Source organism: Tripterygium wilfordii, chromosome 4, assembly GCF_013401445.1.
Source record: "Tripterygium wilfordii isolate XIE 37 chromosome 4, ASM1340144v1, whole genome shotgun sequence".
NCBI classification, from domain to species: Eukaryota; Viridiplantae; Streptophyta; class Magnoliopsida; order Celastrales; family Celastraceae; genus Tripterygium; species Tripterygium wilfordii.
Genome location: NC_052235.1, coordinates 8001318 through 8242883, shown reverse-complemented (window position 1 = coordinate 8242883; position 241566 = coordinate 8001318). Strand labels below are relative to the sequence as shown.

Sequence of the window (241566 nt, the reverse complement as noted above, 5' to 3'; positions counted from 1 at the left end):
CATGTGACGTGGCAATGCTATTAGGAGCCACATAGATTTGGGTTCTTTGGGTCACCAAAAGTTTGGGTTCTTTATCATTTTCCTTTTTAAAATATCTATACGGGATTTTCAAAAATACACCCACACCATATGCACGAATTTCCCTTTTCTGTTTCATTCTCTTTGACTGAAATAGATCAGAGAACACATGTATATCCTCATACATTATACATCGCTTGACTGTGATCAGCTGCCAGAGATGTCCTGAGGCTGAGCGATCTGCATTGTTTATGCCAGTAGTCATTGCACGAACGGAAGAAAATTCAATCTCTTCTAATTTAGTTATACTATTATGGATTAATTTCATATTTTTGTTAACAAGTTTGCAGCTTGTCATCATGCAACTAGTGTCTTCTTGTCTCTTATAAGTTAGTTATCAGGCAATTAAAACTATTAATTACATTTACATAAGCTAAATAAATTGTTGAATAAGGTCTGAAAGATGTTGGATCCTAGGTTGAAGAGAGATTATATTCCTGCTAAGTTTCTTGGTTTCTAAGAAATCGTTTCTTTTACACATATATACATGTGCATGCATACATGTAAAGCCATGGTATGCTTATCTTGTTCATTATTGAAGAAACCCATGGTATGGAGACTTGGGTTAAATTCGAATAAGTGATCATGCATTGTATCTCTGTGATTGTTAAATCGTAGGTTAATTACATTGTTAGTAGGATGAGGGATCTATATTATATTATTATGGTGGGAAACACAATGCAGCCAATCAATCAGCAAATCACTTGATTTGCTCTCTTAGCTTCCTCATGATGCCCCAAGGAGTTCATTATGTTTGGTTGATAACTAGCTGTTAGATCAGTAGGACTGGTCTCTACCCCCTTGCATCAGAACAAATTCTTGTATCTCCATATATATCCACTCACAGCATCATCGGCTGGTGGTACCTTATGCAATCGGTGCCCTTTACGATCACCCACTTGAGGGAGTGCTTGACACGCTTGGTGGAGCCATCTCTTTTCTCGTCTCAGGAATGACTGCAAGAACAGCAGTTATTTTCTTCTGCTTTGCAGTGGTTAATTAAAACTGTTGATGATCTCTGTGGACTTTGGTTGCCTGGCTATATCTTCCACGTATTCTTCAAGAACAACTATGCTTACAATGACATCCATCATCAACTACAAGGGACAAATTCTCAGCCATTCTTCTTCATATGTTGTCAAGTGACCTGAAGGAGGTTATGAGGCAAGGATAAAAAAAGATTAGTGCATCCTGATGTTTTATGTCTATGTATTTGATAGAAGTGGTAAAAGTATATTGAGTATTGCAACAATAGTATACAAGAATATAAATACAAGGGTAAACGAGAAAAGACTATACTACCCTATAGTCTAAAATATATACAATAATACATCTCTAGCAGTATTATCCGGAGCTCGCCCTTGAACACTTGAATCCTTTTCTAGACAAGGTTGACCCGTACTTGGGAAGTTGAATTAAAGTTATTTTTCTTTGCAGGTTTTCAAGCCTAGGCTTCTATCAGGAATTCATTGGGTTGTTCATCCCTTTTGTAGTTGCTTGACGGAGTATTCCGCGCAGTTGTTTAGATCAGTAATTCACCTGCCTTATCGATTGTAATTGTACTGTTCCCGACTGTTAATAATGTAGCATATTCATCTCGCGTATTGTATGCATAGATCTTTGTGTCTCTAGAGATTGTAATGAGGCTGAAGTTATTGTAAGATACTAGAATTTTTCGCTTCAGATAACTTGTGAAGACTTAAACTGTACTAACAATTTGGATATCCAGCATCCGATGTTTGTACAGCTATAACATGTTCTGTACAAGTTTTCCTCTGTAGAAAGAAACTTGCTATAAACAAAAATTTTGATCACTTTTGAGGGTTAAGAAGTTCCGAGATGATCAAGACTGAGAATAACATTTCATGTTCTTTTTCAAGTAAGATGTGTCCAACGATGCATAGGAGAGAGAGCTTCTCAAAATCCAGGTACCTTGTGGAAATAGAAAGTACTGAAAGGTTTCAGAGAAAAACTGGGTGGATGTCATCTTCTACTCTTTCATGATTTGGTAGGCTCGCCAAGGCTCCAAGTTCTCCAAAACATTTTTGGGGCATCATCTTACTCTTTCCAAATCTCACCCAAAAAAATGGTAATCCGAATCCCTGAAAAGCATTAATATATTAAAATCAACGGTTATGAAGAGCGTGAGACGGGATGAGAGTGGCACTTGGAATCGTATGTAGATTCATACTTGACAAACTTAATTTTTGTTTACCTGAAAGTTCATAATCGTACTGGCGAGGCCACCAACAGCAGTTTTGACTGGCTAGCCGGTTTAATTATTTTACTTTTTAATATTTGTTACATCATTATTTTAGTAGTTTACATGTTAAACTACTTAACTTAAGTATTTAATAATAATAAGGGTTTTTGAGAAGTTTTCCTCCCTCTCACTCCAAAAAAAATAAAAAAAAAAACCAGTTTTGCAAAGTTTTGTGGGAAAGGAGGAGGAGGAGTTTCTTCCTCCCCCACCCTCCCCCACCCCTTTGCTCTTCCCTGCCTCTCCTCTCCCCTCTTCTCCTCCTCTCCCAACTTCTCCCCGCTTCCCTCCTCCTCCTCTTCTCCCTTTCTTTCCCAACCCCTCCCCTCCCCTCCCCCACCCCTTTGCTCTTCCCTGCCTCTCCTCTCCCCTCTTCTCCTCCTCTCCCAACTTCTCCCCGCTTCCCTCCTCCTCCTCTTCTCCCTTTCTTTCCCAACCCCTCCCCTCTTCTCCTCCTCTCATGTGTTAGATATGCCCTTTTTCCATCTAGATATGTTTAATTTTGTTATGTTTTTGTAATTGAATAAGGATTTTTCAGGTGCTCCGGCAACATATATTCAGATTTTTAATGATGAGATTTTCGGATCTGAGAAAGTTTGGCCAAGCCAAAATCCTTGTTGTAAATCCAAGTTGCAATCTCTGTGTGTGTTTTTTTTTTTCTGTTTAGTTTTTGTTACCTGGAGTAGACCGGTGGAGTCAGACTCGTTCTGCAGTTGTTGTGTAATACGGTGTCGTTCAACAAAGCCTGGCGATGTCCATTTTTGTATTTGTGTTTTCTTAATTTGTTCTTTTTTTTTAGTCCTCTAGGATGTATTCCATATTTATAATGGCTCCGAGTGTTTACAGGCCTCATTTACCCAATTTATTAGGTAACTTAACACAATTAGATCTATGGCCTTCTAAAAAAAAGTACTTAATAATAACTAATGAATCAATATAATTAATAATATGTTATACTGAAACATTAACAATTAACAATTTACCATAAATAATTTCTAATTTAAGATAATTATATCGATCAAACGATATGTAGATCGGTGTATTGCTAATCGAACCGATATTTGACCGATCCGATATATTAGTGGTATTTAATTGAAGCGGATCGGTGGCCCTTCAGATTTCCTGTTCAATCAGTACGACCGACCGATATAATCAGTTTTTGTTCAACCAGTACGACCGGATGATATAACCGGGTTTTTAGAACCCGGACCTTCCTTGGGGGTGTGCATCACTGCATTGCATTGTGAATGATTCTAGAATTCTTGTAGTTATTTTATTTATTTTTTGTCTGCATTTTAGAAATTTGAAGAAAGTCTATTAAAACATTTTTTAAATAAATTTTAGAAGTTCCAACAACAAAGACCATGAGAGGCGGCAGAAAAGCCCTCCTCTGCCTCTCCCTCTCCAAGAAACTGGTGACTTCCACGAAAGTATCAGAACAAGTATATGCTTCTACAAAACTTGCGCCTCTCTCCACTTGCACCAGCACCGGTGCTGGAGTCTCCAAAGATGAGAAAGACCAACCTCCGCAATCCAAGAGAGATTCAAGCCTTCTCGAGAAATTCAGGCAGAGAAAACTCCAAGGTCGTCTTGGACCAACACAAACTACACCTCCACTATCAAGTTCAGGTTCAAGCTCCGAGAGGGTACTGAGAAGGAGCGAGGATTGTTTGCAGAATGATAAGAGGGGAGCACGACCCTCCGAGGAGGTCCTGTCGGGTTTTGAAGAGTTGGGGTTGAGAGAGGGTTTAATAGGGGCTCTGCTGGAGATGGGTGTTTCGGCTCCTTCTGAGATTCAGTGTGTTGGAATCCCTGCTATTCTGGAAGGGAAGTGCCTGGTTTTGAGTTCTGATTCTGGCCCTGGCAGGTCTCTGGCTTATTTGTTGCCCCTTGTCCAGGTACCCACATTGAAGACAACATAATTTTTATTTGTTTTATTGTCATTTTTCATGTCAACTGTCCAAACTGGCTTCATCTAAAAGTGGGTTTCTTTTCGGTTTTGGGATGTCTTGTTTGCGTTCAAGGTTTTCTCGAGTTTTCAGGATTTATTCGCCTTAGTATATGATATATGATCTGTTTCTGAACTACTGTAATTTATCATTTATCTTGGGTAAACACAGACAGACAACATGTGTGGTTCATCCGCTTGTATCAATTGTGCTGCTATATTGGGTGTAATTGCTACTAAATTGGGGTGGCTTGTTTGCTCTTAGGATTTGGATTTATCTATCACTTCACAAATGCCAGTTGTTTCTTGAAACTTTCCTTTTGATCAGTATTGAAGACGCCCGAAATGTGACGAGTAGCTGAAGTTTGGTCTAGTAGTTTAAACTTAAAATGCTTGGCAAACCATATTTTACTGCGAATAATTTATTTTGACTCCTCTTCATATGAATGAGCTAACTGTAAATTTCTTTCGCACTGACATGCTCTGAGTTTTTTTTTGTTACCTCACTTCACCCATATGTGTAGTTCCTATGCTTTTGTGGGATGCATTGAGCTTTCCTTAACTTTGAATTTGTCAATCCTGTGTACATTCAAAATTTTTGTTTAACTGTAGCTTTTGCAACGGGATGAGACACTATCACGTATGAAGCCCAAGCATCCTCGGGCAATTGTGTTGTGCACTACAGATGAGCAATCTGATGAGGTCCTCGGTACCTTCTGTGTATTTCTGTGTGAATTTTTTGCTTCAAAGTTCAAACTATGGGACTGGCACCCATGCAATTATCTCTGGATGGCTTTGCAGGGTTTTCACATGGCGAAGTTCATCAGCCATCATGCACGGTTGAAGCCTGGAACAGAAACCAGTTCCAGTCAATCAAGATCCCAACAGGAATTGTCCAATGCCCCTATTGGTATGCTCGTTGGAACCCCTAGTGAGGTTCTTCAATTCATGGAGGAGGGAAGTGTGATTCTTGATGATGTCAAATATCTGGTCAGTATACTGTATACTCATATCTCAGTGTTAAATCCAGGTGTAACAGCTTTTCAGTGTTATTGTAATTTCTAAATGTGTTTACCATTGTCAGTATAGACGGCTAAAGAGTAATCTAGACATTGCATATTCTGGCGTTCTCAAGTAAATTTTTTAATGTTTCACGATATATGTTGATAGGTGTTGGATGAGGCAGACACCATGTTGAATCGTGGTTTTGGTCCTGAAATTAACAGAATGGTAACCCCGTTGAGAAAACATGCATTAAAGCGCAATAATCACGGGCTGCAAACTGTTTTGATTACTTCAACAATATCAAAGGTAGGTAGAGATGAAGGAGCTGCTCTGTTCCAATGTGCTGATAATGAATATTCATGTCTTTAATTATGCTCCACATACCCAATATAAAATATTAAAATGTGATAATTTCCGATTACTTGCTTCTGTTATTAACTTGTAAATTTTTCAAAATTACAGATGCTAGGTGATGAGGTATCTCGACTTATGGAGAGTCTTGAGCGCAATCATGCCGGAAAAGTTGCTGCAGCAGTATTGGAGATGGAGCAAATGGAGGTATTTGATCTCCTCGAGTCTCCAGATGCTCTGAAGAAGAGAGTAGCTGAAGCTATGGATTCCTTACACTCATGTGCATCGGAAACTTGACACTTCTATTAATCTCGGCTCCCTGTACTGATAAAATGAGGCACAGCTCTTAACTCTCAATGGTTATTCCTATACTAGTGCCATCACGGTCCTTATGTTAAGGCTATATTAGTAATTAGTCTTAAAAGTTTATAAAACTCTCCGAACTTAAATCACTGAAGTTCTTTTCTGGCATTTGACTTCAGTTTGAGGTTAAACTACGTATTAATTGTGCAATTAATTAATTACTTGTTACCTTAGATTGCTTGGCAGCTTCTATGAAATGCAGCTTGGTTTTTGCTGCTAAATTTGCTATATGTGGATAAATTTACAAGTATCGTATGTTTCAGCTCATTTGGAATGAATGAGATCATAACTATTAGTTTAATGCTGCCAATTGACCAGAAAATCCTATTTGCATTGGTGGTTTTGAGGCTCTTCCTTTTGTTGAAGGAAACTAATTCTTACACTTGTTCTGAGTTCACTTTTGACAAATTATCAATGGATGGAAGGCGTCCTCTGCAGTAGGGTTTGATCCCCTAGAACGGAATATTGAGTAGATATGCAAGTATAGTAACATTATATTATTTTGTAGTAGAGATGCATGTGAAGCGCTTGAGAAAGCTGTTGGGAAGATATAATTGCTCTTTTAACAACTGGAAAAGTGAACAAAGCTGACAATTCTGGTTGATGTGTAGCTTCAAAATCTGGTCATTTCCAGGTGAGCAAGGGACGAGGAGTTTTGGAGGGCGCAACAGCGTTGCCATTAGAGTCGTAAATTATGACGCCAGAGAAATCCGGTAGCTGACACTTCCCGCCCATGAGTATGTTCTTCTGCCAAAGTTCACCGCTGAACATGGTTTCATCCCCATTCCCACCACCAAATCCTCCCATCACAGCTTCATTGTTTAGATGTACGACATGGTGCTGGTCGTAGGAATCAAAGCAAGCCCTCCAGCGACGCCACTTGCGCGAATGCTTAGCGCACATGAACAATGCAAAAGCACAAAAGAGAACCGTCATTCCAGTCAGGCCGGCTTGGGTTGTGGTTATATGTGGAAGCTGGAGAGCCATGGGAAAGTAAATGATGAGTCTTGTTCAGGACATGAGAGGGCTTATATGCAATCCCATATCATGTGTTTGCTCAATGGGTTTGTTAGAATTGCAGAGGATTAGTTGAAACTCTGAAGTAGCAGTATTGACTTGGTGTATATGTTGTTACCTACTCAGTCATACTCTGTCTTTTCTGTTTGGGTAACATTGAACATTCTACGTCCGAAAATGCTACGTCTCAATGGTTGTTTTTTTTTTTTTTTTTTTAACTACCCAAATGCTTGACTGCATATGATACATGTGAAATCGTAGACCCCACAATCCCATATAATCCGTATCAAATGGTGTGCGTATCATATCTCATCATTTGGGATAGCGGGGACAAACAAACATTTGGGATAACTGGGATAAAAAACATGAAAATCTCTAAGATTGAAAATGACATGTACCTCAATAAGATTCCATTGATTTAATCAATGAAATAGCTTTATTTCACTCTTTTATCCCAGAATTCATTGTACAAGGTTTATTGTTTTAATATAGATTTCATTATTTTTTAAAGCACAGTCTAGAATTTATTTTAGTTGAATCCATTGTTTTTAAAGTTCCATTGAAAAAAAATAATGAAATTAAGATTCACACAATAAAACTCATCGACAATGAATTTTGCTAGAAAAAGTTTTGATTCCGAATGTGTAATTTTTTTTAAAAATCCAACATGTATTTTATGAGTTAAAATGTTTTAAAATTTCGTTTAAAAAACTTGAACTCGTTTGTACTATCAAAAGTTTGGCTACCTAACATTACTGCTCTAAGATTGCTAACATCACAATATCACATGCTTTGTTTGGGCCTAAGGAAGGCTTCAGTAGCAATTTTAGATTAAATGAGGCCCAATCCACTTTATGGGCCTACTTCTTTGTTAGTCAAGATAATCGAGCCTGGTTTGCTTTCTTGAGCGTGGAGAGCGAGAACGATGTATCGACGATCCTACAGATTGCTCTCGAGGCACTCGGTTCTAGCTAGCCGAGTTACTGACTCGGTCCCGTCTGCGAGGCCCTCGTTTCGTCATACACCGGCCTCGCAATTCCTCTGTTTCCTACACCGAACTGTTCCGAAATTGCAATTACAGTTCCCGATTCACTCGATAACATACTCTACTCACTCAGCGTCGGAGGTGGATGTTGACAGGGAAGTGGACATGATAAACCTTAAGTTTGCGGAGGCAAGAGAGGAGATTGAGATGGCTATGGAGTCGAAAGAGACCGTCTATTTCGATGAAGAAGCAGAATGCGCGCGGGCTGCGGTGAAGGAAGTCGTCGATATGTTTGAGGGGCTCCTAGGCAAGCTGCCTGAGAGCGAAAGGGCGGCATTGCAGCGATCGATGGGGCTCAAGATTGAGCAGTTAAAGGCTGAGAATAAGCAGTTGGATGATTGATCAGGTTGGTGGGAATCGGTCTTTCTCTAATTGTTGTTGTTTCTCTAGGACATTTTACTCCAGTTCTAGAGATTAGATGTTATTGATGGAGGTGGTTATATATGTGTTGTGGGTCATTGATTAATAAGTGATGATATGCTCTTGAAATTGGAGGATTTTGATTATGCCAATTATGAAAATTGTATTACTTTCTAGTCTACAATTTTATGATTCTGAAATTCCATGTGAGTGGATGATATATATGCTGGATTTTTTTTTAATTGTATTCTTCATGAAAGAACCTTACCAGTTACCATTTACCACAGTATCTTAATTTAAATTGTTGCTTGAATGCATTAGTAGTTATATCAATTGTCGGCAGATGAACTACAAGATAGCATTGGTCTCTGCAGAATGATAACTTGGTCTTTGATGTCCGTGAAATTGTATTGATTTGAGGTTCATTTTAAATTTACATTAAGTTGGAAAAATCTGAAAACTTTCATATTCTTAAAAATTATAGGCACTTTGAGAGAGCCCGAAACCATGGTCAGGAGGCTCATGATTGCCAAATGTCAATTATATTATAACTCAGTTGTATCTATTTATTGCTATAATCATCCATGATCTTCAATTTCCCGGTCTTTGCTGACCAATAGGTTAACAACTATGTTTTAACAGCCCCCGATATTTCTCATACAAATTAGCCTAAATCGTCAATCCTCCGTGCTCTATGTCCCAAAGAGCAGTAAGACTTGAAATTCAAATTGTTATAGGGCCAATGACTCTATGGTCACAATTTTTTTCAAGTATTCAAGATATTTAGTTATTGTGGACCTTTTTAGTGCTAGAGTAGTTGCTAAAGAATCTCTCATGTTCGCTCCTTCTTGCTCCTAAATCCTAATTGTTAGACTCCAGCTGTTGGCATCATAATTCACCTTAGTGATACACTTTTGTCTCTCAGCTGATGTAGTGACAACTTTGTGAAGCGTAAACTGAGTTTGGGGCAATGATTTAAAGTTACCATAACAACATAGTATCCAATCAGGGAATTCATAAGATTTAGGAAGAATTGGAGAGACTTCTTTTTAGCTAGGCTATTTTATCATAAATTTTCCCTTCATATCATATGGTAGATTTGAATGTAGTGATTCCGTCATCCGAGCTTATGTTCTTCTCCATATGATTTTAATTACTTGTTGGCTCACAGCGACACTGGTAACTTTTAATGCTATGAAGATCTCTGAAGCTAAATAACTCATATGTTGCCTCATAAAATCACAATATACTGTGTGGGTTATTTTCTGTAGATGTGTTTCTTTAACAGTTATTTTGTGCGGTATATGGAGGGAATGATAGTACATCGAGACTGCATTTAAAAAGCATGTAATGCTTCTTGATTCATTTGACTTGCTGTTGTCAGTTGTTTTCATTGGTAGACTCAAGTAAGCTCCCATCTAAATCACATTACTCTAAGCAATTGTAATTCTGTGTTCTTTGAACAAAATGACTCATGCTTCATGGCTTTATATATGGATTCCAGTTCTAGAATTTTACTTGTGGGTTGCAAGGTTTAAACGTGTGAAAGAAAGGACTTTGAATTATGACTATTGGATAAAGTTCTTAACTTCATCTATTTTGAATTATACGAAATTGCTTCTGATTTCACCTCCTTACTGTTTGAATTGAATAAAGATATTTGGACTTGGTAACTTTAGTCTACAAATGATCTCTTATCATAACAGCAGAATTTGTCGCAGTTGGGTTAGTTCATTTTGTTGTAAATTTTTGGACATTTGGAAATATGGTTTCTGATACTATATTTCGCAAGACATGCTCTGAGAATCTCAACAATCCTATCTATAGGTCAGTGATCTCAACAAGTCATCATAAGATCCTACTAGTCTTCTGGCTGAATCCATGTTGCCTAATGTTCCTACTTAACATTGCTTTTACGTGATCTGCATGTAGCTATTGCTGCACACTCGAGATTACACAGTGGCAAGACTTATAGCCTCAAGAACATTGTTACATAGTGAACTGAAATAATGTTGGAAATGTGTGATTATTACTTTTGAGTTGAGAGACGATTTGGTTACGAAGCAAAGTTGATAGAAATATTCTTCCCAAAGTTAATGGGAAGTTCCATGCTGCTGCTCCCATTGTAGGTTTTTATTGTTCTCAATGTGGAGGCTACCATTTTGTTAGGAAGAAATAACAGTAATGAACTTCCAATTTATGAGATGTATGTCCATGTCGATTTTCTATGAATGTTGCAGCCAAAAAAACCACTGGATGGAATTATATAAGGAGCATCAGCGCTCAGATATTATGATATTCCATTGTATAGGGTTCTTGTGAGATTATAATGTGTATATATCCTTCTTTGATCTGTAGACTGTTTTGATGTTAATTGGGTAAGTGCTCTTTTGTCATCACAGGCAATTGAACGGACAACTACTCTCAAACCTGCATTTGGTGTATGTAGAAACGCCAAAAACGCACAGTAATTCTGCTTTTATCTTGAATTCCCAATCCCTCCATGTAGAGTTATGAATCTCCAACAGAAGTACAAGACAAAAGGTGCTCTGCCTTTCTCTTCTCTTTTGGATTGTTTTGATGGATTGTTATGACTTTTAAGGCATGGGACCTGTGTGGCTGTGTTGAATGACTGAGTCGGCCATGTAAGAACCAAAAAGAGGAAGTTTATGGTAGACCACTAATGTTTCTATGTTTTTTTTTTCTGAAAGATGTTAGAAGTGATAGATCATAGATGATAGATGTATGGACCAAGTGAAGCATTTGTGACAAACAAAAAGGAAGTCCAAGTGAAGTGAAACATATGTTTTGTCGGCTCAAGACATGTGAGAGGCATGGCCTCTTTGTCCTTTGCCTCCTACGCCCCTGCATCCAACATGTTGTTTCCCCCTTTTTTCTCCTCTAGCAAATGAGAATGAATCTGTTCACTTCTTGTAGGCTCCATTTTGATTTTGCAAGACATAAATGTCTTGTGGAACCTCAATTTGAGGATGTCCGGGCTCTGCTGTAACCCCATTTTGGAGTGTTTTTTTTTTTTCAAAAATCATATTTGTATTTTGATCGGTTTTATAAATATAACATACATTTTTTGTTTGAATCAAAAATCAAATTCAACAAGGAAAATGTATAGAATATTTTGGGTTTATATCCAATATTCCAAAATTGTTATGCATTTCTTATGTTGAATTTGATTTTTATTTCGGACAAAAAACACATGGTTGGATTCATTAAGTTAAATACTACACAATTATGATTTTTTTTTAAAAAAAATTTTGAGCCTCAAAACACATTAATTACAGCAGAGCCTGGGCACTCTATTTGTATAAATTATTCCAAGAAAACATTGGGCCATAATTTGGAGGAATCTTGTATGAATAATAGTGCAATGCTAGACCTGGAATTAAAAGTTCAAGAGAGAGAGAACCATACTAAAAGAAACTTGAAATAAATCAACCAAGTTGCTGTCTCTACTACTGTACAACAAATCCAACACCCAGCAACAACACCTTCATCCATTCTGAGGTCAGAAAAGGAAAACAATCACTGATCTTTATGCTGGAGTATTTTAAAAAACAAAGTCCTAACTCTGATTGGAAGACTGTTTTATTAGTGGTTGAGAAGTCTTTCCCCATTCTTCTGGTGTGCTCTTAACCTCCATCAACAGTGCCACCACTTCTTTCATGCTGGGTCGCTCCGCCGGTGAAGAGTTAACACAAAACATGGCAATCCCAAGTGTTTGAAGCATCTCTTGCACCATTTGATCCGGCAAACCTTGAAGCTTTCCATCCAATATTGATACAGCAGGCTCAAAACTCCTCATTTTCCTCTTCACCCACTCAACTATGTGCAGCCCATCCCCTAGCCGGGACTCAACAGCGCTACGACCACTTAATATCTCCAGTAGAACTACTCCGTAGCTGTAAACATCGCTCTTTTCTGTTATGTTCATGGTGTATCCATACTCTGCATTCATCGTAAACTTATAAGTCGCGAAAAAAACATCATTAAGATACAAGAACTCCAAATTCTTATACTGTCCAAGAACAAAATTAAATCACAGTAACAACTTTTAAAAAATATACAAGCAATATCAAAGTTTTGTACTTAAGAGGATATGAACACTATGTATACTTGCCTGGGGCAATATATCCGTAAGATCCGGCTACTCTGGACATTGCATGATGATAATTTTGAGAGTTCATCAGTTTGGCAAGACCGAAATCTGCCAAATAGGCCTCGTGCATGGAATCTAGAAGTATGTTATTGCACTTGACATCTCTGTGAAGAATTGCAGGCACACAATCATGATGAAGGTAAGCCAGACCTTGAGCCGATCCAACGGCAATCTTGTACCTAGTTTCCCAATCCAAATTCCTGTTGCTTTGCAAGAGCTGCTGGAGATTACCGTTGGAAATGTAGTTGTACAGAAGGAGCTTCACACTTTTATTAGAACAATAGCCGAGGAGCTTCACAATATTCCGGTGCCTGATGTGTCCGAGAATTTGGATTTCTGCAGCGAAGGAGTCCACTGGCTCTTCGTCTCGTGTCATTTTCCAGAGCTTCTTCACTGCTATTAACTCCCCATTAGGTGTTTCCACCTTGTAGACAACCCCAGAACAGCCTTTGCCTATCACGTTTTCGTCTTTCAGGCACTCCAAGATGTTATCAATGGTCAAGTTGAGCTTTTGAAACGGAATGAAAGTCCACGGATAAGAGAAATCTTCAACCCCCGATGCTGAGGACAAGGACGACTTAGCTGAAGATTTCTCCACCATATGCCTGTGGTTCCGCATAATGACAGTCCATGAAACCAGAACTGCTATGGTCAATGAGGCCAAAATCACCGAAATCAATGCTACGGTCCCGGCAGATTTTAATCCGTTTTTCCTAGCCAGCTTCGAAGAGCAAGTAGACCCATCAGTGGATTCACAAAGATTTGTATTCTGAAGGTATGAAGTCGAAGTTACTGTACGAAAGAATGGCGTTACAGGGATCGGGCCTGAAAAGTTATTGTAAGAGACATTCAGAGAAGCAAGACTAGTGAGTGAGCCAAGAACTTCAATTCTACCATAAAGCATATTGTGTGAAAGGTCCAGGGATTGTAATTGTGTCAAACTAGACATTGTCTTTGGGAGTTGTCCAGTGAACCCATTGAAGCTCAAGTCCAAACTAATTGTCAAGCTCGTCACATAACCAATTTCAGGTGGGATTGGACCAGAGAGGCTGTTATAACTCAAATCAAGCAGTGTTAGCTTCTGCAAGTTCCGAAACGATTTTGGAATCGTGCCTGTCAACAGATTGTTGTTGAGAATGAGCTTGTTCAAATAGCTCAAGTTCCCAAAGCTCCAAGGAATTTGTCCAGTAAAACTGTTTCGGCTGAGATCAAGCTGCTCCAAGTTCACTAGCTCCCCCAACTGAGATGGTATCTGTCCAGTTATATAGTTATTGTGCACGTCCAATAGCTCGAGAACTGTGATATTTGCAATTTCCAAAGGAAGACTGCCCGAGAAATGGTTCATGTACAAGTCTAGAAAAACAAGGTTCTGCAATTGGCCTATCTCCTTAGGTATCTTCCCAGAAAGCTGGTTTTCCCCAAGCCTCAACCTTACCAGTGACTCACAATTCGCAACACTTCGCGGTAGGCCTCCTGATAATGAGTTCCCAAGTAGCAACAGCTTGCTGAGTTTCTTCAAACTGAAAATCTCTTCTGGGATTGAACCCGTGAGCTTGTTCCTCGAAAGATCAAGCGCGTATAGCTCAGTGCAGTTGCCAAACGATGCTGGTATAGTTCCGGACACTGAATTACCCCACAAGAATAAACTCTGCAAATATTTCAATTTTCCAACCTCCCATGGGATTGAGCCTGAAAATTGATTCTTATCAAGTTGAAGAGTAGTTAGGCTACTACACTCACTCAACTGCCACGGAATCCTACCCGTAAACGAGTTATCGGACAAGTGAAGCTGTTCAAGTTCTACTAGTTTTCCCAAGTCACCAGGTATTTCACCAGAGAGATTGTTAGCAGACACATCAAGCACAACAAGTGATGAACAATTCGAAAGCTTGGGCGGGATTGGCCCTGAGAGCTCATTCCCCCATAAAAGTAAACTAGTAAGCTTTTGCAGTTTACCCAATTCAGGAGGGATTGAACCAGTGAGCTTGTTCATGTGCAAATACAAATTACTCAACTCTAAACACAACCCAAGCTCAGGAGGTATTAAGTCAAATATTTCAGTATCATAAATTGCCAGTGTTTGCAGATTAACCAAGTTACCAATTGTAGGCGGTATCACTCCCGAAAGACCCGTGGCCGCGGCTCCAAATGTTGTGAGATTAGCAAGTAATCCCAATTGTGATGGTAGCTCTCCAGTCAGATAAGGGTTTCCCCCAACCCTAAGTTGTTGCAGGGAGACCAGAGAACCCAGTTGTGAAGGTATTGAACCATTAATCACATTGTCTTGCAGACAAAGAACTTGAAGTGAAGTAAGATTGGCAAGTTGTGGGGGTATTCTACCAGAAAACTTATTAGAGTTCAGGTAAAGAAATTGGAGTGAAGAGAGGTTTCCAAGCTCTTGAGGGATGGGACCAGAGAGAGAGTTGGAGGACAAATCGAGGAGGCGAAGATGGGTTAGTTGTCCAAATGAAGGAGGAATGTTGCCAGAGACATTGGTGGAGGATAGATTGAGGAGTTGCAAGGAAGAGAGAGAGGAGAGTTGTGGAGGGAGAGAGGAGAGATTGAGGAAATTGTTTGGGAGCGACAGAGAGATTACCCTGTTTTGTGGGGAGCAAGTGATGCCTTTCCATGAACATGGTGTTGGGTTTGATGGATTCCATGAGGAGAGGATTGAGGAAGAAGGTTCAGCTGCAGAGAGAAGAGAAAGAAGGGCTTCCCCATCTGGAGATAGAGAGTTCACCACAACAACAACAGCTAGTGTTGTTAAAAAGAATGACACTTGGGAGGTAATGGGTTTCTCCATTCGAGTAGTCATGAAAGAATGGGAGGTTTTTGATTGAATCAATGGGGGGTTTATGTCAATGGTGTGTGACAGTGATGGTGAAGGAGAAAGTCCACTTTAGGAGACAACATACATGTGAGGATGCTTAAGTTTCACACCAGGACATTGAAACCCATAAATGTTTGATCCAAAGAAAAGGACGGAGAGCATAGATTACAAAAGAGAATCAAAAGGCCTGCACGTAAAATCTTAGTAGAAGATGGATTTGTATGGTGAACAGTTATCAGCTGAGAGTGTTGGTGTTAGTGGTGGCTGTGAGAGTAAGTGCAATGCTTGGTGGTGGTGGTACTGGTGATGGCCTAGCTTAGGCTCTCTTTGCTCCCTCTCTCTCATGCATTTTGGTTTTTAAATAGTAGTAACACAGAGATTTGGCCGCCACTGGTCCTTGAGATGACTTGGCAGTATCTACCCTATCAACTACACTGCATACCCTCAAAGGTCAAGGGTTTGCTTGGATGGGGTTCAGGGGGAGGGTTGAATTTGAACCGTTGCTTTGCAACCACATGGAGGGTATTTGTGAACCCGCCCAACCAACCCCACCATAACATAGTTTTGTTTATTCAAACACTAAACTGTATACTAACTCATCTCATTACAATTTTTTATTGATACGTTAAACTTTTTCGTCAATAAAACTCACCTTACGACATCATAATTTTTTTACCTCATCTCGATTGGTGACGATTGGTGAAAATACAAAGTACTCTATGGACTCATTAATAGTGTTAAACTTAAACGCCGTTTTTTTTTTTCAAAAAACAAAAACCTTTGTTAAGGGATCAAAGTATGAATGACACTTGTGCACTGAATATGCAAAATAGAATCAGAAAAAGAGTATTGATGGGGCTGGCGTGGGGGGGGTGGTGGTGGTGCCTAGGGAAGACAATCCTTTGATGACAAGTGCAGCTTAGGAGATTGCAAAAGGTGAAACTCAGGGGACATTAAATGTAAATTTTATTTTTTTCCAGCATAAAACAATATATTGTTAATAGATATATATATATATATATATAATTATATGTATATGTCCAAACTCTTGTATTATGATAAAGATGTAGGCGTGGTTATAGAGGCTTGGCTTTTATTGGAGCATCTTACATAACAAAATTACTCCATTAATCTTTTTTAACACTGATTTGATTACCAAGGAATGGATGGTGGGTTTGTTTTGGAAGAAGCACCCAACTGCTGTTAAAGATAATATATACATACAGACATATATATATATATATATATATATATATATATATGGGCACAACTCACGATTAGGGTTTCAATTAGGGTTTTAGGGATTTGATGGTAGCCGCGCCACACCATCACATATTTGATATTTCTCTCCCTCCTTATATTTGTACACTCTCCAAGCAAGGTTTGCTAGTATTTTGCTGTGTTGGAGTCACCAAAATGTGGTTATTGCTTGGTTTTTGCCAAGTCAATAACCAATATATAATAAATTTAGAATCTGCCCTTTTATAAAGAAAGAGGATATTAACACTTGGATTATGAGCAAAGTTAGGATATTATTAACACAAATCCAGCTAGTTTCCTGTACTCAAAAGTTATTTAAAAAAAGAAAGTATACGATAATGATCCATTACTTGTGTTAGAAATTCAAATCCAAATACATCAAGGATATTGTCTGTTCTAAACCAAAGACCTACGCGAATATGTTCTTCATGTGCCGTCAACATTGGTTCTTAGACTCCAAAACGTGTCACTTTTGTTAGAGGTTCTAAGATTTTATTTATACATCACTTGATTGGGTTATTTCAAGTGAATATTTGACATATCGCTAAAAGATATATAGGAGCTAGACTTCAGCCTACCAAAGTGGACTTGTGTCTACAATGCATTGTTTCTGTATGGGATTGGGGGATATGCACTTGTATTATTATATGCTACATAAGATATGTTATTCTTAAGCATCCTATGTCTTTATGCTCAAGCAAGACTTTATATATACATACAACTCTATACAATGGCGTAATAAGGAGCTAGCCTGATTTTATGTGCCATTCATTAGTGTGTCTTTTTAAATATTCATGGAGCCCCAAACCCTAGTTTTGGTTAGGGAAGGCATTGTCAATTTATTTACTTGGAATTTGAAAATTTAATACATTCTCTCTCTATAACTCTTTTTTAGTGACCCAAGTTTTCTCTAGCCACTTTTGAATCACTCGTCTTTAATCAATTCCTGAAAACAGTTTAGTTTAACTTTTGTAAAAATTATAAGATAGCTCATGGAGAGCACAAGAGGATAAAAACATTTCACATAAAACTTCGAAAAATGATTCATCATTCATCCTTACGGGGCATTTGGTTGCTAATTCAGTGAGGGTGAGGGTGAGGGTGAGACAAGTGTGAGATGAATATTATCATGTTTAATTGGTATGAAATGAAGAGAGAGCATGAGTGTGAAAATTTTAGTTGTACAATTTTCATACTAACCAATTTTTTGTACAAAAAAATAAGAATAGATTAATTTAATGGTTGTGATTACTTCTTAATAAGGGGTATAATAGTCTTTTAAGTATCAAACTCATTTTTCCTTGTGAAGATTAGTCAATCTCACCATTTTGGTGAGTTTGACTAATCTCCATAAGGAGGGAATGAGGGTAAGATGAGTTTAAGATTCCACTCAACCAAACGAGGGAATGAGTGATTCTCACCCTCAGCTTGCCTCATTCCCCCTTCAAAATGTCAACCAAATGCCCCGTTAGTACCTGAGAGATGTTTTATCAGGAAACATCCATTTTCCAACAAGAGCTTTCACCTTCTCATCAACTTTAAGTAGGTCATCAACTCAATTGACCTGCACACAAGTGATGTTAGAGACATGCAGCAACCCACTGAAAAGCATTACTAAAATTAGGATATATAGCCAAGCAGCTATGACAAAGAATAATGTAACTTCAAAAACAAAGATACTTACACACGTTTTCAAACTTCAGCGAGAACATGTACAAAAGATGAGTTAGCATAATCACAGTTGAACGCATGCAGAAACTTAATTAACAGAAGTTATATACAGAAATATTTTGAGGAACCACGTTCAATCTGTAACATGCATCTCATGATTGTTTTTTTTTTTTTTAAATTCATGATAGATTATATTTTCCATTGACAGAAAACTTCCTTGTTTGGCTTTTGGCATTCTAACATTTGCTCCATTTTCTTTGTTTCTCACCAAATAACAGGAATTAAATAAGTTGGAATGGATTTAGTATTGTAGCGGAATTTTTTTTTGCAAACCCAACTGTTTACTGTACCTTCTATTAGTTTGACCTATCCTTATTTGGGTTTGCCAAGTTCTAATCACCTCATTAATAGGTTCTACCAGCAGATCATTAGGCATTTTATACATTCGCATAATATTATGGCATTAAGTTGTTTCAATTTGACGCATAATACTTAGCACTTATATGTTCCTGAAGGGATCAAAGAACATATGATTAATTTGCTTAAGTTACACAGTGAGAATCCTACCAAATTTCGGCTTACTTTATGTTTCAATTCAGTAAAGTTGTACACCCTATTGAGCAACTCAGCTTTTGGAAGGAAAGCTCTCAATCCCTGAAAAGTAAAACATGAAAAACATCACTAATATATTGTGACGAGAGTACGCAGGAGTGGATCTAGAAAATGGTTTGAGGATGAGTTTGGTTAGTGGTGGTGCTAGGAATTTATAGGAGAGACCCAAAGGTTGGCGGGGTTCGGAGACAGCGTCCCCAAATTTTTTTAAAGATTATTTATTGATATGCTAACAAAAAAAGGTAAATATATATTTGGTCCCTCAACTATACATTTGATTTCATTTTTATCCTTAAACTTCTTTTACTCTTAAAATCGTCCCTCAACTATTCAAAGGTACCCCGTTCGTCCCTCAAATGATTTCGACATTAGAAAAATCATGCATGGCATCCCAGTGGACGTAATTTTTACACCTGTCATCCCACTTGACTTAAATTTTATGTTTGTCATCTGACAAGATCCCCAAAATACCTAACTCTTCAAAATCCTCAAACTATTTTGTTGTATAGTTTAAGCACTAAAAGTGCTAAACATTAATAGTTTAGGAATAATATCGTTCACGTTTGTCAAAGTTTGCCAACTAGGATTACTCCGATTTGTCAAATAGATGTCACATTGGGTTTTTCCGACTATTTCCTCACTTGAAGGGCGAAATAGATACCTTTCAATAGTTGAAGGACGAAGTTAAGAGCAAAAAAAGTCGAAAGTGAAACTAGGGGCATTGTTGAGGGACCAAATGTTATATTTTGCCAACAAAAAAGTGATCAAAAGAAATCTACATATTAATATGAGGATGAAGTCTTACGATCTAATTACCAACTGCAAGAGACCAAGTCTCTAAAACTCCTACTTTATATACAACTGCATCCTCAGCTTTGTATTTTTTTTCTCCAACTTATCCCATAATTGTTTGGAGGTCTCAATATTACAATAAACATTGTATAACGAATTAACCAAACAATTAAGAATATATTTTCTGCATAAGAAGTCTCCATGCCTGCAACGCACCGAGAGTGGCGACATATGTCTCCCATGGCCCTAAGCTCGAATACGTCTCTGACAAGTACTTCGCCAGATTTATCGTGGTCAGGTAGAGGAACATCTTCTGTTATCACTGTTTGAATCTAATTCCAGTTAACTTTTCTGATTTTTCGGTTGAAGTAATTAGGTATGGCACTACAATAATTTGTTAGATCTAAGATCCAACACCAGAACCCAAGACCGTATAGCCCAAATAAGTCCCGAGTCCAGTAGCCGTATGGCTTGAACCCACACCACCAAAGGAGGTCTCGACCGATTGGCCTAAAGCAGTGTGTAGCTGTACCAGCACCACCACCAGTAGAGGAGTCATCACCAGCACCGTGAACAACGGGAATTCCATCATTGGCAGTCATCTCCTACAACAACACACAACAAACAGATTAATATCACCTTAAGATTGTTGTCGTATAAATGTAAAAGCAATTGCGGAAAATAAACGAAGATGCAAAGAGACAATTTTATTGATCAATAATAAGTTGTATACATATCAAAAGATTAAAGCAAAGAAATAAAAACATATCCTCATATTTGTTTCTAAAAAGGTTAGGTACGGCAAACCTGAATCTCCTTAAGGCGATAGCTCCTACCTATTGGATGCTTTGTAGGTTACCGAGCTTCACCTCCTAAGATACAATTTCTTAACCTGATCGAGGCAGCACTAAGTGGAGCAGACCTCTGTCGAACTGACTTGAAATCACAACACTCAAAAACAATGAAAACATATGAAAAATGAAACTATTTTAGAGATAATATTTTTTTGTAAAATCTGGAAGTCATTCACCCTGTGATTTATATAGAGAACAAAATCCCAAAGAGTTAGAACTCTTTTCTAACTATTAGATTGAGAAGAAATTAAATTCTATCACTTAATAAGAGATAATGATTTAATCTGAGAAGAAACTCTATCTCGTAAGAGATTAGAATTTAATCAGATAAGAAATTCATCCCATTAGAATTTAATCATCCAACCAATTATAATTGCATTAGGACTCTTGTCAAACTTTAATCAAAAGATATAATAAATTTTTTATTATCTCGTACCCGTGCCCATGCCCAAGCCTAGCCCGCTCGCCCGATAGGACTCTATAGTCAAGTGCTAGCTACTGATCCTCTTCCTACTACTTTTCGAGCTCTCTTCATGACAAAGCTCACTGTGCAAATCAAGAAGAACTTGTGACTCAACCAAGCAATACTCAATCTACTATGAAAATGTCTTTGGAGTTATGCAGTCAATTAATGGAATACCTCGAAATGAACTCTCATTTAGCTAGGTTCCTTAGCAAAGTACAAATTCACTCAATTACTCTGAAGTCACTTCAAGTAGTAATTCCAATATGCCTTATGCTTTGTTCACTGCTTCAGCTGTAGCAGGTAATGTGACCCAAATTTATACTCCATTTATAATTTTCACAATCCCCTTTATGTATTAGATAGTGGTGCAAGTGACCATATTGTTTGTTGAACCAAATTTCTTCACGATTTTACTCGTCCTCTCATCAACCATTTTGTCACTCTACCAAATGGTGAACAACGTATGTAGGATTTGTTACCATTTCCAATGCAATAACGCTTTGTCAAGTTCTGTGTGTACCCACTTTTAGTATCAATCTGATTTCTATTAGCAAACTCACTGCATCTCTATTATTTTTTACTCCACCTCTTGTTTGTTACAAGACTCAGGCACTTTGAAAAAAATTGGAATGGGGAACATGCATAATGGACTGTACTCTGGGAAGTCTCAGTTAGCGACTGTTAGCTCTATTTTGGGAAATAAGACTCCATCAAATTCTTATATATTATCGCATTATAGGCTGGACCATCCTTCCTTGTCGACCGTTCACCTTGTGGGGGGTTTTAACAACATGAAACACAATCGTATAGTCTGAAGGATACAACATATGTATGTTTAGGCGGGAATTCTTTGTGCAATTCACTGCACTAAATCGTTAATTTATTCTTTATTTTTAGGTTAAATGTAGTTGGACTATATATACCTTCGTAAATTTGTTATGAATTGAAGGATACTCTTCATCATCTTGAGTTTTTCTTCCTCAAACACAAATCTTTTCAACTTGTTACAGTATATATAACTTAGCTTTTATATATATTTATAATGATAAAAGTGAATTTTAAATGTGGACTAATTATGTTTGTCATATTGAGAACAGTCAGAAAGGGGGGGGGGGGGGGCGGCGGATATGTATCAATCAATGTATTTCCCACGATTTTCACAATTGGCCACCCTACAATCTTACACAAGCCATCAAATAATCATTAACACGACATTAATAATTTTGGCATTCTTCAATTAGTTTAGGCGTGGCAACTCATTAAATTACTTATGTGTCCCTTTTTATTTAATAAAATTACAAAGTTTAGTGAATTTGCGTGTTTTCATTTTAGTTCTCCCACATTTTCTCCTTGCATGATGTCGTCAGTTTTGACATTTTTTCTTTTATTAAATGAAATTTCAAAATAATTTATCTCTCAAAATACATGACGGATTTTGAAAAAAAAATTATATATTATAAATCAGCGTGAAAAACTCTTCCAAATAAGATTTATCATCGATATATTATAAAATGAAAATTTTTTGCATTTAAATTTATTTGTAGTGCAGATAAATTTCAATATATGATAATCATAACAAAACCACAACATATAATGCAAATAAACTAACACATAAGTTTAGTGCAAATAAATTTCAATATGTACTAATCATAACAAAACCACAACAAATAATGCAGATAAACTAATGTAGATAAATTTAGTACAGATTAATTTCAATATATACTAAACACAACAAAACCACAACATAGGATGCAGATAAATTTAGTGCATAATTGTGTCAATATGATTCAAAACTCCGATATGCAAACGTTGAGCTTTGGTTTGATCTCTAAAACATTTGAATCTCTAAAAAATATTACACAATTCTGAGAGTATTAGAGTCTTATTAACGTCTTAAAAATCATCTCAATCAAAACTCAAACGAGTGAGTTATGGTTCTCCGAACACACTGACGTTGAATACAGAGACGTTAGAAACACAATTTCGATGCAAAACTTTGAGTGTCGATTTGACGTCTAAATTGTTCGATTAACCAAATTTGTATTAAACACAATTCTATGGGTCTTAGAGTCTTCTTTTGAATGTCATAATCGTCTCAATCGGAGCTTAAACGAGTGAGTTATTTCTGTTCGAATACACTGACATCGAAAACACGGATGCCGAAAACACAACTCTGTTGCGCAAATTTTGAGCCTCAATTTGACCGTTAAAATATTATAATCTTCAAAAATGTATTGGATAGAATTCTCTGAGTCTTTGAGTCTTCTTTTGAACACCTTACATATCGTCTCAATCGGAACTCATACGAGTGAGTTATGGTTGTCCGATCTAATGTCAGAAAAGATATTTGATTGTTGAAATTTAAAAGTAAAACAATGGTTGAAGGTATTTTTGTCAATAAAAAAAATATTTTAAAGAAAATAATTTGTCCCTAATAAAACAAATCTTATTTATTTATGGACCTTATGGGTTGAAAAAAATTAGAGTGGACCTATTGGAATAAAAATTTGTTTTGAGGGACCTATTGTTAATTAAGGCTTCTTAAATTTAATTAGATAATTAAGGAAATTAAAATTCACATTTATTTTTCATTTTTGCGCACTTTTTATTTATGAAAACATATGTAGTTAATTAACCTTATACAATCTTCTAATGAAAGTAACCACAGAATAAAATAGTTTTTAACTGTAATATATATTTTGTCAACAATACATTTCCATTGAATTTTTTTTTTGGTAACTGAGAAAAGCAACATGCAAGTTTGTCTTTTGGACATTCGATATAGGCCTAGGCTTAAACTCAAACTGTCAGGCCCATGCGCACAAAAATTTCCTACCTAATGACAGGTAAATTGAACCAAAGCTCAACGTGCGATCACAAAAATATTGTTCCTAATGAGAATCAAACTCAAAATCTTTCGAGTCCTTACAATTTAGCCCTATCATCCAATTAACTTGTAACATTTCGCTTTCGCTTGACGTTATTGAATAACAAATCCATTAATTAAGCATTGATAAATAATGAAATGACAATACACATTAATGAATCATGATCATGACTAAATCAATGATGTGAAACCCCCATTAATATAGTAATGTTGAAATTGAAAATGAATCTATCTACAAGAAAAACAAAACATATTGAAAATAAATGTTACATGTGTCAAAATTGTATGGACTACAATCTCTTAAGAAATTTTCGGTGATGTGTGATTATCTATAGGTTTGTCTATTTGTGTAACAAAATTGGAGTTGCAATAATAATAATATTATTATAAGTATTACTAGATCTAGCCATGTGTCACAATCTTACCCGTCAAATATGTTGCATTTTTATTTTATTTATATTTTGTCAATATAAGATCAACAGGAGCTAGCTATCAAAATTAAAGTTGTTCATATGGTCCCCCTCTCTCTCTCTCGTAGAACAAAACACCAAGTACTGAAGTTCTTGTTCTTCCTCTAGAAGAGAGTTTTGTTGGAAAAGAAACACCCCGAGATCGAAAGCCAAAGCAAGTTCAATATATCCATCTGTTAGAGAGCCACAAGAGGTACATCTTATATGTGTGCATACATATAACACACACATACACACACATATATATATATATACATATATATAATCTGCTCACACGAATTAAATAACACGTTGGAATTGATCAATAAAATTGAACTCTAGTTAGATTAGAATTAATAATTCGAGTTTGACTAGGATTAGGTTTTATACAAACTTATAAATAGTAGGCTTGTTTCTAGGTTTACTTAACCCTAATTCTTATTGTTTGTTTCTCTAGGTTTAGAGAGGCGATTGGGAGGGAGAGAGTGAGCAAGGGTGGGGAAATCTTTGTGGTTTATCTCTCGGTGTATGTCTTGGGGGTTTGAATATGGGTTCAAGGGTGTGAGACTATAAGAAGCTTAAGATGTAGAATCTTAGAGGGGACAGGTTGAATTAAAGCTTATGGAAAATCTCTAGGGTTCTTGGGTAGAGAAAGGTTACTGAGAATATGATTGTAACAATTTCACATAGCGAAAGTTTTTTGGTTGTCTATGATAACACCTGTGATTTTTTTTCTTCGATTTTGGGGTTTTTAACGTAAATCTTGTGTTTGTTGATTGTGTTATCTCAAGTTCAATTTCTCTTTAGTTTGTTGATAGTTCTTTAATTTGTTGATAGTTCTGTAGAAAGGATCCTGAGAGGTAATTCCCCAACACACATAATCCTTACTTTGATCCTTATAGATTTGATTTTTTCTCCTCATGTCCCCGACCTCGTCCAGTGCTGGACGACTCTTATGTTTTTTTATAAGTCTTATTTTGTGTGTTAGAGTACACTGATAATCTGAGTTATTAGTGTTCGAGAGGCTAGTAGTGGTTGATATATATCTTGCGTTATATCAATAAATTTAGTGATATATCAGTGCATATATTTGTTGAATAATGGTAATAAGTTTAGGGGAAAATAATCAAAGGAAGTCAAAGTATTTAGAGAAAAAAGAGAGTAAAATGTACCAATTAAAGAAAAAACCCTTGAGACTAATCCATATTATATATACACACACATATATAGTTATAATATACCACATAATCACAATCTTGATTTAAGTTTTTTGTTTTATTTTCTACACATTTTCCCAAGCTACTCTTATAAAAAAAGATTACTTTTGTGTCATTAAATGACAAAATTTCAGGAGTGAAAATTAATAAATACATATTTTTCCTCTTATAAAAAACAAACATGAATCATATATTATGTGATTCAAAAACTTTTGGACTCCACCAAAAGAAATGTTCATGTTTCATCTATCAACACCATAACTTGTTAGATCTGGAAATTTTATTTTATATCTATAAAATTGTGAAAGAAGATTTAATTATAGATTATTTAAAATATTGAGACACAAAAAGATGAGATTTAGGGTGGTATTATATTATAATTTAAAGCATGAAAACACAAGTGATTTTAGCTAATTATAGTTTCATTTCTGTTAAGACTTGTAAAAAGTCCCACATCGTTGGCCACATCGATTGAGTGTAAGCCAACGATGTGGTTATAAAAGTGAAATCAACCTCAAATACTTGAGGCACGTACCTTTTGAAGGGTAAAATCACGTCGGTCTTGGGCTCAGAACATAGACAATACCTCAAATGCATGGGTTCAAATCTCTCTCATTTGATTCTTTTACTTCTCACCTCCTTCTTCTCATGCCTCTAAATTTCTTCAAATTATAACGATTTTCGTATACTGATTCAATATTATAATGAGCTTTATGTATCTTTGTTTTAACAACAATGCAAATGATTAATTAGTATTCCTTCTTTTCTATTTGTTCTTTTATGTCATTTTATGTCTTCTCCTCCTCCTACTATTATGTTGTTGTCATTATTATTTTTATTATGTTTTGAAATTGTTTAATGGGGGGTGGGAATTAAGAGGCAAGAAAACATGTGGTCACAAGGCCCACCATCATTTTCTTGTTTCATTGACAAGTGCAAGTCTTGCTTTTGAATCATTGTGCATAATCTATATATATATATATATATTTATGCACCGTCTCTTCTTTTGTTCTCTTACGCAACTAAAAGAAAAATAATAATTGTTCTTTTCCCAAGGAAAGGATCATTTGATGCATATGCACTAGCTATATTAATTTGATTTAGGGTTTCTAATTAAATTTATGGTTGTAGCATATGATTATAGAATACAATATAGGGTGTCTTGGACATTTGTATGCATAATTTCTCAAATTTGTGTATGTATGGTCCAAGTCGCAATAAATAATTGAGTTGGGAAGGCAAGGGGCAACCGGGCAAGACACAATAAATAAACAAAATAATTACTTTTATAAATGATTTTATGAAATACGTGCACACCTATCTAAAGGGTCGGCATTGACAATGTCAAGTATATATATAGGTTGGTTCCCGGAAACCTATCATTAAAATTTATAATTAAATTCTTTTTAATTACAATCATTCAAGCAAGTGAGCCGTTGGTTCAACGACAATCACATTGCATGTAAATGATCACTCATCCATTAGGTCGTGGATTCGAATCCTACCTTCTCCACTAAATACCTAATTTCGATTGAAAATGCTTTTCTATCAAATGTATCTATTGTTTGTTTTTGGTCAAATTCTCGATAATTAGGAGTAAAAATGTATCTATTGTTTGTTTTTGGTCAAATTCTCGATAATTAGGAGTAAAAAGGAGACCGTGAATTCTATTTATCCTTATCCAGGGTGGGTCTATATACTTCTTTCTGGAAGTTTCATTTCTCCTTATCCAGGGTGGGTCTATATACTTCTTTCTGGAAGTTTCATTTCTGAGTGGGAATAAAAACAACTTTTTGATCCTTCCGCGTGAGGGACCACTCAATAAAGGATCAAAAAGTTTCGGTAAGGATTCTTTTGTATTTTTACACAATCTAGTTCGTTTTTCGAGTAAAGTAAAAGCTAAAAAATGGAAATCTTGAGTTTCTACTTTATTTATAAATTCATTATTTAGTTTGTTCTTTTTTTGTTCATTCATATAACCCCAACGATTATATAATTCTGGTACGTTTTTCATATATTGCATAACATATTTTAGTTGATACATGAAAACAAAAAGATGCACACATGCATTGTTTTTCATTCTATTCATATCATTAATTTATTAATTTAATGACATATCAATTACATCTAAAAAAAATTACAATCATTCAAATCCTTAATCTTCTTCTTCTTTTTAGTTTTGAATTATAATAAACTAAATCCATTAATTAGTTTCCCTTTTTATCTCCCAATTTTAAATTATAATTAATCAAATATTTTGTTAATCTATCAATTTACAACTTAATAAAATCAAATCCCTTAATTATTCCATAATCAATATTATTTTCAATTTACAATGTAATTACATAATCTAATCTAATCGGTCAAATCAGTGGTCAAACTGGTTCGATCGGTTGAAGTGGTGATCGACCTCTTGACCAGGTCGATCACTGGTTGGATTATGAAGCATGTACACATTTGATAGACTTTTTTTTTCGTACTAACACTCTGTCACATTTTAAATACTAGAATAACACCCTCTTACAATTATTTATAAAAATAGCATTCAAACATCGTTAATTGGTGTACTTTTACAAGGACGTTGTTTTAAACAGCGTCATCGATGTCTTCTAAAAAAAAATTGAATGATGTTGTTTTGTAATAGTGTCATTCAATTTTGTTAAATAATAATTATTTTAAAAAGTTCAATCAATTCCAGTAAAAAACACAGATGGAAATCAATTTCAATAAATTCACCGGAACTTCCGATGACGCTAGGCAAATCATCGCACGGTTGAATTCCAGTCAACCGAGAAAATCAATGCCTTGTGAAAGTTGATAGACAGACAACAACTCCGATCCCATTTCTCTTTTAGAGTGTGTTTGGATTGAGGGATTTGGGGGGAGGGGAAGGGAAGAGAAGGGAAGGGGAAGGAAGAGAAGGGAAGAGAATGGAAGAGAAAATACATTTCCCTCTCTCATGTTTGGATAGATAAAAAAAGAAAGGAAAGAAAAGTAGTTTAATTTACTAGTTTATCCTTATTTTTTATGTTTAAAGTGTTATGTCCAAGGGTAAAATAGGTTTTTAACTTATAAGTAACTTAATTAGTAATCTCTTCCCTCCAAATGACTCCATTTTGGGAGGAAAGAATTTTGACAAAAATTTAAAGAAATCTTCCTCCCAAATCCCTCCCCTCAATTTTTTATAAACTATCCAAACAAAGGAATTGGAAGGAAACTCCCTTTCCCTTCTCATCCCTCCCCTCCAAATCCCTCAATCCAAACACACTCTTAGAGGAATTCCGCCAAATAGTCGCTTGAGGACTGAGACTTGAAATCGTCAATCGTCAATCGTCCTAGATTTAATGAATTCCATCATGAACTTCACCATATCTTGGAGTTGATGCCAAAGTCGGCATATGATGATTGGGATTCGTGAAACTAGATGTCGCGAAGAAGAATTTGGAAAGGACGATACTTTCATCGACGTTGTTGGTGATAAACAAAAAGGAAATGTTGCGGCGGAGATCCTGGAGGTGGAGGAGCTCCTGCTTGCATTGGAGGTGGGAGGCATCAAAGAAGACGTCGCGGAGGATATCTCGGAGGTAGAGATCTTACTTGGAATGGGATCGCAAAGAGATGAGCTATGTTTTTATTTTTAATTTATGATTTTTTTCTAACAATGCAATATATGAATCACATTGTTAGTAATATTCTAAGATTCGTAATGACGCTATTTGAAACATCGTCATCTATGTTTTTTTCAATGATGTTCTTTCAAATAACGTCGTAAAAAAAATTTCAATGACGTTGTTTGAAACAGTGAAATATTATATTGATAAATAATTTTGAGAGAGGGTTATTCTAATTTTTAAAAATAGGCATATAGTCATTTTGAAAAAAAAAACTCCGTTTGACACTCATGAAAACTTGTTAAATTCTTTAGAGCCGCCACAAAGTCCAGTTGAATAGCATCATGACAACATTTTTTATTTTCTTTCTTGAATAAACTATAATCCAAAATTAATATATTTTTTTTAAAAAAACCTGTGGTGCACAAAGACTTAGAGCCTCCACAATGGGTGCTCTTTAGAGTGTTTAAAATCATACTTTCTTGATAAATTTAGTGTTATATGTCTACAATGAACACATTTTGACACTCCAAAATATATGAAAAATTTGTAGCTACTCCAAATTTGGAGTGCTTATTGGTTCATGAATAGTGAAGCGAGAGATGATGAAAAGAAAGAGAGATGTGATGGAAAGTAAGAGAGAAAGATGGAAAGGAAGAGAGAGAAGAGGGAGAAAAATGAGTATGGAGTGTTGGCTCAAGTGTGTTCATTGTAGGTATATTGAAATGTAACACTTGTTAAATTGATAATTGCACAAGAATTGATGTGTTTGGAGCGTGGGTACAAATGTGTCCAATGTGGATGCTCTTACATTGAATCCACATTAGAGGTCCAAATTGAACCAATCAAGAATCGGATTATCCTATCCAACTAAGCTAAAAGACGGCTGGTACGCACCCACCGTTTTAAGAAGCATACATCATCCACGTGGCGTATCGTGTAAGAGTGTGAGATGTTCTTGAACCTTTCCACACCATCTTCCAATTTCTCCACTAATTAACAATTTAATACTAATCATTAAATTAAATTAGCAGGAATAGTTGAGGCTGACCATTCTTTTTGATTCGTTCATACCGTTATGTTCTGCACTGTCGTTTATCAACTGCTCAATCCAGAGAAAGCGTAGCTTCGATTCATTCATTCATTCTTCTTCTTCTTATTCTTCTTCATTTGTTGTGTGATTATTAGCTAGCTAGTATTGCTTACTAGGTCTACAGAGAAATGGAGTCTCGGACAAAGCGGCAATCGGAGGTACTTTCTTCCTATCCTTCTCTGATCTCTTCTTATTGTTGTTTTTTCTTTTTCTGTTTGTTATTTATTTCCGAGGACTTGCAGAGAAATTGCGCTGAAAACTGTTGTTTGGCTTGGTGGTGCCTACAGCTTCTATGGGCTCGTGTGGTGATGCGCAAGTGGCTCAACATCAGCGCCAAAGATTCTGATTACAGCGCCGACACCGACGATCACGATTCAGACTCTGAAGACGACGAAGGTAAAGCTAACGCCCCCTTGCATCAACTAGTACTGCCTTAGAAGGGGGTTTTTAAGTCTTTACTTTCAGGGATTTGATGTTGCTTTTGGGGATTTTGTTTTTAATTCCTTAATTCTCAACCTCAAGTGGATGTTTTATTCTCTCTATTTTTCACAGCTTATGATAAATGGGAGCAGAATTTGCGGACTGCTCAGGGTGATTTTAATGGTAACATGTCTCTGGTTCATTGCTGAAATATTCTAGTTTAGTGAATAATGGTAGCGCAGTCGCGGATAGTTGAATTTGATGGAAGAAGTTTTGCAATTTTGAGCCTGAATTTTTAGTTATTAATTTTGCAATTTTGCTTCTAACATAAGGACATCTTGTGTTATTGACTTATGTTTACCATGAATTTTCTTTCACATATATGGATTCAATTTGCGAATCAGCATATTCATTATGAAAAAAGATATTCTCAAATCCATTGGTAGGCAAGGCAGCTTTGGGGCCTTCTATTTTGTGCAATAAAAAAAAGCCAGGACTACCTTAGATCTGCATACAAAAATTTTGATTTATTTAGTTCACTGTTAAAAGTGAATGGATTTACCAATGGTTTGTTTTGCTGGTTAAGTAATTGTAGAAAACTCACAGTGGAATTTATTATAGAATAGTTTCTTGCGGATATAATGAAAAAAGAAAGCATTGTTCACTTTCTTAATTAGGAAGCACTTGGACCACTGCGTTAGAAAAGCATAAGCTAATCCTACTTCAGTCCTGATAACGGTTACATCTTTAATCTATTGTCTATGTTATGCATTCTAAACTGAGTTATGTATGTGGTCTCTAAATGGTATGGCTCCTCTGCATCTTTGTTGATTCGCAGAGGATTTATATGATTTTTGGCTACTTTAAATCTTGTGAAGTGTTTCATCGTAATCTTTTTGTTAATTCCTTTGCATAATGCTTTGTTTTTTGTTGACATTAGATGGTCCTCCAAAGATAAGAAGACGGACTTCTGAAACTTTTAGGGCACAGTATATAAATACAAAGGAACTCAGGTAAAATTCCCTCTATTTCGAGAATCTTATATTAAGTCACTAATCTATGGCTGCTTTTGTTTTTGAACATTCCAAGGAATTCTGTTTTGTCAGTTTTAAGCATTTTCAACCTTTGTTCTCATATGAAAACTTATATTTTTTTTTAGAATTCATGTTGGCACATGGAATGTTGGAGGACAAGTTCCACCTGACGACCTATGCATTGATGATTGGATCAACATCAACCAACCCGCTGACGTTTATTTGCTTGGGTAAGCAATTCCCAATGTTGCGCTCTTGCCCTCGCTAGCTATCAATTTGAAACTTAAAAGAAAAACATGCAGCCCTACTGTCCAATTTTTATCAAAATATTTTTTTCCTGATTCCTCACTAGTTGTTATTTTAAGCTCTTATATCTCCTTGAAAATTTTTGTATTATTTTTACATGTTATTTTGTATTCTCTTTCTGTTTATTTGTAGGTATGACACATTCTCCAATGTTTTGGTCTCTTTCAGTTTTTTTTCTATGTCCTGTCCAGAATTATGATATTTATTTCATGTTTGCAGTATACAGGAAATTGTTCCTCTAAATGCTGGGAATATATTTGGAGCAGAAGATAACCGTCCCGTTGCAAAGTGGGAAAACATCATTCGTGAAACACTAAATCGAATTCGACCTTCAACAATGAAGGTCAAATGTTTTAGTGATCCCCCATCCCCATCAAAGTTTAAGCCATCTGAAGATATCCCAGATATAGAAGAAGAAATATTTCTTGAGAGTGATAGTGACATTGGTGAGGAAGTTTATCCCTTAGATGATGATTCCAACAATTATGATGAAGGCAAGGCTGCTCCAGTCAATGGCATAAACAACTTCAAGAGTTCCGAACTATACTGCATTGAGAGTGAGAAATTATATATGCCACTAGAACAGGATTTGCAGGAGCAGTTTTCTTCTCCAAAGAAACTAGATAGATTGAATTGCCTCCGAACAGAAGATTCTACAAATAACGTAGAAGTGCCAGCCGCACAAAAAAATGGGAAATTAACTAAAATGTTAAGCAACTCTGAAAGGATTGGTTTGACCTGGCCGGAGCCTCCCCGAGACTTGTTATCTCAGCATGTTTTAGAGAGGACAAGTACCTTCAAATCTGTTAAATCTTTTAACGCATCCAAGTCTTTTAACAGATATAGTTCTTTTAAATCATTCACAAATGAGGTGTCACCTGGAATAGCTTTACTCGCAGAACTCGACCTTGAATCTCTCATGCATCGGAAAAGAAGGTCCCCATATGTAAGGATAGTAAGTAAACAGATGGTTGGGATTTTTCTCACTGTATGGGTTCGGAGGAGCTTGCGCAGGCATATTCAGAACCTAAAGGTGTCCACTGTTGGTGTTGGTGTTATGGGCTACATTGGGAACAAGGTTTGTTTTCTAAACTAACTTGGCGTTCCATTTTTGTGTGTAAGAATGTAACTTTAGTGCGTTCCTCATAAACCACTTCTTGTTTTCATTTAGCAGAATACATGTTTTGAAAATGTAACTGTTTCCATTTACTCCTATGATTTTTGAGGTTTTATTGAGTTGTTTGCAAAGCAATATGTACATTTGTATTATGAAATCTTCTCATCACCTTTCACTAAAATAGGTATTGTAAAAGACTAAATGGAATGTTTTTTTTTTTTTTTGCTCATTCATATTATTAACTTCCATGAGTAAAGTTACCTCACTGCATCCTAGGAGTCTTAGGTTCAAATTCTGGACACAACCTCTCCATCAAGCGAGGTTGTGTACGTCCTGCCCTTGCCTAATGTTGGCTCCACTATAGGAGTCTTGTACGTAGGAGTTGTTTACCTTTTATTTTAACTAGTAACTTGTGCTGGAGAAGTTGGAATTAGATTTGTTCGCTGGGATTTGACTGTCTTCTTGTTGTTTGTGAGACACTTCCATTCTAGTAAGGAAGTTGATTTTTTATTAAGACCTTCATGTTGGTATAATAAGGAAGTTGATTTTTTTTAGTTTGAGCAGAGTATGAGTTGTTAGAGACACGGGTAGTTATAAGGGGAGTGAAAAGGAGTAAGATTTACACATGCAGCAGTTGAAAAGAATCATTGATGTGAATTTGAGGATGCTTTGTAAGTATCCTCTCCAGGGTATAGGGCATAAAAGAAAACTTATATGATATTTTTCATTTAGGGAAGTAAATATAGTCGTAGTTTATTTGAGAGGGCCTTGTTCTAAAATTTATGCTTGTTTCTGTTTCTAAATCCATTATGAACTTTAATATGTTGTTAGTATGCTGGAGTTCTTCACGTAGCATAACAGTTCTTCAATCTTCCAGGGATCAGTGTCTGTCAGCATGTCTATATATCAGACACTATTTTGCTTTGTATGTACTCACCTGACATCAGGTGAAAAAGATGGAGATCAACTGAAAAGAAATGCTGATGTGCATGAAATACATAGAAGAACTCAATTCCGTCCACTTTCCAGCATTGGCCTACCCAGGAGTATTCATGATCATGAGTGAGTACAGCCCATCATTTAACATGAAGAACTGATTACTTTCTGCTATACTTGCACTCAAAATTCTTGGAGTTAAAATTTTTTGAACACGACAATTATCAGTTCCTATTTTTTTAACGAAAGTTGAGGTCTCTGTATTCTGTTATGCATTAGAAATTAAAGAGGACAACAACAAACCTCCTGGTCTTTGTAGTTGTTGTTGATTAAGATGCATGACAAGAACTCTCCTTTAATGAAGATGCACTCTCTTTTTTGTTTTTTCGTCTGTGGCTATAGATCCAAGCATGTGTACTTGGGATGTTAACCCAAAATATTAGATGTTGCAGTCAATATCTAGAACTAATAATAAGGAACATTAGTTGAAATCTATAGTCATAAATGGACAGATGTTCATTTTGTCAGGTTATTGTGTGGATGGTCATATACTATTATGTTACTTTTAAAACTTGCCGTGCATTCTGTCCATGAACTGCATCAACATTTTCTGTGTGATGACATCTATGAATGTTGATAAGTTCATTCCTGCATATATGGTACATGAAAATTTGGAATGTCAAGAAAGAACTAGGTTTTTTCTTTGCATTGTTCTGTGTGTTATAAATGATTAGCTGTTCCTTTCTACGTCCTCATTTGAATCCAAGTATATTCAAATCATGCAAAAGAACGAGAATCTTGTGGATTTACTTTTTTGTTTTTATCACTAAAACGGTATATCACATATGAAAATGGTTTGCACATATGCAGATCACATCAACTCTGAATTCCTGGGTAATCCGTGTTTGGTGGCATTTTGCCTTTATCATGATAAATGAAATTCAAATATGTGAAATTGATATAGGAGGTGCTCATTGGCATGATTATTTATGTTCCTTTCAAAAATTTTAGTCTTGTTCCCCCCGCTAAAGGGAGGCTTGGCACATGGTTTTCTATATGAATTAAATTTAATGTAAAAACACATATCCATTTGGTTGTTTTTAATCTCGCTGTTTTTTTTTGGATTGGATCTGCCACCTTAGAAGAAGAGCTTAACCAAATGACTTCATTATTTATGCAGGAGGATAATCTGGTTAGGTGATCTAAACTATCGTATTAACTTGTCATATGCGAAAGCACGTGAACTTATCTCCGAAAAGGAGTGGTCCAAGTTGGTGGAGAGCGACCAGGTACGTTAGAAATCGTTAGTAAGGTTTTGAATTATTACAAAATATATGCATATTAATTTAATATCTAGTATTTACTGAAAATTTTGGCACTTTAGTCAATTTGTGTTATTCACATTTTTGGTTGACACTTAAATCATCACATTTAATTATCTTTAGGAGTGAGCATAACTCTAATCAAATAGATTTCGTTCTTACTCAAAAGATAAATAGAAGACTTTGTAAGGACTGTAAAGAGATTCCGGGGGGAGATTCTAACCACACAACATATAATGATAGTGGTGGACATATGCCTTAAAGAACTGACCTAGAAGAGGTAGAGTGGTACAAGACTATAAAATTAGTTGGTGGAATCTAAAAGGGCACAAGCATGTAGATTTTAGAGAGAAATTATTTAAGAATGCAAACTGAGGTTTAGTTGGGGAAACAAACGTTATGTGGGGAGAAATGACGGCTTGTACCAAATAAGCAGCAAAGAGGTACTTGGTGTGTCAAAAGGCCCCACACCTAAAGCAAAAAAAAAAAATGATGGTTGAATGCAAATGTTTAAAAACAATTAGAATTAAGAGAGAATGTTATAGGAAGTTATATAATGATAGGGACGAGCATAGTTATGAAACGTACAATGTAGCTAGAAAATAAGTTAAGAAGATTATAGGAGAGACACGTCATAAAGCATATATTGAGTTATATAACAAGTTAGATCCAAGACATGAAAAAATATATTTTTAAGCTACCTAAAATGCGAGAAAGAAAAATTATGGACCTAAATCATGTAAAATACATCAAAGATTTGGATCAAATGACTCTCTCTTTTTGATTAATCTTTTATTGCGTTAAGGGGACTTGTATCATCGTCATTAGTTTGGTGTATTCATCTTTTGAGCTTACTTATTCAGTTGACCTATGGTTTATTAATTTTTTGTACTAGGCTCAGATTATGTAACTAATATTTTATTGGACTAAGGGGACATGTATTGAGTAACCCACTCAATCTAGCTAATTTATATATGCATATAATTTATTACTATATTAATTTTTTTTATATGGATAAGAAATGAGATTATTAGATCTAAGGCAGGAGTAACACCAATTAAAGATAAATTGTGAGAACCGTATAATATGGTATGGACATGTACAACGTAGAGATAGCAGGGAGGACAATCGAGAGAATTTATAAGAGAGAGTAGGAAGCGAAGAGGAAGGCCTAAAAAGACATGATTGTGGAAAATTTTCCATTCTAAACAATTGTGGATTTCAAATCAGACATCATGGGTCATATTTTAATAATGGCTTGAATTTTATGGGCATTATATTTGGATCCATAGTATAGCCCTATGTCTAAGGGGCGGCCTTTGCAGATAATATACTCGTAGATAGTGTAAGCACGTAGATGATAGATTCTTACGTTGTCATACATTCATTAATAAGATTTGGTCGACATTTTTGGTTGGTGTAATGCCCAGTGCAGTATTCTTTTCTTGTTAAATATACGACTTGAAATTTAGTTGAGTAGCTAGGATGGATACTTAAGGTTTGAATTTGTCGCTATTGGCAGCTTGTACGAGAGCTAAGAAAAGGTCGTGCATTTGATGGATGGTCTGAGGGCACCTTAACTTTTCCACCAACATATAAGTATGAGCTAAATTCTGAGAATTATTACGGGGATGATCCAAAGGCTGGGAGGCGAACTCCGGCATGGTATGCTTCCATAACCCAGTTGGTATATATGTGTGTGACACACACATACCGGTCATTTATAATTTTATGTAGTTTGCCCTAATTTCTTAATATAATTATTGATTGATTGATTAGTTTTCTGCTACTGCGTTTTCTTTTGATCATCTGCTGGCTCTTCCTTACTGTATTTACTGAAATCAACCTTTCACTTGAATATGTATCTACTATTTCTTACATTTGATACTCTTTGAAGCATGTAAACATGTTTTTCTGTGGTTTATTGCACCTTTTTGACTAGCGCCATGTTATTTCTTGTTTACATGCGCTGTTCTGTTATGCTATTTGGTTTGTAGTTATTCTTCCGTTGATAAATTTTGATATGTATATATTCTTCTCCTCCTTGATGGGTACAACGTTCATCATGTTTTTGGTCCTGTTGCTATTTCTTTAAGATTATCTTCCAGCGTATATATCCTCTTCCTTGATGTCATGTGATGAAAATGCGTATCTTTCTATATACGCAACAGGACTTTATTCTATTATATGGGTTTTTTGCCAATATGATATTTCATATAGATTACACTAATAGACTAATAGTAAATCTACATACATTTCACTGTCCTATATCCTGTAGCTGGCCTCAAATTTTTTCAAATAAGGAAAATTTTATTAAAAGAGCACCAAGCAAGTGTGACCCAAACAGGAGAAGCTGGCCCCAATTTTCCTTCAAGCGTTTTTAAAGGCTTTAAAATTCTTGTGATGAATCATTTCATATTGTCAAGCTAAACCTTACCTTGTGTGAGTCCGCACTCTCGAATTAATGTTAGCACTACTATTATGTGAGGAAATTTCAGCATATACATACATATATACATATATACATATATATATATATATATATATTTCAAACAAAATTTGTAAGAAAGTTAATGTCAATCTCGTACTTCTTATAGCATATCCTGCGGTAAGTCGGCATACATTCGACCTTCCCTACATCCCTCAATGGGCATCAAATTTTCTTACAGTGTTTTTCGAGGATTGCCAAATTCTTTTCTTAGGATCGTCAAATTCTTCTAATTAATGACTTCATACTGCCAAGATAAAAACCTTAACGTCTGTGGCTGCATTAATACCGATGCATATTAATTTTAGGCACTATTATAGTGTACAGAAAATTTCTGCGTTTGCTCATATGATTTTGTGATACAAATTTGTAACCATGTCATCACCATGATGAGTGAACATCATAATGTCCTTTGCATATGGTAGAACACGTTTTCTTATTGCAATGGGACAGTTGTGGCTGAAATGAACTTGTCCGTGACTTATATACCATGGCCTTTTCTTATAATGCAATGGTAAACCAGCGAATAAGTTTAAAGTCCTTCATTGCCTCTGTCTGAGCCGTTTCTTTTGCAATTTGAGGTATCTACCGGTCCTTTGAATGATTAAATTCCATTATTTAGTCTACAACACAATATGTTCAGTTAAAAATTATGTGTTTTTGAAGTCATATGCTTGTTAATTCTTTCAGATGTTTGAATTGACCTGCAATGGGATCTGAAAGTTACACTTTCATGCGTATATACATTTGTGTAATCTCAGTATCCTTGTAACTAGAAATTGTGTACAATTTTTAATTTTAGTTACGTCTGTTTGTCTGCCATTTGAGAAGCATTTAGCAAAGTTTTAAGAGACGTTAATGCTTGCAACTTGCAAGGACGAAATAGCATATTGTCAAATAACTATTGGTTATCCAATTTTTCCTAGTTGACCTATGGGCCCTGATGTAGGAGATTACAACTCATTTCTCTTATAAATTGATGTAGTCCCAAAGTGTTTGGGACTAAGGGTTTGATGAGATGCTTCTTAAAAGATGAAACAACTTTCATGCCCAAAACTCCTACAGTGGGCAGAGGACAAATAAGATATACGCAAACCTTACCCCACAGAATATGTGGAGAGACTGTTTCCATAAATTAAATATGTGACATTAAGGTTGAACCTTGCAACTCTACTATGATGATTCTTAAAAGAATGATCTATTTTTATTTTAGGTGTGATCGCATCATTTCGTACGGCAAGGGAATGAGGTTACTGAGTTACAGGAGGACTGAGCTTAAACTTTCTGATCATCGTCCAGTGTCTGCCACATATATGGCTGAGGTTGAGGTGCTTTCTCCTAGGAAGCTACAGCGGGCACTCACATTTACAGATGCTGAAATTGAAAATACAGGACTTGTAGCAGACTTGGGTTGTTGATTATTCGAAATGCTCGTTGATACCAGATCAGAGATTAGTAAGTATCTAAACTACATAAGCAGCGTCAGTTTGGGTTTCCTCTTCTTTTTTTTTTTTTTGATAAGTAATGTTTTTATTATTGTTATTATTAAATAAAATATTTTATTGGTAGCGTGAGAGGGGAATATAAATTTTGGGTTTCCTTTAAGGGAAAAAAGAAAACAGAAAGAGAATCAGATACTGGTGTAGAAAAGAGAGGAGTGCAAACCAATGAAACAGCTAAGAGGGAAAAAATAATTAAAAAACTCTACTGAGATCCTTAAAGAAACAAGCTAAGATAGCGTCAGATAGTTTAGAATCGCAGATGCTTTTAGACCAGATCACAATGTGTCAAGACTATAGATGCAGTTTTGGCAACATAGAACTTGGGTTATGCAGTCCACATCAGTTTGAGGTTCTTTAGGGTCTCAGGCCAGGGAGTAAGGCCATCTGTGCATTTCGCCTTAGATATTGAATCCATTTATGCAAGGTTTTTAATTTAGGTGGATTGAAAACTGTTGCTGTTGGATCTTCTTGTAAGTGACATCCAGGGACAAGTTAGAAACAATTAAATCATGGATATCTATTATTGTTCATCCATACTTGGACACCTTGGCCATACAGTCCCATAACCTGATCTGGAACTCAGTACTCATGTGCCTCTTAATAATCTTGCTTTAAATACTGAGAGAGAGTATGGTATTCAGTAAATCATAACAATCCTGGGAATGAAAAATATTTATTTTAGTGAATATTAATTGTTTATAAGTGACAAACCAGAAACACTGATAGAAAGAAAAATAGCTTCTACTAAAATCTTTGAAGAGAAAGTTGACCTGTTGAGTTAGTATCAGATAGTTCAGACCACATAGCAATATGTTGGTCCGAACTCCATATGCTTTGAAACCACAGCCACCTGTGGCTTTATGCAGTTTTGGCTGACTGCAAGGGAATAGGAGCATTTTTGTCAGGGATCAATTTAAGCTCGATGTGTGTCACACAACTCAAGAATAAAGAAACACAATACAAATCTATTTGTCAAGGCGACATAGATAGCTGCACGACTAGTTTCTTTCATCTCTGCTACTTCATAGAATCATAGTGAACTCGTATCGTACTGCATATTCTTCAGTGAGAGGCCTGGCTCTAAGTGATTGGGCTATGCTTTTCAGAAATATGTATACAAGTCTGATATTAGGCAAAGTTTCTCCATGTATAGCCTTGTTTTGAAGATTCACAGCACCACCTAGTCTTTTGAATTGTCCCATTGACCATTGTGTGTTAATATTTACAAAACTTAATTTAAAGTTGTACTGATAATTTGATATCATTACAACCATCTAGATGTTTGTTAAACATGATTTGCAGTTGTTTTCACCTCTGTCATTCATTTAATCCCAAAAGGGTCCTGGTTGAGATGAAGCTCAAAGTTTAGGCACTGAAAATAAAATTGCATGTTTTTTTTTTCTATAATTATTATTCGAATGGGATCTGTACATTACACTAAACTTTGAGCAAGAAAAGATGGTGTCTTCAGGATTTGTAAGTGTATTTTACTTGATACAAATGAAGGGGGTTGAGGATTGGGGATTGGTCTGCGCAGATGTAATTTTTATAATATGGTCTATTCAATGCATCTCGCTTGATGTAGGCCTTTTCTATCTTATGTAGGACGTGTTAGTTGTTACCGGGAGCATCAAGGGTGGGGTGGCTAACTCTCATAGAGACTCTAAAAAAAATACAGAGTTAGAGCTCCAACAGCCTCTGAGGATGTTTGGCTCCGTAATCTTCTTCATGAATTAAAACTACAGGGAGCCACCAATCTGTGTCTTCACCCTGTTCTTCACTCCTGGATGAAGCATATAGCCATTGATCTCCATTTTGTTCGAAGACCTCCATCTTGCGGGGATAACGGAGATAATCAAGCTAAGCAACCTCAACCAGATAAGCCCAACTATAGTCATGACCCAAACAACTAAATAAGCCCAAGCCCAATTAACTCTATCTTGTCTCCAACGGCTACCTATGTTGTAGACTCTGTTCATTTTTCTTTTCTTTTTTGGTAGGTACTGTTCATTTTTCTTCTATCAACACAACACCATAACTTGTTAGATCTAGAAATTTTATTTTATATCTATAAAAATTGTGAAAGAATATTTAATTATAGATTATTTAAAATATTGAGACACAAAAAAGATGAGATTTAGGGTGATATTATATTCTAATTTATAGCATGGAAAGACAAGTGATTTTAGCTAATTATAGCTTCATTTTTGTTAAGACTTTCATCCTCTGTTACGACTTGTAAAAAGTCCCACATGACCACATCAATTGGATGTAAGCCAACAATGTGGTTATAAGAATGAACTCAACATCAAATACTTGAAACCCCTTTTGAAGGATAAAATCATGGGAGTCTTGGGCTCAAAGCATGAACAATACCTCAAATGAATTGGGTCAAATGTCTCTCACTTGATCCTTCTTCTCTTCATATCCTTTTTTCTCATCCCTCTCAATTTCTTCAAATTATAAAAAATTTCGTATACTAATTCGATATTATAATGGGCTTTATATATTTTTATTTTAACAACAAATGCAGATGATTAATTAGTATTCCTTCTTTTCAATTTGTTATTTTATGTTCTTTTATGTCTTCTCCTCCTCCTATTATTATTATTATTATTATTATTATGTTTTGAAATTGTTTAATAGGGGTGAGAATTAGGAGGCAAGAAAACATGTGCTCACAAGGCCCATCATTTTCTTGTTTCATTGACAAGTGCAAGTCTTGCTTTTGAATACCAACAAGAGTTGGTTTGGTTGGCAATCAACTGGGTCAAACACATTTTATGTGATATTTCAAAAATAAAAGTCTTGCTTTTGAATCAATATTGTTCATTGTACGTGTGTATATATGTATGTGTGTGTGTGTATATATATATATATATATATATATATATATATATATATATATATATATATATATATATATATATATATATGCACCGTCTCTTCTTTTGTTCTGTACGCAACTGAAGAAAAATAATAATTGTTCTTTTCCCAAGGAAAGGATCATTTGATGCATATGCACTGGCTATATTAATTTCATTTAGGGTTTCTAATTAGATTTATGGTTGTAGCATATGATTATGATTAATAGATACTAGAATACAATAGATGGTGTCTTGGACATTTGTATACATAATTTCTCAAATTTGTTTATGTATAATTGTATAGTCCAAGTCGCAATAAATAATTGAGTTGGGGAGACAGAAATAACTTTATACTTCATAATATATAAAGTGGAAGTCCGCATGTGAGCAGTCCTAATATATATTGCGTAATGTTGCTAATATCTTGACTTGTGAATTATGGAAAATAATATCGAGAATTCTCACAGCCCAATCCTTCAACCCAAAGTTCGATGTCCACAGCTTAAATCCTAAACCTTCATCCCCTACCTTATCTATGTATATCTTGACAAATTTAATTGTTTGTCTCAAAATCTAACTTAACCATGACAAAAATGGGTATTTTATATGTTATTAAACAAATCAATATGCTTGAAACTGTATTAATTCGAGCGGAGCTAGAGGCTACTCAAAGATGCCAAGACCATAATCATCTTTGATTCAAGCATTAATCAATCTCGCTACCAAATTTAAACTTTATCAACCGAATTGAACTGGGCGGTCCGATTGATTGAGTTAAGAATCGATCAGTGGTTCGGTCTGGTTACCTTTAAAAACTGAAAAATGCAGTTCAATCACTATTGTCATGTATTTTAATTTCTTTGAAGAAATTAAACCTACCATTAAAATTTATAACTAAACTTATTTTTAATTACAATCATTCAAATTCTTAATCTTCTTCTTATTTTTTAGTTTTGAATTATAATAAATTAAATCCATTGGTTAGTTTTCCTTTTTATCTCCCAATTTTAAATTATAATTAATCACATATCTTGTTAATCTATCAATTTACAACTTCATAAAATCAAATCCCTTAATTTTTTTTCATAATCAATATCAGTTTCAATTACATAATTTGGTCTGATAGGTCAATCCAGTTCGACTGGTTGAAGTGGTGACCGACCTCCTAACAAGTACGATCACCCGGTTGGATTATGAAGCACGTATACATTTGACATAGTTTTTTTTTTCCGTACTAACACTCTACCACATTTTAAATACCAGAATAGTACCCTTTTACAATTATTTGTCAAAATAACATTTGACGTTGTTGCAAATAGCATCAATTGATGTTCTTTTGTAATTGCGTCTTTGAATTTGTTAAATAATAATTTTTTAAAATAAATTCAATCAATTCCAATCAAAATGCTGACGAAAATCAATTCACCAAAACTTCCAATGATGTCGGGCAAATCGTCGCACTGTTGAATTCCAGTTAACCGAGGAAATCACCGTCGAACTTGTTGAGATAATTGTCCTATGAAAGTTGATAGACCAACAGTAACCTCGATCCCAATTCGCTTTTAGTAGAATTCTGCCAAATCGTTGCATGAGGTATGGGACTCGAAATCGTCGATCATCCTAGACTTAACGAATTACACCATGGACTTCATTAGATCTTGGAGTTGATGCCAAAGAGAATTGACGTTGATGCAATTTATGAATGACATTGTTAGTAATATTCTACGATTCGTAATGACCCTGTTTCAAATAGCGACATCAGTGTTTTTTCATTGCAAGTCAACGACGATGCTATTTCAAATAGCGTTATTAGTGAAAAAAAATATCAAATAATGTCAAATGCTATAATTGTAAATAATTTTGAGAGAGAGTTATTATGGTATTTAAAAATAGACAGAGAGACATTTTGAAAAAAAAACTCCATGAAAACTAGTTAAATTTTTTAGAGCCCCACAAAGTCAAGTTGGATAGCAACCCAATGAATTCCACCATGCCTTCCTGTTTTCAATTTGACACATTAGGACAGTATAACCAGAGAGAAGCATCTCTTACGATGTATATTGCAATTCAAGCAAACCTACTAAACATGACCAACCCCAAACATGCACAATAACATTATCTCACGAATAGCTATGCCTTGTGAGGTAAAACGAAGGCCACTATGACAATATCAACAAAGATCAAATCTATTTTGTAAGCCATTTAATAGACAAGACTTGGTTCATGGTATTATTCACAAATTTACTATTACATTTGCTCTATTTAAAAAGCAAAGTATATAATGTTCCATACATATTCCTACTACTAAAAATTTTTGGTATAGAAATCCAAAAAAAACCAGTGACCAAAACGATGTATTTGCTTATAAAATTTAAATCTAGCATTAAAAGGGGTTGAAATTTGTGGCATCTTAAAAGAACAATTGCAAGATGTGTCGAAACTAAAATGACTAAGCTTCTCGTAGATGCAAATTATTTGTATGGAATAAGAGTTGAACAAGCGTTTTAGTCTTCAGATCATAAGCACACACATGAATTTCTTACCTAATTTATGAGCAAAAAAGCCCAATTGATCAACCATTTTCCATCCAGTATGCACCCCCTAACCTGCAACATTGGAAAATACTATATTCATCACTAAAACCAAATCATTACAATCTACTATACCCTGTATTGACTAACTAATCATGTTGAACAATCAAAAGCAAAAAATCAAAGCATGATGACTAAGTGATAATCATGTTGAAGAAAGAAAGCAAAAAATCAAAGCGTGATGACTAAGTGATAATCATGTTGAAGAATCGAAAGCAAAAAATCAAAGCGTGATGACTAAGTGATAATCATGTTCAAGAACCGAAAGCAAAAAATCAAAGTGTGATGACTAAGTGATTGTATTATCAAATTCGCATGATCACAAAGGGTTGGCATAAATCCAATTGAAACCTATCATATGGGCTCAATTTTATAAAGCAGCACACTGTCATATGAAACAGAAGTTGACAATTTTCTTCCACTCAGAACAAATCATAAATGAGGATTTCCTCGGCATTGACAGTTTAAATCCCAAGCATCCAATTGTCCAACTCAATCCCACTATAAAGGTCCAAAAAAAGCAAAGGAGAAAACCAAACAGAACTTGTAAGAACAATGTAGGAATGCAATAAAGAACTTGGAGCAATAACACAAACAAAGGACTTGGAGTAATGGGATCCATTGGCGCCTTTGAAAAGGCAGAACAATCGCCACTCATATGTTAAAACATATTTATTATTTAGGTAAGTTACAGAATTTCCCCAAGGGTTGTCCTCTTTGTCACAAAAATATCTATACCTGGATGTCGTGTGATCACATTAATGATCGTGAAAATCTCAGCTAATGGAATTATCTCAACAGATCATCTGAAACTTTATTTATTAAATCGTCAAACTAAAATTTTTGGAACAAAGATTTAAAGAAAAAACTACCCTTCCACTGGCAACCCCCAAATGACAGCTTTCATTGACATCAAAGTTATAATAAAATATGATTTTCATGAAAGATCCAATCATGCCAATACCTACCTACCATCTGCATGTAGTGCACAATACCTATTGTAGCAAAGATTCCTATGCAGAAAAGAGGAAACATGCGCAATTAGGAAAAATGCGTTCTTTTTCTGTTTAAATTTTAATTAAAACAAAAAAAGAATGCATTTTTCCTAATTGCCTGTAATACCAAATTAATCGTGAGTTTTTATTGGTAAGTCCAAATCAGGAGATGCTTGTGTGAGGTAGGTGTGTAAACGAGTCAAGCTTTTAACGAACTGTTCGGGCTCGGGCTCGAGCTCGATTAGGCTCGGCTCGAATTCTTTTAAGTTCGAGCTCGAGCCGAGCTCGAACTAAGGTAAAGGCTCGTTTAATATTCGAGCTCGAACTCGAGTTTTCAAGCGTTCGGCTCGAAAGCTCGATAAGAAGCTAGGTAATAATTAATTAAAATTTTTAAAATATATATATACATTAAATATCAATTAATTATATATCAAAAATATTAATAAGATTATTTTTGCTTGTTGATTACTTGATTCCGCAAAGTCAACATTCTAATGTAATTTTTGTGAGATTATGTTTGATTAGGGTTTATGGGATGATTGAATGCTTGAGATAACATCATTCTTGTTCGAGCTAGCGAGCTCGTTCAAATTTTCGAGCTGAACTAGCCGAGCTCGAGCTCCTAAAAAAATACTGGAGTAGAGATCGAACACAATTTTGAGCTCGTCTCGAGTAAGGATGACAAAAAAAAACTGATCCGAGCACTATCCGTAGGGTATCCGATCCGTTTAAAACCCGAAAAATTGATCCTATAGGTTTTGAAAACGGTTTTCAAACCCGTCATGGTTTAGGGTCGGGTTTGGTTTTTGGTGTCGGGTTTAGGGTACCCGAACCGTTTAATAAAAAGATCCATTATAGTAATAATATTATAAATCATCTATAAAGGTATACTACTAGAATATTAAATTATAACATGATAAAGCATATTAAAACGTATATATTTATAGAAGTGTACTAATAAAACTATAAATTAGACTAATTTGAATTATAAAATCATAATTAATATAAATCATACTCAATATTAATTTATATTAATATAATCATCAAAGAAAAAAATAAAAATATTAAAAGTTAAATGATAAATAGGTACCCGATGATAAACGGTTATGGAACGGTTCCGGGTTTGGAAATTTAAATGGTTTTGGAATGGTTTTGGTATAGAGTATATTAAATAGAAACGGTTTTGGTATTTCCTAAATAGAAAGGTACCCGACCTGTTGCCATCCACTCGAGCTCGAGCTCGAGCTCGAACTCGAGCTTGTACCAATACATGTCGAGCCGAGCCTGAGCATGCTGATGTTCGACTCGGCTTGGCTCGTTTACACCCCTAGTGTGAGGGTTCCTAAAACAGCAACATAAGCAAAGGCAAACCAGTTTTCCCACAAAACCAAGTAAATAACAATTAGAAGCATATTTCTTTTTCCAAATATAAGACGTAGTAATGTAGCACTAAACACACTCCAAATTAAAAACTGGTGCAGACAGAGAGGAGGTTTTCGTTTAAAGTGAAGGTCAAACTGGGGTTTGTCAGAAACCCCTCTAACACCAAATCTGATCGGGGCATAAGCGCGCAACTCCAAATTAGAAGCCAATGGCCCCAAGAGCATTGAAGACAATATTTTTGCCTAAAGAGGCTATAGTAAGATGTTGAATACCTTGGAAGAGGTGCTTACCTCAATCTACTTCCCCGAAAAATACCAACGACATGATTCTTCTAGAACCCCAGGAGCCAAATTGATACAATTATCATTACTGGTAGATTCGGTATATCACTGGTCGGTTTACCAATCGATCGGTAATGGTAATTGATAATTTTACCAATTCTCAATACCTCTTAATTTATGCAGAAAATATATATGAAAAAAGATAAGAAAAATGAATTGATTTCCATGGTCTAATTAAATTAGATTAATCTAGCGGTCACAATTCAACAAAACTAGTTACGCCCTAAAAATTAAGAATAATATTAATATATATGTCAATAATCGGTAAATTTTTGAATGATAAAAGTCCACCGGAAGTCTTTAAAACATTGAAAGTCAATTTGTAATTAATTTTATTTTATTAAAAGCTAAGTAAATTTCATCAATTTCCATTTGGCAATCACATGTTGATTTTAGTTGCCTACATGGATTGCTTTAAAACATTGTACTCCTCCGTTTTAATAGATACTAGGTGCACACACGCGCTATGCGCATCTTGAAATTACAATTTAAGGAAAAAAAATCATTATATAAAAAATGAAAGGAATAGAAGGAAAGTCTTTTTGGAGGAAAATTCCAAATTCATGTGGTTGTAGTTTGTTTAATTCTTTGCAGAAAAAGACAAATTTTCACTGATTATATGATTTGAGACAAAAAAATTTATCGTGAGAAACAACATGATTAGGTTGCACACAAAAACCCAACAATTCGTACATTTTAATCGACACTATGTTATGTTACGTTATGAATTTACATAATTCTATCAAAAAGTCGTGGAAGTGTTTTTCGAGCTTGTGCATGTGATAAGCAAATTAGGACACATTTTTTAATAGCGCATATATTTATACCATACAACAATGTTAGGATGCATGATTTGTTAATTGTGTAGCTTTAATTAATTAATTAATTAATTTTGTGTAGCTTAGAAATTGTGTTTTTTTAATCCAATAATAAATAATATAAGGGAAAATAAAAATACAGAATATGGATCTTGACCATTGTGTAAAACTCTCTACAATGTGGATATAACAAAAATGACCAGGCAAGAAACATTGCCTCTGCCGCTGGTGTATATATGAATTCAAATCCATGAATAACAGGAATTTTTTCCAAATCAAGAGAATTAGGGAAAGATGGTTATGAATTATGTGTACAAAAACACCAAGTGGAAAAGGAGGGAGCAAGCATAAGGGAATGGAAACGGAGAAAGTAAACAATGTAGGAATTATAACTATCAATGAACAACCATGTCAACCTCTTTCTCCTTGGCCACCTCCCAGGCTCCCATGCTTTCTGCCACAATTTTCCCATAGCAATACGAAATCTGCATTATTAAAAAAGGAAATTGATTTTTAACTATTAGATTACAGGGGGAAAAAGCTATACATATATTGAGATTATCTCACTTTGGACTATCTTTTTGGCAACTATACATGTATTGAGTTTCCCAAAAACACAGCAAAAATTTATCTTCCAGGTTGAATGACTGGGTGGGCTTGTCTAACTAATATTATTACATCACCTACCCATATCTTACTGCCAACTTTTTTCAGGGAAAAAAATAAAAAATGTTCAAGAAAATTAACCATAGTGTTCTTGCAGAACTCAAGATCACTCCAGCAAGACTCATCAATGACGTTGTCGAGCCTCCTAGTGGGGTTCATGTACACCACCAAAATCTAGATATATATTATATGTTGTTAAGTCTAGTACAACAGCACTATAGAGGTATTTCTTAGTTCGATACAAATACATAGCAAATCATCACATCTATGACATAAAAAACATGTATATAAAAAATAATTAGATGACAACATAAACAGATTAGCAATAATACCAGAAAAAGAAGTTCTGTGCTTTGGTTAGCCTCTCAAAGTAGTTTGTGTAGCTTGAATGTGTAGTTCCATGAACTGCAATAAAGCAGGAAGACATTACAACAGAGAAAGAATAGAGAATTTAATTATAAGATAAGGTTTGGCACAGTAACTGCTCCGTTGGTGCCATGATGTTTGTTCCCCCTCGATCATCCTCGACAACCACTTTTATGTCCATTTTCCTCTGTGGGTAATTGTTTCCTGTCCTGAAATGGAAATAGAAATGACATAACTGTTCACGGCACCCACCAACTTGCCCTGTTTTTTAACTAACCCTTCAATGATACGTAGCAAATTCCAGTCAAATGTTACTACATCCACATCCTCCACATACATAATTTAAATAATTGTTCAAGGATATGACCTCTCCTGGGGGCATCCAATGCTTTTATTTAGCATATCCTACAGTTAAATCCTAAGCAAAAGGATTGAAATTATAGTATATAGAGAATTGTTTAGAACATCCGTAAGTTTTGATGTGTCTAGCACCGAATTTTTCACTATAAAAACCAAAAGTACAGCTATAAATTGCTTTCAATTAAAAGGACCACATTAAGAAGAAACATCCACTTAAAAGAAGTTGTAAATAACATGTTCTAAGTTAATCTAGATAACACACAAATGTGGTGCTGAATTAAACCATGGAACCCATTTAGACCAATACGAATTGTTTTTAACTCAATAGCCCCCAAGTGACTGGAAAAAAGGTTGTAAATCAGATATCACTAACCTCGTCAACTCATCTTCTGTTTGTTTAGTAGCATGACTGCATGAGCGATGTGATTTTTTTTTCCTGAGTCAGAGATATTCCCCAAAAAGCTAACATTGGACCAACTATCAGCAACATTAAAGAAAATTAAGTTCAAACACTAACCTTGAACTGCGGTGTCCAACGGCGTGTCCACCACATTTGTGTGTTGTGTAGATTAACTTAGAACATGTTATTTACAACTTCTTTTAACTGGATGTTTCTTCTTAATGGTTCTTCTAATTGAAAGCAATTTATAGCTGTACTTTCCTGAAACTTTCCAAAGAAGCAAAGAAGAGGACCAAAATACATACTACCTTTTGAGGTTTCTTTCACAGATTAAACAAATATCTGGAGATGTAACACGCAGAAGGAGAGGGAAACGATTCGAACACGAACCTGGTCAAATGGAACACCGCACTTTCGATCCGGCAATTTCGAGCCCTTGCCTTGTGTTAAGAAGATAATTCCTTCCGTCTCCAAAGAAATTAGTTATTAGGTTAGCTGTGTTTCGCCCAAGAAACCCCTCGTATGCGGCTGTTCGTTGCCCAAGGAATCCCTTCCAGAAGATGCATGAATCAGATGAAAGAGGGATTGTGTCAAGAAACAACCAAGATCGTGTTTCACTCTATGATGAAAACCCAACTGATTACCTGAAAAGAGGGTAAAACATTAATTGACACCCATGAATCGCGTAGAAGAGGCGTTGAAAGAGAATGGGAAGGTTTTTTTTATTTATTTTTATTAAGAACTAAATATAGTAAATATAGTCTGTAATTTTAATTGTTTAATATGATAAGGTGATAGGCTGACGTGGCAGCACTAAATCTCACCATTTCCCAGTGGAGGTTTCCGCTATTATATATTAGTGTATATGGATGGATAGATAGATATAGAATATAGAATGTATATAGAATGTATATATATGTATATATGTATATATATACATAGTATGTATTGATTGATATAGATTAGCAGTAGTAGTTGATGCTGATCATTCTTTTTGATTCTTTCATACCGTTATGATCTGCACTGTCGTTTATCAACTGCCCAATCCAGAGAAAGCGTAGCTTCGTTTCATTCATTCTTCTTCTTCTTCTTCTTCTTCATTTGTTGTGTGATTATTAGCTAGTTAGTATAGCGTACTAGGTCTACAGAGAAATGGAGTCTCGCTCAAAGCGGCAATCGGAGGTACATTCTCTGATCTCTTCTTATTATTGTTGCTTCTTTTGTGCGTGTAATTCATTTCCGAGGACTTGCAGAGAAATTGCGCTGAAAACTTCTGTTTGGTTTGGTGGTGCCTACAGCTTTTACGGGCTCGTGTGGTGATGCGCAAGTGGCTCAACATCAACGCCAAAGATTCTGATTACAGCGCCGACACCAACGATCACGATTCCGACTCTGAAGATGACAAAGGTAAAGCTAACGCCCCCTGGCATCAACTAGTACTACCCCCAACAACTCCAATTTTGGTGATTTTTCACTGCCTTAAAGGGGCTTTTAAAAATTTTCTCACTCTCAAACCTGAGTTGGAGGTTTTCTTCCGTCTTTTTCTTCACAGTGCATGATAAATGGGAGCGGAATTTGCAGACTGCTAAGGGTGATTTTAATGGTAACATGTCTCTGCTGCATTGCTGAAATATTCAGATAGTTGAATAACTTGAATTTGATGGAAGAAGTTTTGCAATTTTGAGCCTTATTAATTTTGCAATTTTGCTTCTAACATAAGGACATCTTGTGTTATATGATTCTTGACGTATGTTTACCATGAATTTTCTCTCACATAAATGGATTCAATTTGCGAATCAGCATACTCATTATGAAAAAGATATTCTCAAATACATTGGTAGGAAAGGCAGCTTTGGGGCCTTCTATTTTGTGATACCGAAAAAAGAGCCAGGACTACCTTAGATCTCCATACAAATTTTTTGATTTAATTAGTTCCCTGTTAAAGTTGAATGGATTTACCATCAGTTTGTTTTGCTGGTTATGTAACCGTTGAAAACTCACAATGGAATTCATCATAGAACAGTTTCTTGCGGATATAATGAAGAAAGAAAGCATTGTTCACTCTGTTAATTAGGAAACTCTTGGACCGCTGCATTAGAAAAGCATAAGGTTATCCTACTTCGGTCCTCATAATGGTAACATCTTTAACCTATTGTCTCTTTTATGCATTCTAAAATGAGTTATGTACGTGGTCTCTAAGAATGTGTTTGGATTGAGGGATTTGGAATGAGGGAAGAGAAGGGAAATAGAGTTACCATTCAAGTTCATTGTTTGGGTAATTTATAAAAAATTAAACGGAGGGATTTGAGGGGATTTGGAAGGAAGATTTCATTAAATTTTTGTTAAAATTATTCCTCTCTAAAATGAAGTCATTGAAGGGAAGGATGATTTTAATTATGTTATTAAAAACTTATTTTATCCTTGTATGTAATACTTAAACATAAAAAATTAAGAATAATTAGAAAATTAAACCACTTTCTTTCAATTGATGAGAAAGAAAAATATTCCCCTCCCTTTTCTTTCCTTCCCCAAATCTCTCAATCTGAAGACATTCTAAAACACACTCTAAATGGTATGGTATGGTTGCTCTGCATCTTTGTTGATTTGCAGAGGATTTATCTGATTTTTGGCTACTTTAAATCTTGTCAAGTGTTTCAGCATATTCTTTTTGTTATTTCCTTTGCATAATGCTTTGGTTTTTGTCGACATAGATGGTCCTCCAAAGATAAGAAGACGGACTTCTGAAACTTTTAGGGCACAGTATATAAATACGAAGGAACTCAGGTAAAATTCCCTCTATCTTGAGAACGTTAAATTAAGTCACTAATCTATGGCTGCTTTGTTTTTGAACATTCCAAGGAATTCTGTTTTGTCAGTTTCAAGTTTTTTAAACATTCTTTCTCATATGAAAACTTCTAAATTTTTTTAGAATTCGTGTTGGCACATGGAATGTCGGAGGACAAGTTCCACCTGATGACCTAGGCATTGATGATTGGATCAACATCAACGAACCCGCTGACATTTATTTGCTTGGGTAAGCAATTCCCAATGTTGTGCTCTTACCCTCGCTAGCTATCAATTTGAAATTTAAAAGAAAAACATGCAGCCCTTCGGTCCAATTTTTATCAGAATAATTTTTTTTCCTGATTCTTCACTAGTTATTTTAAGCTCTTATATCTCCTTGAAATCTTTATATTACTTTTACATGTCATTCTGTATTCTCTTTCTGTTTATTTGTAAGTATGACACATTCTCCTATGTTTTGTTAGCCTCTTTCAGTTTTTTTCTATGTCCTATCCAGAATTATGATATTTATTTCATGTTTGTAGTATACAGGAAATTGTACCACTAAATGCTGGGAATGTATTTGGAGCAGAAGATAACCGTCCTGTTGCAAAGTGGGAAAACATCATTCGTGAAACACTAAATCGAATTCGACCTTCATCAATGAAGGTCAAATGTTTTAGTGATCCCCCATCCCCCTCAAAGTTTAAGCCATCTGAAGATATTCCAGATATAGAAGAACAAATATTTCTTGAGAGTGATAGTGACATTGGTGAGGAAGTTTGTCCCTTAGATGATGACTCCAACAATTATGATGAAGTCAAGGCTGGTCCAATCAATGGTGAAAACAACTTCAAGAATTTCGAACTAGACTGCATTGAGAGTGAGAAATTAGATATGCCAGTAGAACAGGATTTGCAGTTGCAGCTTTCTTCTCCAAAGGAACTAGATAGATTGAATTGCCTCCGAATAGAAGATTCTACAAATAACGTAGAAGTGCCAGCCGCCAAGAAAATTTGGAAATTAACTAAAATGTTAAGCAACTCTGAAAGGATTGGTTTGATCTGGTCAGAGCCTCCCCGAGACTTGTTATCTCAGCATGTTTTAGAGAGGACAAGTACCTTCAAATCTGTTAAATCTTTCAAGGTATCCAAGTCGTTCAACAGATATAGTTCTTTTAAATCATTCACAAATGAGATGTCGCCTGGAATAGCTTTACTAGCAGAACTCGACCTTGAATCTCTCATTAATCGGAAAAGAAGGTCTCCATATGTAAGGATGGTAAGTAAGCAGATGGTTGGGATTTTTCTCACTGTATGGGTTCGAAGGAGCTTGCGCAGGCACATTCAGAACCTAAGAGTGTCCACTGTTGGTGTTGGTGTTATGGGCTACATTGGGAACAAGGTTTGTTTTCTAAACTAACTTGCGTTCCACTTTTGTGTGTAAGAGTGCAACTTTAGTGTGTTCCTCATAAACCACTTCTTGTTTTCATTTAGAAGAATACATGTTTTGAAAATGTAATTGTCTCCATTTACTCCTAGGATTTTTGAGGTTTTATTGAATTGTTTGCAAGCAATATGTACATTTGTATTATGAAATCTTTTCATCGCCCTTTACTAAAATAGATATTGTAACAGACTAAATGGAGTGTTTTTTTGGCTCCTTCATATTATTAATTTCCATGAGTAAAGTTACTCCACTGCATCCTAGGAATCACAGGTTCACATTCTGGTCACTAGGCCCTGCCCTTGCCTAACGTTGCCTCCACTATGGGAGTCTTGTAGGTAGGAGTTGTTTACCTTTTATTTTAATTAGTAACGTGTGCTGTAGAAATTGGAAATATATTTGTTTGCATGGATGTGAATTTCTTCTTGTTTTTTGTGAGACTACTTCCATCCTAATCAACTTGAAATTTTCATTAATATCTTGATGTTGGTATAATAAAGAAGTTGATTTTCTTTTCGTTTGAGCGGAGTAAGGGTTGCTAGACAAACAGGTGGTTATAAGGGGAACCAAAAGGAGTAAGACTTACACATGCAGCGGTTGAAAAGGATCATTGATGTGAAATTTTGAGGATGCTTTGCATGTATCCCTCTCCAGTGCATGGGAGTAGTTTATTTGAGAGGGCCTTGTTCAAACATTTATGCTTGTTTCCGTTTCCAAATCCATTATGAACACTTTAATATGTTGTTACTATACTGGAGTTCTTCACATAGCATAACAGTTCTTCAATCTTCCAGGGATCAGTGTCTGTCAGCATGTCCATATATCAGACACTATTTTGCTTTGTATGTACTCACCTGACATCAGGTGAAAAAGATGGAGATCAACTGAAGAGAAATGCCGATGTGCATGAAATACATAGAAGAACTCAATTCCGTCCACTCTTCAGCATTGGCCTGCCCAAAAGTATTCATGATCATGAGTGAGTACAGCCCATCGTTTTAACATAAAGAACTGATTTCTTCCTGCTATTCTTGCACTCAAAATTCTTGAAGTTAAAATTTTTTGAATACTACATTTATCAGTTTCTATTATTTTTTAACGGATGTTGAGGTTCTCTGTATTTCGTTATGCATTAGAGACTAAAGAGGAAAACAACAAACTTCCTGGTCTCTGTGGTTGTTGTTGATTAAGATGCATGACAAGAACTCTCATTTAATGAAGATGCACTCTTTTTTTGTTTTTTCGTCTGTGGCTATAGATCCAAGCATGTGTACTTGGGATGTTAACCCAAAGTATCATATGTTGGGGTTAGTCTCTAGAACTGATAATTAGGAACATTAAGTTGAAGTCTTTAGTCATAAATGGACAGATGTTCATTTTGTCAGGTTATTGTGTAGATGGTCATATACTGTTATGTTACTTTTAAAACTTGCAGTGCTTTCTATCCATGAGCTGCATCAACAATTTCTGGATGATGACATCTATGAATGTTGATAAATTCATTCTTGAATATATGGTACATGAAAATTTGGAATGTCAAGTAAGAACTAGGTTTTTTCTGTGCATTGTTCTGTGTGTTAAGTGGTGCTTGCTTTTAGGATAAATTATTAGTTGTTCCTTTCTACGTCCTCATTTGAATCCAAGTATATTCAAATCATGCAAAAGAACGAGAATCATGTGGATTTATGTTTTGTTTTTATCACTAAAATGGTGGACATCTCAATATCTCATATGAAAATGGTTTGCACATATGCAGATCACATCAACTCTGAATTCCTGGGTAATCCGTGTATGGTGGCATTTTGCCTTTATCATGATGAAGGAAATCCAAATATAGTAAATTAAAATAGGAGGTGCGGCTTGGCACATGGTGTTCTATATGAATTAAATTTAATGTAAAAACACAGATCTATTTGGTTTTTTTTAATCTCACTGGTTTTTGTGGATTGGATCTACCACCTTAGAAGAAGTGCTTTACCAAATGACTTCATTATTTATACAGGAGGATAATCTGGTTGGGTGATCTAAACTATCGTATTAACTTGTCATATGCGAAAGCACATGAACTTATCTCCAAAAAGGAGTGGTCCAAGTTGGTGGAGGGAGATCAGGTACGTTAGAAATCGTTTGTAAGGTTTTGAATTATTACAAAATCTACACTATTAATTTAATATCTAGGATTTACTGAATATTTTGGCACTTTAGTCAATTTGTGTTATTCACATTTTTGGTTGACACTTAAATCATCACATTTAATTATCTTTAGGAGTGGGCATAACTCTAATTAGATAGATTTCGTTCTCACTCGAAAGATAAATAGAAGACTTTGTAAGGATTGTAAAATGATTCCGGGGGAGATTCTAACCACACAACATATAATGATAGTGGTGGACATATGCCTTAAGTAATGGCCTAGAAGAAGTAGAGTGGTACGAGAGTATAAAATTAGTTGGTGGAATCTAAAAGGGGACAAGCATGTAGATTTTAGAGAGAAATTATTTAAAAATGCAAACTGAGGTTTAGTTGGGGGAACAAACTTCATGTGGGGAGAAATGACGGCTGGTGTCAAACAAGTAGCGATGAGGTACTTGGTGTGTCAAAAGGCCCTACACCTAAAGCTAAAAAAATGATGGTTGAATGAAAATGTTAGAAAAACAATTAGAATTAAGAGAGAATATTATAGGAAGTTATATAATAGTAGGGACGAGCATAGTTATGAAACGTTCAATGTAGCTGGAAAAGAAGTTAAGGAGATTATACGAGAGACACGTCATAAACCATATACTGAGTTACATAACAAGTTAGATACAAGACATGATGAAAAAAAATATTTTTAACCTACCTAAAATGTGAGAAAGAGAAATTAGGGACCTAAATCATGTAAAATGCATCAAAGATTGGATGATAGAATTTTGGTGAAGGACGTAGAGATTAAGAAGCGGTGGATAAGTTAGTTCAATAAGTTGCTTAATAGCGGTTAGAAAATTCTGTTTTTTTTGGTAATTAAATTCTGTTATTTTGACAAATCATAGATGTTATGTGTTATTTAAAAGTATAACCTTCTTGAAGTGATATGCATACAAGTATACAACCTTACTAGTAATATTGAATACTAGTAAGGTTGAGTAAATGATCAAACTTCTTTTTAATATATTTATGATCAATGAAATTGATTACTTTCTTCTTTGAACTTATTGTACGGGATGAAGCAAAATCCAGAGTTCTATCTAAATCTTCCTTAATTTCCTTATAATCAATGGCTTATACTTGTGTGATTGTTATTCTTAAAACCCTTGATCCCTTTAAATAAAAATAAAAATAAAGCACTTCTTTGGCAGAGGTAGGATCCAACATTTGAACTCCACCTGTCCTTGTGGCTGGTCTCAAGCCCAGATAAAGGAGGGTGGTTGCGGTAGGCCGACAGCCAGCATAAAACTTATCCAAACCTATGAACATGAGTCAAAATGAGAAATTCGTTGGGGCATTCTCTGTGAGCAACGCGTTATATTCTTTTCTTGTTAAATATACGACTTGAAATTTAGTTGAGTGGCTCGGATGAATACTTAAGCTTTGAATTTGTCGCTGTTGGCAGCTTGTACGAGAGCTGAGAAAAGGTCGTGCATTTGATGGATGGTCTGAGGGCACCTTAACTTTTCCACCAACATATAAGTATGAGCTAAATTCTGAAAATTATTACAAGGACGATCCAAAGGCTGGGAGGCGAACTCCAGCATGGTACGCTTCCGTAACCCAATTGGTATATATGTGTGTGTATAGACAGACACACATACAATTCATTTATAATTTTTTGTAGTTTTCCCTAATTTCTTAATATGATTATTGATTGATTGATTAGTTTTCTGCTCTTGCGTTGTCTCATGATCATCTGCTGGCTCTTCCTTACCGTATTTACTGAAATCAACCTTTCACTTGAATCTGTATCTACTATTTCGTACATTTGATACTCTTTGAAGTATGTCAACATGTTTTTCTGTGGTTTATTGACTAGCGCCATGTTATTTCTTGTTTACATGCGCTGTTCTGTTATGCTATTTGGTTTTAGTTTCATCATGTTTTTGGTCCTGTTGCTATTTCTTTAAGTTTATCTTCCAGCGTATATATCCTCTCCCTTGATGTTATGTGATGAAAATACTTATCTTTCTACATGCACAACAGGACTTCATTCCATTATATGGGTTTTTTGCCAATATGAAATTTCATATAGATTACACTAATAGACTAATAGTATATCTGCATACATTTCACTGTCCTATATCCTGTAGCTGGCCTCAAATTTTTTTGGAATATGGAAAGTTTTATTAAAATAGCACCAAGCAGTTGTGACCCTAACAGGAGAAGCTGGCCTCAATTTTCCTTCAAGCTTTTTTTAAAGGTTTTAAAATTCTTGTAATGAATCACTTTATATTGTCAAGCTAAACCTTACCTTTTGTCTGCACTATCGTATAGTCGTATTAATGTTGAGCACTACTATTATGTGGGGAAATTTCGGCATATATATTTTTTTTGTAATAAAATTTGTAAGAAAATTAATGTCATTCTCGTACTTCTTATAGCCTATCCTACAGTAAGTTGGCGTACATTTGACCTTCCCTACATCCTTCAACGGGCATCAAATTTCTTTACAGTGTTTTTAGAGGATTTCCAAATTCTTTTCTTAGGATCGTCAAATTCTTCTAATATTAATGACTTCATAGTGCCAAGATAAAACCTTAACGTCTGTGGCTGCATTAATACCGATGCATATTAAATTTAGGCACTATTATAGTGTACAGAAAATTTCTGCCTTTGCTCATATGATTTTGTGATACAGATTTGTAAGCATGTCAATACCATGATGAGTGAACATCGTAATGTCTGTTGCTTATGGTAGAACACATTTTGTTATTGCAACGGGACAGTTGTGGCTGAAATGAACTAGTCAGTGACTTATATAGTACAATGGCCTTTTCTTATAATGCAATGGCAAACCAGCGAATAAGATTAAAGTCTTTCATCTCCTCTGTCTGAGCCTTTTCTTTTGCAATTTGAGGTATCTACTGGTCCTTTGAATGATTAAATCCCATTATTTAGTCTACAACACAATATATTCTGTTAAAAATTAATTGATATGTATTTTTGAAGTCATATGCTTGTTAATTCTTTCAGATGTTTGAAATGACCTGCAATGGCATCTGAAAGTTGCACTTTCATGCTTGATACAGTTTGTATAATCTCAGTATCCTTGTACCTTGTTACTAGAAATTTTGTACAATTTTTATTTTAATTACGTCTGTTTGTCTACTATAATGATGCTTAAAAGAATGATCTATTTTTTATTTTAGGTGTGATCGCATCATTTCGTATGGCAAGGGAATGAGGTTACTGAGTTACAGTAGGACTGAGCTTAAACTTTCTGATCATCGTCCAGTGTCTGCCACATATATGGCTGAGGTTGAGGTGCTTTCTCCTAGGAAGCTACAGCGGGCACTCATATTTACGGATGCTGAGCTTGAAAATACGAAACTTGTAGCAGACTCGGGTTGTTGATTTTTCGAAATCCTGGTTGAGACCAGATCAGAGGTGAGTAAGTCGTGCATAATCTAAACTACATAAGCAGCATCAGTTTGGGCTTCCTCTTCTTTTTTTTTGATAAGTAATGTTTTTATTATTATTATTAGTAAATAAAATATTTTATTGTTAGCGTGAGGGGAATATAAATTTGGGTTTCCTTTAAGGGAAAAAAAGAAAACAGAAGGATAATCAGATAATGGTGTAGAACTTGGGTTATGCAGTCCACATCGGTTTGAGGTTCTTTAGGGTCTCAGGCCAGGGAGTAAGGCCATCTGTGCATTTCGCCTTAGATGTAGAATCCATTTATGCAAGGTTTTTAATTTTAGGTGGATTGAAAACTGTTGCTGTTGGATCTTCTTGTAAGTGACATCCAGGGACAAGTTAGAAACAATTAAATCGTGGATATCTATTATTGTTCAATGTTCATCCATACTTTGGACACCTTGGCCATACAGTCTCATAACCTGATCCGGAACTCAGTATTCACATGCCTCTTAATAATCTTGCTTTAAATACTGAGAGAGAGTATGGTATTCAGTAAATCATAACAATCCTGGGAATGAAAAATATTTATTTTAGTGAATATTAATTGTTTATAAGTGACAGACCAGAAACACTGATAGAAAGAAAAATAGCTTCTACTGAAATCTTTCAAGAGAAAGTTGACCTGTTGAGTTAGTATTAGATAGTTCGGACCACATAGCAATCTGTTGGTCGGAACTCCTCATGCTTTGAAACCACAGCTACCCATGGCTTTATGCAGTTTTGGCTGACTGCAAGGCAATAGGTTTATTTTTGTCAGGGATCAATTTAAGCTCGATGTGTCATGTGTGTCACACAACTCAAGACCAAAGAAACACAATACAAATATCTATTTGTCAAGGCGATAGCTGCGTGACTAGTTTCTGTCATCTCTGCTACTTCATAGAATCATAGTGAACTCGTATCGTACTGCATATTCTTCAGTGAGAGGCCTGTGTCTAAGAGATTGGGCTCTGCTTTCCAGAAATTTGTAAAAGATTTTGCTCTTCTGCTCTATGGATGATGCTTAATACATATGTAAAGTCTGAAATTAGGCAAAGTTTCTCCAGATATAGCCTTGTTTTGAAGATTCACAGCACCACCTAGTCTTTTGAATTGTCTCATTGTGTGTTAATATTTGCAAAACTTAATTTAAAGTTGTACACTTGTACTGATAATTTGATATCATTACAACCATCTAGATGTTTGTTAAATATGGTTTGCGGTTTTTTTCTCCTCTGTCATCCATTTAATCCCCAAGGGAGGAGGCTGAGATGAAGCTCAAAGTTTAGGCACTAAAAATACAATTGCTTTTTTTTTCTATAATTATTATTCGAATGGGAATGATCTGTACATTATACTAAACTTTGAGCAAGAAAGATGGTGTCTTTACGATTTGTAAGTGTATTTTACTTGATACAAATGAAGGGGGTTGAGGATTGGGGATTAGTCTGCGCAATGATGCGTTTATTCAATGCATCTCTGCTTGATGTAGGCCTTTCTATCTTATGCAGGATGTGTTTACCGGGAGCGTCAAGGGTGGAGTGGCTAACTCTCACAGACACTTTGAAAAAAAAATACAGAGTTAGAGCTCCAACAAGCATCGATCTCGTTTACCACACAAGCCCTGTGTGCTTTGGTTAGCTTCTGCTAACAGGTGCGGATGATTGAATGATAGGCTGTGCCCCGACGGTTACGATGTTGCCACGTGAGATTCACAGATAAGATATTAGTACTTTTTATTTTTTATACATAGTCTACCCCAAACAGTTAGAACAATACTGTGGTTGTAAATGAGGTAAACATTTGACAAGTAGTTTGCAAAGAGCTCTTGTTAATTTTTATTTGTGAAGTTTAAGAAACGATTTTGAATAAGGTTTTTACACTCGTTTACCTTTATGTAAATAAATTTTGGATACTTGAACGTCTCAATCTCCTCAAGTATTATAGGGTATTAATGTGTAGAGTTGAATTTTGATCTCTCAGTTGTAAGGATTCATTCCATTAATTCAGTCACCCCTAATCTTAGACTCGTTTAATAAACAAGTAAAACTTGAATAAAAGTGAATTGAACTTGTTTATGTTAACGAAATGCGTCATTAATTTGCAGTAAAATCTATAAAGTGAGTTGTTAAACTACATAGCATTTGATAAAATAAAATTAAAAAAAAAAAAACACATGCAATAGAATTTGAATTGAGTACGTATCATTCAAGAGTAGCTTAGATCATATGTATATAATATTTCATAAAGGTTTTCTCCCTTATATTAAAAAAAAAGAAAAAAAAAAGATGAAAAAGAGAGGAGGATTAATGATGATAATCTAAGCTATTTCATATCTACTTTTTAACAAAATCACAGAAGTTGTAAAAAATAAATTAAAAACAAAGTTAAAGAATACGTGGCAAATGAATTATTGCCCACGTGGCATCAGACAATACGCTATGCGGAAGCCCCCGCCTGCACTGTACGTGTACGTTAGCCGTCCACGCATTTAAATCCAAGTGTTTTGAGTAGAAAACCACGGAGAAAGCAACACTGCGCATTCAAATTCACATTTCCATCTCCATTAGAGATCACAAAATGTTCCTTCTCAAAGTACTATGTCTATTAGATTCCCTTCGATTTCTTCATTCTTTTGATTTTCCATTTATCATCTGAAATAATCTCATTTCTTTTTTTGGATTATTGCCCAGACATGGAGATCAACAGCTTTTGGGCTGTACGGGTACCTGAATTTCACAAAATCTGGCTTTCTGTAAGCAATTCCGTATACTTTCTCTGTTTGATCAGTGACATTTATGTATACAGATGTAAAGATGTATATATGCCCTTCATGTGTACATTTTGTGTCGGTTTTAAAAGCTTATGAACATGATCATCAGCTTTACAAATGGAGAAGCAGAAGAATTTTGAGTTTTGAGTGGTTTAAATGGTAAAATTAATTGCTGTTGGGGTTTTTGACACATGTTGAACCCTATAGCTTTGGGCCACAAATTATTGATTCATATTAGATACTTTGTGTTTGTGCAATGAGTGATGTTGATGTTCTGGAGAAGGTTTACATTTGTTTGGAATATTTGGCTAACTCGTCTGTTTTCACTTGTAAAATTATTGAAGCGAGCAAAATTGGAATCTTTTTCTTCTGATCTCTTGTAGGTCTTGGTTGAGATTTTAGTGAAGTTTTGATTGATGCGACTTGGAAAAATATGTACTCTGCCTTTTTTTCGAAAGTATATGACATTGGCTCTTGCCCTTGATTAGTTATTGCAGTTGGTTCTGTCGTTTTTGTTGAAAATTGGGAAAAAATGATTTGGGGAAAAGGCTTCTTCTTATAGGCAAAACGTTTGGTTCTCTTCCATTTGTAGGGAGCATTCTAAAAAGTTTAAGGCTGAAGATATGCAGGCACAGATTGAAGGAAAGATTTGCATCGTAACAGGAGCAAATTCGGGGATCGGTTATGCTACTGCTGAGGGCCTTGCTTCACGGTGTTGATTTTGTTCCAAGTTCTGCCTTTGTTTCATCTTTGTAATCAAGTTTTAGAGGAAAATTTGATTTCATTAGCTAACGTCTTGAGGTTTTTTAGAGGGGCAACTGTCTTTATGGTGTGTCGTAGCAAGGAAAGGGGAGAAGCTGCTGCTGCCAAGATTCGTTCTGCGACGGGTAACCAAGATGTTCATCTGGAGGTATGCTTCATCCTTCTTGACTTCTTGTTGTTTGGTGGAATGAACCTCTAGTTACTTGATATATCTGTCCACAGTGGTATTTAATGCTAATGGAATATCTTGTTGGTAGCTGTACTCGAAGTGTATTTTTTTGTGTGACATAATTGTGTTAGAAAACATGATGGCCTTTCTTATTCATTGATTTCATTCATTTTTTGAAGGCAGTAGTTTATGACCTTCTCATAGTGTTCGATGCATTTTTTTAAAGGCTATGTCTCTAGATGCCTGTGATCCTGATCCCCCACAACATAAAGTTCCTGATTTCCTATGATGTATGTAATTCTAATGTGTGGGGGTCTTTATATGAGATTACTTTTGGGAAAAAAAAAATCGTGACAGCTAAGTCCTGATTGCAGCTAAACCTTGTATTGGGTAACAAATTCTACTTTATTTTGTTTTAACCTATCAAATTTAGCTTGCAGGTATGTGATCTTTCATCAGTCAGTGACATAAAGTCTTTTGCATCCAGATTTTCATCAAAGGATGCTCCTGTTCATGTTTTGGTAAGGTTTGCCTTTCACCATCACTATATACTTATATAGTTTCTCTGTTAGACAACTTCTGCACTGGACTATTACGTATAAATATCTACCATGCGCACTCTGGCTGATTCTTTGTTCTTAGTGAGCGTTATTTTATAACCAATTGACCATCCATGGAGACATATTAGTCTTCTGTTTCTAAAGTTCTTCTTTTTTTGCTCTTTTGTTTCACATCAGGTAGTATATGTGGAGGGTTTTTTTAAAAAAAATCTTTTGGCAACATTATTGAAAAATATCCTTTCGAAATTTAAATAAACGTTACTTGCAACCACATACAATACTAACGCTGCAACTTTGTCAACTGATTCAATTTATTAAAAGGATGTGCTCTGCTGTTTTTAGGTTAACAATGCTGGCTTGCTTGAGCATAAACGAATTACCACATCAGAAGGGTGTGCTCCTGCTTACCTATTTCTTGATCTTTTCAATAAAAATCTTAGCTTACTCATTTTATTATTCTATATCTTACAGAAAATTTGTTATGTTTTTTTGAAAATGTCTGTTAAGTCCAGATTTGAGCTGAATTTCGCTGTTAATGTATTGGGAACTTATGCAATGACGCAATTAATGGTACCTTTGCTGGAAAAAGCTGCACCTGATGCTCGAGTCATCACAGTCTCCTCTGGTGGAATGTACACGGCTCCCTTGACCACAGATCTAGAGGTAATAGATTTCTTGATATCCTCTAGTTTCCTGCCTTTTACTTGCAAGTGCTTATCTCTAATTTTCTGTATCCAGTTTACCGATGGGAAATTTGATGGGGTTGAACAGTATGCTCGCAATAAACGAGTTCAGGTGAGTCAAATTTATAATATTTGCTTTCACCATATTTCTTGAGGACACTGCAGATTTCTGTGTAGATCAAAAGACAAATGTCTGAATTTCTCTGAATAAGTGAATACACACGGTGCACGGAGGAAGGCGTGTTAGAATCTAGGTATTTAATTATTATGTTTCTAGACGTTTATTCCTCATTGTTGTTCTTTACTAGGTTGCTTTAACAGAAAAATGGGCTAAGTTGCATGAGAACAGAGGAATCTCATTTTACTCAATGCACCCAGGTTGGGCTGAGACACCTGGAGTAGCTAAGAGTTTACCCAGTTTCAGTGAAAGGTAATCATACGTCTCTCTTGATTACTTTGGAAGTCTTTAATCATTTTTGTTTTCTACGAGTTTCAAACGCCCGGGTTGCTTAAACATGTTTTCTTTCCCTCATTGATGCTCCAGGCTTTCAGGGAAGCTTAGAACAAGAGAGGAAGGTGCGGATACAGTTCTCTGGTTGGCTTTACAGCCAAAAGAAAAATTAGCGTCCGGCGCCTTCTATTTTGACAGGGCTGAAGCCCCTAAGCACCTTATGTTTGCAGCTACTGAACGCTCTCATGCACTAATCGACTCCATTTTTGAAAGGCTTGCTTCTGTGTCTGCTCTTGCTTCATGACTACAAAGAATAGTAAATTGATCCATCACGCACTTGTTTTAAAGAAAATGTTTGGCCTGGGATGGTCTTGGCTAGTAATGAAAATTAGTGCATGCATGCGTGATTAGTAGTAATGCATGGTATGAATTAATGAACAAGAAATGTAATTAATTATTATTGTCATCATAATTTAGTTACTGGTTGCAATTCTTGCAAGGTCGCGGATCGCATTGGACCCAAGTGAGGTCAGTGCCTGTATCAATGTGAAGCTCAAAAGGCTTGGGTGTTAATACTTTATCTCACATAACCCAAGCGAGTGGACTAGAAGATTTTTCATTGAGTATAAATTATCTATAATGATATTATGTATGAATATGTAGTAATCAATATTTGTTCTCTTACCATACATACTATATAGTTATTAGAAAAATATAAATGTTTTTAATATTACATAGTATATATATACACATGTATTTTTGGAAAGATGTATAGTTTATATCATATAATAAAAATAAATACTAAATATGTGTCATTGTTTTTTGAAAAGTCCAATGTGGACTTGAGCCCATCCTCATAGGCTCTGCCACTTGGCATATATGCTACTTGGAATTGTTCGCAAACAAATCATATAAGAATAGGTAAAAGGCAAACACAATTCTCAAATCTTTACTAATTTGAATAATCCATAAAAACCATTTTGTTTCTATTTCTCACAAAATATTCTTATTTCTCTCAGAATTTCTTTTATCTGTAACATTTAAAAAAATAGTAATTAAATTATTATGAAGATTTTTCTACTTGAAATTGTTTGCCAAACGAAAAGTTAAAGTTTGAATTCATAAAAGGCAAAACAATTCTCCAATCTTTACTAATCTGAATAATCCATTAAAACTATATATTTTTTTTCTATTTCTCTCACAATTTTCTTATCTAATACTAACATTTTAAAAAGTAGTAATTAAATTATTATGAAGATCTTTTCTGACAATGCAAAGAATGCCAGCTCCAATAATATATAAACACGTGTTTCAATCCAAAACTACTCTTTTAAATTGGGCCCCACCAAATACCAAATATAAATAAATAAATCAAAACGGGACATAAATTGATAGTATATAAGTCTAAGTTGGATTAAAACGGCACTCCGACGTCGTTTTCATCGCTCTCTTGAAAGTTACCTGAAGTACAAGTGGGATCTCACCATTGGTCAGAGGCTTTCGACGATCATTTTCTCTTCATTTAATTGATTTTTGTTTTTATCTCTCAGCTTTTGCTTGCGCTCTGCGTTTTCTTTGCTTCGATCGCACAGACGGACCGACACCGACTAGGTACTAAAGTCATTCGTTTGACTTTGAAATACTCGTTGTTGCTGCTGGAATTGAAACAGAGATTAAACCCCCGATTCTCCACACGTGGCAGATCATGATTCGTTTCTTGAACCGTTATCCCTCTCCGTGTTCGGTTCTCCCACAAGCCTACAAACGTATTTCGACTGTATACGCGGAATCTTTTTTGGAAAGGAAAGGTAGACGCGAAACACTTTCAATGGCTTAAATTATCCAACTTGTCTTCTTTTTGTTGTAAATTCAATTTGTGGGTCTTGTTAAGTTGTTATCATTTCAAGAATCTTTGGTTTGGTTTCTTGGACAGTCTTTGCCTTTTGTGGGTATTTAAAAAAACAAGGCAATTCAATCTTTCCTTCAAGTAGTGCTGCTTCCTTTTCAGGTTCTTAGTCTTAGAGCCCTCCATTTCTTGATTCTTAAAGTGGGTTTCAATTTCTTTTGGGTTTCTTCTCAGCTATGATTGACTATATAGGTATTGGTATTTATTAGCTTCTAATTACTCGTCTTTGAATTGCCTTGTTTTATTCTGTGACCAGTAGGGGTATCTTGCTGTGATTCAAAAATGGGGATAAGCTCAAATGGTATCTGTGAAGGTGGTTTTCCAGAAGAGCTAAAGAAAGTATTGAGAACGGTGGCGTCGAATTGGGGGGATGTGGTGGATGATATGGAAGCCTTGTGTGTGATACCTCTGAGGGGTGCAATGACTAATGAGGTTTACCAGATTAATTGGCCCAAAAAGAATGGTGATCTTCCTCGAAAGGTCTTGGTTCGTCTTTATGGAGAAGGAGTGGAGGTTTTCTTTGATAGGGAGGATGAGATTAGGACCTTTGAATGCATGTCAAAGCATGGACAAGGGCCTAGGCTTCTTGGCCGATTTGCCGATGGCAGGGTGGAGGAGTTCATTCATGCGAAGGTGTGTCAATCGTGTTATTCTTATTTCAGTTACAGTTTGTGTTTTCCTTTGTTTCAGTTTGCGTTTTGTTTTGAGTCATTTACATTTTCTACCGTGGAATTTGAGTTTTTCAGAAAGTCTGCTATGCAGTGTTTCACTGTGATCACAGGGTACTATAGGCACCAATTAGACTAAATTTGGGATTGTAAAGTGAGAGAGAACAAGGCATAAGAGATTCCTCATTTTTTTTAATCCTAAATTTGATTATAAGAATGGGAATTCACACAAAATAAGTTTCTGCAAGTCATAGCATGTGGATATGAAATTACATCTTGATGCTCCAATGTAAGAGTTCTCTCAGTAGATGCCAATTTACTGGATTAAATTTCATGTTATGTTCGAATACTATCTATTTTCACCTGCCAACTAGTAGTGTAAAATACTATAAGATTAAACACGATGTCAGCATTGATTTATTGTACCGTGTTCAATTCTATCTGTATGATCTGAAGATTTCGATTCTCCTGGAGTAATGCATCATTATAAATCTTCACACATTTTCAGCTCTATTGTTCCTTTGCTTAAATTATCAGAAGCACCTTTATGATAGATCGACACCCAATTTAGGACTCCTGCGAAACTGATTCTAATTTCTAACAACTTAATACTCTGTCTAACTCAGCTGTCCATCTTTTACCTATTGTCCATAAGTTTTCTTCTTCTTCTTCTTTTTTTGGATTAATTTTTCTTTTTGGCTGGAATTTCTAGACTCTGTCAGCTGCTGACATCCGTGATCCAGAAATCTCTGCTCTTGTTGCATCTAAGTTGAGAGAGTTCCACAATCTTGATATGCCTGGCCCCAGAAGAATGCTTCTTTGGGAGAGGCTGAGGTATGTGTGTGTATGGATATATCAAAGTTTCCTTGTAGGGCTGAAGATAATTGATGCCATTGTCATTCTATTTTTGTCCTCAGGAACTGGCTTAGTGAGGCCAAATCGTTGTGTTCCCTTAAAGATGCAAAAGAATTTCGATTGGATGTTTTAGCTGAAGAAATTGATATGCTTGAGAAGGAGTTTTCTCTGGATTATCAAGATATTGGGTTTTGCCACAATGACCTGCAATATGGGAACATAATGATGGATGAAGAGACGAGAGCAATCACTATTATAGTGAGTTCCCAATTTATTTTTTTTAAGCAAACTTAGTTGAGGCAACAGTTTTATATAACATTGTTCTCCCTCTCCCTCTTGATATCTGTTTGCTTTTATGAAAACTTATTTCTAGTCAATCAAAGGAACAATAACTAGTAATCAAAGCGTAGAAGTATTTTGGTTCTTTTATTACTATTATTTTCATAAGTGCATCATATTCTGCTCTACCTTGTCAAAAATTGAAACTAACAGTTACCTTTCCGAATTCAATTACTTGACTCTGCTAATTGATTGTTGTAGAACACTTTCATGGGTATTTGTGGTATTTCTCTTCTGAAAAGTTTGCCTTCTTCTGAGGTAGTTAGGCATATAAATTTCAATCCATTATCTTACTTCTCTTTTGGTTTTTCCTCTTGATTAAGAAACTAAAGTGAATACCATATGAACGAAAATATCTGTAATATAAATTCTGAGTGCAAATATCTGTGACATATATTCTAATTGCTAAAAGTCTACTTTTTACCTTCTCAGGATTATGAATATGCAAGTTACAATCCTATTGCTTATGATCTTGCTAATCACTTCTGTGAAATGGTTGCAAATTACCATTCCGAGACACCTCATATTTTGGATTACAACAAATACCCAGGTGAGTAACTAAAAGAAATTTGGTTTTCCAATGTTTCATGGTCGATAAGTTTTCCTTGTTTGCACTCTAATAGTACGTAAACTAAGAGTAATGATTAATTTGCTTTTTCAAATACAGGAAAGGAGGAGCGCAGGAGATTTGTCCATGCATATCTGACTTCTGATGGTCAGTCCTTAAGTTTCCTGTTCACCCTTTTAGTTTCATTATGAAAGGCAAGAATTTGGTTGCTGGGAGGGCTGTTCAAAAAAACCACCCAAACCGAAACTGAAATGATTGGTCGGTTTTTTATAATACAAAGTTGCACATTTCTCCACTAAAAACCAAACCGAAGCCAACAAAACCGATCGTTTGGTCGGTTATTTTCATGTCAAAAAAACCCCAAAAAAAAACCGACCGAAACCGACCCCGAACACCCCTAGCTGGGACATATAATTTATCTTGATTGCTTCGTATTGAATACTATTATCTGTTATGGTCTAATTTGGAGCAGTACATGACCAATGCAGAAATTAACTTCCCTTGATCATCTGCATTTGGATTTGAACTTCAGTCGATGATTTTTTACAATTTACGTTCAATTTTCTATCATAACATGCAGTAGCTTGTGGATGGGCTTAGATTACTACTGTTTCAAAAGCTGTCCTCAAAATGGGTTCACGCTGGTTTTGTGCATTTGTAGATTGTAAGCCATGCTATGCTGCCTACATTGATTTACAGTTCGGAATCATTTTCTGGCTTGAGTGAATGTCATATACAAAATAAAGGATGTCAAAATCGATATGTTTTCTACTGATCTGTTGCAATTCAGCCTTTTAATGCTTTGTTTCACGTACTTATAGTAAATCACAAAATCTATAATTTTACATAGGCAACAAACCTACGGAGCTGGAAGCGGAAAAACTACTTAGCGATGCAGAGAAGCACACTCTTCCAAATCATCTATTTTGGGGGTTGTGGGGAGTGATTTCGGTAAAACCGAATCTGAATCCTGATTTATTTTGATTCAATCTGCATGTGTCTGTTTGGCATTGAGAGATTTAACATAATTTCTGCTGTGTTTGCAGGGGTATGTAAACACACTTGAATTCGACTACATGGAGTACGCAAGACAAAGGTTTGAGCAGTACTGGCTCAGAAAACGAACACTCTTGATCTCCTCAACCATCCTCCCAGATGAAAATGTGAATGGTTCATCGATAAATACAACGTGAAGAGTTTTTTGCTCCTGCCAAAATTAGTATCAGAATGTAATTGCTGTATTAGTTTGTAAACTCAAAAGATTTTGTACATTAATTGTTGAGAATTCGGTTTTCCTTCCCCGTATGTATTCATTTTGCTCCTCAGCCTTCTTATGGAGAGTGCAGTAATGTCAAAAGATCACCTCAATTCATTGTGATAGCAACTATAGTAAACCTCATTTGAAGGAAATGTTGCTATGAAGATTGATGAGGGAAAGACGTTTGAATTGGCATCAGTAACTCAGATCTCTCGAATTCATACGATTTGACCCCGTAGTTTGGTTAACAGGATGTTAGAAGGCACAGTAAATTACGAAAGGCAGAAGAATAGTATGCTCTGTGACAAAAATAGACTAGATGTTCCATCAACGGCCATTATTGTTAAAACAAAAGGAAAGAGAAGAAACTTGAAAAGAAGGGCAAAAATGGCTAAGAATTTAAGCTCCAAGTATATGTTGTGCTTGGTGACTTCCATAATTCTAAATATTTTACTAATTATTTATCTCTATGTGGGTGGTGGTAATTGGCATCTGACATGGACCAAAGGAGCTGGAAATGAAGCAGAGGCTGTGGCAGCTGTGTACTGCTCAGGTCATGGAAGAGCCTACTTGGATGGCTTTGTTCTTGATGGAAATCTCCCTGTTTGTGAGTGCAACTCATGCTATGGAGGCCCTGATTGCTCTCACTTCAACACTAGTTATATTGCAGATGCTGATGGGTACTCTCTATCTCTCTGGGTCTTTCTCACAAACACTACACATGCATGTGTACACATGGTCTAGTAGCTTGTGCTTTTTTTTGACATAGAGAGAGTTCAACAACCGAGAGCTTTATTCATCAAAAAACAACCAAAAGTTTTTTGTGAAAACACCACAAGTAAATTAATGAAACATGATTTTGTTAGGATGTTAATTTATTGGGTTTAATGAGAAAGTAACTAATCTTAATATGGTGTCGGAGCAGGAGGTCTTGGATTCAAATCTTGACTTCCATAATCTAAACCTTTGTGTGTATTTATTGCAGTCGGATTGTTCAGCTCTCATTTGTGGGAAGTGTTAGGCTGTGTATAAATAACGTGAAATATCATAACCCAATAAGTTGAATTAAAATTATAAAAAGCCATAGTAGGGCTAGGAGTGGCCTTCTACTCTCTTCCTTACAATGCAAAACAGAGTAACAAAAACCAGAACAAAGTATCATGGAGAAAAATTTACAAGGGAGAAATTATTTGTTGAATATGATGTTCATAGCCAAATACTAGATAAACATTCTGTAGTGCCAAATGCCAGAGAAATGTCATATCTTAATGTGGATTATAGTTCTACAGCTGCCTAATTGAGATAAAAGTAGCTCTCAGTTGGCAGAAAGAAAGCCCTTAAACCATTGTGGCTCTGAATTAAACTCAATGTTTACGGTCTAGTTCCAGGATTTGGGGTTTAGAGTTTAGAGCGTGATGACAGTATATAATAATCATACGCATGATGTTTGCTTGCAGTGGGGATCCATATTTTTTGGAGCCCTTTTGGCTGCAGAATGCAGCCAGTAGTGCACTTGTAGTCGCCGGATGGCACCGGATGGGATACACATACCATGATCAATCCTTCATCTCAGCCGAGCTCGAGAGGCACATTCGTAAACTACATGCCATTGTTGGAAATGCAGTCACTGATGGAAGACACATTCTTTTTGGTGCTGGATCCGCCCAACTCCTTGTCGCTGCAGTCTACGCCTTGTCCCCTCTTAATTCCTCTTCACCTACAAGGGTTGTAGTCTCAATCCCTTACTTCGAGCTTTACAAGCAACAAACAGAAGTTTTCAACTCCGTCGAATTCAAGTTTGAAGGAGATACATCATTATGGATGAACAATTCAGATTCTAATGTGAATTTCATTGAGTTTGTAACTTCACCCAATAATCCTGATGGACAATTGAATAAGGCACTCCTTCATAGCTCATACGCCAAGGCAATCCATGATCGCGCTTACTATTGGCCTCATTTTACAGGAATTCCAGCTCCAGCAGATGATGATCTCATGATATTTACCATTTCCAAGCTCACCGGTCATGCCAGCTCTAGATTTGGGTAACAGCCTCATCACTTCATAAGCAATTTAGAGCGTCACTTGTTCCTAATGATTGCTAGGCACCCTAAACTCTTTCAATGTAGAAAGTTTTGACAAAGCTTTGCTATTTGCGCTGAAACAGATGAGTAGTCGTTGGGAAAGACTAAGCAAGACAGTATCAATGTCAAAACGTTTCTCTCTTCAAGAAATCCCACCTGAATCATAAATCATAAGCAATTTAGAGCATCACTTGTTCCTAATGATTGCTAGACACCCTAAACTCTTTCAATGTAGAAAGTTTTGACAAAGGTTTGCTATTTGCGCTGAAACAGATGAGCAGTCGTTGGGAAAGACTAAGCAAGGCAGTATCAATGTCAAAACGTTTCTCTCTTCAAGAAATCCCACCTGAAAACTGCACCTACTTCCACAAAATCAGAGAAGCTTCACCAGGTAATTCTGCGGCATATGCTAGTTTTTCTGTTGGAACGGACAGAGATAATGTTTGTCTGTATGTATGTATGTATGTATGGACATTTACTTGTAACATAAGTAAGGGAGATTAATGCTCATTTATTTTTGCTGAGCATAGAGAAGCCTAGAAATTAGAACAATAGTACAAGATAACTAGCCATGATCGCATTGGAACTAAAGCAAACAATTCAATGCTTTCTGTTGTTACTGAGTAATTGTAGCATGGTAAGGGATGGGGATTACATGCAGATCATTTTTTCTTCCAACTGAAACACCGAAACTCTCCGTCATGTCCAGTTCTTCTTGTTTTATGTTGTTAGGGAGCTTCCAGTCGAAATAGTAAAGTAACTTTGCAAGTGTAAGCTCAATGGTCACTATTCCAAATGACATGGCAGGGCACATCCTCCTTCCAGCACCAAATGGGATAAATTCAAAGTTATTTCCCTTGTAATCGATGGAACTATTGACGAATCTCTCAGGACAGAACTTCTCGCCATCAATCCAATAATTCGCATCCCTTCCAATAGCCCATGCATTAACGATGACTTTGGCTTTGATGGGTATGTCATATCCAAGAATTTGGTATCTCTCTCTACAAAGTCTTTGGACTAACAATGGAAGAGGAGGGTGTAACCTCAGAGTTTCCTTGATAACTAATTTCAAGAATTCTAGATCCTCGAGTCCAGCTTCGTCTACATATCCTTTTCTATCAAAGACTTGCCTAACCTCTGCTTGAGCCTTTATCATAATTCTTGGAATCTTTATCAATTCTGACATAGCCCATTCTAAAGTTGTAGACGATGTATCACTCCTAGCAAGGAAAATGTCTTAAAAGATATTTTGTGTTTAACTAGTGAAAATGTTGTTTTGCCCCCTACATATTCATAATGAAAACGAAAGATAAATTGCTTTTCATACTAGAAACTAAAGCAGATTGTTGAGTCTAATAGTTAGCCCTTAAGGTCATTAGTGTAGTCTATTTAAGATTTTCAACTTCAATATGATTTGAATAAGATAGGTTACCAGTACAACTGCTTTGATGTTGTCTGCTGTCAAGGGGAACTGAGTCTCCACATTCCTGAAGATTCAAGAGAACATCTACAAAATCGTCGACAACTTCCTCACTAGAATCATTGGTTGCCTTCTTAACTTTATGTTCATTGATGATGTTTTCAAGTATCTTATCAACTTCATGATGCAGCACTTAATTTTAGGAGAATGAATATATCAATCTTATTCTTCTCTCAATCGGAGGTATATATAATATGTACATATCTCTTAAAACAAGAAAACGATTATTTTTCTTCCCTCAATCTTTGACTTTACTTCCCTCAATTACATATATCAAGGAAAGTAAATCTTGGGTAAATCTTTGACTCAAAGAATAAACAATATTCTAAAGAATACTCTACAAATATTCACTCGATTCAACACTCCCCCTCAAGGTGGTGCATAGACATCGTACATGCCCAGCTTGACAAGTGAATCGGCAAACACTGAATTTGACACTGCCTTGGTTAACACATCAGCCAACTGATCTTCAGTCTTCATATACGGAACTTCAACTATTTTTCCTTCTAGCTTTTCATACACGAAATTCCTATCAATTTCCACATGTTTAGTCCGATCATGTTGCACTGGGTTCTCAGCAATTTTAATTGCTGACTGATTATCACAATACAATTTCATTGGTCTTTTAATGGACAAACTAAGCTCCCCCATAAGCCGTTTGAGCCATAACAACTCACAAATACCTTTCACTATTGCTCTGTATTCGGCTTCTGCACTAGACAATGAGACAACTTTTTGCCTTTTACTTCTCCAAGTAACCAGATTTCCTCCAACAAAAGTTAAATTCCCGGTGGTTGATCTTCTTCGGTCTCCTTTACCTGCCCAATCTGAGTCGGTATAGCCCCATACGTCTGCATGCCCATTCTTAGAAAAGAGTAAGCCTTTTCCCGGTGCAGATTTTAAATATCTCAGAATTCTAATAACTGCATCCATATGTTGTTTACCAGGATTGTGCATAAATCTACTCACAACACTGACCGCATATGCAATATCTGGCCTCGTATGAGACAAATAGATTAAACGCCCAACTAACATTTGATATCGTAACTTGTCTATTGAAGTTTGATTCCAAGACTCTTCCAATCCATGATTTTGTTCCATAGGAGATCCAATTGGCTGACATCCAAGCATACCAGTTTCTGTTAATAAGTCAAGCACATACTTTCGTTGGGACAAAAATATGCCTTGCTTAGAACGAACAACTTCAATGCCCAAAAAATATTTTAATCCTCCCAAATCCTTCATATCAAATTCAGTTGACAAATAGTCTCTCAGTTTACGCATTTCTTCAGAATCATTGCCTGTCACTACCATGTCGTCAACATAAATAATGAGAGCTGTTAATTTATCACCAACTCTTTTCAAAAATAAAGTGTGATCTGCATTACTTTGCTTATAGTTGAATCTTCTCATAGCAAGTCGGAATCGACCAAACCAAGCTCGAGGAGATTGTTTCAACCCATATAAGGCTTTCTTCAGTTTACACACGACACTTTGATCACCTGGAGCTTCATATCCTGGGGGCAGAGACATATAAACTTCTTCTTGTAGGTCACCATGTAAAAAAGCATTTTTTACATCATATTGTTGTAGAGGCCAATCAAAATTTGCAGCTAGGGATATTAGGACTCGAACCGTATTAATTTTTGCAACAGGAGCAAACGTTTCATGATAATCAACCCCATACGTCTGGGTGAATCCTTTAGCCACGAGCCTAGCTTTATACCTATCAACCGAACCGTCAGACTTGCACTTGACGGTGTACACCCACCTACAACCAACAGTTTTTTTTCCTTTCGGCAACTCCACCAATTCCCAAGTTTGATTTTTCTCAAGTGCTGTCATCTCCTCAGTCATTGCAGTTGCCCATTTTGGATCCAACAACGCCTCTTGCACTTTAGTAGGAATATCTATGGCAGTCATATTACTGACAAAGCTTCGGCATTCCTTTGACAGTCGGTGAGTGGATGCATACTGAGCAATAGGATATTTCACTTTTCGCACAGCCTCTGGTGAAAATCTATCTGGTGGTACACCACGAGTACTTCTTGGTGGGAGTACATATCTGTCAGTTTCAATCGAGACACAAGTATTATCACAAATATTGTTAGTATTAACATCAGACTCAATGCTTACCTCAGGAGGATCTGTACGAGGAATATCGGGAGTGGGTACTAGCGAAGATGAGAGAGAGGGAGCTTCGGCAGCATCACTAATTTTGGCGGACTGAGGAATTTCAGAATTAGGAACTTCAACACACAGTGGATCGGGAAACAACTCCATCCAATTCGGAGCTTCAACAACAGTATCACCACTCGGGCCCGGAAGCTTGGAATTGGGTGAAGAGAAAAACATTTCATGTTCAGAAAAGGTGACATCTATAGTAACATAGAACTTACTTGTAGGAGGATGAAAACACCGGTAACCCTTTTGTGAAGGATGATAACCGACAAATACACACTTGAGGGCACAAGGATCAAGTTTCGTGCGGAGATGTTTCTGTAAATGTACAAACACAACACAACCAAACACCCGGGGAGGAAGTGTGAGGTGCGATGGCAGTGTTACATAGGATGCCAATTTATCAAGTGGTGTCTGAAATTGTAGAACACGAGTCGGTACCCTATTCAAAAGATATACAGCTGTTGTAACAGCTTCTTCCCAAAAATGTGGTGCCATGTGGGCTCCAATAAGGGCAGCACGTGTGATCTCCAAAATTTGTCTGTTTCGGCGCTCAGCAACACCATTCTGTTGTGGTGTATAAGGACAAGTGGTTTCATGCAAAATTCCATGAGTCTGAAAATAAGCTTGTAACTCCTGATTTACAAATTCACCACCATTATCAGATCGAAGGACTTGTAAATTAGCAGAGAATTGTGTTTTGATCATGGTATGAAACGTGCGGAAGCAAGCAGCCACATCACTCTTATGACGCATAAGGTAAAGCCAAGTCATACGAGTGCAATCATCAATAAATAATACAAACCATCTAAAGCCAGTAGAAGTAGTAACAGGGGCAGGTCCCCAAACATCCGAATGAACCAACGCAAAAGGCACAACCCTTTTATTAGAACTATCAGAATAAGTAGCACGATGACTCTTGGCCAAAACACATGTATCACACTGAAAATTGGAAGGTTCACATGTAGAAAATAAAGTAGGAAATAAATATTTCAAGTAACCAAAGGAGACATGACCCAAACGATGATGCCATAACCGAATCTGATCTTCTGATGCCCGAGATGACCCTTTTGCTGATAGAGATCGTCCCATACTGACATCTTCGACATAATATAATCCCTCTCTCTTAGTACCACGCCCAATTATCTCCCCGCTGCAGAGATCCTGAAGGAAACAAAAAGTAGGATATATTAATACTAAACAATTTAGTTGTCTAGTAACTTGTGGCACAGATAAAAGATTATTGGAAAGAGCAGGAATCAATAAAGTGTGCTCCAAGGATAATGAAGGAGTTAAGTTAACCCTTCCAGCGCTCGTAACCGGATATGAGACACCATTGGCATTGGTGACAGTAGAGCAATTTGGTAAACAAGTATCATGTAATAAGGACGCATCAAAGGTCATATGATTAGTCGCACCAGAGTCAAGAATCCAACCGGGATCTTTTTCAGAATTTGTTGCAAGAAGGGCTAGACCAACACTACCTGACTGTTGGAGAAGAGTAGGATCTACCACAGAGTGAGTGATATCAACTGGGGTAGTGGAAGCCATGGTATCCATTGAAGAAGGAGTCGGTGCCACTGGGACTGTAGATGAGGATGAAATAGTTATGGGAGACAGTGAGGTGCATAGCGCAACTTTACCGCCTTTTCGAGCCTGTAATCGCTCTTTGTGAGCCTGCCACCACTCGGGATATCCATGCTTTTTGAAGCAAGTATCTACAGTATGTTTGGTGCTGCCGCAATGAGTACATTTACCGCTAGTAGGTACTGAAAGTGACAAAGAACTTGTTGGAGTTCCATATTTTCGAACTGTCATAGCCATCTGAGGAACTTCTGAAGACATCATTGTATTCCGACGAAGTTCTTCACGTCTCACAGTTGAGAAAGCATTATCAGGTCCAGGTAGAGGATTAGTACGAAGAATATCTCCTCGAACAGAATTATATATATCATCAAGCCCAGCCAAAAAAGAATAGACTCGATCTTCATCAATTTCAGCCATTCGAGTCTTAATCACATCTGGCTGAGTAAAGGTAATTGGACGACGATGATCAAGCTCCTGCCAAATAACCTTAAGATCGGAATAGTATGCAGCCACAGGTCGCCCTGCCTGCTTAGTTGCCATAGCTTTTCGAGACAGATCATACAAAATAGATTTATCAGCACCCTCAAAATATGTTTGAGACACAGCATCCCAAACATCATTCACAGTGGGTAAACGAATAAAAAGATTCATTATATCGGCTTTCATAGAGCCAATAAGCCAGCCTTTTACAGTAGCATCCTCCATCATCCACTTGTTATATGTAGAGTCACTAACAGTAGGTTTCGAGGTCGTACCTTTGAGATATTCCATCTTTCCCCGTCCAGCAACGAACATAGTAACCACCTGAGACCAAAGAGTGAAATTTGAACCATTCAGTTTGATCCCATAAGGAATAGAGGTTGGTTCTTGAGTTGGCGTCACCACATGTGGAACTATAAGAGCACCGGATTCAGCCATAAGTTGTTTGTAATTTCTGGATGAGGTTCTGGTTCAATGGTGCAATCGGCACCTGTTATGGAAGAAGCAATCGGCTTCTTTCGGATAGTCAGACCTGGTTGGAGCAGTCGGCTCCTAGTAGCTACGGTGATGGTGAGGTTGTATGTTAAGAGAACCTGCTTCGATACCAACTTAATTTTAGGAGAATGAATATATCAATCTTATTCTTCTCTCAATCGGAGATATATATAATATGTACATATCTCTTAAAACAAGAAAACGATTATTTTTCTTCCCTCAATCTTTGACTTTACTTCCCTCAATTACATATATCAAGGATGACTTTACTTCCCTCAATTACATATATCAAGGAAAGTAAATCTTGGGTAAATCTTTGACTCAAAGAATAAACAATATTCTAAAGAATACTCTACAAATATTCACTCGATTCAACAGCAGCTTCTCAAGCCGAGTCCTCATCCCGCTGATCATGTGAAACAATTTTATGGAAGGGAACATATAAGCCAAACTGAAACCTCCAAAAACCTCTAGTATTTCTCTTACAAGTGGTACAAATGATCCATGCATCTCGCCACTCTTACCAATTGTGGCCTTTGAAGTGATTGCATAGGTTAAACAAATTAACATCTTGCTGAGGTTCATTTTCGACCTGGCCTTTGAAGAAACGGACTTAATGAACTCAGACACCTCTTCCTCTCTGATGGATTGCATAGCCTGAACTCTTTTTCCACTCAACAGCTCTATTGTGCAGATTTTACGCATCTGTCTCCAGTAATCTCCGTATGGTGCCAATACAATATCTCAAAAGTTATATAACAGGATCTCTCCGGCAAGGACATAAGGTCGAGTGCAAAAAGCAATGTCATGGGTTTTCATTACTTGTTTGGCAACTTCTGGAGAAGAAACGACAATGGTGGACAATTCACCAAGCTGAAGGTGCATAAGAGGACCATATCTGCTGGCTAAATCTCTTAGGCGGTGATGGGGTAGAGAGCCAATCATTTGATGCATGTTTCCTATCAGTGGTAGCTTCCATGGCGAGGGAGGAGAAACAACAGAACTTGACTTATGGTTTGTGACTTGCTCCATATTCTCAGCAGCATCAATAAGAAAACAAGAAAGGTCAAGAGAATTGGAAAAAGAATTTTGTTATCCATGATGAAGTAGATATGGAGGAAAATTAAGCTGCTGTTTGTAAACTAATTGTGGAGCAACGGAGATGATAGAACCAAGATTCTTTCCTCACAATGAGTTGGAGTTGGTGTTTTTTGTTCTTCTATTAACTTTTTGGATTCAATAATGAGTTGGGCCCTCATAAATCTATCGTCAGTTAGCATGTTGACTAGGGCCTTCATATGAGCATATGTTCTTGCATGGATGGTTTTTGGCCCATACAGACATGAAAGGTCAATTTGATAAAGCATTTTTGCCCTCATTTCTATTACTTTCTAGCATAAATGCTTTTGCTTGTCAAAGCATCATTTTCGGGCATCAGAAACTTTGCGTCTTACAAGTCGCAACATTCACACTATATTGTCCGAGGCAATTCCAGAATGTTCTCTATGTTAAAATGATAGTAGAATCTTGATTGTGTGAGAGCTTTATAGAGTAAGTTATAAAACAATGCCACATAATGAGCGGGTAGAGGTTAATTTTTAATCAATCCACATTATTTTGTCTTCATAATACGTGTTCTAATCACCCTGAGAGACTGTAATTAAAGCCATCATATATATATATATATATATATATATTGGTAGGTGTCGGAACTTCAAGTCGGACACAGTGACTACATCATTATCATGCACGTAGCTATCATCCCGGCCGTCCAACCCTTTTCAAAAGCACCATGGTAATAGGGCCCCACCTTAAATGTGATTCATGACACGTGTACAACCAGCAACGAACACCGTCTCGTGATCATTGAAGTTTTTCAGAGCCTATTTAGTTTAATAATTAATCTAATGACCCACCACAACAAAACCACTTAAACATTTGTTAGTTTATCTATAACCGGATAACCCCCACCCACGTTTCCTTTTTGTTATTATCCATACTTCTAGTCTTTCCAAGATTCTTCAATTTTGGATCACTTTCTCATTATGTTAATTAACCTACTTACCCTCAATTTACATTCATATTCCTAGGCTACCAAAATAAGTATCTCAAGTAGAAGATAAAGGAACTAAACCCACTTGACCAGACTTGTAAGTAGTATCAACTAAATAGTCATTAAATTTCAAGGGTTTGGTTGGATAGTAAGTTGACGGGATTAACTCTCATAAAAATTTAAGAAGTTCTCAGTTTAACTCCCACATTGAGTAAATTTCTTTGGAGTCACCCCATGGATAGAAGGTCCTATAATTACCTTGTTCGTGTGGGACAAGGGTTCACACTTCACGTGTTTGACGTTTCTCTAAACTTCAATCTGATTGTGTCTTGAACGGTTGAATTACTTGTTAAATGAAAAAAAAAATAGTAATTAGCATGGGCATATATGTCATTTCATTAAACACAAAGTGTTTTAAGGGGTCAACGCATTGCGTATAAGACCCCACAACTTAAATAATCCAATTAGAAGATGACACGTCGAATACCCATACATGGCAAGACATGCATGCATGCATCATATCATCATCATCTTATGTGCTCTCTCTGTAGTCTCGCGAGAACGATCAATGCAATAATAAAGAAAAAGATACAGGTGGGACCCACAGGGATCATGTGCTTAGGCTGACATCTGAAGATATATTCCTAGCACTGCATTGTGCCACGTCTTTTTATTCCTCTTTGTATATAACTATATATATATATCTACAACTCGTCTCTGATTGGACGTGGAGTTTTCACAAATTTTTAACTTACGAGGGGTGTGGGAAGAGGATTTGCTGAAATTATTTCAGTAATTTCACATTATCTACATCAATGAATGCATTAGATGTGATGTTGTTAAATACAATGCAATCATGTGGAAATCGGGTGGAATTGACTAAAATAATTCAGCCCCCTATCCTGATTCCCGAGAGTGAGTGTACCACCGGATACTTTCGTTAACTACCCGTTAAGGATAACTGTAAAATTCTAACTAAGTGTTGCATGATAATGGGTTGGGAGAGATCACGGGCAGTGGCTTTTCATGTCTCCCGGGGTTCAATATATGTGGAGAGTTAAGAGCGTTTGATGAAAACCTTGATTTATTGGTTCTCATCGTCTCCAAACACCTCAAAATTTGTGCAACAATTGTGTTTTCAAGTACTTGTACACTATACACCCACAATTGATGCAATCTCAAGCGCTTCAAAATACATAAATTACCAACTACCAACCTCCCATTCCCTCCATCTTTTCTCTCCTAGTTGGGTTGTTATACAATAATAGAAACTTTATCTTTGAGCAACTGCATGTAAAAATTTTACAGTTAATTATTAATAAATTTTTTTTGATTAATTATTAAAATTTTCCCTCAAATGTTCATTAAAATCTTTCCCACCAACTACTAAACAACACTCACATCTTACATGCTCTTAATTTCTCTTTCACAAGAGATTCTTTAGTTTTTGTTTTTTTTGTCAATCATTTTCAGTTGTTTTCATATTTCGTCATTTTCATTATACATCATCATTGCTACCAAAGAATTGTATAGAGTTTCATTAAATTTCCTTCAAAGTCATTATTGTTCAATAGTCCCTTCCTTCATGAATTCTCCATATAAGCCACAGAATCGCATACATTTGTGCAACATGAGTTTTATTATTGTTATCCCTTTTATCCGGTTAAATGGCAGGTCCATCAAACTGGCACTTTCAATCACAATACATGGAGGATTTTTTGGTTCTGCAACAACAAGAGTTAGATGACATTGCCTTGCTTGCCCATGAGCTTGCAGGAGTAGAGGAGACCGAGACCGAGCCACCACGATTAAAAGGATTATGTTGTGCGATAACTTGTTATTGACAGAAAGATGCAAACGCTGCTGCTTGAGCGGGATGCAATGAGGGCGGGGTGAAAGGGAATTCGATTGGCCATTGGATAGGATTGGAAGACTGCCATTGGGAGTTATTTTCGCTCTCATTTTCTTGAGAGTGGGGCTGTTGTTGTGAGGGAGGTGGGGGATCCATTTCGTATCTGCTGATTCAACAATACAATCAAGAAATAATCATAAAATATAATCACATTAATATTGTATAAATTTGAACTAAATGAAAATGGTGATCCCTGATATTAAGCACCAATTGAAACTAATATGAAATCAATCAAGCAGCAATTTCATAAATCATGAGAAAAATTTCCTAATTGGGATGAAGATACGCAATAATTCCATAAAACTAGAACAAACAAGAATGAAAATCTGATATAGAGGAAAATAATTGAAAGAATTTCATAAAAACATATATAAAAGAAACTAATTCTTACAACAATTCAGAGTCCCAAATCAGGATAGGGTTAGGGTTTAATGGCAATTGGAAGATGAAATCAAGACATGTTTTAATTAGGATTTCAATCGCGAAAACCAAACATCTAGATTTCGAACCTCATTAACGAATCTGGCTTAAATCTAACCCAAAACTAGGAAATCAAAACACACCGATTTACGTCATCTCCATTTTAAGCAAACCTTGTACAAGAAAGAAGAATTTACTCACAGGTAGAGACGAAATAGAATGGATATAAACACTGTAGAAGGTGGACGATGGTGCTTGAGGCTGCGCCAGATTATGTAGTCGTGTGCGTCGCTATAGAATTTTTTTCCTTACCGAGAGCTGTGGAAGACGCTTTGTGCAAAAGGGCGATACGATATTGAAGATAGATGATACAAGTGTCGTTTAAGATAGGGTGTGGGGATGCTCAACTTTCACTGTTCAACAAATTAGTCACACTTCATATCTAGAGCTTGTGAAGAGTTGAGTTAAAATTTGAAGCGTGATTTTTGTGTCATTGTGAGCTTGCAACACTACACATACCAAGAATAACATGTTTCACGCATTCCATACTTCATCCATTGTGGACGCTGTAACGTGCCAACTTGGGTGCTCTCTGGACGCCAAATGTGAATGGCAATGGATTACGCGGAGGTCGAGTTTGCCGGCTCCATATGAATCCTTTCAATTCAGATAATTAGATTTAAATTTTCTTATTTATACACTAAGACTTGTCAAGTCATTTGGGTGAAGTTGGACAATAAGAGTATCCGTATACGAGTTAAAAGTCTATGGTTTCTCATAACTAAAAATTTATATGAGTTGGTGTTGAAACACTACCACAAAACTGATTAGATATTACCTTGAAAATATGTAAATAAGAACAAATCGAATCAAGTTTGATAAGATGATTGAGTCACGAATTATGTCGCTCTCTTTAAGACGATTTCGTAACTCTACCTCTGAATTTTGTGCAAGCAGTATACAACAACATTGTCTCCAGGATAAAACAACTTAGTACCTCTGTAAGTGTTCTTTACACAAGAACACCAACAATTGTAAGAACTTTTTCTCTGTCTTTCTCAATTGTATATCTCATAGAGACTCATCCTTCCCTTTTATAACACTCGAAAAAATACGTCTCTTCACAAAAAAAAAAAAGAACGACGCGACTCTTCGTATTTACGCAATGTTTAGTATAAACAAATACAGAAAAAAGTGTTTTATAGTTTTAATAAAATGAAAATTGTTATTTAAAAGAGAGAAAAATTTTGTATTGACGCAACGTTCAGTATAAACAAATACAGAAAAAAAACGTTTACAGTTTTAATAAAATAAAAATCGTTATTTAAAAGAGAGAAAAATTATAAGTTGCGAAGAAATCAAAGGCCTCAAGCCCATATTTTGATATATATAATAATGAGCTTGTTTGGGAGTGCTGTCAACTATGGTGAGGTGCTGTGCGATGCTGTGAGTTATAAAGCTGTGGTGCTCTGAGATGAGTTGGAACGCAAAAAGCTGTTTGGCGCATCACTTTTAAAACTGTGGTGCGGTGTTGTGAGGTGCGTTTGACGTGTCTAAATTACGGTTATATTATATGACTAATAATATTAATATAAAATCACTTAATATTTACATTATACATTAATCTAAAATAAAATAATTGACTTAATTTGATTACGTAGGACAATTCAACATATATTGTAAGCGTTTGGGAGTGCTGTGAGGTGCGGTGAGGTGCTGTGAGATAAAAAGCTGTGGTCCTGTGAGATGAGTTGGAACGCAAAAGCTGTTTGGCGTGTCACAAAAAACTGTGGTGTTGTGAGGTGCGGTGCATCTGAACATAGTTGAAACATAATGCCAAACACTATCAATATATTAGGATTAGAACTTGGGTTTAGGGCACAATTCCCAAAACTTTAAGTGTTGCCTTACCTTTCAATTCTCGTTTAATATATGTATTAAAATTCTTTTAAATATATGTAAAACACAACAGTTAGAGAATCACAAGTAGCTCAAATGACATTTATGTGTATGGTATTTCATAAAGGTCTCGAGTTCAAGTCTCCCCATCCCTTCTCCTTATAATAATAAAAAAAAACTTTATAAGAGTTGGAATTTAATTGCAATATGGTATATGATATGGTTTAGAAATACCAACCATGAAAAAATCAAATCAGAATAATTCATGTGTGTGTGTGTGTGAGAATTACAATTTGTGTATTTACAACGAAATAAGAACTTCAAAATTCAGGAAATTTGGCACGGATTTACAAATATTGATTGAAAGCATATCAGCATATTCAATGATCGGTTACAATTTGTGTAACTATAACCGATCATTGAATTTGACAAAATAAATAAATTACAACATTTGTAACGGACAGACAATTTAAATTCACACATTCCAACAATGAATGAACACCTCAACCAATAATACGAGATGAAATTCTTACAAAAACCAAGAGGTTGTAGGTAGGTTTGAAACTCCAAATAACATACCTTTGTTGCACCTTTGTCTCCAATCGTTGCAATATTACAATATTAATCGATCAACTTGAAGATTCTTCATTCCAATATAAACTTTGGACACATAAAATAATAAAAAATTTATTGTTGTTGTGTATGTATGACAATTGAATGAACAAAAAAAAAAGAATAAAATTTATCATTTTTATAGTAAATAAATTATTTCTAACTATGGATGCCACTATCTAATAGTGACAAAAAGTCTGACATTAATGGAAATCAGAATATTCGCTGTTTTTGTTTATTTTTTAAAAGTCAGATTAAATTGTGTATTCCTAATTTGGAAAGCAATAATTTTCAAATTAGGAAAACACCATCTCTCTATTATGGTTTTTTTTTCTCTCTCTCCTGCTATTAGTAAAAAAACCATGGATAAATGATAAATCACATCTAACCCACATTAAGTGATCATTACTTATAGAAGAACAATGAAAATGACATAAATGAGGATCATAGATTACAATAATTTAAAGTTTAATGGTTGTCATTGTCATAAAGCTACAAAAGTAATGGAAATTAAGAGTACATATATTTCCCGAACAATACTTTTGTATTTCAAAGATTCTTTTGACACGGATGATGTCCCCAAAAGAAATGTCAAGGTTGGATATTGTGTTCATGTGTAGTTTGAAAACTTTACAATATTGAAACTACATGGTATCAGAACAATTTGGATCCTCCATCTGTTAGGCCTTTTCGGAAGTCATTAAGAATAAATCGTTGACAAGGTGAGGATACAACCATAACCCTATAGTCTATTTGTTGGGCTTTGAATCACGAGTCCATAAGTGTTGTTGGGTCTTTTTGATATTCTTATGGATATAACACCAACAATGAGGAGTACAAACCTAACCCATATATAGTTCCACTTGAATCCAAACCCCACAAATGTGGTTGAGTGCTAAGACTACAAAAGTCTTACATTGTTTGGTGAAAATCAAGTAATGTGGTTTGACCCGACATCATCACACTTGACACACTTTTTAAAGGACAAAGCCATGCAAGCTTTGAGATTAGAACTGACAATACCTTAATTTGATTGGGTCAAATCTCTCTCTCATCTTCTTATTTTCTTCCTACACTCTTCTTCTCATATCTCTCATATTCTTCAAATTATAAAAGACACGAGTAACACCAACAAACTACATTTAAGTCGTAAGATTAAAATGATTTTTTTTAAATATAATTTTTTAACACAAGTGAATTTAAGATTTCACCCCTAGATTTGAACTCTTAAGTTATGTTATATGTCGAATATTTGGTATTCAAATTGATTGTTGGGGATTATTTTTATATTATGTCCATAAAGAAATAAAGTCATGTCATCTTTGAAATATCACATACATAAATATCATATGGAGCTACTCCTGATTCTCAAATTCTTAATGATTCTTGATAATGTATAATTTCAAAATGGTGGGGGTGACTAGTGACGAATGACCTGAAAAAGCAATGCATATGATGTATGTATGTATGTATGTATGTATGCATGTTGTATGGGTATATAGGTAATGTATGGTATGGGTGCATGTAATATCACAAATGCTGACGTGGCAGGAGAAGCAGCCTCTAAGGTGAGAGGAAAATATCATTGGCACGTTGGCAGGCCAATCTGCGAGGAGAGTACGTCTAAAGATCTCCCCGCACCACCTCCTCTTCTCCCTCTCTCCTCTGTCTCTCTCTCTCTCTCTCACTCTGCCAAAACTACCACCTCTCAATAATTCAAAATCAACAGAACCTGGATTTGTAAGATAATATATTTGTGATTCTGCAGACAAACTGCTCATTAATCACCCACAATTTAGTCCTACACACACCTCCAGACTCTATCTTCCAGGTTCCTACTTCCCTCTTTTCAACTTTCATTTCTTTTTAGGTTTTCTGTTCTTCATTTCCTTTCTTTTTTCTTCAGTGAATAGCACTATAGCAGTATACACACACGCGCGCGCGCGCACACACACACACACGTATATATTTATTAATTTTTTTGGATTCAAGTTAAATCATTGTTTGCATCAATTCCTTTTCGAAGAAAATCCTGGGAAAATTTTCAAGTTATTATTAATATATATATTTTTTTTATTTTCAATCGTTCCTATATTTTTTTTTCTGTAGTTAAGATTTATTTTCAAAATTATTACCTGATAGAAATTCGTATTTTCTAGCAAATATAGCGTATATACTAGTTTTTGATTATTCATATAATTTTTCTTGCGGTTTTGAGAGAGATCTTACTGTTTTACAGATATAAACCAGAATATTTTGTATTTGTTCCACTTCTGATTCTAGACCTGTTGTTGCAAGGCATGAGATTGGAGGGTTATTACAGTGTGCCCAAATTTTGAAGTCTATCTAACACTGTTTTCTAATTTTGGGGAAGAGGTTGAGAACAAACACATACTACTGAAACTCAGTTTGAGTCCTGATATAGAAGAGGTTGTGATGATCTGTATTTGAAGCTTTGGACGCAATGGCCCCTTGATTCTATGTTTTGTAATTGATAATTTATCGATCCTGGGAGTGATAACTCTGCATGGGATGTTGAATTATCGGATTTTGATTCTTGCTTGCTAGCAGCTAGAGTATTAGCTTGTTGGCTCGGCTCTGGCCTGTTCTCCTTGCTTTTGCAAGGCAATATTTATCCATGGCTAGTTCATCTGTGAGTTGGATTGATGGTCTTCAATTCTCCTCACTCTTCAGGCCTCCCCCACAAGATGCCCTGCTACGAAAGGTGCGAGAGCCCGCTTCTTTTTATTTCCAAATGCTAAATTTCTTGATTTGTTTTGCTTAAAGGGTATTAGATGCGTGTCTGTGTCTCTTTTTTGAACTTTTAGTTGTTATGTGGCGATTGTTTGCAATCAGTTTAAGAGGAGATGTATGGAAGCATGCTGTTCTAGACATATTATATCATAAGATGAGTAAAGAGCATATTTGTCAGTTAAAATTAAAAGGCATTTACAGTTTGAAAATATTGTTTTCTCTATTCTTTTTCCTTTCTTTTCTTAGGTCATTAAAGCACTTCTGCTTCTAAACTATTCAATAAAGGGGTAAACTACTAAACTCTCAGTGTCACAAGGTCCTTAAATATGCTTTAATGCAGGAGGAGTCTTCAAAATTACTTTAATGCCGAGGAGTCTTCAAAATGACTAGTTCAGTTTTCCTTTTCATGATTATAGGATTAGGAGATTTGTAATTGTTAAGATTAGTTACTTTGTCATTCAGTCCAATAAGTTAACTTGTTGGTTTGGGGCATTTCACATTATTTATACCATATTCTAACACTCCCTCTCACCGTGTGGGCTTGGCAATCCGATGACCCAACACGTGCACAACAAACGAGGCCCAATGCCAGGGCTACTCTCACACAAGGCCCCACAACTTGGGCAACGATAAACACACGGAGACCCACACTTGGGACAACAATATTAGTTACTTTGCCATTCAACCCAATAAGTTAACTTGTAGGTTTGGGTATTTCAAATCATTTATACCATATTCTAACAATAATAATTAATAAATTAACCATTGAGCTAAAAAGAGCCAAGATGAAGGAGTTTTTGTTTATCAAAAGCTGAAAAAGAATCACTAGGATTCAGATATGTCACATAAATAAGCAACTCGGTAGTCGTTTTATCGATGTCTTTAGGAACTTCTTGCTTATTAATAGCTAATCAGAGTTTGTTTGTTATTAGAATGTATGCATGTATGAGCATGGGACACTATTTCAGTGGTAGATTGTCGAAGCATAAATTCTAGAGATTACATAGCATATGGTGTTATGTCTTTTACTCACCAAAAAAAAGAAAAAAGGAAAATAAGAAGATGTTATGCCTTTAGCACGGAAAACTTGGTCGTGTGAGGCTCAAATTAAGGTATCAGAGTTTGTTGGCTCAGTGAATTTGGCAGAGTAAGGCTTGTTAGGAAGTTAAATGTGCGTGTCAGTTCTGTTTAGCAACGAACAAGTATGCGTGCAACTTTGATAAAGTTGCTTTGAGCTAGTAGCTCTGAAAAAATAGCTATGAAGAAGGGGAATTACAAAATCTTGTGAAGGAGTCTCAAACTCTCTAGGTGAGGGGTGTGATTTAGCAAGTGTTGAATGCCGAAAGTAAAATATCCACACCTTTTAACACCAGCAACTATCTGAGCATGAGAATAGATTGGTTCACATTGAGTAATTCCACCAAACGACATTTTTTTTATTGTGTATTAATATTTATAGTAAACCGCTGGGATTTCACTTTCATGATACTTGTCAAGACTTAATACAGCTCTTTAAGCTTGAAGAAATTCGTTCAGTTGAGGTCTATCAACTAGTAGAGCAATGATTGCTTGATCAGGAAAGTTGTGGTTGTCTTTGTTCTGCTTGATCTGTTCAGTTAATATCCTGACAGATAATTCTTCAGATGGTGGATAAGATCTTTGGCCAAAATTGATACCCATTCCTTGACATCTCATCTTATCTTAAACTTGCAGCGATAAGATTTTCTTCTATCTAAGATCTTTCGACAAATGTATCTTTCTTCATTGCTGAATGTTTTATGAGTTCGTATATCCTCTGCCTACACTTTGATTTCTTCCCTTGATGATTATATTTTTGTCCTTATTACTCTATTTTTGAATATAATGTGTTTACATGCCACTTAATTTAGTTGAATGCTGGCACAGGCTGAAATCACTGCCTATGTAGAGTACTTTGGCCAGTTCACATCAGAAAGATTTCCTGAGGATATTGCTCAGGTCTGCTCATTCCTTTTCTTTTTCTCTCTGTCTCTTTTATTTATTGCAAAAGGGTCTTTCTCTTCTGAGCTCCCAATTTCAGTAGTGATACAAAAATTTGCAAATTTCGCTGAAAACTTCACAGTTTCTAGCTCACAATAGATGTTAATTACCAGTGTTGATTCTCTTTTCAGCTGATCCGCAATCATTACCCATCAAAGGAAAATCGTCTTTTTGACGACGTTTTGGGTATTGAATCTTAACTAGCTTTTTTTATGCAGTATTTTGGTTATGCTGAGAAATTTAACATTTCCATTGAAGATGCTGACGACTATTGCCCTTTTATCTGTATTTTTTTATTCCAGCAACATTTGTCCTTCATCATCCAGAGCATGGACATGCTGTTGTTCTTCCGATTATATCATGTATTATTGATGGCACACTGGTGTATGATCGGAGTGGTCATCCGTTTGCTACTTTCATTTCCTTAGTTTGCCCTAGCAGTGAGGTAATGATAGCAATCCTGTTATGCGTGCACATTTCATTTTAGAATTGTTTGATTACTTCCCTTTTTGAAGCATCATTCAGGCTTTACTGTCTGTATTCATTTAGGGAGCAACTTGTTATGGTCTATCTCGTTATTAATATCCTCTCTAGATAACCCTTTAGACCTATTAAAGTTAATGTATTTATGCCTGATTTAGTAGTGTTAGTGGTGTTCGTGTATATAAATACTGTTGCCTTCTTGGTATATTTAACCATGAGAATAAATTTGAAGCTTTCAAGATAACCTACAGTTTATACTATCAAGTGATATTAACAGGCTATTTGGCATACTTTTAGTCTCTAATCATTATTCAGGAGTGAAAAGACTTCTTTGCGAATGAACTGTGTTTAGTAATTCTATTTCCAGTTTTTACAAGCTTTTATCCCTTTTTAAGCCTCATATTTGTCTTGTAAAGCTTGCAAGGGATATCAAAGTTTAAGAAAAAAAAAACATAAATACATGTACCGTCATTCTTTTACAGAATGAATATTCAGAACAGTGGGCTCTGGCATGTGGGGAGATTTTAAGAATTTTAACTCACTACAATCGCCCAATATACAAGATGGAGCAACAGAATAGTGAAACAGATAGAAGCAATAGCGGCAAGCATGCTACAACAAGTGAATCTGTTGATGGGGAATCTTCTAATATAACTATGGTACACCAGGAGAGGAAACCTTTAAGACCTTTATCTCCATGGATTACAGATATTTTGCTTGCTGCACCTCTTGGTATCAGAAGTGATTACTTCCGCTGGTGAGTGCATTTTGTTTTTCATTTGGTTTTGTGTTGCTCTTCTGTTTAGGAAGTGTTGCTTTGCTTTCTTTATGCGTATTTGCCAACTACCTGAACATATTTTCTTTTTTGATAGAAATAAACACACGTGAAGAGATTCTTACGGAAACTTGGTTAATCAAAGTCTATTTCTGTCCAATTCATTAGTTCGTCTTGCAATACTAAGTTAAATTTATTCACAAATTTTGAAAACTAAATTAAGATCACAAACCTTTAATGTGTTTACAGGTGTAGTGGTGTTATGGGTAGATATGCAGCTGGGGAACTCAAACCGCCTACAACAGGTTAGCTGGATCTTTCTTTAAGAGTATCTGACGTGATGCCCGATTCGGCAGTGATTTGCAATGAAACTCTGTCTAATCTTCCAGCCTTCGTTTATGAATAATTTTTGGCTAATTTCACTTGAGGAAATTTTATCATATAAGACCACATAAGAGAACTTCCTGTGAAAAGGTTTTGTTTTTTAAAAACTTGATAAATGAAACTTAATTTTTGCTGTAAGTTGGTGAGTGACATTTAAGTGGAGAGGTTAATGGAAAATGTTGAAAGCTATATAACTCTTAAAATATGTTCCCTAAATACAAATTAGGCTAATTGTCTGCTAGTTTGCGTTACTAGATATGATGTATTTGAGATTATGGAGAAACCATTTCTATACTGGGTGTAATTTAAGGAGATCATATATCAAGATGTCTTAGAAGTTAGATGGTACCAGACAGAATATTATTTTGATATTTATTGTGGCTTAGCCGCTTAGGTGCTGTTTTTTAGAAATCTGTCAGATGCTAGTAGACATGTCAGTTTTGCTCCCATAGAACATGGATTTCGCAAAACCTTTTCCCCCTAAAGGGTGTTTGAATCATAATAAAAGCCAATCACACGGTCCTGCAATGGAGGCTCAGGATTGAGGACAGGGAAAGATGCACATTGCCTTCCCACGGTGTTGTGGAGAAGTTGCTTCTAGGATTTGAACATGTACCCCTGAAGTTGCTGCGAGACAACTTTACCACAAGGCCACAAGTTTGTCCTTCGCAGTGTTTCTTGTGATGATGGGTGTAACAAAACTGAGTGGACAGTGAATCTTGGCTATGTACTCTGAAAAGCTTAATGTGGTGCATTGTATCTTATAAGATTCATAATTAACTTTACACCTTGAGTTGATAAATACTACTGCAAATTAACATCTGTTCTCTCTTAGCATCTTCTCGTGGATCTGGAAAGCATCCTCAACTAATTCCATCAACTCCAAGGTGGGCTGTCGCTAATGGTGCTGGAGTTATATTAAGTGTGTGTGATGATGAAGTTGCTCGCAACGAGACTGCTACTTTAACTGCTGCTGCTGTTCCTGCTCTTCTTCTTCCTCCCCCAACTACTGCTTTGGATGAGCATCTAGTTGCTGGGTTACCAGCTCTTGAGCCATATGCACGTTTATTTCATAGGTAAATTTTGAGAACTAAATTTTGTTGAATGGCTTTCTTCCACGTATGTGCTATGGTAATGCATCGATAGAATGGTCCTTCACTAAAAGATGACTTTCAATTAACAGCTTCACTAAAAGTGTTGGTCTAGTAAAAGAGCTACAGGACTCAAAAAATAATGAACTTTATATTTCGTTATGTGGTCTCAAGACAAAGGCCTCATGTTTGTGCAGATTTGTTTATTAAATAAAAGTGGATGCTTTTGTTGCTGGATGAAGCATCCTTCATTGTTCATATCATAGAATTTATTGGATTTTTCTCTTCTTGGTAGGTACTATGCGTTTGCCACTCCTAGTGCGACCCAAAGACTTCTTCTTGGACTTCTAGAAGCACCACCATCATGGGCTCCAGATGCACTTGATGCTGCTGTACAGCTTGTTGAACTCCTTCGGGCTGCTGAAGATTATGCATCCGGCATAAGGGTAAGTTAGATTCACTTAATAGCAAACATTTTTTTTCTAATGCTGTGCTGTTGGATGGTGATCATTTTATTTGACTTTTAAATGCCATTGTAATGCTATAAAAGATGACGAGAATGAAAGAAAGAAAAAGAAGAGTTGCGTAAAGGAACGAATGGAAACGTTTAGGGTTTGTTTGGTTACAGTTTTCAAAACTGTTTTCTGTTTTTGAAAATTTAAATGGGATTGAAAATTCGTTTGGGTGGATGTTTTTAGAAATTATTCTGTAAAACTGAAAACCATTTTTGGTTTTCAAAAACCAAAAAACCAAAACTAGTATTTGATGTTTTCTAAAATTCTTTCCACTTTCCTCTTTCCTCTTTCTCCGTGCAGAATCCTCTACCAAATGAATTTTGTTTTCATCATTATTTCTTAAAATTGTTTTCAAAATCTAAAATTAAAATCAGTTTTTGGAAACAAAAAAGCAAAAGCATTCCCAAACACACCCTTAGAGTCTTAGATTGCCTCTTATAGTCGTATCTGTTTAACCCTTACCGGCCGAATGAGTTACAATATCATGTTCTCCCTCCTTATTAAATATACTACTGACCCTAGAGCCCCCTAATATATGATAAGTAACTAGCAAGCTCATAAACTGACTTCACATGAGTTGTTTAAAATTTATGTTGCAAGCACTTTCTTGAATGAATTAGCAATTCACCTCAACATACTTTGTTATGTACGCCAAAAAGGAAAACGTCAACACACTTTGTTATTTTATGGAATACTGGATTAGATGTAATAGTAACAGGTTCATAGTTTAAACTTTAAAGCAATAGACTCGTGGACCATAAATGCTTAAGCCCAAGCTCGTTTAGCATATTCTTCAGCCAAAGCAATGAACTAGAGGGTTGGGCATGGCATTATCCTCTGATTGAGGACTAAATCTAGAAACCACTGTTTGCTTTTCAACTTTGTAGTGATGCCTAAGGGAAAGTGAAATGAAATCACTGTTTTCTTAGCTTCTTGCATACTCTAGCATTGATTGGGAATATATTTTTCGTTATTATACCCAACTGAGTCTCACTTTAAAAGGTATGCAACACCCGTGCATACCTGGGAGCTTCAGACATATAACCTGAGTGTTACTGAAACCAGTTTACTAGTCACCTCGTTCTTGATAACCTCTTCACAACTTACTTTTACCCCAATTAAAATGTCAAAATTGAAGGATGTTCTCTAGTTCTTCAACAATTAATATACAAGCAAATGCTCTTGCATTGTAATTATTTTCCAATTTTTTTGTTTGTTGATAGCTCCCAAGGAACTGGATGCACTTGCATTTCTTGCGCGCAATTGGAACTGCCATGTCCATGAGAGCAGGTATAGCTGCTGATGCTGCAGCGGCTTTGCTTTTTCGTGTACTTTCGCAGCCTGCTTTGCTTTTTCCTCCTCTCAGACAAGTTGAGGGAGTTGAAGTACAACAAGAACTGTTGGGCAGCTACGTTTCCTGCTACCGGAAACAGGTGAAATTGGAGTTTTTCAGTTTCTTTTCTCTTTTATCCACTATGGTTTGCGCTTTCAATTGCTGAAAATTGCTTTCCTTTCTGTTCTATGCGAATTTGAATTTTTTTGGAGCTATTCAGTATATGGATAATCAAACATATGTCTCAAAATTGGCTTATGAGCAGATAGAAATGCCTGCAGCTGAAGCAAGTATTGAAGCCACTGCCCAAGGGATTGCCTCGATGCTTTGTGCTCATGGTCCTGAGGTTGAATGGAGGATCTGTACCATATGGGAAGCAGCTTATGGCCTGATTCCTTTAAGTTCCTCAGCTGTTGATCTTCCTGAAATCATAGTTGCAACTCCTTTGCAGCCTCCTATATTATCGTGGAACCTCTACATACCTCTACTTAAGGTGCTAGAATATCTTCCTCGTGGAAGTCCATCTGAAGCATGTCTCATGAAGATATTTGTTTCTACTGTTGAAGCAATTCTTCAGAGAACTTTCCCACCTGATTCTTCCAAAGAACAAAGCAAGAAATCAAGATACTTTACTGGCATAGGATCTGCCTCCAAAAACCTTGCTGTTACAGAGCTCCGTACAATGGTCCATTCACTCTTTCTGGAATCATGTGCCTCTGTAGAGCTTGCATCACGCCTGCTCTTTGTTGTGTTAACTGTATGTGTTAGTCATGATGCTCAATTCAGTAAGAGCAAAAGACCAAGTGGTGAACAACCTTATCCATTGGATGAGAGCACTGGGGACCTGCGAGCAACAACTAAAAAGCAGAGTGACATGAAATTTAGAAAGACAAAGAAACAAGGGCCTGTGGCAGCATTCGACTCTTATGTTTTTGCTGCTGTCTGTGCTCTTGCTTGTGAGCTGCAGTTGTACCCCCTTATTTCAAGGGGGAGTACTCATTCTAGTTCTAAAGATGTTCAGGATGTAGCCAAGCCTGCAAAAATGAATGGATCTATTAACGAGTTTCAAAAGAGTATTGATTCAGCAGTTCATCATACTCACAGAATTTTAGCAATTTTGGAGGCACTTTTTTCATTGAAGCCATCTTCTATAGGCACATCATGGAGCTACAGTTCAAATGAGATAGTTGCTGCTGCTATGGTTGCTGCTCATATTTCTGAACTGTTTAGACGGTCAAAAGCTTGTATGCATGCACTCTCTGTCTTGATGCAGTGCAAGTGGGATACTGAAATTTACTCCAGGGCATCATCGTTGTATAATCTAATTGATATTCATGGCAAAGCTGTTGCATTAATTGTTGACAAAGCTGAGCCATTAGAAGCAACGCATGCATCATTTTGGAAGGATCCTCTTGTGAATTTCGATGGCCAAACGGATCATCAAATGGCGGATACTAGCTGCTTTGATTCAGCGCAGTCATCTACTCGAGAATACAAAGATTCAGTCCATTCAGAAATCAAAGTCAAACGTGAGAGAGCATCGCTTTCAGATGAAGGGTCTGGATGTAACTTGGTTAATGGGATTACTGGTTTTCCACTAGATGCTTCAGATTTAGCCACTTTCCTTACAAAGGACAGGCATATAGGACTAAGTTGCAGTGCAAAAGTTCTCCTGAGATCAGTTCTTGCAGAGAAACAAGAGTTGTGTTTCTCTGTAGTTTCACTGCTATGGTACAAGTTGGTTGCTGCACCTGAAACTCAGCCTAGTGCAGAAAGCACTTCTGCCCAACAAGGATGGAGACAGGTGATGCTTTTAATTATTTATATCTTTTAGTCATTGATACATCTGAAGCAATACAAATTTCTAACTTAAAGGTGTCCCCTACATTTTGAGGAAATAAATTGGTAAAAATAACAGCGAAAAGTAGTAACAGCAGTTGGAATAGTTCTAACAACAATGAAAAATCATCAAACACAATTCAATGATTCATACTTGTGGCATACTACTACCTCTTGGTACTGTTTCCTGTAAGAGTTAGCTGCGGCAAAAGTAGAAAGCCAACTTTGTTTCTCTATTACTTCCCTTATCAGTAAATGCTTATTTTTACTCATTTAACACTTTCGAATGTTCAGGTGATAAGTTTGTTATCAATTGCCGGATGAAGGATGTCCTTTCTGACATTTGTAAAAGGACTTATTCCCCATTTAAGCAACCTGTTGTTTAAAATGTTGTAAATTAGAAAGGCTTGTAAAATTGTGTCTACTTATAGGGATATTTTATGGATTTTGGTCTTTTTGTGGGATCTATTTTTCAAGCAGGGAAAGTTGCAGTGAGATTCAGTTGACAAATATCAAAACATTTATAGACTAAAGGTGCTGGGAAACCATAGTTCTCTGAGGAAATAAAAGATGGCTTTTAGTGTAGCGTAACCTAATGCTGTAGGTTCACTTATCAAAAAATGTGACAGGCTTACCCTGTATGATACAAACTTTCTAATTTTGACAAATGCATTATGAGTTCCATCCCATATGAGCTGGTATCTTATGATCATTTGGAGATTTTTCTGACACTCTCTTCTATGAATTATATGGATTGACAAACCATATCCTTGTTATAGTCATAGTCAGTTGGACTAGTATAAAAGTTGGAGGTTGTCTGTGTACTTGATCAAATTCTCCGTACCGCTATCTAGGCAAATCTGAAATTACAATTAACTACAATGCATGAGAAGATTGTCTAGCTTTTTTGTGCTGGAAATTCATTAAAAGTCCATGCTGCATTTGAATTCTTATTGTTATGTTCCTTTTCAAACATCTGTTTGACCATTTTGTGGATGTAATAGGTAGTCGATGCACTATGCAATGTTGTTTCAGCATTCCCAACAAAAGCGGCTACAGCAGTTGTGCTTCAGGTCTAAATTGTGTTCAAGTTGTTCCCTTGTAAAGGCTATTTCTTTTTTTTTACCCTAGGGTGACACCATCTCCTAAAAGAGAATTAAGCAATTCAAAACTTTCAGCGGAAGTATGATCCTGATAGAAATGAATGGTAGAAACAAATACACTATGGATTCCCATTGATTTTGTCATAGACTCATGTAGCCAATCCCAAACTTTTGAGATAAAGGCTCGGATGATGATGATGATGAAAACTTTCAGAGTTCAGAGGATAAAAAATATTCGAAGTTTTTGATAGTGCAGAGTGCAGTTTGTGATTCTCAAAATGATTATGTTGTTTGTTGTCCAAAATCAGGGAAGGTGTCACCTAGTTGGTGTCAGAATAAACAGCCTTAGTCTCTTTTTTGTTTTTATAATTATTACTCACCTTGTATCACTCCCATGGCCTTATGTGCTTGCAGGCGGAGAGGGAATTACAGCCTTGGATTGCCAAAGATGATGACCAAGGTCAGAAGATGTGGAGAATCAACCAGCGGATAGTAAAACTGATTGTGGAGCTAATGAGAAACCATGATAGGCCAGAATCCTTGGTAATTGTGGCTGGTTCTTCAGACCTACTTCTACGTGCTACTGATGGAATGCTGGTTGACAGAGAAGCGTGCACTTTACCACAGCTGGAGGTAATTTGAACCGGAGGTTTTTTTATAATCTATGTAATTACACGATTTAGGAATAAAAAGAACTGCAATTTTAAGTAACTACCTGTCAAATATCAGATTAGTTAAACGCTTATATGTAAATGGAGTTTCATATGATTTCCTAATACCTCTCATGGATCAACTCTCTGTTGACGTTTTAATCTTCATGAAACTTACAGCTACTAGAAGCGACTGCTAGAGCAGTTCAGCCTGTGCTGGATTGGGGAGAATCTGGATTGGCAGTTGCAGATGGGCTTTCAAACCTGTTAAAGGTAAGCAAACATCCCTAGGCTGTAAAACGGCATGTCACTCAACCATGCTTGATTTGCATCTCCAGTTGTGCAGACTACTGCTTATTTACACGCAGTGGCAAAGAGACTCATGACAAAAATTAAAGAACCAAATACGAATACTTTGCTCATTTTCAATGCTTTTGAGAATAACTTTAGTTCATGTAATTTCCTTTGGAACAATATGTGCAGTGTCGACTACCGGCTACCATTCGATGCCTTTCTCATCCAAGTGCTCATGTCCGTGCTCTAAGCACGTCAGTTCTTCGTGATATCTTGCATACTGGTTCAATCAAATATAATCCTAAACAAAGGGTCAAAAATGGCAGCCATGGCCCCTCCTATCAATACTTCAATATGGATATCATTGATTGGAAATCTGATATTGAAAAGTGCTTGACGTGGGAAGCTCACAGACGACTCGCTACTGGAATGGCCATACAATTTCTCGATACCGCTGCGAAGGAATTAGGCTGCACCATTTGCAGATGACATCAATTTCCAAGAGAACCATTTTAGTAAGTTTATCAGTCCTATTGTTTTTGATGAACATTATTTACACCCAGTTTTTTACTAAATACACTCCATTAACCCTTTAAAAACACGCTAGAGTGGGGTATACTTTGTAAAAAATGGGGTGCAAATAATATTCATCTTGTTTTTAGTTTTTGTACTGCCCAAGTTAGATTCGGAAGCGAGAAGAGCTCATATTTTAATTTCTTGTTAGATTATCAGACACTTGGATTTTGTTCATGAAGATTGCAGTGGATATATGATAAAGGAAGATACACCAAGGAAAAGAGAAGAACAAATGCACCATAAAACTGGCGATTGTATATAGTAAGTATGAAGTTGTTGTCGCTGGTATATGCTAATATTAGACATCAGGTTGCTATGATGTAATTTAAATCCTCTTTACTTTTATGGGTAACCTGAATCAAGGTCGAATGGGTTGTACTCTTTGTGCGCTACATTCCTTACTATTTTTTGACTCAATTTTGTTGCCATGTCTCTTTTTTGTTAATAGTTGGAAATTACTTCAATTTTTTTTTCCCTTTCTGGGAACCATCTCCAGCTTAGTTGGTAATGCATTCCCATCTACCTAGACGTTAGGTCTAGGGTTCGATCCCCTCCCCATTCAATGTATTAGAAGAAACCAATTTTTTTTTTCCCCCTTAAGGAGCCTGAATATTGTATTTTTTTGTTAGTCTAACAAACAAGCATATATGAGCATCTTCAAAGAGGCCGTATTGCTATTGATTTGATGAATATGAACAACACACTTTAATCATTTCTTATGATCTCTCCAAACAAGTACAGGCTTATTGTCAAATGTCCCTTCTATTAGAAAGAGGGTTTTTAAACTTGGGTTCTACGCTCGACAATTGAAAACAAAGGTTATAAATTATGGTACACGAGTGGATAGAAATAGAAATGATGCAGGTATAGGAATAGATAGCGAACTAATTAAGAGGATTTTGTAAAGATAAAGAAGGTCATAGGATTTTAATGACTAAATTGGTGACATGGAAACAGATAATTAATGTAAGTGTTCACAACATTAATTTGGGAGGACTTAGATGAGATTGTTAAGGGGGCTTCAAGTAGGACAAATATTTTTTGGGAGAGACCTAAATGGACATGTAGGAAAATATAGTAAAATTTTTGATAGTGTACATGGAAAGTATGAGTTTGAGGATAAAATGAGGTTGGAGAAAATATTTTAGAGTTTGTCGTTAGTTTAAGAAGAGAGAATCACATTTAATTACTTTTAAGAGTAGGTATAACTCTAGTCATATATATTTCATTCTTAGTCGAAAGATAGATATAAGACTTTGTAAAGATTGCAAAGTGATTCTGGGGGAGAGTGTAACCACACAACATAGAATGATAATGTTAGAAATATGTTTTATGAAACGAAATGACCTAGAAGAAGTAGAGTAGTACAAGAGTGTAAAATTAAGTAGTGGGATCTAAACAGAGATGAATATATTGCTTTTAGAAAGAAATTACTTAAACAATGTAAATTTTAGCTATATTTTATACACTACAAGATTTTGTATTTTTTTTATTTATATTAACTAAATATATATTTAATAATTTAATATTAAACTGACTCAAAGTCTCAAACTCGATCTAATCTCGATTAAACCATTAAATTATGAATCAATAAATTTTACGGGCCGAATGAGATTTCAAAACCTTGCTAAATAAGGGGTAACTCGATTGCCCGTGGGCCTAATAAAGAAAAGACTTTGGTTTATTATTATTATCAAAATATTTATCCCAAAAATTTATAGTTGGTTACATGTAGGTGACGCCAAAAGTCGACAAATCGACAGTCCAACTTCACTCGCAATCCGAATGTACTGTTCTACAAAGATGCAATTGTCTTCTCGAAACCACTTTTGCATAAAGATACATAAACCGCCGTGTTTCCTCCACAACCATCTGCGATAGGAATTTGATTGAACATCAACCATCTCTGTAAACTCTCTGTAAGCACACGGATTCAATTGATACAAAGGAGAATTGTATATACAAGTACACATATCCTCTGCAAATTGATTGTTGAAGCGGCATAGGATGGGGAAGAAGAGGAAGTCAATAGCCACGAGCCTGGACGAGGTGGATCGAAACATGTACGCCTCGTTTTGTGGCGCTGCCAACTCTCTCTCACAGCTGTACACCCAGGCCATGAACCAACAGAAGCTCTCCTTCCAAGCCGGTGAACGCCACGGCCTTGTAAGATTTCCTAACCCCTCTTGTCTTTGACTTTTATGTTAATTTTTGCAGGCTTTGATTTGATAAATTAAAAACGTTTTCTTGTCTTGGTTTGGTCCGTTGTCGTTCTCTATGGAGTGGCTTGTCTGATCTGATAGATGTGCATGTACTATCTTCTCTCGGTGCTTTGTAGTTCTTAGAATTAATTCATTATTACCAACCCTGGTGATTATTGACTCTTCTTTTTATCTTGAGTATTTTAATGTTCTGGTTATAATGGGGGGGGGTCTTGTTCTTCTAGATGATGTAATTGGCATGATATATATAGTCTAGAGGGTGGGATGAAGGAAATAGGCCTCTAACCATGTTTGCGATGTAGGCAGGAATATCATCCTACCCAGTTATTACGCATTTTTTTTTATCGATGCTGAAGCGTGTATAGAGTTTCATAAGAAAATGTTCAACTGCGTAGAGCCTACCTGCCCCTCTAATGTGGACCTTGGCAGCTGTTAACTTTGTGGTTACAAGCTTAATTTCACTGCATCTTATGTGTTTTCTTGTTTCTGTTATGGGGATGGGGCAAAGGCTAGAACAATTGGCCTTTCGTTGTCCAGTTCCCATTGTGGTTTACAGAGATTGTTTGACTGATGATTAGAATTGGAGAAATTCCATTCTTTTTATGTTGCCATTCTGGCTTGTTTTTTCGTGTTTTCATCTTCATTCTTGAAGAATTTGTGCTTGAGTGCGTGTGCATGCTCAATTGTTCGTGCCTTCCCTGAGTAGCAAAACGAGTTTTCATCAAGAAATTTTGTTGAGAGTAGTATTACTCAGGGATATTAAGCTGCAAAATCCAATTTTAGTAGGAGTGAGATTAATTTTGGGGCTTCGATTCGATCTATGCATTGCAATGACGGGTTTGTTTTCGGGCAATTTATCTTTCTAAAATCCTAGGTTGCGATTTCGGGATTTGTGCATCGTTGAAGGCAATATTACTATAACTGGTGGACCTATGGTCCACCTTGCCTCTCTGGGGCGGGTGGCTGGGTGTGACAGTACTGTTGAAGGTGGTCTATGTGTGTGCAGGGGGAGGCAGTGCTATATCTGCATCAGGTAAGCTGTGTAGTTTTTGTGCAGGTGGTAGTTTGTTGCTGTTGGTAAGAGTTTGAAGCTTGATTCTGGGAAGAGATTGGGTTCGATACTGCAGTGGGGATTAGCCATGGTTGTAGATCCAGCAGTGGCAGGAAAGGGTAATTCCATGGAAGAATTCCCTCCATTGGGTAGCAAAGTTGGGTTTCAAGGGATTAGATTGGAGGATTTTCAAGCTGGTGGCAGCAATGAAGAACAAAAAAAAAGAGTTTGTGTATGTGTACTGTGCCAAATGACTTTGGAATATCAACTTGGCCAGGGTTGTTTGGTCACCAAGGAGGCAATGAAACTTTGAAGCTTGAATGTATTCCACCAGTAGAAAAAGATAGAAAATTTTATGTTCAACCAACCCGTGAAATGGTTGCTGATGGCTTGGATAAGTGGGAAAGGTGTTTGGTAGGTTATTTCATTGCAGTCTCCATGCCTTTTAAGGTGGTCCGGAACTTAGCTGAGAGGGTTTGGAGGAAAATGGGCCTGGAAGATGATGGATGGATTTATTATTTCAGATGTGGGGAGTATTGACAATGTTCAGGGTATCCTTGAAAAAGGTTCTGTTGATGCTTGGTGGGAAATTGATTGTGTTGCTGCAGTGGAAGCCAGATCAGGTTTTTTGTTAAGGAAAGGATCATGCATTACGCATATACCAACTTGGGTACAGTTGCACCATCTATCGTTGCATTTATAGAACTCCAAAGGCCTAAGCATGCTGCTAGTGCGGTGGGGAAGCCTCTCACTTGTGACAAAATCATGATGCATGGTACAAGAACATCTTTCGCGTGGGTATGTGTAATGTTAGATGCGAAGAAGGAATAGCTGCAATCATTCATCCTTGGGAAACTTCATGATGGTGATGAGCCAGTTGAGATTCGAGTAGAGTATGAGTGGAAATTTGAGCGATATCCTAAATGCCATGTATTTGGGCATCGATGTCAAGTGGAGAATAATGAGAAGGCTATGGGTACTATGTGTACAAATAAGAATGAAAAGGTGTAGAGGCCAGTTGTGCATGAAAATGCTAGGGTCGGTCCGTCGCTGATGCTCTGAATTTGACCCGTGGATTGGCTGCTGGTAATGAAACAAGTACTAGTGCAAATCTAGTGGTTCGTGGTACTAATGTTATGAGCAAAGGGTATGATGCAATTGCGAGTGGTGCAGTGGAAGACTCTGCAGGATCAAATGTTGCGCTGCTTGATGCAGAGGGTGATGCTGGTAGCTTGGGAGCTATGGCTATTGATAAAGGAGAAGACTTGGGGGTCTGTGAGAACTCACAAATAGCACCTGTATGTGGAACGAGATGAATCTGTTGATGGAATTGAGTGAATGATGGCTTAACTTTGATTACTTGTGAGGTTGTGCAGAGATGAGGGCTTTCGCGTAATTCAGATGGTTCCACTAAGCTTTTGCTCCAATTTTGCAACTGGTTCCCAGTTCTAATTCATTTCGAATGGTGAATTTGGTGTAGGCATCCGTTTAGAATCTTTAGATACTACTGCCTAAGATTAATGTTGGCTGGTAGTACATTTATCTTCTGAAATCAGTTCTTCAAGGACTGCTGAATTTAATTTACTATTTTCTATTGAGTTTTGTATACCCTCATACTTGAGGAAAAACTATATTGCAGTAGACAATGATGAATGAAGTTTTGAAATCCCATATAACATAATTTATGTAGGTTTTGGTGTTTGACTTTAATATGCTCTTCTTTTCATGACATATCTTGTTCATATTGTTTTAAGGAAAAACTGTATCAATGGATTAGGAGGCTGCAAGAAGGTGGTTCGAGAGTGACTACAGTTGATATACTTAATTACATTCAGGTTTGTTGGATATTTCATTGCCTTGTACATTGCGATTTCTTTCTTTGAAAGTAGAGGATATATATGTTAAGAGGAGGGGCGAGGAGAGAGTACTTGTTGAATTAGTGCTACAGTAGTAGTTGATTAATTTTTTTCTTTTGAACTGAAAACAATGAATGATTAATTTCTTCTAATGTCTATGCAGAATGAGCTGGACTATTGTGGAGAAGAGCCATCAATGTCCCCTAGAGCACCCATTCCTCAGAATTCTCAACCATCTACGCAGTTCACAAATTCCAGCTTTTCGGTTTCTTCAGCCTCGTCTGGCACAGCAGGCAGAACAAGTGGTGGGCAGGGAGCTCGCTCTGAACACTCTAATAATCAATCCAAAAATTTAATTTTCTCAAATGCTTTGTCGAGCCCCGTTCGGCGGAGTCTTCAGAACTATCACATTGCTCAGGAAGGCCACTACCCAGCTGGTGGTCCATCTAATGGAAGCCGCAATGAGGCCAACTTTATTCAAAACCAGGACAGACATGCCAATCCTCCCAGTTCCAATGATTCTTCAATGGACATGCATGCGGACTAAATTGGCCTGTCCAGGAAACCTTTTGTGGTATGTTGTTGTTGTTTGTTTGCAGTTTGCTTGCTGAATAACTTGAAATGGATGATGTAGTCGCTTGGTTGTTCGAAGCATTACATGGAAACTGTCCTTTGTAGAAAATCAAAGGCAGGGTGCTGGCAACTTCATCGCGTATCTCAACAGAATACTTTCTTTTAGTAGCTTGTGTGTTCTACTAGACAGGGTGCTGCTGGCAAGTTAATCTTTCTTGTTTTTGCGTGACATTTGCTGTCAGAATGATTTTTAAACTTTAGGTTTTTCTTCATCTTCTTTTAAGGATGTGTTATATACTGAAAAAAAAATCATCTGTGTAAATTTGCTCTCCTGTATATCTTGATGAAGATTTGCTATGAAGAAATGGGAAGAAGGAAAATATCTGAAGATTTTTTTTTGGTCCCTTGAATTTTCTGCTTTTGTCTATTTGGTTGGTTGTATGGTATGGTATGGAGAGTGATGGACTAGATCCAAGGCTCCCACACAACCATTACTTCCAGAGGAGACTTCCATGCAACTTGTTAATGGGGCTTGAAGAATTGATTGACGTTTGTTTGTTCCCCCTTTTATGGTCTATAATTGACAACCTCCTCTGTAGCCTGAATGAACCCCCCCCCCCCCACCCTCCCCCACAGGTCAATTCCACAATTGAACCAGAACCTTGTATTTGTACACAGAAGAATCCAAATCAAAAATGATGTTGAAGAAAAATATATATAAAAAAAAGGATAATAATTCTTTTAGTATTTTGACTATTTGTATAACAATTTTGTTATTTGTATTTTATATAAAATAATAAGTATTTCATTAATGGAGGCCAAAAGTTATCCATGTTTGTGCCAAAAAATAACTTCAATGTCACTGACAAAGAAAAACATCTGCACAATTATTACCATCCAATTTGCTGAAAACTTGATTATGGAACTTCTTGTGTTATAATTTGAAGAGATTTAGAGGGATGAGAATAAGGAGATGAGATAGATTAGGCTCAAATTCTAGGTATTATCCACGTTCGGGACTTAAAAAATTTGTGTGATTTTATCTTTTAAATCATATCGTTAATTTACACGAAACCTTATGATATGAGACTTTTTACCTGTCTTAACATGGCGGAGAAGTTAAAGTGAAAAAAACAAATACTAATATTAAACTAATTGTATTGACCTCAAAAGGAAGGCACAGAAAGAAAAGCAAGCTTTCTCTTCATAATTAATTAATTACCACACCACCCATCATATTCATATGCACTCACTTTCCTGAAAGTGAGAGAAGATTATTTTTATATTTTAATAAATAATAAAATAAGAAAAGTAAAAGCAGAAATTTTAAAAAAAAAAAGTGAAAAAAACACGACCAAATAAAACTGGACCCGTCGCTATCATACGCCGTCGAGTCATTATCTCCATCCTCCTTCAAATAATTCGAACAAGAATTAAACCCCGGAAATATTTTTATTTTTATTTTTCTCTCTTTATTTTTCTTCTATTTCAACCACAAGTCGCCAATTACTAGGCGATTTAATTCGTAGGAGCCGCGATCCGACATCCCGGCGCCGCCGATTTAGTTACCGGGAATCACTATCAAATCTGAAACTTCCTGTCAGGTATTGCACTCTTTAATTTCTTTCTTTGACAACTTTCTGTTTGGTTCCCGAGAAATTTGAGGAAGTTGTGAATCTTATTTCATTTTTTTTTATTTGAAGTAAGCGAAAGTAGAGTAGAATCATCCAGATTTAGCTGTGGAAGGTGTTGCTTTCTATTTCTGTTCTCTTTTGAGCATTATTGTGAGCCTGGTTCGGTGCTTTGGCGTTTTGCAGTTTTGATTTGTTTTATGCTGTTGTTGCTTATGGAGTAAACGGATCATAAACAATTGGTTTTGTTTTGAATTCTTCTTAGCTGTTTATTTAAATCAAGCTTTGTTTTGACTGTGAAGGAAGCTGGTGTTGATTTGTAAACTCTATTTGATTCTGTCTTTAGTAACTTTTTGATTCTAGGAAATTAATTAATATGCTATGACAGTGTGAATCAAAATCGTTTATTTTCCCTTTTTGGTCTGATCATTCATTTTTATACATCAATTTCATGGAAATAATCTCCAAAGAGCGAACTTCTTTTTTGGTCACTAGATCTGTTTTCATCTGAAATTTTATTGTTTCATTGAGATTAGCTCTCCATATCTCTCATAGGTGGAACTTTTTTCCTTTTACTATTTACCATATTATCTTGCCTTTCAATACGTTTGTGGTCACGCGCTGGGTTTTGACCCAACTTAACCTGTAATCAGTTGGGAAACTTTCGTGCGTGTGGACCTGACGGCCAAAGTTTAGGCCCATATCGGATGTCCAAAGGACAAACTTGTATGATATAGTTCTCAATTACCAAAAAAGCAAGCTGCTGTTTTGTTCTATCTCTTTTATTTCTTCGCATGTTATGTGTAAATTCAACTGCCCATGGAATTGTTGTATCCATACCTAGTTTGTTGAAATGTGACCGATCATATTTTATGGCTTTAAATAAATTTGATACTAGCCTTAATAATTTTATGAAACCTGGGGAAATGTTGACATTAATACAAGTCAGTCGTCACATTACCTCATAGTTAATGATAATTGAAAAAGTATGCTGTCAAAGTAACTAGTTCTTAACGGTTCTACCTGAAATCTGTGTAAAGTAAGGAAAAACCAAAGAACCGTAATTTGGTAACGTAGAGTTGCACTGTTATGCTTAACTTGTTTGTGATCTTGAATGTTTGAAATCATGCCTGATTTTGTGATAGGGTTGCACAAAGGGCTGGTGGCCTCAGTTCGGAGCTTTACTGAAAGTGTATTGTGGCCCCAGATGAGCAGAACTGATGTTATTGGCATTGGAAGGTGGAGGGTTCTTCTCTTCGTCAGCTTCTGGTTATAGCAAGGGCTTGACCCTTCTTCTCTTGGGTCAAGAGCACGAAGACAAATCCATGAGAGTTAGTCCGTGGAATCATTACCAGTTGGTGGACCAAGAACCTGACCCTGACCTCCAGCTGGCTTCCACGAAGAATCGGCTTTCCCGCGGGTGTGCTTCCTTTGTCTGCTTTGGTCGCACTTCCACAGGAATTGATGCCCCATCCCCTCTTAAAGTAGGTCCTACACAACAGCAAGATGTCTCGCCAGGGCCTCTTGTTTCGGACAAGGGCAAAGATCATGCATCTGATCTTATTGATGAAAATAATATGAGAAAAGTCTCCCTTAAGAGTAGCTTGAAGAAGCCATCAAAGAGCATTCCAGGTCCAATTCAGGTCACTGATCAAAGTGATGTATTGAATGAAAAGGGTAGTGATAGCCCTGGTCACACAGAAAGGAGGAAAGTGCAGTGGACAGATGCTTGCGGAAGTGAGCTTGCTGAGATCAGGGAATTTGAGCCCAGGTATGTAATTTTTTTCCCTTGAATTCTATTTGGAAAAGATTAAGATTTTGCTTTTATTTATACATTTTGTGCTTTTTTGCTTTATGCGTTAATCAGTCTCAAAGTTCATCCTGTGTTAATCCTGATTTTGATTTGAGATTAGGATCTTAGAAGCCATTGTACTTCTAAAAATATGATTTATCTATTTATGCTAATGGCTGTTAACTGTTAAGTACAATCTTTTAAGTTGTAAGTACTAGGCCCTCTGATGATCTGAAAATACTTGTCTGCATTAGCCTGATCAGTTCAAATTCTTGATCTCCCTCTGTCATCTGACTCAGAACAGGCTGGAGGACTCCAAACTTTTTTCGATAATAGCTTAACTGGCATTTTTCAAGCAAAAAAAAGAAGAGGAAAGTGATATTCAGAAATCACTATAGAAGTGGACAAAGATAAGCAGAATAAAGAAATATTTTGAATTGCATAGATGAACTTAGGATTGATGAATTCAAGATATAACAATTACTTGGAGCCCGAAAGTTCTGCAGAAGCAAAGCTAGAGGCAAGAAAACTTATTAACTCAACCATTAGCTGTGTTCTTGATCATATGGATAGAATAGAACAAAGGGCTTTTTAAAGGGAAGACATTCCTTTGGGTATTGTCAAAACCATTGAAATACTAGCATTTGCTAGTCGTCAGGTGATGGTTTTGCTGTAACTGAGGATTTGTTCATTGATGTGCTTGATTTATTGTACACTAAGAAATGCTTGTACGTGGGAGGCACCCTGTTGAGGACCTTGTTAAGAATTTGACAAGAAGCCTTCGATTCAATTCAAAGCTAAAAAATATATTTGATTGAACATGGCAGAGAAAGCACATAATGAATCTACTCTAGTCTCTAGGCAAGCCAATTGAAGCAAGTATACCCCAAAGAGCCTAATAAATCTAGTATAGAACACACATAATGGTTCTATCCTAGCTCAAGCAAATCAAAGCAGAGTGTGCCCTTTGAGAACCTATTACAGTTGGGATAAAATCTAGGCAAACCCTCCAAAATATTCTTCTAATTCTCTAGTGCATAATAAAACAACTACATAAACTCTGTATTTATATACATCAAAACCTATACTTATTTAGTAAAACAAACTCCAATTAGGACTCTTAAACTAACCTAGACTTCTGTTAAACTTAGGAAACAAACTCTAATTTGTTGACTTAAATAAGGATTCCTCAACAAACTCTAATTAGTTGCCTAAACTTAAATAAGGATTCATAATTAACTTCCTCACTCCTACAATTCTCATCACACCCCCATGGTACCATCTTTCAATAATTCTTTTTTACTGCTTGAAAATGAAATTCAAGTGGCTGGCATCCATTTGGTTTTCTCACCTGATGACGTATCCATATATTTAAATTAACTCGAATTCATGTGATTGAGAAGCTCAATATTTTAAGCCCATTTTTAAGTGGAAGGGATGGCTGCTACTCTTCTTTGTCCTTAGGTATCATCTCCTGGGGAGACTTGTAATGCAATCCATATTGCAAGGTCAAGTACCTAGAGTGAGCACTTTTCTTTTATTATATATTAAGAGGAAGCACTTAAGTCTGCCAAGAAAAGGAAATTCTGCTGCAGAAGCACTATCTATTTTCTACAGATGGATTGTTTAATTTTTCAAGAAATGGACACAGACTAGATTTCTAAAAGACTATGACTTCTTAGCTGCACAAACACACAGACAAACTTTCTTTGCCAAAATTGTAATATTGTATGCACTAATGATAGTTCAACTGTTCAAGACTCTGAGCTCCCATATCTATTATATGTTCCATTTCAATTCAATTCCTACAAATATTTTCTGTAATGCAATGTGCTAATATATAATTCTTTAAAATCTGTATCATACACCTTCAACTGGTTTTGTTTCTATATGGCTCTTGTTTTCATTACCTAAGAACATATTTAAACTGGTTCTCTCTTTACATCTTTCAGAAGTTATCTGAACTTGTGCAAATTATAACAAACAATGAATTTTTGGTGTCTTGGCATTCAGCTTTATTTATCATTTCATTGTTTCACATGAAGAGTGGATTTTCCATCTTAAAATTTTAATGAGAGAGGAAGACATTCTGCTCTTACCAAATTTCCCGCTGAAATGGTGGAACCATATGCATTCCTGATCTCATGTCCTTAGGATAAGTCCATTAGAATTAACTCCAAGAACCTAAAACTTGTTGACTAAGAAGATCCTTTTCTTTCAAAATTTTGTGTTCATGGGTTACTAAATTAACAAAGCATGTCTGACGGTATGAGTTTCAGTTTCTTAGGGCTCTCCATGCAAATATTTTTTCCAATTTTTATTTTTGATTGAGGTGTGGACAAAATGTTATTTTGCTGAGCAGTTAAATCAAGTAACATGGATGTGGATTAATTTGAAAGCTGATTATGATTCTTGCTTGACTCCTTTAAAATGTTAGTTCTCATTCATGGTATGAGACTATGAGTATTGACTTCTCAGTTGTTACTGACATTCTTTACTATGTTGTTTTATTACTTGTGTCCACTTTGTTTGAAATTACAAGACTTTGTAAAATTTGCATTCATTTTAATAAAAAAAAATTCTGTTAATTCGCTTCTTTGTGTAATATATGCAGACCTTTTTCTTGTTTGATTTGTTAAATGAAGTAAATGCTGCTTCGGATTTTGGTGAAATTGGTATACAATTCCCTTGTAGAACTATTTCCATTGCTTTAACTCAACTATCTAGATATATGACTCAATCAAAGTTCTCTTGCATTAACCTTGAAAGAAAATTTAGAAAATTTGATGTTCATAGCCTACTGGAAATCCTCATCTTGATTACATTATAAATTTATATGTTCGTTTGGACCCGGTCAACCTACTATTTCTTTAGTAAATATTCAAGGAGAAGTACTTCCTACTATTTCTTTAGTAAATATTCAAGGAGAAGTACTTGTTGAGACATTCAAATGAAATATGTTTAGGATTGACCACTGGTGCCAATGTGCTCCAATGAAATTCCATTTCCGTGCTTACCTTGCTGAAGTATAGGTTTTATATGTCTTGAAATGCATGTTACCATAGTTAAAGAGAAAAAGGCTGGTGAGAGAACTTTATTTGTTTTAATCCTCCTTGCATATTTACTTTCTTGTTTTTGTACGTCCCGATTCTATCAATCGTATTGCTGAGATGGAATATTGTGGCAATGGCAGCGAAACGGAGGAGTCAGATGATGAATTTGAGAATGGAAATGAAAGAACTTGTTCATGTGCAATCATGTAACGGGATCCTTGCCAATACATCATGTGGCTGAACGTTTTTTTTGGACATGCGAGGATACATCTGGTAGACATGCGAGGGGATACATCTGGTAGATAAAGACGACTACTAACAGCGCTCATTGGTATCTCCCTGGTTCACTAGATTTCTTGGCGAAGGTAAAGTTTGTATCTGGTCCATGAGCACGTAATGCTTCATCTAGCCACTTTTGTTCGACTGTCCTTTTGTTAATATTTAAATGAAGAATTCCGTCTGTCGTTTTGAGCTTCACTTTATTTATGTATTTCTGTATCGCGTGATTGCATTGTCCATTGTTTCATGACAATTAATTTGGTATTATTCTTTTTGGCAGACCATTTGTAGTCTTTTTGATGAGGCAGACCATTTATAGTTAATGGAATTCCGTTGTGTTTGTTGTTCTTCATGCATATAGGATTTGACCTACCATTGATCTCTGGCATGGTCCCCTGATTGATATTTTGTGTATAAATGACATTGTTACGATGAAAGTTCTGTTATTAGGTAAGAAACTCTCCTCTCTTCGGAGGTCGTTGGTTCGATTTTAATTTTTTATGTTTTGAAATTGCTCAACTCTCTCCATGGACGAACTTTTCATGTATTTTATTCCTTAGGCGGGTGAATTCACTTTACATATGCATTATAAGAAATTAAACCGGTACATTGGTCTAGAAACAGATCAATCAGCTAAAGAAGATCTGTAATTTCAACTCCAATTACGCTAAACCTATAAGTGATTTGATTTGCCATTGAAATTGATTCAACTTTGACACCAGCAGACTCCAATGCTTGATCACACTGGAGTGGACCATCACCGGCAACTTTTGCATCATAATTTGCACTCATCTTGTCCTCGTCGATTTCCACCAGCGCGCTCCGGAATGATATGATGGTTTCTTCATAAGATGCGACACATGACTCGAGTGCAGACTTCAATTTTCCGGGTTTGGCATTCTTCTTCAGCATGTTCTTAATGTAGGCTTCAGTTTTTGTCGAATTGGTTACGGCCAGATCCAAAGCAATCTTAGCTAGGGCACGAAAATCGCGAGCCGATGATGTTCGGGGATCGGATTCAAGAGTCTTGGTGCAGAAGGAGGAAGTGTCGCCGGTTCTGGAACACACCTCCTCCACCAGTTGGGATGGAGTCTTCCCTCTTGCCTTAACATGGATAATTGATAGAGAGAGAATTAGAAGTGTTGCAAGCAACAACAAATGACTTAGAGAATGCATTGTTCACAAGAAGCAAAGAAAATTTGTTTATGGGGATTAGGGGGGTGTTGGGATGGATATATGAGAATACAAAACCTTATTTTGGAATTTGATTGGGATACAATGGAAAGCAATCTTTTATATCTTGTTTTTAGAGATTAATGCATTATGCTGGCATGTATGTATATATGATTTTATTTATTTTTTTGTGGAAGTTTAGTAGTTTACCAACCAGTTATATCAAGAAAAGATATTGAATTGAATGTGTCCATAACTATAAGGAGGATTTATCATTTATCTGTTTCTGTTTCCCTCCATCATACTATTATTATTATTATTTTTAATTACTGTTAAAGGACACTTGTCGCAAATAGAAGTAGTTTTATGGCTCTAAGAAATTCAAAATTACAATATTTAGAAGTATTTTAAAATTTGATAATACCATTTCCAAAACAATTTTCCACGAGAATATCTTTCCTTTCAAAACTCCTCTCTTCCATGTGATAAAACAATCTCCCATCCGATCTTCCATCATCAGTTTATGATTATCCATCTCCATTTCGTCCACTCCCATCGAAGGCCCAGGTACTTCACCTATTTATGATGTTATTCATTTTGTTTCCGGAGGCGTTTTCGGCGGTCGGATCGGACAATTTTCTTCATGGATGGCCGAAACTTTAAGGTCAAATTCTGATGGGATCAACAATTGATGACAACGAATGATGATTGGGGATTGGTCGTGGTGTGCCAGTGCTCCGTTTTGGTGGGTCAACGGCCTTGATCGATGGCCGGACGGCTGCAATTCACAATGTCGTGAGATATTATCGGTTTTGACCTGGCGATATCTTATCTGTTTGTTATTTATTATCTGTTTCTAATATATATTATATGTTTCTTGCAGATCTCTTATTTTTACAATGGAGAAGGGAAATTATGTGTGTGAGAAGTTAAGAAACCACAATAGAAAGACTTGTAAGCGATGACAAAAAAAACCGATCCGAGAACTATCCATAAGATATCCGATCCATTTAAAACCCGAAAACCGATCCTATAGGGTTTGGAAACGGTTTTGATTTTGATTTTCAAACCCGTTACGGTTTAGGTCGAGTTTGGTTTTTGATGCCGCGTTTAGGGTACCCGAACCGTTTAATAAAAAAAGTGAATTATAGGAATAACATTATAAATCATCTATATAAAGATATATTATTAGGATGCTAAATTTTAACATGAACAACCATATAAAATAAAATAAAATAAAATAATATATTTATAGATTATATATTCAAACTATAACAACATGATAAGTCATATTATTTTTAAAAAAATTGAATTATACATTTATTTTAAAATAAAAAAAATTTAAAAGTTAAATGGTAAACGGGTACCCGATGGTAAACGGTTATAGAACGGTTCCGGTTTTGAAAATTTAAATGGTTTTTTAAACGGTTTTGGTATTGGGTACCTTAAATGGAAATGATTTCAGTATTATAGTAATACCATCATCTTATTTTTTATGATTTTTTTATTATATTTTATAATTGTATCCATGAATAGATGATTTTTCATTATGACAGATTACATCTTTTAAAATTCTGAATTATTTATGATATATATTATTTGTAAATTTTTAGGCATGTAAGATTGATTTGGTTTAATTTTGTTATGTGTTTGAGACATAATTTATTTGAAAATTTAAGATAGATGAAAGTATGATGAAACATATAATATTGTGAAGAAACAGATAAAATTTGAATATATCCAAAATAAATAATATATCCAAAAAATAAAATAAAAAGAAAAAAAGTGATGCACCTTTTCAGATATATTTTTAGCATATCCAAAACAAATATAATATTAACAAATACAAAATAGATATAACATCATCTATTGAAGATAGATCAATGCCTTTTCATTTTCCTTCTCTAAATCAAATCTTTGAAGATATGTCTCTATTGCAAACGAAGGAAGTGGAAGAAGTCCATATCTCAGTGACAAGGAAGAAGAATAAGCGACGATCTATGTCACAAGTGATAGAAGAAGAGAGAGAAAAAGCATTGATCAAAGAAGAATGGAAAACAATATTCCATAAACGACAAAAAGTTAAAATGACTTATTTTATCATGGGGCTCGTAGATTTTGTTATCATCCCTCAATTGTCATCACATAAGTGTTTTCGACATATTCTGTGGTGAGTTTTGTTGTTTTTTTTTCAATCTTTTTATGATATATTCAAATATGAGATTTGTTGTCATATGTTTCGACTTGTTGATATTATATATGTTTCATTATATCTATTTGAAATTTGAAACAAGAGAATTTCATTTGTTAATGCCACCATAATGAAGGTTGAAACACAATAATTTCATTTAAATATATATATAATATCAGTACATTCAAAACAGATAACACATCAAAATAGATATAGGATGCGTTTGCTGCACCATATATTGTAGTTTGACAATATATTGTTATGCACAACCAAACAATAATTTTTGAACTCAAAAACTGAGACACTTTGGACACAATATATTGCTCATTTTGAAATTGTTCCATTTTGAACAATTTTGAGACATTTTGACACCATTTTCCAATTTTCTCCTTGGTTTTAAATGGATTGACTATAATGCCCTCATCTTCTCCACCTCTCTCATCTGTTTCTCCACATCTCTCTCACGTCTCTCATCCTCACCACTCATCACCGTTGATCAATTTCTCGAGTCGTCCTCCTCCAACGGACTCGTCGTCATCCACTAGTCCTCCTCTATGCAAAACTCTTTACTTAATTTTTTTCATTATAACTAATTCATTTAAGTAATTCTGTAATTACATTGTCAATAAAAATTATTTAAGTAATTATTAATATTTAAGAAATTGTTTCTTATTATTGATTTTACTATTTATTTCTATTAATGACAACTTTAATGCATAATACTCCTGCACATAATTTATCCAACAATTTTAACATCTTATATGCTATTAACAAAAATGCAACCAAACACATAATATCAACAGGATCCAAAACAGATATAATATCAGTAGATCCAAGAGATATAGAATCATTAGATTCAAAAATAGTACCAGTTTCACTCATGTTACTAGATTATGTTCCAAAAGGGATGCGCCTTGATGCGAGGAGTTGATTGGTGGTGTTGTTGGTCGCCTGTGTTGGTCAGATCGAACTATTTTCCAAATGATGGTCCGTGATTTCACCAAGTTTTTTCGACGACTCAACTGATCATTAACAGTGGTGATGATTGGGCTTTTGGTCGAGCTGTTATAGAGCTTCACTTTAGTGATCAAACGACAACCTTCTTCTACGGCGCAAGGGAGAAGAAGAAGGAAGAAATATGAAGGACATTTCGATAAATTTGTAATTTTTATCTTTATTTTTAAATATTTTTTTGACATATACTTATTGGAACAAACCTCTTCTCATTTAAGTCATTTTGTTCTTATGTGTAAATTCAGTCTGGTTTTTGTGCTGAGGCCATGAATCGCGCCAGCACAAGCAACTTGTGAAAGGAAAAGCCACTCTGTTTTGAAGAAACTTGGCCACGTCTTATCCACACAGTTTTCTTCTTTTCTCTGTTCCTGATAAATACCCCATAATCCAAAACCAAAGAATTTCAATTTCCCATAGACTCAGACAGAGAGGACACTGTGAGCAAAAAAATGTCAGTGGCTTCACCAATTCCCTGCATTAAGACCCCCAATCGGACATCATCGACACCAACCACCACCACCACCACCTCTTCATCATTCTCTTCTTCTTCTTTCAGATTCTCTACATCAAAGTCTTATATTCTCACAATTAGGAGCTCTCAAACTGAGGGTCCTATGAGGAGACCTGCACCTCCTTCTCTCAGAGAACCCTCTGCGCCCTCTCTTTTGAAGCCCACTCCCCCCTCTTCTCCGGTGGTGCCACCTCCTCGGCCTGCTCCAGTGGCGCTGGAGGATGCGAGGGTGATTACTATGGAATTTCAGAGGCAGAAGGCCAAGGAGCTACAAGATTATTTTAAGCAGAAGAAACTCGAGGAGGCAGATCAGGGTCCGTTCTTCGGCTTCATTGGCAAGAACGAGATTGCCAATGGAAGGTAATATACTCGTTTCATTGTTGTGTTTGATTGAATTGTTCTGAGGTTCAGTAATAATTTTGAATTCTTTATAATGAAATTGATTCTGGGATTTGGGCATTTGGCAATGATAGGAAGTATGAACTTTGTGGTTACTAGTGGAAGGGCTAGTATGAACATTCTAATGGCTAATACTAATAGACAATTAAGAGTATTTAGATAACCACATGGATGATAGCCTAGTGGTGAATATATCTGGGTTCAAATCGCATGAACTCTTAAGGTCAATTTGGAGCAATATCCTTGTGGCCACGCACTGAATTTTGGTCCAACTTACCTTGTTATTAGTTAGGAAACTTCTATGCGCGCGGTTATAGCTTCAGTTTAGGGTTTAAGCCCATATTGAATGTTCAAAGAATGAGCTTGTATAACGTCATTCTCGGTTAGGAAAAAAAGAAGATAATTTAGGCTCCACTTGCAAGTATTTGAAATTTGACCATTTAGAAAGAATCTCGACATATTTTTTTTCCCCCTAATTCATTGTTACAATGTAAATGGTAGAAGATGTAATGATATAACTCATTGCCTTGACTTCAATGGAAGCACTTAAGTGCAGCAATCCACCCATCCACCTTACTTGTTTTTGGGACCTTTCAATACATTTTCTCTTAGCCTTTTTAAATGTCAAGTCTCTCTCGCAGTTAAGAGCTCTTTTTCTTGTATTTCTGCATTCTTTATCTATTTGTTTCTGATGAACTTGGATACTGATGATCTCCTTCTGTGGTATTTGAGCATTTGTATTGGAGGATTCTCAGCCTCTCGCTCGTTTAAGGACCACTTCATTATATCTGAGATTTCGTCAAATCTTATGGATTTTATTATTCATGTCAGGGATTCCAAAAATCTTGCTTTTTCAGTAAACCAATACTTGTTGAAATGGGGATGGATTGAAATTTAGCACTCTCCCATCCAAAATCACATTTTAGTTACTGAAATTCAAAGGGTGTATTAGGGTTACCTTATACCAGAGATATGTTTACTTCCCATTTAGAGGTTTATCTGCCTAGCATCTAAGCACTACTTCTAGCTCATATCTGTAGATCACTGCCCAGTGAGTTGTGGAATTTACTCAGCATGTTAGATCAGGCTGCATGATTTGGTCTAAGATCCAGAAAGGGAGTTTCAACAACTGCCGCTGTGTATGGTGGAAATATCTTTTACTTCGCTTGCAAAAATTTTTGGCTGCTGGTTTCTGAAAGATTTTCGCGTTTCTTTTTGGCTGCTGAAGCCTTCTTAAGGACTCATTCCTCTGTTATAATTTTTAATGTTGTGATTTATCAGCAATGATTTAGAAAGCTAAACATGGTTCTGACATGGATACTTGTACATTTCATGTGAAGTGATAGTGTTCAGTATGCTACACTTGTTTTTACCTATTATTTCATTTCCTGTGGTATGAATTTTTTTTCTTGAACATGAATAACTCATAATTTTGCAGACTGGGTATGACTATTTGATAGCATACCGTTTGTGTGTTTATGTACTTGTGCTGTGACATTATGCAGATGGGCTATGTTTGGTTTTGCTGTGGGAATGCTAACAGAGTATGCAACAGGCTCGGACTTTGTCGATCAAGTAAAGATCCTCCTTTCCAATTTCGGCATACTAGACCTCGAATGAGCATCTTGTATGATCCTCAATTCATGAGTACTTTCTGAAGAAATTGTAATACTTGTTCATCTACAGCTTCTTTTGTAATTTGTTTGAATTTCACTCTGCTTGAGCAATTGCTTGTCGCATATCATATTGTCTTGGCTCGTTTGATTTTGCAAAGAGTGCAAGTTTATTAAAAACAAATAGTCAATATAGAAATAGATATAAAAGCCAACTTGAGAATTGTATATTACTACCTAGTATTAGAGTCGCATCTCAGTTTCTCTCCTTTCATGTCAAGTTACCTAAGGTCCAGCGCGTGACAAAAAAAGATATTGTTCTCAATAGAAATCGAACTCAATGAACTACAATTCTTGTTAGCAAGCAAACTCTTGGAGTCAGGTAAGCCATCCGTAGATTCTCAACCGAGCGGACCAGCCTATCCTCGACAGAAAACGTACTTGGAAGAATTAATGAACGTATCACTATCATCAAAACTCATGATTTCACAACAAACCCAAATAGCTATATAATCCATTTTCAGGTGGTATAACAACATACTTGATGAAGTCAGTGATAAAAGCCATGCCCCTCTTCTCCCTTCTCCATCATCAAGGCATTAGTCGCATTAATTCAGCCTCACAGAAAATCTGATGTGTGGATCAACATGATCCTTCAAGAAAGAGAGCTGATAAAATACAAGTTAAAGGGCTAGTAACAAAAAATGCGAATTAAGGGCCCATGACCATGAGCGCCAAGATTCGGAAAATTTTTGGTACTAATGTGCTCCATCAACTGTAGATTTCTCAACCATCACTGTACATGTATTTCAGATCAGGAATAGCAGAATCGAGCACTAGATTAAACAGGATCTTCATTACCTTGTTCCCGAAAATTGTGGATTGAATGGATTTCATCATATGTAAGGGCGAATATCTACCGTGTTTTAACATCTCAACACTTTATTTGCAAATAGCATAAGTAAGAGTAACCAAAAGCATCACACAGACAACATGGATTCCTCTTTGCAGGCGCAACATCCTTGCCTCGAGCCTTTCCATATTCATCTCGACCCTCGAAATTCGTGCTTCCAACATTGCCAGCCGAATTTCCAATCTCGGATCGACATGGTCTGTATCATTTGTATTGTTTTGTGCATAATCTTCATCCAAAGGGGAATCATCTTCCCATGGTTGATATTGACACATTTCAATAAACCGAGTTCACTGCAGCAGCAGAACAAAGACAAGCGCATTGTACTGACTTTAGCAAGGCAATTTTATGAGCTTAACCCAAGGCTTAACCGGGGAATCATGAAGCAGATAAGGTAAAATGTCACTAATATTACACAATAATTTTATTTCGCTCAGTTCTTTCCCAACTCAATTTCCACTGCTTCTTGGGATGATAAGAGGTTTCCTGGTCAATGCTTAGGTATAACCAACGAACGATTAAAACATATCAATCTTCTAGCATAACCAGTGTTAGGCCCTCCCATCATATAGATTATCATTTGAAGCAATCATGCCATAAATTGCTAACATAAGCACTTCTGAGATACTTATCAGCAATCTACATAAAAAGAAAATCTACCTTTTACAGACTAACAAGTAACTAAGCTCTAATGTGTGACCAGTCAGTTATTTGGCTAGTCCACCATGCTTAGAATCAGAGCCGTACACTACACCAGAACCATAGAACCCAAATGATAAAAATAGCCAGAAACATGTTTATTGGGTATGAACTATGAAACTGAAAAAGACCAACGTATGGGACTTCAATCAGATTTTCCTTAGCAAGATAGATTCTAACAATTTGAGTCATTTTTAGTTTTTATCAAGACCAAAAAAAGTTTCAGATCCCACGTTATCTATGGAGTTTGAGAAGGAAAATGAACTTGATAGAAGAGGAATTTTTTGCAGTTTCGATACTTTGTCAAGCTAAGCCAAACTCGTATATCACTGAAATTTCATTTCAACCCAAAAAATAAACAAAGAAAAGGAGAATACCACGAAATCCCCTAAAGACAACCAAAAGCAAGCAGAATCCAGGTTCACACCATTCTCAATCTTCAAATAGAAAAGGAAACGAAACCTCTCTCAACACACAGAGTACAATTACCAAGAATAGAAAGCATACCTGAAACATTGAAAGCAGATACTGATAGAGGAGGAGAAGAGAAAGAATACCCACAATACAGTTCTTGCGATTAGGGTTTTTCTTGATTTTCACAGATTTGGCAGAGGGTTTTGTTGCTGAGAGAGGGTTTTCTTGGGGATTAAATGCAAGCAAGAACATATTAGGCAGATGCAGAATATACCACCCAACTCATTAGTAGGACCCACCTCTTCCAGATGATGACGTGGCAATACCTGTGACGTGTTAATATCTCATTGACCAGCTACTCTCCTCTTCTTTGGCGGAAGAAGCAAAGAGAGACGAAGCGGAACAGCAAATCCTCAGTAGCATCTCTACCACACAGCATGAATCCAAAACTGCCGTCCTTGGCCGGCTATCATATCAAGCACCAAGTGTCTCCTTTCCTTTTCCTCCTTCTTCTTGTTCATGGCTTATTCTTAATGTTTTCTCATGAAAAAACAAACCACCCAATCACTTCAAATAATTTCTCCAAAATTGACACCAAACCAGACCCAGAAAGCAATGGGTTGTACTCAGGGAAAGCCTTCAATGAATACACCTCCTAGGGTTTTGGATAGGCTGAAAAAGCAAAATGGGTATGTGGGTAGGAGAGAGGGTTTTGCAGCTCATAGAAGATCCACTGGTCAGAGGCAATCTGGCAGGATACACCGCCCAGAGCCACCAGTGGAAGTGGAGGATGATGATGGGTCTGGTAGTGGTGATGGTGGTGGAGAAGGTAAGTTGACTGATAGGGTGGTAAAAAGAGATGATGGTGCTGATGCTCGCGGGAACAATTCACGGAGAGATTTACTTCTTGTTGGTGAAGATGAATTTGTGGATGGATGGCCAAAGTGGCTGACTGATAATATTCCCAGAGATGTTTTGGCTGGTTTGGTCCCAAAGAGTGCAGAGAACTATGACAAGCTTGATAAGGTTGGTGGTGTTTTGTTTTTTCTTAACAATCTGATTGCTTGGCTTTGATTGCTTAGCAAAATAGGGAATTCAGTTTGATACAATTTCTTGCCGACAGTTTTCAGTTCTTACAACTTTAAATGGTGAAGATGAGAGGAGAATACTAGTATGCATACGAATTTAGTGATTTTTATTGGTTAAAAGAGAAAGTTTGATGAGATTAAAGAAATGGCTTCTGGAGAGGTTGGAAACACACAAGAAGTATCTACTTTGATGTAGGAAAACTTTCGCATTCTATTAATGTTCACCCACTTTTGGTTGATGAGATTGAATAGGAGAAGAAATTAAATGAACCAATCATTTCTGATTTTGTGTTCTGCGCCCACCAAATTTATTGAATTGTATTAGTTTCATTTTGAGTAAGGTGTTCAGCAACATCCTAGCCTTGGCAAATCACTGGAAATGATAAAATTTCCAAATATATATATAATAATTCACTACTCTTTGTCACTGACCAGATAATAGGTTCAGTGCCAAGTAGGCTGAATTACCTTTGCAGAGAGAAACCAGATTTCTAAATTGGGTCTAATGACATGGTTTCAGGTAGGCGAGGGTACTTACAGTAATGTATATAAAGCTCGAGACAGAGACACTGGAAAGATTGTTGCCCTGAAGAAGGTTCGTTTTGACACCTCAGAACCTGAGAGTGTGAAATTTATGGCACGGGAGATTATGATATTGCAGAAGCTGGATCATCCCAATGTCCTAAAGCTTGAAGGGTTGGCCACATCGAGAATGCAGTATAGTCTTTATCTCGTTTTTGATTTCATGCAGTCAGATTTAGCAAGAATCATTTCTCGCCCTGAAGGAGGACTAACTGAACCACAGGCTGATTATCTCTTACTTTGATCCTTTGGTCTTTTGAGTTATTTTTTTGTTATTTTTGTCCCTTTTATTTTTTTCTATAATTAATTTGAAGTGCTCTTTGACACTTGTCAGCTTGATTAATGCAGGTCAAATGTTACATGCATCAACTGCTCTCAGGACTACAGCATTGCCATGAAAGGGGAATATTACATCGAGATATTAAAGGATCTAATCTTTTGATTGATAAAAATGGGATCCTAAAGATTGGAGATTTTGGGCTTGCTAATTATTATTCTCCAAACCCCAAGCGTCCTCTCACAAGTCGTGTTGTGACACTTTGGTATCGAGCACCTGAGCTATTGTTGGGTTCTACAGATTATGGAGTTGGTATTGATCTTTGGAGTGTTGGATGCCTCTTGGCAGAGTTGTTTGTGGGGAGGCCAATTATGCCTGGCAGAACTGAGGTATGTCATTTCAATTGTAGTGCCAATAGAAGATCATCCAATAATTATAAATGCTGGGACAGTCTTGCTGTTAGTAGAAAATTTTACATCATATTGCTTATAAATTCAGGTTGAGCAACTTCACAGGATTTTTAAGCTATGTGGAACTCCCTCAGGGGAATATTGGAAAAAGTTGAGGTTGTCAACAACCTTCCGACCTCCCCAATCTTACAAACCAAGTCTTTTCCAAGCTTTCAGAGATTTCCCTGAATCTTCTCGTGGTCTTTTGAGCACACTTCTTGCTTTGGATCCAACATATCGTGGTAGTGCATCTTCAGCCCTTCAGAACGAAGTAAGTACAACTTTGTAATGTTAGTTTGTTTTCAATACCATAACTGTGTAATGTCTATGAAATTTGTTTTAAAATGTAGAAAATTGTTGATTTTATGAATGTGTTCAATCTGTATGTAGCAAGCAATATATGTGTATTGTTTGTTTTCAATATGCATGTGGAGTTTATTAAAGAAATAATGTGTTTAAAAGTAGCATTTATAAGTCATGAAAGATTATTTCTGTAAGCTGTTGTCTAATTTTGTATCTTCTGTCTAAAGGTCTCTAAGTGTAAAAGTTTGCTAAAGTAAGCCAAACTAGCATTTTGTTTGATTTCCATAACTTAAGTATTTTATTTTTCTTTAAAAAAAAAACTGTTTATTCAATTATTTTACTTTTGTGTTTTATTTTGCTTAGCATGTAATCTCGTGAATGCATACATGTTATGAACACGAAAGACACCTTGTATGAACTATTCTGAATTATAAGTGTCAAAATATCTGAGTCGATCCAGTCTCTAAGGTACTAGAATGGTTAGCTTTGTGTTTAACACAATTTCAAGTTTTTTTCTACATAGCAGATGTGGAATGTCTCTAAAAGCTGCATCATTTGTGATGAGCAGAGTGAGATTCATTCTGCAAGGAATTAATTAAATGCAGGGCATTTCTTGAACTGATGCTTGAAGTATCTTTGTCTTGCAGTTCTTTCACACAAGCCCTTTGGCATGTGACCTTTCAGGTTTACCTGTTATCTACCAAGAGGAGGATGAGCTGCCTCAAGCTAGTGAACGAAGGAAGTAAGTTCTCCTTGCCGGTTGTACCAATTTCTATTAGCAAAATTTACAACCCAGTCAATCAGCGTCCATATTAAGGTGCTGAAAGCATTTTATGTTTGCACACACATCATTGATTGACCTGGACCTCTTATGGATGTAAAGCACCTAATGCATGTGAATAATATAATAATGTTTAGACGCTCTATTTCCAGTAAAAATGAGGAATCAATTCATTAGTGAGCGACAAAGACGTGAATTATCTCCTATTATTGTTACAGCTATATGCTTAATCTCCCATTAGTGTTACAAACGTTCAATGTTGATTGCGGAAATATAATGCAGACAAATTTATCTGTTTTATTATTTCATGGATTGGCTTATGAGAATTCTCAAAAAAGACGGGGCGAAAAGATAACTTTTCTTGCTATAATTTGAATTCAAAATTCAGTTTCACCATCTAGTCATTTTTTGTGGTTTTGTTGTCCTACTGAGTTTCTGATGTGTTTGATTCATACTTGCGCCTGTACTCATGATAAATACCAAGAAATGCAAAACTAACGTCCCCATTAAGAAATCTCGTCAGAAAGAGCATTAGGGATCTAAATGTTTCAGTTAAAAATAGATGTTACTGCCTTACTGGATCAAGTTCCATTACTGCATTCATCAATTGGTCATTAGTACAGTGCAAAACTGAATCTACTTAACATCCATGTGATCTATACCATGTGTAGCAGGTGCATCATTTTTGGACATCACTTCCTAAAGGCTGCAACTTAATAACATTTCTATTAGTTTTATTCACCTTTGTTTTATTGATGTAACTAGTTCTGTTTCTGGATCATTTACTTGTTATTGATTGTAAATATCTGAATATCATGCTTTTTTTGTCAGGCACAAGAACACCAGAATGAAGCAACGGTCTCAAACACATCGTGAACGGAGGATAAAAGACATAGCAATTGAGAAACCAAAAGAAGATCATGTGTCTCCTAAAGAGGTAAAAGTTTCGCCTTTAGACACTGTTCTCAAGATTTTTTTCTACCACATTTCACAATAATTGGTCAATTCCGTGCATAATAAAATAACATTACAACAATACATTGATGCCTGTTCAACAACTGTGGTGCATGCCATCCAGTCGCAAGAACAGTAGCTTGTCCCTGACTATATATATATAGCTAATGCAGATGCCAGATTGTCACTAATTTTTTCGGTCAATTGAAACTGTTGCCATAACAAAGTAGGGTAGATTGTGCATTGCAACTGACTTCATGACAATGCAAAATACTGGAGTTCAAACGATGATGAGGGTTGTCCATTGACTCTAGTACATGTTATTGCAGGATCCGGAAAAGAGGGTTGAATCAAACATCCAGAGCCAAGAACCACGAACCAGTACCAGTAGTACCTCATCCAGCACAAAGCCAGGTCCGAATGAAAACCTGCCTTTCTTGCTCTCCCCTATCGCATCCTCCCAGCAAAAGCGCCTTCCCCCAGGAACCCAGGGCCATACTAATAATGCTAGAAAAAGTTTCCATAAATTGCCACCATTGCCTCCTTCTAAGACCCAGTCCAACAAGTACAAAATGGAAGATGAGGACGTGCGCAGATTGAGTCAAGTGAACAGGTCTGTATCCACAAGAGAATTCAGAGAATTGAACCAAAGGAAGTATACACAACTCTCTATCCATTAGAATGACCAGGCCTCATGAGATTACAATATTTAGCCAAAACCATTCCTTCTTAGTTTTACCAATATATGATTTGCTGCTCTTCTTGGGTTTTTGTTCAATATTTATGCGGATATGTTTTTTCAAAGAGATCAAGAGCATATACCCAGATCTCACATGAGTGATATTATGCTAATTTATACCATTGGCCTTGATAAGCACAGCCCTGGTTACTGTATGAACATGTTATATTTTTCCTCTGTTAGTTTTCAGGCATTGGTTTGCCTAATGTCAAGGTGAAAATCAAGTTTTGACTTCTTGTCTTTCTGATTTTTTTTTTTTTTTTTGTATGAATAAGAAGCATAGAGAAAGAAAGTTGCACATTGAATCATCATATGCAGAAAGGATTTTTTATTTTTTATTTTTGGCTTTTTGGGAGGAATCATAAATCATTATTCACACTAGCATACAAGTATTGAGGCATGGATTGGTGGTGGTCAATCCAACGTTTGATTCCTCCTTTCTAAAATTATTAATAATATAATCATATAGTAACTGCTAAAAGAAAAGTAAAAAAAACCCTTTATTCATTTGTACAATGTACTCCATCATAATAATTAACTCGAAATGCACGCCATAATCATTACGTTGGCTTATTTCATGATTAATGTTCATCCAATAGGTATTGCACAACAATGTGACATAATTGTCACGAATTCGTCTTTTTTTTATTACTATTATTACATATAATTGGTAGTTATCATTCTTGGATTGCACACTAGATAAACTCATGAGTGCGTGATAGCTCATAAGACGGACTCGTTAAACCCTAAACCCCATGAGCAAATAAGAAGTATAATAATAAGCATGAATTCACATTGTTGTATGTATTTGATCACTTTTAGAAAGATTTTTATTGTATCCTCTATGTGAAATTTCTCACAGTTAAGTGCTTGTCGGTGCCCTTTTTTCTTTGTAGATCTCTAGATATTTAGATTTTCCCACTCTCTCCAAACATCTTATACAAGTGAAAGGTATGACAAACTTGAAAAAAATAAAAAATTTGAGTACTAAAGGGGAAATTTTCCACAATCAAAGATTTGGAGTTCACCCCCTCATTCATTTATAAAAATTAATTTTGACGCAGCTCTTAAGGATTCCAAGATAGGCGTGGGCCTAATAGCAAGGGATGAGTCTGGATCTCATATTGTCTCTCGTTCCAAGTGTATAGCAGGTCCTTCAAACCCCCTTTTCGCGGAATGTCTAGCTGCCAAGGAAGCTCTCATTCTTGCGCAGGACTTCAACTACCAGTCTATCATCCTGGAGGGTGACTCTTTGCTAGCCATTTCAGGCTTAAATAGCCAAGTTAGTGATCTATCTGAATCTGGTTTATGTATTAGTAGGGCCAAGGAATTGTTTCCTTTATTCTGTAATGTGCTCCCTCATCATGTCAAGCGTGATGCAAATCGCGCAGCTGATATTTTAGCCAAACAGGCCTTGAGTTTCGGGACTAGACAATGGGTCGGAGATCCTCCGCACTTCATAGGGTCGGTATTGGCTATTGATTGTATTTCTGTTTCTTCTTAATGAAGTTGTTTTTTTCTCAAAAAAAAAAAAAAAAGATTTGATATTGAGGCCACCGACAATCCTGCAAAACCCATAAAAAGCGTTAGAGATTCTTTGACCGGAGGGGTTTCGGCCAAGGAAGCTCCGACGATCAAGTAAGTCACGCGTTTTCTCTCAAATAAAAGTGTAATATTCAGTCTAATCAATCTCGATGTCGAATGCCTCCTTTTATAGTGGAGGATCTTGAGAATTGACTAGGTTCAGAAGACTTTATGCATGTGTCAGAGTAAATATTTTGGATTTGGTCTTTTCTAAGTGTATGGTTAGTTGTTTCGAATTTATTGTCATAAGTAGTGTGTCTTGAGAAAATTACGAGGTGATTGATAGGACGCACGCTTTAAAGAGTACTGACTAGGTAAATTAATGACTTCGGGTCTAAACAGGTTCAGGGGGGTCGAAGCAGAGGTGATTGTATGGCTATACTTGAGAAGATGGGGGTTTGGTATTGTAGGCATGGGGCTCGATGTCGTCGACATGAGGGTATAATGTTGAGGACATAAATTAATTATTCGCCCGTAGATGAGTGCTTTAGAGTTTCGAGCTCCACAAGCCACGCCTCGGGGTACTAGAAATCGATATTAATTATGACGAGATAAATGATAAATTAATGATGATCAGCAAATACATGTTGTTGATTCGTCATAACGCTGATTAAGATGGATAACGATTTTTGTTCATAACAATTACAAGTTAACATGACAAAATAAAATAATGTTCACAAAATTAAAGAAATGCAAGCAAGAGAATTAAAGGAGTACCTTGTGCTTGGTTCAATTCCTCTTTAGACATGGTGTTTGGTTCATCATCAATCAATTGATTGGTTTCTATTTATCATTTACACTTACAATGAGAGAGAGTGAACTAAATAGGGTTTTACTAAAGGGAGTCATAGCTAAATAGATAAGTATGAATTCAGTTGTGCTTGTAAAAAGAATTCATTCACACATTGCAACAAAATTACAAATGAACATGTGGATCAATGACAGAGTTGTAGGGGCGTCATTTAGAAGTCACAAATTCAATTCTTGATAACAATCAGTCTCTCCATATATTATGTTGGCATAAAATCCGTATACATATTGCATGTTCCTAATCCCGCCCACTAAACTATAACAATTCCGACGAAAAGTCACTCAGTTTTGACAGATACACAATTCCAGAAGATGATCTAGAATTGGGTCAATCATGTTTATTAAAAGTGGTTAATAGAGTGAATGTCTTGTGCACAAGTACTGTTTCTCTTTTTACACTGCAACAGAATTGGTTCTTGTCCTACAGCAAATCTAGAGTATTAAAGTTGGCAGAAAAGCTGCGGACCAGGGTGGGTCGCCGAGTAAGTGAAACTGGTGCACACCGAGTTAAGGATACTTGTAGTGGAAACTGCAGACAATCCTTGTAGTTTCCACTGCAACCCTTATATATGTTTTCAAGTGTGGAACCCATAATGTTTTTGATGTTAAAAAGCATATCTAACGGCCAATAATTTTACTGCCTGTTGCAGTAGGACACTGCCGGCACCCCCATTCGGGTCTACACCCCTACCACAGGGATTATGTCAGCTAGGTATTTTGTTTATACATAAAGCCTCAAGTCCTCAACAAAGAGAAGAAGAAGAAAGAAGCCCCCCTTGGGAAGCTCAAAGATATATAGGTTTATGGGATGAAAATATCAGTGTCTTGCAGCAATGGAAATCGAACCTTATACCTTATGCAAGTTGTTAGGAACATGCCTCTATTAGACAACAAGTGCTCATGAACATGCCTCTATTACATTATTCAATTATGGTTCTTCTTGTTCATGGAAATCCAGTTGTAGTAGATCATACACAGCTCCCTTCATTAGTTACACAGCATATGTAGTTCCACACAAAGCTGATCAAACTTGCTTAAGCAAAGAAAAGAAAAGAAAAGAAATCACACACCATAACGAACATCATCAGTACTCATGAACTTGCTCTTGATCCACTTGAAGCTGTTCCTGACACTTGATTTCAGCTTACCTTCCATGGTGAAAACATTATAAGACGCAATCCTCTTCTTCCTCTTAAGCTCAGGATCACTTGATGTGGCAAATCCATTCCCCTTTTCATATGGCCCGTTAAAGCTATACGGATTCGTCCCGAAATCGCAGTCGAAAGACGATGAGTATTGAGGGAATGACTTGCTCTTCTCCATTTTTTTTTATCACCAAGCTTTGAACTACATATCATATGTGACTTCTCTAGACATATAAATGTAGATGTAGAAGAAAAAAAAAGCAGCGCAACATGATCATTATCGGGTGTGGTGGCAGACCATGTGGGAGGAATCATAAGAGCCAATGGGGGTGCGGGGCCTAGTGATTGATGAGAAAAAAAAATTAAATGATTTGGTAATGTGATTTACCAAAACCAATAGGATTGTGCAAATTTATATATAATTGGGAATGATCTGAAATTTGAATTATAAATCAATATTTATTATTTTTTTCTCGACACTATTTAATTGATTTGGTACACCGTATCAAGACTATTGAATATATCTTATCAAATGATGACATGGAAGGGCCACAATATGGTGTGTGTATTGATTCAAAGGGTGCATGTTTTTTGTATAGTTGGTATTAATTATGATAAGTATGAGTCATACCAATCCTTTAGCTTTATGAAAAGCAATGTTGTCTATGTCCAGCTCTTGCTTTATGCTAATGTTGGGGGGATTTAGTGCTTTGTGGGCCATGCATGTTATCATATATATACATATGACCATTTATTGTGTCTGGCTCTCACTTGTGTATAATCACCCTCTTTATATAGTCTTTCACTCTAGGCAAAATTAAATATTAGTCACTCATTTGAAGAGTTTTGTTCCAAGAATGACACTCTTAAAAGTCTTATTCCATAAAGTTCATGCAGTTTGAACTAATATTTCGAAAAGGATAAAAGTTAAAAATATATGGTTTTATTGTTTAAAATATCATTATCTTCATCCTAAACCATGGCACATGATTCAACTCTGACCTCTGCGGAAGCTTCGTCTCCGCCCCTCATGGCTTATTCGAAAGTACTATGACATTTTGTTAGTGATTTTTCATCCCGATTTTTATTGTATTCTAGCTAGATCTACTCATACTCACCACGGGACTTGTAGATTTATTGTTTTCCTTCGATCTGTCATCACATCATTATTTTCGACAGTTTTTGTGGTGATTTTAGTGATTTTTTTGTTCTGATTTGAGATCTGCAGACTACAGGTGATTTATTATCAGTTTTGATTAATTTGATATATGTCAATGAAATATTATTTGTTTCAAATTCAGAAACAGATAACATATCAGAACAGATCTGAAATAGATCTGAAACAGATATAATATCTTCAGATTCAGATTCGATTTTAGAAGGAAAAAAAGAGTTCGAAAAAGCAACAAAACCTCAAAGGTGATGCGCATTGGTTCATGAAATTGATTGGGGGGTGTTGATGGTCGTCGGCGTTGGCCATATTGGCTAGATTTAGCTCTTTTTCAAACGATGGTTGTGATTTCATGAACTTCTTCCGATGACTCAAGTGATAATCAATTGTTGGTGATGACTGGGTTTTGATCGGGCTAACCTATAGCTTCATTCCGGTAGTTCATTGGTCGAAAACAATGGTTGGATTGCCAACTTCCAATATGATGGTGCAAGGAAGAAGCAGGAATAAGGAGGGAAGGTATTTTGGTAGGTTGTATCATTCTCTTCTAAAGTTTGTTTTAGGTTGTCCTTGTTGGACTACAACTTTTAGTTTTCGTCCTTATGGGTAAAAACCCTTTACTCTTTTGCATATGTAGTATCATTTTCGTATAATCAAAGCCGTGTAGACTAGTATGGGTTGGACCAAACTAGACAAAGCGATTTGTTAGAGCATATCATTATCTTCTCTGTGTTGATCTTAGTTGTCAGTGTTTATTAGAAATTCCAACCCATATACATATTAGCAATATTGCACGTTTTGGGTTGTCTAGTTCCCGTGGATACATCGAGCCCGCACGACTTTGCCTTCTCAGGAAGACTTCCATTGCAATAATGCTCTCGCAGAAGCACGCTTAACTGCAGACTTACTATGAGATGTTGTTCTCCAGTAAAACGCATTGTTGATGGTTAGAAACTGAAATTATCTATATATGTACTCTCCGCACTTGTGGGCTAGGTTATACCTGACCAACCAAGTGGACTGTACGAGTTAAGATTACTTGTGGGTATATTGAACATTCAAAAGGCCCTACAAGTATATCTCACTATGGGTGGTCTGTCCATAAGGACATCCGAAGGCCCAATAGGTTATTAGAAATTTCAGCCCATATACACAATTACACATCAGCAATATTATTCGCTTTGGGTTATCCGGTTTCCGTAGATATATCGGGCCCGCACGGTTTTGCCTTCCCAAGAGGTCACTCATCCCAATAGTGCTCTCGCAGAAGCACACTTAACTACAGAGTTACTCTGAAATGTTGTCCTCCAAAAAAAATGCGTTGTTGATGGTTAGGAACTGAAATTATTTATATATGTTAACATTTTTTTAAGATCAAGACTCAAGATCTCCATGGGTTGCCTTAGTGACTTGGGCGAACTAGCTGGAGATGGTGTGGTTGAGACGTACGGTGTCGAGTTTGATTCTCTATATTCCAATTGCTCTTAGAAAGGGCGAGGTACATTTTTTTTGGATATATTCCCATTGCCCTTAGAAAGGGCGAGGTACAAGAAACAAGGTCAAACTTTTGTTCTTTTGCATGTAGGCTGCTTTGCACATATGTCTTGAGGATATATGCTTAGCATATATATAGGATTCGGTAATATATACATTAATACATGCCTATTTTCTTCTTCTTTTTCTGGGATATATACATGACTCTTTAAGTAGGTACTTATGTATACAGGCGTAATTATATTTGAATATAAGAAATAGGTTAATTAACACTAAGCCGCTCAAATCAAACTTTTATTCTAATAGGTATTTTCTAATTTTTTCCAACTCATAAGATCCATAAGTGATAAGATTTATTCCATTAAGGACAAACTATTTAAAATAACTTTTTTATTGACCATACTACTCTCAACCCTTGTTTTACTTCTAAATTTTAATAATTAAATATTTTTTCTAACATAAATGTGATTGGATAGCCATAACACGCTCACTTGAGTTCCGATTGAGACGATTTTTATAGCGTTACAAAGAGTACTCAAAAACCCATAAATTTGTACATAATACCAATTTGACATCAAAGCTTGTGCATCGGAGCTGTATTTTTGACATCAGTGTGTTCGATGTCAGTATGTTCGGACAACCATAACTCACCAGTTCATCTCCGATTGTTATGATTTTTGTGGCATTGGAAGACTAAAACACCCATAAAATTGTATCTAATACATTTTTAGAGATTCAAATATTTTAAAGATCAAATCGAGTCTCAAAGGTTGCACAAGGAGCTGTATTTTTGACATCAGTGTATTCGACGTTAATGTATTCAAAAAGCCATAACTTACTCATTTAAGCCCCGATTGAGACGATTTTTTTGGCGTTAGAAAGAAGATTCAAAAACTCATATAATTGTGTCTAATATTTACTTAAATATTCGAAGATTTTAAAGATCAAATATAGGCTCAAAGTTAGCATAGTGTTTCTAATGTCAGTGTGTCTATTGTCTATTAGTACAGATAAATCAAATTTATGTGCAGTTCAGATAAATCAAATTTATATACAGTGTAGATAAATTATATGCAATGTAAATAAATTATATGCATGATGTATATAAATTTGTTGCAATGTAGATAAATTCAGTATATTGAAGATAAATTATATGCAATGCAAATAAACTCATATGCAGTGCAGATAAATTAATTTTTTATGTGTGATTTTTTTCATCTCACAATATATCGATGAGTGATATTGTTTGAAAGAGTTTTTCACGTTGATTTAGATTTTGTTTAAAATCTATTATATATTTTAAGAGATAAATCATTTTAAAGTTTGATTTAAGAAAAGAAGAAAAAATCAAAATTGATGATCCCTTTTTTGGTTAATATTAGTGCCATATATACATGATATTTGACTATTAAAATATTCAATGAAAATTAAAATTAAACTAAAAAGATGGGATCGATTGATCTTTGAAAGTATGTAGGGGTTACCTACAATCCAACAATTGCTAATGCACCAACAATATACGCCAAAGCAATAAAACCAATAAGCACAAAAACAAATAAAGGAGACAAATTTTACGTGCAAAACCCAAATTGAAGAAAAAAAAATCACTCTTCCTATTATAGAAAAAAAAATCCACTAAGGCCAAACAAACCTATTCGAGACCCAATCAATCGAATATCCACACTACTTGATGAAGGAATTAGGGTCCTTATCTATGCATATAAGGTCAAGATCTCTTGTGTAATTGGCTTGGTAAGCCTTCACGGTTGAATATTGAAGTAAGTGATATATATATATATATCAAACCTGAGTTTCTAATTTTTTGGCATTTTTTTTTTTTGTTTTTTTGAGTAGGAAACTCGAGGTGGGTTCATGCAATGGATTGGTCTAGTGGTCCAAAATTTTTTGAAGAAACTCAACTTGTTCCCTTTAATAATGTTGATGGTGTAGTTGGAGGAGAGTTGAGAAGACACGGACAACTATACATCTATACCTAAAGTTAGACAATCTATCAAACTTTATGGTTGAAGGTTCCCATGTGACCATGACTTATAAAAATGCGCAGATTTGGTAGGTCTCCCGTGAATGAAGTGAAAGAGAAACCAAACTGGAGTACTTGATAACATCGACAATGGTCTAATTGGTGTTTTTGTATTGAGAAAAGTGACTACTTCAACCATATCCACCCAACTCAACCTCTTCACACCATAAACACAGCAGCACTTTAGTGGTTCTAGGAGACATGAAGAAAAAGATGTAGAAGTGAACATGACCCCAAGACGTCCCTTGGAATGGGTAGAAGAGAAAAGTTGCTCTCCATATGGTACAAAGTTATATTTGTTCTTTTGATCTTAATATATAGGCTATTGACTCTTAGTTAAGAATTGCAGTCGAACATGATTAATTAGATGTTCAATGGTACTTGTTGACACCGCAATCGAACGAATAGTGGAGAAAAAACTAAGTGAATTCAGAAGAGTAATACAAACAGGATCTATGAACTTTCTATTTATGATAACTAGCTATTTTATTAACGATTTCCAGATTGAACTAGTAACGTACGTGCATGGTGGACATAGTAAACAGAAATAACATAGTAAACACAACACACACCCACATAGTTTGTTCCTCCTAAATCAACTCTGAAAAACCCTCCGCAACCTCTTTCACCACGGACTCCAAGTACTTACCATTCGAGTTTGTTGCCGAGCAACGAGCACGAATTTCTCCATTCCTGCCAGTCAGGACCCTCAACTGGCTCATCTTTATCATCGAAGCAACGAATTTCTCAAAGAAGAGAGTTTCATTGATAGCAAACTGAGTGACAATCCCTCGAGTCCTCCTATCGGTGTACAAGTCTTGATCGGACGTGAATAGGCCTTGGCGATTCATGAGACCGACGTAGTACCTGTTGTCGAATTTGTTCGGCGTCCTAATATCCATCACAACTGTGCCGTTGGCATTTAATGCAGGGCAAACCTTTTTGAGGTTGTTAGCAAGGGTTTTGTCCATGGAAGAGTCTTGGTTCGGGTAGAGCCGGCCTTCGAACGCACCGCAATTGCTGATGCCGATGGTGTGGCCACCGGAGAGGGCGACCACGTCGGTTGCATCGAGGTTCTGATTGGTGGCGAGAGAGTCGAGAATGACGGAGGCGTTACTAAAAGGTGCTGGTAGATTGGCTAAGGTTACTTGTTCTGTCGCGAAGGTTAGCCCATCTCGCCTACCCAAGGGAATGTTGTAGTCAGGTCCTCCCGCCTGCAATTAACAATTTGACAAGCTAAATATAGTAAGCTGAGCCATTTCTAAGTTTTACAGAATTACAATTCCTCAATACTCTACATCAGTTCCTCTAAATTGTCCTCCTGTATAATTTAAAATATTTGCTTTTCGATTAGTATGTAGTTTAAAGATGGAGTGAGTTGATTTACCAAGAGAACAGAATCGCGAGCAGCGAGGGCAAGAATATCGGCGCAAGAGACGATTCTTCCACATTTCTTGTGAACGCGTCGGCGGAGATCTTCGACGATCTCGAATGCCTGCTGCCTCAAGCTCAGGTTTGGAGGGGCGTTCTGCTCTGTGCTTGGTCCACCGTCTGGTGCATTAAGCAGCACTGAACCTTCACATCCCTACAACAATTATTCAAATTCATTAACACCTCAATACATACTACTACAATATATACATATATATATATATATATATATATTCCCTAAGATTATACGCACCAAAAAATACTTTAATTTTTTTTTTTTTGCGGGAAACAGTATATAAAAATTGAATATTGAATTTGCAACATCCACGTCTTAGTATTTATCTTTCCACGCGGTTTGATTAATAAGTCAAAGTTGACCAAGTCCTAGTTGGGTAGGGATCCGAATAATAAACTTTTTGAATTTTGAAAAGTCATAGGTTCTTATCATAAGAAAAACCACATGGTCCAATTCATTATCCTTGCCTGCTGGTTCTGTCTACAATAAAACAATATCCCATAATTATTTTGTATATGGGAAAGAAGGAATTAAAACAATATCCAATAAACACTGATCTTTGTATAGAAAATGGACCACAAAATGTCAATTTAACGCAAAATCAATATATATGCTAAAAAACAAAGTGAATATTAAAATGATAAATATCCCAACAGTTTGCTATCATAGTTATCCAACAACGATTGAGTTGGCCGCACATGATTCAAGTGAATTCGTGAGTTTCATGCATCCCACATGATGCATATGAAATAATGTGTTGGGATCTCTATTATTACTGAAATATTAAAATGATAAGACTACAAAATGTTACATGTCAAGAAATCTTAGCAATACGTACTAAGTAAGATATCTTGCAGTAAAACAATATACAATAAACAGTGATCTTGTATAGAAATTAAATAGACCACAAAAGATTAATTTAAAGCTAAAATTAACAAACGTTAAAATAAATAAATATATAAAAGAAAGAGAATATTAAAATGATAAGCATCTCAATAATTTGTTATCCCAGTTATCCAACTACTGAGTTAGACACACATGCTTTAAGTGAATTCGTGAACTCTACATGTCCTCACATAAAATCATTTGTGTAAAACTCAACTGCTAAGATATCTAGGATGTCAACTGTTGAGATACCTATCATTATTTACAGATAAATAAGAAGACAAAAAGATATTAAATGTCAATCGTAATCTAAGCAATACATATCAAGTAAGTAAGAGATCTAGTATTAATATCCCTAGCTATTGCTAGTATTACTTGCCAGAACAAAGCAGTCATGGAAATGGAGACGAAGAAGGCCGGCGGCCTGTCCGATGTCCTTCTTGAACACCTTCTTGAGCTGTTTTTGGATAATGGACTCGAGGTCGGGGCAGCTCGACTGGTAAAAAGTCCATGACAAGCCATTAACAATAGGAGGCGAGCTTTGCGCCTCAGAGGCGCAAAGATATGAAGAAGCTAGCAAAAGAGAGGATATGAGAAGCAGAGAAGTGAAAGAAACAGCAGCATTGTGAGGAGTAGTCATCTTAATAATTTGGGTTGGGTGTGTGGTGGACACAAGGAAATAAGTGGACATTTTATAGCCACAGAAAAAGAAAATTGCTGATGATAACATTTATGATTTTATGTTATTGATGGGAGGGAGTAGGTGTCCTACAAAGTAAACAAGGACAATAATTAACAAGAACCATTATTAAACTATTGACTTTGCTTTTTTTTTTTGAACTTTCTTTTGGGGGAAGGGAGCATGGGAAATCTGAATTTGCATAGCTTTTGTCTGATTAATATGCATGGAGACCCCTTCAAGTTTTGATTCTTTATATGGGGACCATCTCATGTGTCAAATTTACACAAACATCCCTCAAATTTAAAAAAAACCGATGACTTTTTTTTTTTTTATGAATTTTATGATTAGATTCAGATGGGTAAACATATAATAAACTCAACTAATATAGATTTATTAAGCCCTAAATAAGATTTAAGTTGCCAATCATTTTGTAATAAAAAAAAGCAGCCAATCACCCCAATATATAAATCAATTGATTCGACAATAAGCTTTTTGGATTAGGGAGTTCAAGTTCAAATCTCTACATTAACATCCTATAACATTTTTTATGTATTTAAAAAATAAGACGATTCAAATATTCAAGTGTTTACATATGCCATTTCACTATAACCACAACTTAATTAATAGTAAGGACTTGTAATTTTTTATCTAACATTTTTATTTTTGTTGATAGACTTCAGTGTATATGTTTGGTTTTGTGTTCGAGCATAGTGAAAATTTAGCTTGAATTGTTTGTAGAGAAATCCTACCTTCTCTGATCCAGTTAACACGTGCAATTTCTTTTTCATTAATACGTCTTGCAATTTGTAATTAATTCCTTTAAGTGGTCAAATTTAACCATAAAAGTATAAGTGAAGGGGGTTTCTCTTTCAAATTACTATAGTATAAGATGCCTCAAATAAATTGTTAACACATAGTGGATCCTTGTGCAATTAGACAAAAGATTAGGAGATCCATGTGCATGTCATATAAATAAATGTATAGGTGTCTCCTAAAATTTGAAAGCCACACATATATTTCCTAGGGCCGCCAGCGTGTGTTTGACGACTTACCCTCCACTTGTCTGCCCTATTTTTGGTCCAAGTGAAGTGAATTCACCAAACCCTACATCAAGTCATCAAACAACTTGTGCGTGTGTTACAAAACTCCCTTTTCAGGCTTTTTAACGTGGGCTAATAAGGGAGGATTTCTTTTCATGACGCGTTGAGTTTTGACTGATTTATTTAGGTGAAAAAATTGTATGAACACAGAGTTTGAATCTCCGAATAGATCACACTTTGACCCTCAAAGGTTTGATTGACATAACATTAAATTTGATGTTTACTAATATATACGTGGGAACTAGATTCAATGTTTAACTCAAGCAATCAGTTGTCAATACTTGTTTAAATAAATCTTCCATTATGTTGATTATCAGTTTTGTCCCCCAAGCATTTTGCTTGAGATAATGACATGTTTGGTGGATAATAAAGCACAAAAAGTTAAAAATCACAGTAGAATTAATTAGCATGCATTAATTTACCATATATAATCGTATTTTAATATTCATCACATGTGGACAGTAGTCATCTATGAGAAAACCTTTGTCCTTTCAAGTTGTCATTTTCTTCTTTAATGAGCATCATCTCTATCCAAAAAGAAGAGGAAAAAAAACAGAGAGTAGAAGTCAAAATCTATTACCGAGTTGTCTATGGTTAGGTAGCAATTGACAGTTTTAATGTGCCCATAGATCCACCCCTAACAAATCTAAGATTCAAAACCATTTCATACTTCTACTGTTATTGTTATTATTATTATTATTATTATTATTAAATGGCATAACTCAACCTTAAATATGAAAATTTTGGGATCACTAATATAGTTTTTTTTTTAAATGCCATAGAAAAATATGTTTACAGTTGGAATCGAATCTTAAACATACATATGTCTAATCCAACATATAATTTGGGGTTCAAACCTACAAAAATTTCCCAAAATGAAAATTAAAGAAGACGGGAAATTGGTTGTTTAAACCATAATATTAGTCATTTTTTCCCAAGTTTATAGCCTATTTTGATCCTTTTGCCTAGTCATTAAACATAGTTTTCTCTCTAATTTAGGGAAAGAATTAAAACATATGTTTGGTTAGAGTTTTGAAAACAGTTTTTAGTTTTTGAAAATTAAAGTGGATGTAAAAATTCATTTGGGTGTTGATTTTTAGAAATTGTTTTAAAATTTTGAAAACTATTTGTGGTTTTTCAAAAATCAAAAAACCAAAACTAGTATTTGATATTTTATAAAATTCTTTCCTCTTTCATCTTTCCTGTTTCTCCGTATAGAATCCTCTACCAAATGAATTTTGATTTTCATCATTATTTCTTAAATTTGTTTTCAAAATATAAACTTAAAATTAGTTTTTAAAAACCAAAAAGCAAAAACATTTCCAAACACACCCTTGCTTGAAAATCTTTTCTACGTACCATGTTTTCAATTATGGCGGCACATGGATTAGGTTACAACAATCATCATTTTGATATTTTCTTTCGACTATGCAAACAACCAAAGTTCAAAAAGGCCATGAATTACTTTGCATAATCTAATAAAGCAAGACAAGTTGCCTTCTCAACTACCCTTAGAAAAAAAAATACACCCATATGAAATGTGCTTTAACATAAGAAGGTGGAATAGTGCAACCTCGAATTTATTTATTTTTTATTTGTGCAATTGACTCACTAACCTTATATCCTTTTTTTTTCCTTCCCAATACTTTATACTTTGTTTACTTTAATTTTAACTCATTAGAAGGCCCATTCATACAATATCTCGAATGATAAGAAAAAAGGGGTGATGCCATCTCTCATCAAACAAATCACAAATTCGGAATACGTTTATTTTGTTGGTATCTAATCGATTGTAATATGTAAAAAAAATATATTTATGATTTCATATTGGACAATGCTAGAGACTCCCAAAATTTAATCCCCAAAAGTCCCCCAAATCTATATGGCATTAAAATAGCCATTAATTAAAAACACACATGTAGGGCCCACTTCACATCCAACACTTCATATTAAATGGGGGTCTTTTGGGGTTACTTTTTGGGGGTCTCAAACATTATCCTTTCATATTATAGTGAAGAAATAATACAAAAAAAAAGTGAGAGAGGAGAAGGACAAAAGGGAGGAAACGTGTAGTATATATACTCAAAATTCAAGAGTCCAAAATTTTTTTTATAAAACGTTGTTGATGAAAAAAAATGTGAATGAAAGAACAGAGGGAATCTTTGCTCTCTTTTTTTCCCCCCTTAAAGTCAAGGGTTACCATCAAAATGTCTAGTAGCTTAGAGGGATAAAGGCGTACAATTCTACAATTTAAACAATTTTTCCCTCAATCTTTTAATATGTATAAGTTATAGAGGGAGGGAATTACTTTTTACCTCAAAATCTATGGGGTAAATTAATCAGTAAATGTCTTTTGTGTAACATACTTTAATTTGATTTTGGGGGAATTGGTTTTCTTTTGTGTGTTTGGTTGAAAAGCAAAAGCATCTACTTTTTTCTTGGAAGTCCGATAGCCTCATAGGGCATAATAAAATAGGTAAAAGAAAAGCAACACACTTTTCATTTACCTCCCTCACCAACTACCACTAGAGGGCTTGATTAATGCACGATAGGTTTTAGTGCCTTTGGTCCACAATTTTCATTAACCTCCCTCATCATCACTAGGTAGCATTAATGTAGGTGCTACATCAAATAATAATTTGATGGCTCATATTTTCAAACAATTTTAACACCTCAAAATGATTGTTTCGTGATTGTTTCGTAATTGTTCAAGATTCAACAATTTTGGGGTAATTTTGTGGAAAATTGTATGAAATTTTCATTTTTAACCTTGTTTTAAATGAGAAATTATTTTCATAGTATCCCTGTACGTAATTTGACACAATAATATCAATAGCATAAATACTACCAACAAAAATATAGTCAAACACTACCAACATTTTAGACACTACATCTGTAACCATTTTTTACCAGCATTTAGGATACTAGAATTAATGCTACTGTTAAAATTATGGAAGTCATAATACAACAAACCATATTCCATTGGAAATGTCTTTATGTCTTGTTTTGAACACATGCACATGTTTGGTAGATTGTTGTACAAATAGGCATGTTTTGTTTGTCCAGACCTGTCTTTTGAGATTCCAAGTCGTGTTCCCTTTTTCTATATGTTTATTTAATTTTGAAAAAAACTATAATTTTATGGTCAGATTTTTTCCTTTTAAAATAACCTGTAACTATTACCTAAAGTAATTTGCACTATATAAACGCACGAGCTGGTGCAATAATTCACAAATTAAAGTAGAATATATAAAAAAAAAAATTGTTTTTTTCTTGTGTTTATTTTCTTTTAAATAATTAAACATTTAATTTAAAATTTTACTATATGGAACTAGAATCCTAATTTAATTAAAATTTAAATTTTAAAGTACATATATTGATGTTTCAACAAGTGCCAAATCTAATTTGTATTGATGTTTTTCAAGTATTTATTTATATTTTCAAGTACATATTATATAAAAATTTAAATTTAACTCAATATATATTATTGGAGAAATTTTTTATGAATTTTAAGTATTTAACATATTTACATATTTTATAAAAATGTACTTGTAAATATATATTTTTTCATAACGACTAAATAACATATTTTGTCCCTCAACAATACCTTTAATTTCATTTTCTTCTTTAAGTATTTTTCCACTTAATTGCGCCCCTCAACAATCTTAAGGTACCATTTTCATCATTTACATAAATTTGAGGCTAGAAAAAAAATCCAATTTGTACAACAATCTACGAAACATGACAAATGAGTTTAGTTTACATGCCCTATCTTTTAACCTTGTTTTAAATATGAAATTCCTTTCATAGTACTTCTGCACGTAATTTGTCACAATAATTTCAACAGCATAAATACTACCAACAAAAATACAATCAAACATTATCAGCATTTTAGGCACTACATATGCAACCATTTTTTACCAACATTTAGGATACCAAAATTAATATTAGCATTAAAGTCATTGTCAAAATTATTCACTAAAGGGACCCTTAGTCTTGTAAATTAGGCCAAATGACGCTATTATTGCAACGTCATTAGTGCTATTAGAAAGACAATGACATAAATGTCCACATTTTTTTTCTTCAAGGAGATACAAACATAATTTTAGTTTCTTTTATGTTCTATGTTTTTATTTTCTAGAAAATGTTGATTTTTTATTTTTCTATTTTCAAACGATTTTAACTATTTTTTTTGTTTGTTTGTGGTTTCTATGATGGAGATGGCAACTAAATGAGTTTTCGAGATTATTTTATATTTTCCAACAAATGAAACCAAAATATGCAAGTATTCCAAACATAATTGACAACCAAATGAGTTTTCGAGATTATTTTATATTTTTCAAAAAAAAACAAAATATGTATAGAAAACAAACATACCAAAAATGTTAGGTTCATAACGTCAACTCACTTGTACCATCTAAATATTTTGGGTGCGGGACACTTGTCCTCAAAATTAAAAATGAATTAGATTGTTATACCCACTATAATCTTTGGGTATTCATGATCTCCACCATCCCCTCGGACCCCTCCCACCACACCAATAAAAAAAAATAAAACAAGAATAATAATAATAATAATAAAAGTCTTCTTGAAAGGGATTAAAACAGTCTTGGTCATAAATAAGAATTAAATGATTTTGTCATAGTTTTTTATTTTCAACTACTATTGATTTCCTAATTATAATTAATTATTCTAGTTGATTGATGACGGCAAAGCTTTTTCAAAGTAGAAGATATGCTAGCATAAATGGTGATAGCAGAAATGTTGGACAATTTTAACAGCAGATATGCTGCATGAATGCTTTGTAGTGTTTGGATCAACTTTGTTTGGATCAACTTTTGCCGGAAATATTTATGCTGTGTAACACTTTGTGACAAATTACGTGCAGGAGTATTATGCATTTTAGTTGTAATACAGGCATATAAATGTATATATAAATAAAAATTTATTTTTAAAATGATGATAATTAATAAAAATATTTATAAATAGTTACAAAATTGATACACAAAATTGAATTAAATAAATATTAAATAAACACCCAATAGGAACAAAAGTTAATTCACCAAGTTCATAAACATTTATCAAATTAGTTGTCTCCAATCTCTATCCATCATCCCGATGAGAACAAAAATGAGGTTGAACACAATTATCACAAATTCCTTCACTGTGCAAGGCATGGATTAACAGTGCAAGTCAAGACAGAAAGTGCAAGGCAGATCAATTCAATGTCTTGAGTCATTGGTGAGGATGAGAAGCATGACAAAGGTTGGTGACACCGACGAAAGCACATCAAACAAGGTAAGTCATGGTGGAGTGCAAGCCGATGTCATGCCAGAGCCGGAGACACAACAAGGTATGTGGCGACACCAACGATGGGGAGATTGCGAGGAAGAGGGGTGAAGAGACAGAAGAAGGAGGAGGAGGATGAGATGTCGGGATGAAAAAGAAGAGAGGTGATAGAGAATGACTTTTTAGGGGTAAAATGGGGATGACATTGAAATATTGAGGACATAATAGGAATGTGCATAAAAATGCTGATAAAATACTTTGATTTGGGAGCATTTGAAAATGAGCATAAATACTTTCAAAAGTGCCTTGGATTTTTCACCACAAAATGCTTGTTTGGATGGGAAAAAAACATTTATGCTTTTTACAAACATTTATGCTTGACAAAATGCTTTGTCAAACTAACCCGACATTAGCTTTGTTTCTCCATGTAGCATTTTGCACTGCACTAATTTTGCAATTAGTATTATTCTAATAGCAACAACTAGGCATATGCCACAATTAGCTTTGTTTTACATGGTGTCCCAAGAATCAAAGTCACAACTTTTAAGGTCAACTAAAATTATATATACTTTTATGGAAGTCTTTATGCAACAAATCATATTCCATTGGAAATGTCTTTAATGAACACATGCACATGCTTGGTAGATTGTTGTACAAATAGGCATTTTTTATTTGTTTAGACCTGTCTTTTGAGATTCCAAGTTGTGTTCCATTTTTTATATGTTTATTTAATTTTGAAAAAACTATATAATTTTATAGTCACAAAGTGCCTTTAGTTAAAAATCTTCTTTTCCTTTTAAAATAACCTGTAACTATTACCTAAAGTAATTTGCACTATATAAACGCATGAGCTGGTGCAATAATTCACAAATTAAAGTAGAATATATATAAACAATTTCTTTGTTTTTTTCTTGTGTTTATTTTCTTTTAAATAATTAAACATTTAATTTAAAATTTTACTATATGGACCTAGAATCCTAATTTAATTAAATTTTAAATTTTAAAGTATATTGATGTCTCAACACGTGCCAAATCTAATTTGTATTGATGTTTTTCAAGTACTTATTTATATTTTCATGTACATATTATATAAAAAATTTAAATTTAACTCAACATATGTTATTGGAGAAATTTTTGATGAATTTTAAGTTAAATCACATTTAACATATTTACATATTTTATAAAAATGTACGTATAAAATTAATAGTTTGTAAATATATATTTTTTCATAACGACTAAATAAAATATTTTGTCCCAACAATACCTCTAATTTCATTTTCTTCTTTGAGTATTTTTCTACTTAATTTCGCCCCTCAACAATCTTAAGGTACGATTTTCATCATTTACATAAATTTGAGGCTGGAAAAAAAAATCCAATTTGGCATATCGGAAAGTGTCAATGAACATTAAAAAAAAAGTGAATGATATATATATATATCTCTAACTATACAAATATGACATTATTTGTTCCTTGATATCATATTGGACACAATGCGAAATAAATGCTCAAAATCGAAGCAAGAGAGGAATTTCTAGTGAAACCAATCAATGCATGTATAGTCAAGGGAGTGAGAACCAAATTGCGCAAGGAGTGCAATATAGGTTTTTTTGGCGAATTGAAGGGTTGAATTTAAAAATCCAGAAGGAGAATAAGGTGAGTAAGATGATGGAAGATGAAATCAGATCAGCTGTCAGGATAAGAGAGTCAGGCAGCCGTTCAGGAATAGTAACCTACTGCGTTAAGTCGTTAAGAGTAGATGACATTTTTTTTGGATACTAGGACTCCGTCAAATTTTAAATAGCTAAATAGGACTCACTTTCATTTTTTTACAAAGATGGTATTTGACGATGTTCTCAACAACGTCATTGAAAAAAAAAATACACTAAAGACCCTGGTTAAAACAACGTCATTGACTTAAAATTAAAAAAAACAATATTGACGCTGTTGGCAAGGAGATTTAAATTTATAGACAAGGGGGGAGAGAGGAGAGCAAGCTATGAGCCGATTTTGATTCGACATGATGCTGCTCGGGGTGTCCCTTATTGCAATCGACTTGAAATCTCGATTCGAACTCGTCAAACTGCATCTTCTCCCCTGTTATTGAATCTCGCAAACTACCTTGTTTTGGTTGATATTTGATTGTTTACAAGTTGTTTTTCTCAATTTGTATTGCGGGTTTCTTTGATCTGGCTTTGGAATCACATGATTCGTGATAAAGGAGGTAGATCAAAAACACTGTCCAAAGATCTATGGAGTGCAAGTTTGTCTTGCTGGGAAGTTCACTCAAGAACATGGTTTTTCTTAAAAAATTAATTATTATTTAAGAAAATTGAGTGACACTGTCTCACACACAGTATCATTGTGTTTTATAAAAATTTAAGGACAATGACGCTGTGTTTGCAACAGCATCAAATACCATTTTGGTAAAAAAATGAAAGTGAGTCCTATTTAGGTATTTAAAATTTGGCAGAGTCCTAGTACAGAAAAAAACTCAGTAGATGGGATGTCTGTCGTAGTGTATGAAGAAAAAAATATCAGAAATCAATTTACCAAATAATGTATGTCTTGTGACAATATTTTTTTCCAGCTGTCATATGCCTAAAAATTGTGCTTGAGAATATTCTAATGGAATATTCCAACAGTTTAGAAGAGGGTTAATACCACTTTTGCACACCGAAAGATAGTCAGTGTTTCAATTTGCACATTATTGTTTAAAATGTTTCAATTTGGTCACCCAATGATAAAATTATTTCAACTTGGTCTCTCTGGCATATTTTCTCACTATGGGGCAATCAAACTGCACATGTGGCACGTTAACTGTCTAAATATTGATTGCCACATGTGCAGTTTGATTACCCCAAAATGAAAAAATCTGCCCGAGAAACATTTTATCATTGAGTGACCAAATTGATGCATTTTACACAACGGTGTGTAAATTAAAACACTGACTATCTTTCAGTGTGTAAAAGTTGTATTAACCTGTTTAGAAGATTTCACAGCATATTCTAGTAGTCTACAATATTCTAACGCCATATTCTAACGATCAAAATTTTAAACATCACCTTCCAATGGTCACATACTTTTTCAATAAAAAGAGCAATTGTAAAATATTACTTTCAAAATATGAAGAGAGAAAAATATTGGTATTGTGATGCAGAACCATATACCATAGATCGCCTATTTTTTAAGGTCATTTGCTCTAATAAGAAATATGACAAGGGTTTTGTTTATTACAAAACAGTAACATAACACATGCCTGAATGATTTTGCAGAACTTGACAAATTAATTATTTCATATCTAACATTTATAAATTTAAGAAAATCCTGAACAAAAAATTATGTACCCAACATCTACACTTAAATGAAAACAGGGAAGAATATAAATAATAGATCTAAAGCTTTTTAAGCTTTAAATTGCGAAAAAAAAAGATCTAGAGAGAGAGACGAGAAGAAAGAAAAGAATAAGACGAAGAAAGAGAGAGAAGGAGGAGGAAGAATAAGAAAAAGAAGAAGAAAGAGAAAAAGAGAAGAAAGAGACCAAGAAGAAAGAGAGAGACGAACAAGAAAAAGAAAAGAAAAGAAAGAGAATAAAGAGGTTAAAAGTAGAAAGGTAAATGATCATTTTATGGGTACTTTTATATCTATGTGTTTTTTCGTTGGACCTAGATGTCCAAAAATACACTAATAGATACCGGCTTGATATTTTCCATTAATTTAGTTTATTATCTAACCCGATAACCAAAAAATCAGAATTATCTAACCCAAACCCCGGCCTTATTAACTACTTAACGAGCGGGGTATGGCCCAATCCGATAAAAATAGTTTTGGGCTAGCTCGATAAGCTCTGGGTCGGGCCAAGTCTCAGGTTTAAGCACTCGGTGGACATCTCCTCATAAGGCCATAGTTATACAATTAGACTTAGTCGGATATAGGGGTGTACACCGGGTCATGAAACCCGGTCCGACCCGGACCTTATCGGGTCAGCCCGATAAGGTATTTATCGGACCGGGCCAAACCCGGCCCGGACCTTAGTTAACAGGTCTGGGTACTGGGTTTGGATTTTTTGACCCGATAACCCGAAAACCAATTAAAATAGAATTTTATTTTAAAATAAAGAATAAAAAGAAAATAAACGTTATTTCATTAAAACGAAATTGTTCTTTAGGGTTCTTTGACGCTAAACGAAATTCTTCTTCGTGACGACTGCCTCACTCTGTCTCATCATCGAGACCTCACTCTGTCCTCACCTCCGGCCTCTCCCCCTCTACGCCAGCCTTAGTCGTGGGTTTTCTACTCTGTTTGAAGAGTGTACCCCCCTGCGCCAGCCTCACTTCCTCGTCTCCGCCAGTTGAAGAAGGTGTTTTTCGGTTCAAATCTGAAATCTCAAGTAAGGTTAGTAATTATGTTCGTGTTATTCATTCTCATTTGATTCAGGACTTTTGGTTCTTATGTTCCGATTGTTTTCTAAATTTAGTGTGCTTTCTGGGTTTTTTGAGCAAAGCCCTTCAAATGAAGCAAATATCATTCTGTACAATAATCGCATTGAAATCACCTTGTTTTATCCTGTACTAGGAGTTGGATATGTTTCAGTAAAATTGTGTATGATTATTGATTAGAAATTTAGATGGGTTGGGTTACTTTGTTGTGCTTCTGATATGGAGTTTGATTGTATTTAGGTGCTTGCATTCAAAAAGAATGTGTTTACTGTCTAGGTGTGTGGTTGTTCGGATTTACAACTTGTAGGAGTTGTTTTCATTAGAATCTAAGTGCATCTAATAGAACTGAGATCAAATAATCTCAGGTCCTCTTGTTTGAACTTCTGAATTTTTTTAGGGTGTTGAACTTTGAAAATTTGAAACCTAATTTATTATTATTTGTTCTTAAGAAAGTAAAATTTGCATTATATTTTTTTGATACATTGTAGCACACAGTTTGAGACTGTTGTACTAATTTATTATTATAGTGTGATTATTTGTTATTCTAGTGTGATTATTTGTTCTAGTAGTTTTGAATCTGTAGACTTGTTGTAGTAATTTTGAATCAAGCACATCAATATTTGTTCTATTTTGTCCGATAATTTGTTGGGCATGCGATAGTAGTAAAATTTGCATTATATTTTTCTTTTAAATACTCTTAAGAACTAATTGTGTTTTTCATGATGTTAATGCAGATGGTTAGAACTAAAAGAAAGACTATGGGTCCTCCACCACCGATAGTAGTACCTCCTCCTATGGAAGAAGTAGAAGAAGTAAACAATTCACATTCTTCTGAAGAGTTACACCTCCGAGTCATCAAACTAGTGGTGCATCTTCAACAACACAAAACCTAAAAAAAGAAAGGAAAGATCAGAAGCGTGGGCGGATTATGATAGAATAGTGATTGAAGGGCGGGACCTACAAGCAAAGTGCAAGCATTGTGGTGCAAAGTACATGGCTGATCCAAACAAACATGGAACGATGAATTTGAAGATGCATGTCAAGAAGTGCAAAGCCTTACAGTCTCAAAAAGGTCCAATGGACAACTACACCATATCTCATGATGGTGATAGTACAAGCAACGAAATGAGGCTTCACAAATTTGATGCAAATATGATTCGTGCCGCTCTCATTGAGTGGATTATTTGTGAAGAGCTACCATTCAGAATTGTTGAAAGTCAGAAATTCAAGGAGTTTTGTAAGGTTATGGAGCCACGATGTGGTACTGTCACGTATCACAGTTGCCAGACACATCTTCAAGATATATAATGCTCAGAAGGAGAAGTTGAAAGAGGCTTTGAAAGGTTCCATTGGCCGAGTAAGTCTTACCACAGATATGTGGACTTCTTTAAATAATTCAAGCTACATGTGCATAACAGCGCACTTTATTGACAAAAGTTGGAAGTTGCACAAGAGGATCATTAGCTTTTGTATGGTTGAGGACCACAAGGGTGAGGGCATTGGGAAACAACTTGAGAAGGTTACTAAAGAGTGGGGGATAGAAAAGATTATGTGCATTACTATTGATAATGCTTCTGCCAATGAAGGTGCGGTGGAATGGATGAAAAAATATGGGTGTAAGCATGTGTTGGGTGGGAATTATTTACATGTACGATGTTTCGCTCATATATTGAATATCATCGTGAAATTTGGATTACAAAAGTGTATTATTTCAGTTGAAAGAATCAGAAATGCGGCGAAATATGTGAGATCGTCTCCTAAGAGGCTTTCCAAGTTCTTGGAGTGTACGAAAGAAGTTGGAGTTACTTGTACTAAATCTTTGTGCCTTGATGTGGCTACAAGATGGAAGTCTACTTATTTGATGTTGGAGGTTGCCGTGGAGTATGAGCTTGTGTTTGACCGCTTACATGATGAAGATTTGGGTTATCGAAACTCTTTCCCAAGTGATAATGTTGTTGGTTCTCCACCCTTTAATGATTGGATGACTGCTCGCAAGATAATCCCTTTCTTGAAACCTTTTTATGATGCCACTACAGCACTATCGGGGAGTTCTTATGTCACTATCAATAGTTATTTTTTTCAGTTCCAAGCAATTCGAGATCACTTGAAAAGTGCTCAAATTGACAGCTACAAAGTGATTTCAGAGATAGCGGGAGAGATGCTGGTTAAATATGAACAATATTTTGGAAACATTTTAAAGGTGAATATGTTAGTTTATGTTGCGTTGGTGCTTGATCCAAGGAGTAAGTTGGATATTTTCAAACGTTTTTTACAGATAGCGTTTGATGAGAAAACTAGTAACGAATTGTTTGAGGGGACAAAAAAATTATTGAAAGACTTATATGAGGAATATCATTCAATTTTAGGAGTTTCTCGATCACAATCACGTGTTTCACAAGTATCTGGAAGAAATGACACAAGTTCGTCGTCTACTACATCAAGCACGCGGGTTTCAAACGCGTGGGATGTAGTTGGTGACCGCACAGAGTATGTCACTTCTCTTTCTAAATCTGAGTTAGATAAGTACCTGGCTGATGAATGCGAGATACCACTGGATGATTTTGATTTATTGAATTTTTGGAAAGTTATGGAAGGCAGATTTTTGATTCTTGCATCAATTGCACGTGATATTTTTTCTATCCCTGCTTCCACTGTTGCGTCGGAATCTGCTTTCAGCACGGGTGGTCGTGTGATAATTGCCCGACGTAGTTCTTTGCTGCCAAGAACTGTTGAGGCATTGTTATGCACACAGAGTTGGATTAAAAATGCCATTACGATCGATGCCGATGAGATGATTCTGGATGACGAAGAAGCTCAAGAAGTGGAGAGGGCTGCTGAAGAAGGTACACATACCATTGATTCCTTTGAATTTCTTAAGTTAATGTACCTTATAAGCTTTAGATTGTTTGTTCTTAACCAAATCTTCTGAATATTGAACCTTGTTTTAGAATTGGATGGTGGAGCTGGACAGGATGGAGGGCCTGGACCTATTGTTGTACGGAAAACTTAATTGAAGACATGGTATATTGGTATGTGAGAATTAGAGAATTACAAATATTATGGTGTATTCTGTATAGTAGTTTTTGATTGCCTGGACATGGTATATTACATGGACCTAACTATTTTATGATTTTTCATTTATATTGAATATTGTATAGTTGCATCATGGAAAGTTGGAACACATGGATCATAAAGAAGCAAGGATGAAGAATGTTGGTGCCAAAGCTTTGTACTAAGGAAGTTTATGTTTTTTTTTTGTTGAATGGCTGAATGTGTTAGACTTTTAATGTATTTTTTTTTTGTTTTAATGGCTGAATGTTTTAAACTCTTAAGTTTTAATGGTTTGCTGCATATTGAATCATTGATATTGATATTGTACTGATGTATTCTTGAATCATCAACATGCATTCTCAGATTGGCTTGCTGGTTTGGTTTAAAACATTCAGTCCTGCAGCTTTGTTGAACACTTGAATGGATTGGGATTTGAATATTTGATGTTCATTACAGATTTGCTTACATTCAGTCCTGCAACTTTGTTTTGTTATCTCTCTAAATGCCTATATTAATCTCTTGAGAGGAAATACACGAGCAATGTAGTTTTCTATATTTTTTTTCTTTTCTTTTACTTAGGATTTATAGTGCTATATAATTTTTGATGGGGTTCTGAGAAATTGTTGTATGAGCATTGGCTTGAACAACCTTTAGTGTTTTGTGATTGTTGGGGTGAGGTGCCCTTACACTTAGGTTGCATTTAGTCATTTTCTTGGTGTGGAAGGATGACACAGATGGACTTGTGGTACCACTGTTAGTATTTTGCTATTTGCAATTACCATTTGGGGCTATGTGTAATTGTGTATGGAATAATTGTGATGAACTGATGAGGCTTTGAATAGATTTGAATATTTGATGTTCACTAGCTTTTTATAATTATGCATTTATGAATTATATGTATGGTTGTCCACTATCCAGGTTATTTCTATTGGCAATATTGCAGATTTGCTTTAGTCTTTGTTTCTTTGATAGCTTAAGCATTAATCAATACATCATAATATGTGTTGGGCTGGGCCTACCTCTTAAATCAATCCGGGTCACCGGGTGACCCGATAACCCGACCCGATAATTTTAACAGGGTTCCTCCCCTCCAAAAAATACCGGGTCGGATCAGACCCGGTCCGATAACCCGAAACCCGGTCCAATATTCACCCCTCGTCGGATATGATGAATATTGGGCAGTGGCCCATGATCGTGAAGAGGTATCCATTGCTCCCATTGGAATTGCTTAACACTTAATAAGTTAATATTAGTTTTTGGCATTACTATCAATGGCCCCGTTTGGAGGAGTATTTTTTGTAGCATTTATACTACTTGCTAGTATAAATGCTATTGCCTTACCAAACGGGTTTTTTTGGCACGTAATTCGAGACATTTTTACTCAGCATTTTATGCTACTTTTGACATGCTACTTGTATGAAGCATTTTAGTAGCATTTCACCGTTAAAAGTCAATATTATCCCCATTAATTTTTTTATTCCATTTATACCCTCACTTCATGTGTTATTATAAATTAATTAATAAATAAATAAATTTATTGATATTATAAAATATTTATCATTTAATATATACTACTCAGCAAAAATGTTACCAGCAAAAATCAACCAAACACCACACAACATTCGAGCAGCATTTCTGCTACTAAAATTCTCTAACATTTCTGCTACCACCATTTCTACTAGTATATCTGCTATTTTCAAAATGCCTTACCAAACTAGGCCAATATATAAATCAAATACTACACAATTTGTTACCATTAGAGATGCTCATAGGCTGTGGTGTTCTGAAAGAGTGAACCGATCAAAACACCCCAAGAATACACACGAATCTAATACATACGGTTTGCCTCAATAAATAACCAAACTTGGGCTATTTACAAATGACAACCTTTCGCTACCCTATTTTGAACAAAACAATGACCCACTTCTTCTCCCTTGAACCATCACACTTCCTCAACATTTGCAGAAATGTCAAGTTTCACGTACCAATTTTGGTTCAACAAATCGACGACCTCCCTTATGGTTGGTCGATCCCTGGAGATATCACTAGTACACCTGCAAGCAATCCTAAAATACTCCTTTACCTTAATCTCATCCAATTCTTCTCTCTGCACATTAGGATCAACCATCTTCATTTCTTCTCCTTCTTCCACCATTTTCCTAGCCCAATGTGCCAACCCGACTTCTTTATCCTTGAGCACCATCGGCCAATGGGGGCTCTTACCAGTCGCAATTTCGATCATCAGAATCCCAAAACTGTATACATCGGCCTTCACCGTTGCCATCGTCGCACCATCCTTGTACTCCGGGGGCATGTAACCCATTGTACCAGCCACTTGCGTCGATACATGAGAATGTGAGCCATCGATCCATCTAGCGAGCCCAAAATCAGCGATATGGGCCTCGAACCCCTTATCTAGCAACACATTGCTGGCCTTTATATCCCTGTGGATGATTGGGGTGTCCAGCCCATGTAAATAAGCAAGCCCATTAGCGATGTCTCTCACTACACTCATCCTCGTCTCCCAAGTTAACGGCACTGGCTTTTCCAACTGTTCCGACCCGGCCACGTCAGCACTCTCGTGTATCCATTGGTATAGACTTCCTCTCTCTAGGAACTCGTAAATAAGGACCCTATCTTGACCCGAAATGCAGTACCCGAGAATCTTGACGATGTTCGGGTGCCGGAGCTTACCGAGGGTTTCCATCTCGGCGCGAAACTCGCGGAACCCTTGAAAGGCGTCCCGGTCAAGCTTCTTGATTGCGACGGTGAGTCCGCAAGAGAGCGTGGCCTTGTATACAAGACCAAAGCTGCCGTCGCCGATGATCAGATCAGCTGAGAAGTTCTTGGTCACGATCTTCAGCTCCTCCATGGAGATGAGGCGCACGGACGGGTCGAAGGACTGGCTCTCGCCGATAGAGATGGAGAGCTCGGGCTCCTGAACTGCCAGGGTCCGGGGCCTTTTCCGGGTTCGTCGAATAGGGTGGGTGGGTATTTTGGTGGATCTGCAGAGAAGAATAATGATAGAGACGATGGAAATTATAACGAAGAAGCTTGCGGCGGACGCAAGAACAGCTTGCAGACTTCCAGCCATGCCCATGGAGATGGAGAGTTCTAGAGAGGGAAAACGAGTTGGAGAGAGCAAGAATGATGGTTGCCGCCATGAAAAGGCGTGAGGGGTGTTTTTCAAGGGAAATTAGAGAAAGTCGTCGACAGAGTCAACGAGATGGTGGATGAAGTTTCAGTGGAGTGGGTGTGACGTGAGGGTATGAATCGTTTACCGTTCGTTTCATCGCACGGCTCACAATTTGTCAAAAGAAAATTCTCTACATTTTTGTCAGTCCAAAGAGTAGTTTAACTTTAAACTTCATTATCACGTACACGGTAAGAAAATGTAATGTAAACGGTAATAATATTTCCGTTCCCAGGTCCGCACAGATTTGTTCCCCTGAGCGATTTCCAGAAGACGCGTTATTTGTGCGTGAAAAATTGGACATTTACTTATACACCACAGGCCAATCCAAATTACACGTCTTAACAAAAACAATGTCTTTGTAATGCAAGAATGAAGAATTAAAAAACCATAAATTTGTAATGCAGAGCTGTTGAATGGTTGAAAATGGAGACACAAATGAGAACGCGCGCCGCAAAGGACGAACCAAACAGTGCGTTAGATTCCACCGCGGGGGACCCACACGGCATTGCCAACATAGAGTCAGATACTTGCACCATATTCTACTTCAATGGAAGTTGGACTGTAATGATTGACCAGTCAATCAGAATTCCATGACGATCCAACCCTTCTTATTGCAATTTCAATTGATTGTTCCTGCACTTGAAAATTAACCATGCCATGTCTACAATTCCAGGTACTTCATTTCATTACCTGCTTCTCCTCCGTCGGGAGGATTCACCGGTTGGCGTGGCTTCCGAGGAGTGCATACGACATTTCTGATAATTGATGAGTGAAGATCAAATTCTGCCTTCAGTTTCAGACAGCAAGCTTCAATCCACTTCTCAGCTACACTGGTAGCTACGCTGTCTTGGCTGTCTCTCTCATGCTCCTCAATGGCTGGACGGATTTCATTGTACAAGGAAGCAAGCTCGGAGGTGGCATCGTTCTTCGTTTCCTGCAAGGTTTACCAACTGTGACCACAGACTTCATGAAAAGGTCAATTAGCATAAATAAGCAGTTCATACCTCATATCTTAAAACTTCTTCCCGAGCTTCTTTCAGCGCTAAGAGTTCAGCGAACTTTTTTGCATCAACTTGCTTTTGTGCCAGATGTTTTGCCTTTCCATTAGTATGGTGCAGTGGTCTTTTCTTTGGTAAGGGCCGTGATATGTGATAATTCCTGCAAGCACTATTGCTTCGGATACGAGATATCATTGCATTGTTATGTGACAGGTCCTGTTGAGTATCCTGGGAATACAATTTTATCTCTGCAGGTGCTTCAGTTTTCACAGTAGTTACACCTTCCATTGGAGCTGCATCAAATGACTGAAAAACAAGACCTGTAGAATCCAACTGATGCTCCAATCCCGAACTAACATTCATTAATTTCGGAATATTGTATTCAAAATTTGAGGCGTCAACAGTTTTAAGGAGCTTGGATGAAGGCTCGTCTTCTGCAGAATCATACAGTGGGATTTTTTCAACTGAATACCTGAAATAAAAAAGATGCACATTAAGCTAACCATAAAACAACTTTCATAATGAATAAGATAATACTAGAAGAGTAGCCGAAAAAACAAAAGTCCAGAATAACTATGCAAATATAATAGTGCATTCTCACTTTCATGTACTATTATTCGATTTTTCTCGACGCCCTCCCAGTGAAAAATGGAAGAACTTGTGTCCAGACTCCAGAGTAACAATTAACAAAGAAAGAAAACAAAAACATCACGATTCTAATAATAAGAAAAAACATTTCCAACTATTCCGTCAAACCCTCATAATGGATGTAACATTTAGTCAATTCATTTCATAAAAACCAGAAAGAAGCTGATGCTATATAATATAACAATATTTTATTTGAAGCTAAGAAGTAAATTGCAAAAGGGCAAGCAAAGTCGACCAAGAGAATACTTCATCATCAGATTCCATCACAAAATGGCCCATCAAAGAAAATTTTAGCAGGATTCTTTATTTTAAGTGCAAATTGAATAATATTAGTTGAATATCCCATAAGGTGAAATATCGTGAATCAGCCGGTAACATGAGAACACCAGATTATGCAGATTGCAGATGACAAAAAGAAGAAAGCCCAGATATCACAGGATTCTAGGTTTATAATTTATTTAACAAACTATAAACTCTTTTCTAAATAGTTCACATGTCAAACAAAAGACTAATACCAGGGATTCTTTCAAGTTTTCTCCAATCCTTCAATTCGAACACATCCTAAGAAAAAGAAATCCCCACTCCACCAGTTCATGTCACAGTCATTCAGAAAGTCATGACAAATTTGAGGAATTAACTACAGCTGACCTTAAGCTTCTGCCTATATTCCAAAGGCCACGTAATATCAAGTAGCTGGCTAATCCATTAACTCTGCCACTATACCAGACCAGGTCAAGATAACATTCTTCAAACCATAGAGGAATACGGAATAGCTATATTTACATTCAAGTATATCCCTAATACTTTATAATCCCTCCAACCCATATCTATTTTAATGTTTGACTTGTCACAAATTTAAAAGGATACAAATTATATGATCTCCCCCATATTATTAAGAATCTTTCTTCATAAAGACACCAAGTAAAACAAAGTAACAATCTTCTCCACAACTATCTACAGTTTCAAATTATTTTTTTTTCCAGAAAGTGTTATAAGAAATTAATTATTTATTTTGAGAAATATGGGAAAACATGAAGACACCATGGACAAGAACGAGAAGTAAAGAGACATGTTTGGAGTTAGAGAGAGAGAGCAGAGAATTCATTTATTTTTTAATAGATTGACTTCCCTCATAGATACTGGCATATCACAAGAAGAGTGACAGTAAAAAATGAACACCGGCAATAAAAAGTGCATAAGGTATGACACTGTAATATTTAAGGATGCCAAAAGCCATGAGGTAATGTGACTGCATCATAGAGTACAAGCTAGCGTACCTATCGTCATCATCCTCCCACAGATAAGTATCCTCCTAAAAGAGAAGTTGCAAAACATGGCAGAAAATAATAGACAATCAGAACAACATCAATCAGAAAGGATTAACTTCCATGAACAAAATATAAAATATCCAGAAAAAGAAGGTATGTCAAAAGAAAAACAAATCATATAAAAATAAATGACAAAAGCTATAATGGGGAATTGCAATACGTAAGGCATAAGCAGCGTCCAGTAATTGAGTAATCATGAAGGGGTTGATAAACAAATTATGAAATCACAAAAAATAGTTAATTCCTTGTTATCTTCAAGGAATTGCAGTCCAGTCTTGCTTTCCTTATTAAGTCTTGTGTATTCTCATCAGATATCTTCAGCTCATAACCAATTTATACTTCCTTATATTTTTTTATACATAAATTATTGATTAAAAACAGGCAACCAAGGCAGGCTTTACAATTGCAAACAACATTAGACATGAGATCAATCAAATAAGCAAGCAAATTTTCCTCCACAACCAATTATACCAATTACAAAAATAATTTGACCAATTATTCTTGACCACTTTGATGTTAGTTTATCTGCTCTCAAAAGCCCTATTTTGAACAGAAGTAACATCCTCAAGCCCTCTAGCATAAATTACAAGCCTCTTATTTCCTCCTCAACCTTTCTGGTATTCCTATTCATTGTAAAGCTACTCCCCAAGCCAATTGAAGCATAAGATGATCAACATTCTCCCCTCTCATCTTGCATAAGAGACATCGGTTTGCCAATTGGAACCACCTATTATCTTCAGACTTTCTACAGTTAAGAATCTAACCCATTCGGTTGCCTCCACAACTGAAGCTGGAAGTCGTAAACAGTTTCTAGGTCAAGAGATAAAAGAAAGAAATAGAAAGGAGACTACTACAGTATCATTCTAGTAATTTTGAAGCTGGTTCTCCTGTCAGTTCTCAGGCTCCAAAAAAACTTGTCCTTGAGTGAAATTAAATGTTCCCCATGCTCTTACCACACTTCCTTTCTTTCTCATCTAAGCATGAAGTGAAAGAATGACTCTTAACCATGGAGCAATTCGCATTCAAGAAAATTTGCACAGAGTTTCATCATAATTGCTTTGATCAATTGTGCAAGAATATATCTTCAATTCTTCACATTATCAACCATCTACAAATGTATCGACATCATAAAGACTTCTGTCAAAAGTTTTCCCAACATTTCATCATAATATGATTTCTTTGTCTCACTTTTCTTTCTATAGAGCCTTCCACCATACTTCCTCGTCAGATTACCAGCAATTTTGTCATCAAATGCAGCACCAACAGAAGAATCATTTACCTCATCAAGCGTGGAGGAAATTTCAGCAGTTGTAGACTAATTCTGTTACAACTTTTATAAAATACTTGTCGTGACTGGTGATAAATAAAGTTTTGACAAAGTACATGACGAAAAACAAAATTCTCAGGATACTTAATGATAGCATAGTGGATAATTGAAATCGATGAAGAATCTTCTTCAAAGTCCTAATCCTTGAGACCAAGGCTTGCAGTCCACTTGAGTATCTCCAGATGGGCTCTACCTTTTTCATATTGTCATAAAAAGTTCCCAAGCACAAGTGCACAACTCAAGATAAATCTTCTATAACATGGTGGCATGATGACCATTTCTATGTACTGATTCTTTTTCGTCCTCTGCAATCCTACCATGTCCAACCATCATTCATAAACAAAAAAGACCCAATCAGTTCATGGTCTTTCAGTTCCAGTTTTGATAAAGCAAACTACTAACATTCTATCCATTCGGTGATATCACAGGATTCAGTTCAAAAAATCTACTCCAATTACCAAACTCTTGGATAGGGTTTCAGAGTCCCAGAAAAGCACTTTCCTTGGCCTAGGGGTAAAGTTGTTTGACAGCATCCTAGAGGTCACAGGTTCAAAGCACAAACACAACCTTTTTCACAATGCTAAGATAAGGTTGCCTGTTTGCCAAGAGGATCAACTTGGACAGTAAGATTCCACTGTGAGATTAAGAAAAACAGGAAAGGGACCACTGTACAAATGCCCTTCCTCAACGTCACCTCCACAATGGGAGGCTTGTGCACAGGAATAGTTTAACCTTTTAGCCTAAAGTATTATTCTCATGAATAATTCATGGATTCATATGTTCTTGCTGAGCCATAAATAGCATTGATTAGCCACTGTTCCAAGATTTTGCTTTTCTAGTTGAAAATCCTAACTTATTCATCAGAATCCTAACTACAGATGTTGTTTATTAGTAACCCTATGAAATAGGGTAGAAGTCCCTTTACCCTCACTTTCAGAAGTAGCATACTTGTTCTATTACACAGGACATGCTTTTGACATAAAAAGAATAGCCCTACCTATTATATAGGATTACTATCATCATGATAGTATCATGCCAGTAAATACAAACAAATGAAGCAACATCCACACAAGCTTCAAAAATAAAAAAGAAGCGCCACGAAAATGGTTTTAACACACAAATTAGCAGCAATAGCCTTCAAAATAATCAATATTAATTCATGGCTTAAGTTGGTCATGCAGAGTTTGTATAAAGGACATTTTTTGTATCATTCATCTTCAGGATTTATTTTTGGTATCATTTTTCATAGTTTACCTGAAACCCACGAGACCTTGCCCCAAGAAATCCAGAACAACTAACTGCACCACAAAGGCATCGAACCTTTGCACCGCCATACCATTCAAAATTATAGTCATATGCCAGTTCAGTTCCAGTAGTTATGTCTTGCTTTGCAAATATTCCAACTCTTATTTCCCCTAAAACATTCCACTTCCTTGTCTCACAGTTTGGTTGGCTGCAAACTTAAAGAAAGAATTTCATCACTTTCAGCACAGATAAAAAGCAGTAAATGGAGTACATTAAGCCATTGAAAACTAAGTATCATTTTTTTTCCTTCACTGTCCTTACTCAAGTGGCTCACCATGAATGATTTATAAACCGGGCGAGGCTTCCTTTTCTGGTGGCATCAATGGATTCATTGGAATTGAGTGAAATGATAAATGCGTCCTTGAGACCTACATTCAGTGATATAGAAAAATAAACCTACTACCTTGTTGTATGTACAAATATATCTCACACATTAATAGTGAACCTTCATTTTCATAAGCTTGAGATCTTCGCTTTGCTTCTTTCCATGATATTACTTCTCCACAGTATTCAATAACAAACTGTCCAGCCTGAAATACATGTAGAAAAAATATGTGTTATCTTCTTGAGGACAACTATCCAGCCTGCAATAAAAATCTGTCCAATCTTACTCAAGATTGGCAGCTAAACAAACAACTCCTTCACATCCATGATAAAAAAATTTGAGCATTTGAATTAGAAGGCTGCATCAAGTTCTTGAGGAACTGGCGTACTAGTGTAAATTTAAATAATTACACTTAAAGTAATGTATTTCCAATTGTCAACAGACATACAATAAATGCAGAACTGTCTTGTTATGGTCCACAAACCAAGAATAGTCTTATCTAATCTTGGGCTCATATTGTCCTTGGATATCAACCTGACTTGGCAACTAAATAATACAACACTTGGTCACCACTTTATAAATCTAATCAATTCCATTTACCCTTGTATGTGAGCCTTCTTACCAAGAGTATTTTACAATAGCAGAAAATCTATTCAACTAATAAATGTTACATGGATAATCTCCATATAAAATATATCATAGCATTACCTTTATATTCTCATCAGCTAATAGACCCCACCCACGGCCTTCGGTTCTCACCAGCTTTGTTTTGGCATATTCACATCTCTGAAACCTCTGTTCACAGTTTGGATCAATGAAAATATAACATATTAGTCTCAATTAGCTAACCTCCAAAGTTTTTCAAACTTTACTTTTAATGCATAGCACAATCCTGCCCACGTATGTGAGGCCAAGGAAAATATACCATGATGAAATTCATTAAATCCAAACAAAAAACACACTAGAAAAGGCTGGTGCTTGTTGTTGGTGTGTTTCAAATGTGAGGGCGTCATCAATAAAGTGGATTTCATGCTTACCTTTCTTTTCAATTAAGAAAAAATACATTCAGTGCATATACAAAGAGTGAAGAAAGTGCATTAAATAAGGAAAGAAGATAACAACTTTCATCCGAAATTGACAGTTGCAGCAACATATCAACAGTCTTTCATGATCAATTGGTAGAAACTTGGGAAATTTGTGGACAGGACGCAGGGCAAATGTTCATTAAGCAGAAAAGAACAAAGGACGAACAATATGGAGTTAGAAAAGGTCTGCATGATGAGCCCTAGTTCACATCAGTACATACATGTACATAAATTCACCTGATTCTTGCAATGGACACCACAGCGACAATACCCAGGAGTGCATTCTGTGCTTGTTAAAACATTCAAGCACCTCTCCCCACATGGACTGTCAGAATCATTGGGATTATATTTGCATTCACAGATGACAATATCTTCATCCTTCTGCTTCTTGTGTCTACAATAACAATCAAAAGCACTTAATAGCACTCCCCACATTCCTCAAAACGAGACAGAGATTATAGGAAATAGGGTCAAACACAAATTTTTTGCGTATTTTTAATCCATTTCCTAGACAAATTAGCTGAACTAATTACTAACTTGATCAGAAATTTCAGACTAATTAAGTGTCTCGTCAAATTGACAGTGGCGTACTTCCTTCCCCAAATTCAGAAACTAGGGTTTTTCACAACGCCACAGAAAGAAACAAACTTGAACGATAGATTCTTACTTGCTTTCAACCCCCGTCGATTACAGGATCGAATTGACCATCCCAATCCCATACCCTCAATCAAAAGTTATTTAGGAAACCCATGATTTTTCAATCCGTAAGCAGTACTGAATTCGATACTTGGTAAATGTAATAATCAAGAAAAAGAATACGAGAAATCTGACCTTCGATGCAAGAACTCATTCTGAAAGATGTGTTCATACTGCGGCAATGCCTCACTGTGTTGATCCTTTGAGCTAAACATTCTGCTCGATTCGTTGATTCTCACCCCAATGAAATATGGGGTATATTATAAATTATTCCAACCCTGGTCACTACTCACTAGGGTAATCACCATACTTTGCAGTTTATTAATGGTTGTTACGAGAAATTCATTAATGTTTTACGGTTTTACCATATGATAGAAGGACACGTAATAAATTCATTGTTACCAGCAGTTTATTTTGGATTTGGGCTCAGCAATTCTCTAACACCATGTTTGGTTAGTCGTGGGAATGAAAAAGATAATGAAAATAGGAACGAGAATTAGAACGAGAATAAGAATAGGAATTCCAATCATTCTGATATCTGGTTGGTGAAGAAATTGTGACAGGATCATTGCTGAATAGAAACGTGAAAAATTGAGAAAATACTATATTGTCTCTTAAACGGATTATACTTTAATGATAACTTTGTATTATATTTAGGAGGACAACACGGTTATTTCATATTGGGCCAACAAGAAGAGGACAACACAGTTATCTAATTGTTTTATATTTTACAAATAATTATTTTTTAAAATTTTAAATACTATAACTCATTAAAGATTATATTTTACAAATTATTGCCACGTATATTTACAGTAAAAATGCCTATCAATTTCTGGGTTAGACCTCATTAGGCTGATGCGGAAAACATACCCAAGTTAAGGGATAAAATTGTAATTACATTGCAAAAGCAATTCCCATTCCTGCCGGAATACAAAGTTCCTTAGGTAGATGCAGGAACTCCAATTCCGGATGGGAATGGAATTCGCGGTCCCATTCCGATGTAAAAAGCATAACCAAACGCATGAATTTGTTTTGGAACGGAATTGAGCATTCCAATTCCGGCCGGAATGGTGTAACCAAACATGACATAAAACTAGTACAATCCCTCTGATAAAAACACGATACATAGGCTCAATCACCGGTTTATATATAGCTTCGCTTTTAACGACTCTGAAATTTGTAATTCGATAAATGAATCTCTCTTTCAATACCTTATGAAATATTTTTTTCTACCGATTCCATATAACCGCAAGCATTAGCGTGCCCTTCTTAAACAAAATATATCAAAAATTTAAGGGTCTAACGAGCTTAATATTTGAAATCGAACAAATTAATCGAGAATTACATAAGCAAGGCTTTCTTTTCTTTTGGTCGGGGAAAGAATCCCGAGGTTGAGGACCATGTCAAGGTTGGCGTTTGAGTTTAGCAAATAAACAGATCATCAAACTTATATTCCATATAAATCTAAACAGAGCCAACAAACCCTAAACAATTAAATAACTGAACATGTTTTGACAGCATAATTTGGCTCTATTAGTAAAAACCCTCCAATATAAGACCACTCCTCTTCCTTATAAATATCACACCTTTCATTGAAGATCAACATGCACCAAAAATCCGCGTTCGAGTAACTCGTTAACCATAAAATATTCACCTCTCCTATCAGTTCGAGTTTTTCTGTTTCACAAACCCTAATCGTTTTCTTGCCAACATGGATTCTCTAAGTCACATTTTGTTGCTTGTTACAATATTTTTGTCTCTCTCCTCAATGAACGTAAAGGCCGGAAGGAAAGCTCCGACCATCAAATTAGTGGAAGAGGTATGTTCCGGGAGCTTTGATATTTCCTCTATCTGCAAACAAACTCTTCTCTCCGATCCTCGAACATCAGCAACACACAATCTTCTTTCCCTTGCAAAGATTGGTCTGGAATTGGCAATAACCAATTCAACCGGCACTCGAGATCAGATTAAGGATATGCTGAAGAACAATCCCAACCCCGGAAAAATGAGGACGGCGTTGGAATCGTGCGCTAATGCATACGAAGGGATTGTCAGTTCGTTCGAGGGTGCGCTTAACGAGCTCAGTCAGGGGGAGATGCAGGGTGCAAACTATGATGCTTTCATTACTAGCGATGGTGCTGACTACTGTGACAAGGCCTTGGCTTTGGCTGGGGCTAAAGTGGATTCAATTTCCACCGCAAACCAAATCACCATAAATTTCAGTAAAATCGGATATTTAGTTACAGCTCCTCTTATGTAATGGCTCATACTCTTTATAGATTTATTTGTTGTATATTAATTTACAGTCATTTCAAAATTTTATATATATATATATATATTGTTGAATATGAACAACTGTGACAATGCTATCCGGTTGTCTGGATATGTTTAAAGTGATTATTATTATGTGTTTATTTGAATGTAAAATGTTCATATTATTTATATTTTGTTTTACTTTTACTCAAAATCTCTATATATCATAAATTTAGATAAAAATAATTTTTATATACTATTAGGCATGCCTTTAATGCATAATTTGTAGTGATAGTTAGGAACTCTTTTCCCTATTTTAATGTTTATGCAAATAGCCAATTTATTGGATATACTTCTTGAAATTTTAACTTTTCCTTCACTACAAACAAATAAATCATCTAATTACATACATCCCGTAAAAAGCAAATTTAGATCAACAAACTCGAAGCAAATAAATAACTAAAAAAATATCTGTGAGGAAACGTGAATGGACTCACTTGTCCAAACTTGATTATTATTGTAAGATACTATCCGTTGTTATTATAAAAGCATTGGCTTCTGCTGGGGTTGAAATTCGATCAATTTCTAAGGCAAATCAAGTCACCTTGAAAATATAATATGAGAATACAGTTTATATTTTCAAATTTAATCAATCAAAATCATGATATTACAAGGGTATATTCATTGATTTTACTAATCAATTCAATTAATTTTGATATTAAGGTCATCTTTCCTTCAACCCAAAATAAAGAATTATATTTTTCTATGCCTAATATTTAATTTTGATATTATGCTTTATGTGTCTTGTCCTCCTATTATTGGTAGACTGATAGCTAACAAATGAAAATGTATATATACCCATTTGAGACCCTTTATTTTTGTAGACGTAAGATGATGCGATACGGAAATACATATCGATTGGCTAGTTCACGACTAAACCAACATAACTTGGAATCCACCAAGAAAAATTGAGAAAAGCCGCAAAATAACGTAGATTTATTTTATTTCAAAGATTTAAAGATTATTTAACTTGACAGCTTACAGCTCTATAAATACTAAAATTATAAAACCCTAATAGACATGAAATGGCTAAAATATATTTTATGTCCTTGAACTATCAAGGTTTTCACGATTCTATCCTTAAACTTTGTACTCAGTCATTTTTATCCTTAAACTTTCAACTTTTTCCCGTTTCTATCCTGAGTCACATCTCGGGTGAGACTTTTGTCGGATTTTGCTGATGTGGCCTCCAGATTCCGACGAACTTATGCCTGGCGTACTGACCATGTCAAAAATTTTAAAAAAATTAATAGACTTTTAACACCTGTTGATCACTTGTCTAGAATATTGGAGGGGCGTGAAGAAGCGACCATTCCTATCAAAGAAACATTTCCAGATGAACAATTGTTTGCTATTCACTCTTCTACAACTCCTTGGTATGCTGATTTTGTAAATTATTTGGCCAAGGAGATCCTTCCTCCGGATTTATCTTACTCTCAAAGGAAAAGATTCCTCTATCTTGTTCGGTTTTATTATTGGGAGGAGCCTTTCTTATGGAAGCAATGTATGGATCAAATTATTCGTCGGTGTGTTCCGGAGGAAGAAATGATTAGTATCTTGAAGCATTGCCACTCATTTCCATGTGGTGGTCATTTTGGCGGTAACAAAACGACAGCTAAGGTCTTGCAATCCGGTTTTTATTGGCCTACTTTGTTTAAAGATGCCCACTCATTTGTTTCTGCTTGTGATGAATGTCAACGTACTGGGAATATTTCAAATCGAAATCAAATGCCTTTAACCAATATTCTCGAGGTGGAGCTTTTTGATGTGTGGGGCATAGATTTTATGGGGCCATTCCCTAATTCTTTGGGAAATTACTATATCCTTGTGGCGGTTGACTATGTTTCTAAATGGGTGGAGGCCATGGCATTACCCACCAATGATTCCAAAGGGGTGTTGAAGTTTTTGAAGAAGAATATTTTTACAAGATTTGGTACCCCGAGGGCGATTATTAGTGATGGGGGTACCCACTTTTGCAACCGGCAATTCAATTCCTTGCTTGCCAAATATGGCATTACTCACAAGGTAGCTACTCCGTACCATCCTCAGACAAGTGGCCAAGTGGAGATTTCTAATAGAGAGTTGAAGAAAATTCTTGAAAAAACGATCAATGCCTCAAGGAAGGATTGGTCTTTAAAGCTAGATGATGCTTTATGGGCTTACCGTACAGCTTTTAAAACTCCTATTGGCATGTCTCCCTTCCGCTTGGTATTTGGGAAAGCTTGTCATCTCCCGGTTGAATTGGAGCACAAAGCGTTTTGGGCTATTAAATTTCTGAATTTTGACATGGCTAGTGCGGGAGAACAACGGTTATTGCAATTGAATGAGCTTGATGAAATTCGCCTTGATGCTTATGAGAATGCAAAAATCTACAAGGAGCGGACCAAGAAATGGCATGATAGTCATATTGTTCGGAAGGAGTTCAAGGTGGGGCAACAAGTGCTGCTATTCAATTCAAGACTCCGTCTATTTCCGGGCAAGCTCAAATCGCGATGGTCCGGACCTTTTCTAGTTACCGCGGTGTTTCCTCATGGCGCCGTTGAGATAAAGCATGAAACAATGGGAACTTCATTCAAGGTGAATGGGCAGAGATTGAAGCCTTATTATGCAGCTGAATTTTCTGGAGGGAAAGTCACTCTTCCTCTTCAAAATCCACAACAATGAGCAAGCCATAGTCGGGCCATCGACTATAAACTAGGCGCTTGTTGGGAGGCAACCCAACCGGGGTACTTTCGTTCCCTAATTTCTTTTGCATTGCTTTATTTTCATGTACATATTTGTTTTGCTTGTTTTGAAAACTGCCTGGGTTGGATTGGAAGTGTTTTGGTGCAGGATATGCAAAAATTGTGAAAATATGGACAGAGACAAAGTCCGATCGATCGGAGCGGGTAAGTGAAAAAAGGACCCGTGGGAAAATCCGATCGATCGGACGCGCGGGCCAGGGTTTTTAAAGACCCCAGCCCGCGCTGCACCCTTCCCCTTTCATCTTTTTCTCTCTTTTCTCTCTTGTTCTCTCACCCGAACCCGAGACCAGCAACCATTTTCCATCATTTTCTTTCACATTTTCTTTCATTCCTTCATTTCTCTCACTTGGGTTCATCTCCCTCTCAGGTATGATGCTTTCACTCTTCCTTCGTATTTAAATTTTGAGATTGTGTGCTGCCATATGTTGATACTTCTTGATAATTGGAGATGTGGGGGAGGTTGGCTGTATGGATTGATTGAGCATGGATTCGAAATGTCTGAATGTTTTGTTTGCTCTAATTCCATCATTCTTTCTAGGATACAAGGGAAGCCATGACTATTTTGCACTTTGTTCTTTACTTGTATTCATTATGCACACAACGTGTTCGATGAAATGTCTCAACCATGTTTGAGTGCTTGCAATTATCACGTTCCAATTTTGATATGCTCTAGTGACCTGTATGAGTGTTTTCTTGCCAATTTGAACTGTTCTTCACTATTGCAATATGCCCGCGCTCAAGTTCTCATTTTCATGCCTAACGTGTTTAGTAAAATGTCTCACCCACTTTTCTTTGTTTGGAATTGCAAATTCACACACGTTTCTTTGTATGCGCACGTCCATTGCTCCATTATATACATATATATCATGTTGGGTCGTGCATTGAGGGATTTTGGTGTGTATTTGCCCATTATTGATTTTTTTTTTTTTTTTTGCGCAAAGTTTCTGATGCGCGTGGTATTGGGTGAGGTTATGTCTTCCATATTTGCAGTACGGGGTTTGTTTGAATGATGTTACTATTTTGAAATGAATGCCTGTGGGAACTTGAGCTTCCATATTTTTGCATTGTGCTCTCATATGTTTTCATATTTTGCAGAATGGGACGACGCAAGGCAGCTGAGGCGTCCGGTTCCACCATACCACCACCCTCCCCCAAGCGAGCGCGGGGCACTAAGAAGAAGACTGTGGCACCTCCGCGTCCGCGACCATCGGAGGATAACTTTGCTTCTGCCCGTATTGAGCCAGATTGGAGGATTGATATTGCTATCATGATGCAGCAGCTGAACTTGTGGGCCAGGAATTATTTACATCGCGCCCGGTTAGACTTCTTATGGGACTATGCTCCGGCCGCGATTGTTGTTTATCCCACCTTGATCCGGGCTTTTTTACCGTACTTTGTGCACAGTTGATTCCCGCGAGGGCGACGACGGTCCCGAGCATTACACTGTGAGAATACCCAAGGGTGACAGAGGAGCAGTTTCATATACATTCACTACTGCTGATATATGTGATGCTCTTGGTTATCCATCTTCTTATTCAGAGGATCTCCCAGTCGGCCCTCCGGTAGAGGTGGACCACACCACTATGTTCCACACATTGGTTCCTGATCCAGCTGTCCGACAAAAGAATAGACAAGCTGCCACGAGAGGCTTCATCCCCTCCCGCCTATGGGTTATTGACAGTATGGTGAAGAAAAATTTATGGCCTCATGGCCATAAATCTGAGAGGCGCGGACCAGCTTTGGAGTTGCTGTATTTCTTCCATCAGGAGTGCTGGTTTGATATTGGCTATTATTTTGTGCGCGCCATGCTGCAATGCACCACGGAGGTGCGTGAGGGGAAGAAGCTGCAGTTGTTCTTTCCCCGGTTGATCACTCGTTTGCTCAGCCATTTGGGCCACCAGCTACCAGCCACCGGCGATGATGCTCCTTTTCTTTCTGAGCTCTCCCCAGCCGACTGGAATCTGCGTACAGGTCATCTCCCTCCAGTTGTTGATCCGGCAGCTGAGCCGGCTGATTCCAGTCCCCTGTCCAGTCCTGCTGATCCATCACATGTTCGCTCTACTGAGGAGCGCTTGGAGGCTATTGAGATGTTACAGCTGGAGACACGTGACCAGCTGGCTGCTCTTCGTGCTCAGCAGTCGGAGATGGTTGCTCTTTTACGCCAGCTGTCCATGCATTCTTCTTCAGCGCCAGCTGCTCCTGCACCTGCTTTTGCTGGGCCATCCACTGTGTCTTTTCCATCCAGGCGTCGTTCCTTCTGAGATCGCCCAGGTTGTTTTGTTCCTCTCTTCCCTACTGTGTAGTCATAGTTTGAAACACTGCGGACAGTGTTCACATCCAGTGTGGGGGTGGGAAGGAAAAACTTCTTTTTAGATTATGTTTCTCCTTTTATTGTGTTTTTCTTTTCTTTTAGAACCTTTGAATTTTATGGTAGTGTAAATTTTTCTTTGAAATTTTTAGTGTTGTTTTTCCCCCTCTATGATGCTTATTATTATTAATGTGTTCATTGCATTGGAGATAAATTATGGCTTAGAAAGTTGATATTGTTGCTTTTCAAAAAAAAAAAAAAAAAAAAAAAAAAACTTGTGGCCAAAGGATCAAATTGAAAACTTTTTGGTAGTGCACATTCATTATTTAGCAAATTGTGGAGACTTGAACCAATGTGAGTTTTGAGCCATTCGTTTCTCAATGAGTGATATAAATCAACTCTATTGTTTTTATTCCGCTCACTATAATATTTGCTTGATCTCATTATTCTTCATCTCGGTTGCTTGCTAAGTACTCATTACATGACATTACATCCAAATCACTTTCATGTGGGAAATTCGATAGTGTTCTTGAAAGATGAGAGTAAGGCCATTTTTGGATCTATAAATACCTTTTTCATCATATTTTATACATGCTATCCATTGCACCCTTTTTGAAGCCAAACACTGACCTTTTATTCATAGCCAATTTCCCTGCTTCTTATTGTGGAGGAAGAATTATTTATGTTAAATGAAAAATTGGGATGATATATGCTGAATTTCTTTTGGTCATCGAGGGAGTGTGGATGGATGTTGTAATTTCTTTTGGAAGAAGTGTGGGGGGTATTGACTGATAGAAAAGAAGAAACAGGAGCATGCAATTTGATTTTTAGTCTTTAAAAAAAAAAAAAAATATCCAATTGCAATTGCATGTGACTCTATATTTGTGAATCGATTGTGAATGTGAATTGATTGTGAAGGAAAGGGAATGATGGAAGAATGGAAAGATAGTGAAATATGGAGAAAAATTTGAATGACATCTCTTTGTATAATGATCCTCCACTAATTCAAAATTCTATACCCTTTGCCCTTCTCATCTAGCCTTTACCCTACATTACAAGCTTAAAAAGTCCCACTTGATTTTGAGAATGCTTTGGATTTGAACACAAGTTGGTGAATAAGGATGTTGGTCAATTGCTTGGTTAAGTGACATCCATTCATGAGATCATTTCATTTGTTTCTTAAGCTTTCATTACATTATTACATGTGGGAATTCTGAGTTCTTGTTTATAATATTCCGCCCACATGCACTTGAGAGAAACACTTAGCCACTTCAGTGCGATTTTGCTTGCGAGTGAATATCTGTGAGGCTTGAAGTTGAAGCTAAAAACTTTGTAATGTGCTGTGTTTTCTGCTAGAGTTTGATTTATGATCCTAAGGCTGTCAAAAAGATTACTGAGCTACAGTTTTGTTGATGCTTCTCCTTTGTCTTTGAATTACTTTCATTCCTGAGAGTGTGGGAAAGTTTTAAAATTCCTTTCAGTCTTGATTTTGGAGTTACTCGAGGACGAGCAAAGATTAAGTGTGGGGGTATTTGATATGCCAATTATATTCATATAATTGTGCATCCTTTTATATGAAATCTTGCATTGTTTAAGAGTTAATTCGAATTATATGCTGCTTAAAGAGTGTTATTTGCACATTTCAGGTTCCGGAGCATAAATGGAAGAAAAGCAGCTTAATGGATAGGAATAAGCAAGAAATTGGACCCGGAGGGAAAAACCGATCGATCGGCCCAAATGTCCGATCGATCGGATGCTGATTTAGCTGAATTGGACAGTGGAAAATTCCGATCGATCGGGCCAGAAACCGATCGATCGGCCAGAGTAGTCTCGCGAATTTTTAGGCCTTTAAATGTCCGAAATCAACCTAAAGTCAAGAAAGACCAGCTCAAAACGACATCATCCTGTGAGATAAACGACTCTGGGTCATGAGGAGTATAAAAGGAATAAGTTGCTAGGTTTTGTGGGGGTTGAAACTTTGGAGAAATTCTCTCAAGCTTGGACGGCAGCCCTTGGGAGCTCAAGCTGGAATTTCAGGGGTTTCATCTAATTTCTTCTCATTTCTTGTATTAAATGACTGCTAGTATGGATTCTAAGTTGTATTTCGTGATTATGAGGGACTAATCCTCTAACTAGGGGTCCTAATGGAACCCCTCTTTGAATGTTGAATGAACTTGATTTTTAGTCTTTAATCTCTCTCTTTGTTGTTGATTTTCTATGGATACACTTATTGCTTTCAAATGCTTGATCACCATTTGAATGATTTTTAGCTTGAGTTGAGTCCGGAAGGATAGGCCTAAGGTTGCAAGAATCCATAGAAAACATAAGTTGATTGAACCATAGAAATATAGGTTTATGACTTATGCAATTGTTAAGTGATTTCCATTGATCTTAATGGGTTTACAATGTACTAATCCGAGTGTTAGGAATAACCCGGATTTATATTGAAAACACATTCGATGTATCTAGGAATAGAACATTGAATAGAGTGGGAAATCGATTGTCAACAACTAATTTGAGAATTGAGAATTAAAGAATCAATGGAGTTCAATTGGATGAGAGGTGGTGAAATTAGGAACCCTAGTGTTTAACTTTCTTGAAAATTAAATTGTCGTTTGTTGTTAGTTAATTGTTCAATTTGTTACTTACTTAGTGATTTTGCAGTTGCTTGTTAGCTTTGAATGACCACAATCACAATTCGCATTACCAATTAGTGTAATAATTGTTTGAATTGACTTTGAAGTTGAATTTGCCAAAATATCCTCGTGGGAACGATACTCTACTCATTCTTTATTACTTGTGCGACTTGTCCGCTTGCGAATAATTTCACAACACCTGTCAAATTAAAATAAAAAACAAAACAAAAAATCTCCAATTTCTCTCTAGTTCGGAATTTTTGCTGTTCATATTCTTCATTTACTCCAACTTCGTAACTGCAATTTTATTAGTCAAACGGTGAAGAAGAATTTCATCTTTCGCAATGACTCTCAATTCAAGCCTTCCATTTTCCGAACCCCTAGCACTGATAGAATCGAAAGAGATGAGGATCTTGTAGCGTATCAAAAGCACGATGTAGTTGCGATTTCGAATCCGGGTTCGTATTTGGATCGTGGTCCAGCTTTGATTTTGGTTCTTGCTACAAGTTTTGTTACAGAAGATTCTTCGACAACGCCGCTCCAAGCAAATCGCCCAATTCCTCCAAACACTCTCAGTACCTCTACCAACAATGAAGATGGCTCTAAGTGAAGCGACTAGTGTCAGCTCGGGAGTGAAAACGGCATCGTGGAAGATGAACCTGTTCAATGATTTTGAAATTGGGATTCCGTGAGATATGGGTTTAGATTTTTGTTTGTTTTTTTTAATTTCATTTCATATTTGGCAATAAATTAATTAAATTTTTCAGTTTTTGACACATCAACATGCCATGTGTATTGTTTGCCAGAATTTGATGCCACGTCAACAAAATCCGACAGATATCTCGTCGGAGTTGTGACTCAGGACATAATCGATAATTTTTTTGATAGTTTAAGGATAGAAATGACTGAGTTCATAGTTTAAGGATAGAATCGAAAAAACTATGATAGTTCAAGGACATAAATGATATTTTAGCCGACATGAAATTAGCAAAAATACTAATAATAAAATTAGAAATACTAATTTGACTAGAATTCCTATTAACAAATAAAAATAACATTCTTTGTAAGATAATAATAAAATTCCTAATAATTAAGTAAATAATACGAAACATGTCCCACGTCACAGGTTTGATTAGATTCCAATCCAATTGTATTTTCATTAAAAACGTTTATTATCATTATAATACAGTTTCCACATTCATCGTATTCAGCCAAAAATGATTGTAATAAGAGATACTTACCCACTGTTATTGTACATGGTCTCATTTCTTTATTAGACTATTCTCTTCAAGAGTGAATGAGTTGGGTGGAGAACAATCTAACTCGACAAAAAAAAAAATAAAGAATAAAATGTATGATTTGAAGGGAAAATTCTATACGTCAATTATTCATCCTGCAATGATGTATGATTTCGAGTATTGGGTTATTAAGAGACAACAAATCCAAAAAATGCATGTAGCAGAAATACGAATGTTTCGTTAGATGTGTGGTCACACTATGAAAGATATGATAAAAAATGAGATTATTATATATAAGGTAGAAGTAGCACCTATTGAAGATAAGTTACGAGAAAATCGGTTAATTAAGATGGTATGTACATGTCCAACATAGAGATAGCGATGCGGCCGTGAGGAGGAATGAGAGAATTTTTATAGGAGAGAGTAGGAGGCAGCGAGGTAAACCTAAAAAGACATAGCTTAAAGTTATAAAAAATTATATGAATTTAATTGAAGTTGATGAATGTATGATCCATGATAGAAATGAATGGAGAAAACAAATACATGTGGTGGATTTCCAATGATGTTCTCATAGACTCGTGTAGCCAACCTCAAAATTTTAGAATAAAGGCTCGGATGCGGATTCTGATGACGACGACACATGAAGGGAAGGGAAGCCTCCATTGATCACGTTTGTAGGGCGGCCTAGAAAAAGATGTCCCAAATATGAACAAAATTATTTTATGCTTTGCACTTTAAATGCTAAAAGCATTTAGTGTCATATCATATATGAAAATATTCAAGCACGTTTTTGTTGTCTCTCTAGATAACCGATGATATTGATAAGTTAAAGAGTATACATTCTGAGAATTTAATTATGCAGAGTCAAAGTAGAATAGTGGTCAACGCCTTCTGCCATAAACGAGTTATTTAAGATGGCAAATAGCATGAACTTAGCCCCCTTTTGATTTGATAAAATCATATATGGTTGGTACAATTTAATAGCTTTTAAATTCTCTTATTCTTTTTTATCGTTGTACGGCTATCTTTACATCGTACATGCACATACCATCTTGAACGAAAGCTTTCGGTCTCGCATAAAATCTTGAATGCACTCATCTACTCGTTTTTAATCATATTAACTATATATTCATTAATGTCTCTGTAATCTTGGAAAATCGAGTCAATATATTTTTTTTAAAAAGTCTTTTTTTGGTTACTTTTCTCTCACATAATTCAATTGTTTGTTCATTTTCTTGTCTGCTCTTACTAAATTTATATTTCATAAATTATATTTTATTTCCACTTGATTTAAATTCTTTAAACTCTTAAGGCTTGCTTCCATATCTCGAGCTTTGAATTAACTCTCAATATTGTCTCATCCACTACAACTATTTCATCCGCAAACAATATGCACCAATGTACTTTAACTTGGATATGTCGTGTGGGTTCATTTATCACTATAACAAAGAGAAATGAGCTTAGTGTCGATCCTTGATGCAAACCTATTGTGATGGAAAACTCTCATCTAACTCTTCAATTAGTCCTAACACTAGTTACGGCTACTTCATACATATCAATGATCATAGTAATATAACTAATTGTTACTCCTATTTTCTCTAAAATCCATCATATTACTTCCCTAGGCATCTTATCATATGCCTTCTCCAAGTTTATAATTACTAAATATATTTATTCTGATATAAATTGAAGATTAAATCTCTTGTGAAGAAATGAAGATGAGGAAGAGAAGAATCTGAGTTGGAAAGACAGAGAGGATGAAGGAACAGTTGAGAGAAAGTCTTTGTTTCATTCAAGATATCCAAATTACAATAGCCATAAAAAAAGACGTAATAAGTAGAGAAGTTTATAACGGTAATATAGTCTACAACGGTAATGTCGGGTAGTGTGTGTCGCACGTACTACTCATATTTCAATGATGTTGCTGTTGTGGTTGCGATGGTGGCCGGAGAAAACCCGGCTGCTGATTGGAGAAAAGCAGAGGAAATGAAGCAGATGATGATGAACCAGAAGAAGAAGGCGGCATTGCGGATTGCGTAGAAGCCAACTGCGAATTGTAGTACATGCGTTCAAACAAAGTTGAAGGCTGGTGCATACGGAAATCCCCCGAACTATGTGACAACTGCGAGTAGTCGCAGTGGTCTCTCATCGTGTTGGCTGAGACCTGAAATGGTTGGCGCTGAAAAACTGGAGGCAATATCACATTTGGAGATCGGATTGGGGGTTGAAATGGTTGTGATTGAGTGCTCGAGATTGCTTCTTTTTGTGGCATTTGGCTAACGTTTTCAGGGAAATTGAGTTTTGCTCTGTTTCCCCTCAATCGTAAGGCGGCCTCATCGTATGCTCTGGCTGCAGACTCTGCAGTGTCAAATGTTCCTAACCAGACTCTAGCTGCTTTGCGAGGGTCGCGGATTTCTGCTGCCCATTTTCCCCACGGCCTCTGTCTTACTCCTCGGTATCTCCTTCTTCGATTTCCGGATTCTTCGTACGTTTCGGTTGATGGTGTAGTAGCTGCTGGAAGAGGAGGAGGAGCAGGAACAATTGTTGTACTAGGTACTTCTGTAGAAGAAGATTGAAAATCCCCAAACCCTGCATAAACCCCTGGCGGCACCACCGACCCGATCAATTGATGATGATGATGAGTAGTTGGAACATCTTGAGCTTCTTCTTCTTCTTTACGGCCTCTCTTTTGTCCAATCCGAATCGCTCCAGAACTCGAAGAGCCTGAATAAGTAGAAGCAGATGAACCAAAACTCGGCGGCCTCACATGAACATCACCGAGTCCCCAAGAAGCACTTATCTGCCCCGACATAACATGTGTGAGGGCAGAGACCATTGCGGACATCTCTCTTGCACTCCCTTGCACTGAATACATAGGCGGCACTAGCACCTCCACCTCCACAGGTGGTGGTTGTTGTGATATTGGCCATTGATGTTGTTGGTTATGTTCATCACCGCCACCATAGAAATCGCCAGAGTCTTTGTTGTTCGCCACCTTGAATAAAAACATGCAAACAATCACACAGTAATGCTAATAGAGAAATTGACCATTTTTTTTTTTTTTTTTTTAGAATTTCTGCAAATTTATCTTCCTTTTTTTGGAAATGAGAGGGAGGGTTTTATATGGGATGGTGATAGGGAATTCAAATATTATCAGCCCCAGCCGCAATTAATATAGTACAAGTTGCACCACTTTAATGTGATAATTATCAAAACTATATATCATTATTATTACATATTGAATTTTTAATTATCATATATATATATAGAAATTCTCTCATGTGAACTACAAGTGGAACTTCAAATTCAATGGTTGTAATAAAACAAGACAAAAGTGGGAACTACAAATTTTTTGTGGGACCGTCACATCTATAGTTGAAAAGTAAATTCACACTGTTGATTCACATAGGAGAATTTATATGTATAGTTTGGGTGTCTGAACACACATGTTTCAGACCAAAATATTTGATGGATTTATGTGCAACGAATGGCAGCTTTTGCATCTGAGAATAAAATGTTGACATTCTTGAGGGTTGAGATTCTTTTTCCTTTTTCTGTTTCTTAAAAAATTTAAAGAGAGGTAATGTTTGAATTGAGTTTGAACAGTAGACAACATTTTGAGGGTTTAAATTAATTTTAAAATGTGTGTCCATATATAATATAATTCTCACATGCGCACCAATTTTATACACATTTTTTTTTTCAATCGTAGATACGGTGAGTTTCATAGTAAATGTATGACCCTTACTTTTGTTATGATTTATTAGAGTCATTTGATTTGAAGTGCGTAAAGTTATTCGTCATTTGTGCTAAATTTAGTTCCACTTATTGTATGACAAAGGTGGAGATATTCTTTATTAATGTTGTTGATGTACGTAAGGGACCCAACTTGAATGAAAGTGATATTGACAAATGAGAGGTATGTAATAATCCAAGGAGTCAAATTACCTTTAAAAAGAACAACATACTTACATACACTGAACTCTGAAAGGAGTACTTAGTGTCAACTTGGACATTGAGTAAGTGCTGATTAGGATGATCTAGGGTTGGTAGATCCCTTAACATGAACCTCAAGTTTGGTTGAGATAAATGGATTTCTCTTCATAACGTGTGTTTAATTATGTACACGTGGTTTATATTTTTGGATACCTTTGCAGCCATGAGTTACGTTTTGGCCCAACTTACCCTATAGTTAGGTGGAAAACTTTTATGCTCACGAGCCTGACGGCTCGAGAGTTCGGGCACATATCGAATGTCCAAGAGTAAGCTTATATGGCGTCATTCTCAGTTAAAAAAATGTTTATATTTTAATTATGACGGTGACAATAATATGTGTTTCTCAATTGTATTGATTTTCTCTTGATGGCTAGGCATGTGAGTTGCACAAGCAATTAAATGTTTATATTTTATGATGGTGACAATAATATGTGTTTTTCAAGTGTATTGATTTTTCTCTTGATGGCTAGGCATGACTTGTTGTGCAAGCTCAAGTAATATAATGATGAATAAAGTGTCGATCCCACGAGTATTGTATAAAACTTGTTATATTATCGATTATGACTAATTCTAACTCTATTTAAACAAGAACAATTGAGAATTCCACTAAATCAACTAAAACAAAATAATTAATAAACCAAAAAATAAAAATGCCAAACACAATTGATTGATTCAAGTAATAAAAGATACCAGGATATCTAGTGTAGAACATATTGTAGATGCATTCTATGAGGCTTGGGATTGAAGGCAAAGGTCTTTGACCATACTCATTGAAATGGCCATAACTTGGGACTCAGATGTCCGTTTTGGGCCCATAATTTATCAAATCGAAACTTGTTTCGAGCCCGACAACTTGGGGGCTAATAGCAAAGGCAATATTTTCTGCCTCAAAAAAATGGACGTTTCGATGGGTTTTGGTCACTTTTTGCTTAGTTTAGTAATTCTGGTGTGTTTTTAGGATTTCCTTTATTTTGTTGCTTTATTATATTATTTTCCTTTTTAATTATATTGCAATTAGGGTTTACTAATTATTATATCAGGTATTATAATCTCTTTGGAGAGGCAGCTTGAAATAAAATAACACATCGTTTTTAGGGTTTTCTCTGAGTTTACTTGTTATCCAAGGTATTGACAAAGCTCATATCTTTATCAGTTTCCGTTCTGCATTAGTATCTAATTTCACCATCGCCATCCTATTGATCAATTTCTTTGGCATGTTAATATTAATTATTCCCCATGTTAATAGTCAATTTTTCCTAATCTACTCCTCAATACTTCATTGTTGGTTATATCAAAAGTATTCTTACTACAAACCCCTATTATTCCTAACATTTGAATTCAAATAGTAAAAATTCATCAAGAACTATGAAAAATCATGTAGCGACCACACAAATCATACTTACATTCTTGTGAAGCATATATGCTGTGGTATCTATTGCAAGAAGTAACAACCTAAACATCCCCTTCAAGTCTTACTTTAGCATCAAATAATTTGATAGTCATCAACAATTCAAAAGCATTAAGAACACCAATAGATACTCAATAAGAAAAAATAATCATATATTAACAATAATCAAAATCATTGAATATTCATGGTTAAACTACATTAGAGCCATAACAAAAGAAGTTTTGTTCCTAATGATACAAGAACAAATAAAACTAAGATAGAAGAATCCATAGAAACTAAGAAAAAAATTCAAATAGAAGCTCCCAATTTCTTGGTCAACTCGGTAGGCAATAAATCTATTGAGATTGCTTGATGTTTGGAGCTCTCTCTTTAGCTAGTAGTCAAAAGTGAGAATGTGAAAGTGTGAGTGAGATTTATTTGAGTGGATATCCATTTTATATGAATTTTGAATTACTTATTACCCTTGATTTCGAGTGAGATTTATAAGTGTGAATCCCCTAAAGATCTTTTGTTGGTCTCCTTCCTGTTTGGTGATGAATGCTACGCGATACCTCAAGATGTTTTGATCACCTGGGATTCCTGAGATTATGCATGTTAAGCCATACCGAGGCGGTGAGGAGTACAAGCCAAGGTGACACATATTAAGCCGAGATTATTCCTCTTCTTCAACCTACGTAGTGACACATGTCAGATTATCATTGGAGGGATATTTTTGATATTATCAGATCAAAGTGCTTGCTGCAGTTCGTTCCCATTGTTCAAAAAAATGTAAATAAGTTTTTTTATGCATAAAACCCATGTGAAAGCAACTACATTTAATTATAACTATACCTATATATATGAAATAAAACCTCACTATAACCCACCCCCTACCCCATGCAAATTAAACCCATGACTTCCTGGTCTTAATTATGGTCATAAAAAGGCTATAAATATGTTGTTAAGTCTCTCTTGGGATGAGTCTTCTCAAACAAACCATGAACTTATACATACATATACACTCGATCTACAAACAAATTAACACATACATACCGACGCCATTTTATTTTGACATCCTTTTATTCTTCCTTTCATAGATATTAACATGCGTCAAAAAGCCAATACAATCCCACTAAACAAGGAGAAATGGATATGTCACCAGCCAAGCGATGTGGGACATGAGAATTTCAGCGCCTCCGTCGAGTTGTGGGAGGTAACTTCTCAGATGGACCAGAAGGAAGTTTCTGTCCAGTCTCACGCTCCATTCTGCTCTTCAGCTCCCTAAGTATCCGAATTTGTCCCAGCTTCTCTGGGGACAATTTGTCCCAGTAGATGCCTATATGTGCAAAAAGGTTCAATGTAACATCTCTTCAACTAGGAAGATAAATATTAATCAGTCCATCACAAGCTAGATTATCTAAGTGGGATTACTTTCTCACCGACACAAACTCTGCAGAGAGCAAATGCTAGATGAACTCCCATTTAACTATGAAACAGGAAGTTATTATCTTGAATTTCATACGGCTACCAATAGTTTTCAAATTCATCTGGGCGTGAAACTCTAGAGTTGCCCACCAAAGAAAGGAAAAAATAGAAGAAACTGACGATAATTTTCCAAACCTTTTGGCTTAGGGATTGTTGTGTTGGTAAAAATGACTTGGGTGGGAGTGCAAATGATGTCTACAGCAACATCATGGATCAGCAGTTTCTCGACTGGAATGTCATCAACCAATTGACAGTCATGGACTGCAAGAGAAGTTTTAATAATCAAAGTTAACGCAGCTAAAAGAGATACAATTGTGAGTTCATAACTAAACAAATTAAATTAAAATAACTTAGTTGGCAACCGATTAGCATAATGATGTGATAATACGAGCAGTCGAGCACACATGAAAAGGACATAGCGGACCTCTCAGTCACTAGACAATCACATTTTGCAATGCATTGTGAAAAATGAAATATCCATGCTACAATAGCCTTTTGCTATCAGAAAATTACCCTTCTGATATTTCAGAATGAATGATACAGATGAAGTCTCCACACTACGTTAAAGATACTCAAGATGGACACCAAGCATTAAATCAAGTGAGAGCCAATAAGCTTGCACAAGATAGAAGGATAGAACTCATTTATATTGACCATGTATTAGTCTACATTTATAACCATACTTCTGGCATGTAGTGACAGCATCACAATCTGGTCTCATTGAAAAAGTGAACTGTAATGGAAGCCAGATTCCTTACAGTTAAAAAAAGCATTCCATTTCTCAAAGTTCATGGTTTAATACTTCTTTGGCATGCCTGTGTCTATTTATTTGGAGGAAAGGGGTAAAAAAAGGAAGGAAATTAATCTGCAAACCTTAGATACCCATAATCCTTAAAGAATCTACTAATAATGCACTTAAAACATAGACATGCGAAAATAGAAGGTTGAACCCATACTTACCAGAGGTAACAACTGGTGTTGAGTCATCCACAGCTCCCATATACCGCAGCATCCCATATTCAAGTTCTGCAAACCCCTGCAGTCAGAACCATCTTTATAAACAGAGACAATGCTAAATACAATTGACTAAAAAGATTTACAATCCTGTGCATGAAATTCTAATATGATTTAAATAAGCTAAGTTGCACTAACACCCACTCCCCTAAACTCAAATCAAAAGACCCCCCTCATTTCAATTTGGTCAACAGACCCCATTGCATTTCCACAGATCCCATACTTCTGTCTCTTCCACTGTTAATCCCAATGGAAAATATGCTTCTCTTGCTTCAAAAATGTCTTGTTTAGAGAACTCCAATCTTGTCAGCCAGAAAGAAGCAAAATACAGGTCTTCTCCTCATCCTAACAAGGTCAAAATAATCATTAAAACTTATCCCTTCTCGAGCATCTCTACAATTGTTTTTCAAAAACAAGAGTCCTTTTTGTTGGTGTAATCAACAGAAGCTTCACCAGTTTCTCTCTCACTCTACAATCATCACCCACACAAACCCAAATTAAAAAAATGCAAACTGAAGGAGAGCGGAAATATAGAAACAGCAGTCTTTCAAACTGAGAACTGAATAAGAAGAAAGCAATGTAGAACCTCCTCCTCCATGGTCATCTCCATCTTTTTCCCTCCGTTCGGATAACATCAATCTTATTGACACAGAGGCATTGAAAACACAGAAGCACAGGCATGGTTTGAACACGAGCTTATCATTGGCCAGGATTGAAGAAAGGAACAGTTAGACTTCACAGAGGAAGAGGAAGAGCAGAGGCAGAAGCCAGAAGAGTGATATCGAACTATTTGGAAAACCTTGGTTGTCTTGTTGAGCAAATTGAAATAGGGAGGATCTGTTTGATTTTAGTTTCAACGGAAGGGTGTTTAGTGTGATTTAACCAATAAAGTTGTCAGGAATCGACCTTGCCAACTAACAGCGAATAGCAGAAAATTAAAAAATAAAGACAAGAGAAACACACAAGATTTTTACATGATTTACCTAATATAGGCTACATCCACGAGAGTCGCCGTTGTTTCACTATGTCAAGAAGAGATACAATGAGGTTACATGTATTCCAAAGTAAATATCCCAATTGACCCATGATCAAGCTCCACACAACTTATCAAAATTTGGTATCAAAGGATGAATTCTATCACAATTATTCTAATAGAGTACCAAAATCTTAAGCAGATGTTGTATCCTAGATGGTTAAGCAAATAACAATGTTATCCATAAGATAGTGAGAAGTCAAACCATATTGACATTACTAACAGAATCAGAAAGGACAAGCTCCAAAACATCAACAAAGCCAGAATCAATTCAAAGACAGTTAATTCATAGGTTTGAGAAGTAGATGCTTAAGGACAAATACACCAATTAGAAACAAAAATTTATAAAAGCGTATTTTCTTGTATATTCCAATTTCATAATTTTATCACACTGATGGAAGATCAGAACTTAAGAAAATCTAGAATCAACTAATCAGCCAACAATTCGTCAAAACCTGAATCTTTAACTAGCTAGTTGGCAGCATGAATAAGAGTCAAGAATAAATTCACAAGAAGATACTCAGAACCTAAAATCTGTCTTTAACCACTACCCTTCTATACTAACAAAACCATACTTTCATAAGATTGCTTCCATGAACCATACATCTGAAGTTCTTCAAAACTCACCATTGTTACTCCATGGGTTCTCCGATGCGGAATGGGCAGGTAACATTGATGATTGCACCTTTACAAGTGCTCATGTGGTGTTTCTTGGTCATAATCTTATTTCGTGGAGTTCAAAGAAGAAACACACTGTTGTACAATTTGGGGTTTGGGGTTTGAGATTTCAACCTAACACTTATTATATTTGAAAAAAGGTGTACGTACAAGGAGTATATCGGTTGTGGAACCAATGCACTAGTATTTTTTTAATAACAAAACAATGTGATTTCCCCAAATGAACCATATTTTTGTTGGAATACAAATTTCTCGTATGTATCTAAGATATCAAAACCCCATCAGGAACCGATCCTGAAAGAAGGACGGTTCCTGGGTCACCAGTTTAACCGACGAACCTTGATTAATTATTAATAATTAAATTATTGATATTAATTTTGATTTTAAAATTCATGAATCATTAATGTTGTGGTTGTAGCATCCCGCACCTGAGAAGCTACAGATCTCTTCATAAAAGGCAAGTGTGGGGCCCTCACAGGTGCAGACTCGACACTTATCAAACCTGCCTTCTTAAGGCATGTGCGCACCATTCTCAGGTGCGGGATCCCGTGCTTGAGATGGGGGCTTGGTTGTAGAGTCATAACAAATTGGTTTGCTGTGGTAGGGCTTGGCATGCCAAGCTTGGCCTGAAAATATAAGGCTCAAGCCCTATGTTGTAGTGGCTCTATTGCAGGACCCCAGCCACTCCGCTTCCACTCTGCCTTTTTTCTTTTTCTTTTCTCTTCTTTCTCTAGTGTTGTTTTTTTGGTCTTCCGTCTCCACATACATGGATTTTGGGTAATAAGGAGTTCAACAAGGAACTAAGAAACTACACTTCTAAGGAAGCAAGCACCCATACAGTCTTGCATCATTATAGTAACAAGCTCTTCTGTTGACTGGTACATCCAGATAACTCTCCATAGATACAATCATTATTGACACCATATTTAGAAGTCCAAATTTGCACCCATAGGCTACTAGGCTTAGTAATAATTCCCCGTCCTATTTTCATAATCATGCCTCATTCATACTTCTCAAGTCTTTCAAACCTAAGACCACCTCTAATTCTTGGATTGCTAGCTTTTCCGATTCAACATCATGTGATAATTAAAGAAAACCAAAAAAAAAAACGTTGATTACCTTTATATAAAACCCAAACAAACAAATTAAAACATAGAAGGCAAAAAATTACCAAACTGAAATTTCAAGAGCACAAGTAAAAACAAGAAACAAATTTGGAGTCGCAATCCCAGACATTTACGCACAGCAAAGACATAAGAATGAACCATGCATACCTCATTTGATCGTCGAAGCAAACGATGCAAACGAAGACAAGAAGAGAAGGGCGAAATGACAAATAAGCAAATAAGTTTTGTTTTGCTCACAACTTGGAAGAGACAGTATTATAGGACCAAATAGAGCAACTAATGGCCAGTTATTTAAAGTTATTGTTAACAAAAGCCTTTAGTCGCCTTAGCTTCTCAAGAACATCCCCATCCAACTCTTCCTTGACCCTATAATCATCGACATCTTCAAAAATATTGTGACTCTGATCACCTACATCTAATCCTTCTGCAACTTTCATTGCTCTTAGATGTGTTGATGCACCCAATGCATCGAAAGCAGCATCTAGCATGTCGTAATCTCCCACATGTATCCCAAGATTGACACTTGCCTTGTTAACAATCTTTTGAGCTCCTATAAGATCTTGTCGCGCTCGATCCCGTTGCATCCTGAACCTCTTGATCACCTCATCACGTTTCTCCAGCTCCCCATCGTTCCCTTTATCTTTCTGGCACTTTTCCAAGGCCTCCTTGAGCTTCTTGTTATCCTCATTGCTCTTTCGAAAGTCTTCGTTGATCTTCTCGAGTTCCTTGTCACGCTCCTCTATGTTGTTCTCTTCCCCAACCTTCTCCAGCTGTTCCCTAAGCTTTTTCATCTCCTCCCTTATCTTCTGCATTATTTCCTGATCAATGTTTGATTTTTTTAGGTCATCCTGGAGTTTATGGATCTCGTCTTCAGGATTTTTGATGTTTTCCCCGAGCTCCCTATTTTCCTTGTCGCACTCCTCTAAGTCCTCCTTTAGCTTCTTGTTCTCCTTTCCATTCTCGTCCTTGAGATTCTCTAGCTGCTCTTCGAGCTTCTTGATGTCCTCCTTAACCTTATCCAATTCCTTTATTTCGGACTTGTTTTCGTCCTCCTTTAACTTCTTGTTCTCCTTTCCATTCTCGTCTTTGAGATTCTCTAGCTGCTCTTCGAGCTTCTTTATGTCCTCTCTAACCTTATCCAATTCCTTTATTTCGAACTTGTTTTCGTCCTCCTTTAGCTTCTTGTTCTCCTCATTTCTCTTTATCAAATCTTTCCTCTGCATTTCATTCTGGTAGTCCTCAATGAGCTTCTCATTCTTCATCTTGGACTCTTGAAGTTCATCCTTTACATTATGGTTGTCCTCAGTGAGCTTCTCATTCTTCATCTTGGACCCCCGTAGTTCGTCCTTTACATTCTGGTAGTCCTCAGTGAGCTTCTCATTCTTCGTCTTGGACTCATATAGTTCATCCTTTACATTCTGATAGTCCTCAGTGAGATTTTGATTCTTCAGCTTGGACTCCTGTAGTTCATCCTTTACATTCTGGTAGTCCTCAGTGAGCTTCTCATTCTTCGTCTTGGACACATGTAGTTCGTCTTTTACATTCTGGTAGTCCTTAGAGAGATTCTCATTCTTCGTCTTGGACTCCCGTAGTTCGTCCGTTACATTCTGGTAGTCCTCACTTAGCTTGTCATTCTTCGTCTTGGACTCTTGTAGTTCCTCCTTTACAATATGGTAGTCCTCAGTGAGCTTCTCATTCTTCGTCTTGGACTCCTTTAGTTCGTCCTTTACATTCTGGTAGTCCTCACTGAGCTTCTCATTCTTTATCCTGGACTCCTGTAGTTCCTCCTTTACAATCTGGTAGTCCTCAGTGAGCTTCCCATTCTTCGTCTTGGACTCCCATAGTTCATCCATTACATTCTGGTAGTCCTTAGTGAGATTCTCATTCTTCGTCTTGGACTCTTGTAGTTCGTCTTTTACATTATGGTAGTCCTCAGTGAGCTTCTCAATCTTTGTCTTGGACTCCCGTAGTTCCTCCTTTACAATTTGGTAGTCCTCACTGAGCTTCGCATTCTTCGTCTTGGACTCTTGTAGTTCGTCCTTTGCATTCTGATAGTCCTCCCTTAGGTCTTGTAACTCAGCATCAATATTTCTTATTGTTCTGTCGATGAACCACCCCTTGCGAGCGCAAAACACTTCGATGGGTATTAACTGCCAATTTCGCCCATGGAGGACCTTCTCTCCATCAAACTCATATCTAGTAGTTCGATCTGGAGAGGCTTTGATTTCAACATTAGTATTATCGTTGTCGTGACGGGCGAAGATCGCATACCCTCTATTATCCCACCCAAGAAGACACATCTTCTCGGTCGATCCCCTTAAACCTGTCTCGCACACCTCCTCGTTCGCCTTAGTTTGCTGTACAATTAGTCTTTTTTGTAGGGTATCAAAGGTGATGCAGCGCGTAGTGGATACAAAGGTGAAATTCACAAAATGATAACAGTTTCTACGTACTATCTTTAATACATCAAAAGATTTAAACAAAGTATGGAAAAGAGAAAATTCTCCAATTTAATTGTAATCGCCAAAAACTCTCCCGAATGAAGGACATCAAAGGGCCTCCTTTGATTCCTCTATGAGTTCACCCACTGCAACAGCAACTATGTCTGCATTTGCTTGCTAAAAATGGCATGCTTTGACAACAACATACATATATTACAAGTTGTTTGAATATTTTATGATTGATGCTAGTGGTTCTGTGTCATATTAGGAGTGAAAGCAATTCAGTATATATATATATACAAAGTTGGTGATGATATGATAGATCAAAGTAATCTTTTTAAACTACAAGTTGACAATGTTTGGTTTTGTCATATCCAATTATATTAAAGCTGAAATGACTTCAGTTGAATTTCGCTTCTTCATCTTGCAAATTGTTAAATATAATCCCTGTTTAACACTAAAAATTGTTCAACAACTAGCATTTTATTGAACAAGTGAATGCGACAAGAAAACAAACACTTCTAAATAATGTTCAAACGCTTTGTAGTTAGACAATTTCATCGACTATACCACATGGAATTTCTCTGTGTTTGCCTAATATGCAAGTGTAATTTATTAATGAACGAATCTATGAGTTCACCCAGTATACATCCTCACACACACGAATGTGTTAACATGCATGGTGAAGGTTTCTTGTTGGACAATTGTATCCGGGACATATATAAAAACAAACTTTTATAGTTGCTTGGCATGTGTGGTTGAGCCGAATCAATTTCATTCAAGTTGGAGCCGGTTTCTCCACCATTCAAGCTTTATTCACCTCTATGAAATTAATTATATATATATATATATATTATTTTTATTTTTTTATGATATAGGAACTCACGGCCTCTACCTTCGAAGGAGCACTGAATAAACCCATTGGCCTGTGCAATAGTCAACAAACAATACTTGTCGGACAAGTACACGATAACTACTCTTCAGGTGTGCACTAGGCAAGCTCATGAGCCCGCACATCACAGACCATGCGTGCCGATACATGGAAATTTCATGTACAGACTCGGTAGGAATTGGAACTCCCTCCTCACTCTGGGATTGATTCCAATAAACTAGAGTTTAAACAAGTGCATAATTTTCTTTTAATTTAAGCTGGTAAATAGAATAAGTAATCTGTTAAATTATATTAAAATACAAGACAGCTGGTGGGAAATAATTGACGTAATATTTTATTTGCAAGTCCAATTCACATAATTATTTTAATTTAATTACAAGTAATTGTCCTAATTAACATAATATATATGATTACGCGTCCAACTCCAACTCCAACTGCAACTTTGTCGCATTTTGAGTGTAAAAATTGATTGACAGCTGCGTTATTTCCAATTAATTTCAACTTGTTACAAAAAAATTTATTTGAGTTCACATTTTTTTCCTTATTTCAAGTTGTACAGATATTTTTTTTGTGTGATTGGCGTTTACCTACTTTTAGTGACCCAATAAACTAAAGAGTTGTTAGTCTAGTGACAGCGCAATTGAAGGAAACCATGTGGGCGGCTGGTGTAGTAATTCAATTAGGAGTAGGGTTTGAGCAGGGCTTTGACTTAACATGACGAATATATGAGAAATTTTTTATTTTATTTCATTGTCTCATACTCTTATTACATTATTTTTTTATCGACATAGACTTTTATTACATTATATTGTTTCAGACTTTTATTAGATTATTTTTTATCAACACATATATTGATTACATAGTTTTTGAGTATCATAGACTCGTATTACATTGTTTTAGAGTAACTCAAAAGTTTATTACAATGTTTTGAATAACACAATTCTTTTATTACATTTTAATTAACACATACTGTTATTATATTATTTTTTATTACATACTCTTATTACATTGGTTTGAGTAACATAAATCTTTATTACATTGTCTTTGAGAATCACAGACTCTTATTACATTATTTTTTAGTAAAACATACCTTTATTACATTACATTACAAAGTATAATATGAACAAAACTCGATCAACATCGGAAGAGATGGAATCCAAACAAATATAATATATGAGAAGAAAAAGATAAAAATAATTTAAATCAAGAAACTTAACTTACATGCATAGTGTATCTATTTCCACAACTCGTAACACCACGGTTCCATTGAATTTGCATATGAAGTCTACCTATTGATATTCAGTATTCATCACAAGGAAAAAAGTCGAAAAATCTGAACAATACCAAACGCATAAGCCATTCACGGTTTAGTGCTCATGTCATGTAGTAGTCTCTTGGGCCTAGTTGAGTTGTTGGGTTTTATTGCTAAGCATTCATGTCATGTTTCAACTTTCCAGAGCTATCACGACCAGCAATGGTGGTGGTGGAGCGATGTTCCTTAACGACGACATCAAAACCGATCTTCACTATACCGTTTGATGGAGGCTTCTATTGCTCGGCTATTGGGGGTCTTTTTTAGGGTAACGTGATTCTCGATCTTATTCTCCACCCACGGAAACCCAGATCTGGAGAGGGAACAAAGAGAAAAAAAAAATTAGATCGATAACCCAGATCTAGAGAGAGAAACGAGGAAGGAGGGAGGGGAGGGCGGAGAGGAGAGAGAAACAAAACAATGAGCAGAGGAGTGTTGTAGAGAAACCTAGTTGCTTCCATCGTCAATGAATGAGAGGATTGGAGAGAGAAACACAATTCTAAATTCCTAATAAAATTGAAGAAGTATGAGAAAGAAACAATTAGTCATAAAATTTAGAATTTTAAAAATTGCCATGTTTGGACAGCTCATGTGGCTTGCCACATTAGTTATGGAGGTTGTGGACAAAAGATGATATGGATACTTATTACCTGACATGTAGTTACTGCAACCATTGTCCAGGTACCAGACACTAGATTTATTCTCTGGAATTGCCTAATTTGCGTAAAACATATTCTCTTCTGATTCAGAAGAAAACTCTGCCAAATTTGCCCTGTTTTCACCCTTATTTCTCCAATTCTTTTGGATATGTCCAAACTTTTTACAGTTATGGCATTGTGGTTTTTCCTTAATAAGCAGTTAGCTGCTACATGACTCAATCTCTTACATATTTCACAGGGTGACTTAGATAGGTTTTCAGAACTCATACCTCTTTCATAATTTTGTCTACTTGATTGCTTCCCTTTTCTAGCTTCATCCTTCAGTGTCATCTTTGCTTGGACTACTGACTCTAGAGAGGTTGAGCTTGTTCCCCTCTTCTTAGCCTTCGTTGTTCATAAGCTTCAAGATAGCCCACTAACTCTTTCGGTTTCAGAACTGAGAGAACCTTAAACTCTTGAATAGCAGCTACCACTACACCATACCTTTCTGGGAGACTGATAGCATTTTCTAGACCACCTTCTCATCTGTGGCTTCTTCCCCATGGGTTCTCATTTGATTCACCAAGTCAATGACTTTGTTGTAGAATGTCTTGATGCATTATGCCTCTTCCATTCTCAAGTTCTCGAATTCCCCTCCGCAGGTTTTACAATTTGATAATGATAGTTTTACCCTCTCCTTCAAATACCTTTGCAATAGTGTCCCAAGCTTTTTTAGCATACACAGCTCTAATAATCCGCTGGAATATAGGTATTCTCCATATCTTTCTTCTTGCTCGTATCTAAAACATCTTCGTCCTCCAGCTCTTTGTGATACAGATTGAAATATTTGATTTTTGGTTTTTTAGAAAATATATTATTTGTGAATCAATTAGTATTATTTTCTTGGAGTCAGGTATATTTTTTTAATAGGAGTAATATTATTTATTTACTTTTAAGTATTTGTTTCCCATTAAGAATGATTTAGGGTTTTATTTATGTTTACTATTTATGCTTGTAACTCTCATTGAGAAATTTTTGAGTTTTGAGTTATAAAAAATTAAGAGACGATAATCTTTTTCTAATTATTTGGTATTCATTCGAATCAACAAAGTATTGAAGCCTTAAATATGGTATTCGTGTGTTGAATCAACATATTTGGCCATGGAGGAAGACGTGCAGCGTTGAAGGAGATTTATGCATGCGATGAAACAGCACAAGAGGAGCAACTAGGTGCACAGGTACGACAAATAGAAGAACGGTGGGATCAGTTAGATGAACGCCTAGACACCATCACCGAGCTTTTAGCAAACCTCTCTGTGAATCAGAGGCGTCCCCAAGATCTTCAATACGTCGAGCATGATGAATATCTTTTGATCCAAGAAGATATTCAGGAATTTAAGGAGATGTCTGACATTCCACCAATCTATGATTTTGATGTGGATCAACCAATCTTTGGTTTTTATGCAGGTGATCCAATTTTTAAAGAAGAATTAATGGAGGATCAATTTGACATTATTCAAGTATCTCGACTCAGCAATCTTTTGGTGCCTATTGAATTCGTTGATTTTGTTATTCCAAAAATATTTGAAGAACCTTATGGAGAGAAATTTTTGTTAATGTCGTTTCTAAATTTATTCAAGAGTTCAAGGTGGTCTCGTACCTTGGGTACAATGATGGTAATCAAGAAGTCGAGAGGTTTCCTGTTACAATTCTTCAAAACTCGAGGTCGAGTTTTCTCCAACAAGGAGAGAATGATGCAGATTGAAATATTTGATTTTTGGTATTTTAGGAAATATATTATTTGTGAATCAATTAGTATTATTTTCTTGGAGTCAGTTATCTTTTTTCATTAGGAGTAATTTCATTTATTTAATTTTATGTATTTGTTTCACATTAAGGGTGCGTTTGGTATGGATGTAAGAATTTGGGGGTATAATTTGTTACCATGTAAATGTTACAAGGGTAATAATAATTATGGAGAATAATTGTTACCATTGTTTGGTAAAGAAGGGTAAAATTTACCCAAGCATTCATTACTCTTGTTTGTTACGGCTATACGTTACTGATGTAATACCATTACCCTTGTTTGTTATTATTATAATGAACCAAACTAAAGTAAGATCAAACTAAAGTAAGATCATTTTTTTTTATTGTTACGACTATCCTGTACCAAAATTTAAAAAATATAGACATATGTATGTGTATACACACACACACACACACACACACACACACACACACACCATCATACCCCGATAGCTCTTTGAAGGAAGAAATGGGTTAAAAATTTATTGATACGTCTCCCGATACGAGCTTGTATGCATTATCACTATCAACGACCTTGAAATTTTTAATCACGTAGATATGTCCCTCTTCGATTTTATTGTGAAACATTTCGACCTGACGCTTATGAATTTTTTCTTGGATTTGTGTTCCCTACATAACCGAAGTTGTAAATTAATGCATCAAAAAAAAGACACAAACAACAATATGTTAGACAACCAATAAGTGTTTTATGTTTGATAAAATAAACAATAGCAATACCAAAGATGTGGTATGAATCTAACGACAAAATAGAATAGTCTAACATGCGAGATACAAGCTACCCTTCAAGTCATTGGAGAGCAAGATACACGAAGTAAAAAGATAGAGACCATTAACAACATAAAAAGCTCAATTCAGACCCATCACAGTAAGGAAAACCAGGAGCAATCATTTAATAAACAGTTTATGAGAAATTAATTCCATAAAGTGAAACAATACCTACTGAAACTTCTTGTTGACACAAGTGGAGCAAATGTGCTGGATTATCAGCCATAATGATATGTTTTATGAGAAAGAATAAGTTCAAGTGTTTTGAAAGTTGAAAAGAACACAAAGATTTGCTATTTATATAGGATAAACAATCATCACAATTAATAAATATTTTGTACTAACCATCATAAATTGAAACAAATAGAAATAACCAACCTCTGAGAATTTAATGGGAGACCTTCTCTTGCATTTCTTCATAGTTACACTACTTTTGAGAATTTAACAGTTACAAATGGGGTTGGTCTATCAAACATGGAAGATATAAATCAAATAGCCAAAAACATGGAAGACATTAAATAAAACGTATTTTATGTTTTGATAAACGTATTTTATGAAAACATGGAAGACATGAGTGAGAATGTGTATGGAATAATGGCCCAATTAATGGATTTAATTATATAGTAACCGTTTAGCAATTAAGTGTGATAAGAAAAATAAAATCAACATTAATGAAATGAGTGAGGTTGTGTATGGAATAATGGCCAATTAATGGATTAAATTATATGGTAACCGTTTAGTAATTAAGTGTGAAAGGAAAACAAAATCACTTTAATGACACAAATCAATTGATAAATTGAAATAGGAAAGAAATTGTTAAATTGGAATCATTCTTTAATGGTTATGCTTGATTTAATTTGTTCTAATTAAATCAATAATTAATATATGTTATTTGTTGTTTGTGTTTAACTTGAATAAATATAAATTAATCCACTTGGCAATCATAGAGTTTTCCTAAAAACTGATGTGGCTGCACCAAAATCATTCTCTTATTCAGTAATCATACTATGTATATGATTACCATGTGTGAGGAGTTTTTTGGGGATTTAATTAAGGGGGTAATAGGTTAGAGTAAAACTGCCTATTACTTTTTATTACCCAGGTCCCCCCATCAGTAAACTTTATGTATAAAAAATAACCTCAATTATTAAAATTTATTACAGGAGTAAAAATTATACTAACATAACAAACACAAATAAATTTAAAATTTAATTACCCTTGTAACCATTACACCCCATTACCTCTCTACCAAATGCACCACAACAATGATTTAGGGTTTGATTCATGTTTATTATTTAAACTTGTGACCCTCATGGCGGTAGGTAGTTTTATTATTGAGTTTTGATATATGAAATAACGGCCGCCTAAGTGCTTGAGTTGATTTACCTATAATTCTTACTTGTTGCGTAAGTTAGGATTATAGAAGAGTTGATTTCTATTTGCGTGTTTGGATTTTTGCGTTTTTTAATCTCACGCTACATCACTTTGTAACCATTTACCACAATACTCCATAGCCCTTCTGACATGAGAAAGGTCTTCATTTTGACCTTCCAGGCAGTTTCCCCTCCATTCAGGCTTTACTCACCTCTAATTGTAATCCAGTTTAATTAATGGAATTTCTTCTTTCAAGGGTAGAGCATATGTCACTTTTATTCAAACATGAACTTACTAATTACACCATTCTTGAAATCTTACGATGATCATATGTATACAGATTGATTATTTTTTTGTTCTTATTTTAGCTTCTTAACTATATATCCAACATGCACATACACTTACACACACAGATTATTGCCTCGATGAGATGCGGAACAAAGTTTGAACAACAAAGATAAAGTACTGGTTTCCAAGTCTCTTATGATGGTTTATTCATCGGCAATTGAGTGTAGAGCAGCCAAGAGAGCATTAGAGTCTCCAACAGCTATCCCAAGACTAACATAAACCTCATCAAGAAGATTTTTAGCCTTCAATAGCTCTTCTCGCGTTTGATCACGCTTTTTCTCCAACTCCCTCTTCTCCTTCTGCCACGCTTCTAGTTGCGGCTTCAAGTCTGGAAGATCATATGGACCCGGACTGCATGATTTGTCCAGGAACCACCCTCTTCGTCGACAAACCTCCTCGATCGACACCAACCTCCAGTCCCTCCCGAAAGGGACTTTATCTCCAGTAAACTCGTATCTTGAACTTGAATTAATTCGATGAAAATAACTGGCATACGCGATACCTAACATCTGAGCACCGGCAGTTCCTCCAGCCCATTTCATAGGACGCCCATGCCATGCAAACACCGCAACGCCTTGACTATTCCATCCAGCAAGACACATATCTATTTATCTACTCCCTTCTTAAACAATACTTTCTTCTTCTTCTTCTTCTTTTTGGATATTGTAACCACCGGAGTAGCCTCTAACTACAACTTTATACGGTGGAATGGAAGAGCTTGTCTCTATATATTATTAAAATTGAATTTTGTGCTACAATTGACTCATCTATAAAACCATCATTTTTTAATGATATGGGAACTTGCAGTCACTACCTTCAAAGGTGCACAGGATAAACCCATAGACTCCGCAATAGTTAGCAAACAATGCTTGTCAGACAAACACATAGTAATTACTCTTTACATCTTGAATAATAACCCACAAACCACGAGTGTCAAGACATGATAATTCCATGTGCAGGGGCAGTAGGAACCGACTTTGGAGACTAGCTCCCTCCTAACTTAGGATATGATTCCAATAAAAACTAGAGTTAAAACAAGTGCATAATTTTCTTTTAATTAAAGTTGGTGACTAGAGTAAGCAATCTGTTAAATTATATTATAATACAAGATAGCTGGTGGGAAATAATTGACGTAATATTTTATTTGCAGGTCCAATTCACAATTTTTATATTACAAGTAATTGTCCTAATTAACATAATATACTATATGATTACACGTCCAACTCCAACTCAAAACAGCAACTTTGTCGCATTTTGAGTATAAAAGTTGATTGGCAGCAACATTATTTCTAATTAATTTCAACTTGTTACTAAATTTTTGTTTGGGTTCTCATTATTGTTTTTCTTATTTCAAGCTGTACATTTTATTTTTTTTAGTGTGATTCGCGTTTACCTACTTTTGTCGATCGACCCGATAAACTAAGGAGTTGTTAGTTGACATCGTAACCTAATATCTCACACTAAACGACTAACAATTCTCCTGTTTTGTGAAAGCAATATTGCAGTCTGGTTTGACGCAAAAATGATAAATTTTTTATGTTGCAAATGTCTCAAATATTATGTGTAAAACAATAAGTGAAATTTTACGAACTTGTTGCATTTAGGTTTTTTTTTTTTTTTTTGAAACAAATGAGATAGTGACTCAGTGTCTCCTTGTATTTAAGTCGAACATAAAAATAAATCATTCAGTGTGTGACGCATTATATCTGAGACATTGGAATACTAATTTTTGGGATCTGGTTTGAATTAATGCGAAACAAAAGGCACGCAATTTACCATATAGTTCAAATTCTGAAATGTTACAAAACTTAGAAGGCAAACTACCTGAATAACACTCATAAAAACCAGAAGAAAAAAACAAAAAAAAAATTCTAGGATAGCAATACTAGTAATTTACACAGAGCCAACGACATGAAGGGGAAAAAAAAATGGATAGCAATGGAGCAAATCTCATCCCATATCTCCCAGCAAGGGTTCTTAGTATTCTTGTTTATTAATTGCTCGAAGTGCTGCCTTAAGTTCTTTGGAGTTTCCGGGAGATATCCCAAGAGTAACATAAACCTTTGTGAGAAGATTTTCGACCTCCAAAAGGTCACGTCGGGCTGTGTCATTTTCCTTCTCTATCTTAATCTTCTCTTTCTCGCAGGCATCCAACTGTTGACGGAGATCTAGAGTAGTCGACGGCTCAGGCGGTGGCTTCCCCGATTTGTCTAGGAACCAGCCTCTCAGTCGACAAACCTCGTCGATTGAATGCAAGTTCCAGGTGTGACCGAAAGGGACCCTATCGCCGTTGAAATCATATCTTCGAGGGTTTTCAGAGGCTTTCACTTCACACTGAGATACAAACTCGCAATCGGGAAAGAAGAAGGCACTCCCATCAGCCTGCCAATGATCCAGACACATCTTGAATGTTGTCTCTGATTATAACTAAAGAGATCTGATGAAATTACTTTCATTGCAGCAAACTGATTACCTTTGCAGAATATATACAAAGTGACATTCAAGATGTGTGATGGGACTGTGATGGGATTTGGTAGTCCTATCTTCTATAGTAACGGATAACCCTTCTTTCTGTTGGAATAGTTGCATGCATAAAACAGATGTTTGAATTAAAACATTGCACAATAACATAACAAGCAATAGCAGCACATTGACATATGAGTGTAAGAATAATTGCTTGAATTAAAATACCAAACCAAAATGCTGAAACAACTGGATAGGAGGAGCGATAAACGCGTTAGCAAATCTCCTTAAAGAGAATTTGTCTCAATCATTGGTGCCTTCACTTTCTGGACAATCTCTTCCCAAGAAACAACACTCCACACCACGAGTAAGTTGTACTGCAATACTGGTGGACTAAACGAACGGACTATGAACAGCACTCTCAGACAGATGCCAGAGAAAGAAAAGAAGAAGAATGAATTGTTTGGTGTGTTTTAGACTTGCTGCCAAGCTCTCCTTATATAAGAGAGCCCAACAACCACCAACCAGAAAAGTCAGTGCACTATCATTGATTTTTTGGCCTTTGAAAGCCCAAGTCCACGCATGGGTGCCCGCGAGTATGTTTTTAATCCCAAGCTCATAATGAAAAGTCTCTCCCTCCTACAAAATCTTGGGTGCCCTTGGGCTCAAAGCTTTACTTCAAAACTTAAGCTTATAAACACCAAATCCACATTCAATTTCTCCAATATGGGATTCTTATACACACACTTATTGTACTTTGTTCTTCATGATTAACATGGCTATTTTGGAGTCAATTTTCATTCAACCAACAAAATGGTTTTGGATCAAATTAAACTCCAAACTCTTCTCTTCATATTGAAGATTAAGACCCATCAATTATTATTCTATGACTCTCATTCATTAGTCATTAAATTTAGATCAAACTATGGTTAACCACCATTTTTCCGACACTTTCTTCATCTTAAACTTGATGAATCTCGAGTTTGATGGCGTGTATTGTAAGAAGATTTTCTGTAAAACTAATCATCATTAGTATCAAAAACTTTATCTCAAAAATTTAGGACCAACTATATGAGTTTATGAGAACATCAATGCAAATCCACTACGTGTATTCGTTTTCTCCATTCATTTCTATCATAGATCATATATTCATCAACTCTTATTAACTCCATATCATTTCTCATTACTTCTAGTCATGTCATTTTAGCTCTTCCTCGTTGCCTTCTACTCTCTACATCTCTGCTATACAAATTATCTCGTTCCTCCTCAATGTTATCTCTACATTGAACATGTATATACCATCTTAAACAATTTTTTTGTAATTTATCTTCAATAGGTGCTAGTACTCCTACCTTAGATCTAATAATTTCATTTCTTATACTATCATTCCTGGTGTGACCATACATTTAACAAAACATTCGCATTTCTGCTACATGCATTTTTTGGATATCTTGTCTCTTGATAACCCAACACTCATAACCATATATCATTGCGGATCGTATAACTGATGTATAGAATTTTCCATTCAAACTTAAGGAAGTCCTTCTGTCACATAACACTCTGGATACACTCCTCCACTTACTCCACCAGTTTTTAATCCTATTAACTACATCATCACTTATGTTATTGTCTTCTTGGAAAATCAATCCAAGATATTTAAAATATATACTAGAATTTTCAGCCCATATACACATCAACAATATTGGCCATTTTGAGTTGTCCGATTCCAATGGACACATCGGGTCCGCATGACTTTGTCTTCCCAGGAGGTCACCTATCCCAATAGTACTCTTGCCGAAGCATGCTTAACTGTGGAGTTACTACAGGATGTTGTATTAGGAATTGAAATTATCTATATATGTTAACAATATAATTAGATAATAAAACATAAAACAATATTATAGTACTTAAACAATCAAATATGACAAGTATAATTAAGAGCATCCACACAGGGAGATGCATTATCGGTAATGATAGTCATACATAAGATTAGGGTACATAATGAGTCATAATGACATGGCATGCTGACTATGTTACTGACTATGCAACTGATTAGGCAATTTCAAAAATTAAAATCGGAAAACCCTAATATCACGGTTATAGGCGCGATCGTATTTCAAGACAAAACCACGGCCCCAAATTTTTCCTAAATTCCTCCTAAAACTCGAGACGGCCGATGACGATGGAGATCCTATTCCGGCGATTGTTCTCTGTCATAGACGACGGTAAGTTCTAGTGTATTTAGTTGGTAAGTTGAGGAATTTTAGCTCGTTGGGTTAGTAATTGATTATATAGTTGTTGTCATTCAAAACTGACAGTATATTTGAATTTCTAATGTACTTCTATTTTATTTTGTTCTGATGATGGTCCATAATTATTTGGATTTAGTGTATTAATTCTTTGAATTGAACACTTGATTTGCTCAGCTTGATATTTTATCATTGATTATGGTGGTTTATTAAACTGTGATGATGAAAAGTGTAAGTATCTGGAAAGTGAACTGAATTGGGTGAACTGACTGGAACGAGTTATTTTTTTACAATGTTTGTGTAATAGGATGGTAGCATTGTTTAAAACAATGTATTTAGATTTTTTCATTGATTGAGCGTCTTATGGATTACTTGTGAAGTTTTGACGGTGAGTCGTTACATTGTGTTGTAGAAAAGTGTAATTATCTTGAAAGTGAACTGAATGGGGTGAACTGAGTGTAACCATTTTGCTTTCTTTTTTTTATTACATAGTGTGTGTAACTAGGGATGGCAACGGGTCGGGTACCCTTCCATTTAGGAAATACCAAAACCGTTTCCATTTAATATACTCTATACCAAAACCGTTCCAAAACCATTTAAATTTCCAAATCCGGAACTGTTCCATAACCGTTTATAATCGGGTACCCGTTTACCATTTAACTTTTAATATTTTTATTTTTTTCTTTGATAATTATATTAATATAAATTAATATTGAGTATGATTTATATAAATTATGATTTTATAATTCAAATTAGTCTAATTTATAGTTTTATTAGTATGCTTCTATAAATATATACGTTTTAATATGCTTTTTCATGTTATAATTTAATATCCTAGTAATATACCTTTATAGATGATTTATAATATTATTACTATAATGGATCTTTTTATTAAACGGTTCGGGTACCCTAAACCCGGCACCAAAAACCAAACCCGACCCTAAACTATGACGTGTTTGAAAACCAAAACCAAAACCGTTTCCAAAACCTATAGGATCGGTTTTCAGGTTTTAAACAGATCGGGTTTTTTTTGCCATCCCTATGTGTAACAGGATGGTAGCATTGTTTAAAACAATGTATTGAACTTTTTTTTAATTGATTGAGCATCTTATGGATTAGTCATGAAGCTTGACAGTGGGTTATTACGCTGTGATGATGAGAAGTGTAATTATCTTGAAAGTGAACTGACTTGAACCATTTTGCTTCTTTTTTTTTTGTTACATAGTGTTTGTGTAACAGGATGGTAGCATTGTTTAAAGCAATGTATTTAACTTTTTTTTAATTGATTGAGCTTCTTATGGATTACTTGTGAAGCTTGACACTGGGTTATTACGCTATGATGACGAAAAGTGTAATTATCTTGAAAGTAAACTAACTGGAACCATTTTGCTTCTTTTTTTTTTTACATAGTGTCTGTGTAATAGGATGGTAGCATTGTGTAAAACAATATATTTAGTTTTTCTTTAATTGATTGAACGTCTTATGAATTATTCATGAAACTTGATAGTGGGTTATTACGTTGTGATGATGAAAAATCTAATTATCTGGAAAGTGAACTGACTGGAACCATTTTGCTTCTTTTTTTTACATAGTGTTTGTGTAATAGGACGGTAGCATTGTTTAAAACAATGTATTTAACTTTTCTTTAATTGATTGAACGTCTTATGGATTACTCATGAAGCTTGACAATGGGTTATTACGCTGTGATGACGAAAAGTGTAATTATCTGGAAAGTGAATTGAATTGGGTGAATTGATTGGAATCATTTTGCTATGATTTTTTTAACATAGTGTAGTGGGACGGTAGCATTGTTTAAAACAATGTATTTAACTTTATGTATCAATGTAGCTTGTCATTGTGGTATTATATTGTCATGTCAAATAATATAGGCCTAGTTTGGTAAACAATTTTCAAAGTAGTAGATATGTTAGCAAAAATGGTGGTAGCAGAAATGTTGGACAATTTTAGTAGCAGATATGCTGCATGAATGTTTGATATTGTTTGGTTGAACTTTTGCTGGTAACATTTATGTTGGGTAACATTTCGTGACAAATTATATGCAGGGGTATTATGCATTTTAATCGTAACAGATGCATATAAATGTAAAAATTAATAAAAGTTAATTTATAAAATAAATATAATTAATTAATTAATAAAATAAATATAATTAAGTAAAATAAAAAGAAAGATCATTAATTAATTAATAAAATAAATATTATTAATTAAAATAAAATAAAGATATCTATGTGGCATGCTTAGTTGGCATGCGACATAGATTATATGTATGTTATGGACCTCAAAATTATGAAACTGTATCATTTTTCATGCACTATTTGTGCTCTTTGTCAGGTAAGTTGTCAGAATGAAGAGCAGACAATATGAAACGGTTGTTTTAGCCTTTTAAGAGCTCTCCAAATTGATATTTGTGTCTTCTCCAAAGAATTATATAAATATCTATATAGAGGCCATTGGAGAATAACGGATCTCTTTTTTTGTGGGTCATAATAAACATGCGACGATCCATTTCTCTTGGCTGTATTATATTACATAATTTTTGACCCTTTTATACGTTTTGCAACGTCAATATTCAGATTACTTGCTTATAGATCTCCCTCTCTAGTGCACAATTTGTTCACATTCGAACTCCAACTTTCTTTCAATCTTGATTTTTCACTCTCAAATTATTTCAATCTCTCATTCTCATTTTCTTACTCTTAATTTTCTTGTCACTCCCTGTGCTTTCAATCATTCTATCTCATGTGAAACAATCTCCACATTATTTTTTGTTTGGGATAAATCTCAAAATAGTTTCTCGACTTTACAAAATAGGTCAATTGAGTCATTTTATTTTTTTGGGATCATTCAAGTCCTTGTACTTTAAAAACTAGGCTAAAGTGGCCCATGATAATTTCCATTATAACGGAGCTGAGGTGATAGTTAAATAATTGAACTTATTTTTTGGATAAATTTCTATTTGCTTACTAGGTGAAGTAATAGGTAACTGTTGATGTTCTTAGTATAATTAAAAGAAATTTTTGTGTGTTATATGTACAAAGATTGAAGGGTAGTAGAATGGTAAAGGTCTAGGACTACCCTAAGGACCACCCAAGTTCAAGTCCTACTACTTACAATATATAATGCATATGTCAAAGATGGGCTGGGCCTTGGGCTTCTTGATCTTTGATATAATCTCTTAACTTGTGTTAATTTTTTCTTTAATTATTTTTTCTAATTTGATTTTGTCAATAATTGAAACACATTGTCAAAGATGGGCTGGGCCTTGGGCTTCTTGCAGCCTTTGATATAATCTCCTAACTTGTGTTAATTTTTTCCTTAATTATTTTTTCTAATTTGATTTTGTCAATAACTGAAACACGTTTTTCCTTGATTCTCTCCTTAATAATAAACGTAATCATGTTTCCCTGATTTATTGGAAAAATATCCCAACGTTATTTTTTTTGGATATATAACAATGATGAAAGCTCTGGTTTTATATATTTTTTTTTTGAAAAAGAAAGACAGAAAGAAACACTGTAAAATTCGAACAGTGTCCTGAGTGTGCAAAGATCACTAATACAGAGAGAGTATTATGAGCTTGTTTTATCCTGGGGACGACGTAACTGATTTACTGCTTGCACACAAGAGGCAGAGTCACCAATCGTCTTAAAGAAAGCGACTTAGTTTGTGACTCAAGCCATCGATTTCAATTTGCTGTTCAATCTCCTTATTTTGCAGATTCTGAGGTTATATCTTTAATAGTTACTTTTTATTTTTGAATCAACAAAGCCTATGTATTTTTAAGTAATGACCTATTTAAACACTTGTACTTTTGATAAATGGGTGAAATTAGACCCTCAAATGACAATGTTATAACTATTTCTGAAAAACTAAATTTGCAATACCAAAAACCTAATCTCAGTTCATAATCTCAAATGACAATGTTATAACTATTAAGTTTGTATCGTATAATTATTATACAATACATTGTTTGGTCTTAGACAAATTGATAGTATAAAATTTGTGAATTACCTCCAATTAAAGTGACATTGAGGGGATCAACAAGAGGCAGGGGCAAAGTCAAGATTTCAGACAAATGGGGGCAAAAGAATTGTGGGGGGTTCATTTTTTTAGAACTAGCTGTTGTTTTAACAAACTCACAATTCATCCGTCATGGACTCATGCCGTCACCGTCATTTGTCTCCTTTTTTTAGTTTGTTGTATTTTGACACTTGAGTGTTGAGAGACAGAGAAAGGTAGAGAGCAATTTAGCAAAGTTAAGTGGGTTTGCACCTTTTTTTGTGTGGATTTTGTAAAGATGTCAAAGTGGGTTTTAAGAGTAAGTTCAATGGATTTAAAATAAAAGAATAATGGGATGAATTTGGGGAAAAAATATTTTTTAAAGGGAAAGATTGAAAAATGAAGAGTATATATGATATTTTAAAAAGATTAAATGGGGCAAATTAGAAAAAAAATTGGTAGTATAAGGGTATTTTCTAAAAAACAAAGGGGGGCAACTCTTATCACTCACGTGCATCCGCCCTTGACGAGAGGTGGCTCAATTGATAATTAACTGGGTTAGGCATATGTGTGTCCAAGGTTCGATTCCAATGAAAAACATATTTTTCAGTGGTATTTCAAAAAAAAATGAGAGTGAAGGTCTTTTTTGTTATTTGATATGTTATTTCTTATACTAAATACTCCGTATAAAATAAAAACGATACGACATGCATCGTATAATAATCATTTTGTGTATAAAGTAATACTATCCCGAATATTTTAAAAATCATCCAAACACCCAATAATTTCATTAAAGAATAATTTTATATTATACGGAGTCTCATCCTCTCGTCTAAACGGAGCCTTAATGTCTAAAAGCTTGGAGAGCTAACGGAACTCATTCTTCAAAGTACAAGAGTTTAAATGACACGAAAAAAAAAAAAAAAAAATGACACAATCAACCAGTTTTGCAAAGTAGAGGGTCTATTTTGAGACTTATCACTTTTCTACTACAAAGACGGTTTCTTTCATAGATAGTAACATTTGTCAAAAGCCAATACAATCCCACTAAAAGGCCTCTTAGACATGAGAATTTCAGCGCCTCCGTCGCGTTGTGGGAGGCAACTTCTCAGATGGACCAGAAGGAAGTTCCTGCCCAGTCTCACGCTCTATTCTGCTCTTCAGCTCTCTAAGTATCCGAATTTGTCCCAGCTTTTCTGGAGACAATTTGTCCCAGTAGATACCTACAAGTGCAAAAACGTTCAATATAACATCTCTTCAACTAGGAAGATAAATATTCATCAGTCCATCACAAACTCGAACTCGCAGATAAATATTTCTCAACGACACAAACTCGCAGATAGCAACCCCGGTTCCTTCAATCCTTTGCGCTTTATCATTTTAAGTCAACCACATGCTAGATGAACTCCCATTTAATGAAACGGGAAGTTATTATCTTAAATTTCATATGGCTACCAATGGTTACCAAATTCATCTGGGCGTGAAACTCTAGAATAATCCACCAAAGAAAGGAAATAATAGAAGAAACTAACAATAAACCTTTTGGCTTAGGGATTGTTGTATTGGTAAATATGACCTGCGTGGGAGTGCAAATGATGTCTACAGCAACATCATGGATCAGCAGTTTCTCGACTGGAATATCATCAACCAATTGACAGTCATGGACTGCAAGAGCAGTTTTAATAATCAAGGTTAACGCAACTAAAAGAGAAATACAATGGTAAGTTCACTAGCCAAACGCATTTTGCAATGCATGTGAAAGAGGAAATACACATGCTACAAAAGCCTTTTGCTATCAGAAAATTACCCTTCTGATATTTCAGAATGAATGGTACAGATGAAGTCTAAACACGACGTTAAAGATACTCAAGATGGACACCAAGATTAAATCAAGTGAGAGCCAATAAGCTTGCACAAGATAGATAGAACTCATTTATATTGACCATGTATTAGTCTACATTTACAAAAATACTTCTGGCATTATAATATTTAGGTCCTGTTTTGACAGTATCACAATCTGGTCTCATTGAAAAAGTGAACCGTAATAGAAGCCAGATTCCTTAACAGGTTTGAGGTTGACAACCGTTTTTGCCAAAAAAAAAAAGCATTCCATTTCTCAGAGTCCAAGGTTTAGTACTTCTTCAGCATGCCTGTGTCTATTTATTTGGAGGAAAGGGGAAGAAGTGACAATGTTAATGCCCAAGGAGGTTGAAGAAAGAGTGAATGACATTATCTGCAAACCTCAGATACCCATAATCCTTAAAGAATCTACTAATAATGCACTTAAAGCATAGACGTGAGAAAATAGAAGGTTGAACCCATACTTACTAGAGGTAACAACTGGTGTTGAGTCATCAACAGCTCCCATATACCGCAGCATCCCATATTCAAGTTCTGCAAACCCCTGCAGTCAGAACCTTTTTTTATAAACAGAGAAAATATTAAATACAATGACTACAAGGATTTACAATCCTGTGGATGAAATTCCACTATGATTAAATAATCTAAATTGTACTAACACCCACCCCCCCTGAAAGCAAATCAAAAGACCCCCTCTCATTAGATCCCATTGCAATTTCAAAACAGACAGATCCACACTTCTGTCTCTTCCTCTGTTAATCCCAACGGAAAATATGCTTCTCCTGCTTCAAAAATGTCTACTTTAGAGAACTCCAATCTTGTCGACTAGGAAGAAACAAAAGATATGCATAGTAGTATACCAACTATTAGGGGCGGAACTTAGTGTGGGAATATTTTTTTGGGTTCTATATATCACTTGTTAACATTAAGATAAAAGTAAAAATCATATCCATAAATTTGATAAAACGTTTATGATTGTTTTTTTCCGAGTTCTTATGTTATGATAATATTGCCTTAGTATGTCCAACTCCTGACAAACGTAACCCCCCGATGACGAGTTAATGCCTTAAAGATTGGTGTATTGAACTTGGCTACTAGTTGCTAGAGTTGTGGCCTTTCATATCATGGTTATTAAAGCTTGGTCCACGTGTCATGTGTGTTGGACTTCTTATTGGTTAGTTCATGAGCCTGTGTTTGAGAATTTTAGTCCATCAGATATATATATATATATATATATATATTTGAATCATTTTACACAAGGGGTGGAGTCTTATAGATAATTTTTTTATTTTTTTTATATCTATATTATTACTATTAAAAAAAATTTAAAAGGGTGAGCTATGCATAGTTCCGCCCTTGCCAACTATCTGGTCTTCCCCTCATACTAACAATGTCAAAAGAATCATTAAAACTTCTCCTTTCATGAGCACAGAGCATCTCTACAATTGTTTTTCAGAAAAAATAACAGTCCATTTTGTTGGTATTATCAACAGAAGCTTCCCCAGTTTCTCTCTCACTCTACAATCACCACCCGCACAAATCGAAATCAAAAAAAAAAAATGCAAACTGAAGCAGATCAGAAATATAGAAAAAGCAGTCTTCGAAACTGAGGACAGAATAAGAAGAAAGCAATGCAGAACCTCCTTCTCCATGGCCATCTCCATCTTTTTCCTCCATTATGATAATCCCCAGGAAGCAAGAAGCCAATGCTTCCAAATAATTCTCTAAACAAGAGCCGTTGGATTCATAAAAATTAGCACCCAAATCACCTCCCCATATGAGGGTCTCAATAAAAGATAATTCTTAGTGGAAGAGGACGACCAGCATGTGGAACGCCAAAGTCTTTTACCAGCACCTACGCACCACAAGTGTGCAAATATTTTCGTGTCTGAGAGTAAACGCATCTGCACTACCCTCGAGGAAAAACATCAATCTTGTTGACACAGAGGCATTGAAAACAAAGAAGCAAAGGCACGGTTTGCACACAAGCTTATCATCAGCTAGGATTGAAGAAAGGAACAGTTAAACTTCACAGAGGAAGAGGAAGAGCAGAGGCAGAAACAGAAGCCAGAAGAGTGATATCGAACTATTTGGAAAACCTTGGTTGTCTAGTCCCCAAATTGAAATAGGGAGGATCTGTTTGATTTGAGTTTAAGAGGGAGGGTATTTAGTGTGATTGAAAAAGGATGAATTCTATCAAAATTATTCTGATAGAGTACCAAAATCTTAAGCAGATGTTGTATACTATAAGGTTAAGCAAATAAAACTGTTATCCTCCATAAGATAGTGAGAAGTCAAACCATATTGACATGTACTGACAGAATCAGAAAGGACAAGCTTCAAAACATCAACAAAGCCAGAATCAAATCAAAGGCAGTTACAGTTAATTCATAGGTTTGAGAAGTGGATGCTTCAGGACAAAACACACCAATTAGAAACAAAATTTTATAAAAAGGTATAGATATTGCTAGTGATAGATGATGAATTTTAATGTCATTGAAAAAGGAATAGAATTATAAATAATTACAAAAGGAAGTACATATGTGGCACTATGCCACACCGATTAAAAAACACAAGTTATTTAGGCACATGGCAAATAATTTTCTTATACATTCCAATTTCATAATTTTATCACACTGATGGCAGCTTAGAACTTAAGAAAATCTAGAATTCAATCAATCAGCCAACAATTCATCAAAACCTGAATCTTTAACTAGCTGGTTGGCAGCATGAATAAGTCAAGTACACATTCACTAGAAGACACTCGGAACCTAAATCCATTTTAACCGCTTTTATCCTTGTAATATGCTCTAACTCTTGTTCCCTTCTATACTAACAAAACCATACTTTCATAAGACTGCTTCCATGAGCCATGCATCTGAAGTTCTTGAACTTTCAACACATTCTGAAAGAACTACTTGAGACATGTTCATCCATGCAAAATTCTGATGTACTCCATTGCAGCATGGTTATAGCTCAATTGGTGGGAAAAATGTAAGTTTTGATGTGCAATAAAATATAACTTGTAATTACCTCTCCCTTGCCTAGTCGTGCCCCTGTACTTGGATCAACAGCAACTGAACCAATGACAATCAGATCCACCTTTATCTTTTCATCCAGTCCAATCGGTTTTCCATACTTGGCAACCCCTACAGATGTGCATGCCTCATTGATGGTACCCGGAGGTAAGGTGCACGATTCAAGTACTGAGAAAAACCCTGTCCTCAAACGAGGCTGAGGAGTTAACAACTTCTTTCCACCTGCACAGAGATTGTCATCTCAGATTTAACACAGTAACCTAATATTTCATTCAAAAACAAACAAGCAAACATTAGGAGCAGCTCTGTGTTTGAAAATGGATGCCTGAAAACGCGAGAAAATTGTGTTGGGTCTATTTTCGTAAAGACATTTCTAAAAACACATTCTCCGATAAGTAAAGAAAAGTAGAACATAAAAAACTAGAAGCCTACAATTTAGAGGATGCAGTACCTGTTTTGAGAAATGAAAACTGAAATATTAAAGTATCCCCAAACAAAACAGACACTAGGTCTGCACCTGGTTTTGGATTGAATATGAGTAGGTCAAGTTAACAAAGTACGAAATTTTATCTCAAAAAAGAAGTTTATAGCTCAGGAAGAAAAATCAGCAGTCGTGGTTTACTTTGCTCAATCCTATCACTTACTAGCAAATTTGGGGGGTGGGGGGAGGATTTATACACATACATATATGTATATGCATACAAACCATTAAGAGGAGAACCATCGCTATAATTGTGCGATATTGCTTTAGCATACAAGTACTAGATGATTTTACTATTTTGAATGGAAGATATGATTTTACAGGTCTGGTCACATTACATATCAGTCAAAATGCATACATTTAACTCACCACCACCCCAAGAACAAGAAATGAAGATCATCATCATCACCACATCAACAAAACAAGAAAATGAAACCTACATACGCATGCATACCAGTAGTAGTACTAGTAAGTAGTAAGTAGTAACCCATTAATAAAGATAATAATAAGACTATAAGAGTATGAAACTGTCAGTAACAGAAAGCCACTCCTTACTGCTCAGTTCTCACACATGGTTCCATATTGTCTGATACACACTGAGCTTAATATCTGCTAGGAAAGTAAAAATTGCAGTTCATCAAGATATCAACAATTTGCTATAACAAGTATAGAACTAACCTGAGAGTGTGAGAAACCTGACTTGTTTTTGGGGCGAATCCGGGTTAACCTTCACGCAATCCGCCACCCGAAAGACCTCCAAATCACCCAACTACCCAGAAAGTCCATAACCCAATTCAACGACGATGTGACGAAAAAGTCTCCATATGAAAGAAATACACAACGATAAGAGGAAAAGGTTTTTCATACACGTTTGGCTGCGGCGGATGCGCCAACGAAGTTGGGGATCCGATGGTGAACCGGTCGTGGGTTCTGAGCTATGTTGCGAGCTTCCATCATATCCCAAATTCTTTTTCGGATTATCCATTTCCAAGCTTTTGGGTCATCGTCCATTCCGGATTCCATCTCTCGCCTAGAAGTCTCTACCATCATATCTCGGGCCTTTGCGTCAAGGCTTAGCCTCTGAGCCTCAAAGTCCGACTCGTCGAAAACGACATTGTTTTGTCGTCCGCTGCTTTGGAGCTTGGAACTGGAGAGTTTTCTATTGAGGGGAAACGCCGAGAGAGGAGTAGCAGAGAAAAAGCGGGTCTCTTTGGCTAATGAAAAAATGGGTTTGAGAGTAAAGGGAGCAGATATTCGGGTCAGAGTTGAATCCATCAAGAAGGGAATCGGGTTAGGACAATTGGTGACGATGGTGCTTCAAGAAATGGACCAGTAGCATTGCATTGTGTTGGTTTTGATACGCAATAATAAGATATGAATGGCTTAGATTTGTGCATGATCGCTAACTGATGGAGGTCGCAGGATAGGAAATGCATCCATGTACCGCGTACGTATGAAAAAGTGATGGAGGTCGCAGCCTATCGGAAGCAACTGGAGTAAAGTTGGTTGCCGACTCCCCTTCAGATACAAATTGTTGTGAGATTGGATTGGCGTGAGCCTCCGTTACATCCGTCTAAAATGAGTTTTTGGATACAAGGGGATGGATGGTCCATCTTAGCTCGAAAGCTATAGAGAAAATTTCCGGATCCCACCCCATCCCATAAAATAATGGAACACATCTCACCCCATTGAATACCGTTAATTTTTAGTTAAATGACATGTTGTAATGTCATCAACAATCAATTCATCACCCAACCCATAAATGTTGGGTCAATAATGTTTTTAGATATATGAAATAGTTCATTGGTCGGGTCGGACCGATAATTGACCAATAACCAACCAACCCGACTTGACCCATGTCCAACCTAACTCTACCTTCTATCCAAGTAAAGATGAGTAAAAATAATCACCCCACTTAACTCTCCCTCTCTTGAGTCCCTTAATCTGCTTAACTCTTAACTTTTCAATTCAGGCTTTTAAGTCTACTCAACTCTTCATTTTCAATCCAAGCAAAGTATGAACGTGGGGCTGTCGAGACTTGAGAGCATTGATGGAGAACCAGAGTTTTTCAGTCACTCTACACAGAACCCCTGTTGTCTATCAACATTTTGCGGGTAAAATCCATCCATGACCTCAGTTTCACCAGGACTTCTACTTCCCAGCAGTCACATGAAAAAAACAAAGCATGTCCAGATGTAGACAATGAATAAAGGGCGAGGGAGAGAATTAAACAAAAATGAAAATAGTAAATTTCCAGTGCAGCTGATTCTTGGCTTTGGGAAGAAGAAAAAATTCAAGCATGAACTGTGACAACAGAATGTCTTGACTCGCATAAATTACATACAACAATGGTACAAAGGAGTTCCTCTTAAAAAGGAGACAACCCTCGTCCTACTTTTAAACAGCCAGCATATTTGCATAAAAAAAGATAACAAAAAATGTCCATCAACCTAAATAATATTCATCAGACCATTCAGCGGTGGAAGAAAGATGACCCGAAGACAATCAAACACCATAAAATAGAGTTGAACGCGATCAAACCATGATTACAAATACGAAAAGTGGGGTCAAAAAAACATCCCTTGCAATTATGAATTCTTAACCCTAATACCATCCTTAAACTTCATAATCTTGTTACCTTTCTCCTACGAGTTCTCTCTTATTTCCTGCAATTGAGAGAAAGAAATTCGGACTATTGACCCGCCAAGTGAGCTAGCATGTTTACAAACAAGCGCCTCAGTGGCTTGCTCCTCAGTTTCAAACTGAACAAGTGCTTGCTTCTTTCCATTCATCTCAAAGAGCTTTGAGTTGGTGATGGTTCCATGTTCCTCCAAGTGGCTCACAATATCCTCTTCAGTGATATCCTGAGGTAGAGTTGAAAGGTGGATCATTCTTGTTGGAGAGCAGCAGTACCTGTAGTTTTTCGCAGCATTGCGGTTGAAACGGTTGAGATTTGAGTTCATGTACTCGTGAGTATCAGCTCCTTGAGTTATATTTGGATGTTTTGAGAAATTGACCTCCAACTGCTTCCCAAACAGCATGGCTCCCTGTCTCATATCAAAAGCTTCTTGTTAAGCTAAAATGATACAGACAATTCAATAATTATATTGTATTCACTTCATAGAATTTATTTTTTTTGCTCAATCTCTTATAGAAGTCGAGCATTTCAAGGAAAATGTCAATACCCGTCACCATTGGAGATAAAACATCAGCAAACAAGCCAGAGGGAATATAACAGATAAATACTGTAATTGAAAATCCTTCAAAAAAGCTTTGTAAGAGAGAATTGAAGGCGAATATCAATGAACACAAAAAAGTAATGGACCTCACACAATCATCAGAGAAATACTCAATATAGCGAGAAACCATATAGAGATCAATACACACTTGAGAAATACTCAATATAGCGAGAAACTATACAGATCAATATACACTTGTGATTTTGACCGGTCAATCAACATAGAAAAATATGAATCAACTGATGAAAAGATCCAGGGAGTCTAACTATGCTAGAATTCACATTTCATGCAAATGTAAATAAGGATATAATATTTGAAAGACAAAAAGGTCAGAAATGCAAATTTGAAGATCATCCTCGCTGGGTGTAATGGATTCATGTGGCCAACCCAAACAGCTTCGAAAAAGGCTTTGATAATGATGATACTTGCTGAGGCTATTGGTAACGATTTTTGGACCTAATAACTAGTGTAGAAAGGAAGGCAACTTCGTTTTGCAGTTTTATAAAAAAAGCATCGCAGAAAGCAATGCAACTTACAGGGACATTACCATAAATAAAATTTAAAAAACTTACAAGGTCATTATATGAACACATATATCATCATCCAGTAATAACTCAGACTTAAATCATATAACAAGTCGACGACAAAAATCATAACCGATTTAGATTTTAGACAAAAGCTTACATGGATCAGAAAAGGTTATTAATTAAAAAGAAAATGTTTTTACTTGATGATCTTTTGGAACCTTCACAAACAGAAAAATCAATGTCAGATGTCGAGATCAAAGTCAAACAAACCTTTAGAAAGTGTACGGCTAATTCAGCCTGGAAGCCATCACCCAGCTGAACAAGAGCATGGTCTGGTTTATTTCGAAGAAGTTTTATTCTCACAATGTTTCCATACAGAGAGAACAGATTAAATAGTTTGTCCTCATCTATACTCTGAAATCCAAATGACTTGATTAAGTACAAAGCAAAGAAGGGTATACTGAATCATTTCACAAATCGACAGAAGAGTACTCACATCAGAATTGAGATTGGATACCAGAACAGTACACCTATCATTGGTCCCACTTATTCCCGGGGGCAAACCTCCTCCAAAAGCATCTGCTATTGCAGCAGCATTCGCCATCTAGGTTTCGTCAAATAATTCAAATATCATGACTCAAAACTAGATAGAAAACTAGGTGAGCAAAACATCAAGATTGCTGAGACATAAAAGTTAGAAATCTCTTGTGGAAAAATATGCTAGAAACAATAAGACATGACAGATGTCCTCATGCGTACTTTCAACACAGTATCTTATCCCCGCTTCGAGATCTCAGCCTATTCCAATGTTTATTTATTGCTACTTATATTGATTGATTTATATTTCGCCAGGCATTTGTCATGCCATTGAAGGATATAAATCAAGTAAAAATTTCAAGAATATAAAACATGACAAACATTATTGACCTAATACTTAGTACTGTAACATAAAACATTTTATAGTGTACATAGTAGAACAATACATGGGGTTCCGATCTCATTTTTCGATGCAAGTCAATAGTGTGATAATATTTAAGAATTTGGAAACTTTTTGTACACTGGAGAAATTTTTCATAATTATAAACCAATATAATGTAACACAATATAACATACCATGCCCTAAGTAAGATAACATAAGGCTTGCACCATGATGTAATGATAATATCACTATATCAGCAACATTCACAATTACAGGTTTGATATTTTGTTGCTCAAGAAAAGCAAAAGAAAAAAAAGTACTCACATTAGAAGCAAAGAATATTCATATTTAAAAGAAAGAGATGAGTAGAGAAGACCCAACGCCAAGAGAACCTTTACATTCCAACAAATCGATAAAAAGTAATAGCCCCAATTTCAAAAATCATCTCATTAATACTACTACTGCCAAGTGATACGCACCTGAGAAAATGCAGCTGAAACACAGAAAAACGAAAACATAAGTCAGTTATATATAATAAATGTGTACAAATAATGAGCAAAGCATGAAATTACTATGCAAATGCCAATTTAAGCACCTGATGTGGCCCCATTGGCTGGGTACATACCTCCTGCATCGCTGTAACCAGGCTGCTGCAACAAAAACAGGACTAGTGTTCAACACAAAAAAAATGATAACAAAGGTATGCAACTAAGAAGAAGTAAAAAAAATGGAACATACATGAGAGGATCTTCCTTTCTGTTCAGATGGCAAATTGGGGTTTGTGAAATCCCTATATAATGGAAAATAAGAAGGGAAATATATACATATGAATCCAGTAACAGTAAATGATAATGTTAAAGGGGAAAAAATATAGATTAAACAGAGAAACAAAGATGCTACCAACGCACCTTGACCGGTCATTATTGTAGTTTACTTGTAACTCATCAAGGCTGTGGATTCCAACAATGAGTAATAAATCAGTAGGCACGAGAACCAACAGACCCAGATGCACCACATAAAAAGAAGATACAACTAGATTGCCCAAATATCTAAAGCTTACTTGGAGAATTGGATGTCCAGCTGACAGCAACCATCATAAATATTGCGTCCCTATCAACAAAATGGCAAAGCATTAGAATATTTTCAGATATCCGACCCTGGAAGAAAAGATATAACATTACCTGGAGAGAAGTTCTAGCTTCAACAGCACTCTGGCGTACTTGATACTGGATAAGAGCTTGAAACCCTATAGTTTGGACAAGACAAAACTTTTAAACACAACATACCATGAATCTAACAATAATTACATGGCATAAGATAATCCAGAAAAGCACTCGGACAGCAGATTTAAAAAGTAGAATATACGAAGGACTAACAGCCATAAAGCAATTCACAATGATCATGAGAAAACAAATATTAGTAGATTTAAAAGCAACTTTCTCCTAAAAACAATTTCCAAATCCATCCAACCAAATTCAACAGCCGAAGCGAAACCTTATATGTAACAAATATATAGAAAGGAAAGAGAAGATTTTGAAGAAGCTGACCAGCCGACTTCTGAAAGGTGACAATCTTCTCCACAAACCCATAAGGAGAGAAAACCTGATGCAGCACTTCCACTGTAATAGGATATAGCATGTGATGGACTGTAAGTAAGAGAATTCGGTTCGGCTTTGCATCCAGAGAGTGTCCATCAAACCAGCATTGAGACAGAAGAGAGAGGAGAATGAATAGAGAAGTATAGATAGAGAGAAGAGAGCATATAGAAAGTACAGATAGAGAAGAGGGACTAGATATCAGAATCATTAACTACACACAACACATATAAAAGCATCTAGCACAGAATACACTAATAAAATCATAATGGACAATCCACAATCTGATAAAATTCCAATAGACAGAAAAACAAGATAATAGAACTTAATATGCCAAATCTACAGCCATTAGAGATACCCACTCAAGATTACAGAAAAACAAGATAATTTGATCCTCAAACATGTTTTGTACTAATAGGGAAGCCCACTGCAAAAGCTCTCATTGGAGCAGATTCTGAGGAGTGTCAAATGTATGTAGCCTTACCCCCATCATTGCATAGAGGCTACATGTGGGATTGAACTGATAACATTGATCTCACAATAGAGCAACATAAGCATTGTTATAAATGCATCATCTCTACTTTTACTTGTCCTGACCATGTAAAATTTACAGAAATGTTAAACAGGTTTTTATAAAATAAAGAGTAGCAAACACTTTTAACACCTTAAACTACAAACAGTATGATCAAATAAAATACATACGGTAAATCGCGCATGTGTCAGAGGGATCTCTTCTCATCGGATTCCGATACATTGAAAATTACACTAAGGGAATCGAAATCCCAGGCCAGGAGTTCCTCTTTCACTGAAAGAGGACATCCAATCATCTCATAGACTCATACTAACAATGAAGTGAATGGTCATACAAACAAAAGCGAAGGAGAATGATTAGTAATGCATTGAGTAAAAGTGTGGTGCTAAAATATTTTGTGGGCAGAACGCATTTATGCTGGAATAGGTGTTCGCCTGTTCGGTAATGGAATGTGAAAACAGTATTTCATAACCATCATCGTAGCACTTGTCCCAAACCATGTTGGGGTCATTCAACGGATCTGTAAGAGAAATTAATAAAAATCCAACCTAGGCTCTCAATTAATACTGTAGACTATAGACGCCAGATTTTTTTTTTTATAACTTCCACCACGCCTTCTTTGGTCTTCCTCTACTCATACAGTCATACATGAACTTTTTTGACATGACACAACACCCTCCCTCATAAATATCTCTAAAATGTACATGCCGAAACCATCTTAGACAATTTTCCCGCATCTCATCTTCGATTGGTGCTACCCCTACCCTAGATCTAATAGTCTCGTTTTTAATGCTATAATTCCTGGTTTTGCCTAACATCCAATACAAAAATTCTAAATTTTTTTACACCAAATCCCATTTAACAGTCAAAAACTGTGTTGAGTGTGTTCGACCTCTTAAAATTATGTTTACACTTTGCAAACAAACTAAAAAATGGTACCTAACTTAGCTTTGAGAATCATAGACTAAATTCAACGAACTGACCTCTATAGAAGCTTGATGGACAGAATAATAAATTCTGGACCCTTGCGCCATATTTGGCACAATGCCGTCTTAGGCCATCCATTGTTTGATGCAGGATAGATACAAACATGGTATATGCTTTATGATATCTCTCATTTGGTACAAAATGGATAAATGCAGGATCTGGATAATTAATGTGATCTATATAAGAATACCCTTTAGTAGGGATAATAAAGATTTTTGAAATCCTGCTCCAGCTGGTTTCTAGGTGTAGGTGGATTGCCTAAAAGGCTAAAACATGTTAAAAAGAGAAGTAAAGTATTAATTTAGTGCTATCCAACCCCTTACCAAGGCCTCCAAACAAAACGTTAAAGCAACAAATGATGGGGAGCAACAAAAATCAAAGACGCATCAAGTTCCATCACAGACCACTGGAACAGTAAGATAACTTTTCACATATAGATGGCGCCATCTAAACTCTTGATCATAAACATTGACAAACCAGTTCATGTTGTCTAGAACAATGCAGGCTACAGAATACCTACCTCATCTCCTCGACCTTGGGCATTTTGCTCCATTGTTGTTAGTTCCTGATGTGATGAGAACTGGACATATACATTCCTCCCTCTGGAGCAGAATTAAAAGATTTTAGATGATATTCTGAAAACTTAAAGCGAACGGGTGTGAGATAATTATAAAAAGAAAATGAAATATCCTAACTACAGGCTCATTAGCATACCTTATGGATGGCTGAACATTTGCGTAGAATTGCAAAGCACTGATTGCGGAGGGAATATCTTGCATTTGGAGAAGAGCCTGCGTAAAATGTAATATAAAATCATATGAAACCTTCAGCTTGACTAAAGATAATTAAAACGATTCTTCCATTGACATGGCCAAGAAATAAATACCTGGTTTTTTGCACGGAGCATTACAAGCTTGGATATGACTCCAAATGGCTGGAAAAGCTGAAGCAGATCATTCTAGAAAAAGAATTGTGAGGTTTATCAAGTACTTATATTTGAAAATAAGGTATAATAGAATGCAAATAGAACAAAAAACAGGAGAATGTTGCCAACAGAAGAATATTTCTTCTCCTCATCGACAATGAAACGTGCTCACATATTGATTGCAACAGATTAATTCCCCCTTCGCCATAGTAATTCCCTAGTTACTACAATGTTTAGTACCATTGCAAGCACATAATCCTCCATATGTCAATAGCAACGCCCAATTGGCACTAGCTTATACTACGCATTGATGTCAAAAACCATGCACTCTCAAATTTACATTCTAGTCCAATTAACATTTACTTATCATTGAGAAACAAGACAAACACAAAGTTTGCCATTGGGTGGGAAGGACAGGCTCAGTATGGATTAGCTTGTATCTGTTTCTACACTTCTTTTCCAGATAAGATTTCTTCAGTTTCTCCACACACCACCTTGAAAATAACCCCATCCACTAAAAAATAGGGCATAAGAAGAATCATTCATCACAGCTTCCAATTACTCTCATTTCTGTTATTAACTCGTGTGTATATATATATATATATAGTTTAATAAATCTCTCGTGTTAAGGAAATCTGTTCAGAGCCTACATTATTCATTTTTCCCCTCTTTTCATTTGTTTTCACTTTTTTCTTATTTTCGTGGGGTTTTCTCTGTGTTGGTGAGCAAGAATCCCTGCATCATGCTAATGTAAAGATTCAGTGTTCTGTTAGACTCCCTAAATACCAGCTTAACAACACTATATGACATATACACAATTGCACATGCATATTAAAAAGGTAATTATCAGCTTCAAAAACAGCAATAGAAGAGAGAGAGAGAGAGAGAGAGAGAGAGAGCATCTACTTCTGAAATTTCATGTCCCACATTACGAACATGAATGACTTTCGAAGGTTCCGCCATTCTGAATAAACTGCAAGGAAATAAATCCATCATTGATGGCTCAAACCAAAGTACGATCTACCAGGTTTAAAAAAGCTATCGAAGGAAAATTTTTCTCCTCGTGTAATTAATAAACAACGAACCATTTTAACCAGGTAAGGAACCAAACACTCAGTGCAATGAGGCCCCCACTATGGAGGTGGAATATGGGAAGGGTAAATTTACTCAGCCTTCCCCACACATTGCAGAGAAGTTGTTTCCATTCTACTACCGCCAAGGTTTGCACTTAATAAGATTTGAATTGGTGTTTCATAAACTGTAAAAAGGTTGTTATTAAATAGAGATAAAATTCAAGAAGCAGTCATCCTGAAAAGCTAGATTATATATTTTTTTTGGCTCCTGAAGTTATGGTAAACATGCTTTTCACCTGAAAAAGATTAAAAATTAATGATCCACAAAAGAAATACCTTCATACATTAAAATATGCAAAACCTTAGCTCTTGTTGATCGGTATTGGTAATAAAAAGAGGGAAGGAATTGATGATTAAATGATTAAAAAAATCTTATTTAAAAGAAGCATCTTGCATAAGTTATTTCCACCATGCCCATGGTTACTCGTCAAAAACATCTACTTCACTTGAAGTCACTAACGTACAGAACAATCCATTTAAAAGTCACTGCGGTACTTTTTCCCCAAAAAGTACAATAGTCTCTGTGGTACTAAACTGCCCACTTAAAGTTACCGCCAACCAAACAGTGTATTCAAAAATGATAAGTGAGCCGAATCAATGAAAAGAAAGACTGAATTTAAAAAGCTTGGTTTTTTCTGTGCAAATACCCTAAATACTGGCTTTGAAACAAGCGCTTGTTAGCAATCACATATGAGTGATATGCTATTACCGAATCAAATCTAAAGGCTACTGAACAAATAAAATTACCAATCAAATCCACCAGAATCACTGTACAGAGAATAACAGTTGAAAAAAGTAAAATTTTAAGCCAGTTAACCTAAAACACTCGCTCTCTGCTGGGCTGATGAAAAATCAAAAGAAGAAATCGACTCTGAACAATAGCAATTGCAGGCCCATCCGATTTCATGGGAGCCAACACAAGGCGGTACATTGCAACGCGAAATCAAAATTAAAGCATGAAGCATGAACGAACAGAGAGATGCATAGAGAAGTAGAAATAGAACTTGCCCGAGAGGGAGAGGGAGAGGGAGCGAGGGATATGCGAGTGTGGGGCTGATCGTTTGCGAGGGAGATATGTGCAGTTGTGTACATATGGCACAATATCGAGTATTGCCCTAAAAGTACCTCTGCCTCGCCCAAAACGGCGCGATAGCGTTACTGGATTATGGTGTTGGATGGGCCCACCCACAATGGAGCCCATTATATTTTTTCTTTTTATTTCCTTATTTTTTATTTTTTTTCCTTGATAAATTGATTATATGTGTTTACCAATTTTAATTTAAATTAGGATTTGATGTCTTATTAATTCCATTTTGTTGAGTTAATTAATTTATTTATTTATTTTGAAATGCCGTTGAGAAATATGTTTCTCATTGAAATCGAACCTGAGCATACATATGTCTAACCCAATAGATTGTCAACCAAGTCACCTCTCATTGGTTTGAGTTCTTTTACTTTCTCTTTAATCCAACAAGGATAAGTGTATATACGATTATTTGATCAATTTAGTGTAGTTGGTCACTTGGGTACTTATTTTTTCACCTTCACGAAGTCATGAGTTAGAGGGGGAGAATCATGATATTTTCCTGAAATAAAATCATGAGAAAGGGGTAGAAATGTCTGTAGAGGTATCCCTGAGCGGACTATACCTTTGGATGCAAAGATGCATCCACATTTGGGTTCAAGTGAAGAAGTCGGAATATTTTATTGAAATAAAATCGTGAAGGGAGGATAGGAACACCCGTAGAGGTCCCCAAAGTGGACTATACATTTGATGGAAAAAAACGCATCCACGTTAATTTAGGTTTTCATTATGTTTTCTTTATTTCTAAATTTCATAAGTCTAGGTTTGATTTTGGCTCTAGTATCCTATAAAATAACTTTTTTTGTAATATGCAATAGATCGAACCAATATTATTATCAACATTTTATTTTAACGTGGTATAAGAGTTAGGGTTCTTATCATTGGTTTAGAGAATATATTTTTCCACCCTGCAACCACCGCCCTCGGTGACTTTTGAATGCTCTGATAGCACCACCAATACTTTTGTTTCCTCATTTTCAATATTAGTACCATTCCTCTTGTTTCAAAATAGTTTGTTATTTATTCGTTTTACCCACTTATCTATCACAACTATGTTTAATTTCGATGATATCAAAACCTTGTTCATGACATGATTGATGATATTTAAAGTCTTTGTGTGCTATTTGAATATTCTCTTATTTATAATAATTAAACTTATATAAAAATGCCATGATACTTGCCAAATGTGCGATACATGTTAAGTGAGGCTTATGCCTATATCTATGTGAATTTGACTTGCATATATGCTCAATATAATGTTGCAAAATAAATTTTCAAAAACAAACATAAATGGACTAAGTTAGGACATAAAATTTGATTATCCATAATTTAACCAACTTAGGATTAAATGGCATGAAACTTGAACCATACATTCATAAGACCCTAATATATGTTCTAGGAAAATAATTAATTGAAGTTGAGTGCATTACATTCATATTTGGTCATATGCTTAATTTCTGCCAAAACCAAGATTTTACATAAAACTTACGTTTTGTGCATGTGTTTTTTGAGGAACGTGATGAACCAAATATTCTCTGATATGCATGAAATTTTATATTCACCTTAATCACAATATTACGAATATATTTTACTAAGGATAGTTTTAGTGATTTTGTCATTTGTGATGTGATATCCTTGTCCTAGCCATACAACTCAATATGTGACATGTTCATTCAATTTGATTAGACTATAACTTTCTCATATGTGAACCAATTAACTTTAAATTTGGCATGTGTATTATATTCACCATGATTTCATATAGAATTATAATGGCCAAATTTTGACCATCACACATAGGGGCTACATAGTGAGTTGATTGTTATACTTGTGTTTTATCAATTTTTTGATTTAAGTAAGTTATTTGCTTGGTTGAGTGACCAAACGATTCTCGATTATTATGAACCTTTATATAGACATTTTAATATGCTTAAAATAATTTATCATGTAGTAATTAGAATTTTTTGAGTTGTTTTTTTAAAATATAATTAACCTAAGTGTCTATTATGAAACTCGTAGAGCTTACATTCAATTGGGAAGTTCTACATCCTATTTCTTTGTAAGTTATTCATTTTGATGATCATATATGTTCCAAGATTCAGTTTTAGAAGCATGGGAAGTCTGGTTTTCAAAGATTAGCTTGGAGCTCTAGAAAACCAAAAAAATCCTAGGTCACCTAACCTTCCACTAAGGTCAAATTAATTGGTGATTGAAATTAGTCTAAGGGCTGAATATAATGGAGAATATGAGCTGTAAAATTCAGATCGAGACGTGAAAATTCAAAGTTGGATTGCATGCTACCCAATTATACATGAATTTGGTCAAATGCAACATTTGAAGATTTATGTGCATGGAACATACATGAATCGACTATATGAACTATAAAGGTGCTCAATTTAATCAAGAAATATTATACAAGCCCTAAGGATTTTCTCTCCACATTTTGAATGCAAAGGGAAAAGGAGGGAGCCAAAACACTTGGAGGAGAATGAGCCAACAAGGCCCTTGTTTGGGTTTATCTTCTCAAAACTTGGAACCAATTTCAAATGTGAAGATTGAGTAGTTGAATGCATCACATGGCTGAGAATTAAAGAAGATTGAAGGATCCAAGATTAAGATTAAAGTCAATCTATGGGTGCTTATCATGATAACATATAATGAGAAAGTTGGCAACTTTGAAAAAGGCTTTCAACAGTTGAAATTTCAATGGTCATGATTGTTTTGTTTCAAATTTGGATGGCCAAGATTAAATTGAAGATGGAAGGCCAAGATTGTGTAGTACAACAAGATTCAATGGTCAAGATTGAAGGAGAGGTTAGGTCAAGTTTAGTGTGTCTCCTTCCTCTCACTCTTGGAGAAGCATATTGAAAATTCTTGAGAGAGAAAGTGCATACAACCTTCATCAATCTACAAGTTATTCTTGCCATTGTTGTGATTCAAGCTCCACCTGAATTATTGCAAGCGTTCTTCCTACTCATTATCAAGCTTCTACATGTGATTTACAATGCCTCTTGCTATTGAAAATCAAGCCCTAATTGAGCCTAACACTTCAAGAGATCCTTCATCTATTTGCTAGGTGCAAAGGAAGGATTCTCAACGGGTCTGTTTGGGTGTGCGGTATGCACACCCAAAACAGAGTTCAGTTGAGTAGAAACTCTGTTTTAGCATAAAAAAGTTGTTTTGTAGTTCGTTGAGATGGGAATCCAATCGAAAAAGTTGCATTAAAAGCTAAAGCACCTATCAGGTGCTTATGGGAGAAAAGCAGTCCCACATAAAATCTCGTCTCACTTGAAAACACGAAAAGTGAATAGTTTCAGCGTCAAAATTTGGTCTGCTATTTACAGTTATGCCATTGAAAAAAAATAAGACATCCTAAACCTAAATCGTGCAATCACGAACTCCCTGAACTCCGAGAGAAGATGAACTCCCGTCATCCAAGACAAGACGAGGGTATGAGAAAATCATCTTCAACACTTCAAATAGTAACAGTCGATATCATCATCACTTAATAAGGTATTTTTTACTTCGATCTATCATGTGTTAACTCTCTACTTCGATTTAGGGTTTGTTTCATGATTTCATGGGGTTGGGTTCTGCTTATGTTCGATTGCCTGGGGATTTAGGGGTTGCTTCATGATTTCGTGGGTTTGGGTTCTGATTATGAGCAATGGTGTGGGGATTTTGGGGTTGCTTCATGATTTAGTGGATTTGGGTTCTGATTAAGTTCGATTGGTTTGGGGATTTAGGGTTTGTTTCATGTTTCTACCTGGTTTTAGAAGGTCATTTCAATTTACTTCATGGATGAATGTCCCTCTCATATGATATGTGTAATATGCTTTTTTATTCGAGAAGCATCCAATTATTACCTTAATAATCTGTGGTTTAATTGTTCTCTCTTAGTTACTATTTTGGCTATTAACTTGATCTCTTTTTCTCAATATGTATTTTTGTTAGGAATTACTAATAGAATGGGAAAAATGATTATTGGATCATCAGAACTGAGAATTCTTTACTTGTGTGGATACTTGATGGTGCTTCTTGTTGAATAAGTTGAAATACAACTACAAGTCTTTCTTGGTATTTCACCTCTGGATTTCTATTATTGATTGGTGCCTTGGAAATCTAGTATTATGAAATTTATTTGGTCTCACTAGTCTATTTTGGCTCTGTGAATGATATTTGGAACCCTTTGACTGCTAGTTTTGTTTTGTGATGAAGGTGAAGTGCTACTTTATAGATGTTTGGTTGGTTCTTATTTGGTTGGCTAGATATTGGAGATTTATGATTCTTTTGTGTATTCATGCTATAAGCAAAAGTAATTAAATCATGGTATGAAAAATTATATTCAATAAAGTCTTATCAGATGTACATAGCAATTTTCCTCACCCTCCCGTAGATAAACTTTATGCATTCGGCTTATTATTTATATTTATTTTTTTTGACAACTGACATTAAATTTGTTTAATGTAGGGAAATACTATTTAGTTGATGTCGGATATCCAAATCAGAGGGGATATCTTGTGCCCTATAAAGGACAGAGATACCACCTAGAGGTATTTCGAAATAGTCCACAAGCCATAGGCCCCCGAGAAGCATTCAACCATGCTCATTCTTCTCTATGAAGTGTGATTGAGCGTACTTTCGAAGTATTAAAGAAGAAATGATTGATCCTAACTCGGATGTCGTCATATAAATTTCGTACTCAAGTAAAGATTGTTGTTGTGTGCATGGCCTTGCACAATTTCATTCGAAGGCACGCATACACACTATTCAAGATGAAGATTTTATCGCATATGCTGACGAATTTGTGGTTATTGGAAATGACAACGACTTTGGTACTCCGGTGGACATTGGGACATTGGGGAGCCTTTACATTTAAACGAAGATTTAGAGATGGCCACTTTACGTGATATGATTGCCGTGGAGTTATATGATGTATAGTGTAGCATAAAATGAACCAATTTTCTTTGATATTAATGTATAATATACTATGTAATAATGTATAAAATATATGCATTTGGTACTAATGTAAAATATGTATATATTTATTACAACTTATAATTATATCACCTTACATCACCGTAGTTTTGTTCATCCAAACGCTAAACAGGACATCAACTCATCTCACCATAGTTTTTTTTGACACGCCAAACGCTTTTTGCCTACAGAACTCACCTCACAACACCATAACTTTTTACCTCACGGCACCAAAATACAAAGCACTCCCAAACGGACCCAACATCTTTCAAGGTCTTGGTTAGGTATAATCTCAAAACACCTCTTGCTCTTAAATTTCAAACCCTATCCGAGAGGCATACTATATTGTATTTGAGAGTTCCACACTTAAACAATTTAGTGCTTAACTTGTGAGAACACCATTCTTATATCTCGTAAAAATTCCCTTGTGAAGGGCATTTGTATTGTGAAGTTTGCGGGTATTCTAAGAGCTCTTGTGAAATGAGTTTTGAGGAGCTTTTAAAACCTCACTTTAGTGGAGTTGTGAAAAATCCTAGGTTGGAGAATCTAGGTAGTGGATGTAGGAGGAGGACCTCCGAACTACTCTAAATCAATTGTGTCTATTTTTTACTTGTTTTGTTGATTGCTTGCCTATTTGATTGCCTACTTGTTTATACCTTTCCAAAATCGACTTTGGTCAATGAGACCTTGCATTTAAAACAAATTTTCTACCCTTATGTGTTGAGCATTTACTTGAGGTTTTTGTTATTGGAAATTGAATTTGGTACAATCATAATTCGTGACATTTTTTTTGTCTCTAACTATGCACACTCATGAGTTTACAGGGAAATATAGGCAAAGTCAAACATACATGCTAAGAAAAATTAGAAATAAAGGGAACATAATAAGAATCTAAATCGACATAAATTAAGAAACTAAATCATAATAATATATTTTAGCACCCTCTCTCAAACTCAATATTGTAATCAATATGTTATTACAATATTGAGTTTGTAAACGAAGATCTTTTAATGCAAGAAGAGATAGATTGATAGTCGTTGATTGACTGTACCAGTAATGCAAGCATGTATATATCGAATTTAAACTCCAAAAAAATCGCTGAGTGTACAAAAAAAAATCTTTGCATACAATATATGTAGTAAAACCTCCAAAGTACAACTTAACACAAATAACAAAACTATACTGCAAATCCGCCAAGAATCATAAAGTCTCACAAAAAACTAATGAAAAATTAATGCGAGCGGACACCCGTGCTTTGCGAAATGAGACAAAATATACGACATACAAGAATGTAATATCACAAACATGAAGGATTAAGCTTAACACAAGAGGGGGGTGAATTGTGTTCCCAAATTTCATTAGGAATCTCTTTAGACAAAATTGACCTAGATAAAACCAAACAACACTTAGCACACAAATTAGGTCTCTAATATGTGTCCTAATCAAATTTCACTCAAATGCAATATGTGATACAATGTGGAATGAATGTCAAATTATCAAATAATCATGTAACACCAAATATGTTTTCAAACAACAATCTGCGCACCAAAATATTTTCAATCAATTTACCTAGCAAATCAAACTCAAATCGCACAAAATTTTATATGCAAGTCCACAACACACTTGTTATACTAAAATTTCAGCTTAAAATTCGAATCCTAACTAGGGTAATTATGCACTGACAAATGGCAGAGATTTGGGACAGGTTATGTTTCAATCAAAACAATCAACCTAATGGTTTAGAGAACCCTCCACTAACGCAAATAACTATTAGTGAAATATTGTTCACTGCAAATAACCTGGTATTTCTGAGACTTAAAACAATCAAACCGTTAGCAACGCTCGCGCATATAAACATGATCAAAGTAGAATATAAATCATTTTACGAAACAAAGATCGAGGTGAGGTTATGCACCTTTGGCCTTAAAGCGATTTATTGCATACCACAGGTGCTTTAGTCGTTATGCAATATCGCCTCCCAAGTCTACTCGATCACACACTATTGATAGCACAAAACAATGGTGTGACAACGAATCAAGGTTCTTAGTACCTCTCTCTCAGGAAGAATAAACTCAGACAATGAGAATAAGGAGAGAAGCAATTTTGGAATTCTTTGAAAGCTTGATTTCTCTCCTCTAAGCATGACCTTATATAATACTAAAATAAAACTAAAAATCAAAGTAATAATACCAAAATTAAAGAGGAATTATTAGGTTAGTTACATATCTTGTAACATCCCATTAAATACAAAAAATGTTACAACCTTTGTTACATTAGTTAATTCATGTGATTTGATGGAGAAAATAGTTCATTTTTGCATAGTTGAGAGAAGAAACATGTCATATTTTTATAGATTAAGGATAAAACATTTAAGTTTATCAAAATTTGTCCTATAGGAATTTTTCGATATGTCACATAAATATCACGCACGATTTTTCCTATTATTCTCACATTAAGAATGAAATAGATACTTTTTTATAGTTGAGGGACGAGATTGAGAGCAAAAGTTATTTAAGATGAAAATGAAACCACGAGTATAGAGTATATTTAAAGGAAAATTCTCAGGTGAGGGATCTATGATGTAAGTGCGGTCTCCGTACGTGATCAGGCCTGTGCGTTAATGGTGTTAGATGGGCCGCACCTGAGAATTTTCATATTTAAAGAAGAAAAGTTAATATTTTTAACTTTTGTTTCTCAGTCGTGGGTCCGACAAATTGAGAAAGTACAGATATGCCACGTCATCAGGGGAAAATTCAGTTTAATAAAGCGGTCTCTGTGCCGAAGCGACCGCTCTCGTTCAAAACCCTACCCGCTCTCCTTCGCAGCAGTTTTGGCTTTACGATTATTTGCTTCGCTATCTAACAGACATCTCTCACGTGTTTGCTCGCTCTCCAGAAACCCTAAACGGTACATCTTGTCGATTCTCTCTCTTGTTTTATGTCTTTGGTGACTTTGAGATCTGTTGCTTTGGAAACTCGACAACTTATTATATCTGTGTGTATATATCAATCAATTTATTCGTTTCTGGTTTGCGTGTCTAGATGGATCGGTATCAGAGGGTGGAGAAGCCGAAGCCGGAGACACCGATTAACGAGAATGAGGTTCGCATTACCACTCAGGGAAGGATGAGGAACTACATTACCTATGCCACCACTCTCCTCCAGGTCCTCCGTCTCTATATAATATACATATATAGTTCCTGACATCTTTGCATTCATCACTTGTGTCTTAATCAGTCTTTTATTGGTTCAATGTGTTATCTTTTTCTCAGAAGACTGGACAGGGGCTGTAACTTGTTGTTGCCATATGATTCGTGTATATATTGCTTAGTGAATTTAGCTATAATTTTTCGGAGAGTGTGCTTCTGCGTTTAGTGTGTTGGGATTGATTCTTGTTCTTGATAGTTGATAATTATGCTGTTTGGATAAACCTCCTTTTTGTTTGCAGTTTTTTAGTCTATATTTCGGTATTTTACTCAGATGTATCTTCAGTTGATGAATTTTCACTCTTTCTAATTATTTCAACTGTTAAAGTGGAAGGACGAATGATTGTTGTCACAGAGAGGATTGAATGCCTTCAGAGGCATTACATTTTAGGTTTTGGTCTCTAGTTTTTCAGTTTGGAAAATGATATTGGTAGTAGTCTCTTTTGCATTTTTTTTTTAAATAGAGAAGAATTTTGTGGTAGTCTTTAACCTGTTACACAACATGTTTGTCAATTGTCATGCTCTTGAACTTATTTCACTATTTTTTGTGAGTTTCTTGTGCACATTCTCCAGTTGTAATGATGCTTTTTTTTTCTTCTTAATTGTCAAGCCTCCTAAGAATCTAAGTGCAAGTGTGTATTTTTTACTCTTAGTTTTCATTTGCATTCTAAATGTCAATAGTGAAATTACACTATTCAAGAGAAAACTGTAACAGCAAAAGTAAAAAGTGCTGTCTCACTGAAAGGTTGTTCTCCTGTTTGACGAGTTTCTCCTGCTTGTATTTTTTTACCAAATCTGGATTTTTATGGGATTGCTCATTTATAATTAAGTTTTATTAGGATGTACATTTGCGAGTATTGATGATTTTTCTTTCTTTGAGGGTTTTTTTTTCTTCGAATTCCAGGGTATTAAACTTTTTAACTTCTCATGATCCCAGTCATCATAAGATTTTGTGAAGTTATCCTAATGAAATTTACATATTTGGACCCTTTGAAATTTATAAGGATTGAACAATTTTGATTTCAGTTTAAAGATTATTTTGAGTCACTGTTTTACTCTAATATTTTGTTTCAAAGGTGAAGTGTGATTTTTTTCCCCTCTCGGTCATGTTTTCAGGAGAAGGGATCTAGTGAAATTTCTCTCAAGGCCATGGGCAGAGCTATAAACAAGACTGTGATGATTGCTGAATTGATTAAGGTGAATCACGTGTAACTTTGGAATCATCTTTTGCTTGATAGCATATAGTGCGTCGGATGTTCTTTTGTTAGTGCATCTTGTTTACTTGCATTTTGATTTCATGCCCGTATACGATGTATGCGCTTCAGAATTTGTATTTCATTTCAGAGAAGGATCGCTGGTCTTCATCAGAACACTTCCATTGGTTCTACTGGTGTAACTGACATGTGGGAGCCACTTGAGGAGGGCCTTCTACCGTAAGGATTTTCACATATTCTGTCTCCATAGTTAGGTTGTATTAGATAGAATCATCATCATGGCTGTCTGGCTGATTTCTATGTCCCTCTGTCAGCCTGGAAACTACACGTCACGTATCAGTGATTACAATTACTTTGTCCAAGAAGGAGCTAGATACATCTTCAACAGGGTAAGTAGGAAGTGTTTGTGCGATGAACTAATCGCTTATTTTTTTTTACTGTTAATTTGTTTGACTGTGCATATGCAGTCGAAATTTCTAATCTGTAGTTTAGTCTTCCTGTATAGAATTATTGCTTGTATGTATTCATTTATTTTTGCTGGGTGTTGTGGACATTTCCGTTGTAATACTTTCACTTAGTTGAGTTACTTGTTACTTTTCCATAAAGTAATTTCTATATTTTTTGAATATTATTTTTAGTTTTAAAGAACTGGCTGGCAACTGTGGGTCATTGGTGATATTTTTTTATGACATGTGCGTTAGTTAAGATGTTTGTCTTGGTAACAGTGCTTCCGGCCTAGCTAGCCTATTACATTCATTAATATGCCAGTCAAATCATATGAATCCATGGGCTTTTGTGAATAATTTTGATCGTGTGAACCGGAACGGTGCAACTGATTTCTCAAACCACTCCTTTATGTTTTACCAGTATTGCCAAGTCTGAACTTTTGGTAATATTTTTAGAGGTCAGATCTTGAGCATTACCATTTGTGTACCATGCCATGTTATTTTCTGTTGTTTGAATACCATTGGATTATTTCACTTATGCAGCTATCAAACGCCTATTCCAGCTGACCAAGTGAGACCATGGGTTGAAAATGATTATGAAGGAGGTAAAAGCTATTGCCTATCTTTCTGATTCTACAGCATATGTAGCATCTTAATCAATTTTACCTTTTTTTTTTTGTGGAATAGAGGGGGGCTCTCCTAGATTCCCAGGCAGAGGACGCGGTGGTCGTGGGAGGGGTGGAGGCAGAGGTAATGACTATAATATACACTGTTCTAGCATTTGTCTCTCTCTCTTTTTTTTTTGGGGGGGGGGGGGGGGTGTGGGAATGCTTATGTTTTTCATGGGAATGCTTATGTTTTTCATTGTTACTGAGATTGAGTTATACTAAATTTTCTTGGGAATTTTCAATATCGTTTTTGGTGTCTCTCGAGCACTTGTAGATCTTCCTTTATGACTAGATGATTAAGATTTAGGACCAATCATGAATGATGCTTTGAGTTGGGGCTCTAATTAGTATGGCGTGACATGGTTGCCGGCTGGAATCATAGTCCATTGTTTTTTTTTTTTTTTTTTTCCTGGTGTATAATGTGGATTGTCTTGTCTGTTTTTGTTGTTGATAGTGTAGACAATGTTGTTTATTAGAAGTTCATTGTTTACTTTCCTTAGGAAGCAGTCGCGCCACACAAAGTTCTTACCAAGTCCATCTGTCGAAGTTCTATGTTGGCTTGGTTTTGTCGTCAAAATACTGTATATTGAGAAGGATGAATACCATAAACATTGTGTTAATAACGTAGGCATGGTGTTTAGACATGGATATGTAGTATTTGTGCGGTGACTGCTCACTTGTGAGATCAAGATTACAAATAAGAAAAATCAGGCTATCATAGTTTTATTTTAAGATAGCTGAAGTATCTTTCTTCTTTTTCTTTTTTCTTTTTTCATTGAAAGTATGCGAATGTGATATATAACAGCTGCTAATAGATCCACGGTCTGTGTACAGGTTACAATAATGATGGAGTAATGGAGTATAATGGCGATGGTGGGCGTGGATATGTTGGTAGGGGCCGTGGTCGGGGTAGAGGTCGTGGTTACCGTGGACGTGGAAGAAGCTACGGAGGTGGATACATGCAACAACGACCAGGTGGTTATGTTGACTATGCAGGAGGGGTTCCTAATACTCAAGGTGGTGGTAAGATTTATTGTTCACGTTTTCACTTGATTAAACTTAACAACAAAGTGGAAATGGGTTATATGAGAAAAACAACCAAATATTTTTATCAACTTGCATAGAATTTCATTGGATCAATACATTCATCAGCATGCATAGGAGATTTTTGTTTTCCCATATCGATGTTGATATATTTTTTCGTTGATTGTCACCGTTTTTGAACTTCAATTTCTTTATTTATGTTGAGATTGAAAAACTTGGTTGGATTTCTATCTTCTATTCCTTCCATCCTTGTCATGCATATGCAGCCATGTGAAGTTTTGCTTGGTTTCTTGAACAAACTGAATAATATGGTTGATGTTACTGGCTTACTGCTTATGTAGATATAGACATAATTAGATCCATAAATATGTGCTCAATTTTGTTTGCAACTTATTTGAATGATTTTATAACTTAATTTTAGGTTATATTCAATATCTTATGCTAAATTCTTGCTGGTTGTTTCCTTTTTTCCTTCCACTTTTTTTGTGGGGGTGGGGGGCAAAAGGTAACATTATTAAGCGCACCAAGTCTTTTTTTGAATAAAAAAAGGGAACGAGTGGTTACCAACCTAATACGAGGGAAGATCTAATACAAGAGAAGAAAAATAAGGAATGATCAGGTTCAACAGATTAAACACTAGATTATGGGTATAATTTAATTATTTCTATTATTAAAGTTATTCAGGATTCTCTTTCTGAATGCATTCTGTGTGAAGAAAGCTTCTTTTGCAGGCACTTTAGTTTTTGATATTGTGTTTGTGATGTAAGGCAAATTCTTAAGAGTCTTTCCAAATTAAGCGATCTTGTCTTCTTGTGTCAAGATTGGCCTTGTATAAGGATTAAAGGAAAACTGTGAATAGCTCTCAATTCATGGCATTCCTTGGAATGGGACATACCAAATCACCTTCAAATTGTTGATTCAGTCACTGCGAGTTCTTGCCCATTGCAGATATCGTCCATAGCTTTTTGTTGCTATTCTTCCTCTGTAATGTCATCATTTGTGAGTGGTATTTTTTAACCTGCAAGACCATAATTGTTGACACAAGAGAGGGCATCTTGATTATGGTGTCGAATGGCTTTTTATTTCCGTTCTGTCTTGTTTTCTGTTTGGACTCTTCCGAGTTAGGTCACTGCAAATATGTAAAGCTGAATTTAACAAAATATTGTGGTCTGTTTAATGATATGTTCAAATTCTCTTATTCCTTCATGAAGCATACGATTGTTGGGTGATTCACCTTTAGAAGTATTTGGTATTTTTTGCAGGGCGAGGACGTGGACGTGGCAGAGGTAGGGGCCGTGGACGTGGTCGAGGTTTCAGATCAGACGGTCCAGTCCAGGCTGTTGCCTAAGCCCTAGAATAAGGTTTAGAATCTATTTAGGTTAAAGGTCTGGATGCCTGCTCTGCTGGTTGTCTTTTTCTAGGTAGAAACTAGTGAGAAAATGATTAGTGGATTTCACTAAGAAAATATCTAGTTATGTCAGTTAACAGTTGGCTACCTCATATCTTGTCGTTGGCCTTGTTTTTGTAGTTCAACAGTAGGATGATTGTTATTTATTTCTGAGGAATCTGTGAAGTGTACGCAATACATTTTTTTTTAGTTCTCAATCTAGAAAATAATAGAGCGGTACATTCGTTGATTCGATTCTCTATACAACGTTCTTTGAAGAATTTGTTGTGGGGATAAGAGATGCGAGGGCAGATAACCATCGCAGCAGCTTGTCGAATAATATATATATATTTATTTATTTATGTTTTGAGTTTATGGTTGGAGGTTGGTTGGAGGTTGGTTGCCGCCCTTGTTCATTACAGAATGATTGGAAGCCATTTTAGAAAAGAGGACAAAACTTTTCCCCACTATAGGTTAAAAAAAGTAGGTAGGATATCATGCAACTGAACCTTTTGTTTTGTGTTTTTTCCCTTCTTTTTTGCTTAACATAACAGCTGGACTATTGAGTGAGTTGAAAGAAGTTGATTTTGGTGATTATCTGCAGATAGAAAAGTATTAGTGATGCATGGATCGTGGGGATAAAATAACTAAACAAGGCCAGAAGAGATGGGAGTTGAAAATGATACCAGTTTACCAGAAGCATCACAGAAGTTTACATTAGAGGTTGACTTAGTGGTGGCAAAAATATGTTTGGTCTGAATGATCGAATTTGTCCGACCCAGATTAAATAAAGTTTGGACATAAGTTAAATGTCCGAAATTTGAATCCAAACACATATTTTTTTGTCTGATTTAAATATTTCATAAACACGTGATGTTGTCCAACCCGAAACCGACTCGGAACCGATTTTTTTTTCTCCCCGTTGACTTCCCATATCTTGAAGAATTGGAGAATTATATTTATATATATATACATATACAACATTATAATGTGAATACATCACATGTATCCCCTTATTGGCCTCTCTTTAGTCTTGTCTTTACCCCAAATACATCTTCCCTTCATTCCAACTCAATTAGTCTTCTTTTCATCTCTCTCTCTCTTGTCAAGATGTCTAGCTAAGGATCTCATATTATCATTGACTTTTGAAAAAAACTTGGAACCCTCACCAAATAAACCACATATTTGTTTTGGCGGCCATGGCTGACCAAACACTTCTTCCAATTCCTATTACAATCTCCATTACTTACGTTTCTCCTTTCATCTGTCATTGGAGATGAGCAACGCAACGCCACCGGTTCCTACTGGATTTCTTGGTTCTAATAACATTGGGAGCTTTAGTTATGGCATCGGAGTCTCAATTGGAATCCTACTTCTCATCACAACCATCACCTTGACTTCATATTTCTGCACGCGAAGCACGACTCCTCCTCCGGCCTCTGGAGGAAACCGCTGGAGCTACGCTCTGGAGCCACTGGAGGCAGCACAATGTGTACTTGATGTAGGACTAGATGATGAAACAATCAAGAGCTATCCAAAGCTATTGTACTCTGAAGCCAAGCCTCCACATACATCAGACTCCACCGCGACTTGTTGCTCTATATGTTTGGCGGATTATAAGGGCAGTGATTCGCTTAGGCTGCTGCCGGATTGTGGGCATCTCTTCCATGTGAAGTGCGTTGACCCTTGGCTGAGAATTCACCCAACATGTCCTGTTTGTAGAACTTCTCCTCTTCCAACACCTCTCTCCACTCCTCTCTCTGAAGTCATTCCCTTGGCATCCAGGCAAGCTTGATTGATCGATCGATGAAATTTCTTCTATTCTTTCATGTGCTTCAGCAGTCTCTTTGCGTTCTTAGACTCCTGTAAACAATGTGTAGGGGAGGGGAGGTGTAAGAAATAAGTACAGAAACTTTGTGTTTGAATTTTGTTTTTTGTTTTGTAGTCATTTTGCAGAAGAAAGTAATGGATAATGATAGAACAGGACCATCTTAATTGTTCCATGCACGATCAAACTCTCCCAGAAGAAACAATTGGATACCGCCAAATTCATGGATATTAGGTTCCTGAAAACAAGAACCTGTGGTAATTGTAACCAATATTAGTACCTTGACTGCAAAATCTTATTAGCAACCCTTTTAAAAACCTGTAACGCTTTAAGAATGAACCATTGAATGTAACTGGATGGTGATCAGAAATCCTACAACTTTTGGTCCAAATTTTGTTAGTCAACAGTCTCCCCGAAAATATGAGCCCCGTTTTACCCCCCACAATCTGTGACATGTGAAATTACACACATAAAATTCACGATAAAAAATGAGTCTTATTTTGAAGCCTCGAACATTATTCTTCATGAAAATACGACCGAGCCCGTGCAACTCATGCTACTGAAACAGCTACTTTAGTTTTGGTACCAGCAATTAAGAATTGTTTTCCCTTGCTGCATCAAAAACTAAATCACAAGTTTAAAACAAAAACCGTAAGATTTGCAATATGAATGAATACCTTCATCATTTTCAGAGATGTAAGCTGCTGCCGTTCTCGTAACTAAACATGCCAAAGGAACCAATAAGTATAGACGAGGAGCTAAGTGGGTGAAGGAGTGTGACAATCTACAAACCTAGTCTTGCTATAAAACAATGACAACACAAAAAGCTCCACTCCTCCATACCACCTTAAAGGCAGCAGTACCCAATTCCAGGACCAGCTTACCTGGCATCAAAATAACAGGGACCTGTGGGCTGAGGCAGATAGATAGGCAGGCCGGCAGGCGGTTCTGTTGAAGAGACTTCCACCAACTTCATTGATGCTTTAGAATAGCAAGCAGACCCTTCGCATATACAAAACAAGGGAAAGAATACCCTTTTGCATACACAAACTATGAGATACATTAGCAAGCAAACCAAACAAAATCACAAACCATATGGCATCAAAATTCCAAGGTAAATAAAACAAACGATGATCCGAAATTGAAACATTGCAACAATATATCCTCCACAATTCAATCTCCCACACAACAACTGCGAGAACACAACTGTTCCAAATAAAAATCTCAATTACTGAAAATAGAAAAACAATCCTCTTAACTATTATGGCAGCTCGAAACTTGAAAAAGAATAATAGCATAATTACGCCTTCAGACGTCCATAAACCTTCTGTTTCTCCTCTGTTGTCTGGAAGCGGCCATGTCCAAACTTTGATGAGGTGTCAATGAACTTGAGTTTGATGTCCTCAAGTGCCAAACGAGATGTCTGCTTGAGCAGCGACTGGCGTAGGGTGACCACCCTCTTCTTGGGCCCAACACAGCACCCCTTGATCAATAGATAGTCATCCTTCACAACACCATAGTGAGGGAAACCACCCATTGGAGTAATATCCTTTTCAGTCCTGTTTCATCAATAGAATCAAAATTCAGACTGCATTTTAGCTAAAAAAGAGCAAGTACAATGATACATTCAAGACATTAACGTAGATCTACAAACAGTTATAAAACTCATATTGGAAACATTGAACATCACTTATTAACCAAATTTCCATCAGCTAATGTATTTATTTAACGTTAGGATCATGGGTAATGAAGATATGTTTGAGCAAAACAATTAATCTGTTGCTAATAATTGATTCAAAAATCACAGTAAACAGTAAACAGTCAAACAACTTACCTATCATACTCAGTAACAGCAGTGTGGGACTCCTGACCAGCCTTGCCGAGTTTATAAATTTTTTTATTCATCTCAGTGCGATGGTGATACCCATTCTGACCAGCTCTGGCAACTGTAAATGATACTCTGGCAGGATGCCAAGCACCAATACAAGCCACCTTACGAAGACCCCTGTGGGTCTTTCGAGGAAGCCGTGTGACACCCCAACGAGTGACAACACCTTCATACCCCTTACCCTTTGTAACACCAATGATGTCAATCATTTCGTCCTTCTGGAAAATAGCATCAATTGGGATTTGCTTCTCAAAGAAGCCATATGCATAATCAACTTTCTGAGCCACAGTTCCGCCATTGACCTGGATCTCCATAAGGTGTGCTTTTTTCTGCTTCAATCCCTTCATTTTCCTAATCTGTAATCCCATAAACAGTAAAAGACAAGTATTACTCAAACAAAACTCTGGAAGGGATAAATAAAAAATCTGACCAAACATTACGTCCAATACAAAGGCTCTATGAATAATGAAGTATTTTACCTGAGTGTGTGCCAAAACACGGATGACAGTTGCATATTTCTTCATCTTCTCAAGCTGAGCTTGGATACTTTTCTTGCCTTCTTCAGTTTCATACTGCTTGGAGTATTTTGTGAAAGCCTTCTTCTTGGACTTGCACCAATTCTTGTAGAACCTTCGCTTCACGTCTTCACTCAGATGCTGGGCCCAGACAGTGTTTAGAGAGCGAAGACCACGCGGTGTCTTCACGTAACCAACAACTCCAACCACCACCATGGGAGGGGTCTCAATTATTGTCACAGCCTCACATGTCTCCCTCTTGTGAAGCTCTAAAAGTAACAAACTCGATCATAAATATGGGAGGAGAGTAATAGAGATTGAGAGAGAGACGGAGAGACAAAAGGAAAATATAAAACAGGGACAGTAAATAGTGCATCCCAGACTCCCCAATGAAACCATGTACATGAAAGAGATTGAGAGAAAACAATACAGTCAGAAAAAGCTACCACAATACTAAGGTAGACGCAACACAATCAGAAAAATCAAGAAGAAATATATAACAGGGACAGTAAGTAATGCAACATATAAACATATTGAATAACAAAAGAGAAATTTAAAAACAAGAGCAGTAAGTAGTGCATTACAGTGAAACAAAGTACATGAGTCAGAAAGAGAACACTCTGTAATCAGAAAAAACTAACACAATTCATCCTAGGAGAAGCAAAGTAATCAGAAAAGGCTAAGGTGGCCAAGAATCATGTAAGTCACTACAAATAAAATAAAACACACAATTAAAACAAAACAGTGACTTTTATCATCCCCATGAAACTCATTTAAAATTAAAGTGCAAAAATAAAAATAATTTTCAGAGCACCCATGAATATCCGAGGACAACACGTGAAAACAATCCAAAATTAATATTAACACTCTAATCAGCTCAAATAAAAAATCTTGCTTACTTGATCCAGGTTTCTCGACCTCCCTGACAATGTGAGTCATCCCAGCCTTGTAACCCAAGAAGGCAGTTAGCTTGGGTGACTTGCTTGGGTCATCCTTAGGAAATGCCTTCACTGCAAGAGTGAAACATTGAAATTCTCAGAAACATAATTCAAGCAACAAAAAGTATTTGGTAGAAGGATTTAAACTCAAAGACTAATTGATCAAGCAAGAACATAAACCTCAGGCTTTCAGTCTATATTTACACTCAAGGTCCAAGTATCGACAAAGCAAACCTAAATTCCAAATGATTTTCCGTTTCATGAGTTCGGCATAAGCGCCATAAACATCACGCCAAACCAATCATGGACATCATATACCATGATTGCAGTTTCGGTGGGAGAGAAATAATAAAAACTACCTAGCAAGCATGGGTAGAAAAAAGTAGAAACATAGCAGTTACCTTTTCCTCTGTGACGAGCCGCACGCTTCCTTGGAAGAAATCCAAGGGATCCATGCCTTGGGTGCTCAAACTTCCTGTGAGACATTCTTCTCCTCCTTCACCACAGATAAAATTTGTATAAAAAAATAAACAAACAGTGATATGTTTTATAAAGTAAAAATCAATATGATGCTCTCGAGCTTAACTAAAGTAACAGAAGCAATTTATAAGCAGTTCTTCAAACAATCAAATGTTCAAACTTCAGGAAAAAATACACATACTAAAAAGATATCAACAAATGCAGAAAGATAAAGGGTTAACATGCATATTTAGCGAACTATGCACCATAAAGCATGATTCTTGTTACAAAATTGTAAAGCAACAATATAATCCAATAGTCCTGCTCGTATTTTGCACTACCCAGACAAAAAAATAGAGAACCATGAAGCAAGATGGCTTCAAACAGGTTAGAGAACATAATTCGAAGGTGCAAAACCAGCACAAACTTTAGATATTTTATACAAACTAGAAAGAAAACATTGATTTTTCAAACTAAATCATGAAGATACAGAACCACACTACTATACAGGGAATACCCCTCTGTTGATGAGGAAATGAACAGAAATAAAAACCAAATCCAATGGATCTCAAAGGCATTGTTTAAGATTCAGACCCAATAAAAAAGGGAGAAAACTCTGACCGGAACAACTCTTTCAATCATTCATGTAATTCTCACTTTCAAGAAACGAAATCAGAACATAAAATGAGATTCAAAACCAGCTTTCTACTTTGTATCCACAAATCACCATGGAACCAAACAGAGAGAGAAAGAGGGAGAACCTGAGCTGCCTCCCCTGCTTCGCTGCGGCGCTCAGAACAAGATGCTGGAGCTAAAACCCTATCTAGTGTCTTATAAAACGATCGGAGTACAATAACCATCATGGGCTGGGCTACTACACGGCCCAAATATTTTCAGATCATATCAAACCTATATGGCAGCCTAAACTATATGGACCAGCTTCCCAGATAATTGACGTAGTCAGGCCCAGGTGACCCTCGTGGAAAGTCTTCTAGTGCAAAAGAAAAAAAAAAATTTAACACTCGTTTCATCGCCAAAATTATGATGGTGTTTTTGACTGGATTTACGAGTACAGTTATATATATATTTATCTCAGATAAAAATTAAGTTCATACATAAAATATTTCAAATTTATATTGAACGATCTTTTTTTTTTCATGTTCAATTTAACTTATGTTTAGACTTTGGAACAAAAAATATATTATTGGACTCCGTGCAAAATCCTCTATCAAATAAATTTTGTTTTCATCATTTTTTTTTTAAATTTTTTTTAAAGTCTAAACTTAAAATCAGTTTTTGAAAACAAAAAAGCAAAAGCATTTCCAAACACACATTAACTTTTGAATTTTTTAAAAATTGAATAGGTAAGCGTAAGTCTATTTTTCAAAATTTTTAAAAATTATCGAGGTAATTGTAACCATTAGCTTTTTCATTTTTTAAAAAAATTGCCTAGGTAAGCTAGCTCTTAACTTTTCAAATTTTTATAAAATTGCTTAGATAAGTGTAACTTTCACTTTTTCAAATTTAAACCTATCATGTCAACAAATCTAAGTGGCATACCACACACAAGATTGAAGGATGCAGCGACCCCCTCTCCCCCTCTCTCTAGAAAAAAAAATCGATTTGGAAAAAGTTTAGGAGAGGAGTAGCCTCCCCCTCTCCCCACCCCCTCTCCCCCTCCGCACTCTCCTCTCCATCCAGATCTATTTCATTTTGTGATGTTTATGTTTTCAATAAAGATTTTACAGGGATTCTCTTCTCCGAATTTCGATCTCCTCCATCTATCGCATATCTTTGATCATTGGCATTTTCGGTGCTCCAGCGACATCTATTCATAATTTTAGTGACGAGATTTCATATCTGGGGGAGTTTGGCCTCTCTTGTTACAAGGGAAGCCAAGATCTGTGTTGTAGATCCAAGTTGCAGTTTGTGTTTGTTTTTTCTATTTAGTTTTTGTTACCCGGCTTAGACTGGTGGAGTCGGACTCATTAGACAGTGGTTTGGTGGTGTCTGGTGTAATTCGGTGTCGTCCAACAATGTCTGGAGATTTCCGGTTTAGTGTTTGTGTTTTATTACTTTCTTTTTATTTTTTAGTTCTTAGGTTGTATTCCACATTTATGGTGGCCCCGAGTATCTACGGGTCTCAATTACTCAATTTATTGGGTAACCTAATGCAATCAGGTCTACGACCTCTTTTTCAAAAAAAAAAGTGGCATGCCACATCAGTTATATAGACTTAGGAAAATGCTAAAGAACCCAAGCCTCTAGTAGCCCAAGCCATCCCAAGTCTAGATGGCATGTCCATGTCAGTAATTTTATGTGGATAAATTTTGAATTTTAAAAATTTTACACGAATACTCACATTCTCTCCGCTTCCCCCACACACTTATGATCTCTCTCTCCCTCTCCCTCTCCCTCTCCCTCTCCCTCATTCTCTCTCTTCCTCCCCCACTTTCAGAACCAAAGTCCACCGTTTGGCCACTGAAACGAAGCACAGGAACGCCATGACTCATCCCTAGTCTTCATTTGTCGCTACAACCACCTATTTCACCAGAATCTCGAATTGAAGCTGTGGCCAACAGAAACTTTTTGAGCCTAATCAGGCCACAATAGGCCACCCTTCCAAGAACCGCCACCACCGTTGGACTTGCCTTGACGAGCTTTACATGTTCCAACCCTTGGGCGACCGGAATGGTCGCCGGAATAGTTATTATACTGATTTAGTACATCATTTTATCGATTTTTTTAGTTTCATAGGCATTTATTGAGCTGTAAGTTCATATGAATATTTATTGACTAGTGAAGCTCGACAATGGTGAGATTTTCATTGTTATCTAGGCTGGTTATATAAATTGAAGTGCATGCAAGAATCCTTATGGCTCTCTCTTTTGTTTTTACCCTCTCTTTACATCTTTGAGACAAAGAACACAACATCAACATTCCATTGTTTTAGAACAAATGATTTTTGCCATTACACTTATTTTATTTAACGGATTTTGACTATTCCACTAATTTAAATTAGTGGATTTAGCTATTCCACTGGTTTAAATAAGTGGATTAAGTTATTCCATTGATTTAAATCAATAAAACAACTTTATTACATTGAAATTCAAAACACGGAAACAATGAACTTCATTTAAAAAGCAACAGATTTCAATCAACTAAGCACACTTCGAAAATCGTGAAATGCTTTGAGATTTGTTCCTTTTAAAATCTGCCTAGTCATCTTGTCACATAGAAACTTGGTTGAGTTGGGTTGGACTTCTAAACGTTGGGTTACTTAGGGTCAGTTTGGTAAAGTATTTGTAAAGTAACAGATATGTCAGTAGAAATGGTGGTAGCAGAAATGCTATACAATTTTAGTAATAGATATGCTGCCTGAATGCTGGGTAGGTGTTTGGTTGAACTTTTACTGTTAACATTTGTGTTGTGTAGCCTATTGTGATAAATTACGTGCAAGGATATTTTGTATATTAGTTGTATACGCTATATCCAAACATACAAATTATTTTATGAAATTAATATAATGAATTTAATTAAATTCAAGATAATAATAAATTATAAATTAATTAATCAATTTAAATAAATTTAATTTATTTATTTAATGAGAAGGATTTTAATAACAATATTCCTTCATAAGTGGAAAAAATTTCTCTTGCACATTTTTTTTGTCTTAATGTGAAGGGTATAATAGGAATTA

At 35.9% G+C, this 241566-nt stretch overlaps 25 protein-coding genes and 2 long non-coding RNA genes across 57 annotated transcripts; 14 read left to right on the top strand and 13 right to left on the bottom strand.

The window, feature by feature from the left end:
• The first annotated feature begins 3677 nt into the window (after positions 1–3677).
• On the top strand, positions 3678–6630 carry LOC119996054 (DEAD-box ATP-dependent RNA helicase 39-like). Its single transcript, XM_038842555.1, has 5 exons — positions 3678–4236; positions 4899–4988; positions 5088–5276; positions 5457–5597; positions 5754–6630. The coding sequence occupies exons 1-5, from the start codon at positions 3703–3705 to the stop codon at positions 5937–5939; spliced, it is 1140 nt and encodes a 379-aa protein (XP_038698483.1). The 5' UTR covers positions 3678–3702; the 3' UTR covers positions 5940–6630.
• Positions 6631–7911: 1281 nt separating this feature from the next.
• Positions 7912–11227, top strand: LOC119995939. The gene is made up of 2 exons (XM_038842420.1): positions 7912–8413; positions 10830–11227. Exon 1 carries the CDS (start codon positions 7948–7950, stop codon positions 8407–8409), a length of 462 nt encoding a protein of 153 aa, XP_038698348.1. The 5' UTR covers positions 7912–7947; the 3' UTR covers positions 8410–8413; positions 10830–11227.
• Positions 11228–11425: 198 nt separating this feature from the next.
• On the bottom strand, positions 11426–16007 carry LOC119995938 (probable LRR receptor-like serine/threonine-protein kinase At1g34110). Its single transcript, XM_038842419.1, has 2 exons — positions 12563–16007; positions 11426–12390 (listed from the first exon to the last, which is right to left on the bottom strand). The coding sequence occupies exons 1-2, from the start codon at positions 15414–15416 to the stop codon at positions 12008–12010; spliced, it is 3237 nt and encodes a 1078-aa protein (XP_038698347.1). The 5' UTR covers positions 15417–16007; the 3' UTR covers positions 11426–12007.
• Positions 16008–30270: 14263 nt separating this feature from the next.
• On the top strand, positions 30271–41566 carry LOC119995963 (type IV inositol polyphosphate 5-phosphatase 3-like). 2 transcript variants are annotated; one of them, XM_038842445.1, is made up of 11 exons: positions 30271–30501; positions 30586–30739; positions 30896–30946; positions 31704–31776; positions 31923–32027; positions 32323–33181; positions 34098–34282; positions 35337–35445; positions 37001–37143; positions 39180–39421; positions 41074–41566. In XM_038842445.1, the coding sequence occupies exons 1-10, from the start codon at positions 30472–30474 to the stop codon at positions 39382–39384; spliced, it is 1914 nt and encodes a 637-aa protein (XP_038698373.1). In that variant the 5' UTR covers positions 30271–30471; the 3' UTR covers positions 39385–39421; positions 41074–41566. The 2 variants fall into 2 exon arrangements, with proteins under 2 accessions (XP_038698373.1, XP_038698374.1); XM_038842446.1 differs by having other exon boundaries at positions 30272–30501; positions 30631–30739.
• A 7084-nt stretch (positions 41567–48650) lies between these two features.
• LOC119995965 lies at positions 48651–51047 on the bottom strand. 9 transcript variants are annotated; one of them, XR_005467760.1, is made up of 5 exons: positions 50646–51044; positions 50373–50516; positions 50229–50291; positions 49462–49704; positions 48651–48948 (listed from the first exon to the last, which is right to left on the bottom strand). It is a non-coding gene; the product is annotated as an uncharacterized LOC119995965 (long non-coding RNA). The 9 variants fall into 9 exon arrangements; XR_005467756.1 differs by having other exon boundaries at positions 49462–50291; positions 50373–50522; positions 50646–51047; XR_005467759.1 differs by having other exon boundaries at positions 49462–50264; positions 50646–51047.
• A 67-nt stretch (positions 51048–51114) lies between these two features.
• Positions 51115–61960, top strand: LOC119995964 (type IV inositol polyphosphate 5-phosphatase 3-like). Of its 2 annotated transcripts, XM_038842447.1 has the most exons (11): positions 51115–51437; positions 51554–51662; positions 51808–51858; positions 52967–53039; positions 53185–53289; positions 53585–54443; positions 55280–55464; positions 56488–56596; positions 58078–58220; positions 59828–60065; positions 61592–61960. In XM_038842447.1, the coding sequence occupies exons 1-10, from the start codon at positions 51408–51410 to the stop codon at positions 60030–60032; spliced, it is 1869 nt and encodes a 622-aa protein (XP_038698375.1). In that variant the 5' UTR covers positions 51115–51407; the 3' UTR covers positions 60033–60065; positions 61592–61960. The 2 variants fall into 2 exon arrangements, 1 of the variants encoding a protein (XP_038698375.1); XR_005467754.1 differs by lacking the exons at positions 59828–60065; positions 61592–61960 and adding an exon at positions 57824–57975 and having other exon boundaries at positions 58078–58218.
• Positions 61961–62572: 612 nt separating this feature from the next.
• Positions 62573–65977, top strand: LOC119996427 (dehydrogenase/reductase SDR family member 12). 4 transcript variants are annotated; one of them, XM_038843054.1, is made up of 10 exons: positions 62573–62675; positions 62774–62835; positions 63446–63565; positions 63664–63763; positions 64225–64305; positions 64687–64736; positions 64857–65007; positions 65083–65139; positions 65336–65457; positions 65572–65977. In XM_038843054.1, the coding sequence occupies exons 1-10, from the start codon at positions 62661–62663 to the stop codon at positions 65780–65782; spliced, it is 969 nt and encodes a 322-aa protein (XP_038698982.1). In that variant the 5' UTR covers positions 62573–62660; the 3' UTR covers positions 65783–65977. The 4 variants fall into 4 exon arrangements, with proteins under 4 accessions (XP_038698982.1, XP_038698985.1, XP_038698983.1 ...); XM_038843057.1 differs by having other exon boundaries at positions 62611–62675; positions 63475–63565; positions 64218–64305; XM_038843055.1 differs by having other exon boundaries at positions 62613–62675; positions 63475–63565.
• A 1129-nt stretch (positions 65978–67106) lies between these two features.
• Positions 67107–71139, top strand: LOC119997554 (probable choline kinase 1). 6 transcript variants are annotated; one of them, XM_038844658.1, is made up of 8 exons: positions 67107–67286; positions 67644–68017; positions 68765–68886; positions 68970–69165; positions 69679–69796; positions 69914–69961; positions 70665–70765; positions 70861–71139. In XM_038844658.1, exons 1-8 carry the CDS (start codon positions 67184–67186, stop codon positions 71005–71007), a joined length of 1209 nt encoding a protein of 402 aa, XP_038700586.1. In that variant the 5' UTR covers positions 67107–67183; the 3' UTR covers positions 71008–71139. The 6 variants fall into 6 exon arrangements, with proteins under 6 accessions (XP_038700586.1, XP_038700585.1, XP_038700587.1 ...); XM_038844657.1 differs by having other exon boundaries at positions 67641–68017; XM_038844659.1 differs by lacking the exon at positions 67107–67286 and adding an exon at positions 67329–67486 and having other exon boundaries at positions 67641–68017.
• A 156-nt stretch (positions 71140–71295) lies between these two features.
• Positions 71296–73672, top strand: LOC119996900 (tryptophan aminotransferase-related protein 4-like). The gene is made up of 3 exons (XM_038843678.1): positions 71296–71752; positions 72530–73117; positions 73360–73672. The coding sequence occupies exons 1-3, from the start codon at positions 71325–71327 to the stop codon at positions 73658–73660; spliced, it is 1317 nt and encodes a 438-aa protein (XP_038699606.1). The 5' UTR covers positions 71296–71324; the 3' UTR covers positions 73661–73672.
• A 100-nt stretch (positions 73673–73772) lies between these two features.
• LOC119996899 (cytochrome P450 71D10-like) lies at positions 73773–80087 on the bottom strand. Its single transcript, XM_038843677.1, has 4 exons — positions 79749–80087; positions 79420–79480; positions 74592–74756; positions 73773–74395 (listed from the first exon to the last, which is right to left on the bottom strand). Exons 1-4 carry the CDS (start codon positions 80085–80087, stop codon positions 73773–73775), a joined length of 1188 nt encoding a protein of 395 aa, XP_038699605.1.
• Positions 80088–87877: 7790 nt separating this feature from the next.
• LOC119996158 (protein GIGANTEA-like) lies at positions 87878–100694 on the top strand. Of its 4 annotated transcripts, none has more exons than XM_038842696.1 (16): positions 87878–88109; positions 88518–89003; positions 90938–91009; positions 91183–91237; positions 91354–91496; positions 92017–92291; positions 92559–92614; positions 93529–93769; positions 94080–94230; positions 95523–95732; positions 95898–97436; positions 98476–98544; positions 98989–99207; positions 99405–99497; positions 99708–100036; positions 100243–100694. In XM_038842696.1, exons 2-15 carry the CDS (start codon positions 88917–88919, stop codon positions 100005–100007), a joined length of 3510 nt encoding a protein of 1169 aa, XP_038698624.1. In that variant the 5' UTR covers positions 87878–88109; positions 88518–88916; the 3' UTR covers positions 100008–100036; positions 100243–100694. The 4 variants fall into 4 exon arrangements, with proteins under 4 accessions (XP_038698624.1, XP_038698623.1, XP_038698622.1 ...); XM_038842695.1 differs by having other exon boundaries at positions 87879–88109; positions 88653–89003; positions 99708–100033; XM_038842694.1 differs by having other exon boundaries at positions 87879–88109; positions 88577–89003; positions 99708–100033.
• Positions 100695–101823: 1129 nt separating this feature from the next.
• Positions 101824–106199, top strand: LOC119997390. 2 transcript variants are annotated; one of them, XM_038844366.1, is made up of 4 exons: positions 101824–101937; positions 101990–102260; positions 105122–105202; positions 105387–106199. In XM_038844366.1, the coding sequence occupies exons 2-4, from the start codon at positions 102102–102104 to the stop codon at positions 105768–105770; spliced, it is 624 nt and encodes a 207-aa protein (XP_038700294.1). In that variant the 5' UTR covers positions 101824–101937; positions 101990–102101; the 3' UTR covers positions 105771–106199. The 2 variants fall into 2 exon arrangements, with proteins under 2 accessions (XP_038700294.1, XP_038700293.1); XM_038844365.1 differs by lacking the exon at positions 101824–101937 and having other exon boundaries at positions 101949–102260.
• A 1044-nt stretch (positions 106200–107243) lies between these two features.
• On the top strand, positions 107244–113412 carry LOC119997910. Of its 2 annotated transcripts, XR_005468090.1 has the most exons (4): positions 107244–107400; positions 108573–109198; positions 112413–112637; positions 113277–113412. XR_005468090.1 is itself a non-coding variant. In XM_038845140.1 (3 exons), exons 2-3 carry the CDS (start codon positions 108648–108650, stop codon positions 112480–112482), a joined length of 621 nt encoding a protein of 206 aa, XP_038701068.1. In that variant the 5' UTR covers positions 107244–107400; positions 108573–108647; the 3' UTR covers positions 112483–112903. The 2 variants fall into 2 exon arrangements, 1 of the variants encoding a protein (XP_038701068.1); XM_038845140.1 differs by lacking the exon at positions 113277–113412 and having other exon boundaries at positions 112413–112903.
• LOC119996898 (putative invertase inhibitor) lies at positions 113185–113930 on the bottom strand. The gene has a single exon (XM_038843675.1). It carries the CDS (start codon positions 113725–113727, stop codon positions 113185–113187), a length of 543 nt encoding a protein of 180 aa, XP_038699603.1. The 5' UTR covers positions 113728–113930.
• Positions 113931–117212: 3282 nt separating this feature from the next.
• On the top strand, positions 117213–119606 carry LOC119997374 (light-harvesting complex-like protein OHP2, chloroplastic). Its single transcript, XM_038844331.1, has 2 exons — positions 117213–117800; positions 119345–119606. Exons 1-2 carry the CDS (start codon positions 117379–117381, stop codon positions 119457–119459), a joined length of 537 nt encoding a protein of 178 aa, XP_038700259.1. The 5' UTR covers positions 117213–117378; the 3' UTR covers positions 119460–119606.
• Positions 119607–120033: 427 nt separating this feature from the next.
• Positions 120034–121716, bottom strand: LOC119997375. Its single transcript, XR_005467996.1, has 2 exons — positions 121572–121716; positions 120034–120658 (listed from the first exon to the last, which is right to left on the bottom strand). It is a non-coding gene; the product is annotated as an uncharacterized LOC119997375 (long non-coding RNA).
• A 127-nt stretch (positions 121717–121843) lies between these two features.
• LOC119997373 (probable serine/threonine-protein kinase At1g54610) lies at positions 121844–126882 on the top strand. The gene is made up of 7 exons (XM_038844330.1): positions 121844–122504; positions 123087–123371; positions 123497–123814; positions 123924–124145; positions 124825–124919; positions 125790–125895; positions 126242–126882. Exons 1-7 carry the CDS (start codon positions 122022–122024, stop codon positions 126590–126592), a joined length of 1860 nt encoding a protein of 619 aa, XP_038700258.1. The 5' UTR covers positions 121844–122021; the 3' UTR covers positions 126593–126882.
• Positions 126883–129845: 2963 nt separating this feature from the next.
• Positions 129846–130460, bottom strand: LOC119997539. The gene has a single exon (XM_038844638.1). The coding sequence runs from the start codon at positions 130366–130368 to the stop codon at positions 130108–130110; it is 261 nt and encodes an 86-aa protein (XP_038700566.1). The 5' UTR covers positions 130369–130460; the 3' UTR covers positions 129846–130107.
• A 4889-nt stretch (positions 130461–135349) lies between these two features.
• Positions 135350–137910, bottom strand: LOC119997442 (peroxidase 12-like). The gene is made up of 3 exons (XM_038844466.1): positions 137608–137910; positions 136284–136481; positions 135350–136110 (listed from the first exon to the last, which is right to left on the bottom strand). The coding sequence occupies exons 1-3, from the start codon at positions 137866–137868 to the stop codon at positions 135487–135489; spliced, it is 1083 nt and encodes a 360-aa protein (XP_038700394.1). The 5' UTR covers positions 137869–137910; the 3' UTR covers positions 135350–135486.
• Positions 137911–153512: 15602 nt separating this feature from the next.
• On the bottom strand, positions 153513–155037 carry LOC119996621 (putative serine/threonine-protein kinase). Its single transcript, XM_038843316.1, has one exon. It carries the CDS (start codon positions 154885–154887, stop codon positions 153730–153732), a length of 1158 nt encoding a protein of 385 aa, XP_038699244.1. The 5' UTR covers positions 154888–155037; the 3' UTR covers positions 153513–153729.
• A 145-nt stretch (positions 155038–155182) lies between these two features.
• On the bottom strand, positions 155183–162988 carry LOC119996620 (histone-lysine N-methyltransferase ASHH1). Its single transcript, XM_038843315.1, has 9 exons — positions 162831–162988; positions 162237–162393; positions 161623–161709; positions 161035–161119; positions 160864–160957; positions 160539–160737; positions 157907–157941; positions 155988–156453; positions 155183–155917 (listed from the first exon to the last, which is right to left on the bottom strand). Exons 1-9 carry the CDS (start codon positions 162908–162910, stop codon positions 155645–155647), a joined length of 1476 nt encoding a protein of 491 aa, XP_038699243.1. The 5' UTR covers positions 162911–162988; the 3' UTR covers positions 155183–155644.
• A 12717-nt stretch (positions 162989–175705) lies between these two features.
• On the bottom strand, positions 175706–177055 carry LOC119997696 (ethylene-responsive transcription factor ABR1-like). The gene has a single exon (XM_038844867.1). It carries the CDS (start codon positions 176942–176944, stop codon positions 175847–175849), a length of 1098 nt encoding a protein of 365 aa, XP_038700795.1. The 5' UTR covers positions 176945–177055; the 3' UTR covers positions 175706–175846.
• A 3300-nt stretch (positions 177056–180355) lies between these two features.
• On the bottom strand, positions 180356–209977 carry LOC119996006 (5-formyltetrahydrofolate cyclo-ligase-like protein COG0212). Of its 3 annotated transcripts, none has more exons than XM_038842500.1 (6): positions 209227–209958; positions 209038–209128; positions 207874–208100; positions 181763–181838; positions 180938–181063; positions 180356–180653 (listed from the first exon to the last, which is right to left on the bottom strand). In XM_038842500.1, the coding sequence occupies exons 1-6, from the start codon at positions 209632–209634 to the stop codon at positions 180505–180507; spliced, it is 1077 nt and encodes a 358-aa protein (XP_038698428.1). In that variant the 5' UTR covers positions 209635–209958; the 3' UTR covers positions 180356–180504. The 3 variants fall into 3 exon arrangements, with proteins under 3 accessions (XP_038698428.1, XP_038698429.1, XP_038698430.1); XM_038842501.1 differs by lacking the exons at positions 180356–180653; positions 180938–181063; positions 181763–181838 and adding exons at positions 203809–204203; positions 204520–204645; positions 205309–205384 and having other exon boundaries at positions 209227–209977; XM_038842502.1 differs by lacking the exons at positions 180356–180653; positions 180938–181063; positions 181763–181838 and adding exons at positions 204019–204203; positions 204557–204645; positions 205309–205384 and having other exon boundaries at positions 209227–209973.
• A 684-nt stretch (positions 209978–210661) lies between these two features.
• Positions 210662–219347, bottom strand: LOC119997416 (polypyrimidine tract-binding protein homolog 3-like). Of its 5 annotated transcripts, none has more exons than XM_038844420.1 (15): positions 219233–219347; positions 217990–218057; positions 217045–217116; positions 216873–216949; positions 216679–216760; positions 214592–214715; positions 214226–214290; positions 214105–214154; positions 213953–213994; positions 213783–213834; positions 213640–213694; positions 213524–213537; positions 212622–212729; positions 212396–212539; positions 210662–211406 (listed from the first exon to the last, which is right to left on the bottom strand). In XM_038844420.1, the coding sequence occupies exons 1-15, from the start codon at positions 219306–219308 to the stop codon at positions 211005–211007; spliced, it is 1431 nt and encodes a 476-aa protein (XP_038700348.1). In that variant the 5' UTR covers positions 219309–219347; the 3' UTR covers positions 210662–211004. The 5 variants fall into 5 exon arrangements, with proteins under 5 accessions (XP_038700348.1, XP_038700352.1, XP_038700351.1 ...); XM_038844424.1 differs by having other exon boundaries at positions 213670–213694; XM_038844423.1 differs by having other exon boundaries at positions 213640–213691.
• Positions 219348–227051: 7704 nt separating this feature from the next.
• LOC119996120 (ribonuclease P protein subunit p25-like protein) lies at positions 227052–232488 on the top strand. 2 transcript variants are annotated; one of them, XM_038842645.1, is made up of 9 exons: positions 227052–227181; positions 227316–227438; positions 228596–228676; positions 228824–228912; positions 229008–229082; positions 229683–229744; positions 229827–229889; positions 230642–230824; positions 232114–232488. In XM_038842645.1, the coding sequence occupies exons 2-9, from the start codon at positions 227316–227318 to the stop codon at positions 232197–232199; spliced, it is 762 nt and encodes a 253-aa protein (XP_038698573.1). In that variant the 5' UTR covers positions 227052–227181; the 3' UTR covers positions 232200–232488. The 2 variants fall into 2 exon arrangements, with proteins under 2 accessions (XP_038698573.1, XP_038698572.1); XM_038842644.1 differs by having other exon boundaries at positions 230642–230830.
• A 787-nt stretch (positions 232489–233275) lies between these two features.
• LOC119997596 (RING-H2 finger protein ATL70) lies at positions 233276–234260 on the top strand. The gene has a single exon (XM_038844727.1). It carries the CDS (start codon positions 233515–233517, stop codon positions 234031–234033), a length of 519 nt encoding a protein of 172 aa, XP_038700655.1. The 5' UTR covers positions 233276–233514; the 3' UTR covers positions 234034–234260.
• Positions 234261–235143: 883 nt separating this feature from the next.
• LOC119997454 (60S ribosomal protein L3-like) lies at positions 235144–238693 on the bottom strand. Its single transcript, XM_038844492.1, has 6 exons — positions 238628–238693; positions 237809–237903; positions 237369–237479; positions 236434–236738; positions 235901–236310; positions 235144–235625 (listed from the first exon to the last, which is right to left on the bottom strand). Exons 2-6 carry the CDS (start codon positions 237891–237893, stop codon positions 235367–235369), a joined length of 1170 nt encoding a protein of 389 aa, XP_038700420.1. The 5' UTR covers positions 237894–237903; positions 238628–238693; the 3' UTR covers positions 235144–235366.
• Positions 238694–241566: the final 2873 nt, after the last annotated feature.

Excerpts from the sequence above, each read along its gene's own strand:
- LOC119996054 (XM_038842555.1), top strand. The coding sequence starts at position 3,703 with ATGAGAGGCGGCAGAAAAGCCCTCCTCTGCCTCTCCCTCTCCAAGAAA. Across the intron at positions 4,237-4,898 it reads ATTTGTTGCCCCTTGTCCAG|CTTTTGCAACGGGATGAGAC; the intron begins GTACCCACATTG and ends GTTTAACTGTAG. Across the intron at positions 5,598-5,753 it reads TTACTTCAACAATATCAAAG|ATGCTAGGTGATGAGGTATC; the intron begins GTAGGTAGAGAT and ends TCAAAATTACAG.
- LOC119995939 (XM_038842420.1), top strand. The coding sequence starts at position 7,948 with ATGTATCGACGATCCTACAGATTGCTCTCGAGGCACTCGGTTCTAGCT.
- LOC119995938 (XM_038842419.1), bottom strand. The coding sequence starts at position 15,416 with ATGACTACTCGAATGGAGAAACCCATTACCTCCCAAGTGTCATTCTTT. Across the intron at positions 12,391-12,562 it reads TTACGGATATATTGCCCCAG|AGTATGGATACACCATGAAC; the intron begins GCAAGTATACAT and ends CGATGAATGCAG.
- LOC119995963 (XM_038842445.1), top strand. The coding sequence starts at position 30,472 with ATGGAGTCTCGGACAAAGCGGCAATCGGAG. Across the intron at positions 32,028-32,322 it reads GCTGACGTTTATTTGCTTGG|TATACAGGAAATTGTTCCTC; the intron begins GTAAGCAATTCC and ends TCATGTTTGCAG. Across the intron at positions 33,182-34,097 it reads TGGGCTACATTGGGAACAAG|GGATCAGTGTCTGTCAGCAT; the intron begins GTTTGTTTTCTA and ends TCAATCTTCCAG.
- LOC119995964 (XM_038842447.1), top strand. The coding sequence starts at position 51,408 with ATGGAGTCTCGCTCAAAGCGGCAATCGGAG. Across the intron at positions 51,663-51,807 it reads CGACTCTGAAGATGACAAAG|TGCATGATAAATGGGAGCGG; the intron begins GTAAAGCTAACG and ends TTTTCTTCACAG. Across the intron at positions 55,465-56,487 it reads AAAAGTATTCATGATCATGA|GAGGATAATCTGGTTGGGTG; the intron begins GTGAGTACAGCC and ends TTATTTATACAG.
- LOC119996427 (XM_038843054.1), top strand. Across the intron at positions 64,306-64,686 it reads ATGCTCCTGTTCATGTTTTG|GTTAACAATGCTGGCTTGCT; the intron begins GTAAGGTTTGCC and ends TGCTGTTTTTAG. Across the intron at positions 65,140-65,335 it reads CTCGCAATAAACGAGTTCAG|GTTGCTTTAACAGAAAAATG; the intron begins GTGAGTCAAATT and ends GTTCTTTACTAG.
- LOC119997554 (XM_038844657.1), top strand. The coding sequence starts at position 67,184 with ATGATTCGTTTCTTGAACCGTTATCCCTCTCCGTGTTCGGTTCTCCCA. Across the intron at positions 67,287-67,640 it reads ATCTTTTTTGGAAAGGAAAG|TAGGGGTATCTTGCTGTGAT; the intron begins GTAGACGCGAAA and ends TTCTGTGACCAG. Across the intron at positions 70,766-70,860 it reads GGTTGTGGGGAGTGATTTCG|GGGTATGTAAACACACTTGA; the intron begins GTAAAACCGAAT and ends CTGTGTTTGCAG.
- LOC119996900 (XM_038843678.1), top strand. The coding sequence starts at position 71,325 with ATGTTAGAAGGCACAGTAAATTACGAAAGGCAGAAGAATAGTATGCTC. Across the intron at positions 71,753-72,529 it reads TATATTGCAGATGCTGATGG|TGGGGATCCATATTTTTTGG; the intron begins GTACTCTCTATC and ends GTTTGCTTGCAG. Across the intron at positions 73,118-73,359 it reads CATGCCAGCTCTAGATTTGG|ATTGCTAGACACCCTAAACT; the intron begins GTAACAGCCTCA and ends TTGTTCCTAATG.
- LOC119996899 (XM_038843677.1), bottom strand. The coding sequence starts at position 80,087 with ATGCGTAAAATCTGCACAATAGAGCTGTTGAGTGGAAAAAGAGTTCAG. Across the intron at positions 79,481-79,748 it reads AGAAGCTGCTGTTGAATCGA|GTTCTCTTAACATACAACCT; the intron begins GTGAATATTTGT and ends GTATCGAAGCAG. Across the intron at positions 74,757-79,419 it reads GAGCCGACTGCTCCAACCAG|TTGATAAGATACTTGAAAAC; the intron begins GTCTGACTATCC and ends TGCATCATGAAG.
- LOC119996158 (XM_038842696.1), top strand. The coding sequence starts at position 88,917 with ATGGCTAGTTCATCTGTGAGTTGGATTGATGGTCTTCAATTCTCCTCA. Across the intron at positions 97,437-98,475 it reads CCCAACAAGGATGGAGACAG|GTAGTCGATGCACTATGCAA; the intron begins GTGATGCTTTTA and ends TGGATGTAATAG. Across the intron at positions 99,498-99,707 it reads GGCTTTCAAACCTGTTAAAG|TGTCGACTACCGGCTACCAT; the intron begins GTAAGCAAACAT and ends CAATATGTGCAG.
- LOC119997390 (XM_038844366.1), top strand. The coding sequence starts at position 102,102 with ATGGGGAAGAAGAGGAAGTCAATAGCCACGAGCCTGGACGAGGTGGAT. Across the intron at positions 102,261-105,121 it reads CCGGTGAACGCCACGGCCTT|GAAAAACTGTATCAATGGAT; the intron begins GTAAGATTTCCT and ends TATTGTTTTAAG. Across the intron at positions 105,203-105,386 it reads ATATACTTAATTACATTCAG|AATGAGCTGGACTATTGTGG; the intron begins GTTTGTTGGATA and ends ATGTCTATGCAG.
- LOC119997910 (XM_038845140.1), top strand. The coding sequence starts at position 108,648 with ATGTTATTGGCATTGGAAGGTGGAGGGTTCTTCTCTTCGTCAGCTTCT. Across the intron at positions 109,199-112,412 it reads ATCAGGGAATTTGAGCCCAG|CGAAACGGAGGAGTCAGATG; the intron begins GTATGTAATTTT and ends TGGCAATGGCAG.
- LOC119996898 (XM_038843675.1), bottom strand. The coding sequence starts at position 113,727 with ATGCATTCTCTAAGTCATTTGTTGTTGCTTGCAACACTTCTAATTCTC.
- LOC119997374 (XM_038844331.1), top strand. The coding sequence starts at position 117,379 with ATGTCAGTGGCTTCACCAATTCCCTGCATTAAGACCCCCAATCGGACA. Across the intron at positions 117,801-119,344 it reads AACGAGATTGCCAATGGAAG|ATGGGCTATGTTTGGTTTTG; the intron begins GTAATATACTCG and ends GACATTATGCAG.
- LOC119997373 (XM_038844330.1), top strand. The coding sequence starts at position 122,022 with ATGAAAAAACAAACCACCCAATCACTTCAAATAATTTCTCCAAAATTG. Across the intron at positions 123,815-123,923 it reads TTATGCCTGGCAGAACTGAG|GTTGAGCAACTTCACAGGAT; the intron begins GTATGTCATTTC and ends TTATAAATTCAG. Across the intron at positions 125,896-126,241 it reads ATCATGTGTCTCCTAAAGAG|GATCCGGAAAAGAGGGTTGA; the intron begins GTAAAAGTTTCG and ends ATGTTATTGCAG.
- LOC119997539 (XM_038844638.1), bottom strand. The coding sequence starts at position 130,368 with ATGGAGAAGAGCAAGTCATTCCCTCAATACTCATCGTCTTTCGACTGC.
- LOC119997442 (XM_038844466.1), bottom strand. The coding sequence starts at position 137,868 with ATGACTACTCCTCACAATGCTGCTGTTTCTTTCACTTCTCTGCTTCTC. Across the intron at positions 136,482-137,607 it reads TCCATGACTGCTTTGTTCTG|GGATGTGAAGGTTCAGTGCT; the intron begins GCAAGTAATACT and ends TAATTGTTGTAG. Across the intron at positions 136,111-136,283 it reads CTCGCGATTCTGTTCTCTTG|GCGGGAGGACCTGACTACAA; the intron begins GTAAATCAACTC and ends TGTTAATTGCAG.
- LOC119996621 (XM_038843316.1), bottom strand. The coding sequence starts at position 154,887 with ATGGGCATGGCTGGAAGTCTGCAAGCTGTTCTTGCGTCCGCCGCAAGC.
- LOC119996620 (XM_038843315.1), bottom strand. The coding sequence starts at position 162,910 with ATGTTTAGCTCAAAGGATCAACACAGTGAGGCATTGCCGCAGTATGAA. Across the intron at positions 162,394-162,830 it reads AATGAGTTCTTGCATCGAAG|ACACAAGAAGCAGAAGGATG; the intron begins GTCAGATTTCTC and ends TTGTTATTGTAG. Across the intron at positions 156,454-157,906 it reads TGGGAGGATGATGACGATAG|GTATTCAGTTGAAAAAATCC; the intron begins GTACGCTAGCTT and ends TTTTTATTTCAG.
- LOC119997696 (XM_038844867.1), bottom strand. The coding sequence starts at position 176,944 with ATGTTTTTATTCAAGGTGGCGAACAACAAAGACTCTGGCGATTTCTAT.
- LOC119996006 (XM_038842501.1), bottom strand. The coding sequence starts at position 209,634 with ATGGATTCAACTCTGACCCGAATATCTGCTCCCTTTACTCTCAAACCC. Across the intron at positions 209,129-209,226 it reads CATCCGCCGCAGCCAAACGT|TTGGGTGATTTGGAGGTCTT; the intron begins GTATGAAAAACC and ends CTTTCTGGGTAG. Across the intron at positions 204,646-205,308 it reads AACACCAGTTGTTACCTCTA|TCCATGACTGTCAATTGGTT; the intron begins GTAAGTATGGGT and ends CTGCTCTTGCAG.
- LOC119997416 (XM_038844420.1), bottom strand. The coding sequence starts at position 219,308 with ATGTACACAACTGCACATATCTCCCTCGCAAACGATCAGCCCCACACT. Across the intron at positions 218,058-219,232 it reads CCTCGCTCCCTCTCCCTCTC|GTTTATTCAGAATGGCGGAA; the intron begins CCTCTCGGGCAA and ends TATTTCCTTGCA. Across the intron at positions 213,695-213,782 it reads AGAAAGGAAGATCCTCTCAT|CAGCCTGGTTACAGCGATGC; the intron begins GTATGTTCCATT and ends TTTTTGTTGCAG.
- LOC119996120 (XM_038842644.1), top strand. The coding sequence starts at position 227,316 with ATGGATCGGTATCAGAGGGTGGAGAAGCCGAAGCCGGAGACACCGATT. Across the intron at positions 229,083-229,682 it reads CTAGATACATCTTCAACAGG|CTATCAAACGCCTATTCCAG; the intron begins GTAAGTAGGAAG and ends TCACTTATGCAG. Across the intron at positions 229,890-230,641 it reads TGGGAGGGGTGGAGGCAGAG|GTTACAATAATGATGGAGTA; the intron begins GTAATGACTATA and ends GTCTGTGTACAG.
- LOC119997596 (XM_038844727.1), top strand. The coding sequence starts at position 233,515 with ATGAGCAACGCAACGCCACCGGTTCCTACTGGATTTCTTGGTTCTAAT.
- LOC119997454 (XM_038844492.1), bottom strand. The coding sequence starts at position 237,893 with ATGTCTCACAGGAAGTTTGAGCACCCAAGGCATGGATCCCTTGGATTT. Across the intron at positions 237,480-237,808 it reads GGCTCGTCACAGAGGAAAAG|TGAAGGCATTTCCTAAGGAT; the intron begins GTAACTGCTATG and ends TCACTCTTGCAG. Across the intron at positions 235,626-235,900 it reads GCTGTTACTGAGTATGATAG|GACTGAAAAGGATATTACTC; the intron begins GTAAGTTGTTTG and ends TTGATGAAACAG.